We start from the raw sequence: 288,358 nt of genomic DNA on the forward strand, positions 1-288,358 counted from the left end.
GAAACGTAATCAGGGAGAATCGTGATTCGAACCTACAATTATAGGTTTCTGGCGTGTCCAAGGGACGCAACTCTGCACAGCGAATTTCGGCGCCTTAGACAACTGAGCAACCAGTGCCCCCTAAAATAATGGAGTGCTGGGACAATTGAATGACGTCACATTTATGTTTTATATCAGCTACACAGATATGGAACAATAAACCAAGTTTGATGAAGCAGGCCAATAACTACACTGCTTGCAACTCAAGCCAAAATCTAAAGGATATATCAAGCCAGTCTGATCTAAACGATATATCAAGCCACATTGATCAAAACGAATGATCAAGCTACGCGATCTGAACGATATATCAAGCCACCCTTGTCAAAACGATATATCAAGCTACTATGATCTAACATATTATCAAGATACCTGGATCTAAACGATATGTCAAGTTAATTGATCTAACCGTTTTATCAAGCTACCCGGATCTAAATGATGTATCAAGCCACCCGGATCTTAACTATGTAGCCAGCTACCCAGATCTAAACGATATTGCAAGCTACCCAGATCTAAACGATATATCAAGCTACCCGGATCTAAGCTATGTAGCCAGCTACACGGATCTAAACGATGTTGCACGCCACCCGGATCTAAACGATGTAGCAAGCTCCCCGGATCTAAACTATGTAGCCAGCTACCCGGATCTAAACTATGTAGCCAGCTACCCGGATCTAAACGATGATGCAAGCCACCCGGATCTAAACTATGTAGCCAGCTACCCGGATCTAAACGATGTAGCAAGCTCCCCGGATCTAAACGATGTTGCAAGCCACCCGGATCTAAACTATGTTGCAAGCTCCCCGGATCTAAACGATGTAGCAAGCTCCCCGGATCTAAACGATGTTGCAAGCCACCCGGATCGAAACTATGTAGCAAGCTACCCGGATCGAAACGATGTAGCCAGCTACCCGGATCTAAACGATGTAGCAAGCTCCCCGGATCTAAACGATGTAGCAAGCTCCCCGGATCTAAACGATATATCAAGCTACCCGGATCTAAGCTATGTAGCCAGCTACCCGGATCTAAACGATGTTGCACGCCACCCGGATCTAAACGATGTAGCAAGCTCCCCGGATCTAAACTATGTAGCCAGCTACCCGGATCTAAACTATGTAGCCAGCTACCCGGATCTAAACGATGTTGCAAGCCACCCGGATCTAAACTATGTAGCCAGCTACCCGGATCTAAACGATGTTGCAAGCCACCCGGATCTAAACTATGTAGCCAGCTACCCGGATCTAAACTATGTTGCACGCCACCCGGATCTAAACGATGTAGCAAGCTCCCCGGATCTAAACTATGTAGCCAGCTACCCGGATCTAAACGATGTTGCACGCCACCCGGATCTAAACGATGTAGCAAGCTCCCCGGATCTAAACTATGTAGCCAGCTACCCGGATCTAAACGATGTTGCACGCCACCCGGATCTAAACGATGTAGCAAGCTCCCCGGATCTAAACTATGTAGCCAGCTACCCGGATCTAAACTATGTAGCCAGCTACCCGGATCTAAACTATGTAGCAAGCTCCCCGGATCTAAACGATGTAGCAAGCTCCCCGGATCTAAACGATGTTGCAAGCTCCCCGGATCTAAACGATGTTGCAAGCTCCCCGGATCTAAACGATGTTGCAAGGTCCGCGGTCTGTACTCTGTGCCACAGTCCGACGGATTAATCACTGACATTTTGACGTGATGAACTGACGGGCAAAATAAACTATACAATAATATAAAATGTCCAAACCTTTGATAACACGCTGCATAATATGAAATTATAGTTTGAACTATTTCCACAAAACGCAGCCCAAATGGCCATTTATGAAAAAATACGATAGAAATGGATTTAAACGATAAAATATGTAATTCCCTTGCAGAATCTCGAATTGGTATGAGAGTATCAAACCACCGAACATTGACAACTAGCATCGGAATTTACAAAAACCAAGAACAATCATGTTAAGATTGTATCACCTTAACAGATGAAAATGGCCATCAGCATGATACAGACGGGGGTTACCCATAGCCATGCAGCAACAACCTTTGGCTGCGTGCGCATTACAATTACTGACTGAAGACTCGTTTCTGCCAAACTTGCAGTACCAGGCCCGTTACCTTCGGGTTTTGCAAATCAGGAACATTTTCTTGACGGTGACCAACCAACCTTGATGTCCCGTCAGAAGAAGGAGCGAGATTGAGGCGCATAGTAGTCCTAAGACGCCAACGTCGATGCCATAGTTTGAGATGTGCATGCACTTTACGTCAGTGGCAGAACAGGAACTGGCAAAGACGTCTTTTTTCAGATCTTACTGAACCATTAGAGTGCACCGCCGACGAGGGGAACCGGAGACACGCTGACGTCAAAACACATCTGGTTATTTTTCGATGCCAATCTGACTGCCCAACCCGATGTCGACCAGGTACTTCTTCCCGTTGCCCTGCCTTTTCTGCAGTGAACCCAAAACCCTGTTCCAAAAGAAAACGCCAGACAGCACATGACAAGGGTTACGACCAACTTTCTGCACGCCAAAGACGTCAATGTCTTGCAGTGGCCGCCAAGGTCTCCGATTGTGTCCCCTTACGAGCATCTCTGGATCTCCGTATCAGAGAACGGCTCGTTCCTCCACTCGTAAGACAAAGCTTGTCAGTCACTGGTTGAGGAATAGCGCCTGATTCCAGCAGCCCTCATCAGAGGTCCGACGTTCTGACATCGGGTCGGTCGGGTAGCCTAGTGGTTAAAGCGTTCGCTCGTCACGCCGTATACCCGGGTTCGATTACCGACAATGTTACAATATGTGAAGCCCATTTCTGGTGTCCCCCGCCGTGATATTGCTGGAATATTGCTAAAAGCGGCGTAAAACCATACTCACTCATTCGCTCACTCACTCACTCATTTGTCCATCAGTTTAAATTAATGTGCACATTCAAGGAGAACTTGGAATGTTTAGGTACCGTTTGTAAGGGATGAAAATTCGGTGAGAGATTTCAAGAGTGGCATTACATGATAACGAGATTATGACAAATTATGTATCGCCGAGGCTTTCTACATGCAATGTTTGTTCCTAATCCAGAACATTTACCACACTAATGCTTTCTAAATACGTTTATTCTACAATACAGAGAAAATGTACCGTCCAAAGATAAACTCGCGTGATATACTCGGTTCAACCGCGAGGTTTTATGTGGTGTCAGTGTCGATGTGTCGAAGGATTTTGAATTATGTTCGTCACTGACCACGTAAATCCTCAAAGTATAGTGACATTCTACATGGCCAGGTCCTTTCAAATAACCTAAAGATGCACGACAACGGTCTTCGATCTGCCTGCAACAACTATCGCCCAAGCCTCTGTGTCTGCAGTCTAACTTTGTCTTGTACGAAACATCAATTGTATGAATTCGAATATTGTATACTTGTTTTATTAACATTCTTCTTATTTCATAAATCACACCTGGATATTACAAGCAATAAGTAACATAAACTGGCCGTTACCTTCCTTTTATCGGCAAAACGGTCCTGTATGTTGAACTGTTTGATGGGCATTCTAGTAGTAGGTGAGTAAGTAGTAAAGGTACAACTTTATGGATAGGAACGTCTTGTTTATTGCATATAGCGACGTTTCAGTGTAGATTCTTACACCGTTATCAAGCTTGAGGGACAAAAACCAAACAATGAGAGGTGGATGTGCATGATATATTGTGATAAGCAGCAGATTAACACTGACAACGGGTATTAGATAACAGATAATTGGATAAAGCCAATTGTACAGGGAAGAATAACAAATAGCACACAGGTAATGAAGCACACGGGCAGTGAAGACAGATGTGCAGTAAGGCTAAGGATTAAAAGGATTGGACCCTAATAAAAAAATAGTCTATTGCTTGATTAGATCGTCATAGGCAGACGGAGGCGTAATGACCATGAGCTCTGTTGATCAAAGGTTTGTGACGGCTTTCTATGGCTTCTGTGAGTTTTCCTTTCGTGAAGTCCTGATATTTGGTTGGGTGGATTTGGATTTTGTCAAACTGAACGTGATAGCCAGGGATGTTTAGCTGGAGGTCTGGAAGGGCTGATTTGCTGTCTGCTCTGGCTGTTGAAGTCTTATGTTCTTTGATGCGAAACCTTCTACCCAGTAGAAACCCATATCACAGAACATAAGACTTCAACAGCCAAAGCAGACAGCAAATCGGTCCCCTCAGACGTATGGTATTGTGTATCATCATCAACATCATCATCATCAACGTTGTTATCATTTTTATGTCTGATATTATTTCTTTATTCACAATGTCTATGGCTAGCAGGATAGTGTAGTCGGCAGTCAATGATTTCGCCAACTTACCTATCCTGAAAGTAGTGTTAATAATCACAGCTACCGTTCTAGTCAAAGCAAAACCCCATAAATGTTACGGTCAAAATTAGTTTTGGACAAACTGGAGACAGTATACCGATATTGTGTACGAGCAATAAACACAATTTAGGTTCATTGAAGTTGAGATGTGTTAGATATAAGGTAACAAATGAAACATCGTCTCAAATTGATGCGCTATGGCGATGCTGTAGGTGAAAAATGATTTTATGAAGCAAAATGTCACTGCACACTCGGCTTCTTGGGTATTATATAGTCCATTATGTCGGTTCCCGTGAAACCAATGTATTTGGTATGACCTCACACCGGTGTATAGGTAAACTCGAACCCTGAATCCTGCATCTTCTCGTTCCATATTTGGTCAAATCTTTCGTTTTCTGCAACAGTGAACCAATTCTTCCAGTCCCCGATTTCACCTGAAACAGAGACACAAATGTACCCAAGAGAGCCTACTTTAAACAGGCATACGTTTGTCAACAAGCCATGTAATGGAAATATATCAATGGACTTCAAATACAGACCACACTGGTTACATCTGTAACACAAACATATACTCAACAACAAAAGTTCCTGTGACACCAATATTTTAGTGTATTTTTAAACAAGTAAAGTTTGGTTTTCAATATTGTAGTACATGTATGGAATCAAGTCACAAAAAACGCAACTGCTACAAAAAAGCATGCATTCCATGCAAAAGTTGACTTTTATGCAAGCCCCATGCATTTTACTACCCGAGAATGGGTATAAAAACATGTCACAGGAACTTTTGTTGTTCAGTATATCTTGCAGCAATACCAGTATTCGATGATAACATGAACAATAATACTGAACATCTGATTTATGGGTCTTGGAAATAATAACACAGCTACTAATCTTCCTCCTCCCCTCCGCCTACTACAAGGGAAAATAAGGTCGACAAACTATTATTCCCACAGGACGAATAAGGAACGCATGCACCTTGACCTTATGGTATTATGTATTGGAGAAAACACGCTCACGAGGTTTTGGTAGACAGAGCATGCCCTGGGGAGAGGGAAAAAAAAGGGCATGCTCTATCTACCAAAACCGAGGGAAAGTGTTTTTCCATGCTTATAAACCGAAAAAAGAAACTTAAAACAACATTTATCAACATTTTTATGTTTCGAACATACTTTCCATGAACCTTAGGAAACGCGCGTAAAATATCTGTTGCTGGCGTACGAATCTTGAAAAGGACATTCTAAAAACCAGTGAGGCTTATCAACACCTCTGTAGCCTCGTGGTACACTCACTGGGCTACAGATATGAAGGTTGCGACTTCGATCCTCGGGAATATAAAGAAAACATTTGTCATTTGATTTTACATTTCATTACATGTTACAATCTGAACGGAAGTTGTATTAATAAAATACCCAGGACATTATATAATATCCCAGGGACATTACAACGTCCCTGTTTATGAGATTTAACCCGACTGGAAAGTAAAACCTCACAATAGGTTTTAATGCCTACAGAAAGAAGTCTCTTACTTAATGGCGATCCCAATGAATAGGTTTATAAGCATGAGCCTAAACCGCAGGAATCGTAATACTATTTTCGTGGCTTTTCGTGTTTTGTTTCCTGATTTGACGTGTCGAGATTGTACATCCTGTCGAAATATCGCAATTTGGTACAAAAGAATTCCCATAAAAACTTAAATCAAGAGCATGCGAACGGGAGAAGTTGACAAAATTTGTGTCCTAGCGATTATTATTGTTACAATACGGTTAATTATTGTTACATAAATAAATTGCCAGCGATGATGCGACATTTAATTGCCTAACCAACCAATGTTTTTGCGTTTACGTTTTCATAAACGGACAAAAATTAGGCCACACCCACAAACGGACTTCTGTTTCTTGATTAGTTGATAATAAAAAGGGCTGGGCTTTCCTTGTATCATAGCGCTGAAGGATGTCGATGACGTGAGACACCACGCCTACAATAACCTGTGTTTCGGTGTGGGATAGGAACAAACCCTTGCCAAACGTGGTCATTCATCGATATACTCACCGCAACCAGCATTGCTGAACTTATTTGACACTAGTGCACAAAACACAGTACACCACCTTTGTGTTAAAGGCAGAAAGGTGCACGACTCCATTGCTCTTTGTTATATATTGTCTTGGAGCTTAAAATCTTTATCTCTTACGTACAGGCAAGTGTGGGTTGTATACTTCCCAGGGAACTGAGAATGCACTTTGGAATGCTAATTGATCTGTTGTCCGGGGCTTCCAGAATTAAAATGACACGTGTCATACCTTTCCTGTAGAACGTCCATTCGGTGCCATCTTTCCATATCTTCAAGGGAAGGTCACCTTTCATTTCCTGGTCAACCTTCTTCATCTTCTTAAAGGAACATGCAGCCGCAACCTCTTCACAAAATTGGTCTGTGGGTGTCAGCTTTAGAAATTTGGCGATGTCTTTAACAGCCTTGACAGGGTCCTGGAAGAAGTGTGTTGTTTGATGGTTTTTTACCCAGCCAAATTTGAAAAGATTATAAGTCATGTGTTTTGGACCATGGTATATGTTAATAGAAGCCTGGACCATGAGGCACAAAACCTGAGTGGAGTGAGTGAGTAAATTCTGCTTACCTTACACTCAAACGATTTTCGATTGATTGTTGTTTAATGCCGCAAGCAATATTTCATCTAGATGACGGCGGTCTGTGAATAATCGACACTGGAGTTGGATACGATGATATGTATAAAAAAGTGTGCAATCCTGACAACCCGATCCCCCTCTTACGACAAGAATATGTTGCTAAATGGCCAATTCTAACCCGGATCTAGACGGCTTTTCACTCAAATATATATATTATATTATATTAACGGGACAGGTATATGTACAATATGGTACAACCTTGATTGTATATGCAGATTGATCCTGTTGTTTACGGATAAACCGGCCTCATGTTTGGCCAACAATGCCATTTATGCAGGTTTGTAGCTGATAGAAATACTCACAATTTTCATGTCCTCATAAAAACATATTAAGGACAGGTAATTCTGGTGAAGCTGCCACTTCGGCTTTCCATTCTCGCAGATAGGTGGAATAGGATCCAAACGGCACTGGAAATTAAGGAAGATAAAGTTGAAACAATGTGTCCTCTCTGAGTCCATTCGCATTTATTCTGGAGAAGTGTCGAACTTGGATTCACAAACACGTTAAGTTCGTGTATATAAATGATCACGGTCCAAAAAACGATTGTCATACCTTAACCCTTGACTTGTGACAATCGTAATGCTAACATCGCATTGTATGTCCTCATCCGTATGGACAGGATATCGACGTGTTTGTGAATACAAGTTCGACCCCACGTCAGGACGTGAACCAGGTCTTTGTCTGTCGCCATTGTCGTAGGATCCACTGTCTTCATTTAACATCGCATCGGCAGGTTTTACTCATATCGCGACTCGAAGACGTGGAAGGTCGACAAATACTTATCCATAGTTCGTTGTTATGATGTAATAAAAAACGACAAAAAACCCTTCCAAATTCGTAACAATAAAGCGACCAAACCCTTTCCATATCCAACAGAAATCTCTGAATATAGCAGAGTCGATAGTACGACCCCGACTATACCACGAGCACGTGTGCATGGATCACTATCAAATAGTGATGATACCAGGTGTTCGCGAAAAGGTGAGCGTATCCTGCCCCACCGGTAGTATCTGTTACAAACACATGCAAAGGCATGTCAATTGTTCACCTGAAAAGCACCTGAATTGCATCGGATATCATCTTTGTCACTGATGCATCATATATGGAAATGTCCTCCACTGGTGCTGCCATTAAACCTCGGAATGTTGTAATAACTTCTAAGCAAGAGTCTTTTGACGCTCTTTGTAATCTTGGTAGAAGGAGCATGCTCGATTGTATCCAAACGTTATGAAATGTAATCACCAAAGGCTGGAGTTGCTGATATATATTGCTCGACATGAAAGAAAAGTTGACTGTGGGAAAGTTGAAGTCACCCCGTCTTGTGGAGTGTACTTTATCAATCTGAATCTTTAAACATAGATCTAAATATGAAACAGATGAAGCGAACTTTATTCCCAGTTCAAGGGGGGAATGTGTGGAATGGAACTGGCTTTTTGATTGTTTTTGAACGATATCTGATCATCGATATACCTGGCCTATATGCCTTGGCTAAATTACCGTGTTTTGACTTTGCCAATCCAAGCAGAATTCCGATTCATTTGCACACAAAAAAACAGATCCGCAAGAAGGGGAGCACAGTTGGTGCCCTTGGGGATGCCTACTTCTGACAAAATGCCTTACCCCAAAATTCCACGTAGATGGTATACGTAAGGAAATCAAGCATTGCACATTTGCTTATATTTTTTACAATCTTTTCATTACAGATAAATGACAATGATTTAACAGAAATTGTCAAAGTTTCCGTCCAGCGTGACGTCATGACGGACGCAAAATCACGCACATCTCTCCTGGTTACAATGAAGAACATTAAAACAAATAAAAGTACGCACATTGTCAGAATGTTTCTGATGACTTACAAGACACATGTATGTATATATATATCAATGTTCAATTTCATACGTAGATACAGGCCACAAAATGTATGAACCTTTGATAATCCTCCGTTTGCTTGAACATTGTTTACAGAAGAAACTGACAAGTTTAGTTTCGTATACGACATTTCAGAGAAGTGTCAGAGCATGAAATGTGAAGGTAACTGCAACACGTAGGTATTCCCTTCGAGTGTAATATTCAATACTGTAATTTCATATGAACAGGTTAATGAGTAGCCACTTTATTTCATTTCAAAACTAAAACTGAATATTTTACTTTAACAAAATCTTTATTTGTTTAATATATATATATGCATACAAGTAATTATCTTGGTCTTGGATTTGTGTTTTATGTGGTTTGATTGACAGAACGGTGATGTCTAACGATTCGATAGATGTGCGTTTGTCACTCACGATTTACGAATTGCTCCGCTTGTTTTGTATAATATAATCAATTGTTTCACACTTATTAAGCGGGGTGATCACAGGATATTAACTGTTTACTTTGTTTCTCCTAGAATTGAAAACAAAACATGTATAAACCGTGCGGTGTTGTCCCGTGGGTCGATTATACTGATACTTCCATACAAAGGGAGATTTCTTCGCATCTTTTGTTTCATAATACTGAGACGAGATGAAGAGAAACATCCAGATGATAATTAACAAATACATGTATTGAACCCATATTTGTTTGTTTTGAAATATTCATTTTGGTATTTGATCTACGTAAAATTGATGCCAAACAGGTGGGTGTCTTGTTCAATTAAAGATTCGCGGTATGACTATATAATTACCGACTTTCCGCTCACCTGGCAGACGCTCTATCCATCAGACAACAGAGACAGTCAGACGAGCACAAGGCTATGGCACGTGTTGCAGACGTTGCCAAGCGAGAAACATTACCGTTTGTGCGATTTTATCTGAGATGTCATTGGTCGGAAAACTAGATGACTTCCCTCTCGTTGGAACCAGGCCTTTGCCTGATTCGTTCGTTTAACATAGCGACTACTCCACAAAGTGGCCATATGTATTCAAGGTTGATGGAGGGATGTTGTGTACACAGGACCGTGCAGTATTGACTGTGATCAACCACTCGCTGTACTTACGTTTCCCTGACAAAAACGCTTCTGTAAACTCCGCGAAGTCTCATTCATAGCCATACGGTCCAGCCAGATCTCTGGAGTGGTTGAAAAAGGACACACAGGCATCTTTAGGATTGCGCATGATCTGAATACACTTGACCTTCTTCTCCACGACCTGTGTAGGGAGCATGCGCAGAGGGAGGTTGGTGTTGAAGACCCGTGGAGGCGGCACTGCTTCTATTCCATCTTTGAAGAGGAATTCCATCATCCGGGTCTCTTTCACATCCTTTTGGTACTTGATGGTCCCACTCTTTAGCATCTCGATGACTTCCCACAGCCAATGGGTTCCTAAAACAGGAATGTCTAGTCAATCTTTCACCAAAAATTCGAACCTCAAATTGAGGTGTATCAATATATGGAAGGTTTGCTATATAAATATAACATGCCTAGAAATATTTAGCTTGATTGACGATAGTCCAGTCAATCTTTCACCGAAAAGGCAAACCTTAAATTGAACAGGCTAAACAGATGGTATTCTGAGCGCGGAAGTGTGTGTGTATGTGTGTGTGTGTGTTCGTGCGTGCGCGTATGTGTGTCTGTTTGTGTGAGAGCGAGAGTGTGTGTTTGTGTGTGCGCGTGCGCGTGTCTGTGTGAGAAAAAAAGAGTGTGTGTGTGTTTATGTGTGAGTGTGTGTCTGTGTGTGTGTGTGGCTATGTGTGTGTGTGTGACTGCTTGTGTGTTTGGGTGAGTGTGTATGTGTGTGTGAGTCCTCTATGCACTCCGTATACTGAATGAGAGATAGGGTTAGTCAATAATAGAATCATTCCAGAAGCAACATGCATCCCAGCATACTTAATGTTCTTCCTCTTGTGCTTATCATGAACATAACGGCAATGTTACAGTATTATCATATCAAAACGTAATTCCAGAGTTATCTTGGCGGACGGTCGGGCCTGTGACCTAAGGCGCTGAACTGCGACCAGCAGAGTTGGCTCCCTTTGCCGTGCCAGGTTTCGCTTCTCGGGAATTCTGTCACAGATTCGCCTAGGTTATGATCGCCAAAGTGACTGGCTTATGATTCGCGTTTAATCGGCCATTCCTCCAACTAACACGTTGTGATATAACTGAGACACGTTGTTATGTAACTGAAAAACGCTGTATTATAACAGAGACACGCTGTAATACAACTGAGACACTGTAATATAACTGAGACACGCTGTGATATAATTGAGACTCGCTGTAATATAACTGAGAAACACTGTAATACAACTGAGACACGTTGTAATACAACCGAGACCCGTTGTAATATAACTGAGACACGCTATAATATAACTGAGACACACTGTTATATTACTCGGACACGTTGTTATATAACTCGGAGACGTTGTTATATAACTGAGACAGGCTGTAATATAACTGAGACACGCTGTAATATAACTGAGACACGCTGTAATACAACTGAGACACGTTGTAATACAACCGAGACACGTTGTAATATAACTGAGACACGCTATAATATAACTGAGACACACTGTTATATTACTCGGACACGTTGTTATATAACTCGGAGACGTTGTTATATAACTGAGACAGGCTGTAATATAACTGAGACATGCTGTAATATAACTGAGACACGCTGTAATACAACTGAGACACGTTGTAATACAACCGAGACACGTTGTAATATAACTGAGACACGCTATAATATAACTGAGACACACTGTTATATTACTCGGACACGTTGTTATATAACTCGGAGACGTTGTTATATAAGTGAGACAGGCTGTAATGTAACTGGGACAAGTTGTAATATAACTGAGACACGCTGTTATATAACTCAGACACGCTGTTATATAACTGAGACACGCTGTTTTATAACTGAGACACGCTCTTATATAACTCTGACACGTAATATAACTGAGACACGCTGTTATATCACTGAGACACGTTGTAATATAACTGAGACACGTCGTAATATAACTGAGACACGTAATATAATTGAGACACGCTATGATAGAACTGAGACATGCCGTAAAAGAACTAAGACATGCCTTGAAATAACTGAAACACGCCTTGATATTACATTTTCTCACTCATTTCGTGACCTATCGTGTACCTACCACACTTGGGATACGCCAAGATAATGACGTCATCGTCTTTCAGTTCGGCTTCCTTGATACTTTTGATTCTGTCTGTGTGATGGCCTCCCTTCAACATGGATGGAGGCGGCACAAAAAGGTACACCCCATCATGTTTGAAACAGCGGAATCCGTGTCCTTTCGAATTTCTCAGATCGGGTAGCTCTCCCAGGTCGGGATCTCTGGAAAACACGATTCATGATCGAGATATGTATGTATCCGTAACTAATTATATATCTATTAATCCATGGACGTACCCGAGTAGTTTAAGAATATGCATGTACCGTCAACACACCGTAGTCATAGCAACAATAGTCATAAGAAGAAGTAAGGAGTAGTTTCTTTTGAGCACCTTCAACACACAATAGTATGTACACACAGGAGTGAATGGACCTTGCATTGACGAGATACAGGTCACGCTGACCTAGCGGTCGATTCAGCAAGCAAAGCCCGTCCCTGTACAAGAAGTACCTCAAAACGTGAGATAATTCAAATACCTAGTCAATAAACATGCGGAATAACACTGAGAAATAATCCTGAAAATATGATCTTCAGTAAAGACTTACAACATAGATTTCTTCACTTTGATCTGAGGCCATGGTGAAATTAGTGGTCTTGTTCAGTTCAGCAAATCTCTTTATACCTTATGGGTCATGTGACTGATAAACGAAACTGGGTCATTCTGTCTCCTCCAAATAAAATGTCAGTGGCCGTATCAACCCTGCACATAACAAAAGTAATGTCCTCTATACGTATATATGTAATAGCCTGTTAATTTACCCAAATTAAACAAATAGTTCTACTTCAAAACTACAGAATTAAACTACAGTACACTACGGTTATAACGAACTCAAAGGGACTACTATTTTTAGTTCGTTATAACCGTAGTTCGTTATAAGCATATATACAGTATAACTACAGCAAATAGTCGGGACTAAAAAGTAAGTTCGTTATATCCGTCAGTTCGTTATAAGCGTGTTCGTTATAACCGTAGTTTACTGTATATGGTATTCCCATAACGTCCATTATTACCCTCTGCAGCGTTTTCTGTCACTTGTGGTTTGACTTGAAACATATTAAAACACTTTCGATGCACGACTGTGCCCCCAGTAGACATCATAACACATCCCGTTTACCATGTTTCATATTGACGGCAAACACAACGTGACACGTGAACAACGTTTGGCCCCTGACAACATATTGACACTCGTCCCTGATGAACAGCACATTCAGCCATTACAGTCTGAAACTCATGCCATGACAACTTACCGCATTTAAGATTTGCGCAAACAACCACATCAGCTTCTTTCAGTTGAGCAACTTAAATGCTTTTGTAGTTTTCGAGGAGATTCCTTCCCTTATTTCTTGATGGCGGTGGTATTGGAAGAAACAGACTATCATACACTTAAAGCCGCGACCCTTCGAGTTTGTCAAGTCGTGAAGGTCACCAAAATCTGGAGGAATACTGAAAAATACCACCGCATGTATTTATTTTTTAATTTATTTTAGCATTAGTATGTACAGATTGAAATAAGAAATGCAGCAAAGAGGGTTTGGTTAGGCTCATCATCAGCTCAGGACCCTTGTCCACTCTACACGCGGCCCAGACAGCGAATGGGACTTCTCCCAGGAAGCGCTGCCTAATCAAACCCACCGAGAACCTTTCGGAGAATGTGAAGACTCCCCAGCACTGCAGTCTCCTGCATTACCCAGATTGTCAGAAGGGCTGTATTCCTGGTAGCAAAACCGGGTACTCTCCCAATGTCAGTCAACAGTCAGACAACCTGGTACTTGGGATGCGAGCGTGACATTTCGAAAGGGAGGTCCGCATATTTGCCATGTTTTTCCTCAATCTTGTTAATCACATTAGTGTCAAAAGGGACAGAAAATTCAATGACATAAATGATTTCACTGGATTTATCAAAAAGGACAAGATCAGGTGTGTTGGCCTGGATACGTCTGAGGCTGTATACGGGGCTATTCCAAAGAGTTTTGTATTTATCATTTTCCATGACGCCCTCCACATATTCGGGGTCGTACCATGGATAGACCTCTGTGTCAAAACCACAAGCATAGCGAAGACGGTAATAAAATGATCGAGCCACTCCATCATGTCGCTTAAGATATTGTGTTTGAGCCAAAGCTGGGCATCCACTGACAATGTGTTGGACATGTCATTAAAATCATTTCATATTTTCATTTTGATGCAAAATCACATATTGACGGTTTCGAGTGGGAAGTGACTGGCCCTGAGCAGCAAACAGAAACTTCATCCAACTTCATCCCAGCGATGGACTCCGCAGGGTTGCTGATGTTCTCAACACACTGCACATAAACTGGATGCAGTGGTCATTCAGATAGCTTTAGATAGTTCGGGCCCATTTGATATGGTACTTCATTCAGTAGTAGTAGTAGTAGAATATATTTGATATGTACTGAACCGCAAAAGAAACGTCACCATGGATAGATATATGAGAAACCTTATATGTCCAAACACTGTAAACATACTTTGGGGCATAGAAAAAGAGAAATAGATTAAACCTGGCAAAACTGATCATCAAGGTTGAAATTAAAGTGTCAAATGTTCTTAAAGTGAAACACAACACTAGTCTCTGAGAAAATGGCACCACAAGTCAGTTTCTCGTGTGTCCACCATGTGCATTGATGACTCTCGTGCAATGTCGATACATGGAATGGATGAAGCAGTTGATGAAGGCCATAGGCACTTTAGCCAACAGAGGAACGCCTGATGCAGTCCAGCTGCAGTTGTCGGCATTGGTCGGACGTCATTCAGCCGTCTTTGAATCTCGTCCCATAGGTGCTCAATGGGATTTAAATCGGGACTGAGGACAGGCCACTGCCTGGTTCTGATGCCATTCTGCTGGAGGAAGTCTCTTGTTGCTCTCGCGGTGTGGGCACGGGCGTTATCATACTGAAACTCGTGGTTGCAGCGACGTGCCAAATGAGGTATGGCGTGTAGTCTCAAGACGTGATCAATGTGCCGAGTTGCTGTGACACCATTGCCTCTCCCTACACCGATGTTCTGCAAGATCAATTCCACCCCACACCATGATGCTCAGATCACCCAATGAGTCTCTCTCAATAACACAAGCATCCGAATAACGTTCCGCACGGCGTCGCCAGACACTCTCTATGCCATCTGCTGTTGAGATACAGTAACGGCTCTCGTCTGAGAAGAGGACTCTTCGCCACTGCTGGTGGCGCCAATGCCGGTGCTGTGTTGCCCACTGAAGACGGTCTCGGTGGTGTAAGCGTTCGCTCGTCACGCCGAAGACCCTGGTTCGATTCCCGACATGGGTACAGTGTTTGAAGCCCTTTTCTGGTGTCCCCCACCGTGATATTGCTGGAATATTTGAGAGATGTGTGACAGTATGCACACAGAGAGATGTGGGTCAGTATGCACAGAGAGAGATGTGGGTCAATATGCACAGAGAGATGTGTGACAGTCTGCACAGAGAGATGTGTGTCAGTATGCACAGAGAGATGTGTGTCAGTATGCACAGAGAGATGTGTGTCAGTATGCACAGAGAGATGTGTGTCAGTATGCACACAGAGAGATGTGTGACAGTATCCACAGAGAGATGTGTGACCGTATGCACAATGAGAGATGTGGGTCAGTATGCACAGAGTGATGTGTGTCAGTATGCACAGAGAGATGTGTGACAGTATGCACAGAGAGATGTGTGACAGTATGCACACACAGAGATGCGTGTCAGTTTGCACAGAGAGATGTGTGACAGTATGCACACACAGAGATGTGGGTCAGTATGCACAGAGTGATGTGTGACAGTATGCACAGAGAGATGTGTGTCAGTATGCACAGAGAGATGTGTGTCAGTATGCACAGAGAGATGTGTGTCAGTATGCACAGAGAGATGTGTGTCAGTATGCACAGAGAGATGTGTGTCAGTATGCACACAGAGAGATGTGTGACAGTATCCACAGAGAGATGTGTGACAGTATGCACAATGAGAGATGTGGGTCAGTATGCACAGAGAGATGTGTGTCAGTATGCACAGAGAGATGTGTGACAGTATGCACACACAGAGATGTGTGTCAGTTTGCACAGAGAGATGTGTGACAGTATGCACACACAGAGATGTGGGTCAGTATGCACAGAGTGATGTGTGACAGTATGCACAGAGAGATGTGTGAAAGTATGCACACAGAGAGATGTGGGTCAGTATGCACAGAGAGATGTGTGAAAGTATGCACACAGAGAGATGTGGGTCATTTTGCACAGAGAGATGTGTGACAGTATGCACAGAGAGATGTGTGTCAGTATGCAAAGTAAGATGTGTGTCAGTATGCACAGAGGGATCTATGTCAGTATGCACAGAGAGATGTGTGTCAGTATGCACAGAGAGATGTGTGACAGTATGCAAACACAGAGATGCGTGTCAGTGTGCACAGAGAGATGTGTGACAGTATTGACAGAGAGATCTGGGTCAGTATGCACAGAGAGATGTGTGAAAGTATGCACACAGAGAGATGTGGGTCAGTATGCACAGAGAGATGTGTGACAGTATGCACAGAGAGATGTGTGTCAGTATGCAAAGTAAGATGTGTGTCACTATGCACAGAGAGATTTATGACAGTATGCACAGAGAGATGTGTGTCAGTGTGCTCAGAGAGATATGTGTCAGTATGCTCAGAGAGATGTGTGACAGTATGCACACAGAGAGATATGTGTCAGTATGCACAGAGAGATGTGTGTCAGTATACTCAGAGAGATGTATGTCAGTATGCACAGAGAGATGTGTGTCAGTATGCACACAGAGAGATGTATGTCAGGATGCTCAGAGAGATGTGTGTCAGTGTGCCCAGAGAGATGTGTGTCAGTATGCACACAGAGTGATGTGTGTCAGTATGCACACAGAGTGATGTGTGTCAGTATGCACAGAGAGATCTATGTCAGTATGCACAGAGAGATGTGTGACAGTATGCACTCAGAGAGATTTGTGACAGTATCCACAGAGAGATGTGTGACAGTATGCAAACACAGAGATGCGTGTCAGTTTGCACAGAGAGATGTGTGACAGTATGGACAGAGAGATGTGGGTCAGTTTGCACAGAGAGATGTGTGACAGTATGCACAGAGAGATGTGTGAAAGTATGCACACAGAGAGATGTATGTCAGTATGCACAGAGAGATGTGTGACAGTATGCACAGAGAGATGTGTGAAAGTATGCACACAGAGAGATGTGGGTCAGAATGCACAGAGAGATGTGTGACAGTATGCACAGAGAGATGTGTGTCAGTATGCAAAGTAAGATGTGTGTCACTATGCACAGAGAGATTTATGACAGTATGCACAGAGAGATGTGTGTCAGTGTGCTCAGAGAGATATGTGTCAGTATGTTCAGAGAGATGTGTGACAGTATGCACACAGAGAGATGTGTGTCAGTATGCACAAAGAGAGATGTGTGTCAGTATGCACAGAGAGATGTGTGTCAGTATGCTCAGAGAGATGTATGTCAGTATGCACAGAAAGATGTGTGTCAATATGCACACAGAGAGATGTATGTCAGGATGCTCAGAGAGATGTGTGTCAGTGTGCCCAGAGAGATGTGTGTCAGTATGCACACAGAGTGATGTGTGTCAGTATGCACAGAGAGATGTGTGTCAGTGTGCACAGAGAGATGTGTGACAGTATGCACACAGAGAGATGTGTGACAGTATGCACACACAGAGATGCGTGTCAGTTTGCACAGAGAGATGTGTGACAGTATGCACACACAGAGATGTGGGTCAGTATGCACAGAGTGATGTGTGACAGTATGCACAGAGAGATGTGTGTCAGTATGCACAGAGAGATGTGTGTCAGTATGCACAGAGAGATGTGTGTCAGTATGCACAGAGAGATGTGTGTCAGTATGCACAGAGAGATGTGTGTCAGTATGCACAGAGAGATGTGTGTCAGTATGCACAGAGAGATGTGTGTCAGTATGCACACAGAGAGATGTGTGACAGTATCCACAGAGAGATGTGTGACAGTATGCACAATGAGAGATGTGGGTCAGTATGCACAGAGAGATGTGTGTCAGTATGCACAGAGAGATGTGTGACAGTATGCACACACAGAGATGCGTGTCAGTATGCACAGAGAGATGTGTGACAGTATGCACACACAGAGATGTGGGTCAGTATGCACAGAGTGATGTGTGACAGCATGCACAGAGAGATGTGTGAAAGTATGCACACAGAGAGATGTGGGTCAGTATGCACAGAGAGATGTGTGAAAGTATGCACACAGAGAGATGTGGGTCAGTATGCACAGAGAGATGTGTGACAGTATGCACAGAGAGATGTGTGACAGTATGCAAACACAGAGATGCGTGTCAGTGTGCACAGAGAGATGTGTGACAGTATGGACAGAGAGATGTGGGTCAGTATGCACAGAGTGATGTGTGAAAGTATGCACAGAGAGATGTGTGAAAGTATGCACACAGAGAGATGTGGGTCAGTATGCACAGAGAGATGTGTGACAGTATGCACAGAGAGATGTGTGTCTGTATGCAAAGTAAGATGTGTGTCACTATGCACAGAGAGATTTATGACAGTATGCACAGAGAGATGTGTGTCAGTGTGCTCAGAGAGATATGTGTCAGTATGCTCAGAGAGATGTGTGACAGTATGCACACAGAGAGATATGTGTCAGTATGCACAGAGAGATGTGTGTCAGTATGCTCAGAGAGATGTATGTCAGTATGCACAGAGAGATGTGTGTCAGTATGCACACAGAGAGATGTATGTCAGGATGCTCAGAGAGATGTGTGTCAGTGTGCCCAGAGAGATGTGTGTCAGTATGCACACAGAGTGATGTGTGTCAGTATGCACACAGAGTGATGTGTGTCAGTATGCACAGAGAGATCTATGTCAGTATGCACAGAGAGATGTGTGACAGTATGCACTCAGAGAGATTTGTGACAGTATCCACAGAGAGATGTGTGACAGTATGCAAACACAGAGATGTGTGTCAGTTTGCACAGAGAGATGTGTGACAGTATGGACAGAGAGATGTGGGTCAGTTTGCACAGAGAGATGTGTGAAAGTATGCACAGAGAGATGTGTGAAAGTATGCACACAGAGAGATGTATGTCAGTATGCACAGAGAGATGTGTGACAGTATGCACAGAGAGATGTGTGAAAGTATGCACACAGAGAGATGTGGGTCAGAATGCACAGAGAGATGTGTGACAGTATGCACAGAGAGATGTGTGTCAGTATGCAAAGTAAGATGTGTGTCACTATGCACAGAGAGATTTATGACAGTATGCACAGAGAGATGTGTGTCAGTGTGCTCAGAGAGATATGTGTCAGTATGCTCAGAGAGATGTGTGACAGTATGCACACAGAGAGATGTGTGTCAGTATGCACAAAGAGAGATGTGTGTCAGTATGCACAGAGAGATGTGTGTCAGTATGCTCAGAGAGATGTATGTCAGTGTTGGGTTCTCAGGGAGGAACGACAAACGCGGGAGCAGGGAGACGAGCCTGCCACTTGACCGGCTGTTTATTCCGACTGTCGCATGTTACATAACAGCACGTGATTGCGCTTACCTGCAACTAATCGCATTACAAGAGCGGACATCTGTTGGCCTGTCATAATATTATACACTAGCTTGTTTAAAACTACTGCGTTTCAATTACAGATATAACATCCGCCCCTCCTAAATTTAAGTTACTTGGAAACCTAAATAATAATCTTTGATAACAACATAGTCCACGGAACTTCATAAAGTATAAGTAACTTAACAATGTACACTGACTTGTAAAGTACTAATAACCCTGTGACTTGACAAGTCAGTCATAATGAAAACATTGTTAAAGTAGAAAGTGAAATTTAACTAAACTGAGCTTTTTTTTCGACACATAATAATACTGATAACCTGCTGAAGTATTATAGTCCTGATACAAGTAACTGTAATTCACAGCTAAATCAAATGCCACCTTGACACATAGTTCACTGCAAATGACAGTCACAGTTCACTCAAATGTCACTTTGACACAAAGTCCCTCAGATAAGACGGTTGCTGCTTCACTCTGGTTGAACGACGAAGTATGGGTGCTACAGGCGATGTCACTACCGGCGTTTCCTCCCCCGGTTCAGACATATCTGGTACACTTGAAACATCCCCTTGGATACTTTCCTCATGGGAATCTACCTGTGATGTGTCAGGTAAGTCTGATTCATACTCCTTCCTTCGTGAAGACTGTGATTCTAGCGGAGTGTCTGAACGTTCAATCACGTCCCTTCGGGGTGAAGATAAAGACATCCTGCGTCTGACATGATCCACATGCCTTCTGACCAATCTTCCATCCGTTAACTTGATGATGTACGACAATGGACCAGTTACACTATCAACTTGTCCACTAATCCACTTTGGACCTGAAGCAAAGTTCTTAACCCACACCGAGTCATTCACTTGGAATGCCCTACATTTCGTTAGAGCTGACTGATCCACAAGTTTTCTCTGGTTCTTTTTCACCTTTGAGGTAAGGTATGGAAACATCAAGTCCAATCGCGAACGCAATCTGCGTCCAAGAAACAACATTGAAGGTGATACACCAGTTGTAGACTGTGGTGTAATTCTATAAGAAAATAGTAACCTATGTAGTTGAGTTGCAACTGTGTCACCAGTTGTCTTCTTTAATCCATCTTTTATTATTTGAACCGCCCTTTCTGCTAAGCCATTCCCAGCCGGGTGATGAGGGGATGTTGTCACATGATCAACTCCATTTCTGGACATAAATGTAGCAAATTCTTCCCCAACAAAAGCTGTAGCATTATCAGTTACAATAATTTCTGGTATGCCATAAGCTGCAAACATCCGACGCAGCTGGTTTATGGTAGCCTTTGCATTTGACGACGACATAGGTGCACATTCGATCCATTTGGAGTAGGCGTCAATCACTATAAGAAACATGCTACCCATGAATGGACCAGCATAATCCATATGCAGTCTTTGCCAAGGTTGAGAAGGATACTCCCAAGGGTGTAGGGGAGCTACACTCGGACAATTCCTGTCTTCCTGGCAGGAATCACAACTGTTTACTGTTGTTTCTATGTCAGCATCTAGATGCGGCCACCAAACATAGCTTCGGGCCAAGCCCTTCATCCTGGTGATTCCTGGGTGGGACTGATGCAACTCTGACAATATGACAGATCTGAGTTTCAATGGAATGATGACCCTCGAACCTCTCAATAAGCATCCATCCATCACACTGAGTTCAGAATGAACTCTGTAGTACGGCTCATAGTGGTCATCCAACTTATCACGCTGCGGCCAACCTCGGATCACAAATTCTCGAACAATAGACAATGTTCGGTCCTTGCCAGTCTGGATACTTATGTCTTTAGACTTCAGAGGGCATGTGTCCAATTCCTGAAGCATTAAGACTCATGTCTTCCATAGGCTTCCCTGAGTCAGGCGCTGGCAACCTGCTCAATGCGTCTGCATTGGTATGCTGTGTACCTTTCCTGTGTACAATTTTATAGTCATATGCAGTCAACAACACTGACCATCTCTGAACTCTTGGAGACACCATCTGTGGCACTGGATTATTCTCATTGAATAATGACACCAACGGCTTGTGATCTGTCACGATCTGGAAATGACGTCCATAAACATACTTATGAAACTTTCGCAGTCCAAAGATCACACTCAGTCCTTCACGATCAAGTTGAGAATAATTCTGCTCTGCCTTAGTCAGTGTCCTTGAAGCAAAACTTATAGGTCTCTCCGAACCATCAGGCAGTTGGTGAGCCAACACAACACCTACTCCGTAGGGGGATGCATCACACTGCAGTAAAAGTGGTTTGGAGCTGTCAAAATGAATCAAGACATCCGAAGACTGAAGCAAGTTCTTCGACTTCTCAAACGCTTTTTGTTGAGATGTACTCCATGACCATTTCACTTCTTTTTGTAGCAACTTGTACAAGGGGGAGAGAGTGTCAGGCAGATTTGGTAGAAACCTATGGTAGTAGTTCAGAATACCAAGATAAGCTCTCAATTCTTTCACATTTTCAGGGACCTTAGCTTCCTGAATTGCAGCAATCTTTTTCTCCACTGGATGCAAACCTTCACTGTCAAGTCTATAACCAAGATATTCAACTTCATCAGCCATAAAGACACACTTGTTTCTTCTCAAACGTAATCCTGCTTCTGACAATCGATGAAGTATTTCATCCAGAATACGAAGATGCTCACTGTCGTTGATTCCAGATGTGTGACAGTATGCAAACACAGAGATGCGTGTCAGTTTGCACAGAGAGATGTGTGACAGTATGGACAGAGAGATGTGGGTCAGTTTGCACAGAGAGATGTGTGACAGTATGCACAGAGAGATGTGTGAAAGTATGCACACAGAGAGATGTGGGTCAGTATGCACAGAGAGATGTGTGACAGTATGCACAGAGAGATGTGTGAAAGTATGCACACAGAGAGATGTGGGTCAGAATGCACAGAGAGATGTGTGACAGTATGCACAGAGAGATGTGTGTCAGTATGCAAAGTAAGATGTGTGTCACTATGCACAGAGAGATTTATGACAGTATGCACAGAGAGATATGTGTCAGTGTGCTCAGAGAGATGTGTCAGTGTGCTCAGAGAGATGTGTCGGTGTGCTCAGAGAGATGTGTGTCAGTATGCCCACAGAGAGACATGTGTCAGTGTGCTCAAAGAGATATGTGTCAGTGTGCACAGAGAGATGTGTGTCAGTGTGCACAGAGAGATGTGTGTCAGTGTGCACAGAGTGATGTGTGTCAGTATGCCCACAGAGAGATATGTGTCAGTGTGCACAGAGAGATGTGTCGGTGTGCTCAGAGAGATGTGTGTCAGTGTGCCCAGAGAGATGTTTGTCAGTGTGCACACAGAGAGATGTGTCGGTGTGCTCAGAGAGATGTGTGTCAGTATGCCCACAGAGAGATATGTGTCAGTGTGCTCAGAGAGATATGTGTCAGTGTGCACAGAGAGATGTGTGTCAGTGTGCTCAGAGAGATATGTGTCAGTGTGCACAGAGTGATGTGTGTCAGTGTGCTCAGAGAGATATGTGTCAGTGTGCTCAGAGAGATGTGTGTCAGTGTGCTCAGAGAGACGTGTGTCAGTATGCACACAGAGAGACGTGTGTCAGTATGCACACAGAGTGATGTGTGTCAGTGTGCACAGAGAGATATGTGTCAGTGTGCACAGAGAGATGTGTGTCAGTATGCACAGAGAGATGTTTGTCAGTATGCACAAAGAGAGATGTGTGTCAGTATGCACAGAGAGATGTGTGTCAGTGTGCTCAGAGAGATGTGTGTCAGTGTGCACAGAGAAATGTGTGTCAGTATGCTCAGAGAGATGTGTGTCAGTGTGCACAGAGAGATGTGCGCAGTGTGCTCAGAGAGAACTGTGACAGTATGCACACACAGAGATGTGTGTCAGAGTTCACAACATCCTCGTCCTTAGGGAGATTAGACATACCATTACAAAACTAGACACATGATCGGGTACGCCACTGTTGGATATATACACACATGCCTGGTATATACACACACATCCCGATGTATACCCACATCCCGGTACGCGCGCGCACACACACACACACACACACACACACACACACACACACTCACACTCACACACACACACACACACACACACACACACACACACACACACACACACACACACACACACATTCAGTGAATACCAAGGCCAGACGGATCAAACAGATTTCAATGTGGTGTTCGTTACATGTGGATTCGGTTTCAGTAAGGCTTATTAGGAAGCAAATATTTCCATTTCATCGTTAAAACGTCGTGTTTTCTCACTTCCTTATACCGTGTTACCACAAGTCTGGGCTACACAACAGCTGCTAAATACTGTTACTGGGGAGGTACCTAAAACGTGGTACAGTCTTTGAAACAGCCCTAGTTCACATGGTGTATGACTAACCCACATCGTGTGTTGTCGGCGGAATTGCTCACGTTGAGTCCTGTGTCTGACTTCCCTAGGAAGTAGAATAGTGAGTAAGGGACGACATGGTCACACCAGTCATCTAATACAGACAGTAACGGTTCATATATCACCTCTTGCCATGGCAGTTTGGACACATCTTACGTTTTTGAGTTTTAGTGAGTATTTATTTCTCTATCATAATATCACTGATTGTTAACTCATGGTTTATTGACCAGTAAGTGGTTCGCTGTGTCTTTACGAGTGAAACACGGTGGTGTTCATTATTGTATTTGGAAACCTTTGACATCACTGAGTGTTTTATTTTTGTGTTACGCTGTGAATTACTTTAGTCGTCTTGTCGTTGTCCAGTAGAGCCGAAACGTCGGTAAAGCGTGTCCTGACTATATTACTATTATCAGTTGCTGGACGATAACTTCTCTAACTTCTGTTGGTTCAGGACTAGATTTGATTTCGAAGAAACCCACAAATCAAAATCCTTACCGACTGTCGAGCTTCCACAGCTATAAACATTGTTGGAAGGCCAGGGGTGACAAGCAAGTTAAACTTCGTGATTTCCACATAATAGCTTGGACAAATGTCTAAATCTAATGTGACGCTAATTCAAATTATAGTAATATCTTATGTAAATCCACCAATGTTATTAGGGTAAGAAACCTATTAAAATGACTGAGACTGGTTTTAGCTTATTCATTATTCTTGTTTTTGAAACAGTACTTCAAATTCGACTCCGTAAGTCAGTGTTGTCATAGTTCACGTTACCACTGTTACAATAGGCCTCATCATCACGAGCAAAACATGGAGCAAAAGGGGTTTGTGTATAAACAATTTCTCAAATGTGATGTGCTTAGTTCTAAATCCAGCCGACTTGGTCGAGTTAGGTCGAGTAAGGAGATTTTTGCAAAACCTATGCGAGATTATATTTTAATCATAATATTAATCAAAATATTGCAGATGTATTTAGAGCAACTCAGATGTGTCCGTGATAACCAGCAGACGCATAAAAGAGTAACATAGGACATGCAGAGGTGGAAAATATATTTAGATAGATGTGAGGTGAGGCGAAATGGGTTTAACGTCGCGTCAACGAGTATTGCACTTATAGTGATTGAATGAGTGAGTGAGTTGGGTTTAACCCCGCTTTAAACAGTATTACAGTTATATCTCGGCGTGTCAGCTTGATAGCTGTCGGAAAACGCGAAGTGATGCAGGTCTCAGACGTTTACCACTTCAGTGTAACCCACGAGCACGGGTATGGTGCTGACAAACCTAGAAACGTAATCGGGGCCAACCGGGATTCGAAACCCACAACCATAGGTTCCTGGCGTGCCCAAGGCACGCAACTCAGTACAGCGAATGGCGGCGCCTTAGACGACTGTGTCCACCCGTGTCCCCGCACTTATATAGAGACGTGCATACACGCGTATGTTTGTGTGTGTGTGCGTGACTGCCTGTACTAGTCCGGACTAATGCCTATTTTATAGTGCTAGCCCGGCCAGCCAGGGTTTGACGTCTTTTGGCATGACATGGCCGGGGATCGAACCCCGGACCTTCCGCTATCCGGGCGGACGCTCTACCACTAGACCACGGAGGCGGTCTATTTACATGGAGGTTTGAGGTTTCATATTACAACACGAAACAATCAATTGTTCTTCCTCGAACATTAATTTCGATTCAAGGAGGAAACAAATTGTGAAACTTGGGATTTGAATTTGGCCGATTATTTAAATGTAGGGAATAAAACTAAACCGACATGTACATTTTAATCTACAGTGTCATGTAGAGTCATGTAGAGAGTCATTTAGTGTGTTACGAAGAGTATCATGTATAGCGTCATCTACAGTGTCATGTATAGTGTCATCTACAGTGTTATGTAGTGTCATGTATAGTGTCATGTAGTGTCATCTACAGTGTTATGTAGTGTGATCTACAGTGACATGTAGTGTCATGAATTTTGTCATGCATAAGTGTCATTTAGAGTGTTACGTATGGTGTCATGTATAGCGTCACCTACAGTGTCATGTATAGTGTCATCTACAGTGTTATGTAGTGTCATGTATAGTGTCTTGTAGTGTCATCTACAGTGACATGTAGTGTCATGAATTTTGTCATGTATAGTGTCATTAAGAGTGTTACGTAGAGTGGCATGTATAGCGTCATCTACAGTGTCATGTATAGTTTCATCTACAGTGTTATGTAGTGTCATTTATAGTGTCATGTAGTGTCATCTACAGTGACATGTAGTGTAATGAATTTTGTCATGTATAGTGTCATTTAAAGTGTTACGTATGGTGTCATGTATAGCGTCACCTACAGTGTCATGTATAGTGTCATCTACAGTGTTATGTAGTGTCATTTATAGTGTCATGTAGTGTCATCTACAGTGACATGTAGTGTCATGAGTTTTGTCATGTAGAGAGTCATTTAGTGTGTTACGTATGATGTCATGTATAGCGTCACCTACAGTGTCGTGTATAGTGTCATCTACAGTGTTATGTAGTGTCATGTATAGTGTCATGTAGTCTCATGAATTTTGTCATGTAGAGAGTCATTTAGAGTGTTACGTATGATGTCATGTATAGCGTCACCTACAGTGTCGTGTATAGTGTCATCTACAGTGTTATGCAGTGTCATGTATAGTGTCATGTAGAGTCATCTACAGTGACATGTAGTCTCATGAATTTTGTCATGTAGAGAGTCATTTAGTGTGTTACGTATGGTGACATGTATAGCGTCATCTACAGTGTCACGTATAGCGTCATCTACAGTGTTATGTAGTGTCATGTATAGTGTCATGTAGTGCGATCTACAGTGACATGTAGTGTCATGAATTTTGTCATGCATAAGTTTCATTTAAAGTGTTATGTATGGTGTCATGTATAGCGTCACCTACACTGTCATGTATAGCGTCATTAATCTTATCATGTATAGTGTCATGTAGTGTCATTAATAGTGTCATGTAGTGTCATTTAAAGTGTTACGTATGGTGCCATGTATAGCGTCACCTACACTGTCATGTATAGTGTCATTAATCTTATCATGTATAGTGTCATGTAGTGTCATTAATAGTGTCATGTAGTGTCATTTAAAGTGTTACGTATGGTGCCATGTATAGCGTCACCTACACTGTCATGTATAGTGTCATTAATCTTATCATGTATAGTGTCATGTAGCGTCATTAATAGTGTCATGTAGATTCATTTATGCATATGGTGTCATGTTTGTTTGTTGTTTAACGCCGCACTAAGCAATATTCAACATAGTGTCATGTACAATGTCATATAGTCATGTATAGTGTCATGTAGCGTCATGTAGTGTCATGTAGATTTCATGTATTGTGTCATGTAGTGTAAATGTAATGTCATATATAGTGTCATGTATAGTGTCATGTAGTGTTTCATGTTGTGTCATGTAGTATCATGTATAGTGTCATGTATAGTGTCATGTATACTTAAGATGTTTTATCACCCCTGTTGATTTCAGTGTGCACAGTTACTCCTGTCATATCACAGTTCAACAGTGGTTGCACGCAGTTAGATAAGTGTGGAGTGGACGTCTCTCCCAGCTTCAGCAGTTCCGATGGCGTCTTCATCTGCCGGTAAAGTTGGACATACAACCTACAAGGCCGTCCGTATCTTTGGCGAAACCGCATTATCAGTGGTTCATAACAAGCTCCTCACAGCGATAGTACGTTCCCGGAGCTCTCTATACTATCGCTGCCACCAGTCAAAACTCCCCACTGTGAATAGGTGGCCACAACCATGCTTGGAGTTGAACTCGCAACCGAATGACCGTTATGTTTACAAACAAGTGACGACTGTCATGACGCCAAATACACTTACCCCTGCTAAATTACTTTCTTTGTATGTCAATTTGAATTTCTAATTCATTAAATCTATCATGTCATTGATATGGTAAGAATGTAAGGGAGAAGTTGGTTGATTTCCCGTTAGTCGGCAATCTCGAACCAATCTGATTATCAAAACAACAAAGTAAATTCATCTGGAAAACATGGTCAATCGTAAACCTTTTCAAATTAAAATATGATGGCATTCCCACAGACATAAACACATGTATAAACGTTACTACATATGGGCTTGGAGGGCAAATTTCAAGATTCTTGTAATGGCCGCGCCCACACTGGTGGCAGCGATGTTACCGAGAGTGTAACGAAGGTGTCACGCGCTGGGAAGGAGCTTGGGTTCATAAGGGGAAAGGGAGGTCACTCTAATTTCAAACGGGAGCTATCTCCGTTGTTTTCGTATTTGCGAGTAATGGCGTCACCCACGCTGTACGTTGTTGGTCCAGCTATTAAATGCCCAGCTTATCCCTAAGGTAAAACGTATACTTAATTAAATGTTTGAATGCATTATATATTTATGTTTCCATCCGTACATCTTCTAAGATTGGTTTAGTGCTGATAACCATTTTCTAAAATGTGGGCCCACATCTTTCCCGTCATCTATGGTGTTCGAAACAAGTGGGCCCACATTTGTATTTCGCCTAGCTTCGTTAGGTTGTTTCGTTAGTTCTGATAATCAATTCCTAAATGTGGGCAGACGTTCTTCCGTCATATTGATTGCAACAGGAGGGACCACATTTATTAATCGCGAAATTCTACTTAAATATTGATAATCATTTTCTCAAATGTTGGCCCACATTGTTCCCATCATATATGGTGATCGAAACAAGTGGGCCCACGTTTGTATATCGGCTTGTGATAGACCTAGACCTTCTTCCGTCATAGTGATTGCAACAGGAGGGACCACATTCAAAAATCGCTAAGCTTCATTAGCTTGGCTTACTTATGACCATTTTCTAAAATGTGGGCCCATATTGTTCCCGTCGTATAGTGATCGAAACAGGTGGGCCCACATTTGTAAATCGCTGGGTTTCATTGGGTTGACGAAGTCATTTAGGCTAGTGGGCTCACATTTGCCATTACTTTGCATGGGTATGTGACATTATATATTATTCATATTTTGTAATATTGATGGGAAATATCTTTATAAATCATTTCGTGTGACGTTAATTCCACGAAAGGTACAAATATCTTTGAAGTTTGAATAACGTCATCATAGCTGACCACACTAGTTTTACAAAAATAGCTACAAAGCAAGAAACTTAGATCTACTTCAAATTAAATTTACAGAGGCAATACCACTCATTCTACCTTTTCCAGTATAACACATCAATCTAATCATAAGTGTTGGTGGCGATCGATATAAGCCTAAAAATATGTCTACACTTGAATTGACCTCGGACATGATACAAGCCTCAAACTTTTCCGAGAACTTGTTCCATAAAAGGAATAACTCATGAATATTAATAACCCCACGACCTAGTTTGGCGATTTTCGTAGAAGTGAGTTCTGCTGTATTGCCATCGCATTTGTACATTTTAATCCAATTATAAGTCACATTTTAAATAGACAAAATAGCAGTTCGTAATGCGGGTTTGTTTACCAAGTACATATTCTCAACAACAAGTGCGTTTAGTTTCGAATGTGGGCCCACCTCGAACTTTCGATTAGGCAAACGGAGTTAGCTCCCTTCTCGAACCACCGATAATGCGGTTTCGCCGTATCTTTTCTGTGTTTCCCATCTCCCGGCCGCCCTGAATCTTCCTTCCGACATGAAATAATAAAAAAAGTTTCCGTATCTCAATTTTCAACGCCGCTGTGGACTTTTTCCCTTATCTGATAAAAAAAATACACTACAATCATTGCACACTCATTAAAAACCCAGGTCAGCTTGATTTTTCTTCAGCTATGTTTATTAAAAATTCGTTTCCGAAGCAAAGTGACTCGATCTACGTCATAAATTTCTTTAAAGACAGGTACCAAATGTTTTAAACTTTAAAATGTCGTAAAATAAGCTACACAATTAGTGAAAAACAGTTTTTATAGTTTTCTTGGTTTTGAAAAAATATTTTGTTTCGCCCGTTCTCCCGTTGGCTGATGTTGGAGATGAGAAACACATCAAAATATGGATGGTCCTACATCTTTTGATAAAACCTACAAATTCATTTTTAGTTTGCATGATTGATTTAGGTATAACGCCCCTTTGAACAGTGTTTCTGTTATAACACGATGTGTTAGCGAGGTGTTGGATTTAGTGTGCACACCAGTACTGTGTTAATAGGTCTGCTTCAGGGTTAGTTTTCTCCACTCAAGCCGATGTTAGTGTGGTAGAAGATGACCATGAAACGTTGCAGTGGAGTGTGCAGCGGTGTCTTCACTGTCCGGCATACTGTTTGCGGTGGATGTGAGGATATTGCTGAAATGATTAATCTGGCTGGTGCAACCTATGTGTGTGAATCAGTCATGACATTGTTGGTGGTCCAGCCAGCTGTTCACAAACTGAAGTGATTAATCTGGCTGGTGCAACCTATGTATGTGAATCAGTCATGACATTGTTGGTGGTCCAGCCAGCTGTTCACAAACTGAAGTGATTAATCTGGCTGGTGCAACCTATGTATGTGAATCAGTCATGACATTGTTGGTGGTCCAGCCAGCTGTTCACAAACTGAAGTGATTAATCTGGCTGGTGCAACCTATGTTTGCGAATCAGTCATGACATTGTTGGTGGTCCAGCCAGCTGTTCACAAACTGAAGTGATTAATCTGGCTGGTGCAACCTATGTATGTGAATCAGTCATGACATTGTTGGTGGTCCAGCCAGCTGTTCACAAACTGAAGTGATTAATCTGGCTGGTGCAACCTATGTATGTGAATCAGTCATGACATTGTTGGTGGTCCAGCCAGCTGTTCACAAACTGAAGTGATTAATCTGGCTGGTGCAACCTATGTATGCGAATCAGTCATGACATTGTTGCTGGTCCAGCCAGCTGTTCACAAACTGAAGTGATTAATCTGGCTGGTGCAACCTATGTATGTGAATCAGCCATGACATTGTTGGTGGTCCAGCCAGCTGTTCACAAACTGAAGTGATTAATCTGGCTGGTGCAACCTATGTATGTGACACATGACATTGTTGGTGGTCCAGCCAGCTGTTCACAAACTGAAGTCAATTCTTAATTAAGCAGTGTTAATCACTCCCCAACTCTAGGTCAGTGGTCAGCTACAGAACCTGTGCCCAGAATGCCAAACGTGTGTGCGTCGGAAACATCGACAATTCCGAAGTAGAACAGTTTGTGTTGAATATATATACACAATATAACTGCACAGGTATGTATCCAGTCTGTCACTTTCATCATGTGCCCTGTTCATGACCCCGAGTAAACATCCACAAGGCTGTGATTGATAAGATATGTTTTGTTTGTTGTTTAACGCCGCACTCAGCAATATTTCAGCTATCTGATGACGGCCTACATATAATCTGTATAAACAATCTTGTGATTGATATTATGAGCATTGAACAACGACCCACGCCGTCGAGGTACGATGACCCGTTATCCGAGGATGAGCGCCTGATTTGATAATACATAAGTCGTCTGTAACGACAAGCATAGGTTAGTGGAACCATTCCTAGCCTGGAATCCCCTTGGGCTTGTGTTACTAGCATGACATGGCAGACAATAACTTCATCATATATATGTTTCAGCTGTTCTTAAGGAAATAACGACATCCGTCGAAATGTCTCCCGTTACCGCTCGTATTTCAGAATCAGGTATGCTTCCTTTGTCTTTCATTACGTTCAGGTGTTTAAAACAATAACTACGTTGGTCTTCATTACATATTGGAATGCTCGGACCATGTGTCTCCCTGGTGTTATTGCTGCATGTCGGGCAGTGTATTAGCCCCGTGGACGTACACTTGACAATCATTGCTCGCCGTCATTTGACCTACCCACCTACCCACCTACCCACCTACCCAGCACAGTGTTTGGCGCATGAAGCTTGTAAGAGGATGCAGAACAACCCGTTATTGGTCCAACGCAGTTATCACCATTCTTGACTGTCCTTGAAAGAATGTGTTTGTGCATTAGCATGCTTCCCGCGTGTACCCTCCCCCTGGCTGTGCTTATGTGGTGGACGCCATGTTAAATGAGAACAGTGTCCATGTGCCGCTTTCTGTTATAGCGCCTACACGCGGGATCCCAGAAACTGACGGAACCAGTCAACTCGAAAGTTCCCCCTCGGCAACAGCTGCCACCCCTTACATACAAAGCACAAATCGTACTGAAATGACAGATACCGAGAGCACAGACGTCACGTCCACTCGTTCGAAGGGTACAAGTGTTCCCACGATGTCGTCTGCACGCATCAATCGTACTGAAATGACAGATACCCAGACCACAGACGTCCTGTCCACGCGCTCGAAGGGTACAAGTGTTCCCACGATGTCGTCTGCACGCATCAATCGTACTGAAATGACGGATACTCAGACCACAGACGTCACGTCCACGCGCTCGAAGGGTACAAGTGTTCCCACGATGTCGTCTGCACGCAACAATCGTACCGAAATGACAGACACCCAGACCACAGACGTCACGTCCACGCGCTCGAAGGGTACAAGTGGTCCCACGATGTCGTCTGCACGCATCAGTCGTACTGTATTGACAGATACCCAGACAACAGATGTCACGTCCACGCGCTCGAAGGGTACAAGTGGTCCCACGATGTCGTCTGCACGCATCAATCGTACTGAAATGACAGATTCCCAGACCACAGATGTCACTTCCCTGCGCTCGAAGGGTACAAGTGTTCCGCCAGTGTCCTCAACAGACAGACAGACCCTCGTCCCATCCTCAACCTCATCCCGCCGGGAGACCGTTACTGAGGCCACGACGAACGCAAACCACGTGACTTGGTCCACCACGAAGTACATGTCCACAGTTGTCAGACGACATCCTTCAAGCACACCGCAGGTCACTGAGCTACCAATATCCTCCACAGACGACGTCACAGTACCCACATCAAAACTTACGTCTCAAATTACCAGTACAAAATACAAGAGTCTAGTAACAAACACGAGAACCTCCCGAGTTACCTCCCCTTCCATTCTTCCAGGACTGTCCACAAAAGGTTCGCCAGGTTTTCATCAATCCAGGAAGACCTCCACCCAATCAACAGATCACACCGGATATGGAACGAGATCTTCCACTGAAATGAAGAAGTCGAGTTCGCAAATACCAGGGACGTTCCCCACCACCCCTCCAGCTGAGGAAGAGGACTCGACCAGGGATGCATCTAACCCCCAAGGTGGAGAACACGTAACGCCTTCTGGGCTTGTTTCATTGTTACATATATGTGACAGTCAATGTCTTTAATCAGTATACCGACTGAAAATGTCAGTCATTATGTATATTGACTTTTTCACTCAGGCAGTTTTACATATTTCCTGAAAAATAAGACTGGATTTTAGACTTTATACCATGTTGTTAGACATACATTGTCGAAAAAACACAAGGTGCTCAATAAATATCCAGGCGTATATAACATCTGTGTATATGGTAATGTGACCCTTTCTTTAATTGCGGGCGATGATTGCCCAATGGTCTACATCCCCCATCACCTTGTTGCGTTGAATCAGCCTATACCCTTCCTATTCGTTCTCTGCCAAGGACTGACAACACGCAACAGTGGTGCATCTAGATGAAAGGGATAGTGAATAGTGTTGACATAAATTTTCAAATCTCTTTCAGGTGTGGGAACCCCATCTTCAGGCACTGACAGTAAGCAGCGGATATCTTCTAAATATAATCATCATTGGTTGCGCATGCAAATACAGTTCTACAATCCAGTGTCTGGTGGCTACTTCACGTGTAGGACTAGGCACTGTGTCCTGTGTGAAGATGCCATTTCAATCAGACTAACCAGGTACTAACCAGGTGCTTACCTGATACTAACCAGGCACTAACCAGATACTGAACAGGTTCTAACCAGATACTGACCAGATGCTAACCAGGTGCTAACCAGGTACTATTCGGGTACTAACCAGGTGCTAACCAACTACTAACCAGGTGCTAACCAGCTCCTAACCAGGCACTAACCAGATACTGACCAGGTACTAACCAGGTGCCTACCAAGTGCTAACCAGGTACTGTCGAGGTACTATCGAGGTAATAACCAGGTGCTAACAAGGTGCTAACTAGATACTAACCAGGTACTAACCAGGTACTATCTAGGTACTAACCAGGTGCTAACCAGGTACTATCCAGGTACTAACCAGGTACTAACCAGGTACTAACAAGGTGCTAACCAGATGCTGACCAGGTACTATCGAGGAACTAACCAGGTACTATCCAGGTACTATCCAGGTACTAACCAGGTACTAACCAGGTACTTACAAGGTGCTAACCAGATGCTGACCAGGTACTATCGAGGTACTAACCAGGTACTAACCAGGTGCTAGCCAGGTGCTAACCAGGTACTAACCAGGTGCTAACCAGGTTCTAACAGATGCTAAATAGGTACTAACCAGGACTGGCCAAGTATTAACCATGTACTAACCAGGTACTAATCAGGCGTTATCTAGGTACTAACTAGGTACTATCGAGGTAATAACCAGGTGCTAAACAGGTGCTAACTAGGTACTAACCAGGTGCTAACCAGGTTCTAACAGATGCTAACTAGGTACTAACCAGGTACTAACCAGGTACTAACCAGGTACTAGCTTGATGCTAATCAGGTACTATCCAGGTGGTGGTCAAATGGTAACCAGGTGCAAAGCAGTTACTAACCAGTTACTATCGAGGTGCTTAGCAGGTGCTAACCAGGTTTTAACAAATGCCAACTAGGTACTAACCAGGGGCTACCCAGGTACAACCAGGTACTAACCAGGGTTCCTTTGCACAAAGGGATCTTAACGCTACCATATTGCAAATTCAGTACCTTAACATAGATTTATGATAGTCGCTTTGTGCAATCGGACCTTTAGAAATAGAGCAGACCCTACATTGTGGCCAGTTCCCCGTTCTTGTAGTTACCAGTATCAATACTGATGTTGCTTTGTGTGGAGAGGTAGGTGTAGTGCCAGGTGTGGACAATGAGGGACTGTAGACGTGAACCTTGAGCCACCTTTCGATACAACACTTCCGACAAATTCATGGACCGTTTTCAGAAAAGGGTGAATCACTGCTCTCTTGTGTTGCCCCTTGAAGTAAATTTTGATGTTATAGTCCGAGTTGGGGATCTAATCAGAAAGCAAATTTGATTCCGTTGAATGATGGCCCTTGTAAGGGATATAGTACGTGATCATATCATGTGTGTATTAAAGAATGTTGCATGTCCTCCCCAGGTTCCATGGCTGTGTCTACTCTGTCCGCTGTGGCGGTCATCTGGGTCGGCTGGACGATGCACGTCACCATCACCTGAAACTACGGGGCCTGCACAGGATGTTACATGTCGGTTACATTACAGTTTCCGCGGACTAATATACAGTATCCTGACTTTGTGTAGAAGCCTCTCCGACATGTCAACACTGGCGCCTGGGATATGCTCCAGCAGGGCCAGACAGCACGGAGATGCTCCTACTCAAGAGGTCTTTTAAATGTCGTATACGACCGAATAATTGGGTGTCGGTTACATTACAGTTTCCGTGGACTTATATACAGTATCCTGACTTTGTGTAGGAGCCTCTCCGACATGTCAACACTAGCGCCTGGGATATGCTCCAGCAGGGCCAGACAGCACGGAGATGCTCCTACTCAAGAGGTCTTTTAAATGTCGTATACGACCGAATAATTGGGTGTCGGTTACATTACAGTTTCCGCGGACTAATATACAGTATCCTGACTTTGGGTAGGAGCCTCTCCGACATGTCAACACTAGCGCCTGGGATATGCTCCAGCAGGTCCAGACAGCACGGAGATGCTCCTACTCAAGAGGTCTTTGAAATGTCGTATACGACCGAATAATTGGGTGTCGGTTACATTACAGTTTCCGTGGACTTATATACAGTATCCTGACTTTGGGTAGGAGCCTCTCCGACATGTCAACACTAGCGCCTGGGATATGCTCCAGCAGGGCCAGACAGCACGGAGATGCTCCTACTCAAGAGGTCTTTTAAATGTCGTATACGACCGAATAATTGGGTGTCGGTTACATTACAGTTTCCGCGGACTAATATACAGTATCCTGACTTTGGGTAGGAGCCTCTCCGACATGTCAACACTAGCGCCTGGGATATGCTCCAGCAGGTCCAGACAGCACGGAGATGCTCCTACTCAAGAGGTCTTTGAAATGTCGTATACGACCGAATAATTGGGTGTCGGTTACATTACAGTTTCCGCGGACTAATATACAGTATCCTGAATTTGTGTAGAAGCCTCTCCGACATGTCAACACTAGCGCCTGGGATATGCTCCAGCAGGTCCAGACAGCACGGAGATGCTCCTACTCAAGAGGTCTTTGAAATGTCGTATACGACCGAATAATTGGGTGTAATTGGCCGTCCTTTTTGACAGGTCAAATATTCGTCGCGCTCTTTCAACCGTAGTACGTTTTTTTGGTTATTATTGTTTTTGTTTTGTTTTTGTCACCTTGTATAATCACAATTTGATAGTGATTCATTGATGCATGTTCATTATATAGTCAGTATTGTACAATCGACTATGCTTTCAGCAGATTTCCCATGAAAATGGAAATGGTTTTGTCGCTGTATTATATATGTATTACTGCCTCATGTACCTTGAGCAACGAATGCTACCAAATATATAACCCGGTATCAAAGACCACATGGTCAAGTCCCTACCCCACCCGGTATCAAATACCACATGGTCAAGTCCCTACCCCACCCGGTATCAAATACCACATGGTCAAGTCCCTACCCCGCCCATTATCAAATACCACATGGTCAAGTCCCTACCCCACCCGGTATCAAAGACCACATGGTCAAGTCCCTACCCCGCCCGGTATCAAAGACCACATGGCCAAGTCCCTACCCCGCCCATTATCAAATACCACATGGTCAAGTCCCTACCCCACCCGGTATCAAAGACCACATGGTCAAGTCCCTACCCCACCCGGTATCAAATACCACATGGTCAAGTCCCTACCCCACCCGGTATCAAAGACCACATGGTCAAGTCCCTACCCCACCCGGTATCAAAGACCACATGGTCAAGTCCCTACCCCACCCGGTATCAAAGACCACATGGTCAAGTCCCTACCCCACCCGGTATCAAAGACCACATGGTCAAGTCCCTACCCCACCCGGTATCAAAGACCACATGGTCAAGTCCCTACCCCACCCGGTATCAAAGACCACATGGTCAAGGGTACAAGAAAGAAGACAAAGCTTTTGCACATGGACAGGTGGGACAAATGCTGTAGTAGATCAATGATGTATGTATGTATATATGTATGTATGTATGTATGTATGTATGTATGTATGTATGTATGTATGTATGTATGTATGTATGTATGTATGTATGTATGTAGGTAGGTAGGTAGGTAGGTAGGTAGGTAGGAAGGTATGTATGTATGTAGGTATGTATGTAGGTAGGTAGGTATGATGCAGATTTGTTTGTTCAAATATATAGCAATGTCTTGTATTTGCTCAACATTTTTTCTTGCTAATAGTCGACTAAATTTTATTTGTGATAGATACATGTAATAGTAGCTAGTGATGTACAGTCTTCTGTTTTCCAAATAAAATGATTAAATTTAAAGTAAATGGATATGTATTATGATTAGATTTATTGCACTTAAGTAAATAAATATTGACGTTTCATTATAAAGAAACTATTGATTACGCAGCGTCTTTCTTTTTCCTGATACAGCGGGTTGCTGTATGGCTGTAAGTGTAAAAATGACGTCACACGTACTAAAAGAAATTGTGTATACACTCTTCAAGGCATAAACTACTGAAATATTTTTTCTCAGAAGGGACATTTAAGAGCTCTAGTATAATGGGCATGTATATGCGTACGCTATCCCCTTCACACAGTAGATTACAGATTCCCTTACACAATGATATATTGTTGTATCCCTGTATCTTTGACGAACACTATTGCAGCATGACGCATAGTCCATTTATTGCATGATTCCTACAAAATAACATTGCTAAAAGATGATCAAATAATAGGATGTAAGTAAAAAAACAATTTCAAAAACTTATCTTACGGACGTTTATTTTACGACCGTCTCATAATCAGTTCCGTCAGGAGGTGGGCGACAATAGAGGTTGATTCAATTTTGGTGAAATATGGGGGTCGTTTCATCACAAAACCAAGTTATCAAACAACAGAAACTGTTCATGTTACAATGAAATTGTGAGTCACACACAGTTCCCTGAAATTTAAGCAGCTTCCGGATACTGTGACTGGGCCTGACCCGGAGCTAACCGCTGTGATAATAACACGGAAATGAATGTCCTGACTCTGACAGACTGACTTTCAGTTTACAATACATAAACATACATGCTGTGCATAGATGGTCACATAAAATCCAAGGATGATGTGTGTAAACTGCATTTCACTCATCTGGAACTATAACACGTAAACGATTAGCTCCCCATGAAAGTGTATAGCACAGTATAACAGTTGTCACAAGCTGCGTCAAACCGTCTGCGTCAGCTTGACACAGTCACCGGTTTAACGAGTGACATGTGACTTGTGACTGGTGTAAATCTAGCCCACGGGGTCTTGAAAGTTGCGGCATCACAGAAGATTGTCCTCCATTTCATACATAATACTGAATAGCACTAAGAGGGGGACCGGGGACCATTTAAGTTCTAGGGAGGGGATGGTGGTGGTGGTGGTGGTGGTGTGTGTGTGTGTGTGTGTGTGTGTGTGTGTGTGTGTGTGAAGCCAGTATCATTCAGCCCAGTTCATCTGAATGGCACTCTCCCGTTGTCATGGTTAAGAAACAAGACAGCGCCTTGATGCAGTTACCAAGCCTATATTTTCCCCTCTGCCACGTTTGAAAATGTCCATTATACCACATAGAAACTACAGCTATGCCAACGTTTTAAGAGTGATAGTGGCTTTTGGCAAATATCACTCCATCCAGATAAAACACAAGTCGGTCTTCATTACACCCGATGGTGTTTTTAATCGCACCCCTTTCGGCCTCAAAAATGCTCCTGTGGCATTTAAGCAAACCGTTTCAGGCACTAAAAGAAATGAATTGGCGTTACATATTAATAAATGTAGATGACATCATAACATTTTCTAAAACGTTTTCAGAACACTGGAATCATTTCAAGGCAGTATTCCAAAAGATCAAAGAAGCAGAACTTTAAAACCGAGCAAATGTAAATTCGCGACAAAACAAGTCAAAACTACTTAGGGCATATCTTCAGCAAAGATGACATCCATGCCGATCCTTCAAAAATAGATTCAGTCACACTGATCCAAACCCCCTAACAATGTCCATGGCATGCGTCATTTCTTAGATTTTGCCTCGTATTATCGCAAATTTGTAGCACACTTTCCTGGCAACGCCTCCCCGCTATATAACCTTCTGAAAAAACCCACGTCTTTCGAATGGTCCAACAATTGCCAACAGGCATTTGAAAAGCTAAAGCAAGCCCTTATATAACAGCCCCCATCCTTGCATATCCCGACCAAAACAAACCTTTCATCCTCACAACTCATGCAACTCATACTGCTATACATTTTAGGCAAACTTAATTCTCATGGCATAACGTGACGTTAATGATGTTCTTAATGCATGTTCTTAATGACCATACAAGTATCTTCCTTTACAGTTCTGTTTTTAGGAACTACCAGTGTGGGTTGTTTACGTTTCTTTTGCGCGTCAGTTTAGGTTATTGCGATAAACCATTTTTTATTTGTATGTATGTTCATGTTGTATTTTTTTCAAGTAAGGGTAAATTATGCTTAATGGTCATTTCATATCACAGCCAACATCTGTTTCAGCTGTGTCGCTCCAGCAGCTTATATTCATCCCCGCTTTAGCTCTAGCAGCCTATATTCATCCCCGCTTAGGCTCCAGCAGCCTATAGTCACCCCCTCTTTGGCTCCAGCAGCCTATATTCACCCCTCTTTGGCTCCAGCAGCCTTTGTTCACCCCCTCTTTGGCTCTAGCAGCCTATATTAACCCCTTTTGGCTCTAGCAGCCTATATTCACCCATTTTGGCTCCAGCAGCCTATATTCACCCCTCTTTGGCTCTAGCAGCCTATATTAACCCCTTTTGGCCCTAGCAGCCTATATTCCCCCCCTCTTTGGCTCTAGCAGCCTATATTCACCCCTTTTGGCTCTAGCAGCCTATATTCACCCCCTCTTTGGCTCCAGCAGCCTTTATTCACCCCTTTTGGCTCTAGCAGCCTATATTCACCCCCTCTTTGGCTCCAGCAGCCTATATTCACCCCTTTTGGCTCCAGCAGCCTATATCCACCCCCTCTTTGGCTCTAGCAGCCTATATTCACCCCTTTTGGCTCTAGCAGCCTATATTAACCCCTTTTGGCTCTAGCAGCCTATATTCACCCATTTTGGCTCTAGCAGCCTATATTCACCCCTTTTGGCTCTAGCAGCCTATATTAACCCCTTTTGGTTCTAGCAGCCTATATTAACCCCTTTTGGCTCTAGCAGCCTATATTCACCCCCTCTTTGGCTCTAGCAGCCTATATTCACCCCTTTTGGCTCTAGCAGCCTATATTCATTCCCTATTTAGCTCTTACAGCCTTCATACATCCCTTCAAAATATTTGATTCAATACTTAAACCCAACCTTCTTTAAGGATGCGAAATACGGAGACATCAAGATTAGAGGGAGTAGAAAGGGTCCAATATCAACAATATAAATATTATCTTGGTACCGGAATTAACACTCCCAATGTAATGACTTTAGGTGAATGTGGACGGTACCCGTTGTTTATAAACAGTTCGTTTAAATGCGTTAAATACTGGCTTAAACTTGTTCATATGCCATCTGATACAAAATGTTATTTAACCCTGATTCAGTTGTTAGACAGAACAGGGGGAAAAAATGTTAGACTTATTCTGTTTTGTTCAGGTCTGACTATGCATAGGTCTGTCAAGATGTTGGATGCATAGTTAGTTTTCTTAACCTTTTTGAAGCCCGCTTGAAAGAGCCAAGAATGGACCAATATATTGTCATCTAGTACTTGATATGAATATTATACACTTTTAAGATAAGCCTAGAAACAGAGAAATATGTATTCGACCTTGTGTACATTTGCTACCGATTTTGCTGGTGCTCGAGTGAAATGTACAAGACTTACTATTGATATCGGGAGACACCACAAAATTCCAAAATCTGAGAGATTATGTACATATTGTAATCTAAACAATATCGAATTCTGTATCATTTCACCACTGTATGTACATCCTTAAAAGATATTCGAAAGCAACACATACCAAATCAATATGTAATTCGACCGTTAGTCCAACAATTTATGGGGGGAAGGGGGGCCCAGTCGTGTAAGGCGCCGCGATTCGCTGTGCAGAGTTGCGTCCCTTAGACACGCCAGAAACCTATGATTGCGGGTTCGAATCCCGGTTCGCCCCGTTTATGTTTCTAGGTTTGTCAGCACCATACCCGTGCTCGTGGGTTTCACCAAGGTGGTAAACGTCTGAGACCTGCATCACTTCGGGCTTTCCTCCAACATTAAGCTAACACGCCGTGATATGACTGGAATACTGTTAAAACCCAACTCACTCACTCCAACAATTTATTCGCCTTATGGCAACCTCATATTATCCAGCTATAAAATCTGTTATGTCATATTTCAAATATGCCTTATTGATCAGAAATGTACAGAAATGAAACATGTGATTCTGCTTGTACTGTATTGTATCCACCTCATGTGGGCTTAGGAACTATCTTACAATAAACATTTGAACTTAAATTCATCGCTTTTTTAGCTCTTACATTCTATTGCCATCCCTTATTTAGCTCTAACAGCTCGTCCCCGGTTTAATTCTTAAAGCCCATATTCATCCCATTTGTACCTCTCTAAGGGACTTGAGACTTCCTTTATTACTCATGGCGCACCTTGTAAATGTCTTTGTTTAAACATACGTAACTTTAATGTTTGGGACTATATGATAGACTACTCTGGGAACCAGACCATGTTCCTCTGCAGAGTGAAGGCAAAGCCATCAGGCGACTTTGGGAACATACCAAATACTCTGTGAATAAAGATTAAATGAAATGCAGTGTGTTTTATGCGTACAGTTTTTGTTGTTGAAACAAGAAACAAACAAATAGTAACATTGTCTTTGGGCATATTTGGGTGTTGGTTTCACTGTAAAACATTTGGTTTCAAAAGTCCTATTGTTTTGTATGATAAGAAACCTGATCGCCGTTCACTCTAAGTGTATGGTGGTGCGACTGGTTTCAGGCAAATACCAGGCGTGGTGACCTAGATACAATGACCCACGACAGAAAACACTCCAATACAAGTAGTTGTGTAAATATAGAAAGTTCTTATATACTTCATACTCGTCAAAGATATTACTGTAGTTCCCCTCATGCAGATTGGCATCGTTCATCACAACAATAGTTATGTAGTTTTATTAATAACTGAATTTACTATTTCCATGGACGTATAGCACTTTTTATCATTTAACTAAAGCATTGATCCATGACATAAGCTTATGACATAAAAACATGTATGTCATACCCCAATGACATAAGTATGCAAATTAGATATGCAAATTAGATAACCGAAAGTGGGACTTTTTTCGATGTTTTTTTTATGTTAATGTTTAATGCAATTATTCCTTAATTGGGAAGCAAAAATGTGAAAATGATAAATAGAACTCATCACTCGTGTTTTTTAATATGGGAAATATCAACCTCGTCCCGTTAATCGGTATTTGCCTCGCCAAAGGCTCGGCAAATACCGATTAACTAAGACTCGGTTGATATTTCCCATATTAAAAAACACTCGTGATGAATCCTCTATATATGCACGTTATTTATTTGATGGGTTACACTTGTCCGCTGTCTGTATAAGTGTTTATGGAAAGGGCGTTTTGAGTTGGATAAATTTTGCCTAATCCATTTGACCATTTAATGCCAATAAAACATGTTTCAAAAAAAGAAATAAACCCAACTTATTGTTAACGTAATTGGATGTACGTATCCACCCAGGTGTCACTTCAACCGTTGGAGTGACGCAGTCATTTGGAATTGTGAAGTAATACAACGCATTAGTCAGCAGGTCACTAGTTCAGTGCTGGGATGTCACGGCTGTCGATAGAGTTGGAGATAGCGAACTGCCTGGGGTAGAATACCGGGTATTACCATGGGTTGACGACGCACATGGCACTATAGACGTCAAAATCATAATAAATCAGTGGTATCTTAACCAAAGTAGTTGTTCAAACACGCATTAATGTAGTTGTAGGTCCAACTGGCATATCAACCAGTTACTTGTGTAGCTTGGGACGTTCTACTCCATACAGGGTTTGGAAGTTTGAATATTTAGTTCTCATTGAAATTCATTATCAATCCGTTCTTGCTTTGTTTCAACTAACATGAGAATTAAAAAAATAATATGCATTACAAAATACAGAATACAAAACTACTTCTACTGCAACAAGTGTATGCATATAGTTTGGCTGAAGTAGTATGTACTACAGATGATAGAACGGAACATATATATATATATATATGCTGGATATGACGTATCGTTAGATCACTGTACATGTATATCAGGCTAAATATGACGTATCGGAGGAACACTGTATATCAGGCGTAATATGACGTATCGGAGGAACACTGTATATCAGGCTAAATATGACGTATCGGAGGAACACTGTATATCAGGCTAAATATGACGTATCGGAGGAACACTGTATATCAGGCTAAATGTGACGTATCGGAGGAACACTGTATATCAGGCTAAATATGACGTATCGGAGGAACACTGTATATGACGCCCTCTACATATTCGGGGTCGTACCATGGATGGACCTCTGTGTCAAAACCACAAGCGTAGCGAAGACGGTAATAAAATGATCGAGCCACTCCATCATGTCGCTTAAGATATTGTGTTTGTGCCAAAGCTGGGCATCCACTGACAATGTGTTGGACATGTCATTTAATTCATTTCATATTTTCATTTTGATGCAAAATCACACATTGACGGTTTCGAGTGGGAGGTGACTGGCCCTGAGCAGCAAACAGAAACTTCATCCAACTTCATCCCAGCGATGGACTCCGCAGGGTTGCTGATGTTCTCAACACACTGCACATAAACTGGATGCAGTGGTCATTCAGATAGCTTTAGATAGTTCGGGCCCATTTGATATGGTACTTCATTCAGTAGTAGTAGTAGTAGAATATATTTGATATGTACTGAACCGCAAAAGAAACGTCACCATGGATAGATATATGAGAAACCTTATTTGTCCAAACACTGTAAACATACTTTGAAGCATAGAAAAAGAGAAATAGATTAAACCAGGCAAAACTGATCATCAAGGTTGAAATTAAAGTGTCAAATGTTTTTAAAGTGAAACACAACACTAGTCTCTGAGAAAATGGCATCACAAGTCAGTATCTCGTGTGTCCGCCATGTGCATTGATGACTCCCATGCAACGTCGATCTGTAGTGTTGGTGGTGTGGTACCGTTGCTAGAGCCTGTATATGGTCCTAACGTGGACTTGAAATGCATTGGCTACTTGTCGGGCGGTTTGTCCAGCTTGCAATCGTCCACGGGCTTGGTGTCGCTGATTTCTTGTCAATCTTGGCATGTGGTAACAATTCAATAATGAATGAATGTTATCCGATCTGGGTAGATTTTCATAGGGCAAGAAATGGGGGAACGCATGTGCATTACAATTTGCACGGAACTCACGTGCATCGGGTTACCATGGCCGTTGCCGTGATGCGTTTGGGTGATCGGTTTTATTGTCATCTGCTTTGTTTTTTTATCATCAAATTTCATTTTTCCGGACAAGGTAATGTTAAGTTTTAGACACTTTCACAAATATTACCCAGATATTTAAATGACAACTTTTCATGCAATGTTACTTTGGGTGACGTTTCTTTTGCGGTTCAGTATATTAAGTATGGGGACATTCTTGTCTTACACACTTTCACCTTGATGACTGACAATGGTTTCTTGATTTCCTAAATGTGAATGTGCAATCACTACAAACGTTGTTACGAAACAGGCTTATATGTAATTGGTAAGTATTATGTAAATGACATAGCTAGGGTTATCAGTCTCCGAGTGAGTGAGTGAGTATGGTTTAACGCCGCTTTTAGCAATATGCCAGCAATATCACGGCGGGGGACACCAGAAATGGGCTTCACACATTGTACCCATGTCGGGAATCGAACCCGGGTCTTCGGCGTGACGAGCGAACGCTTTAACCACTAGGCTACCTGACCGCCCCAGTCTCTGAGTGTATTATATGGTACGAATATATATAATAGCGACGTTAAACGATATTCATCCGATCAATTCATTCAAGACATAACTTACACATGACGCTTTACATCATATTCATGTGCCGTCATTCTGGTTGACGTCACTCAGTGAAGTAGTCCCTTGCAATCTGATGACATATCACACCTTAGTTGTACTGTGACCACAGTAAGAAGTAGTGCTGGAGATACAATGGCACTGTCCTGTGCATCTTTTCCTACTTCATTAACGAAGGTCATATGACGCTGATTCGTTCCATGTCTAGGGGGGCGGTCGGGTAGCCTAGTGGTTTAAGCGTTCGCTCGTCACGCCGAAGACCCGGGTTCGGTTCCCGACATGGGTACAATGTGTGAAGCCCATTTCTGGTGTCCCCCGCCGAGATATTGCTGGAATATTGCTAAAAGCGGCGTAAAACCATACTCACTCACTCCATGTCAAGGTACAAACTGACCTGTATTGGGTTGAGTAAGTAGTGGCATGCATTCATTGTCAGTTAATTCAGGCAGTGATAACCTACAGGTTCTACTACACCAAATCAGAACCAGTTGGGACAGTGCGGTTTTCGTAGGATCTTCAGTGCAGATCGAGAGATATCTGCAGGCTGTGATTGGAGGATATTGTGTAAGATTGTTTATGTCTTTTAAATGTACATCCATCCAGTTATTAAAACTGACCATGTTTTTCTGTATTTAGTACTGTCTTTTTCAACATGATGACTTCTGCTGAATGTGACCACAGCTTTTTTCAAGTAGGTGACATTTGGTGCGAAACTGGGGGTGGTGTGTATAACTTCCTGTACTCGGAAAAGGAGCTGGCTAAGCTAGTCATTTTTTTGTTTTTATTGCTGCTCTAAGGCCAAACTGTGCATCCACGTACAGGTAATAGCTGTTGAATGCTGAGTTATTTTTTACAAAATATAACGTTACTATAGAAGTCTATGGGCAAACATTTGGTTGTGTGTAACCTGAAGGGATTTATGACATGTGTATCATATATGTTAATCACCAAAACACCAACGCACACACACCAACACACACACACACACACATACCAACACACACACACAGATACAGACACACACACGCACGCACGCACACACGCGCGCGCGCACACACACACACACACACACACACACACACACACACACACACACACACACACACACACAGACACACACACACAGTCAGACACACACATAAACACACACACACACAGATACAGACACACACGCATACACACACACATACATACACACACACAGAGTCAGACAGACACACATAAACACACACACACAGACACACACACACAAACAAAAAGAAACAACAAACAACACACACACATTACACACACAATATGCTTGGCAAAACACTGGGTGCAGATGTGTTTGATAAGTTCAGAATGTTTTTTCCTATCTAACTTACTGACACACGTGAATATAATGACTTTAAAATATGAGTCTTTATTGGTACTTGTATTAGCTATTTCATTATGTATTTTGTGATGTAATATTGTATTTATCCCGAATTATCAGACTCCATATTTCACTCGAGTGAAATAACACTTTTCGGAGTAAGATCAAAACAAGAAATATTAAATAGAACATTTGCCCTTTTGGATCGAGTTCAAACTATATCCCGAAGTGAAGGTCACAATATAGGACAATCTGATAGTTAAAGCTCATGACTTGCAGTTTGCGTGAATATGTCCCATATTGTGACCTTTGTTTGCGAGACACATATTTACACACTCGCTTTGTCACTTAAATAAAGTCTCCGTGCATGTATGCCCAGCGACAGATAGTATTGTGATTATATACATTTATTGAAAATAAAACTGGAATATTGTTAAAAGCAGCGTTGGCCGCCTTCGTGGTCTAGTGGTAGAGCGTCCACCCGAAGAGCGGAAGGTCCGGGGTTCGATCCCCGGCTGCGTCATACCAAAAGACTTTAAAAGATGGTACTTGTTGTTACCCTTTCTGGCGCTCGGCATTAAGGGGCTTGGAGTCAGTATACTGTGTCTGAGTGGGGTATACATGTTACACTGCGGCATGGTATCTCAGTGGGCTAGCACTATAAATCGACATCAGTCCGGACTAGTACAAGCAGCCACACACACACTCACGTCGCTATATAAGTGCAATAATCTTGGACGCGACGTTAATCCCCATGTCACCTCACCTAAAAGCAGCGTTAAACACAAATCACTCACTCACTCACTCACCCAGTCACTCACCATTATTTCTAAGGAATGGCGCATTGTGGGCACCGGACAGCTGAAGCCTAACTGAAACCAGACATAAAATGCGAATGCTGAATAGATCGATATGAAATAGGCATTTTGTCTCTGAAACTACGGTTACGTCCACAAAATCATAATTCTTGTCAACATACAATGGACTTAGCCCAGTGATAACCGTGGATTGTGACACAGTATAGACGTAGATCATACCCCAATTATTGAAGCTACCACTAAACATACCTTAATGGCGGTGATGGGCATGTACAGATGATCGTGCATTTAGAACATGGACAAGGTGAACTCCAGGCGTTCTTTGTCAAGCGAGATTGAGACGAAACTACCGACATCCTGAGCGGCCTACTCTGTCGACGTTGCCTTGAATAACAGCGCTCGCAGCTTCCTCTGTAGTCTTGGAGTACGTTTATAGTTACGATCTGTCGTTGACCTACGGCAATAAACGTTGCATACCACCTGTCCGTCGGTTCTCGCCTGATGAAGATTGCTAGCAGATGACGCACGGAAAAAATGATTGGAACGATACCCAGTCCAGCAGCATCACTCATTCTGGAAAAAACGGTTGCAAGCTTATGTCGTCCTGAAGGTTTCACGAAATAACACAGACCATCACTAGCCGGTTTATACAGTGGTTGCAAACAGAAAACATCAGTTTGTTTCGTCCAGGGAAAACCCGACCAGTACTTCTCATACATCGTCTACCAGGATTGCAGCATATCTTCGTAAGCAGCAACGCGTTTGTTTTCCAGTCTCCATTATTTAAGTCCATTACTGTTTGTTTTAGAAGTACGCTCACTGTCCTCGAGTCAGCGACCATTTACACTCTGACAAATTTTGAAGCTGTGGCTCCTGTCCGCTCCGCAAGTTCTAGTGTTCCTGTCCCCCGCTCAACGCAAGCTTTAACCCCGCCATGTAGACAGACCACCATGTCCAGCAGCAGTGCAGGGCTATCACTCCCCATACATGCCTTGGACCACAGCACGTCTTTTCCCTCTTCTTCCTTGTTACTTGTTCGTGTGTGTACGACTGTTCACTTTAACACATCGGGTCCCGTGAAGATTCCGGTTTAGAATTGGTCTTCAGCAACCCATGCATTTCGTCAGAGGCGATTAACGGGATCGGGTGGTCAGGCTCGCTGCCTTGGGTGATCCATGTCATCGTATCCCAATTGCGTAGATCGATGCTCATGATGTCAATCACTGGCTTGTCTGGTCCAGATTTGATTATTTACAGACCGCCGTCATAAAGCTGGGATATTGCTGAGTGCGGCGTTAAACAAACAAACAAACAAACAAACAAACTACAATAGCCCACAGCTAATCCAGCCATAAGCCAAATGACAGAAAAAACCAAACATCAGCCTCTGAACAGAGGAAGGGTGTTAATCGGGCCTGAATAGGATGCAGAGAATTTGAGGCCCGCTGCAGTTATTCCCCTTAGACGTATAAAATGCAATGCTTTACGAGTTACTGTTTTGACAATAGGTGTTAGATCACTGCTGGGCATGACGCCGTTTATAACACAAGAACATAGCAATTAACATTTCACGACACAAATAACTCCAGTTTCACATGAAACGTAATTTATATGTGGTTTAACGATAACCAGACATGTCAGGTACAACGTATCATGGCACATTCTACTGCACGTGACATAACGGGAAATTAAATGAGGCCAATAAAGGATATGTGATTTAAACAGTATTTTATTTCCATTAATGTTCAGATTTTACATTAAATAGCATTACAAAATGGAAAAAGGATTAGCAAACAGGCCTAAAAGTCCTATATTAATGCTTCTCCTAATATTGTACATTACTGGGATAAGTCTATAGAGCAGACATTAATGAGTAACACAACATGAAATAAAATGGAAAGCAAGATACCAAATGCATTTTATATTCTTAAGTTGACACAAATCTTACGTAAAGCGGTTTGTTTCAATGATGTAATTGTGAACTGATTTTATAATGTATTCATTGTCTGAGGAAGATGAATCTTCATTGCCGTGGAGTATAGTATGTATGCTGAGCTGGTTAACAAAAAAGTATTTATCAATTCTAAACTTGGCATAGCGTGGACAAGATAGAAAAAGTGGAAAGCATCTGCTCTATTTAGGCCACATGGACAGATGGGATTATCAATCAGAAATCTGTCAAATAAATGTGATTTTAAATCACTACAACCTAGCCTAAGTCTAGATAAAATCACCTGACATTGCCGCTGGCCATAACTAGCAAAAGATGTAAAATTTGCAGTAAGCTTAGTTTCTCTAGAAATTAATTGCTTAAACCGAGATAAGGAATCTTCATTTCTAATATTAATATCAAGTGCATTCCAAGCTTGTATAACAGATGGCAAAAAAGATCGATTAGACTGGGATAAGCGTCCTGCACTGGTCTGGAAGTCATTAGAAGTACGAAGGTTATATCCAGTTATGCTGGATATATTAGGTGGGACCCATAAAGATAGATATTTAGGAGTTAGCCCATTGACCATTTTGTAAAATATACATAATTTATGGTAATGTCGTCTGTCGGACAGTGAGCATAAACCCGTTTCCCTATAAAGTTTTTTGTGACTGGTTCCTCGTACTGCTCCACATATTGTTCGTAGAGCATCCAAGTGTAAATTTTCTAATAGTTTTACTTGTTCATTATTACAATTATCCCAAATATTATCACAATAATCAAAAATGGGTAAAATAAAAGATTTGTACATGGTTTCGAGCGTTCTTCGGTTTAGACGGTATTTCAGGCTACGCAAACAATTAATTCATGGGCTCACTTTACGTACAATATATTCAATGTGTTTGTGCCATTTTCCATCTTCCTGGAATACAAGTCCTAGATGTTTATGATCATTTACTTCAGGTATAGGAATATCATTCATTCGCAGAGGTAATTTAGGACTAGGATTAATTTTAGTAGAAAATAACATGGCTTCGGTTTTGGAAGGACTAAATTTCACCTGCCATTTACTTGCCCAGTTTGTTATACATTCTAAATCATTATTCAATATAGCGGCTGTGGAATCAGGATCTTCAATAATTAGAAATAAAGATGTATCATCAGCAAAAAGTTTTATATTGCTCATTATCCCATGAGTCAGATCATTAATATAAATAAGGAATAACAGAGGTCCTAAAACTGAGCCCTGTGGCACTCCGGCTAGAACAGGTTTATAATTTGACATATAGCCATTAATTACTACAGACTGTCGTCTATTACAAAGATAACTTCCAAACCAGTCCAGAGGATTATCCCCTATCCCTGATGACTTTAATTTAACTAATAAGCCTTCATGCCAGACACGATCAAACGCCTTACTTATATCACAAAATATGGCGCGAACTTCCTTTCCATCATCCAAGGCTTTCGAGATCACGTGATATAATTCAGTTAACTGATAAACAGTTGAATCTCCAGGTTTGAATCCCGATTGTGAAGTGGTTATGATATCATTATCCAAGTAAAAATTGTAGACATGCTTAAATACACATTTTTCAAATACCTTAGAAAGAGAAGTTGTCAGGGCAACTGGTCTATAATTATTACAATCATGAACACTACCTTTTTTATGGATTGGAACAATAAGAGATTTTTTTCCATTGACAAGGAAAAGAGGAAAGTCGTAGCGATAAATTGAACAGTAAAGTAATGGGAGCACATAGAGGTATAGCTAATTTTTTTAAAAGCTTATTACCAATATTATCTGGACCTTTAGCTTTGGTAGTATTTAGACTTAATAAAATATCATGGACTTCTTTTTCAGACAAGAGCAAGTCGTTAAGTTTATTTACCGGCTCATGTAAGTTATTAGTTTCCTTCTCGGGTTCTTCAACTTGGGCTTGTTGAATAAAGAAGTCATTAAAAGCCTCAGCAATATCACTGGGATGATCAACAACGTTCCCATTAATCATAATAGGAGGGGATTGTGTATTTGAATTTCTATAATGCTGTATAAATTTTTTAATTAAGCGCCACCATGATTTAGTACCACATTCTGAATTAATAGTATCATCTAATTTCAAATCATAAGCGCGCTTAGCTTTCCTAACTTCAGTAATAACTTTGTTCCGTGCTAATCTGAAGCGCTCCCAATCAGTCTGTAAATTTCTTCCTTTAGCAGTTCTATGCAACCGATTTCTATTCCTCATCAGCTTACGCAAGTGGCCATTCATCCAAGAACAATCCCTTGGTCGTACAACCACTTCTTTTTGGGGTAAGTACAGATCTATCAACTGTAATAATTTTGAAGTAAATAGTGAAATAGACATGTCAATATCAGTGTGGTCAATAATACTTCCCCAATCAGTGGCAGCAATACAATCACTTAGGCCATCGTAGTCAGCATGGTTATAATCATATATAATTCGCTTAAAAGATTCCTTACGTGCCTTTCCAAACCTGAGGGAAACGAATACTGGACTATGATCACTGCATACTGGAGGAAGAACACCTGATTCATGTACAATGCTATAAACAGAGGTAAAGATGAGATCAAGCAAAGTACTAGTAGTATCAGTTACTCGTGTAGGTTCAGCAATAAGTTGTATTAGGTTGTAAAATAATTGTAAATATTCAATTTTGTCGTTACGTCTGTTAAGTATATTAGCATTAAAGTCACCTACTACAATCATTTTAGAGTTTTTATCAGCAGCTTTCGCAAATGATTCATCAATTAAGTCCCAGTAGTAGTTCCTGAGGTCCCCTCTATAGAATGTACCAATCAACAATTTATTATTATTTACAATGACCTCAATCCATACAGCTTCTAAGTTTGGGAGATCAAGATCGGGGACATGCGTAAAATACAGGTGATCTTTAAGGATATGTTCTTAAAGGGCACAAAACGCAAAGGTATCAACCGTTACTTATGTCAAAAGAAAATGTATATATGTGTTTACAAGTGTATCCCAGCAACGGAATATTAGTGTACAGCACTACCTAAGCTGTTCAATATTCATAAATAAGAATATCTTAGAAGACTTCTTCTGTCTTCAGAAAGAAATTCCTTTATCCGTTTTCGGAACACCAAATCTAGAACAAGTTGACGTTTCAAGTGGTACAGTTTCCTTTGCACTCTTCTCGGCATTGTCACGTGCAAATAACAGCTCGACGTGATTTGCGTCTGAAAACTCGAGTTCGTGCTTATCATGAGGTTCACAAGCCATTTCTTCCTTTTTAACTTGTTGACCTTTGTTCAGCGTCACTGATCAGAAAAAAAATCAAAATATTGCTTTTCGATAGGAGTACATGTACAGTAAACTACGGTTATAACGAACTCAAAGGGACTACTAATTCATCAGACAGATCATCATCAACTTGCAAATGTTGTTCTCAATAAGTACTATCGGTAACTCACAACTGTACTAACGGAAAAAGGTAACTGTGCTTTATATAAAGTTCAATAAAAATAACTCATTTCTGAAAATATAATCATGCATCTTTCGATACATATCCATGAAGACATATACTCGACTTTAAGGTCGTGATTCACCATCAGCACGTGCATGTTCATGCACGGCGCACAATTTGGATGTTTGCGTGTTTGTTGGGAGCATGCTACTCATACACCTGTTTCTTTTAATGTGAACACCACACATTAAATCTTTCACTATCAGGTGCTCAGAAAAATAGTGTTGTTGAATCGTCAATAACACTGACGCAACTCCACGGCTTGCTGAAGGTGAACGTATTCGCCCCGTGGGTATGCTGCAAACAGGAATGGCTGAAAACAAAGTTGCTGCACAATTTAATGTTAATCGAAACACAATGTTATCTCTATCTACGGTACTAATGATAACAAATCTCAAGTAACGACCAGAAATATTTAAAACAGAATTTCGTATCAGAAAACGGAAAAAAGTAAAAGATTTTGCTAGTGCTCTGGGGGTTTGGCATGAAAGGAATATTCATCACAGTGTATCACCCATCAGTGATAATTTAAGTCCTGGCTTCCAGTTGTCCATCCCTATCAACTGTCAACGATAATTCACCCTTAAGCGTTGGCTTCCATTTGTCCATTGCTAATCACCTATCAGTGCCAATTATCTGTTGGCTTCCATTTGTCCATTGCTAATCAACTATCAGCACCAACTATCTGTTGGCTTCCATTTGTCCATTGCTAATCACCAATCAGCACCAATTATCTGTTGGCTTCCATTTCTCCATTGCTAATCACCTATCAGTGCCAATTATCTGTTGGCTTCCATTTCTCCATCGCTAATCACCTATCAGTGCCAATTATCTGTTGGCTTCCATTTCTCCATTGCTAATCACCAATCAGCACCAATTATCTGTTGGCTTCCATTTCTCCATCGCTAATCACCTATCAGTGCCAGTTATCTGTTGGCTTCCATTTCTCCATTGCTAATCACCAATCAGCACCAATTATCTGTTGGCTTCCATTTCTCCATTGCTAATCACCTATCAGTGCCAATTATCTGTTGGCTTCCATTTCTCCATTGCTAATCACCAATCAGCACCAATTATCTGTTGGCTTCCATTTCTCCATTGCTAATCACCTATCAGCGCCAACTATCTGTTGGCTTCCATTTGGCTATTGCTAATCACCTATGAGCGCCAATTATCTGGTGGCGTCCCTTGTTAAGTGTCCACCGTTGTTATCTTATAACTTTTGTTGTTCTCACATGTACATGTACATATATATGTTCGCTTCCTCATAGCATCCACACAATCTTACCGACTCCCTAACAACCAATCTATATTCACGGCCACTACCAAACACACAGAACCACACTACAAACCAACCTCAATCTAAATAAGGTTCCTACTCTAGATGAAATACTAAACCCTCAAAATAAACTAGAAAACTTCAAGGCCCTAGGCGTATTCCTAATCAAAACAGGCCTAATTAAGCGCATCTAAAAACTAATTAATCTACCAATCCAAAATCCAATAAACATACATACACCCACCTCACCCGGCTCCCTTAGTTCCCTCCTCCACCCACCTCGGCATTTATTCCAAATTTTAAAATTTCAAAAAATCGATATAAGCAACCCCTAAAAGCCCCCTCTTGTGTTGCACACACCACTTTCACCCTTCTCGGAATACACTAAATGGTCTGGCCAGGCCCGTGTGCGAAATACGCTGCAGTCGGAAAGCGCACGTTAAATCTTCTATATCAGTCAGTCGTAGCATCCATTCATCTGATGAAGGAGTAAGTATATACTCCGAAACGTTGTGTTCCTCATAATAAAGAATTTGACATCTATAAATTCTCTTCCTTATATGTATCACTTCTAAATGCCTTTCAAAGACTTATCAACGTATCAGCTCATGGGTGGAATAAGCAGTATCGCCAAGTGTGTGATATGGGTAGGTTTATTTTTAGTCACGACTTCAAAATATGCTGAATGATATTGAAATATTCTGTAGTGTTGAAGAGAAAGATTTGTAAATTCGGAGCTAACGGGCGGATGTATGGCAATTAAAAGTTTGACGACTGGGAATTGAATTTGTGCGATGACACAAATTAGGAATTAACTATGTTCAACTTATTCATGTTATCAACTTTGTACATCGGGCTTTAGCTTAACAAAAGTAGTATTAAGTTATGAAATACCAAATTTATCTGAACGTATAAGTGAACACTTTAAGCTGGAACTGCTTCGAATCTGCATTAAATCAAGAGGGTCTGTGCCGTTGGATGCCATTGTGCAAACACCGAGACTTAGAGAAAGGACTTTCCGCGTTAAATACAGTTTTAATGAAAACTAGATCAACCACAGTATTAATGAAAACTAGAAACACCGTACCATCGTGGAAGTGAACACTAGTTACACCACAGTTTTGTACAGGACATTTAGGCACGCATTAGGCATCCCAATAGGAGCCAACTGTGTTCCCCTTCTTGCCGATCCGTTTCTTTAAGTATAAGAATCGGAATTTTTTTTGGATTTGCAAAATAGAAAGAGAATCTGGACAAGAAAGTGTAGCTTAGGCTTTAAAGGTATAATACAAACAGACCACTGACACCGCTTCTTCTGTTTCACATGTACATTGAGATTCAGAATGACAAAACTCTCCACGAGTCTATATGACAAAAGGATGACTTTAACTTTAAAATACTTCAGTAGTTCCCTTTCATTTTTAGCAATATATATGTTGAGCAATATTCCAGCAGGTCTAAACTTTGGTGTCTAAGTTTCACAACTTTTCAGGTACGATCGAGTAAGCTCTTTTATTACGAAGATTTCAAAGAAGGTCATATGATTTCGGTACTCAAGGGGCCACATACCCTCAGTACATGGTCAGGGTGATAAGAGTTACAACATTCAGGGGCTCAAGAAAGTGTAATGACACATGGAGGACATTTCCGACGAAATAACTTGGTGCAAATTAGCAACAGTGTTGCGATTGAATTATATATATAAATGTATATCAATGTTTATCAAGGGCTGATTTCTTGTCAATCTTGGCATGTGGTAGCAATTCAATAAGGAATGAATATTATCCGATCTGGCTGAATTGTTATAGGGCAAGAAATGGGGGAACGCATGAGCATTTCAATTTGCACGGAACTCACGTGCATCGGGTTACCATGGCCGTTGCCGTGATGCGTTTGGGCGATCGGTTTTCTTCTGCTTTGATTTTTTATCATCAAATTTGATTTTTCCGGACAAGGTAATGTTAAATTTTAGAAAATTACCCAGATATTTAAATGACAACTTTTTATGCAATGTTACTTGGGGTGAGTTTTTGTTGCGGTTCAGTATAGTTTAGTATAGTAGCGCTTTCACATTTGCTTACATTCTTGATATTTTAACCTATGGAGGCATTGACCTTTCACACAAGTCATCAACAGACTAAGAGAACCTGGAGACCAATTCTAAAGTCCGTATATGCCTAATTTGGTGATTAGTTTATAATTAAATGTTAAGTAATTTGGAAAGCTGTGTCTGAACGTACTTCATTAGCCTTACTTCACTGGACTATGCAAGAACGGTGGCAATATAGTATATATGAGAGCTGTTTAAGTATGAAACTCTTACTAGTACAATGAGCATGTTGAAGACAACATTTGACATGCAACTGATTTCCCACTCTTCACGAAGAGCCAATAGTTTGTTGTTCTACGAGTTCATTGTACGATTCCGACTAATGTATTTTGAATGTGTTTATGAATCATCATCATTTTTACGACTCACTAGGAAGTTTACTTTAAGGAAATAAGTACGTACAACTTTATGGATAACAACTTCTGGTTTATTGTATATAGCGACGTTTCCATGTAGATTCTTACACAGTTATCAAGCTGGAGTGACCACAACCAAGTGATGAGAAGTATGTGTGTATGACATGTTGTGATAAGCAGCAGATTAACATTGCCAACAGGTAATAGGTAACAAGTTAATACAGTTAACTGGATGAAGCCAAATGTACAGTAAGAATATGGTGATGGCTTTGGTTCTCCGATGTCTGATTCTCTCAGTGACAAGCCTCTAGGATGCAATATGGATGATGGCTTTGGCAGTTGTTGAATTGGTTGATTCTCAGGCCTTTTTAAATGACCTGATTGTCTCTGCATCGCATGAGGAAGATGAGGAGGTTGCTGGATTGGATGTACTTATTTTTAAGTCGATTGAGGTTGTTGATGGTGTTAACTGCCACGTCTCCATGTAGACGACTTACTAACTGTTTGATTGGCATTCTAGAAATAGATAAGTAAGTAAGAAAACGTACAACTTTATGGATAACAACTTCTGATTTATGCATATAGCAAAGTATCCATGTAGATTCTTACACCGTTATCAAGCTGGAGTGACAACAACCAAGTGATGAGAAGTATGTGTGTATGACATGTTGTGATAAGCAGCAGATTAACATTGCCAACAGGTAATAGATAACAAGTTAATACAGTTAACTGGATGAAGCCAAATGTACAGTAAGAATATGGTGATGGCTTTGGTTCTCCGGTGTCTTATTCTCTCAGTGACAAGCCTCTAGGATGCAGCATGGAGGATGGCTTTGTCAAGATCACAGATAATATTGTATATATTAATTATATATTAGTACTTCAGATAGATGTATTATGGTATGGTTACATTAGTATATTAAGCTTAGCGGGTTGTTTTTAGATATTGTCAGGTAATACTATGGAACAAGTTAGGTTCAGGGAAGCGTGACTGGGTACGGGTGATAGCTGGGGAGTTAATTGGTGTAACAATAGGGAGGTCAGGGGTAGCTTGGGCTTTGGGGTCAGTTTAAATAGCGGGGCAGGGTAATAATTTGTACAGTCAGCCGGAATCAGTATGGTCATGTAAGGCATGGACTAACATTGTGGGAGACTTCTACTCTGGTTGGCGTAAGTTTTTACATTTATTATTTCATGTAGAATTGTACTTTAGAGGATTGAATTTTGAGTTATGTATTGTTTTCAAATGTAATTATATACACATACTGATTGTAATAACGTAAAGCCACTGTAACAATAACCACAACATGAGCAAAGTATAAACAGTTCAACTCAGTAATATGTAAATCGGAGTATTGGTGCATTGCTGTATGTATTGTGAGGTAGTGACACATACCTCAGTAACTGTAATTGATTATATTATATTGTAGTGTCCCGGAACTGGCCTGTTAACCTTATAGTACGTAGGAGGGAAGAAGTACCTCCGTTAGTACGTAGGAGGAAGTATCAACCTCCAACATCACGTAAGGAGAGAAGATCTCCGTCCCTACGTAAGGAGAGAAGTATCTCCGTTTCCGTGTGCACATCATAGGATGAACACAGCCGTGGCATCCAAGTAAACAGGCACCCTTAACTCCGTAGGGACAACATGGTGGAAAGATCACCATTCGATATTACGAGGAAGAATTCTCGTGTGAACTGCTCAGTAACATCAGAGATTCCAAAGTTCTGTATACAACTGTTGTGACAGTGACAGTGGAGTGGCTTTGTATCTTTTGGTTTTGTTTTTTGGGGGTGTGTTTTTGTGTTGTATATATTTATACCCACAAAGTTATTACTGTGTATTAGTTGTGTTATTCTTAGAACATTTGTATTAGTGTTAGTATTGTTAAAAGTAGACTAGTAGTATTAAGATAGTGTATCGTGATAGTTGTATTGTTAGTAGTAGATAGTTGTATTATTAGTAGTAGACATTTGTACTGTTAGTATTAAGATATTAGTATTAGTAGTAGATGGTAGTATTGTTAGTTGTAGGAGAAGCTAGTTTAGTTAGTTGTGTTAGTTAATTTGGTATTAGTTTGTATTTAAATATTGTTATTGGGTTTTAAAATTAACTTAAGGGAGGGAATAAATCTTTATTACAACTTCATTTGTGTTTGTGGTTGATTCAATACGTGACAGGCTTGGCAATGAGTTGTCTGTTGAGTTGATTCTCAGGCCCTTTGGAAGTTTACTTTGTAAGTTTCGTTATGGGAATACCATATAGTTTAATTCTGTAGTTTTGAAGTAGAACGATTTTTTTAATTTGGTGCTAACGGACGGATGGATGACATAAGCTTACTTTGACGGTAGGGAAATGATTTTGCTCGAAGACACAAAGGAAGAATTATGTGTGTTCATCATATTCGTATTATCGGCTTTGTAAATCTGATTATTTCTTATATGAACAACATTGTGTACAGCCTCTTTAAGGATATCAGTAAAAAGTACACGCTTTAAAAATATTTACCCGTATTTAAATAACGATGACTCCCCGAGTATAATCCGACCCCGGCAATGTCGGACAAGTCCTATTTATGAACAGGGGGGTTAAATTGGGTCTTTCGCGTATATTCGCACAATTTTCACGTCGACTATCTGTACCTTTTCCCCCTCCAATACCGATTGTCATCTCTCTCACCATTTTGGATGGGATCGTTCGACCACTGCGTTTATCTACGTTGCCCAGCTACATCTATGGGGAACAACTCACTGGACACTTCCCTCTCAAAAATAACGTCGTCCAATTTACCACGTTATCAAGTGACAAGAGCATGTTCGAATCTCCAGTCATAACGTCATGATAAAATAATGTTTTATCTGGAAATCAACCACGTATGTAGCGACCAGAGCTGGGATAAACAGTCCACAATTTCGTTAAACGGGTGTTGGATCGTAAAGACATGTAAGTTTCCCTTAGACCGAAAACGGGTGTTGGATCATAAAGACATGTAAGTTTCCCTAAGACCGAAAACGGGTGTTGGATCATAAAGACGTGTAAGTTTCCCTAAGACCGAAAACGGGTGTTGGATCATAAAGACATGTAAGTTTCCCTTAGGCCGAAAACGGATGTTGGATCGTAAGATGTGTAAGTTTCTCTAAGACCGAAAACGGGTGTTGGATCGTAAAGACATGTAAGTTTCTCTAAGACCGAAAACGGGTGTTGGATCATAAAGCGAGAATCACCGGAGCGTTAGGCACGGTAACGGTATAGCAAGACAGCGGTAGCACTATAGCGCGGTAATTGAGTGGATGGTAGAGCTCGGGCTGCGCCCGGTGAACTGCATTATTGCCAAGTTTTGTTATGTGCAATGTTGTCTCGTATATACGGCCACTGACATTTTGTTTAGAGGAGACAGAATGACCCAGTTTCGTTTATCAGTCACATGCCCCATAAGGTATAAATAGATTTTCTGAACTGAACCAGACCACTCCTTTCACCATGGCCTCAGATCATAGAGAAGAAAAATCTATGTTGTAAGTCTTTACTGAAGATCATATTTTCAGAATTATTTCTCAGTGTTATTCCGCATGTTTATTGACTAGGTATTTGAATTATCTCACGTTTTGAGGTACTTCTTGTACAGGGACGGGCTTTGCTTGCTGAATCGAGTGCTGGGTCAGCGTGACCTGTATCTCGTCAATGCAAGGTCCATTCACTCCTGTGTGTACATACTATTGTGTGTTGAAGGTGCTCAAAAGAAACTACTCCTTACTTCTTCTTATGACTATTGTTGCTATGACTACGGTGTGTTGACGGTACATGCATATTCTCAAACTACTCGGGTACGTCCATGGATTAATAGATATATAATTAGTTACGGATACATATACATATCTCGATCATGAATCGTGTTTCCAGAGATCCCGACCTGGGAGAGCTACCCGATCTGAGAAATTCGAAAGGACACGGATTCCATTGTTTCAAACATGATGGGGTGTACCTCTTTGTGCCGCCTCCATCCATGTTGAAGGGAGGTCATCCATTAGACAGAATCAAAAGTATCAAGGAAGCCGAACTGAAAGACGATGACGTCATTATCTTGGCGTATCCCAAGTGTGGTAGGTACACGATAGATCACGAAATGAGTGAGAAAATGTAATATCAAGGCGTGTTTCAGTTATATCAAGGCATGTCTTAGTGCTTTTACGGTATGTCTCAGTTATATTATAGCGTGTCTCAGTTATATTACAACATGTCTCAGTTATCTTACAGCGTGTCTCAGTTATATTACAGCGTGTCTCCGTTATAATACAGCGTGTCTCAGTTATATTACAATGTGTCTCAGTTATATTACAGCGTGTCTCAGTTATATTACAGCGTGTCTCCGTTCTATTACAATGTGTCTCCGTTATATTTCAACGTGTCTCAGTTATATTACAACGTGTCTCAGTGATATTACAGCGTGTCTCAGTTATATTACAGCGTGTCTCAGTTATATTACAACGTGTCTCAGTTATATTACAGCGTGTCCCTGTTATATTACAGCGTGTCTCTGTTATATTACAGCGTGTCTCCGTTATATTACAGCGTGTCTCAGTTATATTACAATGTGACTCAGTTATATTACAGTGTGTCTCAGTTATATTACAACATGTCTCAGTTATCTTACAGCGTGTCTCCTTTATATTACAGCGTGTCTCCGTTATAATACAGCGTGTCTCAGTTATATTACAATGTGTCTCAGTTATATTACAGCGTGTCTCAGTTATATTACAGTGTGTCTCCGTTCTATTACAATGTGTCTCAGTTATATTACAATGTGTCTCAGTTATATTACAGCGTGTCTCCGTTATATTACAGCGTGTCTCAGTTATATTACAACGTGTCTCAGTTATATTACAGCGTGTCTCCGTTATATTACAGCGTGTCTCAGCTATATTACAACTTGTCTCAGTTATATTACAACGTGTCTCAGTTATATTACAACGTGTCTCAGTTATATTACAGCGTGTCTCCGTTATATTACAGCGTGTCTCAGTTATATTACAATGTGACTCAGTTATATTACAGTGTGTCTCAATTATATTACAGTGTCTCAGTTAAATAACAGCGTGTCTCTGTTATATAATACAGCGAATTTCAGTTACATAACAACGTGTCTCAGTTATAACACAACGTGTTAGTTGGAGGAATGGCCGATTAAACGCCAATCATAAGCCAGTCACTTTGTCGATCATAACCTAGGCGAATCTGTGACATAATTCCCGAGAAGCGGAACCTGGTACGGCAAAGGGACCCAACTCTGCTGGTCGAAGTGCAGCGCCTTGGGCCACAGGCCCGACCGTCCTCCAAGATAATACTAGAATTACGTTTTGATATGATAATAATGTACAATGTACAATAAGTACAAGAGGAAGAACATTAAGTATGCTGGGATGGATGTTGCTTCTGGAATGATTCTCTCTCTCTCACACCTCTCTCTCTCACACACCCAGTCACACACACATAAACACAAACACACACTCTTTCTCTCACACAGACACCCATACGCGCACGCGCACGCACGCACACACACACACAAACACACACACACACACTTCAGCGCTGGGTGGGACTAGGGTGATCTAATGTTTCAAAGTCCATCAAGCTGGATGTTTCCAGGCAGTGTATATGTTCTACAGCAGAACTTTCAACAAACTCCAACATTTTTTTATAGCAATTTAAGGTTGGCCTTTTCGGTGAAAGATTGACTGAACTAATGTCAATCAAGCTTAATGTTCCTAGGCATGTTATATCTATATAGCAAACCTTCCATAATATTATATTGATACACCTAAAACAAATCTGTTTCAATTTGAGGTTAGAATTTTTGGTGAAAGACTGACCAGACATTTTTGTTTTAGGAACCCATTGGCTGTGGGAAGTCCTCGAGATGCTAATCAGTGGGACCATCCAGTACCAGAAGGATGTGAAAGAGACCCGGATGATGGAATTCCTCTTCAAAGATGGGATAGAAGCAGTGCCGCATCCACGGGTCTTCAACACCCACCTTCCTCTGCGCATGCTCCCTACACAGGTCGTGGAGAAGAAGGTCAAGTGTATTCAGATCATGCGAAACCCTAAAGATGCCTGTGTGTCCTTTTTCAACCACTGCAGAGATATGGAGAAACCGTATGGCTATGAAGGAGACTTCGCGGAGTTTACAGAGGCGTTTTTGTCAAGGAAAAGTAAGTACAGTGAGTGGTTGACCATTGTGTATTCTTCACGGTTCTGTGCACATAACATTCCTCCATCAACCTTGAATACATATTGCCACTTCGCGGAGTAGTCGCTATGTACAAACGGTAATGTTTCTCGCTTGGCAAAATCTGCAACATGTGCCATAGACTTGTGCTCATCTGACAGCGTCCGTTGTCTGGTGGATACAGCGTCTGCCCGGAGAGAGGAAAGTCGGTGGTTCGATCGCCTGACGGGCCATAACAAAAAACCGGCATTAACTCTCTGGATGCCGAGTTTTTTTTCTGACGCACATTTTTCGAAGATCGGAAAAGTGAAGGTTGTAGAGCAGGGACATATATGTCCCTCTGGCATCCAGGGGGTTAAGGAGAGGAAACAAAGACTGGTCAGCTCGGAGTCAGCATACCGGAATGGGGTATTCATGTATAACTCACCGGATGCCGAGTTATGTTTCTCACACACATGTTCATAAGATATGAATCGTAAACGTGCGGCTTTGAATCTACTTAACTATCAAATGGACTTGTATGCTCATGCATAACGATATACATTCGATACGAACACTAGCTTGCTGTAAATGGAGAAAATCGATTTTACCATGACGTCAAAAGCCGACAGTGAGGTGGACGCACGCCATACCAAAAGGGACATAAGTCGGCTACGCTTAGAACTTATCCACTGTAACTCAGCTACAAGCTGGAAATTGCTGTGGATAAAGTCAACGTATTTTCGTACTATTTGGTTCATGAACCAAACAATTCCAACGCAAATATCCACACTGAAACAGTACACGTTTTAAGTCTTTGAAAGGTATTTAGAATTGATACACATAAGGTAGAGAATTTAAGGATGTCAACTTTTTTTATGAGGAACACAACGTTTCGGAGTATATACTTACTCCTTCATCACCTGTGTTCCTCATAATAGATAAGTTGACATCAATAAATTCTCTTCTTTAAGTACACGTTTTGGTAATATCACAGATGAAATAGTAGCACATAAATTAGGAAGTAATATCGAAATGGATGGCCCTGTATGACATGCACATTAATCATTAGATTCCCACATTCACCTGAATGTGTAAGTGTAATTTTGACAAATGCTGAATCATGAATAATGAATACTAAAAAAACTGACATTTTACTTGACGTCATGGCTGGCTTTAGGTCTTTGACGACGTCGGAGAAAGACAACATTAGTATTCTGATTAATATATATCTCACCTAATTTTCGTTCACTGTACGAAAAATCTCGATTTGGAAAAAGGTAATTGACGCTTTTTCGACCCAACATCTTTTATTGGACAAGACACGCACCTGTTTGACATCAATTTCACGTTAATCAAATGCCCAAATGAATATTTCAAAACTAACAAAAATAGGTTCAATACATGTATTTGTTCATTATTATGTGGATGTTTCTCTTCATCTCGTCTCAGTATTATGAAACAAAAGATGCGAAGAAAGCTCCTTTTGTATGGAAGTATCAGTAAAATCGACCCACGGGGTACAACACGGCACGGTTTATATATGGGTTTTTTTCAAAATTTTTTGAGAAACAAAGTAAACAGTTAATATCCTGAAATCACCACAGTTAAAAAGTGTGAAACAATTGATTATATGACACAAAACGAGCGGAGCAATTCATTAATCGTTAGTGACAAACGCACATCTATCGAATCGTTAGACATCACCGTTCTGTCAATCAAACGACATAAAACACAATTTAAAGACCAAGACAATTACTTGTATGCATATATATTTTTAAAAATAAACATTTTGTTAAAGTAAAATATTCAGTTTTAGTTTTGAAATAAAATGATATGGCTACTCATTAACCTGTTCACACTCGAAGGGAATACCTACGTGTTACAGGTACCTTTACATTTCATGTTCTGACACTTCTCTGAAATGTCGTATACGAAACTAAACTTGTCAGTTCCTTATGTAAACAATGTTCAAGCAAACGGAGGATTATCAAAGGTTCATATATTTTGTGGCCTGTATCTACGCATGAAATTGAACATTGATATATATCCATTGTGAAATTAATTGCGTGAAAAAATATGCAAAAGATACTAGAAATCAACATCATGATTTAAACTGTAAGCAGCAAGACATGATGTACTTATATTCACCCGACCGTCACCTTTAAGAAATTACAAAATATGTGAAACAATATTGACGTAAGACGGATGACTGATAAAATTGCCCGTCCTCTGACATCAGTACGCGGGAGTTTATGAGGGTACATTCGTTGATTCACTGATCGTTTGTACATACATGTGTCCTGTAAGTCATCAGAAACATTCTGACAATCTGCGTATTGTTATTTGTTTTGATGTTCTTCATTGTAACCAGGAGACATACCCAAATGAACCGGTGTCGCTGTGGGTGATTTTGCGTCAGTCATGGCGTCACGCGGGACGAAAACTTTGTCAATTTCTGTTAAATTTAGGATATCATTGTGATGTATCTATAATGAAAAGATTGTAAAAAATATAAGCAAATCAACAATGCTTGACTTCCTCACGTGTAACATCTCCGTGAAATTTTGGGGTAAGGCATTTCGTCAGAAGTAGGCATCCCCATGGGCACCAACTGTGCTCCCCTTCTTGTGGATCTGTTTTTTGTGTGCATATTAATCGGAATTCTGCTTGGATTGGCAAAGTCAAAACAAGGTAATTTGGCCAAGACTGTTTACATTGAGCTTCAGGTATATCAATGATCAGATATCGTTCAAAAACAATCAAATAGCCAATTTCATTCCACACATTTACCCCCTGAAATGGGAATAAAGTTCGCTTCATCTGTTTCATATTTAGATCTATGCTTAAAGATTCAGAGTGATAAAGTACACTCCACAAGACGGGGTGACTTCAACTTTCCAACAGTCAACTTTCCCTTGTCGGGCAATATATATCAGCAACTCCAGCCTTTGGTGTTACATTTCACAACTTTTGAGATTCAATCGAGCATGCTCTTTCTACTAAGATTACAAAGAGCATCAAAAGACTCTTGCTTAGAAGTTGTTTGATCAACATTCAAGGCCTCAATTAAACTTTCAAAAAGTTCAATGGCAGCACAAGTGGATGACATTTCCTAATTTGACGCTTCAGTGAGAAGGATGATATCCGTTGCAATTGCCAATTTTGACTTGTACTATATTTTCTCGTGTTTTTAAGGTGAACAATTGACATGCCTTTGCATGTGTTTGTAACAGGTACCACCGGTGGGGCAGGATACGCTCACCCTTTCGCGAACACCTGGTATCATCACTTAGTCTATTTGATACGTAGTGATTCATAAACATATGCTCATGGTGTAGTCGGAATCGTACAATGGAGTCTGCTTTATGCAGAGATTTCTGTTGGATATGGAAAGGGTTTGGTCGCTTTGTTGTTATGAATACGGAAGTTGTTTTGTCGTTTTTTTATTACATCATAACAACGAACTACGGATAAGTATTTGTTGACCTTCCACGTCTTCGAGTCCAGTTTGAGTGAAACCTGCCGATGCGATGTTACATGAAGACAATGGCGACAGACAAAGCCCTTGTTCCCGTCCTGAGGTGGGGTCGAACTTGTATTCCCAAACACGTCGATGTCCTGTCCATTCGGGGTCACGACCTACAATGCAATGTTAGTAGTACGATTTTCAAGTCAAGGGTTAAGTATGGGTGTTACGACGATCGTTTTTTGGACCGTGATCACTTATATACACGAACTTGACGTGTTTGTGAATACGCTTTCGACACTTCTCCAGAATAACTGCGAATGGACTCATAGAGGACATACTGTTTCAACTTTTTCTTCCTTATTTTCAGTGCCGTTTGGATCCTATTCCAACTATCTCCTAGCGTGGAAAGACGAAGAGGCAGCTTCACCAGAATTACCTGTCCTTAATTTGTTTTATGAGGACATGAAAATTGTGAGTATTTCTATCAGCTACAAACCTGCATCAATGGCGTTGTTGGCCAAACATGAGCCCGGTTTAACCGTAAACTATACGATCAATCTGCATATACAACCAAGGTTGTACCATATTGTACATATTCCTGTCCCGTTAATATAACAGTGTTTTGAGTGAATATCCGTCTAGATCCGGATTAGAATTGGCATTTAGCAACATATCCTTGTCGTAAGAGCGGGATCGGGTTGTCAGGATCGCTGACTTGGTTGACACATGTCATGGTATCCGAGTCCAGAGTCGATTAATCACAGACCGCCGTCTTCTAGCTGAAATATTGCCGAGTGCGGCATTAAACAACAATCACTCGAAAATCGTTTGAGTGAAAGGTAAGCAGAATTGACTCACTCACTCCACTCAGGTTTTGTGCCTCATGGTCCAGGCTTCTATTAACATATATCATGGTCCAAAACACATGACCTATAATCTTTTCAAATTTGGCTGGGTAAAAAAACATCAAACAACACACTACTTCCAGGACCCTGTCAAGGCTGTTAAAGACATCGCCAAATTTCTAAAGCTGACATCCACCGACCAATTTTGTGAAGAGGTTGCGGCTGCATGTTCCTTTAAGAAGATGAAGAAGGTTGACCAGGAAATGAAAGGTGACCTTCCCTTGAAGATATGGAAAGATGGCACCGAAGGGACGTTCTACAGGAAAGGTATGATTCGTGTCATTTTAATTCTGGAAGCCCCGGACAACAGATCAATTAGCATTCCAAAATGTATTCTCAGCTCCCTGTGAGGTATACAACCCACACTTGCCTGTACGTAAGAGACAAAGATTCTCAGCTCCAAGACAATAACAGAAGTACGTTTGTGGGTGTGCCCTAATGTTTTTTCCGTTTATGAAAACGTTGGTTGGTTAGGCAATTGAATGTCGCATCATCACTGGCAATTTATTTATGTAAAAAAATAATTAACCGTATTGTATCAATAATAATCGCTAGGACGCATGATTTTGTCAACTTCTCTCGTTCGCATGCTCTTAATTTTATTTTTTTATGGGAATTCTTTTGTACCAAATTGCGATATTTAGACAGGATGTACAATCCCGACACGTCAAATCAGGAAACAAAACACGAAAACCCAAGAAAATAGTGTTACGATTCCTGCGGTTTAGGCTCATGCATAATACCATAAGGTCAAGGTGCATGCGTTCCTATTCGTCCTGTGGGAATAATAGTTTGTCGACCGTATTTTCCCTTGTGGTAGGCGGAGGGGAGGGGGAAGATTAGAAGCAGGGTATTATTTCCAAGACCCATAAATCAGATGTTCAGTATTATTGTTCATGTTATCATCGAATACTGGTATTGCTGCAAGATATACTGAACAACAAAAGTTCCTGTGACATGTTTTTATACCCATTCTTGGGTAGTGAAATGCATGGGGCTTGCATAAAAGTCAACTTTTGCATGGAATGCATGCTTTTCTGTAGCAGTTGCGTTTTTGTGACTTGATTCCACACATATCGGCAAAATATTGAAAACCAAACTTTACTTGTTTGAAAAATACACTAAAATATTGGTGTCACAGGAACATTTGTTGTTGAGTATATGTTTGTGTTAGAAGTGTAACCAGCGTGCTCTGTATTTGAAGTCCATTGATATATTTCCATTACATGGCTTGTTGACAAACGTATGCCTGTTTAAAGTAGGCTCTCTTGTGTACATTTGTTTCTCTGTTTCAGGTGAAATCGGGGACTGGAAGAATTGGTTCACTGTTGCTGAAAACGAGAAATTTGATCAAATATGGAACGAGAAGATGAAGGATTCTGGGTTCAAGTTTACCTATACACCGATGTGAGGTCATACCAAAGACATTGGTTTCAGGCCAACAGACATAATGGAATATATGATACCCAAGAGGCCGAGTGTGCAGTTAAATATTGGTTCAGTTTAAGTTACGTATTGCTTGTAATATCCAGGTGTGATTTATGAATAAGAAGAATGTTAATAACAAAAATAATACAATATTGGAATTCTTACAATTGATGTTTCGCACAAGACAAGGTTAGACTGCTGACACAGAGGCTTGGGCGATAGTTGTTGCAGGCAGATCGAAGACCGTTGTCATGCATCTTTAGGTTATTTGAAAGGAACTAGCCATGTAGAATGTCACTATACTTTGAGGATTTACGTGGTCAGTGACGAACATAATTAAAAATCCTTCGACACTTCGACACTGACACCGCATATAACCTCGCGGTTGAACCGACGTAGAGTGTATCACGCGAGTTTATCTTTGGATGGTACATTTTCTCTGTATTGTGGAATAAACGTATTTAGAAAGCATTGGTGTGGTAAATGTTCTGTATTAGGAACAAACATTGCATGTAGAAAGCCTCGGCGATACGTAATGTGTCATAATCTCTCTATCATGTAATGCCACTCTTGAAATCTCTCACCGAATTTTCATCTCTTACAAACGGTACCTAAACATTCAAAGTTTTCCTTCAATGTGCACATTAATTTTAGCTGACGGACAAATGAAACTATACCAAACACAATATCGCATTTTCTTCTAAGACAACAAAGTGATTCAAAATAAAATAATTTCAAGTTGAAGGCAAATTATCATATGTTATGTGCACAGATATTTAGCAGATATTGTTACAGATAATGACGTCAGAACGTCGGACCTCTGATGAGGGCCGCTGGAATCAGGCGCTATTCCTCAACCAGTGCCTGACAAGCCTTGTCTTGCGAGTGGAGGAACGGGTCGTTCTCTGATATGGAGATCCAGAGATGCTTGTGAGGGCACACATCCGGAGATCTTGGTGGCAACTGCAAGACATTGACGTCTTTGGCGTGCAGAAAGTTGGTCGTAATCCTTGTCATGTGCTGTCTGGCGTTGTCATTTGGAACAGGGTGTTGGGTTCACTGCAGAAAAGGCAGGGCAACGGGAAGAAGTACCTGGTCGACATCGGGTTGTGCAGTCAGATTGGCACCGAAAAATAACCAGATGTGTTTTGACGTCACCGTGTGTCCGGTTCCCCTCGTCGGCGGTGCACTCTAATGGTTCAGTAAGATCTGAAGAAAAAACACCTCTTTGCCAGTTCCTGTTCTGCCACTGACGTAGAGTGCATGCACATCTCAATCTATGGCATCGACGTTGGCGTCTTAGGACTACTATGCGCCTCAATCTCCTCCACGCTGTCCTTCTGCTGACTGGACAATCAAGGTTGGTTGGTCACCATCAAGAATATGTTCCTGATGTGCAAAACCCGAAGGTAACGGGCCTGGTACTGCCAGTTTGGCAGAAACGAGTCTTCACTCAGTAATTGTAATGCGCGCGCAGCCTAAGGTTGTTGCTCCGTGGCTATGGTAGCCCCCGTCTGTATCATACTGATGGCCATTTCCATCTGCGAAGGTGATAATGTTAGCATGATTGTTCTTGGTTTTAGTAAATTCCGATGCTAGTTGTCAATGTTACAGTGGTATGATACCTTCACACCAATTGGAGATTCTGCAAGGGAATTACTTTTATTTATCGTTTAAAGGCATTTCTTTCGTATTTGAGCAGTCACATTAACTTTTTCATAAATGGCCATTTTAGCTGCGTTTTGTGGAAATATTTCAAACTATAATGTCATATTATGCAGCGTGTTATTAAAAGTTTGGACATTTTATATTACTGTATAGTTTATTTTGCCCGTCAGTTCATCACGTCAAAATGTCAGTGATTAATCAGTCGGACTGTGGCAACAGTCAGTACAGTTCCGACTGAAACTTGACTTTTATTTTAGTAAACTACCAGATAGGCAAAAAGGCAATTGGTGAGGTGTGGTGAAATTTGGTTTAACGTCGCGTCCAAGATTTTTGCACTTATATAGCAACGTGCATGCACGTGTCTGTGTGTGGCTGCTTGTGCTAGTCCGGACTGATGCCGATTTATAGTGCTATAGCTCACTGAGACACCATGCCGCAGTTTAACATGTATACCCCACTCAGACACAGTATACTAGTATACTCACTCCGAACCGACCAGTCCTTGTTTTAGCACCGTAATGCCGAACACCAGACAGGGTAACAACAAGTTCCATCTTTTAAGGTATTTTGGTATGACGCAGCCGGGGATCGAACCCGGACCTTCCGCTCTCCGGGTGGACGCTCTACCACTAAACCATGGAGGCGTTCCTAATAATGGCAATTGCCTACAGATAGTTGTTCAACTATGTCAACTATTGTCAACTATATACATTCAAGCTAGGCATTTGTCCACTTAATTACGTCCGTCCAGTTTATCGCCACCTAGGTAACTATATTCACACATGGTGTGGCAGATTTAATTGAACACTACGATAGCGATATCAGGGATTGTAGACCCCGTTGTAACTTAGTCTGACTCTACAATTAGACACAACTTGCTCTTACACGAGTGACAGTGTGTAGACAAGTGTAAATTGACCAAGTAGGGGGGATTATACTCCATATATAATGATATATACTAACTACAAATTACGATAACTTGCATCGTCCATGTGTATACATGAAAAAATTGAAGTTTGTTGACAAAATGCATGAAAAAACAACTATCTGGGATGATGCTCCAACGAAAATAGGTGATATGATAATCAATCCTGTAAAGTAAAAGTTGAGAGAATATTAAGATACGAATGCAATATTATGATCATTTTCCTTGAAATCGGGAACAGTTTCTCATGAGGTTTTTAATAATTCCCATATTCTCACTAGTCCGTTTGATAATGTCTAATCCAACTGTCTGCCTTGTTAAAATAAATATAATATCTTCAATGTAAGAACACTCCTCAAAACGCAAGTGTAGTTTGTTATCGCCTGTGTCTGTGACACTGATTACTTCCACTCGGCAACATACGGTGCTCCAACACAATAAAACATGGACGGAAATCCAGTGTTTAGTAGGGGGATGTCAATGTTCAGTAGGGGGGATGCCAATGTTTAGTAGGGGATGCCAATGTTAAGTAGGGGATGCCAATGTTTAGTAGGGGATGCCAATGTTTAGTAGGAGGATGTCAATGTTCAGTAGGGGGGTTGCCAATGTTTAGGAGGGGATGCCAATGTTTAGTAGGGGATGCCAATGTTTAGTAGGGGGATGCCAATGTTTAGTAGGGGGATGCCAATGTTTAGTAGGAGGATGCCAATGTTAAGTAGGGGGATGCCAATGTTAAGTAGGGGATGCCAATGTTTAGTAGGAGGATGCCAATGTTTAGTAGGGAATGCCAATGTTTAGTAGGAGGATGCCAATGTTTAGTAGGGGGATGTCAATGTTCAGTAGGGGGATGCCAATGTTTAGTAGGAGGATGCCAATGTTTAGTAGGGGGATGCCAATGTTTAGTAGGAGATGCCAATGTTTAGTAGGGGATGCCAATGTTTAGTAGGGGGGTGCCAATGTTTAGTAGGGGATGCCAATGTTAAGTAGGGGATGCCAATGTTAAGTAGGGGATGCCAATGTTTAGTAGGGGATGCCATTGTTTAGTAGGGGGATGCCAATGTTTAGTAGGGGATGCCAATGTTTAGTAGGGGATGCCAATGTTTAGTAGGGGGATGCCAATGTTTAGTAGGGGATGCCAATGTTTAGTAGGGGATGCCAATGTTTAGTAGGAGGATGTCAATGTTCAGTAGGGGGGTTGCCAATGTTTAGGAGGGGATGCCAATGTTTAGTAGGGGATGCCAATGTTTAGTAGGGGGATGCCAATGTTGAGTAGGGGGATGCCAATGTTTAGTAGGAGGATGCCAATGTTAAGTAGGGGGATGCCAATGTTAAGTAGGGGATGCCAATGTTTAGTAGGAGGATGCCAATGTTTAGTAGGGAATGCCAATGTTTAGTAGGAGGATGCCAATGTTTAGTAGGGGGATGTCAATGTTCAGTAGGGGGATGCCAATGTTTAGTAGGAGGATGCCAATGTTTAGTAGGGGGATGCCAATGTTTAGTAGGAGATGCCAATGTTTAGTAGGGGATGCCAATGTTTAGTAGGGGGGTGCCAATGTTTAGTAGGGGATGCCAATGTTAAGTAGGGGATGCCAATGTTAAGTAGGGGATGCCAATGTTTAGTAGGGGATGCCATTGTTTAGTAGGGGGATGCCAATGTTTAGTAGGGGATGCCAATGTTAAGTAGGGGATGCCAATGTTTAGTAGGGGGATGCCAATGTTTAGTAGGAGGATGCCAATGTTTAGTAGGGGGATGCCAATGTTTAGTAGGGGGATGCCAATGTTTAGTAGGGGAATGCCTGTGTTTAGTAGGGGGATGCCAATGTTTAGTAGGGGGGTGTCAATGTTCAGTAGGGGGGATGCCAATGTTTAGTAGGGGATGCCAATGTTAAGTAGGGGGATGCCAATGTTTAGTAGGGGATGCCAATGTTTAGTAGGGGGATGTCAATGTTCAGTAGGGGAGATGCCAATGTTTAGTAGGGGATGCCAATGTTTAGTAGGGGATGCCAATGTTTAGTAGGGGGATACCAATGTTTAGTAGGGGGATGCCAATGTTTAGTAGGAGGATGCCAATGTTAAGTAGGGGGATGCCAATGTTAAGTAGGGGATGCCAATGTTTAGTAGGAGGATGCCAATGTTTAGTAGGGAATGCCAATGTTTAGTAGGAGGATGCCAATGTTTAGTAAGGGGATGTCAATGTTCAGTAGGGGAATGCCAATGTTTAGTAGGAGGATGCCATTGTTGAGTAGGGGGATGCCAATGTTAAGTAGGTGGATGCCAATGTTTAGTAGGGGGATGCCAATGTTTAGTAGGAGGATGCCAATGTTAAGTAGGTGGATGCCAATGTTTAGTAGGAGGAAGCCAATGTTTAGTAGGGGATGCCAATGTTTAGTAGGGGGATGCCAATGTTTAGTAGGAGGATGCCAATGTTAAGTAGGGGGATGCCAATGTTTAGTAGGGGATGCCAATGTTTAGTAGGGGGATGCCAATGTTTAGTAGGGGATGCCATTGTTTAGTAGGGGATGCCAATGTTTAGTAGGGGGATGCCAATGTTAAGTAGGGGGATGCCAATGTTTAGTAGGGGATGCCAATGTTAAGTTGAAAAAAAAAATGCACATAGCAAAAAAAATGAAAATCTTGAAATATGTAAAATTTGCTTACGCAAACCATATCATCACATAGGTAGCTAGAGTCATAACTTAGCACACATCACCTAACAGAGTGAAAAGGTTATGTCAGGGAGTAGGAAGCTACTTGTATGCACTGAGGACAATTCACATACATATCACATATTTACAAACTAATACAATACATGTAGCTTTCTTATTGGTCATCTGATTGCAAAACCACGTACAGTAATTATAAAACGTATTTGAATGTGCAAGCTCTGTTCTTATATCACAACGTCACTTAAAATATTGTTACCAGTTGATTCCCTAGCTGAAACGCGAAGGTGTGTAAAGAACTAAATTGTGAAATCATAAAATAACCACACAAAATCAATGAACAACCAACAAATCATAAATTAAGTGGCAATACAATACCCTATTTACAAGTCTCTCCCGAATGTCGAGAATTTGTCATCGTTGAATGTCTTGAGCGTGGCACTTGCTTCGTTCTTAAATCCAGTGTCGGTCAGACAGGTTTCCTGCCTCTTAGGTTGGTTGGTTGGTTGTTTTACGCCGCTCTCAGCAATATTCCAGCTATATGACGGCGGTCTGTAAATAATCGAGTCTGGACCAGACTATCTAGTGATTGATATCATGAGCATCGATCCATGGGATCGATGACATGTTTCAACCAAGCCAACGAATCTGACCACCTCTTACGACAAGCATAGTCGCCTTTACGGCAAGCATGGGTTGCTGGTGTGGTGTCCTGCAAGTAGATATGTCGTAAGTCAAGTCATAGAAGGCCTCCTGTCACTTTTGTCTGGCTCTTTTATAGGTACCACTAGCCTTCTAGCAACAGTAACATCAGGAATCGCCTCGAACAATGTAGTCAGTCCCGGATGTGAATCGACAGTGGAGCACTCTATACCGGGAGGGTAACAAAGGTGTGAAGCCATGGGACGGAGTTTGGACAATGCACAACTAAGGTCACTGCATTTTAAGAGCTGTTGTGGGCTTGCCACGACATGAAAACCTAGCCACAAAAGCTAATGCCGTACTATGACGGCAGGGCGGGCCAACTTAGGAATGTGTGTATTGCCTCTTAACACATAATCGCAATGGTACATGAACTGTTACATGTTCTTAACTCTGATTAATTGGTTTATGTTTTCCCTCTCTGATCATCGTTAATCTTCATCCATATGTCACAATGACGAAGTACAATCGCTAGCCAGTATCTAACCGGTCTTCAACACGTACTCCAATTTCCATTGGTTGTTTAGGTACGTAAATGGGTGTTCCAGCTGCATACAAAGTGTTCATATCTTTTCTGTTTGAGGTCTTTGAAACTAATATCACTTGTCGACGTGAGACCCAGAACAATAGCTGACTCTAGTTTAAATCCTGATAATCTAAACAGTTGTATTGCTTGTGTCTATATCTTCACGACATGACCATTTATACAAGTTTTGACACAAAACCAGCACTTACCCACACCTTGTTGATATCTCCTACCAGACACAGCATTAAGTTGACCACTTCTCCGACTGTCTAACATCTCTGTGATAATTCGTTGCATGATCATTGTCAGTTGAGTAAGACACGTAGGTTCTTGCCCGCCTCGCATGTAACTCTATTGCTTTACATCTTATACCTTATATATTTTATGAGCTGATTGATTTATACCTCATCCCGTAACTTCATTTCCTGCCATGATTGTGCCTTCCATGCCAAACCCCTCGGAGCATGTGCAAAATCTTCCACCTTTTTCTGTTTCCTCAAAAGAAATTCAGGTTTAAATAATTCTGGTCGTTCCTGTACACCTGGTGTCATCACTGAGCTTCAGTTATCAGCTAACTATTTACACTGTCATGTTGCCTTTTATGCCCAATGGAAGACTGGTTATACTTTGGCGTTGACATGTTTTATTCAATATGCGCAATTCTTGAGGGGATAAACAAAATCCTGAAGAAGTTGAAACTAGGGTCAAACAGGAAAAATGAAACTGCGTCTCATCATGATCTTGTAAGCTGGATCAGGTATATAATCGTGGTGTTTTTCTCCAGATATTGAACAACACATACCAGTCAAGTTTTGAAAGATAACGAGTGGGATCGCATGCTAGTCTGGCAGTTGATGCATTGTCTTGTAAAGATTTATCATGCAAAAATTCGTTTGATGCTCCATATGAATACAATCTGAACCTTTAATCTGATGCATGTATGAACTCGCGTCGATATATTGCAAGGATATTTCCTAACGTAGTCTATATCCCATATCTAATCACTACGTCTTCGTATGACGAAGAGTTTTAACAAAGGAGTATAATCATGATGTTATGTTCAAATTGGCGAAAAACGCCACAATGTATATGGAATTTGTCGGATAATCGACGTTTTATATCCAGTCTGAGGTACTTTGCCGCTGTTTGAACGCATCCCCGTTTTCTTCTTGACCTAAATCATTGATTTATTTAGTGCTTGTTCCTTTTATCTCAAATGTAAAAACTTGATCTTCAACTCGACAGTCCATTCACTGCAGATCCCTCAAACTCATTCAAACAGTTTCCCCATGATTCCACTCCATTATATTGTTCAAGCATCATTGGCCTCTTCACACCAATTTCCCCATCTCCTCATACTATGTCTTCATCATGTGGCTTCCATCTGCTCATTGAACCGTTGAAAACTCTTCTATCCTATTGCTGCCATTAATGTCACGTTATCGAAATCACAATATAAGAGCTATTTCAATTGTGGCTAAATTCTCCATGGTCTCGATGCCGTAAAGTGTTACCGAATTTGGAAATACAAGAGAAAGAAAGTGGCGAAATTAAGAGATAAGGCTGAGGAATCGATCTATGATGAAACCAGTTAGGGACCAGCCTATTCTAGCGGGTAGGGCTTGGGATGTCATCGAAATAAATAAATTGTTCCCGAAAAGTCTTGAAACAAATAAATATACTTCAGACTTTTGAAAAAAAGAGAAATTGTCTGCCACAAAAATATATTGTTCTAAGCTGCATTTCTGAAAACAACTCATGCAGACTCATAGTTTTAATTAGGAACAGTCTGGTTTGCAGCTGTAGCCGAACAAGTAACTAATCTCCACACAGAATCCGGACACCCAAGAATATCAAATGGTCGGTTCATTTTGGATCACCCTATCATGACAATAACAACATGTGATCATGGTCTGGTACATCACTAACATATCAGAATGGAATCTCAGGCCACACGATGGGCAAGCAAGGCTCGAGCAACAGGTCCTGTCACTGTTAAGCAAGAAGTGCATGCTTTGCAGCCTTGGGAACAAAACTTTAACGAACATGGACTTTCCAGTTAGATGTGTATTCAGGGCATGGACTAATGTGCAGTAAAGTTGACATGAATATCAAATATCGTGCTCGGTTAATTGTATTGACTTTTGATGGTACAAGATGTGCATGTAAGTCATTCGGAGCTTTGATCATCGCATGATGTCACATGACGACTCGAAGCACGTTTGCACGTTTGGTTCTCTCTCTTGTAAGTTGTAAAAAAATCTAATATTTCATCTGACATTACATCAACACCAGCTTTTTGTGTGAAGATCAGTTATCACCCCTAATTCCCAGCTTAGGCCTATCTCGGAAGCTTGAACACTGTTATCGATAGGTGAAGATTATAACTACTGAACTTTTAGCTATCACTACTGCCATCATATTGTGTATTTGAGACTGCCATTGAATATTGTACTACCACTCTATTGCATACTACCTTTGTCATTGCAGTGCAGTAATTTGTAAACCTAGTTTATTTTGTAATACATTTGTTGATTGTATACCATTTGTTGGTTGTTTGTTGGTTCACACATAATTCTTTTATGTACAGATTTCTGGGTTGACATATTATTACAATTTTGGAATCGACACGTGAAATTTGCATGAAAGTTATAATTGACATCCTCCAAATATTTAAAACAAATATGTCCAATAGTTCTGCGGGAGATGCGGTTGGGGTAAGATTGCACATGTGTGTGATGGCGGGCATTCTGAATGCTTGGAACTCAATAGAATAGAATCTCTAATAAATAGAATAGAGGGTATGAGAGTTGTTTCAAGAATGAAATCTCTTTACAGTGAGGATGTGGAAGACATATTGGACATTCAACTGATTTCACTCCCTCTAATAAAAGGAGAGTACACTTTACAATTCAGATTCATAAGCACATACTTATGAATCACTATGAAACGATACATCATTACGTTTTCTAAATAAATCTGCTTTGCCAGTGACATGCAGAACATATTATGGGAATGTAGTATTTATATAAGCTGTAGTTTGGAAAAGAACGACTTGTAAGTTCGAAGCTAATGGGCGGATAGAAGACAAAGTTCACTTTGACGTTAGGGAATTAATTTATAATTAGAAGACACGAACGAGGAATTATGTGTGTTCATCATACTCGTAGTATTAGCGTTGTAAATCACCAAGGTAGTTTTAAACTATGACATTCTAACTTTATCTGAATGTATATGTACTTAAAATATTCCGTCTTATTTCTCACAAACACCTTGATGTTGCCAAGTTTTATTAGCTACTAAATGGTAGCATAGAGGATAATGGTTTTTCGTCATGTAGCATAGAGAATCTCACCCGAGTGTCTTGTAATATCAAGTGTTGATATATTTGATGTCAAAAGACACAAGGGTGGGATTTTATTTATCATCCAACATTATTCTTCCAACTTTTTCAGTTTGTAGACAGTAATACTCAGCGTCTTAAGTGTAAAAAGTACTGCTAACACCATCAGTAGCAGAGCCATTAGTGATGTCATTTGATTGCGACGTCATGGTAACCAATGACATCACAGTGGTCTGCAAAGCATCGTGAAGCAACTTCATTGCAGCGATATCTTCAATGTAGATTTTGTTTAATGTCAGCCAAACGATATCTCCCGTGGGAGCCAGTTTTGGATGATAAAGAATTATCTTGGACTACAGACATTTTCTTTGGATGAGACACGCATGCCGCTCGTCAGTTGCTGGACCCCTAATCTTTAAATAGATTGGTTGCACTTGACATCGCCGCTCACATTCAAGATGGCCTCAGATAAAAAAGATGAAATGTTTTTTGGATGGAGAGGCACAGGCACTTCCTACATATGGTAGGGCTCTCGGATCCCCCTCCCGCACCCTCGCACCCCCTCTCACACTCACAGGCGACCCGTGAAGATTCCGGGGTAGAATAGGTCTTCAGCAACCCATGCTTGCCGTAAAAGGCGACTCTGCTTGTCGTATAAGGCGACTAACGGGATCAGGTGGTCAGGCTCGCTGACTTGGTTGATGCATGTCATCGATCCCAATTGCGTGGATCGATGCTCATGATATCAAGCACTGGATTTACAGACCGCCGTCATATAGCTGGAATATTGCTGAGTGCGGCGTTAAACAACAAACAAGCAAACAAACAAAAAAACACCCACAGGCCTGGGACCCATCCGGAACATGTCACATCTACTTTCACCAATAAACGACAGTATTATCTTGTCTTAAAATGGGAATAAAAGCAAAATGCAATATGTTTGATGATTTGATTGTTTGTAGGTTATTATCTGTTACTTTGATTCACATCGACAAAAGCTCACTTAAGGAAATGGTCTTTGATATTCAATAAGTGAATGAGTTATATCACGGCGTGTCAGCTTGATACAGATGGAAAGCCCGAAGTGATGCAGGTCGTAGATGTTCACCAATTCAGTGAAACTCACGAGCAAGCCATAAACATGAGCAAGCCGACTCAAATAGCGGCAGCCGCATTTTAAATCTTTGGTTTCCGAGATAAATCTGACATTGACAGGTAGGAACTTCGATGGGTGGATTGATGGATGGACCTATAGATAGATATGGATAAGGATGTTACCTAGCACATATACATCTCAATCTTGAACAGTGTTTGCTAGGGATCCCGACACTGGAGAGCTGGCGATCTAAGACATTCGAAAGGAAGCGGATTCCACTGATGTGCTTTATCTCCTTGTGCTGTTTTCATCTATGAGGAAGGTGTGTATTGATACAGACAAATTCACAACTGTCAAAGAAACCGATCTGAAGAACGATGACGTTATTATCTGTGCGTGGTAGGTACACGGTATGTCCCGCAATTAGTGAACGAATGATATTTAACGCCGCAGACTGCACCATTCCAGCTACATCCGGCTACAACAGGAGCAAATCTAAAACAGACAAACCCCTGACTGAGAGCTCACGATGCACGCCATCCACGCCTTCTGGGAAAGATGGAAATCACACAAAGTCCTACCACCCTATTCCCATTTCAGACGGGTCTTACGAGAAGCATGATGTACTGAGGACTTTGCTCTCAGACCTCCTCACGAGGATGTCCCGAACTGATATAACTCCAGTGGTAGACGTTTACCTCTATCACGTTTCACTGAGGCCAGGTATGGAGCTAAGGCGAATCTGTGATAGAAGCTCCGATCAGCGGATCCTGGAACGGCTAAGGGATAAAACTCATAAGAACGAGGTGCAGCCTCTTAGTTCGCAGGGCCCACCGTCCTCCAAGATTATCCTCCAAGGAATAAGTTTTAATATGCTAATACTGTAACATAACCATTATGTTCTTGTGATCTTCAAAATTAACAACATTCAGAAGGCTATGCATATGCTACTTCTGGTGTGATCCTATTATTATGCAAAGAACAGTACAAAAACGTAAATTACGGTACATAATGATAAACAATATGCATGATAATTATGAGAAATGTTTACAAAAACACAAATCACGTTTGCAGTCAGAACTGATCACATTCAACCTACTCGAGACAATGCATCAGGAATAGTGTTGCATTTATCTTTGATTTGCTTGATATCTAAATCAAAGTCTTGCAAAGACAGGCTGTAGCGCATTAGGCGTTGGTTTTTGTTCTTCATTTAGCAAAGAGTGTTCTCACTTTGTTCAAACTTTCTTTCGCCGACGGGGAGAGTGAACCTTTCGTTTCATCTTGGGAATCAACTGGTAACAATATGTTAAGTGTCATTGTGATATAAAAATAGATCTTGTACATTTAAACACGTTCTACACATGCTGTACGTCGTGTTGCAGTCAGATGACCAATAAGAAAACTAAATTTCCTGTTTGAAATTAATTTGTCATGTATATCAATTGTGCTTATTGCATTCAATTATTTTCTACACATTGACACCCCCTTTACACTATCTGTTTGGTCATGTATGCCAACGAAGTTTTAAAATGATCATTAGAAATTACACTTTAAGCCAAATCTCGAGCTTTCAATTAAGCTTCAAATCTGTTTCATTGACAACATGATTTTCACCCTAAGATGAAAAAAGGAAATACTTAAAATATTATTTCTGGATTTATTATGTCTTCATAAACACATTGATGTGGTTAAAGTTAACATATAAATATGGAGGAAATTCGTTTTGTCAAGTGACTTTTTTATCTCGTGACCTGAGACCACTGACACAATCTTTGGATGAGACAAGCACACCTGACCTAGTGTGGCTTATCACTTACGTAACCTGGAAGCTTTCAATACATTACTGCACTGAACAACACCACTGACATTCAACATGGCCACAGAAAAGTCTGTCATGTAAGTTTTTTGTGAAGATCATAGTTTTCTGAATTATTTCTCAGAACTACCTTTTGTACAAGTTTGTGCTTATTGACAAAGTATTTGCGTTATTACCTCTTTAAGGCACTCCTTGTGCATAGACGGGATTCGTTCTCCAACACGACCGCTGGGTCATTGTGATCTGTATCAACATGGGCTTATTTCACAGGCTTCTTCACTGTTATTGCAAGGCCTGTGTACAGAAGGACAAACTTTGCCGGGACACGTCAGGCCCGGCCTCATGCTAACATGTGTTTATGTTCTGACACTCCATTGACGACGCCACATATCGCGCCAGGACGCCTGGCAGTTAGGTTACAATGTTGTCAGCTACAAAATAAGAACGTTGTTGAGGTACTCACATCGACTTTCCCCAACAAGCGACAATATAATCATGTCTTTAAAATGGGAATGACAACAAAATGTAATATCTTTTATGATTTGATTGTTTGTAGATCAGTTACATTGTTTCACGTCGACAATAGTTGACGTAAGGATACATATACAAGAATGATCTTTGATACTCAATAAGTGTGTTTGGTCTAACGCCACCTTGAACGATGTTTCAGTTATATCACCTTGATATGGGTTTCTGGCACAGGGGGGACGGGACTCAAATACTGGCAGCTTCGATTTTAGTGTGTTTTTTCTTCACAATAAATAGACATTGGCAGGTAGGTTTTGAGGTAGGTAGGTACATTGGTGGTAGGTATGTAGGCATGTAGAAAAGTCGATTGGTGTTTTGACGGATGGATGGATACATAAACAGATATGGATAAGTATGTTACCTACGGGACGGGACGAAATTATCGGCGGCCTCAATTTTAGTGATTTGTCTGCATGATATATCTGTTATTGACAGGTTGGTAGCAGGGTAGTGAGGTAGCTTTGTGGGTAGGTAGACAGGTAGGTAGGTAGGTTGATGGATGGATGGGTATATAGATAAGGATGTTATCTAGCACAGTAAATACATATCTTGACCATGAACGGTGTTTTCCAGGGTTCCCGACACTAGAGTGCTGCTCGATCTGAAAAATTCGAAAGGACACGGGTTCTACTGTTTCAAGTATGATGAACTCTACCTCTATGCGCTGCGTCCATCCATGTTGAAGGGGAGTAACAATAAAGACAAAATCAAAAGTATCAAAGAAGCTGAACTAAAGGATGATGACATCATTATCTGTGCGTATCCCAAATGTGGTAGGTACACGGTATGCCCCGCAATGAGTGAATGAATATTATTTAACGCCGCAGCCCTCACAATTCCAGCTGCATCACAGCCACACCAGAAATCTAAATAAATGTAAAAAACCCTTTCGATATTGATAAGAAATATCTGCTAAAAGGAGAATCGAGTATACGATTCCGCCTATACAATGAGCATATGTTTATGAAGGACTATTTATAGTGATGACACCAGGTGTTCGCGGAAAGGTCAGCGTATCCTGCCCCCCGGTGGCACCCGTCACAAACACATGCAAAGGCAAGTCAGTTGTTCACCTAAAAAAAACTGGGAAGATATGGAAGTCATCTGGTAGTGAATCGTTATGCATAGATCTAAGTATGAAACAGCTGAAACCTCTGACTGAGAGCAACACGCCATCAGGGTAAGATGAAAATCACACCAAGCCTTACCACCCTATCCCCATTTCAGACGGGCCTTAATTACAACTAGCATGATGTACTGAGGACTTTTCCTACCCCGAGCTCAAGTAACACTGGATTCATTCGAGACGTCCCTAGAGACGTCCCTAGCGTTGGTTTAACGCTGCTTTGACTTGCATCTCAGTGATATCACAGGGTGTCAGCTGAATGGCGGAGCAATGCCCGATTTAACGCCAGTGATAGACGTTTACAATCCCAATCCCCCACACACCCATACACGCAGATATTTCCTTTAGATCACCTGGATGGGACAAGGGAGATCTAATGTTTTCCAAATCCATCAAGCTGAATGTTCCTAGACATGTTATATGTTGTGAACACACAATGCCATTTAAAAAGTGGTCAAATGTAGCAAGTGATATTTTTGTAGAATACAGATTCGAGAACCTTTTTGGGTGGTTGAGTCCCATCCGGGATTCGAACCCACACTGCCATTTGCGATTAGGTGCCTCACTCTGTGGGGTCGAATCCCGGATGGGACTAGAACCCCCAAAAGTACTAGTATCTCTACTCAACTAAGCAAGTGTTATCCCAAATATATAACATTTGTTACGTCATCTGTTACATAGAAAACCTTTCATATTTTGATACAACTAAAAAAATGATGTTCCAATTGAAGTTACATTTTGTTTAGAAAGATTGAGTGTAAATTACTGTTTTAGGAACCCATTGGCTGTGGGAAGTCATCGAGATGGTAAAGAGTGGGACCATCCAGTACCAGAAGGATGTGAAAGAGACCCGGATGATGGAATTCATCTTCAAAGATGGAATAGAAGCAGTGGCGCCTCCACGGGTCTTCAACACCCACCTCCCTCTGCGCATGCTCCCTACACAGGTCGTGGAGAGGAAGGTCAAGTGTATTCAGATCATGCGCAACCCTAAAGATGCCTGTGTGTCCTTTTTCAACCACTGCAGAGATATGGAGAAACCGTATGGCTATGATGGAGACTTCGCGGAGTTTACAGAAGCGTTTTTGTCAGGGAAAAGTAAGTACAGCGAGTGGTTGATCACAGTCAATACTTCACGGTCCTATGTACACAACATCCCTCCATCAACTTTGAATACATATTGCCACTTTGTGGAGTAGTCGCTGTGTTAAACCAACGAATCAGGCAAAGGCCTGGCTCCAATATGAGGGAAGCCAACGAGTGTTCCCACCAATGACTTCTCAGATAATATCGCACAAACGGTAATGTTTCTCGCTTGGCAACGTCTGCAACACGTGCCATAGCCTTGTGGTCATCTGGCCGCCTCCTCGGTCTAGATGATAGAGCGTCTGACCATAGAGCAGGAGGTAGGTGGTTCGATCCCCAGGCGGGTTATGTCAAAAGACCTTAAGAGTTAGTACTTGTTGTTACCCTCCCCAGCGCTCGTCATTAAGGAGATAAGACAAGTACTGATAGGCTCGGAGTAAGTAAACTGTGTCTAAGTGCGATATCCATGTTCAACTGCGGCATTATTTCTCAGTGTGCTCTAAGTACAGTCACACACACATGCGCTTGCACGTTGCCATATAACTGCAATAATCTCGAACGCGACGGGGTCCAATTCTGGTCATCTGCTCTACCTCAATGCTTCAATGTGAGGCAGGGTTCGCACAGTGTCTATGCACGGAGAATATACATATGCTCGTCATGCAAAGGGCCCAGATTCTATTCCCAACATGCCGTGATATGCTAAAAATTGCGAAAAGCAGGGGTCCGACTGTACCATAGGTGATAGTGGCATACAACTCCAGCTGCCTTCATATCCTGATTATAGGAACCACTGATGCCACTTTAACGGTCATCTTGTATACGACTCCGCACAGTGAAACCATGATTACCAGAACATCACCATAATGAGTTATCGTTTCAGTTAAGTTAATGTAACTATATTCTTCCTTTCCAACCTTTGACGGGACTTTTGTCTGTTTGCAAACACTGGTGTCATCAATATTTTATAGTGACTGACTGACTGAGTATGGTTTTACGACGCTTTTAGCAATATTCCAGTAATATCACGGTGGGGGACACCAGAAATGGGCTTCGCACAGTTTACCCACGTCGGGAATCGAACCCGGGTCTTCGGCGTGACGAGCGAACGTTTTAACAACGAGGCCACCCGGTCGCCCCTATTTTGTAGTGATTCATAAAGACATGCTTTTGAAAGAGTCGCAATCGTGGAACGGATTCTCATTTTAGCTGAGATTTCTTATGATTAAGGAAAGGCTGTTTGTCGCTTTCGATTTATATCAGCACAACGAACTACTTATAACTCGATAGTGTTTGATGACCTTCCATGGCCTTTTATCATGACCTACAACAACGCCAGTGCGACGACGTTAAACGAGGGCAATGGATCCTGTGCTTCTTGCAACGCTCATGACCTTGTTCCCTTCCTGAGGCAGGGTCGAACTCGTATTCACAAACATGTCGATGTCCAGCCCATAAGGGGTCACGACATACAATGCGATCTTAGCAGAACGACTATCGCTAGTCTGGGTTAAGATATGGGAGATATAGACAGGAACTTGACGTTATTGTCAACGGTTTCGTTTATACGGCATATTGTTTCAAGTTTATCTTCATTCATTTTCAGTGCCGTTTGGATCCTATTCCACCTATCTTCTAGCGTGGAAAGCTGAAGTGGCAGCTTCGCCAGAATTACCTGTCCTTAATTTGTTTTATGAGGACATGAAATTTGTGAGTATTGAACAACAGAAGGCTTTTTCTATAAGCTTCAGACCTATATGGATAGCATTGATGACCAAATAACCTATAGAATTAACCTTCATACACATTTAAGGTTACCATGTTGTTCCAAGTCCTGTCCCGTTAATATAATAGTATTTTGAGTGAAGCCCTGTTTAGAGATCCGGGCTAGAATTGGTCTTGGTCTTCACCAACGCATGCTCATCGCACAGAATTGCACGAATGAACGGAACTATAATCATTTCAACCTTGGCGAGGCCCCTAAAAATTGTAATACCACTACTTCCAGGACCCTGTCAAGACTGTTAAAGACATCGCCAAGTTTCTAAGTCTGACGAGTACAGACCAGTTCTGTGAAGAGGTTGCGCTTGCTTGTTCCTTTAAGAAGATGAAAACAGTTGACGAGGAAATGAAAGTTGAACTTCCCATAAAGCTATGGAAAGATGGCACCAAAGGGACGTTCTACAGGAAAGGTACAACACGTCCCACTTAAATTCTGGAAACCCCGGACAACAGATCAATTAGCATTCCAAAAGGCATTCTCAGCTCCCTGTGAGGTATACAACCTAATTTTGCCTGTACGTCAGATCCTTGGATCCAAGACAAAACTTATCATCAAGCGTTCCTGGTGTGGATTCGTGCACATTTTTAATTGCCTAAGGCTAATTTCACAATGGTGGTGACTCGTGGTCCTTGTTGTATTTAGTGCACAGGTCATAAATAAGTTAAGCAACGCTGACTGGGCTGAGCATATTGTTGGGTGACCACAGTCGGCAAGAGCTTCGGCCCTGTCCCACAATGAAACACAGGCCATTTAATCTGTAGTGTCTCATGTGACGACATGGGCCTTCCGAGTAAACAGGGTCGGTGGTGAAACCTGTGCAGCAGACAATGACTGGATAATTGGCCATATCAATACAATAGATCCATAATGAAGGACTCGAGACATTAAATATAAAAATATAGGAGTTAATGTGGTTTCAAATACTGTCATCCACTTGAGTTGACTTGACATTAATTAAGATTTAACTTTTTTGTTTACGTTTATGAACATATAAACGCAAAGTGTGCACACAAGAAAACATATTGCAGTTAATTCTTATAAATTAATGCGTCAACAATGATAACTTCACAGAACTATTTATGTAATCATGAACATAAAAGAAATCTGTTGACAGCAAAAAGAATTCATCGACATCGTTCAGCGCAATAATACAAGCAACCCGCACCCTTTCGACATGAACAAATCAAGGGGAAAAAGTCCATTCGTGGGTGTGGCCTAATTCTTTCCGGTTTGAGTAAACAAAACATAAAACAATTGCTTGGTTAGGCAATTAATTGTCACGGAACCCCCAGCATTATATGTATTTAACAATAATTGCCCGTATTGTATCCATAGTTTAGGTCATTGAATTTAGCTGATACAGCATGAGTAAAATGCCATTGAGTGTAAATGTCAACGTTAGAACGCTGGAATATCCGCTGCATTTACACATTGTTTAGGAGAGGTACAAACTGTAGTTTTACCTCGGAAATGGCACCAACATAGCACGTCAAATCTATGAAATACTGTTACGACATTCTCGACCATTGAAAAAGAGCTCAATGTGCAAAAAGTTCGAGATCGCAAGAACACAAGATTTTAACTTCTTGCGTTCTTGGGATCTGGCATAGCGTGTTTTGTACTACAATGTGACATTTAGACACGAAGAAAAAGCTGGACTTGTCAAATCAGGACACAAAACACGAAATGACCTGAAAATATGATTCTTGCGTTTTAGACGCTGTCCGCGTGGATGCGTCATACCATGTGGTCAACGCGCATGCTCTCCTTATTATCCCGATGAGAATAGTACTCTCTCGAACTTATTCTCCCTTGTGGTGGCAGTGGTAATGGTAGTGGTGGTGGTGGTAGTAGTGGTAGTGGTCCATTTATACTGCGCCAGATTCCATTCACCCATTCGCTACATAGGTTTAGCAAGTATTGCTAATGAAAGGGGAGTAGAGTTGATAGCGTTGTCTGAAAAGGTGTGTTTTCAGATGAGCCTTAAATGATGAAAGCGATAGCGACAGCTTGAGATCAGATGGAAGTTTGTTCCATAGCGAGAAGCGCAGAACTGGAAAGATCTCTGACCAAAGATTTTGAGACGGGTTTCCGGAACTTGTAACAGGTGGTAGAAGTAGTAGTAGTAGTAGTGGTGGTGATGGTGGTGGTGGTGGTGGTGTTATTTTCAACACCCGTAAATCAAATGTTTCAGTATTATTGTCATCATGGTATACTCATGCATTATCAAGATTTTTGTGTTACAGATTTCACTAACGTGCAGTGTATTTGTAGTCTATTAATATGCTTCCATAATCCGGCTCATTGACAGATGTATGGATGTTTAAAGTACGCTGACTTTGATACATTCGTTTCTCTGTTTCAGGTGAGATCGGGGACTGGAAGAATTGGTTCACTGTGGCAGAAAACGAGAAATTTGATCAAATATGGAACGAGCAGATGAAGGATTCTGGGTTCGAGTTTACCTATGCACCGGTGTGAGGTCATACCAAATACATGGGTTTCATGTGAACCGGTATCTAGTGAATGTATGATACTCAAGAAGCTGAGTGTACAGTGACAATTTGCTTCATAAAACACTTCGCAGAAGTACAGAGGATTATCCGCGGATATTTACAAACGTAATTGTCCCAACATTTACCGCCCTCCTAATCCAACATTATAGCATTTCAGGACGACTTATATATCCAAGGGAAGATGCCAGGACATATTTTATCTTTATTCCCTGTCCTGGCTTAAGAGTTGATATAGTTAGACTTTATATGTTGTGTACATGTGCAGGACATATTTTATCTTTATTCGCTGTCCTGGCTTAGAGTTGATATAGTTAGACTTTATATGTTGTGTACATGTGCAGGACATATTTTATCTTTATTCCCTGTCCTGGCTTAGAGTTGTTACAGTTAGACTTTATATGTTGTGTACATATGCAGGACATATTTTATCTTTATTCCCTGTCCCGGCTTAGAGGTGATATAGTTAGACTTTATATGTTGTGTACATGTGCAGGACATATTTTCACATTCAGAACCGCTTAGCCAATACATGGCATTTAACAGCAGGTATGTTCCAGTTAGTTTACTTCACGTTGGTAATATCCGGAGTATAGTTTATCCAATAAGTGGATTGTGAATAAAAATAATTGCAAGTGATTTGGTGGCGTTTGATTGGTTACTGTAACACAATTCTTTGTTAGGTCATGCCCACTAATGGACCACTGTTTCCTGATTGGCCGGTAACAGAATGGGCGGAGCTTGTGTTGAATTATTGCGCTGAACGATGTCACTGATTTCGTATTGTTGTCTATGGTGTTTGTGTGTTTATGAATATATGTGTAGTTATTATTGTTGACGTGTTTTTTATGATAATTGACGTCAATATCTTTTTGCGTTTATGGAGTTATAAACATACAAACCGGTGTTCACACATACAGGGTCGCTTATCCGATAAAAGGAATCAAACATTCAGTGTATCTTCCTGTTCCGGGCACAAGACATTGCCAAAGCTGCCATAAATATCATACGGACAAAAAGACAACTGCCAACACTAAACTGTTCAACTCAAGCAATGGTAATATAGGTATAAATATATACAAGCAAGGTATTTTCCGACTTTACTGTATCAGTCTGGTGTATAAAAAACCCGCATAACTGGTTATTTAGTCTTGATGTGGCAGAATAAATTTAAACACTATGATAGTGTGAGCAGAAATATAAGGACTCCCTTGTAAATTAGTATTAGCCTGAAGTTAGAAGCGGGTTCGTCTTGCGTTATTCATTTTTCGAAATAAAAAGCCAGCCATCAGTAGAATCGTTATTCACAGGCTGTATCTAAGTTCATGGGTGAGTGAGGTGGGTTAAACGCCAATTTGAACAGTATTCCAGTTATATCACGGCATGTCAGATTAATGTGGGATGAAAGCCCGAAGTGATGCAGGTCTTGGACGTTTGCCACTTTGGTGAAACCCACGACCACGGGTATTGTGTTGACAAACCTGGATACATAATCGGGATGAACTGGGATTCGAACCCGCGATCATAGATATCTGGCGTGCCCGGGGGACGCAACTCTGCACAGCAAATTTCGGCGCCTTAGACGACTGGGCCACCTATGCACCCGGCTGCATATCAAACAACTACATTCATTTGGTCAAATACACTGAAAGTGTTTAGTTGTGCAGTACTTTTGAATAACGAAACAATGACCAGCACCGGGTTCGTTAGTCAGTTGTTGAAATATAGACTTCTACTTGATAGAATTGTTGGACATGAACTGAATACCCAGCTAGGTGCTGGGTATTATTTCGTTATTCGAAAGTCCTGAATAACTAAGCAGCTTTGGGACGATAATACACCAGCTGCTGTCCGACGAACACTATTACATGAATTTCAGTGTATTTGTTGACACTACTGTAACGTCATTAAGTGACATTTAGAAGTTAGTATTGTGGACAAGGGAGATACTTCTATGAATAGACACATCCTTTATTACAACAATTACGACGTTCCTGTGTTGCTTGATAACATGCCAGTATCACATTCATTGTTATGCAGAAGTTGTGTTGTGTGTGCAGGGGATGGACTGAAGTGCAGTATGAATATCAACCATTGTGTTCCGTTAACTGTTGTATGGACGTGTTATTGTATATAGCGTCTGTGTAGGTAATTAGGTGATTACGATTCATGAAAGTAATGAAAGAGTGAGCTTCACCAGACCACACTGTCAAAGGCTGATTGACACATGTAAATCTAATTGTATAAATTAAGGGACCAACTATTTATTATTCTTGCTGTTTGATATGGGCAGGATATTTTTTCGGTCACTGTTTCAGAACAATAACAGTCCTATTTCAGGGCATACCCAGTATCAAGTAATATCTTTCTTTGTCAAATTGAGGCAGTACTATACTTCACAATAAATATACACAAAGAAAAATGTGAGCGCACCCCCATTTCTGAAAAATGACAAATGGCAAAAATCATGGCATGGGATGACTGACCACAGGAGCTGGGCGATACCAATGTCGTCTGATGGAACGAACATTTGACAACAAATGAAGATACTGGTGAGTTGTTATTGAAATTTACTGACAAAAACATCATGGTAACACAGGTACTGTTTTTGACCTTAGACAATACCTAAGATAAGTATGGAGCTGCAGGATTAAGAAAACGAGTTACGTTTTATTTTGTCATGTGACAATGTTCCTTTAAGTCTCCACTTGACATGACACGTGAAATTGATCAGTAGCAGGTATAACCGCCACGTGCCCGGATGACGCATTCCATTATTCGTCTTATGCCTCCAGTCAGACGTTGGATCTGTTGATGGCTCAACAACAACCACTCCCGATGCAATGCTGCTTCCAATTGCATCCTGTACAGGAGGATCTCGTGCCAGTATGCGCCGCCCCAGAATATCCCAAACATGTTCAAGGGGGTTCAAATCTGGGTTCATTGCTGGCCAGAGTAGAGTCATTGCATTGGCCCTCATGTAATCCACGACTGCATGCGAACGATAAGGTAGCATGAGGGTTGTTGTCAAAATGAGGAACGACGGCTGGCCCGAAAACGTCACTGATGTACTGCGCGGTGACCAAATCCAATCTCCAATCATGAGAGATAACCCCCCCCCCCCCCCCCCCCCCAACCAAACCATTACCGAGCCCCCTCCGTATGCATTAGCCAGTTTGATGTTCATGAGGGTGTAGGCCGGTTTTTTTCTTCCATCAGTGACGTGGAGCAGAAAGCGACTTTCGTCTGACCAAGGGATCCGTCTCCAAGTTCTCAGATTCCAGTTCTGTCGCGCAATACACCATGCTAAACGAGCAGTTTTGTGGTGTTCTCTCAACAAGGGACGCTTTATGACTCATCTAGCCTTCAGTCCTGCTGCTTTCATCCGGTTCCTGACGGTTCTAGTGCTGAAAAGACGATTGGGCAACCACAGCTGTTTCAACCGAGTACTTGTTAAAAAGGGTTCTCGGCGTATGAGACGAAGAAGGTCCCTGTCTTCGCGATGTGTCGTCACAGGATGTCTTCCAGATCTGGGACGGTCCTGTACATCACCGGTCTGAGCGTGTTTCTCGACTAAACGGCTTCAGAAAGTGTGATGATACCCCAAATTCCGACCAATGGCATTACAGGACATTCCTGCGTTATGCGAGTGAGTGAGTATGGCCTTAGCCACTTCTAGCAATATTCCAACAATAGCACGGCGGGGGACACCAGAAATGGGCTTCATGAAGGGTGCAGGGAAACGTTAAAGCAATAACAGGATAATGATTTTCAGCCTTCGGTCATACACGGTCATACATTCTGTACAAACGATCTTATACTTTAGTATAGACGCACTTTCACTGTTTGCTCACATCCTGGATCATTTGTCAGCATATAAATGCAAAGTCTGAGAAAAACTGGAGACTTTTTCTAAAGTCATTCTAAGCCTAATTTGCTGATTAGCCTACAATCAACTGTCAAGTTCTTTAAAAACCTGTCTGAGCTAACTTCATTAGTTGAGTGCTGTACCTTCAAAATTAACCAATCAAACACCAAAGAGATGGCAAGAGCACATATTAAGAAGCATGATCACTTTTACTATGACAGTTAGCATGCGGAAGACACAATTGGGCATTCAACTGATTTTGGGGTGATATTGTACATATGTGCCGAGGCGGGCATTCTGAATGCATGAAAATATGAAGTATAATTAGTGGCAGAAACATTTCAATAATCATAAGACTTTTCAACTAAAAGCAAAGTCCATTGTACGATTCAGACTATATCACAAGTATGTGCTTATGAATCACTATGACATTTACGATTTACAATGAAGTTTACTGTGTGTAAAGCAGGAAATTAATGCGAGCAGAATATTAATGCGAAAAATGCGAGTGACGGAAGGTCAACAGGACAACAGGAGTGTGAGGATTGTCACCTGATCGAAGATTTGATACACTGATCTGTTTTCTACTTCTTTACATCAAAGGGCCGAACGTATATACTAGTACCAACAGACTGTCAACTAAAACAACACTAACAGAATGATAGCTGCAAGGAAACCATTCTCACGCTTGGCCATCAAACATACGGGCAATTAGCTTAAATAATATTAAAATAAGAAAGGAATCTCACACTGAAAAAACATGGACAGGGGATTTAATGTGCACAGTTATTTTATTTATCTCTGTCTACTAATCTCACACTGAAAAAACATGGACAGGGGATTTAATGTGCACAGTTATTTTATTTATCTCTGTCTACTCACAGTTCCTGCTCAAAACGTCATTTGAAACAAACGAAGCGTTTTCAGGTAAGGCGTAGGTTACATTAATTAAAATAACACAGAACATAAATCCAGCGCATAAATTTTTAGGAAAGGGTATGGGCACTCGCTTTTTTAAAATGCGCATTTATGTCTAAAATCAAGAGCTCGCATTATTTTCATGTCGCATTAAATTCCTGTTTTACAGTATAATAAATGGCAGAAACATTTCAATAATCAAAGTCCATTGTACGATTCAGACTATTTCACAAGTATGTGCTTATGAATCACTATGACATTTACGATTTACAATGAAGTTTACTGTGTACGTTTGCTGGCATGTAGATAATACTATAGGAATATTATAATTGATGTATCTTAGTTTTTAAGAAAAAAAATAGAAAATCGGAGCTAACAGGCTGATGGATGACAAAAGCTCACTTTGACTGCAGAAACTTGATTTTGTGCAAGGATATAAAGGGAGAAGTATGTGTGTTCATTAAATTCGTATTAACAGACTTGTAGATCGGTGTATGGCCTAAAATGTCCTAAAATTAATATTTAGATATGGACAACTTAATGTATCTGAAAGTATATATGAAATTACACCTTTAGCAAAAATTGCTTCCAGTATGCGTCATTGATGCTATGGTTTTCAGGAAATACTAAACTATTTTTTCCTATTTCTATTATTTCTTCATTAATACATTGATGTTGCTACATTTCACATGCTTTTACATACAGCATATAATATAGAAGATATTGTTTTTGTCAAGTGACATTTTTATCTCGTGACCTAAGACCACTGACACTTTCTTGGGATAAAACAAGCATGTCACGTGATTGAACTGAACTGAACTTTATTTTACACTCAGGCCGCTATCAGCGGCATAAAATGTATACAATCATTTCAGCAACATATACATGTACATACATAAATATGGATAAAATATCCGTGGTCTAGCAGAGAGAAGAGGGTCGAGAGTTCGATCCCCGGCCGCGTCATACCAAAAGACGTTAAAAGATGGTACTTGTTGTTACCCTGCCTGGCGCTCGGCATTAAGGGATAAAAGGACTGGACGGCTTGGAGTCGATATACTGTGTCTGAGTGGGGTATTCGTGTTTAACGGCATGGTATCTCAGTGGGCTAGCACTATTTAATTGGCATTAGTCCGGACCAGCACAAGCAGCCACACACACAAACACACAAGGGCATGCATGTCGCTATATAAGTGCTTATAATTCACAGCACCATATCTGACCCATAAGCTATAAATACATTACCGTATGAACAAGGCCAAAGACATTCAATATGGCCTCAGATCCAAATGATGAAAAGCCTGTGATGTAAGTCTTTTCTTAATTATTTTCTCAGTACTAGTTCTTGTACAAAGTTGTGTCTATTTGAAAGTAGGTATTTGCATGGTTACCATATTTAGTTACTTCTTGTACACGGGCGGTTCTCGCTTCCAAACACGTGCGCTGGGTCACTGTGATCGGATTCTTGTCAACACAAGCTCATTTCAAATGATACTCACTCCTTTACTTAGGCATCGTTCTGCAAACGCACAGCTCTACGTCACCCACTCACTCGCACTCGCTGGCCGACCATGCCCAGAAGAAAAAAAATGGGTCGGCCTCATGCTGGCATGCGTTTATGTTCTGACAATTTGACATTCCATTGACGACGCCACATATAGTGCTAATACGCCTGGCAATTAGGTTACATTGTATGAGCTACATAAGAGTGAGTGAGTGAGTTTGGTTGAACGCCGCTTTTAACGGTATTCCAGTTATATCGCGGCGTGTCAGCTTAATGTGGGAGGAAAGCCCGTAGTGATGCAGGTCTCAGACGTTTACCACTTCGGTGAAACCCACGAGCACGGGTATGGTGCTGACAAACCTAGAAACATAATCGGGGCGAACCGGGATTCGAACCCACAATCATAGGTTTCTGGCGTGGCCAGGGGACGCAACTCTGCACAGCGAATCGCGGCGCCTTAGACGACTGGGCCACCCGTGCCCCCAGCTACATAAGAACATTGCTGAGGTACTCACATTCACTTTCCCCAACAAGCGACGATGTAATCATGTAATAAAATGGGAATGACACCTAAATGCAATATCTTTTATGATTAGATTGTTTGTACATCACAACCATCTCTATTGATTCACGTCGGCAATAGTTGACTTTAGGGATATACTAGTTTGGTCTTTGATATTCAATATCAGAGAGTGAGTGAGTGAGTGAGTGAGTGAGTGAGTTTGGTTTAAAGCACTTTGAACACTGTTCCAGTTATATCGCAGCCTGTCAGCTTGATTTGGGTGGTTAGCCCGTGGTGATGCAGGCCTTTGCAGTTTATGACAAACCTACGCGCATGCTGTATATGACTGAATAAAATTTAAAAAAAACCCCCCAAAACAAAAAACACGAGCATGTTGCCAAGGATGAAACATAGGCAGGCGAACCAGGATTCGAACCCTAACCACTGGCTCCTGGGTTCTACGGGACGTGACTCAAATATCGGGAGCCTCGATTTTAGTGTTTTGTCTGCAAAATACATAGACAGGTAGGTAAGCCAAATCTTGAGCTTCCGATTGAGCTTCCAATCTGTTTCATTGACGCTATGATTTCCAGCCTAAGATGAAAAAAAGGAAATACTTAAAATATTATTGCTGGATTTATTATTTCTTCCAAAACACATTGATGTTGTTAAAGTTTACACATAAATATAGTTGAAATTCGTTTTTGTCAAGTGACTATTTATATCTCGTGACCTAATACCACTGACACTTTCTTTGGTTGAGACAAGCACGCCTGACCTAGTTCGGCAGTTATCTAAACAAGAAGATAAAAATACATTGAACAACACCACTGACATTCAACATGGCCACAGAAAAATCCGCCATGTAAGTCTTTTGTGAAGATCATAGTTCTCTGAATTATTTCTCAGTAGTAGCCCTTGCACAAGCTTGTGCTTATTGACAAAGTATTTGCGTTATTACCTCTTTAAGGCACTCCTTGTGCGTGGACGGGATTCGTTCTCCAACACGAGAGCTGGGTCATTGTGATCTGTATCTCATCAACACAGGCTTATTTCACAGGCTTCTTCACTGTTATTGCAATGCCTATGCACAGAAGGACAAACTTTGCCGGCACACGTCAGGCCCGGCCTCATGCTAACATGTGCTTATGTTCTGACATTCCATTGACGACGCCACATATCGTGCCAGGACGCCTGGCAATTAGGTTACAATGTTGTGAGCTACAAAATAAGAACGTTGTTGAGGTACTCACATCTACTTTCCCCAACAAACGACAATATAATCATGTCTTTAAAATGGGAATGACAACAAAATGTAATATCTTTTATGATTTGATTGTTTGTAGATTATAATCAGTTACATTGTTTCACGTCGACAAGAGTTGACGTAAGGATACATATACTAGAATGGTCTTATATATTCAATAAGTGAGTGAGTTTGGTTTAACGTCACACTGAACGATGTTTCAGTTATATCACGGCGTGTCAGCATGATATTGATTTCTTGCACAGGGGGCCAGACTCAAAAACCGGAGCCTCGATTTTAGTGTTTTGTCTGCATAATAAATATGCATTGACAGGTAGGTAGTGAGGTAGTGTGGTAGGTAGGTACATTGATGGTAGGCATGTAAGTGTGTAGGCATATAGGTAAGTCAGTAGGTTTTTTGACGGATGGATGTATATACAGATAGATATGGATAAGTATGTTGCCTACGGGACGGGACTCAAATATCGGAAACTTCGATTTTAGTGATGTGTCTGCAAAATATATCTGACACTAACAGGTTGGTAGGTCGGTGGGTAGTGAGGTAGCTTTGTCGGTAGGAAGGCAGGTCGGAACGTCGATAGGTAGATTGGTGGATTGATGGATATATACAGTCAAGTACGGTTATTACGAACTCAAGGGGACTACTAATTTTAGTTCGTTATAACCGTTGTTCGTTATAAGCATATATACAGCATAACTACAGCAAATAGTCGGGACCAAAAAAGTAAGTTCGTTATATCCGTCAGTTCGTTATAAGCGTGTTCGTTATAACCGTAGTTTACTGTAGATTGATACGGAGAAGGAAGTTATCTAGCACAATACATACATTCTCGACCATGAACTGGGTTTTCCAGGGATCCCAACCTTGAAGAGCTGCCTGATCTGAGAAATTCGAAAGGACACGGATTCCTCTGTTTCCAGCATGATGGGTTGTACCTCTTCGTGCTGCCTCCACAAATAATGAAGGGACGCAGAAATACAGACACAGTCAAAACTGTCACAGAAGCCGAACTGAAGGATGATGACATCATTATTTGTGCGTATCCCAAATGCGGTAGGTCCATGGTGTATCCCACAACGAGTGAGTGAATGTTATTTAACGCCGCAGTCTGCACTACTCAAATTATTGAGCACGGCTATGGTGCTGAGGCGAATCTTTGATAGAAGCTCCGATCAGCGGATTCGGGCACGGCTAAGGGACCAAACTCTGCAGAGCGAAGTTCAGCCTCTTAGACCACAGGCCCGACCGTCATCCAAGATTATGTCCAGAATTATATTTTGTTATGATAATACTGTAACATAACCTTTATGGTCTTACAACGCTCAACAGGAACACCTTTCAATATATTGTTATACATGCTGCTTCTGTCGTGATCCTATTATTATAAAATCATTTCTCCCATACAAAGGAGGTAAAGAACACCATGATGGCCAAATATCTCTTCAAAGAAGGCAAAGACTGAAGATGCTGAGGGACCGACAATTCCAGGGTGTTTCAGAAAAATAAGGAAGAAGTGACCAAAAGACATTCGGTCCCTACCCACACTCCAAACATCCATCCCTCACCCCATCCATCCCCCACCCCACCCTCCAACACACATGCAAACCCATACACACAGAGAATTACTTTGAATCAAGGACAAAGAAGATGTAATTTATTTCAAAGTTCATCAAGTTCTCGACATGTTATATGTTATTTAGCAGCCCTTTCATATTTTGGTGCAACTAAAACAAATTCTGTTATAATTTGGAAGTTTTGGTGAAAGATTTACTGCATGTTACTGCTTTAGGAACCCATTGGCTGTGGGAAGTCATCGAGATGCTGATCAGTGGGACCATCAAGTATCAAAAGGATGTGAAAGAGACCCGGATGATGGAATTCATCTTCAAGGAAGGAATAGAAGCAGTGCCGCCTCCACGGGTATTCAACACACACCTTCCTCTGCGCATGCTTCCCAAACAGGTCGTGGAGAAGAAGGTCAAGTGTATTCAGATCATGCGCAACCCTAAAGATGCCTGTGTGTCCTTTTTTAACCACTGCAGAAATCTGGTTGAACCGCAAGGTTATGAAGGAGACTTCGCGGAGTTTACCGAGGCGTTTTTGTCAGGGAAACGTAAGTACAGCGAGTGGTTGATCACAGTCAATACTTCACGGTCCTCAGTACACAACTTCCCTCCATAAACCTTGAATACATATGGCCACTTCGCGGAGTATTCGCTATTTTAAGCAAGAAATCAATCAAAGAGTGTTCAGGCCAATAAGATCACAGGCCAAAAAGATCTAAGGTTATATCGCACAAACGGCAACATTTCTCGCCTGGCAAGGTCATCAACGTGTGCCAAAGCCATGCGGTTATCTGAACGCCTCTGTGATCTGGTGAATAGAGCGTCTGCCCGGAGAGCGGAATGGCGAGGGTTCGATCCCCGGCCACGTCATGCCAAGAGATGTTAAAAGATGGTACTTGTTGTTACCCTGCCTGACAGGTATTAAGGAGATAAAACGCCAAGCACACACGTCACTATTTGACAGTGTATCGGGCGGTGGGGTAGTCTATTAGTTAAAGTGTTCGTTCGTCATCCCGAAGACCCGGCTTCCTTTCGAGACATGGGTGGCGCGGTCGGGTAGCCTAGTGGATAAAGCGTTCGCTCGTCTCGCCGAAGACCCGGGTTCAATGGGTACAATGTGTGAAGCCCATTTCTGGTGTCCCCCGCCGTGATATTGCGGGAATATTGCTAAAAGCGGCGTAAAACAATACTCACTCACTCACTCCAGACATGGGTACAATGCGTGAAGCCCATTTCTGGCGTCCCCCGCCGTGATATTGCTGGAATAATCCTAAAAGCAGCTTAAAACAATACTCACTCACTAATGATAGTGTGTCATAAACACAAGATGTGGTCGGACTCGTACGCTGGTTTTAAAGGAGATTTGTTATGATTTTGGAAAGGTGAGGTGAGGTGAGGTAAAATGGGGTTTAACGTTGCGTCCAAGATTATTGCACTTATATAGCGAAGTGCATGCACGTGTGTGTGTGTGTGTGTGTGTGTGGCTGCTTGTACTAGTCCGAACTGATGCCGATTTACAGTGCTAGCTCACTGAGATACCATGTCGCAGTTTAACATGAATACCCCACTCAGACTCAGTATACTGACTCCGAGCCGGCCAATCCTTGTTTTTGCCCCTTAATGCCGGGCACCAGACAGGGTAACAACAAGTGAGTTAAAATTTAACGTCGCATCGGCATTATTTCAGCCATATAGCGACGAGGGAACAAAAAGTACCATCTTTTAACGTCTTTTGGTATGACGCGACCGCGAGACGGTCGATTATGGGAAGGTTTAGTTACAGGAGCTCCGACAGTCGCAGTGTGGACAGGACATCGACCTGTCTGTGAATACAAGTTCGACACTTTCCCAGGTGATGTTCAGGAATTCAGTTATATTTCAACCTTATCTTCCTTTATTTCCAGTACCGTTTGGATCCTATTCCACCTATCTGCTAACGTGGAAAGCTGAAGTGGCAGCTTCGCAAGAATTCCCTGTTCTTAATCTGTTTTATGAGGAAATGAAATTTGTGAGTATTCTACAAACCTGCATACATAGAGTTGTTGACCAAAAAACGTAAACTATAGAACTTACCTGCATATACATACATGGTTGCCATGTTGTACTCCTTGATATAACAGGTTTTTTTAATACAAACCCGTGAAGATCCGGGTTAGAATTCTGCAACCGATGCTTGTCGTAAGAGGCTTAATCGGGTCGTCAGGCTCGCTGATTTGGTTGATACATGTAATCGTATCCGAGTGCAGAGTTGATTGTTTACAGACCGCCGTCATATAACTGAAATATTGCTGAGCGCGGCAGCAATCTATCCATCTATCAATTTATTTGAGTGACAGATAAAGAACGAACACTCACTCACTCACTCACTCACTCACTCACTCACTCACTCACTCACTCACTCACTCAGGTTGTGTACCTCATGGCACAGGCACGTATGAACATATATCATGTCCCAAAAGATACGAACTATAAGCTGTATAAAGACACAAATACCTCCAGGACCCTGTCAAGAGTGTTAAAGACATCGCCAAGTTTCTACGCCTGAAATCTACAGACCAGTTCTGTGAAGAGGTTGCGGCTGCTTGTTCCTTTAAGAAAATGAAAAAAGTTGACGAGGAAATGAAAGGTGACCTTCCCTTCAAGATATGGAAAGATGGCTCTGACGGGACGTTCTACAGGAAAGGTACAACGCGTGTCACTTTAATTTTGGAAACAGATTTAATAATGCATTTTCTATTACCTGGGAGAAATACAACCCAAAGTTGCCTGGATGGGAAAGACAGTTCTTCAGATCCAAGACAATACATAAAATAGGGCATTTCTATTCCTGGATAATAACTTCTTTAATGACTGTAAAGGCGACGTTCTGGTATAGATCCTTATACCGCTGACAAGCATAATTTAAAGTACGCTGGCTTGGACACATTCGTTTCTCTGTTTCAGGTGAGATCGGGGACTGGAAGAATTGGTTCACTGTGGCAGAAAACGAGAAATTTGATCAAATATGGAACGAGAAGATGAAGGATTCTGGATTCGAGTTTACCTATACACCGGTGTGAGGTCATACCAAATACATGGGTTTCATGTGAACCGGTATCTAGTGAAATGTATGATACTCAAGAAGCTGAGTGTGCAGTGCCAATTTGCTTCATAAAACACTTCGCAGAAGTACAGGGGATTATCTGCGGATATTTACAAACGTAATTGCCCCAACATTTACCGCCCTCCTGATCTAAAGTTAAAGCATTTCAGGGCGACTTTTATATCCAAGAGATATAGGACATATTTTATCTTTATTCCCTGTCCTGGCTTAGAGTTGATATAGTTAGACTTTATATGTTGCGTACATAGGCAGGTCATATTTTATCTTTCTTCCCTGTCCCGGCTTAGAGTTGATATAGTTAGACTTTATATGTTGTGTACATACACCGGTGTGAGGTCATACATTGGTTTCACTTGAACCGATATAGTGAAATACATGATACTCAAATGTGCCATGACACGTGCAGTATCGCCGTAGCATATAAATGTGTCTTAATTTTGAACGTACAATTTATGAGATTTTACTTTGTCTAGAACCGTAGCTGGGAGTTAGTGAGTATGATTTCACACCGCTTATTATTCCAGCAATATCATGGTTGGCGACAACAGAGATGCGCTTCGCCTTTGGCCTGACGCGCGAACGCTTTAACCACTAGGCTACTCCCCCACCCCCGGAAGCTGTGATCACTGACCCTCCTTCAGCTCAAACGTCACAGAGTGATTAATGACCCTACTTTCAACATGACGTCACACTGTCATCACTAATCCTAATTTCAGCTGGACGTCACAGTGTGCCATTCTGACGTTTCAGTGCATCTAACATTTGACAAAAAAAATACATAGACAGTAATTTACGAATGACTAGGAATGAGGGATTATTTGTTTGACGAACATCAGGTCAAGTTTAAATGCGCTGTACGTGAACAAGGCGATGCTCCATATGTGAAAGTCATCTTTAATATATCCTTTTCCTTTCAGAATATTCAGAGGTGTGCAGAATTGTATATTACCATTGTGGAACCAATTGTTAACAAAATGCCGTCAGTTTTTGAACTGATGATGGAACCATAATGGTTCAAGTAAAATGTTTTCTAAATCAGTTTGATCAGTTTAAAAACAAGACCTGTACCTTTCCTAAGCTGCAATTGCATCCTCCTAAAAAAGGTAACTGATAGTAGTTGTATTTTGTTATATTTGCCCCTGTCATTGCAAAGATTATCGAATTGTGCACTTAGAACTATTCCTAAAACTTCATGACATAATCTAACTGGACTTCAAGTCATCGCACCTATCCATATTATCTTAGTGTTATAAATGTTGTTTTTTTCAGTCCTGACATTCTATAGAATATTGAAAGTGTATACATTGAAGCCCTGAGACTCGGTGACATCTCACATAGGTGTCATCCGCGTATTGACCGAGTTTCTGTTCTTTGTCATTAAGTAAAAATCATAATACCCAAAATTCTGGCTACGAACAAAAATAAATACGGCGAAAACAGGATACCCAGAGTTGTTATAAAATGGACTGTAACTGTGAACAATCCTACGTAGGTGAAACATCCCAAAGAGCACAAAACTTCAACCATCAAATCCGTGATGGTAAATCAGTAAATCAGCCATATCGGACCATATCAGCAAGTACACGGATAACGCACCAGCAAACATAATGGAAATAATGAAATATAAACGCAAAACATGATCATATAGGTTTGGGAAAAGTGAAGGAAACTGTACATAACACATTTATTACAAACTAATTTGTTGGCTTTCTTTCCGTCTGATTGCCATATCATGTGCATTTTGAGTAGAAAGTGTTTGAACAAGTTCTGTTCACACTGCACCATGAAACTTGACATATTGTTTCCAGTTGATTCCAATTTGATATTCGAGGGTTCGTACAGAACTACAGTAAACTACGGTTATAACAAGCTCAAAGGGACCACTAATTTTAATTCGTTATAACCGTAGTTCGTTATAAGCAAATGTAGGGAATATACACGGCAAATGGACAGGACTAAAAAAATAGTTCGTTATATCCGTCAGTTCGTTATAAGCGTGTTCGTTATAAACGTAGTTTATAGGACCGCCTCCGTGGCCTAGAGGTAGAGCGTCCGCCTGGAGAGCGGAAGGTCCGGGGTTCGATCCCCGGCCGCGTCACACCAAAGGACGTTAAAATATGGTACTTGTTATTACCCTGTCTGGCGCTCCGCATTAAGGGGCTAAAACAAGGACTGGTCGGCTCGGAGTCAGTATACTGTGTCTGAGTGGGGTATCCATGTTAAACTGCGACATGGTATCACAGTGTGCTAGCACTATAAATTGGCATCAGTCGGGACTAGTACAAGCAGCCACACACACACTGGCATGCACGTCGCTATATAAGTGCAATAATCTTGGACGCGACGTTAAACCCAATTTCACCTCACCTCACCTCACCTCACGTAGTTTACTGTAGATTGTGAAATCAGTACATGAATCAATCAATTCGATCTATTTCGTAGGTGTAGGCCCAGGGTTACATTTGTATTACAATGGACGTGACGTACACATATTGTTTTATTCTGAGAATAATGAACTACGAAGTGACATCGCTTGATAGATATAGATAGCTGGACGTTTAACTAATTTACAATCAGGTGTAGACATAATGATATTACATTTTTGTTTGGTCGGATATTCACAATATTACTTAGGTAAATGACGCGTCCGTTACTTGATATAACCGGGGCATAATAGCAAAATATGTCTGAAATCAGTAAATAACCACACACGATCAGTGAACGAGCAACAAATTATATTTGAAACACACATGAAAAGGTTTACAACCATAGACGTCAATACAGTGGGTCAACTATGTGACATTAGCAGTACATGGTAGAACCTATTGAAACACACACGATTAGGTTTACAATCATAGACGTCAATACAGTGGGTCAACTATGTGACATTAGCAGTACATGGTAGAACCTATTGAAACACACACGATTAGGTTTACAACCATAGACGTCAATACAGTGGGTCAACTATGTGACATTAGCAGTACATGGTAGAACCTATTGAAACCCACACGATTAGGTTTACAACCATAGACGTCAATACAGTGGGTCAACTATGTGACATTAGCAGTACATGGTAGAACCTATTGAAACACACATGATTAGGTTTACAACCATAGACGTCAATACAGTGGGTCAACTATGTGACATTAGCAGTACATGGTAGAACCTATTGAAACACACACGATTAGGTTTACAACCATAGACGTCAATACAGTGGGTCAACTATGTGACATTAGCAGTACATGGTAGAACCTATTGAAACACACACGATTAGGTTTACAACCATAGACGTCAATACAGTGGGTCAACTATGTGACATTAGCAGTACATGGTAGAACCTATTGAAACACACATGATTAGGTTTACAATCATAGACGTCAATACGGTTGGTCAACTATGTGACATTAGCAGTACATGGTAGAACCTATTGAAACACACATGATTAGGTTTACAATCATAGACGTCAATACGGTTGGTCAACTATGTGACATTAGCAGTACATGGTAGAACCTATTGAAACACACATGATTAGGTTTACAACCATAGACGTCAATACAGTGGGTCAGCTATGTGACATTAGCAGTACATGGTAGAACCTATTGAAACACACATGATTAGGTTTACAACCATAGACGTCAATACAGTGGGTCAGCTATGTGACATTAGCAGTACATGGTAGAACCTATTGAAACACACATGAATAGGTTTACAACCATAGACGTCAATACAGTGGGTCAGCTATGTGACATTAGCAGTACATGGTAGAACCTATTGAAACACACATGATTAGGTTTATAACCATAGACGTCAATACAGTGGGTCAACTATGTGACATTAGCAGTACATGGTAGAACCTATTGAAACACACATGATTAGGTTTACAATCATAGACGTCAATACAGTGGGTCAGCTATGTGACATTAGCAGTACATGGTAGAACCTATTGAAACACACATGATTAGGTTTACAATCATAGACGTCAATACGGTTGGTCAACTATGTGACATTAGCAGTACATGGTAGAACCTATTGAAACACACATGATTAGGTTTACAATCATAGACGTCAATACGGTTGGTCAACTATGTGACATTAGCAGTACATGGTAGAACCTATTGAAACACACACGATTAGGTTTACAATCATAGACGTCAATACAGTTGGTCAACTATGTGACATTAGCAGTACATGGTAGAACCTATTGAAACACACATGATTAGGTTTACAATCATAGACGTCAATACGGTTGGTCAACTATGTGACATTAGCAGTACATGGTAGAACCTATTGAAACACACATGATTAGGTTTACAATCATAGACGTCAATACGGTTGGTCAACTATGTGACATTAGCAGTACATGGTAGAACCTATTGAAACACACATGATTAGGTTTACAATCATAGACGTCAATACGGTTGGTCAACTATGTGACATTAGCAGTACATGGTAGAACCTATTGAAACACACATGATTAGGTTTACAATCATAGACGTCAATACGGTTGGTCAACTATGTGACATTAGCAGTACATGGTAGAACCTATTGAAACACACGTGATTAGGTTTACAACCATAGACGTCAATACAGTGGGTCAACTATGTGACATTAGCAGTACATGGTAGAACCTATTGAAACACACGTGATTAGGTTTACAACCATAGACGTCAATACAGTGGGTCAACTATGTGACATTAGCAGTACATGGTAGAACCTATTTACTAGTTCGTGGACTCCCGAATATCCAGAATCTGTCACAGTAGAATGTCTTGAACTGGGCATGTGCTCCGTTCTTGAATTCAGGAAACTGTGTTGGAAGTGGGCAGAACAGTCTGTACATTTAAGTGATACTTTTAATTTCCGTCCCTGGCATAAAACATAGAACATAGCTTTCGCTGCTTGTTCTGTTAACTTTTTACCCAGTGGTGGGGCAACAAATGCTGATCCGTATGTAAAAATTCAAACGATGGGACATCCGTTGTCTTCAGGCTGCTGCAAATCTTGATATTAAAATTTGATTGAAAATACACATTAGACTATCAAGTGACGATACACACAAACGCCACAGGGAGATGCGTAGCCTCGTGATAACAACAATCGCTCGTGGATAATAACCTTTGCAAAACCCATTCCCGCACCCCGCACCCCGCACCCCGCACCCCGCACCCCCCGCACCCCCCGCACCCCCCGTCACCCCCGTGGAATCAAAACTTTCATAACCTAGAACACTTCGTCTTGGGCAAGCCGTACACAGGGTTGCTTCACGAACACTTCTCACCAAGTATCACATTACGAGCAAAGGTCATATTCACAAACTAGGTCGATGACCGTCGTGGTGGATAGGTGTGCGTTATGTAACCGGCTGCTGTCACACCGCGCTCTTTTGAGCATTACCCATTTTCGTCATGTGCCTGTGAGAGCTGGATTGTACAGCTAGCGAATCGAATGCGCCCCTCTTGTACCAGAGCTGAATCTCAACTCGGTCATCTGACGCTCGCTTGGCATCTAACATGGCGGCACTCGAGGACTTAGATAAGCTACTGCAGTAAGTAACCTTTCCCCCAATTGCATTTTGTTGTGTGATGTTTTTCAAATCCTGGTGGATGGGTGTTCCGCATGTGACCCTATGAAGCTATGTACTGGTTGAACGATAAGTTGTGAGCCTAGAATGGAAGGACTTGCGTTATATCAGAGACCATATAATATCTATTATATGGTCTCTGGTTATATCACGAGACATATTTTGTCGTGGACAATACAGGACGTAATAAAATTACATGTCCACAAAAAACTTGAGTTAGTTGAGCAAATTGTTTCAGTGCTACATGTCAGTAAAATATCAAGGGTCTGTGACCTTTGGAAACATGGACATACTTGAGCATGATGTGATCAAGTACTTGCAAAAAGAGCTTAATGCGAATCGCCATCCATGAAGGTGTGTGAACAACACCACAGAAACATATTCCTTCTTCTGCAACTGTAAAGGTGAGGTGAGGTGAAATGGGGTTTAAAGTCGCGTCCAAGATTAATGCACTTATATCTACGTGTGTGTGTGTGTGTGTGTGTGTGTGTGTGTGTGTGTGTGGCTGCTTGTACTAGTCCGTACTGATGCCGATTTATAGTGCTAGCACACTGAGATACCATGCCGCAGTTTAACATCAATACCCCACTCACAACACAGTATACCGACTCCGAGCCGATCAGTTCTTGTTTTAGCCCCTTAATGCCGAGCGCCAGACAGGGTAACAACAAGTACCATCTTTTAACGTCTTTTGATATGACGCGGTCTCCGGGCGGGCGGTCGCAACTGTAGAGAGTTGCGCAACATAGTATAAACGCAGCAGTGACATTGGCTGCCTTGAAGACGACCCCCCCCCCCCCCCCACCAGTCCCGAAAGGCCTGTCACGAGAGAAATGAAACTACGATACGGTGATACCTTACCACAAATGACTGAGCGTCATAGATTGTTAGTTAAGTAGGCATTTCCCAGGTGAGAGTACATTACATTATCACAAAAGCTTTGGCTGTGAAGAAAGTATCAACTCGTTTGGTTCCTAATGCCTTGACATCTGATGAAAAACGCACCAGGCACATGTCTGGTGATAATCTATCCCTGTTTGAAACTGATCCAGAAAGGTTCTTGCCAAGGTCCGTGACTATGGATCAAATGTTATAACGAACTAAAATTAGTGGTCCCTTTGAGTTCGTTATAACCGTTGTTTACTGTATGTTGATTAGATGTTGGTACGTTGGTACTTTAGGTAGAGGTTAGAAATGAGTGTATTAAGTATGTGGCATGGTCTTGTAATGTCTTTTAGACCAAAGTCGTTGCAGAATTAATGCCCAGTCAGCAGTCCCTACCTTTCCTATAGAATGTCTGTTCTGCAAGCAGTTATCAATATATCTTTGATCAAAGCAAGTAAGCAAGGAATTATTACTTTTATGCATAGAAAAACTTGATCGTTATCATAAATGTCTTGCATGTTTTTCAGGACGATCCCAGGCCTGGAAGTACTGGATCTCAACAACTCCAAAGGCCACGGCTGCAAGAGTATCGTATATGATGGCCTGTATCTATTTATACCGCCATTGGTTTTGTTGGAACGAAGGAATCCGTTTGAAAGTTTACAGAGTATCAAAGAAACTGAAATGAAAGACGATGATGTCATTATCTGCGCATATCCTAAATGTGGTAGGTACAAGATTCCTTACACAGATGTGATTACAATGGATTAACCTTCTTGTTGAAAAGGATTATTTCCAAATTTTGTTTTATACTTTTTAAGGTACTCATTGGTTATGGGAGGTCATTGAGATGCTCAAAAGTGGGGTCATTGAGTACAGAAAGGAGACAAAAGAAACCCGGATGATGGAAGCAATATTCAAAGATGGAATAGACGCCATTCCTACTCCTCGAGTCCTGAATTCCCACTTACCTCTGCGCATGCTCCCTAAACAGATCGTTGAGAAGAAGGTCAAGTGTATCCAGATCGTGCGCAATCCTAAAGATGTCTGTGTGTCCTATTTCAACCACTACAGAGATATGGTTCAGCCTTTCGGATTTGAAGGGGACTTTGCTGAGTTTACAGAAGCATTTTTAACAGGCAAACGTACGTACTAGTCTTCGGATATGGATCCTATGTTGATTTACTGAGAGTGTGGTTTATAATGATTGTGTTTTCCAGCGTGGTCTAGATATATTGATATAAGTAAAGAGCTTTCGGGTGCATCAGATGGCCCACTCGTCTAAAACGCTGCTATTCACCGTATAGAGTTGCGTCCCTTAGATGTATCAGGGTCCGATGATCGTGTTCATTAAGTTGACACGGACCGCCTCCGTGGTGTTATGGATACAGCATCTGCCCGGAGAGCGATAGATTGTGATGCGATCCTCAGCTGCATCATATCAAATGACGTTATAAGAAGCCACTCGTAACACTGCAGGGTTCGACATTTAAGGGATAAAACTGGTGAAGACAATGGTCGGCTCGGAGTCGGTATATCGTGTCTGCGTGATGTATTCGTGTTAAACTGAACGGTATCTCAGTGGGCTAGCACTATATAACCCGCATAAATCCCGGCTAGTAGAAGCAGCCTCGCATACGCACACGCACACACAAACACGTTTATGCACGTCGCTATTTAAATGCAATAAACTTGAAAGGACATTAAACTCCGTTTCACCTCATCACATCGTAAGCTTACGTCCCCAAATTATAACAGACATATTGTTCAAAACGTCGTTACACTCAACACACTGACTCAATATATCCAATAGACGAACATTTAATCTATGAAATCTTATGTGGAATAGAGCTAGCTGGAGCTAGCTAGACTTGCTTTTGTATACGTTTCCAGATTGTTTTTCTCTCAATATAAAATATTCCACAGTCATGGCACAGGACTATATATCCAACTTAACAACTTGATAATGCGTGTAAGAATGGCAGCAAGTTACATGAACATACAGTTTTAATTTACCTGTTCCAGTGTGTTACGGGTCTTACTCCGACTATCTGTTAACATGGAAGGCAGAACTGGAAGGATCACCAGCAGTACCTGTGCTCGATCTGGTTTATGAAGACATGAAACATGTGGGTGATTTATGTACAGTCGCCTGTCGTTGACGCTGTTTAACTTCAATTATTGTGGCATGTTTCTAGTATGCGACTTAAATGGGGATAGCATGGTCAGTATCGCTGGCCGATTGTGTGTCGGAATATCCAGACGACGTGGAACGTTGATGGTGTTTTCTAACCGAATTCCTGTCCTGAACTGGATTACTGGTTCCCTCCCATCAGTCAGACAGGCCATTTGTCATACACCTTGTTATTGCCAATCGTCATACAGTTGAGTAGGGGGTGATTAGAGCACTCACCTTAAGCTGTAATGGTATGACCTAACACTCTGAGTTAAGGTCTTTGTTACGACAACAATGTTAAATTCATTAAGGGTGAGCTGTTGTTAGCTGGTTATCTTGTGAGAAGAGGGTAGTAAAATGATCAAAGTCACTGTAAGTTCTTTTACTGACAAATAATTGATATGTTGTTTTAATAAATACTTTGCCCTTTGAGGTTAATAAATGTAATTCATGTAATCCTCTGAAAGGAGACGAGAGATGTTTGAATCTCTATCACAATCACAATTCACAATCATGGCTCTGCGACTTGTAGTATACGTTACGTCATCCCGCGGTACCCAGCAGGTTCTCTTTGAAGGATACTTGATCAACAAGAATGCAACAAGACAGACAGCACAACACTGGCGTGCTGATGATTTTGTGAGGAATGTGTCAGAGCACAACCACCCCCCAGAGAATTCAAACCGAGTTCGTTTTGTCAGCAACATGAGGAAGAGAGCTTTAGAGAGGAAAAAAAACACGATACAGCAGTTCTACAACCAACAGATCGCTGAAGAAGATGATGACCAAGCCCAAGCCCTCCCTGCCTTCCCCAGCATGAGCAGTGCCCTTTACCACCACAGAAGGAAGACCACACCAGTCCTGCCCCAAACCAGAGCCCAAGTGGACTTAGATGATGCCTGGAGCCATACATCAGATGGGGACCGCTTCCTCCTATTCAGCGATGGAGAAGAAAATAAGATCCTTGCCTTTGCCACAGATGAGCAGCTACAGATCCGGCAGTGCAACAGTGGATTAGACGGACAGCAGGTCTAGCGCTTCTCCCTGCAGGTGATGTCCAAGACGCCTGGCTAGAAGCGATGCAGCACACATCTGATCTACCCAGAGCTGAGACCTTCAACGACTACATGGTATTGACTTAAGTAGATTATGATGCTCGTTTTTCCGATTCTCCTATGGAATCACCATGACACCACTGGCCCGAGGACCAACAACAACCTGGAAGGCTTCCACAACAAGCTGACTAGAAGTCTTCCTCACCAACACCCCAACATCCAGCGTCTGATAGAAGTCTTCCAAAAGATTGAGAAAGCTGACAAATTGAAATTGGCGCAGATAAACCTCGGTGCACCTGAACCAAGTAGAAAGCGGGTCTACCGTGAGGTTGACAATAGACTCCAGAGACAGAAAGATCAACTGAATCCATGGAAGGAAAAGTCTGATCCAGTTCCTTGATGCTGCAGGTCACCTTGAAGCTTGGATAGCCATTATCCGCCATTATGATGCTTTGAATGTTGAATTATGTTATTTATTCTTGTTAAAAATGGTTCATATTTATAATATTATGTTGAATAATCCATACTAATTGATTAATTACTTTTCTGCTTTACATTCTGTTTTCGTACAATCTACAAATGAATTAGCACAATATCATTCATAATTACAATCCTGGTGTTCCCTATAATTCAAACTTAAACATAACACAGTTAATGATCTGTGTGGAACAGTCCATATTGATAGGTAGAAGGCAGGGGGTTAGTGGTCCAGTCATGCATATCCTATGTTGTTATAAGCTGTATGACAAATGGCCTGTATGACTGATGGAAGGATACCGGATTACTTACGGTTCGAACCGGATTACTAACAGTTATACTCAACTACCCATTTACTTTTTATGATGTTAAATGGGATACCCTGGATAGTTGTCTACATTTATAAACACACATACACGCCCTTTGTGAAGCACCACCCCTCCCCCGCCCTCAATACACCCTAACATTCCCAAACCCATACCCGACAACTTGGTTCAAAGCGTGTAATCGTACCGCGTCATCGAGGGACGGCTGATAATACCGGACACTGGATTGCATGGGCGAAGATTGGAGACCACCGAAATATATATATGTAATTTAATTTGCTTATCTTGCAACGTTTCTATTTGTATAATGATCTGTTCTTATAGCAGAGGTGTCCTCACTTTCATCTCGTCATTACTGTTATACTAATTATCTAGCACAGAGGACCAGATCAGGAGTACATTACACGTCCACATATCTGCTTCCAGGATCCTGTCAAGAGTGTTAAAGACGTCGCCAGATTTCTAGGCGTGACAGCAACAGACATGTTCTGTGAAGAAGTTGCGCATGCTTGTTCCTTTAAGAAGATGAAACAGATTGACAAAGACAGGAAACTTGGAATTCCCGTGGGCATCTGGAGAGAAGATGCAGAACAAACATTCTATAGGAAAGGTAGGGACCACTGAGTGGGCATTAATTCTGCACCGACTTTGGTCTGAAATACATTACAAGACCATGCCACCTTATGGATGAAATCATTTCCTTTACCCTCATGGCTAGTTACTGACCCCTCATCGGCATTGTCTCAGACCATCAAAAATGTTAATTTGCATCAAAATGTTTTGAATACCGAACTGGAAGTTTTCAGTCAACAACATTGTATTATTATACAATCATTGTCCATACACCACAGACCACAGCATATCAATGTTAATGAAAGTAGTCACCATATTGGGAAATATCTGAGGAAATCCCAAAGGAAGTTTTGGAATTAGTGAACCCTCCTACCACGAAGGGTTTCGATGAGCATTCGGTCCATATTCTGACCAAGATTGGAACTGGAAATTTGTCACAAGGTATCGCAACAGTTCTAGAATGTGTGGAATTTAATTTTTTATGATTGCGTTTGAAACATTTTAATGTGTGAAGTTAATAGTAGCGCGATATTATATATTTTGACTATTACCATGCTCTTAATTCTCCTATAAAGTATTTAAAGCTCCCTGTCATAATCTTCCCATCAGTAACCACTGGACTATTTAAGCTGATTATATACGAGCGTATGTTAAACATGTAATATTGACAGTAGCGGGAGACCTCGCCTAGGTGAACACTACCAAGCTGACTGTCACTTCCAGATGAACGTCAGTATGTCACGTGATTACACACTGTCGTATATTGCTTCGGGAAATAAACACATCCCACTGAACGTTAATATCAATCCATTTTCAGCATCAGCCGGGTATGGATTTCTTTCCAACGCAAATTTTACTTGGTGCAACTTTTATTTCAAGCGAATGATATTGCCGTAGCCGCCATTTTCTGCCGTTTGTAAAACTAAGGGATGTCACTCCAAATGGAATATTTTGGACGGATGTCGTCACGACGTCACGACTCTCCGCGTTGATATAGTTCGCTTAAGATAATTAAAGTTTAATGGATTGTTTTGTTATGATTTATGTATCTGTCAATATAAGGATTAAAGGTGTATTTGTTCATCGTTGACGTTAAATGAAATTCAGTATGTGTGTAGTTAGCAATTGGCACATAAGAACCAGTTTCTTGTGTGCAAATGCTTTCAATTTTGACCTTCCGTTTACCTGTTTGTGTTTTAACAATGCTCTTAAAGCCTTTAAAAAAACATTTTGCATCAGTACACATCTTCCCTTCTGAAATTGCCTAACGGAGGAAGCTGAACTTTGGCATGTATGTCTCTTCTCTTAATGACATCGTATTTTATTCAAATCATTTATATGATTTCTCTACATGCTTTTTGGATATCAATTTTGACAGCCACCCTTGTAAAGTGTCTGTCTTTGAATAGCTGTCTTTGACTTACAGTGATCATTGTTGTGACTCATACCAAGAGTATATGATGTCCACTTTAGTTTGAGTTTAATGTATTATTTTAGTTTGAATAACATTTTATACATGCACTTTTCTGCACTTTTCTGATTTAGGTGAAATTGGGGACTGGAAGAACTGGTTCACAGTGGCAGAGAGCGAGAGATTTGACCAAATGTGGAACAAGAAGATGAAGGACTCTGGATTTAAGTTTAGCTACACACCCTTTTGAAATCATTCCAACAGTCACTGTTTCGGAAAGTCGGATTTCTTTAAATCTGTGAAATGGCAGGAATTTCTCTGAATTCCATGTACTGCATATTAGTGTTCATGTGTATATGCAGAAAACTCTGTCATAATATAGCTTCAGTAAAATCATTTCCATAATCACAGGAAATCTGTGTTAAGAGTCTATTGTATGACACAGAAAGCGCTCGTTAAATCTCCAGCATCATCATCTTATTTATGATTCATTCATCAGTAAAGAAATATGTTTCTGTATCAGACGGTGGCATACATCAGTAAAAATTACAAAATTAATTTGTTACACAATGTTGCATAATTCTGATACTATTATAAATACTTGGATGAATACTGGATATATGTTTCGAACGAAAGTCTATTAATATTAATATAACATTTAGTTGAAATTGACCCCGAAGTTATATAGGCAGGTAATTATTTCTTCGGGCCGTGTTTATTAACACAAGGAAGGTGGTCATTCAAGGATGTACGCTATATTCTTATGTGACAGCGCTCAAGACACCAGTGGTCCATGTGCAGTCATTCTGGATGACCACTGTCCCGTCATCAAGTGTCATCTGTCCGTTGACCAGATCGGCATCTTCTTTAACCAACTGGAAGAAAAGATTATATAAACAATTAATTAATTCTGGGTCTGTAAGACTATCATGGAACAGTGTAGCAGCTATGATGCATTAGTTTTGATTCCGTAGTAATAATGCAATGACAACCAAAAGTTATAAAACAAATGAAAGGACCGCGATGCAACATCTAAGGGAGATTATTCTCAAAAATCGCTTGTAATGTCAGTTTTGTACTGAGCCTATCGGAATTTTCTGAAAGCAGAAACTTATTTCAAGACTGACAAAGAAATGCTGGCCTATCAGTAAATGCATCTGTGTATTGCTTGAAAGTTTTTTTTCTGTATACTTCGAATATATATATTTGGTGGCATTAGTCTGTACAGATTTAGTGTCTGCAATAGATATATCAGTGTCCAGATTGCACGTGAGGTTAATATTTTCTACATCGACAAAACAGTTTGTTTCATATTCAAATCTGATGAAATTACCATCCAATCTGTTCAATTTCATTGCATGTCTTTTGCATTGCGTTGGTTTCTTATACAATAACTTTGCTCACCAAATGAATGTTGGGAAATATTTTCCCTTCCGTGAAGTCTTTAGTTATTCTTTTCTTATTTAGTTTGTTCATTTTCATTTGTGACATTACTTTGTAATTACTCTTATATTAAATGCAGACACTTGGAATTGATGTAACGGATACATATGTTCAAATAAGCAACCAAAGCTTGAATATCAGAAAAAGGTCAAGAGCACGCATGACCCATTACCGCGTAATTGTCCTGCGAATGTCTACAATGGGACCATAAAGATACATACCACCATTTATCTGGGGTAGGAGAAACCGTGTAATGTCCGAATGTCACCAACAAAATACCCAAATGCCCTATTATATGTGACCGCCTCCGTGGTCTAATGGTAGAGCGTCCGCCCGAGAGCGGAAGGTCCGGGGTTCGATCCCCGACCGCGTCATACCAAAAGACGTTAAAAGATGGTACTTGTTGTTACCCTGTCTGGCGCTCGGCATTAAGGGGCTAAAACAAGAACTGGTCGGCTCGGAGTCAGTATACTGTGTCTGAGTGGGGTATTCATGCTAAACTGGGGCATGGTATCTCAGTGTGCTAGCACTATAAATCGGCAGCAGTCCGGACTAGTACAAGCACACACACACACACACACACACACACACACACACACACACACACACACATGAGCGACTGAATTTGTACCCGCACTGCCACCATGACCCGCCATACCTAAGGACTATATTGGACAGTACTCAGGTATTCATGAAATTTTATATTGTACCAAGGCTCCAACTATGAACATATGATACTCGGTTTCAAGCTTTGACGAACAGCGGAGGTACTCAACGCGCTGTGTGTCACGTTGGCCAAGCAGGCAGCGGGGACACAGCCATACTACAGATACTGACTAGCGCCATGCGCACAGATAAGATTTTGTTTTGTTTGTCTCTGTTTAATGCCGCACACAGCAATATTCCAGCTATATGACCATATGGTCAATGTGACCATACGCCCTCTTACTGTCAATAAAAGCGGCCAATGCGCTACGAATAGCGCAACACAGGTCGCGTACTAGTCTGGATTTCTGCGATATCATGCGGGTACTCACGGGGAAAAAACAATAACAAAGGCAACAACCAGTCCCGGGGAATTGCTTTAGATCAGTGCCCCTTTAAGGAGCACTACCGCAATTTATATACAGCCCAATGTATTTCACACCAGGGGCGGTCGGGTAGCCTAGTGGTTAAAGCACTACGACTAACTCATTGGTGAATATTTGTTTCAACTCCATTGCCAAGTCACACAGTGCGCCCTTCATTCCTAAATAGCTATGTCAGCGCTTGGCTAGGTGAAGTTGCCCATTCACTATATATAAGGGGCTACTGGCTGATTCGGAGAAGTGACCCACATAATGATATCTTAGTGTCACGGTGACCCTTTGGGAAACAACAACATATACGAAGGACCACTGATCAACTTCTCCACTATCAGTCAGTGGCCGATATTTACACACAGTGTTTCGCACACCAGCCGGAGCTCGCTTGTACTGGGCCGACCTCGCGGTGGTGATACGGCGTCAGTCTCTTGCCGTATTGCAACCCAGTAATTGAACCGCGGTGATAACCTAAAAGTTATCATCACCTCACGTTGGGACACGAGCCCGCTGCGGAATGTCCTCAGAAAACTTCAAACCATGATAGAAATATGTTATACCTACACAAAAGATATCAAAATGCACATGCCGATCAATTGTCCTATGGCGGTTCTGAAGAAAGTGGAAACGTTGTACAACAGGGCACTACTCCCCACCCCCAACCACCCCACCCCCAACCCCCAACCCCTCTCTCTCTCTCTCTCTCTCTCTCTCTCTCTCTCTCTCTCTCTCTCTCTCTCTCTCTCTCTCTCCCTCTCTCTCTCTCTCTCTCTCTCTGTGTATTTTTGGGACATTAAGATCACGGATGATATGGTCTATTAACAGAAAACATGCAACACTATGGCTAACTCCATTTTGTGAACACACTAACACAATCATTTTATTGAACCAAATCACTCAATACGCCCCTCTCCTTGCATGGTCATGTTAAGTTTTCCATTCACTAGATGTAGGGACTGGCTAATTCGTGGAAGTGACCCAGAATACGAAATCTTAGTGTCACTCTGACCCTATGGGAAGCATAAAAGGACCCTAGATCGACTACCCTAGTATCAGCCAGTGACCTCAAAAACACTGTGAGCGTTTAATTATATACATGCCACTGTTGGTGGTTAATGATATACATATCACAACAACAACAAAATAATAATTATAATAATAATTAATTGTAAATGTTTGAATTTGAAGTCCTGGAAAAAGATTGTCTGGGCTTTACTGTTTTAGGAACCCATTGGCTGTGGGAATGCCTCGAGATGCTAATCAGTGGGACCATCCAGTACCAGAAGGACGTGAAAGAGACCCGGATGATGGAATTCATCCTCAAGGAAGGAATAGAAGCAGTGCCGCCTCCACGGGTCTTCAACACCCACCTCCCTCTGCGCATGCTCCCTACACAGGTCGTGGAGAAGAAGGTCAAGTGTATCCAGATCAGGCGCAATCCTAAAGATGTATGTATGCTTTTTTTCAACCACAAGAAGAACATATTACCTTCCAATGACTACGAGGGTTACTTCGTGGAGTTCACAGAGGCGTTTTTGTCGGGGAAATGTAAGTTGCACTTGTAATTGATGCCAAAGATTTATTTTAAAATAAACTGTTTCACCTCCTGTCACTTCCCATTAACCGGTCTGTTTTCCGTTTGGATCCTACCACAACTACCTGCTGACATGGCAGAAAGAAGTAGCCAGACAACCGAACCTACCTGTACTCACCCTGCACTATGAGTGAGTGAGTTAATATTTAAAGTCACATCAGCACTATTTCAGCCATATCGTGACTAAAGCAATTAAAACATTAAGAAAACAATAATATAGACTATCTATAAACCTGTCAGCAAAGGATTACTAGACCTATCACAGATATCAATTTTTAAAACTAGTACGTGACCATAAAAAGCTATTACTAAACAGAACAATACATTGTAAAAACGGGCTATAGATCGCCAGCAATTGAAGGTAGATCACCATGCTAGGGACCATGGGGACTCATAGTACCTTTTCTACCTGCATGGACCGCAGCAGGATTTACACCATCCCTTCAGTCGCTGGCGACTGTATGCAAGTTTAGCCATTGATTAAAACAAACAACTATACTTCGATTAAAACCGATGTAAGAATAAATGTACTTTGAATAATGTCTTACATATCCCCTCAGGGGGACAATAATTTACGCTACTTCAACCCCCTTTGAGGATATAGCCACGAACATCTAAGTTACATATTATACATTACCAATATATAATATAGCTATTAACACAATTCAAAATTTATCAAAAAGTTCCATTTCTTTTAAAAAGCCTATAATTAAATGAGAATTTATTCTGTTAAAAAGATCCATCATTGATGATGATTTGAAATATTTATCCATTGTGATGGAAAAATCCCTGCACTATGAGGTCATGAAGGTGGTGAGTAGGGTTGGATAATCTGCTGGATCATACTCTCCTCCTCACAAGACGAAAAGGTTTGAACTCCTTCCTTGTTAAATACTTAGAGATATACTTTGTTTGCATCTGAGTCTCGTTGATAGCGTTGTGCAAGTTGTGACAGCATGTATAGTGTGTAATGTGAGTATAAATGTGTTTGGAAATAAAACAAATCCCAGCTTTGGATTAGTGGGGGCTTATTCAAATGAATTTTATTTTCACAAATTAGCCTTTTTGCGTGTATATAAGCCTGCCGAGGGCTAAATGTGTTGGTAGTCAGTTGTTTATCCATCATGATTTATGTCACCAACTTTTCACCTTGCCTTGCAATCAAGTAATCTGATTGTGGCTTGAACAGGCCACCTTACTCGTGGTCTGCCAGGTGCATCCTAGGCTGTTGCACAAGCAGCCCCTGCAGTTGTAGAGACAGGTCACATGGCTGTCCTCCATAGAAACATGTGCGAGACCACGATCGTTGTAGTTCCACCTACACGTCTATAGCTAATGTGTTCGGAATGTATTCAGTATACAAGGATAAGTACATGTGAGTACATGCTTTGCCCCGCATTAAAAATTATTTTCGTCATATCCCGATACGTGAGATAAATGATTTATGGGGGAGGAAATTACGTTTGTCATTGCCGTTTACGACTTCAGGGAATCTTTCAAGCACATATATGATACACCAAGAAATATAAACCGCCTCCGTGGTCTTGTGGTAGAGCGTCCGCCCGGAGAGCGGAAGGTCCAGGGTTCGATCCCGGGCCGCGTCATACAAAAAGACGTTAAAAGATTGTACTTGTTGTTACCCTGTCTGGCGCTCGGCATTAAGGGGCTAAAACAAGGACTGGTCGGCTCGGAGTCAGTATACTGTGTCTGAGTGGGGTATTCATGTTAAACTGCGGCATGGTATCTCAGTGAGCTAGCACTATAAATCGGCACCAGTCCGGACTAGTACAAGCAGCCACACACACACATACACGTGCATGCATATAAGTGCAATAATCTTGGACGCGACGTTAAACCCAATTTCACCTCACCTCACCAAGAAATATAGTCAGGCACGGTTTGTGTATCGTGACGAGAAGACGGGAGACAACTCCACACCGCCAAGTGAGTGCAATTGACAACTAGGTAGAATTCATCCGTATTCTTGACATTACTTTTACCACGTATACAAATGTCCATGCATAGTGAAGAGGACGATCAGTATTATTCATATATGGACAGAGAAGGGTGGGACAATTACTAATGCCTGGGTGGATGTGCCGTACATTAGTAACACTAGATGTAATCACGGTGTGCAAAATACGCATAATGTTTGAAAGCGCACGTAAAATCTCCGACTCGGGCTTTCTCCACTTCGTGTCGGGTTTTTCTCCCACATAATGCTGATGCATCACTACATCACTGATGTATTGTTCAAGGACGTCCCAGATACTTCCTTCCAGAGTGATAAATGCATATGCTTCTACTCCTTGTCAAACTGCTTCATTTTATCAAAGCTGCACGCCTCGGCTTTACCTTTATAGAATTATCTGTTACAGTAATATTCAGGAATGTGGCAATGTCTTTTCTACACTTGACAGGATTCTGCAAGACAGAAATGATATGGAGACGGTAATATGTTTTTACAAGGGATTGACCATTTTATGCTTTTGGGATGTGTGTGTGTGTGTGTATGTGTGTGTGCGTGCGTGCGTGCGTGCGTGCTTGCGTGCGTGTGTGTGTATGCGTGCGTGTGTGTATATGTGTGTGTCTGTATGTGTGCGTGCTTGCGTGCCTGTGTGTGTATGCGTGCGTGTGTGTGTATGTGTGTAATGGGTATATTTTATGATAACAATAATCGTGGGCAAATCGTGGGCTGATAACATCCGAGAGAGAGAGAGTCGGACAAAGCATGTACTTACACACAGTAGAATAGAGGACTATCTGTTGTCCCCATACAGTAGAATAGAGGACCACCTGTTGCCTTCATAGAGTACAACAAACAGCTATCTGCTGCCCTCATACAGTAGAATAGAGGACCATCTGTTGCCTTCATACAGTAGAATAGAGGACCATCTGTTGCCTTCATACAGGAGAATAGAGGACCATCTGCTGCCCTCATACAGTAGAATAGAGGACTAGCTGTTGCCTTCATACAGTACAACAAACAGCTATCTGCTGACCTCATACAGTAGAATAGAGGACCATCTGTTGCCTTCATACAGGAGAATAGAGGACCACCTGTTGCCTTCATACAGTACAAGGTGAGGTGAAATTGGGTTTAACGTCGCGTCCAAGATTATTGCACTTATATAGCGACGTGCATGCACGTGTATGTGTGTGTGTGGCTGCTTGTACTAGTCCGGACTGATGCCGATTTATAGTGCTAGCTCACTGAGATACCATGCCGCAGTTTAACATGAATACCCCACTCAGACACAGTATACTGACTCCGAGCCGACCAGTCCTTGTTTTAGCCCCTTAATGCCGAGCGCCAGACAGGGTAACAACAAGTACAATCTTTTAACGTCTTTTTGTATGACGCGGCCCGGGATCGAACCCTGGACCTTCCGCTCTCCGGGCGGACGCTCTACCACAAGACCACGGAGGCGGTCTTATACAGTACAACAAACAGCTATCGGCTGCCCTCATACAGTAGAATAGAGGACCATCTGTTGCCTTCATACAGGAGAATAGAGGACTAGCTGTTGCCTTCACACAGTACAACAAACAGCTATTTGCTGTCCTCATACAGTAGAATAGAGGACCATCTGTTGCCTTCATACAGTACAACAAACAGCTATCTGTTGTCCCCATACAGTGGAATAGAGGACCATCTGTTGCCTTCATACAGTAGAATAGAGGACCATCTGTTGCCTCCATACAGTAGAATAGAGAACCATCTGTTGCCTTCATACAGTAGAATAGAGGACCATCTGTTGCCTTCATACAGTAGAATAGAGGACCATCTGTTGCCTTCATACAGTAGAATAGAGGACCATCTGTTGCCTCCATACAGTAGAATAGAGAACCATCTGTTGCCTTCATACAGGAGAATAGAGGACTATCTGCTGCCATCATACGGTAGAATAGAGGACCACATGTTGCCTTCATACAGGACAATAGAGGACTATCTGTTGTCCCCATACAGTAGAATAGAGGACCATCTGTAGCCTCAATACAGTAGAATAGAGGACTATCTGTAGCCCCCATACAGTAGAATAGAGGACCATCTGTAGCCCCCATACAGTAGAATAGAGAACCATCTGTAGCCCCCATACAGTAGAATAGAGGACAATCTGTAGCCCCCATACAGTAGAATAGAGGACAATCTGTAGCCCCCATACAGTAGAATAGAGGACCACCTGTAGCCCCCATACAGTAGAATAGAGGACCATCCTGTAGCCCCCATACAGTAGAATAGTGGACCATCTGTTGCCTCCATACAGTAGAATAGAGAACCATCTGTTGCCTTCATACAGTAGAATAGAGGACCATCTGTTGCCTTCATACAGTAGAATAGAGGACAATCTGTAGCCCCCATACAGTAGAATAGAGAACCATCTGTTGCCTCCATACAGTAGAATAGAGGACCATCTGTTGCCTTCATACAGGAGAATAGAGGACTATCTGCTGCCATCATCCGGTAGAATAGAGGACCACATGTTGCCTTCATACAGGACAATAGAGGACTATCTGTTGTCCCCATACATTAGAATAGAGGACCATCTGCTGCCCCCATACAGTAAAATAGAAGACAATCTGTAGCCCCCATACAGTAAAATAGAGGACCATCTGTAGCCCCCATACAGTAAAATAGAGGACAATCTGTAGACCCCATACAGTAAAATAGAGGACAAACTGTAGCCCCCATACAGTAGAATAGAGGACCATCTGTAGCCCCCATACAGTAGAATAGAGGACCATATGTAGCCCCCATACAGTAGAATAGAGAACCATCTGTAGCCCCCATACAGTAGAATAGAGGACCACCTGTAGCCCCCATACAGTAGAATAGAGAACCATCTGTAGCCCCCATACAGTAGAATAGAGGACCACCTGTAGCCCCCATACAGTAGAATAGAGGACAATCTGTAGCCCCCATAGAGTAGAATAGAGGACCATCTGTAGCCCCAATGCAGTAACATAGAGGACAATCTGTAGACCCCATACAGTAAAATAGAGGAAAATCTGTAGCCCCCATACAGTAGAATAGAGGACCACCTGTAGCCCCCATACAGTAGGATAGAGGACAATCTGTAGCCCCCATACAGTAGAATAGAGGACCATCTGTAGCCCCATACAGTAGAATAGAGGACCATCTGTAGCCCCAATACAGTAGAATAAAGGACAATCTGTAGCCCCCATACAGTAGAATAGAGGACAATCTGTAGCCCCCATACAATAAAATAGAGGACAATCTGTAGCCCCCATACAGTGAAATAGAGGACAATCTGTAGCCCTCATACAGTAAAATAGAGGACAATCTGTAGCCCCCATACAGTAGAATAGAGGACCATCTGTAGCCTCCATACAGTAGAATAGAGGACCATCTGTAGCCCCCATACAGTAGAATAGAGGACCATCTGTAGCCCCCATACAGTAGAATAGAGGACCATCTGTAGCCCCCATACAGTAGAATAGAGGACAATCTGCAGCCCCCATACAGTAGAATAGAGGACCATCTGTAGCCCCCATACAGTAGAATAGAGGACCATCTGTAGCCCCCATACAGTAGAATAGAGGACCATCTGTAGCCCCCATACAGTAGAATAGAGGACAATCTGTAGCCCCCATACAGTAGAATAGAGGACAATCTGTAGCCCCCATACAGTAGAATAGAGGACAATCTGTAGCCCCCATACAGTAGAATAGAGGACCATCTGTAGCCCCCATACAGTAGAATAGAGGACCATCTGTTGTATTCCTACTGTACAACAATACAGAAGACCATATGCAGCCCTCATACAGCAGAATAGTGGACCAGACGAATATAGATCGTTATAATGATGAGTGGTCGACGTGCTCGGGGTCATTGAGACTCAATCAATCAAGTCACAGAGTCTATTCACCCGATTAACTACGTCACCTCTATACAAGCATACCCGTTGCTTCCTGTGTAATCCTTATGGGGCATAAGAAATGTAGCGATTATTCGTTCTTATAGGAACTACAACATCACAAAGTTGTGTGATTGTGAGGCAGACAATGGACACACCAAGAAGAGTCAGCAATAGCGAAGGCCCTCACGACTCTGAATGACCTGATCCGGCGAGATTGAAATGCTTAATAACAGCAGAGTAACCTATTGGTGTCAAAACTGCTTGACCTGTCAGTAGGCTTGAGTTTTAATTCATTATTTCAGAGGTTAACTTTACCTCGGCGGCTTGATCCTCAACATGCGCTACCCCTTAACCCTGAAAGGCCTCGCATACCTTTCATTCACTCACATATCCATTGGCACACATGATACCTAACCTCATTGTGCAGGTTTGGGGTTTCGACATCCGGCTAAACACTGCGTCAGTGTTTGATAAGAATCAAACAGCCATGACCACAGACCAGCCCAGTGAAGCACTTCCCATGTAAGTATACTGTTGATGGATCCAATATTGCAATCGCATGTGATACCCGTTGATACAATAATGCCCCTTGAATACACCCGTATGGTGACTTGTTATTCAAGATGTTGCGAGACACACAAGACAAGATCCCCGCCACTGACATCAGATACTGTGACCTTGATTAAGGACACAGACATAACATTGTTTTACACACCAGTTGTTTTTCAATACTGCGTTGTGTAGCCATAATGATAATCTCAATATGCCAATGTAATATAACAGGGCACTAAATGTTTTGTTGCAGTTTACACTGGTGAACCCGAATGTGTGTATGGTTCACGCTTGGATGCTTGTTCATCTTATATGTGTGGCCTACTTTCATTCTGTGTGCGGTCATTGGGGAATTTCCTTGACTGGTGTATTTGCTGGTCTTATTTAGTTCAGCCAAGTTGGTCTGTGTGTGCTTTTGTTTCATTCGGTCATCGTATAATTGTGCAGTGTCACCGCCAGTGTGATTTATGACTGTCAACACGTGGGCTGATGCGTCGTTCCGCTACGCTGGTTATACATTGTGATGACCTTGGACGTGGTGGTGTTTTTATCGTTGTGTAATATATTCAAATGGTATAACTTTGGCTGTGGAAAATAGCTTTGGTATCTAGACTAACATCTAGTCTCTGAAATGAACCCATCTTACATAAAAAAAACAGTTGTTCAGTTATCTTAATAAAAATATAATAAAAAGGAGCCCAGTGACTCTCTTCATTTCCTGATACTGCAGTGATCTAGACTTGCCGAACATTATAGACTTCCATGGGCTGTATTTGATCTATATTTGTATCAGGGTCTGTAAGACAGACTACTTTGGTATCGTGCAAGTTATGTATTGTTTTATAAGATAGGTAGGCGATAATTCGCAAAGAACAATGACGAACGAAGCGTGGCATATTTCACGACAAAATATTGTTCTATAATGACGTCATTTCTGGAGATTCGAACATGCGCTCGCAACTTGATGACGTCGTATATATGACGACGTTATTTTTAGAGGGGAGTGTCTGGTAATTTGTTGCTGGGTACCGCAAATGACCGCAATGGCCGAACGATCGCATCCCAACGCGAGGGAGATATTACAATCGGGATTGGGAGAAAAGGCACAGGTTATCGACGTGATGATTGTGAGAATATGCGGAAATACCCACCTGTGCATTAAACGGACATTACCGAGGTTGGATTCTATTGAGGAAGTCATCATGATGTTAAAAGGGGTAAATATAATTAAAGCTTGTACATAACAGGCTGTACATAATGTTGATATATCATATAAGAAATAAATGACTCATGGTTTATTCGCCCTGCAGTGTTTTATTGTACGATAAACAACTCCCACTCGTCGTTTACTTCTTAAATAACATGGGACGTGGTGGGGAAGTACATGCAGCTTGGACCCGTGAAGATCCGGGGTAGAATAGATCTTCAGCAACCCATGCTTGCCGTAAAAGGCGACTATGCTTGTCGTAAAGAGGCGACTAACGGGATCGGGTGGTCAGGCTCGCTGACTTGGTTGAAGCATGTCATCGTATCCCAATTGCGTGGATCGATGCTCATGATATCAATCACTGGATTGTCTGGTCCAGATTCGATTATTTACAGACCGCCGTCATATAGCTGGATTATTGCTGAGTGCGGCGTAAAACAACCAACCAACCAACCAACCAATATGTAGCTTGGTTCTCGCAAGGGTGACTTGCCGCCAGTCTATGTAACCCAAATCTCCCCTGGGTTCACGCTGAGTGGCACTTCTTTAATTTTGTTGTTCCCGACACACAGCAAATAGGAGTCCCCCTACTCTTGTATCGAAGTGTTATACATTGGTATAACTTTGGAGTTGTGGTAAATAGCTTTGGTATCTTGCAAGTTATATATTGTTATAACCTGGGGCGTGGTGGGAAGGAGATGCGTTGTGTTACATATATCTCTGTAATGTCAAGGTAAACATGGGTCGTGACGAGGCGTCTTCATGAATTTGTTTATAGTGATATATACGTTAAGATGCTTGATTGGTTCAGGTGACAGTAATGGATGGTCCGGGTTAGAATAATTATTGGTCTTCAGCAATCCATGCTTGACGTAAGAGGCGACTAACAGGATCGGGTGGTCAGGCTTAAGGCATGTCATTATAGTCCAGTTGCGTTGATCGATGCGTATGATTTCAATCATTGGATTGCCTGGTCCATCCCCGATTATTTACACGCCGCAGTCATACAGCTGCAACAGTGCAGAGTTTAACAGCAGCCACACAAAGGATGCGACATACAGGAAACAAATCATTTGGTTCGATACACAAAGCAAAGTGGAATTGCGAGTGTGTTAATTACGTAACTGTAACACCTTTAAAGATGAGCTTCAGTTTATGACTTGCAATGCTTTAAATGCCATTTCGAAAATATATTTGTCAAACATTTTAGTTTTACTTATCGTGTAAATATTTTGAGCTGACTTCCTCTGATCCATGTGCAATACAAAATCTTGCAATAACTAACCATGCAATATTTCTGAAACAATGTAATCGGAATAACTCAACATGTATTACCATTTATGTAATTGACAATGGCCTCCTCGCATTTCTTGAATAAAGTTCTTTAATTTAAAATACATGTTTGCTTTAATAATTTGTTTCACATTACCAACGAGGACAATGGCAATGATACCATGTGATGTATTCCAGCGTCCACGAGCTGAGAAACCCTAAGGGTCATGGCTTTGACTGCATGGTGTTTGACGGCCTGTACCTGTTTGTCCCACCGCCTTTTATGCTGAAGGGCGAAACTGCTGAAAAGAGGCTTCAGAGTATACAAGAGATTGAGCTGAATGACGATGATGTCATTATCTGTGCGTATCCAAAATGTGGTGAGTGGAGAAACCTAGACAAAGTGGGTTCGCTTCTTGTTCTGTAGACATGTGATTTGTCATCTGATCTTATTTGAACGCATGTACCTGTTGCAGGCACTCATTGGTTGTGGGAAGTCGTGGAGATGCTCAGAAGTGGGGTCATTGAGTACAGAAAGGAAGTTAAGGAAACTCAGGAGTTCGAAATCATTTACAAAGAAGGAACAGACGCACTGCCGGCTCCTCGAACCCTGAACACACACCTCCCTCTGCGCATGCTCCCCAAACAGGTCGTGGAGAAGAAGGTCAAGTGTATCAAGATCATACGCAATCCTAAAGATGTCTGTGTGTCCTTTTTCAATCAGTACAGAGACACTGTAGCACCTGCCGGCTTTGAAGGAGACCTAGAAGAATTTACGGAACTATTTTTGTACGGAAAAAGTAAGTATTGAATCTATATACGTTTAACAAATTCAACTGGTTTATCTAACAGGAGTTAGATGTATAGTGAATTTAAGACCTACCGTAACGTTACACAAACATGTCAGTTAACATTAATGTGAGTGAGAAACGTTAAAGGATCATTTCAGTGATATCATAGCGGCCTGTTATTATTTGAGTCCGCGACAGACAAACCAATGCTTCATGGCACAAAAACGATCCACGCCTTCAGGCATGACGACCACAGTCTGATTACCCAATCCCCGGTTTTGTCAGCTTTTGCGACGAGCTGGCGTGTTGGCGTTCTCATGAACACTACTTTTCATGCAAGTAATATATAGTTCCCTGTCCGTAATATAGTAATATTGTAATTTGTCCGTGTCTAAGGAAATGTAGCTTAATGTTATCTATTTTCTAGTATGTTTTGGGGCCTACTCTGATTATCTCCTGACATGGAAAGCAGAATTGGCCAGATCGCCAGGACTACCTGTGCTTGAGATGTTCTACGAGGAGATGAAAATGGTGAGTTCTCTTGTTGTCTTAAATTAAAGAGAGTGGTGGGAGGTTGTCGTCAAATATAAAGTGCTACAGGTCGGTGTGCCGGAAGCCTATGAACATGGGTTCGAATCCCAGTTCGCCCTGATTATATTGCTATTATTGTCACTATCATACCCGTGTTCGTTGGCTTTGCCAAACTGGTAATGATCTACGACCTGCATCGCTTGGGGCTTTCCTCCCAAATGAATTTGTCACACAGTCATAAAACTGAAATATTGTTCAAAGCGGCGTTATACGCAACAGACTAAAACAGATCAAGTGTCCTAAAGTGACACTACATGCTATTGGGGGCACGGGTGGCTCAGTCGTCTAAGGCGCCGCGATTCGCTGTGCAGAGTTGCGTCCCTTGGCATGCCAGAAACCTATGATTGTGGGTTCGAATCCCGGTTCGCCTCGTTTCTAGGTTTGTCAGCACCATGCCCATGCTCGTGGGTTTCATCGAAGTGGTAAACGTCTGAGACCTGCATCACTTCGGGCTTTCCTCCCACAATAGGCTGCCACACCGTGATATAACTCCCTCACTCACTCATTAATGATTCACCACTATAGCATATATACCCACGTAATACTGTTAAAAGCGGCGTTAAACCCAACTGACTCACTCACTACATCCTATGCTGGTGACGCAGAACTTTGTGAATATTGACTCCAGTAGTCAGAGAGTAGGTGATCAAATACCAACACGTCTCAGTATTTTGGTATTTGGGGACATGCATGTTGTGAAGGTGAGGTTTATGCAACACTCTCGATGGAGATCAATTGGATGTGTGACTCCCTGTAGTGTATCATAAGTAATTAATGTTGCTCGAAATGTATCACTGCTCACCCAGTAGCAAACGAGTACCCGATAGGGTGGCAATGTGATTGCCAACAGTACAACGCCATTTCAGAGCTGAGATTGAATCTTGAATAACGTCATGAACAATGAGGATGCACCTCTGATATGCTTGACCTACAGTCTAACAAAGGCAAAATAGATACACATTTTTTTAATGTGGACTCACCTGCATATCAGCCTTTTAATCAATATTCTTATTTCTACTATATCTGGCTGGGCGGACTGTGTGTTTGTGATTGGTGATGGTAGAGGGGCTGAGGCCGCACAATATTTTTATGATGCGATCTAGAGTTACAACCTTTTATTATACAAAGATCCGCTAATTATGAGTTTGAATTCGGTCAGAATGTGGTCCATGGTTTGGCAGCTTTTGTTTCCATGCAAGAAGGTTTCAACAAAGTGGGAAACGTCAACGACATGTGGCGCTGTGTCAATATTAACTGCATAAGCTCTTACGCTCTGCATAAAGATCTCACACTCAGCATAAAGCTCTCACACTCTGCATAAAGATCTCACACTCTGCATACAGCTCTCACACTCTGCATAAGGATCTCTGACTCTGCACAAAGATCTCACACTCTGCATAAAGCTCTCACTCTCTGCTTCCAGGACCCTGTCAAGAGTGTTAAAAACGTTGCCAGATTTCTGGGCCTGACGTCTACAGACCAGTTCTGTGAAGACGTTGCGTTTGCTTGTTCCTTTAAGAAGATGAAACAACTAGACAAGGAAGCGAAAGAGGAATATGCTGTAGCGAAGTTCTGGAAAGAGGGATCTGTTGGCTTTTACAGAAAAGGTGTGTTCATTTCCTGTCGAGATAGTGGTCTCTAAGAAGCTTTAGTTAAGTCCTGTAACTCGATATATCGTTCATGGCGACATTGCTCTGTGCTCCCCTAAGAACTCTCATCGGCACTATGTATTATTTCATGGTTCCCGAGCACTTCCAGTTAACCAGTGGACTATGACGAGTTTAAACTTTAGCTCGTCACACAGAAGATCCGGGTTAGATTCCCCATGATAAAACAATTTGTGGAATATAATGAAGGAAAGGAAAGGGATCTGTTTGAAACACATGTTTGCAACACAAGTACAGTTCTTTTTTTCATGGGGGCTTTGTAGTCTAAGCGTTCGTTTTGTCACGTCGATGACCCGGGTTCGAATCCCCCCATGTCTATCCCTGCCATGATATTGCTCGGTGATTGCTAAAAGCGAAGTAAAACTAAACTGACTCACTCACCCTTCGTTTCAGGGGAAGTTGGGGACTGGAAGAACTGGTACACTGTGTCTGAAAGCGAAAAGTTTGACCGGATTTGGAATGACCAAATGAAGGATTCTGGCATTAAATTTACATATGCATGACAGTATTACTGAATCCGTATAGAATTTCAAGTATATTATTTAGAAATTGTAATTCCATGTACAGGTAGCATTTGCAGTAATGTGTGTAAAGTCGGACATACGAGGTCACTGAAACTTGCAAATATACTCTTAAAAAAAAGTAACTCAAAGCCAGATTTCTGTGAGGTAGGGAAATATATTTTTACGAGGAACCATACACGGCATTAAGCCAAAATGTTATAGAGAGAACACTTGGTGATTGTAGTAGTCTCAGTTATCGGTACATAGGAGAAGTCAAAGGTGAAGGTCAGCTACCATCAATAACGCGTATGTCCCCCGTTGGAGTCGATAGCTGTCTGACATCTCCTACCAATGGAAGAAACGAGTATGCGAATCACTTCCTGGGGATGGTGTCCCACTCGGCCTGCAACGCAAAAAACAACTGCTGCAACGTCTGGGGTTGTGGTTGACGACGGCGTAGCGGTCTATCTAATTCATCCCACATGTGCTCTATCGGCTTCAAATCCGGGGATCTGGAGGGCCAGGGGAGAACATCAACGTTGTTGTTGTGTAGACAGGCTCTTGTGATCCGTGCTGTATTCGGTCGAGCGTGGTCCTGCTTGAATACAACGTTGCCGGTGGCTGCAAATGGAAGGACGTGTTGAAGGGGAATTTTGTTGATGTATCGTTGAGCCGTAAGGTTGCCACGGATATGGACCAAACCTGTCCTGCCATGGTGAGAGATAGCTGCCCACATCATAACGCTACCCCCACCACACTGTCCACTTCTTGTACGCAGTTACCCACGTAACGTTCTCCTTGACGTCTGTAGATCCGTGCTTGCTCGTAGACCCGCTGCTCTAAACGGTTTCGTACGGTCTGGTCGGAGTCCTAGTATTTGGGATGCGGTTGAAGTGGCTATGGTCGTCCTTGTACGTAGGTGGCGCAGTCGGATGTAGCAATCTTGGGCGGGGGTAGTTGCTCTTGGTCGTACCGACCTTGGCCGATCATGTGTTAACCCATAGTGTTGAAACCGATCCCATAGCCTTGTGATGGTGCTGGGCGCTACATTGAAAACCCTGGCTACAGCTGATCGGCATTCCCCTACCTGCAAGCGGCCTATGACGTTGTTGCTTTGCACTTCAGTTAATCTTGGCATGCTGTTGAACTGTCACTCCTCGATTGACGCAGATGCCAACAATCAAACGCCCTGAACTTTAAAACCGTTCATAGTGCTGCTGCACGTGCAGTACGTGCAGCGCCATGACCCTGATGTTAATGCACTGGGTGCATTTTTCCGAATCATACGTGTTTCCCAACGGTTTGCATGTCCTTGATGTGATCATTTTGATCCGGGAAATTTGTCACTGACACTATAACACATTAAACCTCTTCATTTCGCACCTCTTGGTCCGCCACTTTTGCTTTTATGGCCAAACATATCCGTATTGCGTTTCTTTTTTGGAAGAGTATATCACTATCAGTTCAAGACACCGTCTATGCCCATAGGGCGACATGCATGTGCCTCATAAATACCCTCGTTATCACAATACCTGTGTGTAGAGTTGTCCGTCGTCCAAAATAAGCTGAGTGTAATTCCAGTATCAGGGGACCAATAGGTAACGTCGGCTTCAACAGCATGTCGACTTTAAGAGTTATAACTGGAATCAGTAGTATACAGGGAAGTACCCACGTGTTATACGTGCCAACTGACATCACTGTGTTTACGCAAACGCTGCTAAAAGTAGAGTCGATTTTATGACTATATCATAAGAATGTATCTATGAATCACTATCAAATAGAGATTATACCAGTTGTTAGCAAAAAGGTGAGCGTATTCTGCCCCACTAGTGGCATCCGTCACAAACACATACAAAGGCAAGTCAATTGCTCAAAGAAACACATGGTAAAGTCAAACGTTGTGAAAGCCGTCTATAGCATTTCACATATTTTCTGTAAAAAACGCTCAGAGATCAACGTCTAACTTCCATGTGTACGCTGCAAACGAGGAATGGCGCCAAGCGAAGTTGCCAGACTTTTTTATGTTTATCGGAATACAATGTCATCTCTCTGGAGAAGTTATCCACAGCAGGGCAACACCCATGACTTGCTAAAGTGTGACGGCATGTCAAAGACAGCCATATTCGGTTGGTGCATCTACGGAATCGATACCACATTAACAGTTTGGACAATTCCGGGGTTGAGATCAATTAGTGGCAGAACAGTTCACAAACGGTGGAGGGGGCACAAGTTTTGCTTTCAGGTCATCGTGAGGCACGCCCATCTGGTATCGTTGCTGCCTCGCCTGTATCAACGCAAATGGTGGTCACAACCGATATTGAATTGGTTTATTGAGTTGTGACACCATTCGTCTTTTAGGGCCTATCGCTCTGTCTCCTGTTACCAGATATGGGTTTTGTCAATGAATTTGTTATGATTAAACATCGATCAGACTAATGATCAAATATCATAAAATTTACACCACGTTACATAACATTTACACCAATTTACATAACATTTACATCACTTTACATAACATTTACATAACATTTACCCCACTTTTCATAACATTTACATCACTTTACATAACATTTACCCCACTTTTACATAACATTTACATAACATTTACCCCACTTTTCATAACATTTACATCACTTTACATAACATTTACCCCACTTTTACATAACATTTACACAACATTTACCCCATTTTTCATAACATTTACATCACTTTACATAACATTTACACCACTTTATATGAAGCACAATTACTTTTTCCTTCAGTACAATCATCACATGTCGATAAGGAAAACGTACGTAAATGTATATTCTTTATTGATGATTTTGTTTATAAATAAAGACAACATTCACATGGGTGAAATGTTCTTATATAACTTGAAATTGAATGCATAGATCCACATTCTATTCACAGAGGCCTACAGATATGAGCAATACATGTATTTTATTTAAGAATAGCGTTTGCTGAACCCCATGTGTGCGGTGAAATGACGAGCTCAAAAAAATGTTCAAAATGCGGTGACATCAGTCCCGTCAAGTAGCATTAAGCACAATCCATGTATTACAGGCCTGTAGGGGTTCCGGGTCCTAATAAATCCCCAGCACAGTGCTGATCAGGAGTTGCTCATGTTTCTACCATCGTATCCCACTGAGTGGGACATCGATCATGCTATCAACCTTGTCCAGATTAGATTTTACAGGCGGCGGTAATACAGCTGTGATATTGCTGACTGCGACATCAAACACAAAATGCAATTAATGTCTCCAACACTGAAGAAGAACAGTTAAACGTGATAGAAGTAAACCAAGACATATGACTTTATACTCATGGTAAAGGAACAGTAGCGAGAGCAGGTGTTTGTGAAACGGGAGAGTTACCATTGCGCATCCAACACGGCCAGTCAGTCAGAGCTGACAGTACTATTTCCCTTTGTACGGTTGACTGCATGCACACCCGATCACCACAAGTCACACGGCCAGTCAATCAAAGCTGATAGTACTATTTCCCTTTGTAAGGTTGACTGCATGCACACCCGATCACCACAAGTCACCCTGCCAGTCAGTCAGAGCTGACAGTACTATTTCCCTTTGTAAGGTTGACTGCATGCACACCGATCACCACAAGTCACACGGCCAGTCAGTCAGGGCTGACAGTACTATTTCCCTTTGTAAGGTTGACTGCAAGCACACCCGATCACCACAAGTCACACGGCCAGTCAGTCAGAGCTGACAGTACTATTTCCCTTTGTAAGGTTGACTGCATGCACACCGATCACCACAAGTCACACGGCCAGTCAGTCAGGGCTGACAGTACTATTTTCCTTTGTAAGGTTGACTGCATGCACACAGATCACCATAAGTCACACGGCCAGTCTGTCAGGGCTGACAGTACTATTTCCCTTTGTAAGGTTGACTGCATGCACATCCAATCACCACAAGTCACACGGCCAGTCAGTCAGGGCTTACAGTTCTATTCCCCTTTGTAAGGTTGACTGCATGCACACCCGATCACCACAAGTCACACGGCCAGTCAGTCAGAGCTGACAGTACTATTTCCCTTTGTAAGGCTGACTGCATGCACACCGATCACCAGAAGTCACACGGCCAGTCAGTCAGGGCTGACAGTACTGTTTCCCTTTGTAAGGTTGACTGCATGCACACAGATCACCACAAATCACACGACCAGTCAGTCAGAGCTGACAGTACTATTTCCCTTCGAAAGCTTGACTGCATGCACACCCGATCACCACAAGTCACACGGCCAGTCAGTCAGAGCTGACAGTACTATTTCCCTTTGTAAGGTTGACTGCATGCACACCGATCACCACAAGTCACACGGCCAGTCAGTCAGGGCTGACAGTACTATTTTCCTTTGTAAGGTTGACTGCATGCACACAGATCACCATAAGTCACACGGCCAGTCTGTCAGGGCTGACAGTACTATTTCCCTTTGTAAGGTTGACTGCATGCACATCCAATCACCACAAGTCACACGGCCAGTCAGTCAGGGCTGACAGTTCTATTCCCCTTTGTAAGGTTGACTGCATGCACACCCGATCACCACAAGTCACACGGCCAGTCAGTCAGACCTGACAGTTCTATTTCCCTTTGTATGGTTGACTGCAAGCACACCGATCACCACAAGTCACACGGCCAGTCAGTCAGAGCTGACAGTACTATTTCCCTTTGTAAGGTTGACTGCATGCACACAGATCACCACAAGTCACACGGCCAGTCAGTCAGAGCTGACAGTACTATTTCCCTTTGTAAGGTTGACTGCATGCACACCGATCACCACAAGTCACACGGCCAGTCAGTCATAGCTGACAGTACTATTTCCCTTTGTAAGGTTGACTGCATGCACACCCGATCACCACAAGTCACACGGCCAGTCAGTCAGACCTGACAGTTCTATTTCCCTTTGTATGGTTGACTGCAAGCACACAGATCACCACAAGTCACACGGCCAGTCAGTCAGAGCTGACAGTACTATTTCCCTTTGTAAGGTTGACTGCATGCACACAGATCACCACAAGTCACACGGCCAGTCAGTCAGAGCTGACAGTACTATTTCCCTTTGTAAGGTTGACTGCATGCACACCGATCACCACAAGTCACACGGCCAGTCAGTCATAGCTGACAGTACTATTTCCCTTTGTAAGGTTGACTGCATGCACACCCGATCACCACAAGTCACACGGCCAGTCAGTCAGAGCTGACAGTACTATTCCCCTTTGTAAGGTTGACTGCAAGCACACCGATCACCACAAGTCACACGGCCAGTCAGTCAGGGCTGACAGTACTATTTCCCTTTGTATGGTTGACTGTATGCACACCCGATCACCACAAGTCACATGGCCAGTCAGTCAGAGCTGACAGTACTATTTCCCTTTGTAAGGTTGACTGCATGCACACCGATCACCACAAGTCACACGGCCAGTCTGTCAGGGCTGACAGTACTATTTCCCTTTGTAAGGTTGACTGCATGCACACCCGATCACCACAAGTCACAGGGCACCGCAGTACAGCATGTGAGAATATACCAAGCGGTAGAAACCAGTGGTAGAACCCTTGATGTAACAAATACTCTAAATGTAAAAGAAATTACATTAAAAGTTGCGGGTTAACCCTTGTTACAACTCTTAATGTAAAAATTACTCTTAATGTAAATTTCTGTACGAAAGGGTTGAAGTGACAGATTATATTTAGTTTAAATTTAGGGTTATCGCTGTCAGATAATACTAGTCGGACCTTCATGAAACTTCACAGATTTAATTGATCGTAACTTTGTCCAGATATGCAAATGACTAATCATCTTTAGATTCCCTTTCAACGACCACCTGGTTGCTATAAATAGTCCCGGACAAGTTTTCAAAAAATAATTACGCATCAGATTTTAGGTTCATAGTTTTAATTTTTTTTAAATATCTGGTCTTGCAGCTGTAGCTGCTCTTGGATTTCTGATTAATTTACTGGAACTTGTGCTGACCTTGGGCACTTATATGTATGGGAAAATTGGGTCTTAAATTGGGTTAATAACCTACATTTCGACCAATCCGAGGACTCTATTCCGTTGCTATTGTAATAAAATGTGCTTTGTGTGCAAAAATTGTATAAATATATTTGAACGAATTTCGAATAAGCAGATGCCTCGGTTACATTGTCAAGGTTATAAAACTTGTTCGGCTGGGTCCTTAAATACATGGTACCTAAATACCAAATTTGAACGAAATTTCTAAAAATTAATCAATTAGGTCTGCAGATGCCCTTTCCGCTGTCATGGAAGCAAGGTAGTAACGTAACGTATTCCATGGTGTCCCTAGATACACCTTTGTACCAAGATTCAACAAAATCACAAATGACATGTTACCAGTAAGATACTTAAAAAGAAAACCTGTAAATACCGACCAGGTTAACCAAAGTTAACCAGAAGAATAGATTATATTATGAATAATTAAAAGAAGCCGAGCAAAAACAATGAAAAATGTAAAAATAGCAAAAGCTACCCTATATTTCCAATCAAACTTTGTTTATAAGAATCTTTGACAATAAATGGGGATATGTACGATATTAACACTTAATGGAATAATATTGTTTACATAAAGGCTTGCGGGTTGTTACTCTGAATGAAAAAAATAATTACAGTAACAGTTAACACGTAACCCTTTATGTTTTATTCTTTACATTTAGAGTATTTTTTACATTAACGGTTGTAGCAAAGCCAGTTTTTCTTTGTATACAATATTATGTACTGAATAATTAAAACCTGACAGAAATTGCTTTCCTAAAAAATCCTAACTTCTCTGCAAATAGTCATATTCCTACTCCCTGGGGACACGGGGCAGTACTGTATGAGTCCCCAGCACCCCATGCTGGTCGTAAGAGGAGACCGAATTGGGCAACCCGATTGCCGAGGGTTGCGCCCCTGTGTCGGCGGAGGAAGGGATTCTGGTAGTTGAGGGCACTGGCACCTTTTGCCTAACACACTACTTTGACCCTAACTTCACCTGGACGGGTGGTAGAATGGGCCAAGCTCTATCAATCGGCTGGTCATGCCATGCCCTGAGCTGTGAAGCTTGTGTTTTGAAAACAGTCCATACTACACTATTTCATACATGAAAATAATAAGCAACATTTTCTTGTATAATTTTGTCTATGCCAGAAGGCGATGGCACATGGGCCAATCTGGCATTTTAGACCTGCAGGTTCTGTTTGTCTTCAGGTAACTGTCAAGGGCCGATTCAAGGCTGACCTTTATTCTGTTGGCAGAAATAGCTACCTGGGTCTGCTTTGCTTGAGTATAGCACCCTTGTAACCCTGATGCTTGAAGTCGGTTCCCACTACAACATCGTCCTTGTTGACACTCGATGGCGGGTGGGAGCAGGGATGTCGAATCTCCATTCTTTAAACATATCTACCCCACAATACACTGGTTCTCGTTCAAATAACAAAAGAAGAAATGTAGAAAAAGATACTGTTTCATCATCTAATGATGAAAGTACTGGACAAAATCCAGATTCATGGCCAGATTCTGGTCGTTAGTTTAACGCTGATTGGAAAAGTATTTCAGTCACATCACGGTGTGCTCTGTTTACACGTGCACATGTTATATTCATACGCTCTTCGCTCGGTTAGACATGGCGGAAGTATGTTGATCTGGTAATAAGTAGAATACAAATTACGTTCACGTTTCACATCAAGGTTAAGCTCGGAACTTGTAAAGACGATTCTCCTCAGGACATGAACTTTATATCAACGAGTCCCGTATCGTATAATTAATTCCAAGAAAGCAGTTACATCACGGTGTGTCAACTCGATGGAGGACAGTCCGATTTGATACAGGCCTAAGAGTTAGTGAGTGAATGAGCTGGGTTTAACACGCCTTTGAAGAGTATACCTGTTGTATCACGGCCGTCAGCTTAATGTAGGAGGATGCATGTCGTATCACGGCCGTCAGCTTAATGTGGGAGGATGCCTGTCGTAGACGTTTTCCACTTTGGTGAAACAGGTATGGTGCTGACAAACCTAGAAACACAATCAGGACGAACCGGGATTCGAACCCACGATCACGGGTTTCAGGCGTGACCAAAGGTCTAAACTCTGCACATCGAATTGCGGCAATTTGACTACTGAGCATCCTGTGCCCCCTGCAGGCTTTAGACGTTTACCCTTTGGTGATCTGATCACGGGTTTGCTCAAAGGAATAATATTGTTTACATAAAGGCTTACGGGTTGTTACTCTGAATGGAAAAGAAATACTTTAATAGTTAACACGTAACCCTTTATGTTTTGTTCTTTACAGTTGTGTTTTTAACGCCGCTTTTAACAGTATTCCAGTTATATCACGGCGTGTCAGCTTAATGTGGGAGGAAAGCCCGAAGTGATGCAGGTCTCAGACGTTTACAACACGAGCACGGGTATGGTGCTGACAAACCTAGAAACATAATTGGGGCGAACCGGGATTCGAATCCACAATCATAGGTTTCTGGCGTGGCCAAGGGACGCAACTCTGCACAGCGAATCGCGGCGCCTTAGACGACTGGGCCACCCGGGCCCCCCGCTGCACAGCGCATGATGGAACCTTAAACGGATTTGCCATCCGTGTTCTGCATACATATAGGGAGGCTAGGACAGTGGGAATATTAAATACATTGTCATCTTTCGTTTTTATGATGTCATATTGAATACGTCATAGACCCCGACTTCTACTACTAGACACCTAGATACATGGGGCAAGGACACTGGGAATATGAATTACATTGTTATCTTTCGTTTCAAAAATGTAATCTTGAGTACGTCATAGACTTAGACTATTCCTACTAGACCCGTATCTTGGCGTAAAAATAACTTCCAGACACCTGTTCATGTCAAGTGCAAGCGGTACTTGTACTGAAATGAAAAGAGCCACCAGTTTGTATAATTTGCCTGATCTGAAGATATGACTTATAGTTACTTACATTATGCAGTTGACATCCTTGCTAGATATATTGTGTTGCTACGAACTGTGTACTGCGTTTGGCAAGTGAATATGGCTCGTTCACATCATGTTCAAAGGGAGATAATACGTTGTGAGTAGTCTCCCTTTTATTGTGTCGCGGCAATCATAAACACCTACTCATATCCCCAAAAGGGACACTGAGTCGTTGAATGACGTCATCATAAACACTGTAATATATTTATCAATTATGCTGAATCATCTTCAGAAGAAATGTTTCCACTGAGACATTATAACTGCCCATCTCGAACATATTTCATAAACGCCTTTACTGTTAAACAACACTTATATAAAATTAACATAACACTTTTAGTTTCAACAAAATCAGTGAATGCGCTATCGTGTGACTGGATTTCTTGTCCATCACTTAATTGTCTGGTTTGTTTACATGCCGCCGTTATATGGTAAGAGTGGTGCGTTGCGTTGCGTTGCGTTGCGGTGCGTTGCGGTGCGGTGCTGTGCTGTGCGGTGCGGTGCGGTGCGCTGCGGTGTCAGAGTCAGACAACTAACACATATTGTTTTGTGTCCAAATTGTACGAGTGGCGGGCGCTATTGATCGGGCAGGACATCCGGATCCATTTCACACCAGGTGTCATCCCCACCTTTAAGTTATGCATTCATATAATTTCAACTATTATTTTGTGGTTCACACCCAATGTAATCTGTTTCGTGAGATGATCGAGACTGGTTATTCTCTGGCGTTGACATTATACATTTTATATATTACTTCATGTTTGATATTATACTCACTCAACATCGTGACTTGGGATGACATACTGAAGTTTTCAAATGTGGACAATCAATGCCAGATCAATTGCGGAAAGTTTGACTTACGCCAAAGTTTCATTGTTTACTCGCTGCAGATAATTACACAATACAATGCCAATTAACGGCTTTTTACGGCTTAGATCAATTACGTGCAAGCACAATCTCTCGAACAAATGAATGTTGTATTATTTGATCATTATGAATGAAATATTTGCTCACCTCTCCTATATCCAATTTGGATTTGGTTCGTTCTGAGTTGTATGTTAACTGATGCATCGTCATGGAAACTGTTACACCAGATACTGGTGTCTTTGAGTTGAGGACAGAACCATAAGACGGTCTAGCTTTCAAAGAGAGAACATCATATATTTGGTATTCTATCTGCCAAAAATGTTGAAGGTTTTCCAAAATACAGTTGGTACATCCAGTGATACAGATGATGTACAGGACACATTGTCAAGTGTCCAGAGACTGATGGCATTGTGTGGGTTATCATGGGACTATCAGCAGTCGAAGTCAGGAAAGAGGTGCACCGTCTCCTCGGTAGCTTCCTGCATATATTCAAGTTTGGTGTGCATAGTTTTCATTCTTTGTTTTATCCAGGTGATACCATTGTATTCGAAAGCTGAATCGTTCACGGACACAGGTCTCGCCATTTCAAGTCACATTGTAATTCTGTTATCAATAACCTTTTGGGGTCTCAGTACCAACATCCACAGCAAGCTACGCATATTCTGCGAGCGTCTTCATGAAGCACGGTTGAAGTTTAAAAGTTGTGTTCCAAACACAACATTGAGGAAGAGGGTAAAGAGAGCATGTATAAGTATAATTATTCTCGCGGCTTTCATCTGTGTGGCCAGTGGAATCACCTTGAGCTTAATGCCTGCGACATCCAGTGAATTATATTGGCCTTTACTTATCTTGAATGCGATATATGGTGGCTATATCAGTCTTCTATACCATTCGATATTGCTTCTGTTCTTGTCCATCTCCCTCCTTCTCACCTATGAATATGATGTTTGCACGCTGAGACTGTTACGGGCATCTGAAGGGTCCGTCAAAGAAGAGGATATCGAGGACATTCGAGGATACCATGCAACACTGACAGGCTTGGTGGAATATGTGTGCTCCTTCATATCTATACACGTGGCTGCTGCCTATCTCAGCTCCTTCCTGATTGTGTGTTTCTGCCTGTACATTCTCATCAACGATGTCCCCTCACTTTTAAACTTTGGTTTTGCGACATTTGGTGTGTACTACTCCATTCTGTGTCTCATCACTGTCACCTATCTGGGTGTCAGGCTGCACGAAGCGGTAAGTGTTAGAATGTTATTGTGGAATTGTACATTGAAACCCATTCAGACAGAAAATCACCTATTCTGAATATTAAATGTATGGAATGTGTATATGACTACAAGGGGTTCTATAATTCGTTTGTTTGGACATATTATCAACCTGGTCGATTTCTCTGAGGATAGTATGAAATGCTGGGGAAAAAAGTATACTCTTGAAAATTTATTTATTCACAGCATTTCAAATGTGCTGAAAACGTCAGTAGTTTGAATACATTCACGGAACACTGAAAACTTAAGGTCCAAAATACAACCATTATACCCTTATCAAATACATCACTATCGAATGACCATTCTTGTTTTCCTCATTTTGGGCCGCCATCAAAATGGATGTTTTCCTTCTTTTTCAAAGTAGTTCGGATTAGCAGGGTTTTATAAAGTAAAACCCCAGACCGGTTAACTATCGATATGGCGAACCCAAATAAAGTGTATATAGTGATTCTACAATGTCTTAAAGCGATTGAATGCATTGTTACTAACTCCTTTATTATTAAAAACGTGGATGAGTATTGTTTTGTTTCCACTTGTCACTGCAGGTTTAGAGAGTTGGGTTTATCGCCGCTTTTAACAGTATTCCAGTTATATCGCGGCGTGTCAGCTTAATGTGGGAGGAAAGCCCGAAGTGATGCAGGTCTCAGACGTTTACCACTTCGGTGAAACCCACGAGCACGGGTATGGTGCTGACAAACCTAGAAACATAATCGGGGCGAACCGGGATTCGAACCCACAATCATAGGTTTCTGGCGTGCCCAAGGGACGCAACTCTGCACAGCGAATCGCGGCCCCTTAGACGTCTGGGCCACCCGTTTAGGCATAACCACAGAAACAAATAATTAATGGGATACCTTGGGACCACCAGTGGCATCGTAAGACTTTTGTATTATATAATCCGATATTTTGTCAATCAAAATGTTTTATTTATGAACTAGGATTAGTTTTGAAACTGGAATGTTTGTATACAGGCACACCGACCTCTGAACATTCTGCATGACCTGGCTGGAAGAAATATGCCAGATAGAGTGATTGCACTGGTAAGAAAACATGACAATTCATTTACAGACCACACTTCAACCTCATCTGGCATATATATGTTAAAATGGTAATTGTATATTTTAAGAACTTGTTCTTCTACGCACGTCAATGTGGCATATATTAACGGTTAAGCGATATGATCTATGCTATGTAATACATTATTCACATAAGTTCTTGTAGTTACTCGAAATCTGAGCATACCTGTGAAAACCTATGTTTGCGGTAAAAGGTTGTCGTAAGAAGCGACTAACAGGATCGGGTGGTCACGCTTGCTGACTTGTTGGACACATGTCATCGTATCCCAATTGCGTAGATCGATGCTCATGATGTCAATCATTGGATTGTCTGGCCAAGACTCGATTATTTACAGACCGCAGTCATATAGCTGGAATATTGCTGAGTGCGGCGTAAAACAACAATCAATATGTACGCGCGTGCACGTGTGTGTGTTTTTTATTGGAATCCCTACTTAGGCAAAATAGGTAAATGTCTTTTACGGACATAAATGCATACAGATCCACTGGACAGGGAACAAATTAACCACATTTGAGCAAATCCGGCAAAAAGTGGTATATAAATGTATACTATTATTATATTAATATCCCAATGAATATAAAACATTAAGCAACTCTCACCGAGATGGCCTTATTGTCCGTTAGGCCTACCAGAACAACCGACGTCCTCACCCACCCACATGCTCCTGTAACACACAATCTCACCTTCACACATTTCATGTTTCCAGGTTTCATTTCTAACTTGCACTTCAAACTGTGTCTTAGTTTGCGGGAAACTCCTCTAATATTTGAAACTGGCAGGAAGTGACTTTACCAGCTCTATCCTACCGTCCTGTTCCAGACCTACTGTGTTTGTTCTGATTCCTTAGGGTAGTAGTTCGGTTTCACACAGCTGGCACATTTATTCTTCGCTTCATACTTCAATGATCACAAAACACCCAGTCATGAGAGGAGTACTGCGTTGCTGTGCCAGGCAACAAATACATACTTTGTCATGCAAATTGTGAGTGTGGCAGATGCTACCAGGAGGACAGTATATGCTTACTCTTTTCTCGACACCTGGTGTCATTACTGATTTCCAGAGATCCGTTAATTTGCCTTTTGCGCCCAATGGAATCTGTTTCGTTCAGACATGACTATTTGACTGTGTTAATACCGCGAAATTTCACTCACTCATGCATTCTAAGATATCTGATACTTAGGATGCATACTGCCACATTATACCCAATGGAACACATAGTCACATTTAATACAAATATTAATAGATTTGAAATTATTTTTATCAAGCACCTTACAGGTTATTTATGTTGAATTTGATAAATGTCATCATGTTCCTGAAGATATCTCATTTGATAAATGTTGTTTAATGATGTCACTTCGAGGGACGTTCAATACGTTTTGCAACTTGGGCATTTGTGTTTTCACAAACAATGTCAACTTGTGGCAGGTGTGACACTAGTCATAACATCAAGTTGACACGTGTCATAACAAGTTCCAGACACAACAAGTTAGATGTGATGGCTTCATTCACTTCATTGTGGTCACAATCAAGGATTCTCTCAAACATGAACAACGCGCTGTAATAAATTTCCGTACCAAGGAGGGACGCAAGGCAAAGGAAATCCATGATCGCATGAGTAAAGTGAAAGGTAAGGATGCTCCTGACTATTCCACAGTTTGACGTTGGTCTCTACAGTTTAAAAGGGGTAGGGAGTCCATAGACGATGACCCAAGGTCAGGCAGGCCTTCAGATGCCACCCAACCGGAAACCATTGCTGCTATAGAAAGAAGAATTTTGTCTTTCTGATGAGTGAAAGTATCTGAACTTTCTAGGGAATTCTAAACATCAGTTGGAACTGTTGGAACCATTATTCATGAGCATCTTGGTATGCTCCGGCAAATGAAATCTGCCCTACGTGGAAGACGCTTCCAGGATGACGACGACATAAAGGCTGCCACAGAGGCGTGGTTAGAGGGCCAATCAGCGGATTTCTATAAAAGTGGTATTAAAAGCTTGAAGGACAAATGGAATACTTGTTTTGAGGTGAATGGAGATTATATTGAAAAATAAAAGTGCAAAAGATATTCTGCAACTTGGTCTAAGTTGCAAAACGTATTGAATGCCACTCGTATCATAAAAAAAATAATAATTTTGGAACATTTATATTATTACGTTGTTATTAGTAAATAGTATATGTAACTTAATAAATATATAGTGTCTTATCAATAGTTTAATTTTTCTCACGAATTCTCACCCAGGTCACATTGTTCGCAAACAAGTTGTCTCAACGTCAGATCGCAATCAGTGCTTTAGGCCTGATGACCATCACGAAGGACACGATCCTTACGGTATGTTGATTTAAATTTATTCATTTATAATCTTCGCTGAAACCTAAACAGAATATATATATATATATGTATATATAGCTTCATTACAGCCCAATAGCCCATTGTAGTTCCATTACCTTGCTTTTTGTTGACACAGATCGTCGGGACCCTCCTCACCTATGTTTTCATCGTGATCCAGTTTAAACCGGAATCAACGGGTGGAATGGGGCAGGATACAAACACCACGGCAGGATAACTGCATCAAGTCGTATTTGACTTGCGCTTGAAGTTTGTGCACTAATGGCTTTGCAGCTTTTGTTTGTAATGTATTGACATCGTCGCTGTGGACACCATGCTTTCAACCGCCTTTGAAAGTGCTCTTGATAATGGAACAACTTTAATTATTGATTCACATGTTTTCAGCGAAATGCAGGCTCGATTGATTAAAACAGGTAACGTAGTGAGAGGAATGAGAGCTATCTCCCTTACATCATTTGTCCCTCTCAGAAGTGGTCTCGATTTTTCTAATTATACCTATACAAACTTAAGCCTTTTCTCAGCATGAATGCATCGATATCCAACTCAACCATACTTAAAAATGGCTGCCGATCACTGATCGCTCGGGTGTTTTAGGCAACGATGGTTTGGGTACAGGTATCTGCTATATAGGTAATAACTCTTTATACATATTTACTTAATGCTCATGTATTTACCCTTGTATTGTATGTGGTGTATATACCCTTTAACATGTTTGTTTGTTTGTTTCTTGCTTAAGGCCGAACTCAGCAATATTCCAGGCATTTGACGGCGTTCTGTAAATAATCGAGTCTCGACCAGACATTCCAGTGATTGACATCATGAGCATCGATCCACGCACTTGGGATACGATGACATGCATCAACCAAGTCAGCGAGCCTGACCACCCGATCCCGTTAGTCGCCCCTTACGACAAGCATAACATGTTTATACACAAGTCTCCTATGAGTGTGTCTCATATATGATACGACTGTATTCTTATGTGTTTTTACATGTGCGTATGAGTTGAGACTCAAATAAATTATCCGTCTGTCTGTCCAAGGGATTCGCCCTGACTGCTTGGATGATGAGAAGGCACCACTAAACGAAGGCAAATGGTTTGCATACAAATGGTAACATGCATGGAACTGGTAACGTTAAAAGGAAACTGAATGCGATATGAAAGTCAACGTAACCTCCTCAGCGATTATTTATCGCGAGGACATAGTGAGCTTACAAAAACACTGCCTGGATCTCAGCGATTCAAACCAGACGAAACCCTGCATATATCTGTCCTGTTGGGTCATGTAAATTACATCTATCCCAATTACAATGCTATCTTCCAAAGACCTAGGAAACTCACAAACAAATCTTCCAACAATCACTGGTTCACTGCACAGGCACTTGCAAATCAACATGATGAAATCAATTAATCAATGTTAGTTGAGGTGAAATGGGGTTTAACGTCGCGTCCAAGATTATTGCACTTATATAGCGACGTGTATGTACGTGTGTGCTTGTACTAGTCCGGACTGATGCCGATTTATAGTGCTAGCTCACTGAGATACCATGCCGCAGTTTAACATGAATACCCCACTCAGACACAGTATACTGACTCCGAGCCCACCAGTCCTTGCTTTAGCCCCTTAATGCCGTGCGCCAGACAGGGTAACAACAAGTACCATCTTTTAACGTCTTTTGGTATGACGCGGCCGGGGATCGAACCCCGGACCATCCGCTCTCCGGGTGGACGCTCTACCACTAGACCACGGAGGCGGTCCAATTAATCAATACGTGCACGAACAACTGTGACCACAGTCACAATTGTTTCACATGCTGATGTCGAATGTTTCAAATCATGAAACTGGCGGGTCAAAAGATTGAAGAATCAGCAATGTAAAGCCATTTCAACTCGTCTTCAGCAAGGCTTATTAACGCCGTTATTCATTCATCCTTCAGGTTGGTTCATTGGCAATCACCATGTACCCACATTCTCGTTCCCAGTAAAGTCATAGGCTAATGTTGAACCACATCACAGATCGGGGTTGTCATCTGATTCCTGAAGCTGTCAATGACACGGAGGCTGGCTGTCAACACCTTCTTTGACAGCCATTGGCTGTAGTGACGAGTAACGGTTTAGTAGGTCAGGTTACGACACGTCCAAGGTCGGGGTGGAGATGTAGCTATATTGACTTTGTATTATTTTCAGGAGGTAAGTGCTAACTAACACGACGTACACATATTAATAAAGGATACAAAACCCCTTTCAATATACAAGAGAAATCTCTGCATAAATTGCACGATTACTACTGTATCATTTGCATGTGTTTATAAATCACTATCAAATAGTAATGATACCAGAGGTTCGCAAAAAGGTAAGCGTATCCTGCCCCACCATCAAATACACATGCAAAGGCAAGTCAATTGTTCACCTGAAGAAACAAGGGAACATATGTTACAAGTCAAAATGGGGAATTGCATCGGACATAAATATTGTCGCTGAAGCGTCAAATTTCGAAATGTTCACCGCATGTCTACCACAAAAAGTTTTGAAAGCTTTACAGAGGCCATAAATGTCATAACTACAGAGCAAGAGTCGCATGACGCTCTTTGAAATCTTGATAGAAAGAGCATGCTCGATTGTATCTCATAAGTTATAATAGTCCTCTAAGGTGCCGCGATTCGCTGAGCAGAGTTGCGTCCCTTGGGCACACCAGAAACCCATGATTGTGAGTTCGAATCCCGGTTCGCCCAAATTTATTTTTCTAGGTTTGTCAGGACCATACCTTTGCTCGTGGGTTTCACCGAAGTGGTAAACGTCTGAGATCTAAATCACTTCGGGCTTTCCCCTCACATTAAGCTGACACACAGTGATATAACTGGAATAATGTTAAAAGCGGCGTTAAACCCAACTCGCTCACTCCTCAATTGGATTTGGTATTTTATACCATATGTGAAGATGTTAACAAACATTTTTCAGTCATCCTGTGTTCATTGCCCAACGTTAAAGTGGACTGGCGATGCTATTACCAGCAGACAACAGAGGGAGACATGTGTATTAAATGAAGCCAAGGTGGAGTGTTAGAGTGAAAGTAAATATTGATTGACTGCATTTCGGAACAGAGAATTTATCGGGAAGCATTAGCGTGCACATGCATCAACCTCTCTACAAATAAACGGAATTGTATTTACTGTGTCATCATTTGAAATGACATTTGTCTGAATTGAAGATAGTAGCTAATACTACTTTAACAAAAAGCTTTTATCTAATTACGATCATTGCGAGTGACTTAACAATGCAGGGCAGTATCATGCAAACCAATTGACATGTCGACATTCCTCGATAAAAGTCGGCATTTGATATGACATACTGAGACTGCTAGCTGGATTGACGTGACGCAGCAATAGTTTCTCTCACCATGTCTCGTGTTCAGCCACAGCAGGCATCATCTTCATCTTCATCTGATGGAAAGAAAGAAACAACCAACTCAAGATCTGTCCTACAACTACTTAGACCAGGGTTAATCTTGATGCGTGTTTGTGGAATAAGCACTGGTCCACATGTTACTGTGGAGAATATAGGATGTACTGACGACCGTTTCAGACTGCTTCACAAAGATGGCTGGTTCCATATACTCTACTGTGTCCTCATAAACTCATATCTTTGGATCTACACAGGAATACTTGCCTGTAACGTTGCACTACTTGTACCGATGTCAAGCGAATGGATAATAGTTTTTCAAATAATGGCTCTGAATTGTATGGCATCTGGGTTGTGTACTTGGGCCTCACTGAACTATCGAGATGCAACATACCAGTCTTGGTGTAAGGATTTCTATTTATATGAACAACGTTATGGTGTTCATGAAAATATGAAAAACATGGTAAAGAAAAGCAGGATGGTTGTTGCGTTTGTGATGTCCTCTGGTATTTGTGTGACAGGAGTGATGTTCACGTATGTCCTTGTCATCCAAGAAGTTGGAGAGCTTACTTTCGTTAATGCTTTGGGATGGTTGAACTATTTGATATCAATCATCAATTATTTCATTTACTCCATTTTAACAACGAGTTCTTTTGTGGGTGCAGTGATTGGAACATACCCTCTTTGTTCTGAACTTGACGTGATAAACATAATTATGAAACGATGCGTCGAACAAAACATGAATCATCAAGAAAACCAGACATTCAGATCGGAATGTGCCCCTGAATATCAGTGTGTAAAACTAACGGACATAATACGTCGACATAAGCACATCTGTTCTTTAATATCTGGGTATGGTGACTCTATTGCATACTTTCAATTCGGAACGTTTTTCATGTCACTGCCGCTGTCATGCTTTTCACTGTATGTCCTCCTGACACGTATGGAATCACAAAATAATGTTTTTCTGTGTACGTTTATCCTGGTCTCTTGCAGTGTGTCGTTCATCGTGATGTCCGTGACAGGCGTGAGGGTCAACGTAAAGGTGAGTATGTAGTCGATAACAGATTTCGATACCTGATTTTCCCTATGAGAAATGGATTCTGATTGGACAGTCAGAGGTTCAAATCACAATCCGTGAAATAACTGGAATACTGTTCAAAGCGCCGTTAAACCCAACTCACTCACTCATAAAAGCAGTATGCTTATCTTCTCACTTTTTGCACTTTTAATCAAAACTTTCAGCCCATTAACAATGATTTGTCCATGACACAAGGATATCACAATGCTACTTTCATCACATGTGTTGTAACAGGCTCATGCTGCACTTCAATGCGTCTTAAAGATCTCGACGGCCGACCTCAGCGAAACAACCATGAGAGAAGTGAGTAGTAGGACTTACTAAAGCAAAATCATATGTCATTTAAAATTGTCCTATTGTGGAATAAGCAGTGCTTGGAATGTGGGATCGGTGGCTGGTCCAGCTGTGAATGTTTACACAGATAGTATCACGAATCCTCTCGAAATCGGCTATTGGTTTTCAATTTCATTTACTTACAGGTGAAATTAACGACCAGTCACTTGTTGTTTCTTTCTCTCAGGTTACAAATGATTGTGCAAATAAAATGCATTGTGGCGACATTTCAGGTGTGGCAGTGTACTGTTAGGTGTCGCATAATAGTGCTCAGTAATCAGTAATCATGTTTTCACCTTACCAGAAAAGATTAGATATTGATTTCGAGACCATTTTGCATTTAATGAGATGTGGATTTGAAGACTACAAGACAGCCTTGCTACAGAATTGGTTTGTTGTTTAACACCGCACTCAGCAATATTACAGCTATATGACGGCGGTCTGTAACTAATCGAGTCTGGACCAGACAATCCAGTGATTGATATCATGAACATCGATCCACGCAATTGGGATCGATGACATGCATCAACCAAGTCAGCGAGCCTGACCACCCGATCCCGTTAGTCGTCTTTTACGACAAGCATAGTCGCCTTTTACGGCAAGCATGGGTTGCTGAAGATCTATTCTACCCCGGAATCTTCACGGGTCCTTGCTACAGAAACTGAATATTTGTCACAGGTGAACCAGTCCACAAGCCTGCTCACTGGGACAACAATTGGCTACAGCGTGTATGGTCTCTTTACCATCACTCCATCGAATCTTCTAACGGTAGGTTGATAACTAATTTTTAAAGTGTTTCTTAAACGGGAGCTCAAAAGAGAGGAAACAGGAAACGAATATATTGAAGAAATAGGTTTTTAACCGGAAAGTGTGGCTAGTGTGGATGTTCATGATCAGAAGATTTGAACAATGGTTTCTGGAGACTTGGTGTTCTGAACTACATATGTTATTATTGTTTCAGATTGTTGGAACTTTGGTTACCTACTTTGTCGTGGTTCTGCAGTTTCGTGCGCCAGACTGCGAGACGAGTCTTGACATATTGTGGCAGGATCTGGTGGCCAATGTTACTCTACTTCTGGAGGGTATGCGTAATGCCACGTCACATACATAGGTGCATTTACACATCATGTAAACATGTGCCTATTATTTCTTCAACAACTTCTTCTTGTTGCTTCACTGTCGATATTATTTTCAGTGTGCTAGTAAAACTATATATTATGTCTGTTGAAACAATTGTGGGTAAGGTAGACATCTTGATTGGTTTGGAAGTTTACATTTTGCAATGGCATAATACCGTTTAATTAAAATTAAATTGATAAATATTTTGTTTGTTGTTTGTTTAATGCCGCAATCAGCAATATTCCAGCTATATGACGGCGGTCTGTAAATAATCGAGTCTGGACCAGACAATCCAGAGATTGATATCACGAGCATCGATCCACGCATTTGGTTTGGTTTGGTTTGTTTGTTGTTTAATGCCGCACTTAGCAATATACCAGCTAAATGACAGCGGTCTGTAAATAATCGAGTCTGGACCAGGATTGACATCATGAGCTTCGATCCACGCAATTGGGAATCGATGACATGCATCACATTTGGTTTTTTTTGGTTTGGTTTGTTGTTTTACGCTGCACTCAGCAATATTCCAGCTATATGACGGCGGTCTGTAAATAATCGAGTCTGGACCAGACAATCCAGTGATTTACATCATGAGCTTCGATCCACGCAATTGGGAGCGATCACATGCATTAACCAAGTCAGCGAGCCTGACCGCCCGATCCCGTTAGTCGCCTTTTACGACAAGCATAGTCGCCTTTTACGGCAGGCATGGATTGCTGAAGACCGCTGATCGCATCACATTTGGGATACGATGACATGCATCAACTAAGTCAGCGTGCCAGACCACCTGATCCCGTTAGTCGTCTCATACGACAAGCATAGTCGTCTTTTAAGGCAAGCATTGGTTGGTTGGTTGGTTTAATGTTTTACGCCACACTCAGCAATATTCCAGCTATATCACGGCGGTCCGTAAATAATCGAGTCTCGACCAGACAATCCAGTAATTGACATCATGAGCTTCGATCCACGCAATTGGGATCGATGACATGCTTCAACCAAGTCAGCGAGCCTGACCACCCGATCCCGATAGTCGCCTTTTCCGACAAGCATAGTCACCTTTTACGGCAAGCTTAAGTAAAAATTGCCATGTTTATGTCGATCCGAACAGCAATTCCGAATCATGTTCATATGCTAAAAGAAACAGATCAGTAAAAAGGGGAGCACAACTTGTGCCAATCGGGACCCCGACTTCTTGTGGTTGGTTTGTTTGTTTGTTGTTTTACGAAATGCCAGGCCTGTCCGAAAATGAGCATCTTCGAGCCATTGGTATGCTTGAAGCAGGATCAAGTCAACGTGATGTTGCAAGACAATTTACCGTCCACAGAAACACCACTTGGTGTTTATGGCAACGTTGGCAACAGACGAATGCAGACAGAGACCATCCTCGGAGTGGCAGGCCACGCCTAACCAATAATCGACAAGACAACTGGATTCGAACAACACACCAATGAAATCGATTCCAGCCAGCAACAGTGACTGCAAGAAGCATCCCTTGCTTTCAACGAATATCTTCACAAACCGTACGTCGTCGCCTCAGATGTGCAGGGATTGTCGCCAGAAGACCCGCCAGACGTCCCATTTTGAAACCAGGAAACCACCGTCAAGCACGTCTACAGTGGTGCCAACAGCGTCTACGCTGGACGGCCATGCAGTGGGGACAAGTTCTATTCACTGACCAGTCTCGTTTTCACCTCAGCCACAGCGATGGACGGATTCGAGTGTACCGACGTCGAGGTAAACGTTACAACAATCATTGTGTCATGGAAGAAGATCGGTTCGAGGGCGGCAGCGTTATGGTATGGGGTGGGATTACAGCAAAACAGAGGACCCGTTTGCTAGTGGTAGAGGGAAATCTCAATGGACAGCGCTACCGCAACAAGATCATCGGCCCTGTTGTTCTGCTGCTTTTGCGTCGTCATGCGTCGCCCGACGTCATGCTCTAATTGTTCCGGATTCTCTTCAACAAAACAACGTGAATGTCATCCCCTGGCCGGCTCGCTCCCCTCATCTCTCACAAATGGGGCAAATGTTGGATGAGATGGATCCGCGCCTTCGAGGTCAACCATGTGTTCCACAGACACTCCAGGAACTTCGAAAACATGCTCCAGCACATATGGACAGATATCCCACAGGACTTTGTACGACGCCTGGTCCATTCCATGAGACGAAGATGTGTTCCTTGCATCGCAACCAGAGGTGGACACACACGTTATTGATTTGTAAATTGACATTTTGGCATGTTCATGTTTTTTTTAATGAAATCACGCATTTTCTGAAGTGAGTATGGCAAATTAAACCATTTGAACACCTACAGGATTCTTTTATCTGTTGCACACCCAAATTGTTTCAGATTTGGTAAAAAATATAACTTTTCATTAAATCTTCTTCAATGTCACAGGAACGTTTGTTATTCAGTATATTTAGTGAGGTGACAACCAATTTCTGTGCATACCATGGACACACCACCGGAAACGCCAGCAGTTAACAGACCTACTTCACCTGCTAGTGTTGACAAAACTCTTTTGGTACCATTCAACAGCCAAACACTTGCCTCCACACCGGCCAAGATGAATAGCATTACATCTCTAAGGCGCAGAGGCACCTTGCCCATGGTGGGTATTCGCCAGCCCCTCGGGGGACCAGTTCGTCTGGTCGACACCATTCGCCTCTTCCCAGTTACCATCATAGTGAGCTGCCATCAAGTTTGGCAGCAGCCACGTCGGGGCGTTACTCCAGCGCCCCACCACCCTTGTTAGGCGGGATGCAGCACCCATTTCTTTCGGATAGAGGGGCGAGAGCAGAGTTTCCAGGATCGCCCTTGGACAAGTATTTGAGGGAGATAGAGATGCTGAAGTGGGAATGTGAGAGAGTCTATAGGGAACAATACCAGTGGGAATTGGCCACTCAAAGGCGGGAGCAAGAACGCAGAGCTATGAAGGAGGAATACCTATATAAATTACGCAGTGCGGAGGAAGAAAGAATGAGAGCAGGGGAAGAACTATCTCAGTTACAGGACAAGCTTCGCAGTGCCGAGAGGGGCAGGCTAGAAGAATGTGATCAAGTACAGCCTAAGGAAGCAAATATTCGAGTGCACCTGAGCATGGAGTCGCAGCCAGGCGTGGATGATAGACCGGAGTTCACCACGAACCGTAGAGAGGACTTGAACTCAATTAACAATGTCATCTCCAACTTTTTGTGAAGGACCTCAGGACCACTGGGCAAATCTCTACATCAACCCCCGGTGGGGTGTACAGGGCCTTAACCCATATATCCGCACAACAGGCAATTGGATCAACCAAGAATGGATCTTCCAGAGAGCAGTGGCAGTACACATGTAGGTGAGGTTGAAAATCGGATCAAGCTGTTAATGTGGAAGCAGATATCCCTGGAGTAGATTACCGGGCCTAAACGGTCAATGCCAACCAACAGAGACCACCACAAGTATGCTGCAACCCTGAGGTCACAAGAGAAGTTCAGATAGAATGCCGAACAGATCCCCTAGGCCAGGACCAAAGACCATGAGCGAGGTGAGGCGAATAGAAGACCCCATCAGGAGCGACCCGACTGGGGAACAGGTCTGAAGACCCCACCTATTTCCTATGGAGGGAAGGGGAGCTGGAGTGCCTTCCAGATCCAACTAGACACCTTGGCAAGAAATCACCCCATGGACCGACCAGCAAAAGTTTGACACCCTCTGCCTTTGTCTCAAGGAGGAAGCCCTTGGATATTTTGCCATTTGTAAGGGACGACAACACGACATATCTTTCGAGGCCATGGCCTCAAAAATGAACAAATGGTTTGACAAGGCAGAATTATCCGAGATGGCCCAGATTAAGTTTCAGACGATGCGCCAGGAGTCAGACGAGTCTCTTGAAACATGGTCAGAGCATTTAGTCAACACTGCCGTGATTGCCTTCCCAGTTCTGCCTTGCTACTATGTAGACAAGCAAGTAATTACAAAATTTTGTCAAGGTTGTTCAAATAAAGAAGCCAGTTAGTTTGTCACTAATCTTCGCCCCAATACTTTGAAGGATGCAATAGATAGGGTCTGGCATTTTCAACACCATGCTCAAGTGGTATATGGGCGGCAACCCCGTCGAGAGATGAGACAGGTAGTGGTGGAATAAGATCTGATAAGCCTAACCGGGTAGTGGATGGAGGGAGAGAGAGGGCTGTGGTAATTCAAGAAGGAGACCAAGAAGGACATCGAAGAGATTAAAAACATGCTTAAGAAGTTAGCAGAAAACATGTCTAGAGCAAGAGCCCGTTCTTGGTCACCCAGCCCTGGGCGCAATGACGGATGCTTCGCTTGCAGCGAGCGGGGACATTTCAAAGCCGACTGTGCGAAAAGAAGCCCTAAGCCAGAGAAGAAAGTCAACTTCACGATTCCTCAACCAGGTTCCCCAAAATCCCAGGGACTCAACAAACCCTATAAAACAAGTAGGGTACTACACCGATGAAGAAACCAGCCTCCCAATGATCAACATTAGAACCCTGACCCAAAGAGTCTCAATCATGATCACCTTCAGATACAGGATTTCTCAACCGAAGATGTGATTGACAGTGGAGTGGAGATGACTGTTATGTCCGACAGGCTGTTTGCGTAATTTGACGGACCAACCACCCACAGTACAAGAGGTCATGTTGAAGAATGCAGGGAGAGATCTTAAAATGAAAGGTTTCATAACGGATATGACAAGAATAAGGATCCAGGGGAAAACTTATTGATTGCCCATATGTGTGGCGCCAATAGAAGATGACATGTTACTGGGAGCAGATTTCATCCTTCGCCATTGCAACATTATTAACCTGGAGGATTATGTCTTAGTTATCAGTGGCATAGAAGTGCCAATGATGATCAAGTCCCGAAGAGGTCCCGCAGTATGTGGAATCCGACTAGCATCCAAGACTAGTATTCCCCCAAACTCTGTCCGAATGGTCAAGTGAACGCTCGACGATCAGTTCCGTCAGTATATGACGGGGCCCAGTGAGACCATCCTGGGAAAAGTTTTTATCCCTGAAATACTACATGGGCCAGGCAAAGAGCCATTCATATGCATGGTAAATCCCACAGAGAGTACCATCAAGCTACACGAAGGACAGGAGGTAGGCCAAGCTTCGGAGGTGGAGGAAATCAGCCCAGATGGAGATACCCGGGAGCAATGCCAAAGTAAGGCCAAGTCAATCAAGCAGAGGATGTGAAGAATACCTCTCAGGTTTGTGGAAGAAGAAGAAGCACATCTCAACAAAATGCTAAAAGCAGGAGTCATTCAACCTTCTACTTCTGAGTGGGCTGCAGCACCGGTGCTTATACGCAAGTCTGAGCGAAACATCAGAACGCTGCTTATCAAGGATCCCTGTTGAAGACTCCTGTGAGTACTACCAGTCTACAATGGAAAAAGAATCCTCGCCATGTGGAGGGTGCAGATACTGCCCAAAAGCCCACCAGAATTGGGAGCGGTTCGCCGAAGTAGTAGATTACATGGTCCCACTTGCCGGCCGAACCCCAAGAGGCCAATCGAATCAAGTGCTTGAAGTACCAGGCCGGCCCACCGGAGTGCCGTCAACAGGCTTCTGCACTACAGAGAATCTGTTAGAATAATTCTCTAAGGGGGGAGAAAGAATTAGGGAGGATTCGAGCATCCCAGTGGAAACAGTAGCCATCAAAGTTGATGGGGGACGGGATGTAAGTGTCAGGTCGTCAGTGACTGAGCCGCAGGAAACAGATGTGGAATCCTCTAGTTCTTTTGGGCATTCCAAGGGGGAATTAGCCAGCGCCCATCAAGAAGATATGGATTTAAGAGGGTTGAGAGAATGGATGGAAGAAGGGAAATCCCTGCAAGACGCTCAACTTTACCTATCAAATCCAGCAGCAAAATTCTACTGGCTTAACAAGGAAATGTTCTTAAAAGATATACATGGTCTCCTGTACATAAAGGACGACACAGTCGGTGAGACCCAAGTACGACAAGTGATCCCCAAAAAGCTGCAGAGGGAGGTACTTAACTGTCTGCATGACATCCCACTGCGGGACTCATGGGAGTAGGGAAGACAAGTGAGCGACTTAAAGCTAGGTACTTTTGGTATCACAGCTCTCAAGATGTTCGAGAGTATATTGCTACCTGCAGACAGTGTTCTTGTGACAAGAAGACACATAAACATGTCCGAGCCAGGATGGAATGCTTTCATGCAGGAGCTCCAATGGAGAGAGTACACTTGGATTTCATGGGTCCTCTACCCGAGTCAGAAGGGAAATGAATACATTCTCATGATTGTGGATCAGTTCACAAAGTGGGTCGAATGCATTCCCTTACCATGTCAGATGGCTGAAGAGCCTGCTCGAGTAGTGGTTAATGAGTTTTTTGGAAGGTTTGGTTTTCCATTCCAGATCCACACGGATCAAGGTCCAATTTTTGAAAGCAAGCTGTTTCAAGCCATTTAATTATAATAATAACTACAGATTTATAAAGCGCTGGTATCCAGTTCGAAGAACTGCTCAAAAGCACTTCATTTGAATCTACACAAAAAAAGAGGGACATTACACAGCTAGGAAAACACAAAGCCTCAATACTCTAAGAAAGATTTGGTGAAAAGATAGGTTTTGAGTCTTGATCGGAACAAAGTAGGACTGTCAATGTTCCTAATATCCAATGGCAGCCTATTCCATAGCTCAGGGGCAACTTTGGCGAAACTCCGACCTCCAAAAGTCGACATTCTAACACTAGGCACAGAGAGTATGGACTGGCAGCTTGATCTGAGAGATCTCCCAGGCACGTACTCTTCAAGAAGCTCGCTGATATAAGTTGGTTTTTGATTGTGTCTCGCATTGAACACAATCAGCATCACTTTATACTGGATTCGCTCATTGATTTTAAGCCAGTGGAGGTTCCGTAGAATCGGTGTGATATGGTCAAACTTTTTGGATTTAGTAACAAGCCTGGCTGCACAGTTTTGAACTCTTTGAAGTTTAGTCAAGGGGTTATGAGGAAGGCCGATGAGTAGTCCATTACAGAAATCTAGATGTGATAGAACACATGCGTGAACTAGAGAAGCAGCTGTGAGTTACTGCAAGTAACCAAGTCCAGGATCACTCCATATCAACCGTCATCCAATAGTCAGGTGGAGAGATATAACAGAACCCTTATGCAAATGGTGCGTTGCCACATCGGCAAATCCCAATCCTCATGGGATGAATACTTGCCTCAGCTAGCCAGTGCTTTTAGATCTTCAGTCAACCGACATACTGGGTTCACGGCCAACCGACTTATGTTAGAGCGAGAAATCAACATTCCGGCTGATTTGATGTTTGGGACGCCCAATGATGACGGGGAATCGGGTCTCTCCAATTATGTCAGGGATCTTAAGCTCGCTAGCCAGAAGACAGCTGAGAACAGTGGTGGTGAGAATGAAGAAGGACTATGACCTCAAGACCCAGAACCTTCGAGGAAGGCAAGGCTGTCTACATCCTGAACTTTGCAACCATGTTGGGAAAATGCAAGAAGCTGTGCCCAGTGTGGAAGGGGCCCTACTTGACAGTGAAAAAACTGACCGCCAATCTGTTTGTGGTCCAGGATCCCCGGAAGGAGATGACGGTACACCATGATCGTATTCAGCCCTGTAGAGACAGGGGCTTACACATCTGGCTAAAGAGACGACAACAGTCCAGGCCGGTAGATGACTTAGAGTTAGATTGACTCTATGAGGAGTCGGACAAAGTGCAAGAGTCATCTTAAGGAGAGTTGTTCTGTGTGTGTGTCGGGGGCCAGATGACAGGTCGTTTATGATAGGTTGCGATGAGTGCGATTGGTTGTTTCATGGGGCCTGTGTCAGAGTGAAACCCGAAAGGCGGAAAACATGGAACACTTAAGGTGTCCACTCTGCAGTATCCTAGAGTAATGCATGCCTTGCAAAACCTGTGGGCAGATAGGTTGAGTAACCATGATGTCTTATCTTGCAGCCAATATTCACAGGGGAAACAGCTAAAATCTATCAACAGAATTTGAAATGTCAAGCAGCGAAGATTAGGGGTTGATGGGCTACTATGAGGAGAAAGAGCCTGTCACCATCATCGATATTTTACTCCATGGCGCGCAGGTCCCGGAGAGGTGCCCAGGCCAGGATGTTCTGATGGACCCACCTAGGACCACAACATCAAGGGGGCCCCTAGTGGACTTTTCGAGGCCACCACAGATGATTCCCCCGAGGGAGTGGTGCCACCATGGCAAATGTGGAGGAGATGGCCTCCCGGAAAAGGGATAGAACAAGCTCTTCCCAGGATTCCCAAGAGGCAAGCCACAAGGCCCAGCGGAGGGAACAGCCATTGACAGTATACATTCCGGCAGGCGCGGAAGTAGGAGGTCGCCAAGTGATAAGGAGATGGTCACCCTCAAGGCGACGGTCTCCCGTCAGGAGGCAGTCTTCCGCCCATCGGCACTCCCCCTCTCATCGTCGGACGGCGAAATGGGACCCTCAGCTGCAAGAGGACCCAGTTCAAAAGACGAGTCATCCGGGAAAGGACCACCGCTGGCCCAACCACCCTGCAGTTGCCCAGCGTTCCCGGCGGGTGACCAGGCATCGGACATCTGCATGTCCATTGCCGGGATGTGGCGTGAGGTCACGAAAACTCAAACAACATGTCCGGATGGCCCACTCGCCTCTGTTTTTCATGGAGGGGAGACATGCCTTAACCCGGGAGGAGGCCCAGGACCGAGTCCGGGCATTGCAGCACTTGGCCAAGACACTGATTAATCCAGAAGCCACTTTGGGGGATTTGATGGATCATGCCAATATCAGTACCCAGAAGTTTAGCCTCCATGAACAGGGGAGAAACAAGGCCAAGGAGGAAGCTTCTGCGGACCGGGTTGTTACCATGGTTAGCTTTCCCCCAGTTCTGGGGTGAGCGTAGCTTCGGAAGAAGAGACCCCAATCTTCTCGGGAGCAATCAATGTCCATTTTCACCTGGACTGGACTTGTTAGGATCTCTGGGGGTGGCGCCACGGACTCAGCGTGGAAGATCTCCTGAGTCATCTCCGTGCCCAGGGAGGTACCTAGAAAAACTGTCCTCTTCCCCGAATGTCCGGGCCCTGGGGGAGGTGGGATTGGATCGGACCACCCAATCCCACACTTGGGGACGACAAGAGGAGGTCCTCCAGAAAGTGTTGAAGTTTCCTACAACGGACCAGATTGTTATGCTCCACCTCAGGGGAGGCAGGGATGACCCATATGGGTCAGACGTACATGGACATGCTCTGAGAATCGTGAGAGCGGTGCAACCACCTACTCAGGTGGAGCACCTCCATTGTTTTACCGGGAAAGCTGCGGATGTAGCTGCTTGGCTTGCAGATTTCCCGCAAACCTATTTCAGCATAAATGCCATGGCATAGGGGTTTGACATGTGACAATGGGAGGGGCTGCGGTCGATCCTGAAAAACATCAAGGCATCAAGGAGAAGACTAACAGACCAGGTAAATTTATCGGGCATCAAGAAGGAAATTGGTTGGCCCGGTATATTTACCCAGCCCCAAGAAAGTATAGAAGGTGACCTTGGCCGGAGGGCCGAGATTGAGCATAGAAATCTGACAGGCGTCCACAGTTCTCTAAGAAGCGTCTAACGGGTCCCAGAGAGCCTTGGGAGTCAAAGGTGGACATCCACATGGAAGAGAAAACTTCTTAACTCATGAAGATCCCGGATCTTCGCCAGGGAAGAAAATAGGGTCCTATCCATTCGAAGGTCCCAGAAGACGTCGGGTTCCTGTAAATGGAGGGTTTGGTGGTCGGCCATGTCCTCCAGTACAGCTGAAGTTTCCCGAGGGCCGCAGCCCATGCCCGGGAAGTCGCAGGACCCGAAAAGCTCCACCCAATCAGAGAGCCGGGACCCCATTTGGGAAGCGGTCGAGTTCACAACAAGAAAAGTAAGTAAACGTCTTTCATGGCCTCTCACTAACCTTTGCCAAACTAACTGACTCACAATAGTGTCAACTAGTGCCACTGGTACTATTTTCGTCGGAATATTGCCGACATCAGTTTATACTATAATATTCTCTTGTATATTCACCTCGTTTACTTATCGATAAGTGAAACGTTTTGGTGACAAACTCGCATTTGTTGAAGCCATCAATCAAAGTATTTCAAATGCACTTGGCACCCGTCACAATCACATGCAAAGGCAAGTCGATTGTTCACTTGAAAAAAAACACGGGAACACATGTATACCATAAAACTTTTTAAAAGCTTTACTGAGTCCTTGAATGTTGTAACCTTGATCAATTTCTGATTAAAAACGTTTTGCGCTCTTTAAAATGTTGGTAGAAAGAGCATGTTCGATTGTATCTCAAAAGTTGTGGGATGTAAACACCAGGGAACTGCTGGAATATTGCTCGACATGCAGGGAAAGATGAAGCCATCCCTAGTTGAAGTCATAGGTCTAGTGGAGAGTGTTTTGTCACTCTGAATCTTTATGCATAGCTCTGAATATGAAACAGCTGAGGCGTTCTCACTGGTCTCGATTATTTCTAGTTCTTGTGGGTAAGTCAGTGGAAGGGAATTGGCTATTTGATGGGTATTGAACGATATCAGATCATCGATATACCTGAAGCTTAAGTTAAACTTCATAGCCAAATTACCTTGTTTTGTCTTTCCGAAGGGAAATTCCGATTCGTATGCATAAAGAAACGGATCCGCAAGATGGTGCCAATGGGAAGGCCTACTTCTTTAATAAGTACTTTCTTATTTGGTTTTGTTGTTTATGTGAGTGATTGAGTTAAAATATAACGTCGCATCGGCATTATTTCAGCCATATAGCGATGAGACCAAGTTGATATATTCACCAGTGACTCATGAATGCAAAGTTATATCTAAAAACAAATTGTATCAGACATATTTGCATCTATACAGTGTAAAACACGGGCAATAGACCACCAGTTACCAAAGCTGGGCCACCTCGCTGGGGATCATGGGGACTTACGGTGCTTGTTTCCTGCATGATACACCAGCTGGATTTACGTCATCTCTTTAGCTACTGGTGGTTGTGCACAAAAAATATACTAGCCAATAGCCATCATATAGCTGGAGTGCGTTTAAAAAACCAACCAACCAACCAGCCAATATTGAAAAATACTCAGCAATGACTTATAGCCATGAAAGTCACCGATAGTAAGTATATGTAAGCAGATTCAAGTCCCCCAGAGGCATTGTGACCCGTGAAGATCCCGGGTAGAATAGGTCTTCAGCAACCCATGCTTGCTGTAAAAGGCAACTATGCTTGTCGTAAGAGGCGACTAACCGGATCGGGTCATTAGCCTCGCTGAAATGGTTGATGCATGTCATCGTTTTCCAGTTTCATGGATCGATGCCCATGATTTCAGTCACTGGCTTGTCTGGTCCATACGCTACTACTTATAGACCGCCGTCATATCGCTGGAATATTGCTGAGTCCGGCGTTAAACAACAACCAAAAAAACTTCATTCTGGATGTATCATCCCTTCCTTTTCCTTGTGTTTGTTTGTTTATTGTTTAATACACGCCATTGGGATACTTTTCACCTTGTGACAGTTTGGGCATTTGTAATTTTTAACTATCCGATGAATGAACTCTGAGCGTATGTCCGGATGGGGCAAGAGTGTCGTGCCGTTTTACACTAACTTTAACAGCTATATCTAGGAGTCAAATAGCCATGAAAGTCACATCTTCCCGAGGCAAGAGAGTTAACTGACTATAAAAGTCCAGTTTCCACCCTTGCCGAACTAGGCTGGTATTATGGAGTTATATTTTGGCTGGACTAACGAGTCTATGCATAGTCCAATCAAAATCGCGCACCGAAATCGAAATTCGGTTCGTAAACTGTCGTGAAGATTTCAGTCGATTGTGAGATTTGCACAGCATGTGCACCGCCACCACGAGCAACAGATATTTTCCCAATCTTTTCAAGTTTTTAATCAAGGTGCTCACGTGATTTGATACACTTCGCGATGTAAGACCCGTTTTATCACAATCTTGATTATCGATCAGATTGTCTTGACTGGGCACCGCCATTTTGTTTGAAACAAATGCAAGTGATACGAGAGCTGGAATTTGATTGGTCCATAGGAGAGGCACAGAAGGGACTTTACTCGTAACAGCCACTGGTGGCGCTACGATCGAGCCCAGGAATTCCAGCCTAGTTCGGCAAGGGTGGAAACTGGACTTTTCAGTTAACACCCGTGCCTCGGGAAGTTGTGAAAGTCAGCGATAGTAAGTATATGAAAGTAGATTCAAGTCCGCCTGAGGCATTGTGAGCTGCTTTTAACTAAAGCCGTAGACGATTATGTTGCAAACGTTTTGCAAAATTATATTATTCTCATAGATAAAGTGCTTCCTAGGAGCTGAGAATAATAATAATTACCTTTAGCCCCTTCCTGAAGAAAGCGGGCGGTCGGGTAGCCTAGTGGTTAAAGCGTTCGCTCGTCACGCCGAAGACCCGGGTTCGATTCCCGACATGGGTACAATGTGTGAAGCCCATTTCTGGTGTCCCCCGCCGTGATATTGCTGGAATATTGCTAAAAGCGGCGTAAAACCAAACTCACTCACTCACTCCTGAAGAAAGCAAACCACGAACAGATAAAAAGGTAATCAAACATGGTGTCACAGAGCACAAAGCTAAGAATAAGCAGCCTTTATTAGAGAGTGGTACCTACACTGGTGAGATACACAGTGGTATTTAGATCATTGAAAATAACGATATTGACACCGGTTGTCCCAACGAACGGGACCTCATGGTGCTCTTGTAGCCTTGAGTGAGTGAGTGAGTGAGTTGGGTTTAACGCCGCTTTTAACATTATTCCAGTTATATCACGGCGTGTCAGCTTAATGTTGGAGGAAAGCCCGAAGTGATGCAGGTCTTAGACGTTTACCACTTCGGTGAAACCCACGAGCACAGGTATGGTGCTGACAAACCTAGAAACATAATCGGGGTGAACCGGGATTCGAACCCACAACCATTGGTTTCTGGCGTGTCCAGGGGACGTAACTCTGCACAGCGAATCGCGGCGCCTTAAACGACTGGGCCACCCGTGCCCCCTTGTAGCCTTGAAATATAAACCCAGATTAATTATTATGTGGCCACGTGTTTTTAATATGTAAGTGTCAGTATTCTATGCTGAGGTGTGGCACATTCCAAACAATTCCATGATGAATTTGGACACACCTTATTAAATTGTGCATAAAGCACACGGAACAAAGTATCCCGTTTTGTACGGCGGACATGGCAAGGACCCACACTGGTACTCCACATTGAACAACAAGCGTTCGCCATGGTCCTGATAACTACCTTCTATTGCGGTGGGTTCTGAATCAAGGCAAATATACTCAGCATTCCCTACATCCCCGTGTTTTGGACCAACAAGGAATCCCCAGTACTCTGTGTGCCACCCTTTCATACAGTCGTGTCTTCCAGGAACCAACATGGCGGTGGAGCGCGTGAGACTGACACACACAGAACATGGCGTATCCTTATTGGTAAGGTCGGTTCTCCATATTTGTTCATATTCCGACCCATACAAATAGTTGCATTTGCCTGTTGTTCTTTGAAATGTTCTGTCGAACTGGGGTTCTGAGTGAGCACAGAGCATGTTTGAACCCGACCCTTTATGTGTAGAGTGGCCTCCAACCGCAAACCCTGCAACGGAAAGAGGTGAAATGGGGTTTAACGTCGCAAGATTATTGCAATTATATAGCGACGTGCATGCACGTGTGTGTGTGTGTGGCTGCTTGTACTAGTCCGGACGGATGCCGATTTATAGTGCTAGCTCACTGAGATACCATGCCGCTGTTTAACATGAATACCCCACTCAGATACAGTATACTGACTCCTAGCCGACCAGTCCTTGTTTTAGCCCCTTAGTGCCGAGCGCCAGACAGGGTAACAACAAGTACCATCTTTTAACGTCTTTTGGTATGACGCGGTCGGGGATGAACCCCGGACTTTCCGCTCTCCGGGCGGACGCTCTACCACTAGACCACGGAGGCGGTCCAACGGAAAGACATGTTCAAACATAATAATTCGGTGAGTATCGACAGAGTTGTTAAATCAAGGCAGTGGGTGAATTTGTTTAATCAAAGAGACGGAACCCTTTCCAGCGTCAATGATGTTGGTTGGTTATTGTTTAACGCCGCACTCAGCAATATTCCAGCTATATGACGGCGGTCTGTAAATAATCGAGTCTGGACCAGACAATCCAGTGATTAACATCATGAGCGATCCACGCAATTGGGATCGATGACATGCATCAACCAAGTCAGCGAGCCTGACCACCCGATCCCGTTAGTCGCCTCTTACGACAAGCATAGTCGCCTTTCACAGCAAGCATGGGTTGCTGAAGACCTATTCTACCCCGGATCTTCACGGGTCCAGCGTCAATGTAAAACATGAACGCCAGAAGTGATTACTGGGGGCACGGGTGGCCCAGTCGCCTAAGGCGCCGCGATTCGCTGGACAGAGTTGTGTCCCTTGGACACGCAAGAAATCTATGATTGTGGGTTCGCGTCCATGTTCGCCCCAATTATGTTTCTAGGTTTGTCAGCACCATACCCGTGCTCGTTGGTTTCACCAAAGTGGTAAACGTCTGAGACCTGCATCACTTCGGGCTTTCCTTCCACATTAAGCTGACACGCCGCGATATAACTGGAATACTGTTAACAGCGGCGTTAAACCCAACTCACTCACTCTTACGACCATGGGTTGATTAGACCAATTCTATCCCGGGCCTGAAAATACTTACCACTGTATGCAGCTTCCGTTCCTACTGGACAAGCATCATGTCCCCACCGCGTGAACACAGCGCCACCTTGATGACCTAAAGGAAAACAGATCACTACAACAAATTCGTTTTACTTCTAATAGGTTATTGCCAAGTCGCCAAAACACCGCAATTGGCTGTGCAGTTTTACGTCCCATATGCATGCCAGAAGCCAATGTTCGTGTTTGTCTGCTTGTTGTTTAACGCCGTACTCAGCAATATTCAAGCTATATGACGGCGGTCTGTATAAATAATCGAGTCTGGGCCAGACAATTCAGTGATTGATATCATGAGCATCGATCTACGCAATTGGGATACGATGACATGCATCAACCAACTCAGCGAGCCTGACCATCCGATCCCATTAGTCGCATCTTACCCATGCAAATTGGATCGATGACATGCATCAACCAAGTCAGCAAGCCTGACCACCCGATCCCGTTAGTCGCCTCTGCAAGTGTTCCATGAATAATAAATAAAATACTAAACTCGCCCCCGTGCCATTCGATGCCATACCATGCCATGCCATGCCAAGTCACATTTATTTCGTATAAAGCCTTACGACCAGGTACAAAATGAAATCAACATTCATTAAAGGACGGAGTGATCAACCGTGCTAATCATGTGTTTATAATCTCTAATGTAGTCAGAACAGTGAGTTAGAGTTGACAGATTATCACAATGTGATTTTTCAAAAAAGTACTTTTTTTTATCAATGTACACATGTATATTTATAAGTGTTTATGGCGCAGGTCGTGATATACTTGACATTCATATAGAAAATGAAATTCACCTTCAACAATATTATTGCTACATATTTCACAAAACCGACATTGTCTGGGGACCCCTTCCGGTCTTCCCGTATTGTTATGCAAAGGTAATCCACCTAATCGTAATAACGTGATTCTGAGCCGTGAGATATTGTTTTATACAAAAGGAATGCTTGATATTGGAATACATGCCGAGATAACATAACAGTCTATTTTCCTTGTGTGAAATTCGTTTGAGAAAGCTGCTTTACTCCCTGAGATTCCCAGACAAATCCAAATCCAAATCCAAATCCAAATATAAACAGAATATTTTTAACATAAAAAACAGGTTTTCCTGCCAACATGATCATAATTATACAACATTATATAATATTCTTTTGGGTATCTATCCTCCGGCAGCTCTAAAAGCTTAAATCAGTATTTTACTACTCCTTAGGAGGAAAAAATGTGTTATTTCAACAATTATTTAATTTCTGCCACATTCATCTGAAACTGCAACAATTGTACATTTAAAATTTATACCCAATTTATACCCAACATATGCTGACATGTTTAAGCTTCTATCTCCAAAATACCAGGATTCATGATTCCTTAACTTCCCACTATTTCTGAAAAACAACACTTCCGGTTTTATAAAAATTGAGGATTAAACAACATTTGGGGCAAAATTGAGCAAAACTGTTAATCTTTCTCAGCAAACTGATGACAGAATCAGCAATTAAACAAAGATCATCTGCATATAATGATAGATATATTTCGTAAAACTCTGGTCCAATAAATATACTTTTATCGCCACATTGATCGATGTCATTATGCAGCTGATTAATAAATAATGAAAAGAGAAGCGGCCTTAAAATGCAACCTTGACGTACCCCGCTGTGAGAGTCAAAATACTCTGAAATCTTGATAATTTAACACTCGCATTGGTTTTTGCATTCATATCCCTTAAAATATTAAAACTATAACCATGAATATTACTCGATAACATGACATACCAAAGAAGATCCATGATAGTCACTGAATCAAAGGCTTTACGGAAATCAACAAATTAACAATAAAAACGACCTTTGGATATGGGCTTATACCTTTGCATAATACATTGCAATGTAAACTTTCTATCAACGTTAGTCATCTCTATCGACAAGCATGGATTTCTGAAGGTCAATTCTAGCCCGGATCTTCACGGGTGACTGTAAATCCGTCTTTTATGTAAATCCGTACCTACCATTTGCATGTGTGATATTCGCATGTTCCCCTCCTCCCCCGCCTCCTCCTCCTCCGCCTCCTCCTCCTCCCAGGCTCTGCCTCATTCGTGTTTCGGCACTGTTCATTAATTTCAAACTCTCGTCAAACATTTCTGACATTGCATCCATACGCTTTGATAAGTTCCAAGTCAACGCCTGTGTCTCTTGTAAAATACCTCTCATCTGTTTAGCAGTTGGGCCACCCAGTGCCTGTTCACAGAAGAGAAAGACAACAACGACTGAAGTCATGAAAGCCATGATGGTTTTCACTGAAATGCAATAACTAAAACTCTGGCACCCTGGCTATTGCCTATGTGAAAAGTACTGCATGTCTTAGACATGTGAAGACTGATGTTCAAACCACAGGGCAAAACAATTCTCAATCATGGAGATTGCAATAGTGTGTCGCTGGAAATATTACTTATTTGATCCCATATTTAGCACTAAGTTGTTGTTTAACGCCGCACACAGCGATATGATGGGAGCATGTCAATGATGTAGTCTGGACAAGACAAACCAATGATTGATATACTGAGCAACGTCACATTGTCAGGGTTCGATGACACGTTATCAAACGAAGTCACCGAATCTGATCGCCTGGTCCAAGTTCGTCTCCTCGTTCGACGGGCATAGTTTGCTGGGGACCTGTATTTGAAACCCGGAATCTCCGGCTGGTAATTATCTTCACTTAGCTGTATGCTGCTGTAAGTAATTTTGAAAATCCGGTATATGTATTCACAGGCTGGTTATGTCGGTATCACATGTGTATCTTATCTGATTTTTTCTTTCATCATTCTAATAAAGGTCAAACGATAAGTTTCATATTTTTAACATGATTCTAAACATTTATACAACATAACTTACGTCTACAATGACGTCTTTGTGAGTGAATAAGGTTACGAAACCCATCTTTGGTATCTTTATACGTACGCGTTTCTTCTGCTGTCATCATCACAGTGTATCTTCTAAATATCAATATTGATAAATGTCGTACTGCGCTTTCCCGGTATCGTTGCAGTTCACATTCACTTCATATTGAAGTGGGGAGATATCAAAATGTCCCAAGAAACCAAAGACTTTGTAACCTCGAGCCCTGTAACATTGGTCTTATCGATAACGAATTCCATTTTCTGTTAATTTGTAAAACATATAACAATCTTAGAAACAAATATATTCCGGGAAAATGTTATGTCCATCCTACATTACATAAATTTAACATACTGTTGTCATCATGCCATGCTGAAACCATGAAAAACCTCTCATTATATATATTCCATGCCATGAATATTAGAAGCTCGTTAATGTCCATTGTGGACTGACTATCTAAATGTACAATGGGCCGATGGCCTACAGTGCGAAATGAATATAGAAATATCGGTCATCACAGTGATGTGAAGCCATTGAATTTATCCATGGCATAAAGGTTGGTACGCCAAGCACACAGTGTTTAACCAGGCGAATGAAGAGTGGTGGGTATGGCTTGCGATTTGAATCTTTAACATTTTTTTGTTTTGATAGAGTAGCAGAAGAAGAACTTCACAATGCGCACATTGTTCTGAAATATAAACTGACGTCCAAAAGAAACTTTACCAACTGAAAATATAAATTTCAGCGAATTATAAATTATTTTTCGATGAAGTCTATATAAAACACATAACCTAAATACAACAATAGTGTATGCAGAAAATGTCTGTTACATGTTTGCGAGATAACACGCGAAAAAGTGAAAAACACGTGCACCACGGACAACTGCAAATGCACGTGCGGGTAAGGGTATAAAACGATTGCAACGGCAAGTCAGACATCCACAGTGATAAAAAAACCACAAAAGAAATGCCACGACTCACAGTCGAACAACGTGAACGAGCCTTGGGTATGGTACAGATGGAAGCCACCCACGCCCATATTGCACGAACCTTCGGTTGCTCCCGTGTTGCCGTTACAAACTTGATGCAACGTTACAGACAGACAGAGCGGACCGCTGACAGGCCAAGAACAGGCAGACCCAGGGTGACCACGCCCCATAATGACCGGTACTTGCGTACCTTGCACCTTCGAAATCGCTTCCTGACAGTGACGTCATCGGCGACAAATGCCATAGGTCACAGGGTTAGTCGACAGACAGTGGCCAGGAGACTCAGGCCTCATGGAATCAGGGCTTTTAGACCATACAGAGGACAGCTATTGACAGCGCAACATCGTCGTATGCGATTGAGATGGGCCCGGACTGTACAACGCTGGCAACAACGTGACTGGCAGAGGGTTGTCTTCACTGACGAAAGTCGATTCTGTATGTTTAGAGCTGATGGAAGACAACGTGTTTACCGCCGAAGGAGTGAACGAGCGGCGGCGTGTTGCGTGCAGGAGGTCGTACCATATGGTTGAGGGAGTGTCATGGTGTGGGGAGAGATCTGTGGGCAGGAGAGGACACCGTTGGTCATCGTTGACGGAAACTTGACAGCTCAGCGTTACATGGATAACATTCTTCGTCCAGTTGTCCTACCATTTCTCCAACAGCAGCCACGTGGTGTCATTTATCAGCATGACAACGCTAGAGCCCATACAGCCAGAATTGTCACTAACTTCCAACAACGTCAACGTCCTGCCGTGGCCTGCACGCTCACCCGACATGTCCCCCATAGAACACCTCTGGGACTTGATGGATCGTCGTCTTCCACAACGACCCCACCTTCCAGCCAACCGGCAAGAACTGATCTTGGCCCTCCACGAAGAATGGCGTCAAATCCCAAGTGACCTCATCAGATGACTGACTTTTTCTGTGCGTCGAAGAGTTTTTGCGTGTATTGAGGTATTTGGTGGTCACACACGCTACTAATGACTTGTTATTGAACGTGAGCGATTGTTTATGTGATTCTGAAAAGCTTGAGTTTTGTACCACACCCAACTTTGGGGGGCTCTGACGTCATTCTCGGTCGCGGTTTGATTGTCATTTTCAGTGTTGATTATGTTGATATATTGATCTTCTCAATACACTTTACTTCATGCATGTATGTTTTGTTGTTTTTGAGCAAGAGTGATTTCAAACTCTGGTAAAGTTTCTTTTGGACGTCAGTTTATAACAAGTCCAAGCCAGAGAATAGCCAGTCCTTTTTTATTCCACGAAACAGATTCCCTTGGGCGTAACGGACCAAATTGAGTTCATTGATTTAGTTAATATTGAGTGAGTGAGTGAGTATGGTTTTACGCCGCTTTTAGCAATATTCCAGCAATATCACGGCGGGGGACAGCAGAAATGGGCTTCACACAATGTACCCATGTCGGGAATCGAACCCGGGTCTTCGGCGTGACGAGCGAACGCTTTAACCACTAGGCTACCCGACCGCCCCTAGTTAATATTGAAGTCACATAGGTAGTATTTCAGCGTTGTCGTGACTATCAATTGTTATACATACAATATATACTAAACAACAAAAGTTCCTGTGACATTGAATAAGATTTAGTGCAAAGTTATGTTTTTTACCAAATCTGAAACAATTTCGGTTTGCAACAGATAAAAGACTCCTGTAGTGTTCAAATGGTTTAATTTGCCATACTGCCTTCAGCAAACGGGTCCTCTGTCTTGCTGTCATCCCACCCCATACCATAACGCTGCCGCCCCCGAACCGATCTTCTTCCATGACTCAATGATTGACGTAACGTTCACCTCGACGTCGGTACACTCGAATCCGTCTATCGCTGTGGCTGAGGAGAAAACGAGACTCGTCAGTGAATCGAGCTTGTAGACGTGCTTGACGGTGGTTTCCTGTCAAAATGGGACGTCTGGCGGCTCTTCTGGCGACAATCCCTGCACATCTGAGGCGGCGACGTACGGTTTGTGAAGATATTCGTCGAAGGCCAGGGATGCTTCTTGCAGTCACTGTTGCTGACTGGAATAGATTTCGTAGGTGTGTTGTTCGAATCCAGTTGTCTTGTCGATTACTGGTTACGCGTGGCCAGAGGATGGTCTCTGACTGCATTCGTCTGTTGCCAACGTTGCCATAAACACCAAATGGTGTTTCTGTGGACGTTAAATTGTCTTGGAACATCACGTTGACACGATCCTGCTTCAAGCATACCAATGCCTCGCAGATGCTCATTTTCGGACAGGTTTGGCATTTCGTAATGTTGAATAATTGCGTAATTTTGTTGTTTTTCTGACTGGTTGTTGTCAGCACGATGCTTAACAGTGCATATGGAATCCCGTTAACGCACATGTTTTATACCGATTCTTGGGTATGAAATGCATGGGGCTTGCACAAAAGTCAACTTTTGCATGGAATGCATGCTTTTCTGTAGCAGTTGCGTTTTTGTGACTTGATTCCATTCATGTACAACAACATTGAAAACCAAACTTTACTTGTTTGAAAAATAAACTAAAAAAGTGGTGTCACAGGAACTTTTGTTGTCCAGTATATCATTTTCCATGACGCGCTCTACATATTCAGGGTCGTACCAAGGATGGAGCTCTGAGTCAAAACCACTAGCATGGCGAAGGATGTAAAGAGCGAGCCAATCCATCATACTCTGTTTGTGCCAAAGCTGGGCATCCACTGACAATGCGTTGGACAGTCTAAATAAATTCATTGCATCATCTACATTTCATATTTACACTTTTGATGCAAATCACACATTGATGGTTTCGAGTGGGAAGTGACTGGTTCTGAGCAGCAAACGACACTCAATAAACCAAGTCACAGATCCAGGTGCTCGTCTCTTACGACAAATATAGGTTCCCAGAGACCTATGCAACAGGCTGGCCTAGTACTGAGCTTACGATGTTAAAATGGGTCCTGATTTTTTTCTCTCATAGCACAAACATCCTATATTTGGCTCCTCCTTGAGGTCAGGGTAGGCAAGCGGTCCAATGCACAATTCGTAGGTACAAATATGTTGGTCGTGGGTTCGAATCCCGATTTTGATCCTAAGTCTGTCAGTACCGTACCCATGTCCGTCTGTTTCATGAAAGGGCAATCGTCTCCAATGAATACTTTTTTCCTTCGGGATTCCCTTTACATAGATTTCATCTGCACTCAATAAAAGCATCAAATTGCCAGAAAATATTTAGCATGAGTGTTGGTTTGGTTGTTTTGTTGTTTTACCCCGCACTCAGCAATATTCCATCTATATGACGGCTGTCTGTAAATAATCGAGTTCGGACCAGACATTCCAGTTATTAATATCATGAGCATCGATCCACGCGATTTGGCTCGATGACATGCATCAACCAAGTCAGCGAGCCTGACCACCCGATCCCGTTAGTCGCCTTGTACGCGTATTCCATGGTCCAAACAAGTAGGGACTGCGCAGTTGATGCAAGGTTTGTTTGTTTGTTTGTTTGTTGTTTAACGCCGCACTCAGCAATATTCCAGCAATATGACGGTGGTCTGTAAATAATCGAGTCTAGACCAGACAATCCAAGTCAGCGAGCCTGACCACCCGATCCCGTTAGTCGCCTCGTACGACAAGCATAGTCGCCTTTTACAGCAAGCATGGGTTGCTGAAGACCTATTCTATCCCGGATCTTCACGGGTCTCGATGTAGGCAATTGTGATGGGATGACATGCATCAACCAAGTCAGCGAGCCTGACCACCCGATCCCGTTAGTCGACTCTTACGACAAGCATAGTCACTTTTTAATGCAAGCATGGGTTACTGAAGTGTGACTGAACCAAGAGATAAATCTTTCTTGATCAGAAACATGCAATTATATCAGGGGCCTGATTTCATGTACACCCCTTACTTTAAATGGGTGGCGGAATTAAATAAGAACTTCAAGTTAACAGATAAACATAAAATGTCAAATCATCAACGCGCTACCTTGTCACTGGATTGTCTGATCCACTGTCACTAGCTTGCCTTGTTTTCTGGCCGCCATCGTATAGACTCGGTACTGCTGTGCGGCGTCAGGCAACAAGCACTTAATTTTCAGAGCTAATTGTGTGGCGGGTGCAACCGGTAGAACAGGAACACCTGGTTTCATCATTAAGTTTCAATGATCAAATTGGTTTCACCACTAAGTTTCAGTGATCATATTGGTTTCACCACTAAGTTTCAATGATCAAATTGGTTTCACCACTAAGTTTCAGTGATCAAATTGGTTTCACTACTAAGTTTCAGTGATCAAATTGGTTTCACCACTAAGTTTCAGTGATCATATTGGTTTCACCACTAAGTTTCAATGATCATATTGGTTTCACCACTAAGTTTCAATGATCATATTGGTTTCACCTCTAAGTTTCAGGACCCGTGAAGATCCGGGGTAGAATAGTTCTTCAGCAACCCATGCTTGCCGTAAAAGGCGACTAACGGGATCGGGTGGTCAGGCTGGCTGACTTGGTTGATGCATGTCATCGATCCCAATTACGTGGATCGATGCTCATGATATCAATCACTGGATTGTCTGGTCCAGACTCGATTATTAACAGACCGCCGTCATATAGCTGGAATATTGCTGAGTGCGGCGTTACACAACCAACCAACCAACCAAACCAACTAAGTTTCAGTGATTATATTGGTTTCACTACTAAGTTTCAGTGATCATATTGGTTTCACCACTAAGTTTCAGTGATCATATTGGTTTCACTACTAAGTTTCAGTGATCATATTGCTTTCACTACTACGTTTCAGTGATCATATTGGTTTCACCACTAAGTTTCAGTGATCATATTGGTTTCACCACTAAGTTTCAGAGATCACCACTAAGTTTATGTCGATGAAAATGTAAGCATGTCCTACCGTACACACAGCAACCGTGCTGCACAAAACTTCCCGTCAACACTATTAGGATGACGGGATTTCCAAAAGCGTCGAATCATGAGGTTAAATGAACAGGTGAACCCTTGGGTCGTCGGTGATAGTTCTCCATCAGAACAACACATAGTCAGGAAAAACTAAAATGGTCGGATGCCCTAAATAAGTGGTTCTGTCGTAGTCCACGATATAAAGCATTATGGAACAAAGCATCACTTATTCAGCCACTGAAGCCCATTTCTGGTGTCAGCCGCCGTGATATTGCTGGAATATTCCTGAAATGAGTGAGTATGGTTTTACGCCGTTTTTGGCAATATTACAGCAATATTACCAAAGGGGACACCTGGACCCCGTTCCACGTGCACAAAGCGATCTTAGCGCTACGATAATCGTAAGCCTATGTTAAAGTATGGGAGTTACGATCACCTTAGCGCTAAGATCGCTTTGTAGAACGGGGCCCAGGGCTTCACACATTGTACCCATGTGGGGAATAAAACCCGGGGTTTCGGCGCGAAGAGCAAACGCTTTAACCACTAGGGGTACCCCACCGCCACAGGAATATTGCTGAAAGTGGCGTGAAACCATACTCACTCACTCACTCACTCACTCACTCACTCACTGTGAATTACTGTGCTATAAACCAGTAGCATTATGTGATCCAGTGAATCCGTATGTCCTAATAGAAAACTCGAGATAAATTGTTACATTTTATTTTGCATTTTTGAATTAGATACAAATGATTGACCTGTTACTGTGTGTTAAATGGTGGATTATATATATTATGTAAGGCTTCTTTTCAGTGTCACTTACCCAGCTCACATTGTGTCGTTGCAAGAATTACGAAACAAAACACATATTGGTGATATAAAGGTTTTTCAGCAGCGCGTTTTCACGAAGAGAGCATCATGTATCACTTTTGATATCACAATTCAAAAATGACTCGCCACATAGGAAATACACATGATTTTATAACAACGGAGTATACACATTACAGCTGTTTCCATTTTACGACTATCAAATAAAATGAAAATATCGAAAGAATTTGCTTTCACTTAGTGCAGAGAGCGCAGGGGACGAAGTACGTGTTTTTGTATGGGGGACACGGCAGGGATCCACACTGGTACTCGACATTGAACAACAAACGTCCGTCATGGCTCGCGTACCCCCCTTCAATTGACTTTGGGTCTGAATCAAGGCAAATATACTCAGAATTCCCAGCATCATCGTGTTTTGGACCAACAAGGAATCCCCAGTACTCTGTGTTCCAACCTTCCATACACTCGTGTCTTCCAGGAACCAAGATGGCAGACGTTCGAGTGGCACTTCTGCACACAGCGCATGGGGGGTCCTGGTCTGCGAGATCTGATCTCCAGATCTGTTCATACTCTGCTCCGTACAAGAAGTTGTATGAACTCGTGTTTCTGGCGAAGGTTTTTTCAAACTGAGGCTCGGGGTGAGTGCAGAGGATATTAGAACCCGCTCCAGCATGGGAATGATGCCCCCCAACCGTGAAACCTGAAACACATTAGATCAAACGAGCGTAGTCTAAACAAACACGTTATTCTTTTAAAGGAATGAATGTTTTTTTTGTTGTCTGTTGTTTAACGCCGCACACAGCAATATTCCAGCTATAAGATGGCGGTCTGTAAATAATCGAGTCTGGACCAGACGATCCAGTGATTGACATCATGAGCATTGATCCACGCAATTGGGAAACGATGATATGCATCAACCAAGTCAGCGAGCCTGACCACCCGATCCCGTAAGTCGCCTCTTACGACAGGCACAGTCGCCTTTTACGGCAAGCATGGGTTGCTGAAGACATATACTACCCCGGATCTTCACGGGTCTTGTAAAGGAATGGATAGTGCAGTTTCATCCTAATTGCCTGTTGGTACTCATGTCTGAATGTGACAACCCAGAAGCTGATGTTCAAAGTAACAAACCACTCTGTCGGGGTGTAATGATATACAATGCGCCAGATCGCACATTGTAACTAACCATGGCCAATCATGACTCTTCGGGTAGGCATGGGGCAATGGGATTTGAAGACCGCCAATAACCGCCATAACCGCCAAGGGGACGTTCAAAACGCGTCCCCACATTAAATGTTAATTATATTTCTTATTGTGTATTTAAGCTACTTGATGTAATCCACCAACCTGGTGCAGATTACACATGACCTACCGTATTCGACGTAATAAGCGCCCAGGGCGCTCTCAAAATAAGAAATAGGGGGCTCTTATTAGAATATTATTTTGGTGGAAAAACAGAGTTGAAAGATAAATTTCGTGGTTTATGCTGACAGCCTGAAATGTTTATATATGACAGATATATTTTTCCAGAATTTAATTGCCCAAAATTAAGGGTGTATATAACACACGAGTGCGTATTATACCCGAATATGTAAGTCTTGTGTACATTGATCAATCGGAAGGGGTGCTAATTGGGATTGTTCACTTGCCAATATATTAGCAAATATAGCCGTGGGCGCTTATGAGAGCGGGGCGCTTATTACGTCGAATACGGTATTTCATATTTTGAAGATAGTCCGTGTGCGTTTGGAAACAATCAATTGATCCAACAAACAAACATTAACTTGAAATATGAAACATCAAGCACCATTTATGGATATATTAGTATTTAGAAAACGCAAACAGCTTCAATGGGTTGTTTTCATTGAGGATAAGGAGTCTCATGAGACATGTATACCCAAGGAAAATGTCATTCCAATATTTCATGTTCGGTGATCCACCTAGCAGATAAGAACCAAATGCTTAGAATAAACCCTTTCTCACTACTGTAAAATGTTTAGTAACTTTATTGAGATAATGATGTTTAGAATAAACAAATTGTTTCATCCTTAACATGGTGAGTAGTTTTAAGATTAAGATTTAAAAATAAATTAAATTCTACGGTTGTAAAATGGTGAGAAACGATAGGTTCGAATAAGCCAATTCTTTCAAGACTGGAAACTGGTCGGTAACATACTAACAAGTGGTGGGTAACAAGAGAGATAGAATATACCAGTTTTACTACTGTAAACTTGTGAGTTACTTTAAGGTGAATATTTTTGGAATGCAATTCTAACAACTGTAAAATGGCTTGTAACTTTAGGATAACCATGTTGAGAATACGGCAATTCTTAGAACTGTAAAATGGCTAGTAACTTGAGGATAAACATGTTAAGAAATACGGCAATTCTTACAACTGTAAAATGGCTAGTAACTTTAGGATAAACATGTTAAGAAATACGGCAATTCTTACAACTGTAAAATGGATAGTAACTTTAGGATAACCATGTTGAGAAATACGGCAATTCTTATAACTGTAAAATGGCTAGTAACTTGAGGATAAACATGTTAAGAAATACGGCAATTCTTACAACTGTAAAATGGCTAGTAACTTTAGGATAAACATGTTAAGAAATACGGCAATTCTTACAACTGTAAAATGGATAGTAACTTTAGGATAACCATGTTGAGAAATACGGCAATTCTTAGAACTGTAAAATGGCTAGTAACTTGAGGATAAACATGTTAAGAAATACGGCAATTCTTACAACTGTAAAATGGCTAGTAACTTTAGGATAAACATGTTAAGAAATACGGCAATTCTTACAACTGTAAAATGGATAGTAACTTTAGGATAACCATGTTGAGAAATACGGCAATTCTTATAACTGTAAAATGGCTTGTAACTTGAGGATAAACATGTTAAGAAATACGACAATTCTTAGAACTGTAAAATGGCTAGTAACTTGAGGATAAACATTTTTAGAAATACGACAATTCTGAGAACTGTAAAATGGCTGGTAACGTGAGGATAATGATGTTAAGAAATGTGACAATTCTTACAACTGTAAAATGGATAGTAACTTGAGGATAAACATGTTAAGAAATACGGCAATTCTTACAACTGTAAAATGGCTTGTAACTTTAGGATAACCATGTTGAGAAATACGGCAATTCTAACAACTGTAAAATGGCTTGTAACTTGAGGATAAACATGTTAAGAAATACGACAATTCTTACAACTGTAAAATGGCTAGTAACTTGAGGATAAACATTTTTAGAAATACGACAATTCTGAGAACTGTAAAATGGCTGGTAACGTGAGGATAATGATGTTAAGAAATGTGACAATTCTTACAACTGTAAAATGGATAGTAACTTGAGGATAAACATGTTAAGAAATACGGCAATTCTTACAACTGTAAAATGGCTTGTAACTTGAAGATAAAGATGATTTGAAATGTGACAATTCTTACAACTGTAAAATGGCTAGTAACTTGAGGATAAAGATGTAAAGAAATACGACAATTCTTACAACTGTAAAATGGCTTGTAACTTGAGGATAAAGATGTTAAGAAATGTGACAATTCTTACAACTGTAAAATGGCTAGTAACTTGAGGATAAACATGTTTAGAAATACGACAATTCTTACATCTGTAAAATGGTTAGTAACTTTAGGATAAAGATGTGAAGAAATACAACAATTCTTACCACTGTAAGCGAGATAGGATCCCCCCGGACACGTGTCATGCCCCCATCGTGTGTAGACGGCACCACCACGACGTTCTACAAACCAATAATGCAACATTAGGTATATGCTTGTTGGAATTGGTCTTCAGAAACTCAAGCTTGTCGTAAGATGCGACTAACGGAAACGAATAGTCAGTCTTCGACAAAAACCATTTCCATGATCATAAGAAATCTCTCACAACAGAGTTTATTGTACAATTCCGACTATGTCATACGTATGTGTTATGAATCATTATCAAATAATGATGATGCCAGGTGTTCGCTAAAAGGTGAACGTATCCTACCCTACCGGTGGCACCGTCACAAACACATGCAAAGGCAAGTCATTAAATAAAATCTTTTGATACCTTCACTGAGGACAGGAATGTTGTAATCTAGATCAAACAACTTTTGAACAACTCTTCGCAGAAAGAACATGCTCGACTGTCCATGAAAATGAAGACACCAAAGACTGGAGCTGCTGGAATACTGATCGACATTAAAAGAAAGTTACCTTTTTGAAAGTTAGTCATCTCTCTTGTAGTAGTAGTAGTCTTTGGTGGAGTTGTTCGTCTCTCTCATCTTCATCTACAATGTTGTGAGTCGCCATATGGCTGAAATAATGCTGATGCGACGTTAAATCTTAACTCACTCACTCTACAATGTTGTGAGTCGCTATATGGCTGAAATAATGCCAATGCGACGTTAAATTTTAACTCACTCACTCACTCTACAATGTTGTGATGTAGATATATGATTTATACCTACCAAGCTTAGTCTGGGTGTCCACGAGTCCTCCGTCCACATCCATGGTGTGACGCAACCGGATCTCAGCGCTGTTCATCAGTCTCACGTTTTCACTGAACATGGCAGACATTGCATCCATGCGCTGTGTCAGGTTCTCCGCCATCTCCTGCGTGTCCTGCAAAGATGTCTTCATCTCAGTTGCACTGGGAACAGATGCAGTTGACACCACCTTGAAGATGCAAAAGAGCAAGCACGTCAGAAATCTAACCAAACACGCCATCATGAAGTATACGAACACCAAATGTAGATGAGAACAGCCTTGACTGTTTGTGTGCATCATGCGTATTCCATGGTCCAAACAGGTCGGGACTGCGCAGTTGATGCACGGTGTGTTTGTTTGTTTGTTTGTTTGTTTGTTTGTTGTTTAACGCCGCACTCAGCAATATTCCAGCAATATGACGGCGGTCTGTAAATATGCAAGTCTGGACCAGACAATCCAAGACAGTGAGCCTGACCACCCGATCCCGTTAGTCGCCTCTTACGACAAGCATAGTCGCCTTTCACGGCAGTCATGGGTTGCTGAAGACCTATTCTAACCCGGATCTTCACGGGTCAGTAGTAGTAGTAGTCACGGGTCAGTAGTAGTAGTAGTAGTAGTAGTAGTAGCATTGCCAACTGTGCCCAATGGATCTGTTTCGGAGGATAATCGAGGGTGGTTATGTTCTTGCGTTGACGTTTTAAATTCTCCATTGAATTCCTCACATACATTACATCTGCAGTAGTCATCTCTGGTTCCCAGGTGATTCTTTGCATAAACGTTCACATCAGTATCATATCTTATCCCATCTTGTCTTTCATCATGTTGGTAACAGGTCACGCCTTTCTGCAGGAACCTCCTTGCTCTCCATGTTACCACTCACAGCCGTACCTTTCACTTCCACGGTGCCTCCTTCAGTGATATCACTGTATTGTTTGTAAATACTGTGACACGAATGCCCCACACCGCTGAAAGAAATATCATCCCCCGGCCCTGTCGCTGATGTATGTTGGTCTGTCCAAAACACATATGCATTCATCCTATCACACGTGTATGTATACAGAACACCGAAACAATGTGCCCTACACACATCTGCGACGTCCTGCTGTTGTAGGAACGCTCCATTATATTCAGGAATGGATAGTTGTTGTTGTTGTTGTTGTCAACGTCATATATTCTTAATTTCAATGAATTTACACTTCGCAGTAAACTGTTGTTTTATTTGGACACTCAAGTACAGTAAACTACGGTTATAACGAACACGCTTATAACGAACTAACGGATATAACGAACTAACTTTTTAGTCCCGACTATATGCTGTAGTTATGCTGTATATATGCTTATAACGAATTACGGTTATAACGAACTAAAATTAGTAGTCCCTTTGAGTTCGTTATAACCGTAGTTTACTGTAAATGATTTCAAAACATAGTACGATTATAGAATTCAGTACATCTTTAGCCACAGGTGTTTTCCGACGCTGTCATGTCCCAGGGGTTAGCGAAACCTAAATTTCGAGAAGGGATTTTATAGTCTCTGCTCAAATCATACTAGCTTATTTGGTCAAAGTGTAGAACTATGTATTTTAAGGTGGAGAATATCCTCGTAACTATCCATACCTTCAACATAATAGGCCTCGGATCCATTATATCTAAGTGAGTGAGTGAGTTTGGTTTTACGTCGCTTTTAGCAATATGCCAGCAATATCACGGCGGGGGACACCAGAAATGGGCTTCGCACATTGTACCCATGTCGGGATTAGAACCTAGGACTTCGGCGTGACGAGCGAACGCTTTAACCCGACCGCCCCTCAAAGGAATGAAGATTTACTCGAACATTGCCCTCAACAGCATTGACCCAAGGTGTCCACGTTATCTGACGTCGAGAATGAGTGGTTGAGTTGCGTCGCTTAGCCGTGCCAGGAGACTCACCTTGAAGACGACCCTTGTTCTGTGGAAAGATACCCATAATCGAAGTTTGAACAAAGTGGTAACGTCAAGGGACTGAGTAACGTTGTTGTCATTACCCCCAAAGTGAGCGTGAAACCCCACATACTCACTAGATTGATTGTAATCTGTCTGTATTCTGTATATTAGCCATAGGTGTTTTCCGACATAGTCATGTCCAAGAGGTTAGCGAAATATGAACACCTAATTATTAAGAAATCGAGTCAGATATCATAAACATGGCATGGCACGGGAGCGAGTTTAGTATTTTATTTTTTACTCGTGGAACACGTGCAGAAAACGGTAAGTCGCTTGAACTGGGTCACGCGTATGAATACAGACACAAGCTAAAACACCACCTGATCATGACCTCGTACTAATGCTCGGTACATCTATAAATACTTTACTAAGGACGTGAACCCATAATACATCATAACTTTAAATTCTGAGCATTTGACTTCATTTTGAGAACAAAACAATCGTGTTTCTTTCTGAAAGTTTGTTCCCTGGTAACTGTGCACAATGTCACCAAGGATGTCCTACAGGAGACATTTTGGAATTGGTGGCCAAGTAAACCCTTCTGGTATAAGTTCAGCTTAGCGCTTGTAGGCAAGAACTGGACATCGCTCGTCATCCGTGGCCCAGGCTCTCGGGGTGACAGAAGGAACATCGCGAATGCTGACCTCAGTTGAACTCAAGGAACTCGTACCCACTGGAAACATCCCCCTAGTTGATGTTTCTCTGCGGAGAGACACCCCTTAAAGTGGTTGCATACACACAACAAATTCAAGAAATGGGTATATAGTTGGTATCATTTTGTAGGAAAATATGTCCTGAATCAAATTACGCAATAAAAAAAAACAAGTCACCACGACATTTTTTCAATAAGTGGCGCCATCTAGAGGCACCGGATGATAAAATCATTTTGCCAATAAAATGGTCATTTTAAAGTTTGATTATTAAATGAGTGTTTTTAAATAGACATATTACAGTATTGATATGACACAAAACAGAAAAATGAAAATTCAACTCAAAACATTTTAATTTCACACATCATTTGATGTAATTTGAAAAGCACATTTTCCAAAAATATTGATTCATCAGTCAAAAAAGCATTTTTCAAAATCAAGATATTTTTCAAACTGGCTTATTTCTAATGTTTATTCATTGTAAAATAAAATTATAAAATAAAAACAACATGTTACCAGAGGATATTCAAATTATTTTTAATCAACACAGCATACCCCACCGCATGCATTAAGTGACCTCATACATCTAGCATACCTTCCTTGGGTCCGTTCTACAAAGCTATTGTAGCTCTAAAGTTATAGTAACTCTCATCACCCGTTGGGATCCGGGGTAGAATAGGTTTTCAGCAACCCATGAAAAGGCGGCCATGCTTGTCGTAAGAGGCGACCAACGGGATCGGGTGGTCAGGCTCGCTGACTTGGTTAATGCATGTCATCGATCTCAATTGTGTGGATCGATGCTCAAGATATCAATCACTGGATTGTCTGGTCCAGACTCGATTATCTACAGACCGCCGTCATATAGCTGGAATATTGCTGAGTGCGGCGTAAAACAACATACATCCAAACTGTAACTCCCATATTTTAACATAGACTTACGACTGTCGTTGCGCTACGATCACTTGTGGAACGGGGCCCTTCGCGCTTGGTACTACATGTAATTTCTAATGGGGTTAGTAGCTTCTGCTCCACATACATTAATACATATTTTGAACTGTACGTCTACATTGTGTAATGCCGTGGGAATGAATGAATCAGATGCATATGCCTCATGTCCTGTGATTGATCAAATAGATTCGTGCTTTCCTCAAGTCATAATAAGTATGGTTAATGGACAGGACCATCCCACACAAGCAAATCATGTATCAGAGATGTGTATACGGTATGCAGAAATTCTTCAAGATGGTATGATAATAAGATGAACAGTTTCTGAACTGAGCTATCACCCTACATTCAGAACTCGGTGGTCCGGTCACGGCAACTGGCTAGCACGGGTTTACTTAGTAAACGATTAGTAATGACAGATAATAGACATTCTGATTATTTGAAACAATTTTATTTCCGTTGCTTTTGTTTAGACTACAGCTTTAACATAATTCTTCAACATATTGGTTATTTACACTGTATAGACTGCAGAGTAACGTCACAGTGGAATAGCACCTTAGTAGTCACTTGGCCAAGGATGAAAAACAAGATTTTCGTTCCCACATTTTCCTGTATACCTTAAACCTTTTCTTTGGAATAAAGGAGGTATCTTTTCACAGTTTCCATTGGGTAGCAAACTTGCAAATGTGTGCATGAATTTTCAGGGGCTCAAAATTGCATAATTTGAAGGGAAAATGCATAATTTGACAAAATTGGCTGTAACATTTCTATTTAGTCATTCAACTATCCAAATTATGTCTTTGGTTATAGGTTTTATGTTCGGTTATCTGAATTTGTCAAACATTTATTTAATTTATTTGTTACTCTAATTCTCAGTAAAAACATTGAAAAAATCGTGTTTTCTACTTCATTTTTAAAACCTTGTGAGTAGGTAAGACACTAATTCCGTTGAATGGTGACAATAAAACCTCTGTAACTGTGTGTCGAAATCTGCCTGAACCTCACATTTGATAATGTAGGAGTAGGGAAATGGGACTTATAAAAACAATGGGAAAATATTGAAAAATAGTTATTCGTCAAAATTTGCCTCGTTTGCTTGACATGCTAGATATCATGAAAATAGTGTCCGGTACCGCCTTAGCATGTCTAGAAGCAGTGACAGGAAGACCATCCCAACAAGCCACCTTGCAGAATATAAAATAAACTTGCCTAAGGCAGGTCGGGACAACTACGGAATGGCCAGCGGTCCGAACTTGACCACACAGAAGGAAGCGAGCTACAAAAACATATTTTATATCACTGGAAAGATCTCGAGGAGACGAATCCAATAATATAATAATAATAATGTGTCCAAGTGTGTTCACATGTTCATAAGCTCAAAAATTGGCTTAAAATTGCATTACTGCAGAAAATTCTGGCAGATTTTTTTTTTCTGCAGAAAAAAACTGGCAGAATTGTTTTTTCTGCAGAAACAACTGTCAAAATTATTTTTTCCTGCAGAAATACATGGCAGAATTAATTTTATTCTGCAGTATTATCTTGCAGTAACTTGTTTATCAAACTTTTATTTTGTGCAGAGAGCACAGGGAACAAAGTAATTGTTCTTGTATGGAGGACACGGAAGGGCTCCACAGCTGAACACAACGTTAAACAACCAATGGCCGTTATGGTCCTGATACCCGCCTTCTATGGACTCTGGATCTGAATCAAGACAGATGTAATCGCTGTTCCCTGCATCATCGTGTTTCGTGCCGACCAAGAAACCATAGTACTCTGTGTTCCAACCTGTCATGCACTCGTGTCGTCCGGGAACCAAGATGGCGGTTGTTCGAGTGACACTTCGGCACACAACGCATGGTGCATCTTGGTCGGCAAGACTTGTTTTCCAGATCTCTTCATACTCTGCTCCGTACAAGTAGTTGTGGTTGGTCGTGTTTCTGTAGAAGGTTCTGTCGAACTGTGGAGATGAATGAGTGCACAAAGCATTGGTTCCTGCCCCTGTGTGACCGAAAAGTCCTCCAGTGGCGAAACCTGTAGAGATACAGTAAACTACGTTTATAACGAACACGCTTATAACGAACTGATGGATATACCGAACATATTTTTGGTCCCGGTCATTTGCTGTATATATGCTGTATATATGCTTAAAACGAACTACGGTTATATCGAACTAAAATCAGTGGTCCCTTTGAGTTCGTTTTAACCGTAGTTTACTGTATTATTAAGACAGCTATTGTCTATGTGATACTCAGGAAGGAAATGTGGATAAGCCACTTGAAACAGTGTAATGAGCTGCGTCCTTTGATTGTGGGTTCGAATCCTAGAATCCCTCATTATATTTCTTTAGAATCGCATCATTTCAATGTTTCCACCGACTCACGTGCCGTGATATAAATGAATTAGTGTTAAAAGCGACAATAAACTCAGCTCTCCACTCACACTATAATAACATGAATGTCTACAGATCTGATAAGGGGCGATAGGGTAGCCTTGTGGTTTAAGCGTTCGTCCGTCACGCCGAAGACCCGGGTTCGATTCCTCACATGGGTACAATGTGTGAAGCCCATTTATGGTGTCCCTGCGTGGTGAAATTGTTTGAATATAGCTAAAAGATGCGCAAAACCATACTCACTCACTCACAGATCTGATAGCATTATTTAAAGAAGACAATTTCATATGTTTTTCTGTCCATGTGCATGGATTAATGACTCGTCAAGGTATAGAATACTCAAATACAGGATTATGTGACCAACAAAAAGAAGAAGAATGTGGTCACAGACGCCAATCTCAACAGCAGTTCTTTCATCTGACGGGGACAGGGGTGGCCCAGCCGTCTAAGGCGCCGCGATTCGCTGTGCAGAGTTGCGTCCCTTGGGCACGCCAGAAAATTATGATTGTGGGTTCGAATCCCGGTTCGTCCCGATTATGTTTCTAGGTTTGTCAGAACCATATCCGTGCTCGTGGGTCTCACCGAAGTGGTAAACGTCTGAGACCTGCATCACTTCGGGATTTCCTCCCACATTAAGCTTACACGCCGTGATATAACTGGAATACTGTTAAAAGCGGCTTTGAACCCAACTCGCTTACTCACACTTTCTGACAAATAAAAGACTTGGGACCACTCCTCACCTGTATACGCTATATCGGATCCTTCTGGACACACGTGCTGCCCCCAGCGTGTGTAGATTGCCCCGCCTGGATGTACTGTGAAGATAATAATTGAAAGATAATAAAGGGAGTGAGTAAGTTTTAAATAATCGTTCAAATATTTTATGGCGTGTCAGCTTTAATAATGTGTGTATTTCGGATGCGCCATATCTCATGAAGTCTGTTTCAAATCGCTACGTAATTACGATGGTCTAGTCTGAGGGTATACAACCTAATCTGCCATATGAGACTCTAGAATGTCAATAGTCATATTTCCTACCGGGTACCCGTTCACTGCTGGTTAACAGAGGCATTTTTCGAGGCATTTAGAGAAATAACAAGGTTACGAAAGGTAACACATGTTTGAGTGTCGGGCACTCCAAGAACAAGCCAAATGTTTGTTGTTATATACGGGAAGACGTACCATTCTTTGCGTGCAGAAAGCAGGTGAGCAATTAAATATTACATTACAACCGCATCAGCTGTGTTGCAGCTATTTGCTGCAAAGTAGCACAGGTCGTGGACGTTTACAACGAGCACGGGTATGTCGCTGTTAGGAAATGGTCTAGGATTCGATATCACAATGACTGAAGTGTGTCGCACCATAGACCAGCTAGCTCCCAATCTGTGGTCGCACCTTAGACCAGTTGGCTCCCAATCTGTGGTCGCACCTTAGACCAGTTGGCTCCCAATCTGTGGTCGCACCTTAGACCAGTTGGCTCCCAATCTGACAGAATCACGAGCAAAACGTATTCCTAACGTTTCCTCTGTTTATGAGGTGTTACAAGATGTTAATCAGACGTTTGTGATTCAAACCCGTGTAAACGAATTCTGGCCCGGCTAAGGGACATAATTCTGCAATTGAAGTCGTGATGCCCGTCCGTGAAGATCCGGGTTAGAATTATAGGTCTTCAGTTACCCATGCTTACCGTAAAAGGCGACTAACGGGATCTAGTGGTCAGGCTCGCTGACTTGGTTGATGCATGTCATCGTATCCCAATTGCGTAGATATATGCTCATGATGTCAATCAGTGGACTGTCTGGTCCAGATTCGATTATTTACAGACCGCCGTCATAGAGTTGTAATATTGCTGAATGCGACGTTAAACAACAAATAAATAAACAAAAACGCGTCTCCAACAATAGGCCACATGCGAAGAGCAATCAAAGCGCCAAGGGGATTCCAGGTTAGATGAGGTCCCCAGCTACGTATGTCTGTCGTATGGGTGTATCGGGTGGATAGGTCGATGCCTTGATTGATAGCATGTCATCATACCCGGGTGGGTCGGGGCGTTGCTCATGGTATCAACCACTGATTTGTCTGGTCAGGATAACAGGCCGCCGTGACAGAGTTGCAATTTTGCTAGAAGCCGCGTTAAACAACATTCAGACAAACAAATGATGAAAGAATAATGTTGAAATTGAAATAATACATAGAAAATATATATGAAACCTGAATCAATTTTCGGTTAAATATTATGCATTTGTCTTTGTGTTTGTTTTTCTACATAACCCATATATATTTATTAAAAAACAAAACACTAGGAGACATCTGAAGACAAAGGTGTGATTTAATCAGACCAAATTACAGTCCTCAATTAGAAACATGTAACCCAGGAGACAAGGGACCTTATGGGTGCTAGGATACAACTTTGCTGTGACGTCATAAAGACGTTTGACGTCAATTACGTCAGTGAAAAATCGCCATGGGGGGACTGTACGAACATAACTTAGTTTTCTCTCGTTAGTTCGTAATGGAATAAAAACATCATTTCAAAATCTCCCAGCATGCATATCTACTTTCAATTCATCAGACATTATGTCTAAAATCTTTAATTATGGCATAAACAGTTATTAGTCGGAAAATGTTTTATGTCACGTATCTTGATTGTTATTTGCCGATACTGTAGTTTGAAAATATAATAAAAAGTAAAAATATGATTTTTCACCCATGATTTGTCCTCCTCTATCACCCGGTGGGTCACATGTAAATACGTCCCATTATTTTACGTATCCAGGTGCTATTCAACTATGACTCGTCAAATGTGTCTTACCAGCGTCTGTTTTGTTGTCCGCGAGTACAGGCCCGCCTCTTTGCCCCATCGCTTGCCTCATTTTCACATCTGCACTTTTCATCAATCTCAGACTTTCTCCAAATATCGCTGCCATTGCATCCATGCGTTCGGTTAGGTTCTCCGTCATTGACCGTGTCTCGCCTATAATAGTTCCCAATTCAGTGGCATTCAGAACATCCTTGGCGACACTCGTGTTGATGATACAGAAGAGGGAGAACGTGAGAAACCTCGCCAGAGACGCCATGACGACTTCGGAACTGATCCCCTGGTTTACTTAGCTTCATACAGTCTGTAAAATAGCTCATGTTTAAGATAGGTGAGGACAAGTTGTCCATGACACTTTGAGTATATTTGCTTTGCGATATGGCATAATTGTACCATTACCGTTTGTCATCGTTTTCGAAGAATATAGGAAGCACGAGTGGGCCATGCCAGTCGTCTAATGTAACGATCGTGGGTTCGAATCCGAAAAAGGGGCACGGGTGGCCCAGTTGTCTAAGGCGCCGCGATTTGCTGCGCAGAGTTGCGTCCCTTGGGCGCACCAGAAACCTATGATTGTGAGTTCGAATCCCGGTTCGTCCCGATTATGTTTCTAGGTTTGTCAGAAACATACCCGTGCTCGTGGGTTTCAAAGAAATGGTACACGTCTAAGACCTGCATCAGTTCTGGCTTTTCTCCCACATTAAGCTGACACGCCGCGATATAACTGGAATACTGTTGAAAGCGGCGTTAAACCCAACTCACTCACGCATTCGATGAATAGATCAAGCGTCAATGACGTAATGTCCGTCGCAATATTTGTTTGTTGTTTAAAGCCACCCTCATTAATATACATGTTTACACGGCGGCTTTTAAAAACTCGAGTTCTGACAAGTCAAACCGTTGGTTGATATTATGAGCAACATCGCGACCGACGGGGCACGATGACATGCGTATTTACCAAGTCACCTAGCTTGGTCACCCCATGTATATTTAGTCACCTCGTTCGACCGGCATATACAACGTCAACGCCACGTCAACGCCGATCTCGATTATCTGGCGAAACAGAGGTGACAATTATGTGAATGGATCAGTGAAAATCAGTGATGACACCGGGTGTTCAATTAGAATGCGATGTACACAATATTGACGGTAGTGGGCATATGAGATGTGTGCATATAGAGTGAGTGAGTATTGTCTTTTAGCACTTTTCCAGCAATATCACGGTGGGGGACACCAGAAAAAGGCTTCACACATTCTACCATGTTTGGAATCGAACCTGGGTCTTCGGCGTGACAAGCGAACGCTTTAACCACTAGGCTACCCCAAATCCCCTGCGCATATAGAGGCTATATGTACTCAGATGGTGTTTTAATGTACAAGACCGCCTCCGTGGCCTGGTGGTAGAGCGCCCGCCCGGAGAGCGGAAGGTCCGGGGTTCGATCCCCGACCGCGTCATACCAAACGACGTTAAAAGATGGTACTTGTTGTTACCCTGTCTGGCGCTCGGCATTAAGGGGCTAAAACAAGGACTGGTCGGCTCGGAGTCAGTATACTGTGTCTGAGTGGGGTATTCATGTTAAACTGCGGCATGGTATCTCAGTGTGCTAGCACTATAAATCGGCATTAGTCCGGACCAGAACAAGCAGCCACACAAACACACATGTACATGCACGTTGGTTTATAAGTGCAATAATCTTGGACGTTAAACCCCATTTCACCTCACCTTAATGTACAACTTTTAATCACGATTGATAATGATGTTTATGGACGCTATTTTAGCATCCTCGCAATATTATAGCGGGGATACCGTCAATACTTAGTACACGTTTTAACCAAGAGGAATTAAAGCCCGGGTCTGCGTGCAAGCACTGCAAGGCCAAATTAAGGTTTGCAAGGCAAATGATTGTGCTATTTTTAGTTAGTGTTTATGGCTGCTTCCTGTACATTATATTGCTTCTGATACTATCTATATGTGAGAGGAAGGATATTATTGGTACCAACGTTTAACGTCGTTCGGTAAGACGCGACCAGGGGATCGAACCACCGACCTCCGCTCTCAGAGCAGGCGCTTCATCCACAACACCACGGATGCTGTTCATACATCATCACCATGAGGGGATTACTACCCTGGTTTTGTTTGTTTGTTTGTTTGTTGTTAAACGCCGCACTCACCAATATTCCAGCTGTATGACGGCGGTCTGTAAATAATCGAGTCTGGACCAGACAATCTAGTGATTGACATCATGAGCATCGATTGGGATGCGATGACATGCATCAACCAAGTTAGCGAACCTGACCACCCGGTCCCGTTAGTCGCCTCTTACGACAAGCATAGTCGTATTTTACGGCAAGCATGGGTTGAACCCTGGTATTCACAAAGACAAATGCATAATATTTAACCGAAAATTGATTCAGGTTTCATATATATTTATAGGGTTAAAATAACTGTCTGAAGAGAATCCCTAAAAACAGGACAAGGAATTATATCGATAAGGACAATATTTGGTCCACTACATAATTTAAGAAATGAGCTGAAAGTCATCTAATTTCATATGATTAGGGAGCACGGGTGGCCCAGTTTGCTGTGCATAGTTGCGTCCCTTGGGCGCGCCAGAAACCTATGATGGTGGGTTCGATTCCCGATTTGCCCCGATTATGTGTCTAGGTTCGTCAGCACCATACTCGTGCTCGTGGGTTTCACCGAAGTGGTAAACGTCTGAGACCTGCATCACTTCGGCTTTCCTCCCACATTAAGCTGACACGCCGCGATATAACTGGAATAACCCAACTCACTCACTCAGCAGAATACGAATTAGACAATGTTCTTATAACCACTTGGCTATTATAACAACCCTATATCTATTGGTAAGGCTGGAATTTGTCAAGAGGTTTATATTAATTTTAAGAAGCGTTGTCATAATATTTGTGTGAGTGAGAGAGTAACATATGAACATGAGCAGGAGACCCACATTATGACAATATAAACGTGTGGCAATATAGTCATCATGGGTCACGAACGTTCTGCAAATATAATAAAATCTTGCGGTCCAAAAACATCAAGTAAAATAAAGACAACGGACATGGTTAACATGTCTAATGATTTTCATACAATATTTCAATGTAACTTTAAAAGTTGACATTTCAGTAGAAGCCCTTGCCCTAGTCATTTGTATTGATTTGTGTAATATTGTAACTGTTAATTTTTGTAGATTGTCTCTTATGTTATCGTATCATGGTTACTAATTTTACCTAGATAGCACTTGATAAATTATGTTCCTTTATATATTATATACACATCCGTTTGTGTATGTGTGTGCCTGTATGTGTGTGTGTGTGTTTGTGTGTGTATTTGTGTGTGTGTTTGTGTGTGTGTGCCTGTATGTATGTGTGTCTGTATGTGTGTGTGTCTTGGTTCGTGTGTGTGTGCCTGTATGTGTGTGTGTGTCTGTGTTTGTGTGTGTGTGCCTGTATGTGTGTGTCTGTGTTTGTGTGTGTGTGCCTGTATGTGTGTGTCTGTCTGTGTTTGTGTGTGTGCCTGTATGTGTGTGTGTGTTTGTGTGTGCCTGTATGTGTGTGTGTCTGTGTGTGTGCCTATATGTGTGTGTGTGTCTGTGTGTGTGTGTCTGTGTTTGTGTGTGTGTGCCTGTATGTGTGTGTGTGTGTGTCTGTGTGTGCCTGTTTGTGTGTGTGTCTGTGTGTGTATGTATGTCTCTGTGTGTGTGCCTGTATGTGTCTGTGTGTGTGTCTCTGTGTGTGTGCCTGTATGTGTGTGTATGTGTGTGTCTGTGTGTGCGTGTGTGTGTGTGTTTGTGTGTGCGTGTGTGTTTGCGTGTGCGTGTGTGTTTGTCTGTGCCAGTCTCTGTGTGTGTTTGTGTGTTTTGTGTGTGTCTGTATCTGTTTGTGTGTGTGTGTTTGTGTCTCTGTGTGTTTGAGTGAGTGTTTGTGTTTATGCATGTGTGTATTTGTGTATTCGTTTGTGTATGTGTGTGCCTGTGTGTGTGTGCCTGTGTGTGTGCCTGTGTGTGTGTGTGTGTGCCTGTGTGTGTGTGTGCCTCTGTGTGTGTGTGTGTGTGTGTGTGTGTGTGTGTGTGTGTGTGTGTGTGTGTGTGTGTGTGTGTGTGTGTGTGTGTGTGTGTGTGTGTGTGTGTGTGTGTGTGTGTGTGTGTTTAACGTCACACTCAGCAATACTCCAGCAATATGACGAATAATCGACCACCTGATCCATTAAGTCGCCTCCTACTTTTACCATAGGCTGCTTAGGACCTTTTTCTGCCCGAGATCCTAGTGTGGCAAATGATGTTTAAAGTTATTAGAAATAAATTAGCATGCCATTTTAAGAGCTTCTCTGAGCTAAACTGTAAACGTGTTTAGAATGTAAATAAATGCGACAAAACCCTTTCCATATTCATAAGTTATGTCTGCTAAAAACAGAGTCCATTGTACGATTCCGACTATATCATGATAATGTGTCCATGATTCACTGTTCAACAGTGATGATACCAGCTGTTCGCGAAAAGGTGAGCCTGTCCTGCCCTACCGGTGGCACCTGTCACAAATACATGCAAAGGCAAGACAATTGTTCACTTGCAAAAACACGTAAACATATGGTATAAGTCATTTTTTTGTCACTGATGCGTCAAATTTGGAAATATCCTTGTTTAGAATGTGTTTAAATCCTAAACGAAATACACATTTGATGAGATCTATCTAAACACGTTTTGGGTCAAAACACATGATATGAGCTGTCGCCTCAGTATAAACGCCACCTAAACACAACATCACCATGATCTAAACATTTTGAGAGTTTAAACACGTTTAGCATTTTAACATATCTTGTGTTTAAAAAGCTTCCAAAGGATGTCAGAAGTTTCAAGTCTGTCAGCAGCTTCCGGTCCACACTCAAGACCATCTTCTTCAAAAGAGCATATGACTATCTGGATAAGATGCGTTTTAGAAATCTATAATTAAATAAATTATTATTATTTACTTAAGTGTAACAAGTGCCGATGAGAGTGAGAGAGTGAGTTAGGTTGTACGCCCCTTTTTTGCAATATCCCACCAATTACACGGCGGGGGACACCAGAAATAGGCTTCTCACATTGTACCCATGTGGCTGTAACCACTGAGCTACCCCCAAAGCCCTCCGATAAGGTAGAACAGACCCATTATGATTCTGAGTTTGAATTTGTCCCAAGCAACCCATGCCGGTAGTAAGAGACGCATACATGGATCGGGTGGATCGGGTAGACTGGCATGTCAACGTACCCCGACGGCGTGGATCGTATATAATGATGATGATGATGATGATGATGATGATGATGATAATAATAATAATAATAATAATAATAATAATAATAATAATAATAATAACAATAACAATAACAATAATAATAATAATAATAATTTATTTCACAAAATATGTTAACATATTCACTACAAAATAACAATCAGGAACGATAATGTGGCATTGGGCAAGTTTGGAGGCCCGTAACCTGGATGTATAAAAGAGGATGTGTCTGTAATAATTGTTACGGTTGCTTACAGCTTCCGGGTTGTCTTTGCTTTAAATGTTGTTAAATGAAAAATTGATTTACAGTAAACTACGGTTATAACGAACTTATAGGGACCACTAATTTTAGATCGTTATAACCGTAATTCGTTATAAACATATATACAGCATATATACAGCAAATGGCTGGGACCAAAAAACCTGTAAGTTATATCCGCCAGTTCGTTATAAGCGTGTTCGTTATAAACGTAGTTTACTGTATATTTACATAACGACCATCGAGCCTATGTTTAGGAAGCATTTTGATGCACTGATGATGAGTACACTACAGAAACCTAAGATAACTGAAGGTTGTTAAGGTTACACACAACCAAATGTTTTCCCATAGACTTCTATAGTAACGTTATGATTTTTTTTTAAATAACTAAGCATTCAACAGCTATTACCTGTATGTGTGTGCACAGTTTGGCCTTAGAGCAGCAATAAAAAAAATAAAAATGACTAGCTTAGTCAGCTCCTTTTCCGAGTACCGGAAGCTAAACACACCACCCCCAGTTTCGCACCAAATGTCACCTACTTGAAAATAGCTGTGGTCACATTCAGCATAAGTCATCATGTTGAAAAAGACAGTACTAAATATAGAAAAACATGGTCAGTTTTAATAACTGGATGGATGTACATTTGAAAGACATAAAAATCTTACAGAATATCCTCCAATCACAGCCTGCAGATATCTCTCGATCTACACTGAAGGCTACCGCACTGTCCAAACTGGTTCTCATTTGGTGTAGTAGAACCTTAATATACCATACCGCACTAACTGATACATGTTTTCACACACTAATTGTGCATATTTCAAGTTAAGAAAATTCCTGCTTTTGTCATATATATAGGGAACGCCTTTGTATTACGTGCGTGGGTGAATGCCCAAATGATAGGTTAATCTTTCTACAGTCCTCCCTGGTAGTAATGCCACCGTTCCTCTAGTGTAAAATATGGCACTATAACTAGGGGGGCATTATAACCAAGACGTTGAAAACCAGACCTTACTGAAATGATATAAAGGAATAAATAAAAAAAGGCATTTCCAATCATAATTTGCTTGTTATTTTTAGAAAGTGAATGATACTCTGTGTAAGGATAGGCTATGAGAATAACTGAGATCAATGCAATTAGTTTGTTTTTTTACTGTAGAAGAGAGTTATGTCCAAAAGGGTAACTACCTTGCCAATTTTTTGTCAAAAATTAGAAAACAAAATGGCATTATAACAAGGGAATTGGAACGTATGTTCTGAATACATTGGTATTGGCATTATAGTGAGTGAGTGAGTGAGTTATAATTTTACATCGCATCGGCAATATTGCAGCCATATCGCAATGAGAACAAATTGATTATATTAAAATTTCTGTCGTCAAAGGACAGTAAAACAGTAAGGTCATTGGCATTATAACAAGGGTGGCATTTTAACAGGGTATTTTGCACAGAGGAAATTAGTTCTGAGAAAAACATAGCATTATCACAAGGGAAGACTGTATTTTCATTCCATGGAAACTGGCCTTAACCTGGCCCAGTTTTTTCTTATCACTCCGTGCGTACACGTCCCTTGCACGAGTGTTCAACATCTGCTACATACAGTGAGACCACGTCAGTCAGTGCGGCATCGTTCCAAATGAAATTTTCCGGATTACCGAATCATGGTGTGGATAAAATATTACATTAAATAAAGTACGTTTATAACGAACACGCTTATAATGAACTGACGGCTATAACGAGAATATTTTTGGTCCCGGTCATTTGCTGTATATATGCTTATAACGAACTACTGTTATATCGAACTAAAATCAGTGGTCCCTTTGAGTTCGTTATAAATGTAGTATACCACACTCTTAACAAGTATAAAAAATTACAAAACCCTTTTCCTATCAATAAGAAATCTTTGTAAAATAAAACAGAGTTGATTGTACGATTCCAACTATATTATGAGCATGTGTTTATGAATCAAACACCAGGTGTCTACCATCAAACGTTTTGAAAGCCTTACTGAGATCTTGAATGTTGTAAGCCTGATCAAACAACGTTTGGGTGAGAGTCTTATGACGCTCTTTGAAATCTTCGTAGAAGGATGATGTTCGAGTGTACCTTAAAAGACACGTCATGCCCCCCCCCCCCCCCCCCCCCCCCCATTTACTCTCAAGTTCCCTTAGTGCTTGTGGGTTTCACCGAAGTGGTAAACGTCTGAGACCTGCATCACTTCGAGCTTTCCTCCCACATTAACCTGACACGCCGTGATCTAACTGGAATACTGTTAAAAAGCGGCGTAAAACCCAACCCACTCGCTCGTGTTCACAAACTATGACGTACTCCACACGTCATCAACACCTATTTCATCATGGTTTATACTAACCACGTATTTACATTATTCATTGGCACGGGTAATACCATAATACCATAATCTTATGTTTCACCTGACCTATGGAAGTCTTATCTAAGGCTGGACTGTAATCTGAAGTCTGTTCAGTTTCATTCCCACGTGACATATACCGAGCGAAGCTCACTTGGACAGTCATGATGTTGCAACGTATTATTCTATGGATGCTAATATCAGGTACTTGGTTTCATTTACACTACCAATTTACCATTTACACCAATTTCTGGTGTCCCCCAGTGAAAGGGTCAGTTGAACCCCAGGTAACGGAACGCCGATGGCGATGACGTGACCATTTCCACGGTGTGGGGACCTAACAGTGAGTTCATGCACGGTCAAATACAAAGAAGCCATGGCTTGATTTAAGACAACACGCCATGCCGAGAAATGAGAATTTCGTAATAGTTTTTGTGCAATGCAAATATACATCCAGTTATATGTTGTGATTGTGGTTTCTGTGCTATGGCGTATTATAGTGCAGGGTGCCCTTGTACAAAATAACCTCAGCGCTACGACTATCGTTAGTCTATGTTAAGGTATGGGATCACCTGTGGGCTAAGGTCGCTTTGTACAGCGACACCAAGGTATAAGAGGTAGCTGTATAATATCTGTGCAAAAGGGTATTGTATGTGTTCTAGTATATTCCAGGTATAAGAGGTTGCCGTATAATATCTGTACAATAAGGCATTGTATGTGTTCTAGTATATTCCAGGTATAAGAGGTTGCCGTATAATATCTGTACAATATACCATTGTGTGTGTTCTAGTATATTCCAGGTATAAGAGGTTATCGTATAATATCTGTACAATATACCATTGTGTGTGTTCTAGTATATTCCAGGTATAAGAGGTTGTCGTATAATATCTGTACAATATACCATTGTATGTGTTCTAGTATATTCCAGGTATAAGAGGTTATCGTATAATATCTGTACAACAAGGCATTGTGTGTGTTCTAGTATATTCCAGGTATAAGAGGTTGCCGTATAATATCTGTACAATAAGGCGTTGTGTGTGTTCTAGTATATTCAGGAATAAGAGGTTGTCGTATAATATCTGTACAATAAGGCATTGTGTGTGTTTTACTATATTCCAGGTATAAGAGGTTGTCGTATAATATCTGTACAATAAGGCATTGTGTGTGTTCTAGTATATTCCAGGTATAAGAGGTTGCCGTATAATATCTGTACAATAAGGCATTGTGTGTGTTCTAGTATATTCCAGGTTTAAGAGGTTGCCGTATGGTATCTGTACAATATACCATTGTGTGTGTTCTAGTATATTCCAGGTATAAGAGGTTGTCGTATAACATCTGTACAATAAGGCATTGTGTGTGTTCTAGTATATTCCAGGTATAAGAGGTTGCCGTATTATATCTGTACAATATACCATTGTGTGTGTTCTAGTATATTCCAGGTATAAGAGGTTGTCGTATAATATCTGTACAATAAGGCATTGTGTGTGTTCTAGTATATTCCAGGTATAAGAGGTTGCCGTATAATATCTGTACAATAAGGCATTGTGTGTGTTCTAGTATATTCCAGGTATAAGAGGTTGTCGTATAATATCTGTACAATATACCATTGTGTGTGTTCTAGTATATTCCAGGTATGAGAGGTTGTCGTATAATATCTGTACAATAAGGCATTGTCTGTGTTCTAGTATATTCCAGGTATAAGTGGTTGCCGTATAATATCTGTACAATATACCATTGTGTCTGTTCTAGTATATTCCAGGTATGAGAGGTTGTTGTATAATATCTGTACAATATACCATTGTGTGTGTTCTAGTATATTCCAGGTATAAGAGGTTGCCGTATAATTTCTGTACAATAAGGCATTGTGTGTGTTCTAGTATATTCCAGGTATAAGAGGTTGCCGTATGGTATCTGTACAATAAGGCATTGTGTGTGTTCTAGTATATTCCAGGTATAAGAGGTTGCCGTATTATATCTGTACAATAAGGCATTGTGTGTGTTTTACTATATTCCAGGTATAAGAGGTTGTCGTATAATATCTGTACAATAAGGCATTGTGTGTGTTCTAGTATATTCCAGGTATAAGAGGTTGCCGTATAATATCTGTACAATAAGGCATTGTGTGTGTTCTAGTATATTCCAGGTTTAAGAGGTTGTCGTATAATATCTGTACAATAAGGCATTGTGTGTTCTAGTATATTCCAGGTATAAGAGGTTGCCGTATTATATCTGTACAATAAGGCATTGTGTGTGTTCTAGTATATTCCAGGTATAAGAGGTTGCCGTATAATATCTGTACAATAAGGCATTGTGTGTGTTCTAGTATATTCCAGGTATAAGAGGTTGCCGTATAATATCTGTACAATAAGGCATTGTGTGTGTTCTAGTATATTCCAGGTATAAGAGGTTGTCGTATAATATCTGTACAATATACCATTGTGTGTGTTCTAGTATATTCCAGGTATGAGAGGTTGTTGTATAATATCTGTACAATATACCATTGTGTGTGTTCTAGTATATTCCAGGTATAAGAGATTGCCGTATAATTTCTGTACAATAAGGCATTGTGTGTGTTCTAGTATATTCCAGGTATAAGAGGTTGCCGTATAATATCTGTACAAAATGCCATTGTGTGTGTTCTAGTATATTCCAGGTATAAGAGGTTGCCGTATAATATCTATACAATAAAGCATTGTCTGTGTTCTAGTATATTCCAGGTATAAGAGGTTGTCGTATAATATCTGTACAATATACCATTGTGTGTGTTCTAGTATATTCCAGGTATAAGAGGTTGCCGTATAATATCTGTACAATAAGGCATTGTGTGTGTTCTAGTATATTCCAGGTATAAGAGGTTGCCGTATAATATCTGTACAATAAGGCATTGTGTGTGTTCTAGTATATTCCAGGTATAAGAGGTTGTCGTATAATATCTGTACAATAAGGCATTGTGTGTGTTCTAGTATATTCCAGGTATGAGAGGTTGTCGTATAATATCTGTACAATAAGGCATTGTCTGTGTTCTAGTATATTCCAGGTATAAGTGGTTGCCGTATAATATCTGTACAATATACCATTGTATGTGTTCTAGTATATTCCAGGTATAAGAGGTTGTCGTATAATATCTGTACAATATACCATTGTGTGTGTTCTAGTATATTCGCAGGTATAAGAGGTTGTCGTATAATATCTGTACAATAAGGCATTGTGTGTGTTCTAGCATATTCCAGGTATAAGAGGTTGTTGTATAATTTCTGTACAATATACCATTGTGTGTGTTCTAGTATATTCCAGGTATAAGAGGTTGTTGTATAATTTCTGTACAATAAGGCATTGTGTGTGTTCTAGTATATTCCAGGTATAAGAGGTTGTCGTATAATATCTGTACAATAAGGCATTGTATGTGTTCTAGTATATTCAAGGTATAAGAGGTTGCCGAATGGTATCTGTACAATATACCCTTGTGTGTGTTCTAGTATATTCCAGGTATAAGAGGTTGTTGTATAATATCTGTACAATATACCATTGTGTGTGTTCTAGTATATTCCAGGTATAAGAGGTTGTCGTATAATATCTGTACAATATACCATTGTGTGTGTTCTAGTATATTCCAGGTATAAGAGGTTGCCGTATAATATCTGTACAATAAGGCATTGTGTGTGTTCTAGTATATTCCAGGTATAAGAGGTTGTCGTATAATATCTGTACAATATACCATTGTGTGTGTTCTAGTATATTCCAGGTATGAGAGGTTGTCGTATAATATCTGTACAATAAGGCATTGTCTGTGTTCTAGTATATTCCAGGTATAAGTGGTTGCCGTATAATATCTGTACAATATACCATTGTGTCTGTTCTAGTATATTCCAGGTATGAGAGGTTGTTGTATAATATCTGTACAATATACCATTGTGTGTGTTCTAGTATATTCCAGGTATAAGAGGTTGCCGTATAATTTCTGTACAATAAGGCATTGTGTGTGTTCTAGTATATTCCAGGTATAAGAGGTTGCCGTATGGTATCTGTACAATAAGGCATTGTGTGTGTTCTAGTATATTCCAGGTATAAGAGGTTGCCGTATTATATCTGTACAATAAGGCATTGTGTGTGTTTTACTATATTCCAGGTATAAGAGGTTGTCGTATAATATCTGTACAATAAGGCATTGTGTGTGTTCTAGTATATTCCAGGTATAAGAGGTTGCCGTATAATATCTGTACAATAAGGCATTGTGTGTGTTCTAGTATATTCCAGGTTTAAGAGGTTGTCGTATAATATCTGTACAATAAGGCATTGTGTGTTCTAGTATATTCCAGGTATAAGAGGTTGCCGTATTATATCTGTACAATAAGGCATTGTGTGTGTTCTAGTATATTCCAGGTATAAGAGGTTGCCGTATAATATCTGTACAATAAGGCATTGTGTGTGTTCTAGTATATTCCAGGTATAAGAGTTTGCCGTATAATATCTGTACAATAAGGCATTGTGTGTGTTCTAGTATATTCCAGGTATAAGAGGTTGTCGTATAATATCTGTACAATATACCATTGTGTGTGTTCTAGTATATTCCAGGTATGAGAGGTTGTTGTATAATATCTGTACAATATACCATTGTGTGTGTTCTAGTATATTCCAGGTATAAGAGATTGCCGTATAATTTCTGTACAATAAGGCATTGTGTGTGTTCTAGTATATTCCAGGTATAAGAGGTTGCCGTATAATATCTGTACAAAATGCCATTGTGTGTGTTCTAGTATATTCCAGGTATAAGAGGTTGCCGTATAATATCTATACAATAAAGCATTGTCTGTGTTCTAGTATATTCCAGGTATAAGAGGTTGTCGTATAATATCTGTACAATATACCATTGTGTGTGTTCTAGTATATTCCAGGTATAAGAGGTTGCCGTATAATATCTGTACAATAAGGCATTGTGTGTGTTCTAGTATATTCCAGGTATAAGAGGTTGCCGTATAATATCTGTACAATAAGGCATTGTGTGTGTTCTAGTATATTCCAGGTATAAGAGGTTGTCGTATAATATCTGTACAATATACCATTGTGTGTGTTCTAGTATATTCCAGGTATAAGAGGTTGTCGTATAATATCTGTACAATATACCATTGTGTGTGTTCTAGTATATTCGCAGGTATAAGAGGTTGTCGTATAATATCTGTACAATAAGGCATTGTGTGTGTTCTAGCATATTCCAGGTATAAGAGGTTGTTGTATAATTTCTGTACAATATACCATTGTGTGTGTTCTAGTATATTCCAGGTATAAGAGGTTGCCGTATAATATCTGTACAATATACCATTGTGTCTGTTCTAGTATATTCCAGGTATAAGAGGTTGTTGTATAATTTCTGTACAATATACCATTGTGTGTGTTCTAGTATATTCCAGGTATAAGAGGTTGCCGTATAATATCTGTACAATATACCATTGTGTGTGTTCTAGTATATTCCAGGTATAAGAGGTTGCCGTATGGTATCTGTACAATAAGGCATTGTGTGTGTTCTAGTATATTCCAGGTATAAGAGGTTGCCGTATAATATCTATACAATAAGGCATTGTCTGTGTTCTAGTATATTCCAGGTATAAGAGGTTGTCGTATAATATCTGTACAATATACCATTGTGTGTGTTCTAGTATATTCCAGGTATAAGAGGTTGTTGTATAATTTCTGTACAATAAGGCATTGTGTGTGTTCTAGTATATTCCAGGTATAAGAGGTTGTCGTATAATATCTGTACAATAAGGCATTGTGTGTGTTCTAGTATATTCCAGGTATAAGAGGTTGCCGAATGGTATCTGTACAATATACCATTGTGTGTGTTCTAGTATATTCCAGGTATAAGAGGTTGCCGTATAATATCTGTACAATATACCATTGTGTGTGTTCTAGTATATTCCAGGTATAAGAGGTTGTCGTATAATATCTGTACAATATACCATTGTGTGTGTTCTAGTATATTCCAGGTATAAGAGGTTGCCGTATAATATCTGTACAATAAGGCATTGTGTGTGTTCTAGTATATTCCAGGTATAAGAGGTTGCCGTATAATATCTGTACAATATACCATTGTGTGTGTTCTAGTATATTCAAGGTATAAGAGGTTGCCGTATGGTATCTGTACAATATACCATTGTGTGTGTTCTAGTATATTCCAGGTATAAGAGGTTGTCGTATAATATCTGTACAATAAGGCATTGTGTGTGTTCTAGTATATTCCAGGTATAAGAGGTTGCCGTATGGTATCTGTACAATATACCCTTGTGTGTGTTCTAGTATATTCCAGGTATAAGAGGTTGTTGTATAATATCTGTACAATAAGGCATTGTGTGTGTTCTAGTATATTCAAGGTATAAGAGGTTGCCGTATAATATCTGTACAATATACCATTGTGTGTGTTCTAGTATATTCCAGGAATAAGAGGTTGTCGTATAATATCTGTGCAATAAGGCATTGTGTGTGTTCTAGTATATTCCACGTATAACAGGTTGCCGTATCAGATCTGTGCAATAGAGCGTTATGCAAATTAGACATAGTTCCCACCCTGGGATTGCTTGGGACTTTTAGTATGTTGTGTTTGGGACCTTGTTGAAATGAATTGTGGTAAAACAAATTCTGTTGCAATTTGTTTCACGTTGAGTGAAAAAATGGCCGAGATTGCTTGGACTATGTGTACAACCCCTTTGGTTGTGTGTTTTCAACGTGTACAACCCCTATGGTCGTGTGTTTTCAACGTGTACAACCCATATGGTTGTGTGTTTTCAACGTGTACAATCCATATGGTTGTGTGTTTTCAACGTGTACAATCCATATGGTTGTGTGTTTTCAACGTGTACAACCCCTAGGGTGGTGTGTTTTCAACGTGTACAACCCCTATGGTTGTGTGTTTTCAACGTGTACAACCCCTATGGCTGTTGTGTCCTATGTCTGCTACCTCTGTGGCTGATCAGTGTTTATTATCAGAATCAGTACTTATCTGTACTACTATTCCCAATGAATTCTACCTCTGCGTGCATGTATCCTGTAGTCACCATGTGTAATTAGTGAGTGAGTGAGTTGGGTTTAACGCCGCTTTTAACAGTATTCCAGTCATATCGCGGCGTGTCAGCTTACTGTGGGAGGAAAGCCCGAAGTGATGCAGGTCTTAGACGTTTACCACTTCGGTGAAACCCACGAGCACGGGTATGGTGCTGACAAACCTAGAAACCTAATCGGGGCTAACCCACAATCATAGGTTTCTGGCGTGCCCAAGGGACGCAACCCTGCACAGCGAATCGCGGCGCCTTAGACGACTGGGCCACCCGTGACCCCCTCCCTCCATGTGTAATCATCCTACGGTTCTTCATCTCCATCGTCTTGCAGCTGGCGTGTCGGAGGCGGGCATCTTTGAAAGTGTCTGTCAGACAGTCGTCATGCAGCTTGACTGTTCATCAGGTCACTTCCCAACGAAGAATATATGTGCCTCAGACGGGATCAATTATGCAACAGAGTAAGAAACAAATCCAGTTTCGTAATACATTCTGTAAAATGAATATGTTTAAAACAAGTATTATTTGCGTAATGCTACAGATAAGCATTCCCAATTTGTACGAATTTGAAATGTGTACGAAGCGTGTCTCAATCAATCAATCAATCAATCAATCAATCAATCAATCATATTTCGTAATTCATGCCACATGGCCCATAGTACAGTTGTAAGATGAATAATATGATAGTCACATGTCCAGAGTGTTATATATCTGTCGATCTCATTTTAAATAATTTACATAAATATAAAGCTATCAAGCGTAGAACATTAATATCACATCATTTAAGTACATTTGCAGACGTAATATTACCTTGGTAATATTTCTGTACTGGGATTAAAAAAAAATGAACATATTTCTTACATACCAAAAACTACATGGTATTCATCCTTCACCAAATGAAGGTCGCGTTCTTTAACAATGGCCTTTTACGAATAATGTTGACACGAAGGTTGTGTAGAGAAATTCGAAATTTACACATTGCTCTTATTACTCGTTCTGTCTCTGAGTACTCTTATGCATAATTCGGGTTGCAGAAGAGATCTTATATTAGCATTATGGGCTAAAAAAGTAAACGACTCAAAACTATGGTGCCATGATTGAAAATATATATCTGTTAAGCGCCTTCTAAATACAGATAAAACATTCTGGAATAACCACACATACACAAAACCGCTATTTAATCAAATTTGCCTCACATACGATGCCTAATTGACTTTGGATGTTAAAGCGTCATGTACTGAACTCTTCAGTACTTCCATCGCCAAAAAATTATCAGTTCAGTTCTAATCCACTCATAAACTTGCAACATTCTTCGGAGACTTGGGGACTCGCTGTTCACGTTAAACAGTGAGTTCAGCTTCACTACACTGTGACACATTCTGTTCACCAACGTGGTATTGTGGATGTCCTTGCTGACCAGGAGATCCAACTGCATTTTTAACAAAGTCATTTCAATGTAACTATTTCTGTCAATCAAGGTGTCTGTTCTCAAAGGCTCATTGTCTCAACCCGAGCCTAAAGGTACCGATTTTTAACAAAGTCATTTCAATGTAACTATTTCTGTCAATCAAGGTGTCTGTTCTCAAAGGCTCATTGTCTCAACCCGAGCCTAAAGGTACCGATTTTTAACAAAGTCATTTCAATGTAACTATTTCTGTCAATCAAGGTGTCTGTTCTCAAAGGCTCAATGCCTCAACCCCAGCCTAAAGGTACCGATTTTTAACAAAGTCATTTCAATGTAATTATTTCTGCCAATCAAGGTGTCTGTTCTCAAAGGCTCATTGTCTCAACCCGAGCCTAAAGGTACCGATTTTTAACAAAGTCATTTCAATGTAACTATTTCTGCCAATCAAGGTGTCTGTTCTCAAAGGCTCATTTTCTCGACCCGAGCCTAAAGGTACCGATTTTTAACAAAGTCATTTCAATGTAACTATTTCTGTCAATCAAGGTGTCTGTTCTCAAAGGCTCAATGCCTCAACCCCAGCCTAAAGGTACCGATTTTTAACAAAGTCATTTCAATGTAACTATTTCTGTCAATCAAGGTGTCTGTTCTCAAAGGCTCATTGTCTCAACCCGAGCCTAAAGGTACCGATTTTTAACAAAGTCATTTCAATGTAACTATTTCTGTCAATCAAGGTGTCTGTTCTCAAAGGCTCATTGTCTCAACCCGAGCCTAAAGGTCACCAACAGCATTTGCCTGACACCCTCCCCAAGCAGTCAGCTAACTACACAGGGACCTATAGCTACAATGTCAACAAGCCCAGTCACTCTCAGTGCTATATGCCAAGTACTAACCAGCGCAACATGTCCAGATCTAAAGGAGGAAGTATGTGGAACAGATTTGGAAACATATGACAACATGTAAGTACTCTGTAATACTTGCCAATACTATAGCTTGTCGCCTTGAGTTGGAGCTGTGATACAGGACACATATTGTTTTGCTTCAAGTCTTTGAATGGCATTTAGAAGTGGTACACGTAATGGAGAGAATTCATGGATGTCAACTGCTTTATTAGAAGGAACACTTACTACTTTTCCAGGTAAAAAAGGCTATGAGTCAGAGAACATATATATTCATTCAGTCCTGCTTGACAACGGTATAAGGATCCATACCGAAACGTCGCCTTAATAGTAATTAAAGAAGTTGTTATCCATAATGTGTGTCTACTTTGTCACCCGTCAACTTCTAAGTAAAGTAGACTACGGTTATAACGAACTCAAAGGGACTTCTAATTTTAGTTCGTTATAACCGTAGTTCGTTATATGCACATATACAGCATAACTACAGCAAGTAGTCGGGACCAAAAAGTAAGTTCGTTATATCCGTCATTTCGTTATAAGCGTGTTCGTTATAACCGTAGTTTACTGTAATGCCTCTCAAAAGATATTTTACCTGTGACAAACATTTTTATGAATCGTAATTAATTTAAACATAATCAACCAATTTGTTTAGGATTAGTTATCATTCAGCGTTGTGCTTGTGGAAGTGGTGGAAATCGTGCAGTTAATACAAATTATATATGTACGTATGTGGTAAATATTTTTTACTCTCTTGGAGCTTTGTCGATTTTATGCAGATACCATTGTAGGTGTTACATAGACATTAGAGTAGATGACGTCAGAGTGTATCATTGTTGACAGTATGCAGATACCAATGTAGGTTTAACATATACATCAGAGAAATGATGACGTCGTAGTGTATCAGTGTTGACAGTATGCAGATACCATTGTTGGTGTAACATATACATCAGAGAAATAATGGCGTCATAGTGTATCATTGTTGACAGTATGCAGATACCATTGTAGGTTTAACATATACATCAGAGAAATGATGACGTCGTGGTGTATCATTGTTGACAGTATGCAGATACCATTGTAGGTTTAACATATACATCAGAGAAATGATGACGCCATGGTGTATCATTACTGACAGTATGCAGATACAATCGTAGGTGAAACATATACATCAGGGTACATGACGTCATAGTGTATCATTGTTGACAGTATGCAGATACCATTGTAGGTTTAACATATACATCAGAGAAATGATGACGTCATGGTGTATCATTGTTGACAGTATGCAGATACAATCGTAGGTGAAACATATACATCAGGGTACATGACGTCATAGTGTATCATTGTTGACAGTATGCAGATACCATTGTAGGTTTAACATATACATCAGAGAAATGATGACGCCATGGTGTATCATTACTGACAGTATGCAGATACAATCGTAGGTGAAACATATATATCAGGGTACATGACGTCATAGTGTATCATTGTTGACAGTATGCAGATACCATTGTAGGTTTAACATATACATCAGAGAAATGATGACGTCATGGTGTATCATTGTTGACAGTATGCAGATACAATCGTAGGTGAAACATATACATCAGGGTACATGACGTCATAGTGTATCATTGTTGACAGTATGTAGATACCATTGTAGGTTTAACATAAACATCCGAGTAGATGACGTAATAGTGTATCATTTTTGACAGTATGCAGATAACATTGTTGGTGTAACATATACATCAGAGAAATGATGGCGTCATAGTGTATCATTGTTGACAGTATGCAGATACCATTGTAGGTTTAACATATACATCCGAGTAGATGACGTCATAGTGTATTTTTGTTAACGTTAATGGACTATGTGACTCACAACGCGGTTTAAATATAGTAGAGACTATACCATTTACAATTAAAGTGTAAATTATTTTTATAGTTTCACATACGTGTGTCTATAAAACTGATTTTAAGAATGATGTATATTAATACATTTATGACATTATGCTTCAGGTGTACATTCGAAGTTGCAAAGTGCAAAATGCCATCGCTGAATATCAAGAACAGGGGTGCATGTAAGCCAACGGCTTTTGATATCATATGCAAGACTGTGAAGAACTATTCTTGTCCGCCAGAAACTGAGCTGGTGTGTGGCAGCGATGGGAAAACCTATTCCAACTTGTACGTACATTTATACTTCAGTGCTATTGTGACTGCGAGAGAACTGTTTAACGAGACTTTGAGCAATATATATATTTTAGATATGTCAGTTTAATTTGGAACGAAAGCCAATAATAATGCAGGTCGCTCACATTTATCACTTCGATGAAACACACCAGCACGGGTATAACACGGCAACACAAACATCAGAACCAGGGCGAATTCGATTAGATGACCGCCCAAAGAACTCAAGTGATGTTTAAATCGAGCTGAATAAGGATTTCTTAAAATGATATGTAGAAACAACATGAAGAGTTATATTAAATTTTGGTTATACATTTTTTTGAATGAACAACAGATGTGATACGAAACATTAGCATGAAAATTTGCTTACTTCCAGATGCGAGTTTGACAAGGGAAAATGTGGGTTACCTCATCTCACCATCAGCAGTATTGGTAAATGCTAATAAGGTAACGCTATGCCAGATTACATTAATGGGAAATGTTAGCAAGGAAACGCTATATCAGATTACAATATTGAGAAATGCTAACAAGGTAACGCTATGCCGGATTACAATATTGAGAAATGCCAGCAAGGAAACGTTTTATCAGATTACAATATTGAGAAATGCCAGCAAGGAAACGTTTTATCAGACTACAATATTGAAAAATGCCAGCAAGGAAACGTTCTATCAGACTACAATATTGAGATATGCCAACAAGGAAACGTTTTATCAGACTACAATATTGAGAAATGCCAACAAGGAAACTTTTTATCAGATTCCAATATTGAGAAATGCCAACAAGGAAACGTTTTATCAGATTCCAATATTGAGAAATGCCAACAAGGAAACGTTTTATCAGATTCCAATATTGAGAAATGCCAACAAGGAAACGTTCTATCAGATTCCAATATTGAGAAATGCCAACAAGGAAACGTTTTATCAGATTCCAATATTGAGACGTTTTATCAGACTACAATATTGAGAAATGCCAACAAGGAAACGTTCTATCAGATTCCAATATTGAGAAATGCCAACAAGGAAACGTTTTATCAGACTACAATATTGAGAAATGCCAACAAGGAAACGTTTTATCAGACTACAATATTGAGAAATGCCAACAAGGAAACGTTTTATCAGACTCCACATTGAGAAATGCCACCAAGGAAACGTTTTATCAGATTCCAATATTGAGAAATGCCAACAAGGAAACGTTTTATCAGACTACAATATTGAGAAATGCCAACAAGGAAACTCTACACCAGATTGCATTATTGAGAAATGCCATCAAGGTAACACTATTGAGAAATGCCAACAAGTTACGGCTGTACTGGATATATACCCGGTGACTCTATGACCTGAAGAGCTACCACTCTGCTATTACAACTAAGATATGCTAGTATATCCGGGGCAGTTGGAGTAAAGGAATAACGCTGTGTGCGAGTACAGTGAGTTTGGGAAATGGCCGAAAAGGCTCCTCGAATACCAAGGGTATTCAATCTCCAGTCTATTATGAGTGAGAGAGTGAGTTGTGTTTAACGCGTATCACGGCGTGTCAGCTTCACGTGGGAGGAAAGCCCGAAGTGATGCAGGTCTCAGACGTTTACCACTTCGGTGAAACCCACGAGCACGGGTATGGTGCTGACAAACCTAGAAACGTAATCGGGGCGAACCGGGATTAGAACCCACAATCATAGGTTTCTTGCGCCCAAGGGACGCAACTCTGCGCAGCGAGTCGCGGCGCCTTAGACTTTTTTCTATTGCATTGTTTCGATTTTACAGAGATCTCAAGTATGGTATGAATAAACTACATAAATTACATGCAAATTACACACACGTTCACTCACTCACTCACTCACACACGTACACTCATTCGCTCACTCACTCACTCACTCACTCATTCACTCACTCACTCACTCACTCACTCGCTTGCTCACTCACACACAAACACAACGAACACACTAACGAAGTCTGTCATAACACACACACTAACACACACTAACACACACACTAACACACACACACAAAGCCACTAAAGAAGTCACGTTATTTTTCAGATATACTTTCCGAAAACCAGTGTGCTGGCCGATATGACATATGATACGGGTCCATCAAGATTGTTGATATATCTGAATAAAACCTTCGACGTTATTAAGTCTGAATGTCCTCATTACATTTGTATAAACCGGAAACATCTGGGATTGTATCAGCTGATTGTATAGGTAGTATCAGCTGATAGTACAGTAAGTATCAGCTGATTGTACAGGTAGTATCAGCTGATTGTACAGGTAGTATCAGCTGATTATACAGGTAGTATCAGCTGGTTGTACAGGTAGTATCAGCTGATTGTACAGGTAGTATCAGCTGATTGTACAGGTAGTATCAGCTGATTGTACTGGTAGTATCAGCTGATTGTACAGGTAGTATCAGCTGATTGTACAGGTAGTATCAGCAGGTAGTATCAGCTGATTGTACAGGTAGTATCAGCTGATTGTACAGGTAGTATCAGCTGATTGTACAGGTAGTATCAGCTGATTATACAGGTAGTATCAGCTGGTTGTACAGGTAGTATCAGCTGATTGTACAGGTAGTATCAGCTGATTGTACAGGTAGTATCAGCTGATTGTACTGGTAGTATCAGCTGGTTGTACAGGTAGTATCAGCTGATTGTACAGGTAGTATCAGCAGGTAGTATCAGCTGATTGTACAGGTAGTATCAGCTGATTGTACAGGTAGTATCAGCTGATCCAGGCACATACGGGAATTTAAAACGTCAACGCCAGAGTATAACCAGTCTCGATTATCCAACGAAACAAATTTCATTTTCAATAAAGGCAAAATAGCAGTAAGAATTGTATGAAAATCAACGCAAGAATTCCCGAGCCTCAGGCGACCAGCCAAGATCCAACATGACACTAGATCAACTGATACGAGATCATGTGTTTCTGATAATATGCGGAAATTAACTCACCCCTGAAGAGCCGAGTCTTGACTGGGAATGTAAGCCCAGGGAAGATGGAAATCGGGGAAGGACGAAGGAGATCAATGAGGAGATCAAGGAGGAGATCAAGGAGGAGGTATTTATCCAAGTTATAAACAAAGGAAAGTATGAAACGACATTTGTCAAATTTATGTTTTAAACACACTTTCAGTGAACCTTAAGAAAGGGACGTAAAATATCACTTGCTCTTAAAATCATTGTGGTTTATAAGCGCCGCTGTAGCCGAGTGGTGCACGTGCGAGACCACATGGGCTTAAAGTTCGATACAACTGAAATGTATGTGACATGCGTTGTTTAATATCACATTATTCGGACATTTCCTTGGGGTAGCACTGTAAATAATTGAGTCTGGACTAGACAATCCAGTGATTGATACCATGAGCATCGATCCACGCAATTGGGATACAATGACATACATCAACCAGCGAACGTGACCGCCCGATCCCGTTAGTCGCCTTTTACTGCAAGCATGGGTTGCTGAAGATCTATTCTACCCCGGCACGGTGAAAGATAAAAAAATGAAAATATATTAGTAACGATCTACTTCTGTTGCGAGTTTGTTTGACTGAGATACAGTATTAAAGCGATTTTTTGACGTTCCTCTCTGTGTTCGCGACCTCTGTCGTGAGAAAACTGGAACTTGTCTTTCATTACCATTGCACATTCATCATGTGTTGCCATTGCTGTTTTGAATGTTTTCGAAACGAATGCTCCTGAAACGATAGAAACATCACCATTAAAAGATATATTAAACACGAGGAGTGATTAGGTTTACGCAGCTTGTTGTACTGCAGGTTCAAGTCAATATCCTCATTATCTTACCGTACACATAAATGTTGGATTCACATTGGCTGAGACAAAATCTATTTTTTTCAATGTACGCTACTAAATGTAAAGTAAATTTCTTGTGTTTCCCGCTTGAATTGCCGAACTGATGGCGTTAAATTTCCAATATACCGGCCAAAGTTTTGTATCTCGAATTAATGACGTTAGACGCCATTCTCCGAACATTTACGATATGTACTGAATGAAACCATTCGTGACCAACTCGTGTTATTCCGGGACAAGCCGAATAGCGACTCGTGCCCCTCTCATGGACATTTTTGCGACCGAGTTCGGTCTTAGCGCAAACGGGCATACCTAAAACAATTGTCAACTTGTTGCGTAATGGTTCACATAAATTTCCCCATATATTATATATATAGATGCAATTTAAAGCACGTCGGGGCATGCGGAATTATACAGTATGATTGAATACATTTAACTGTGTCTTGGGTATATTTTTAGATGGAAGACATATGTAAAATCAAAAAATATTTCTGAGGGATTCTTTGATGAACAACTTGAAATCAAACGCGCATTCTGATTGGTTTGTCGTATTTTCGCACATAACATTCATCGATAGGGGGACGAGTCTTCTTGCAGGTTACGGAAAGGGACGAGTGGTGACGAATGTGAATGAAACAGATCTAGGGGGAATAACTCTTAAGTAGGTGGACAAATGCCTAACTGTGGTATCCTTACCGACTCGGATTAAAATATGCACCCATTAGAAGTACCTGCAATATAATTAGGTCTGCGGTAAGAAACATTCGCTGTCCACTGGTCCCTCCGGGTACATGGGTTGATGTGCCCTGTATGTTAGTTTATGAACGTTAAGTAATAAAGGGGGTACGTCGACTCACGCCCCTCGAGACCGGTGCACAACGTATATTATTTTCCCCTGAACAGGTACAGCATCTCTAGTGTAGGTTCAGAATGAGATATGTGAATCAGCACTTAACTGGAGAAACTTGCAAACTCCATAGTATTATAGCATATAGGATTCATTTGGCAAAAGAATATATCTTTAAGTAAGTCAACATTTTTACAATTACAATAATTTTCCGTTTGTTGTTTTGTTTGTCTGCAGTTGTTTTTAGTTGTTTTTTCTCCTTTTTGTGGTTGGTCTGTTGTTGTTTTATTTTTTTGTTTATTTTATTTTTTATTTTTTTATTATTTTATTAATTTATTTATTTTATTTTTTTTTGGGGGGGGGGGGGTTGGAGGCGGTCCATTGGGGTTTTCTTGGAATGTATGTCTTTAAACTTAAACACTTAAGGTTTTATCTTACACTGACTTATTTAACCCCCTCCTTAATATTTCTGGCGTCATTACGCTTTGACAAAGGCCCACTAAGTCAAGTTATATCCACCCCGCCCATCCGCTCCCGCGTGTTGAAGTACACACACCCCACCCACCAGTGTTATAAATCCACCCCACCCACCAGTGGTATACACCCACCAATGGTGCTATCCATGTTGTGCTATCATGTACAGTCAGTGTACACATATAAACAGCCAAACACGTCACTCACGTATTAACCATTGTAAACAAAGATACTACAAGTCTACTGTTTACATTAAAACTGCGTGGGATGATCTTATAACTCTCAATAGGACACGCACCTGATCACACGCATTTAGTTATATCGTATAAATGTATTTCTCTTGATAGCGTTAATATACCTCGTGGAGGAATGTATAAACAAGATACTTACTTGCCTGTGGGAGTCATCCCCATGTCCCCCCAGGTCACCCTACTCCCCGGGGTCATATTGGAACGCGTTCACGTGATTATTACTTGACACAACACAGCCGGGCGGCCAGTGCTTGACGGTTGGTCTGCTATTTCCAGTCTCCAAATCAAAGTATATTTAATCCACAGTGAGACATGTGTCTGTGTAACTTGGGTAAGCATTAATTGTCAGATTACCTATTTCGTGGAAAACGTCTGGAGTTGCATCACCTCTAGCTTCCATCCTACATCAAGTTGAAGCCATGAAAAAAACCTTCAAATCGGCGTTTCACTCACCCGGGGCGATTGGGTAGCCCAGTGGTTAAAGCGTTCGCTCACCACACCGAAGTCCCAGGTTCGATTCCCACATGAGTACAATGTGTGAAGCGGATTTCTGGTGTCCCCCGCCGTGATACTGCTGCAGTCTTGCTAAAAAGGCGTAAAACCAACCCACCCACTCACTAAAGTCACCCATGCACTGTTACATATTATAAACATTAAGGAGACAGATACAAAAACAAGTTTAAAGTGACTAAAACAAACTTTCTGGTCATGACAGTTTCAAGAGGCCGTGGTTAGAGCTTTTGTAGTAGCACTTCGACAAAGTTGTGACAGGACCATGGTAAATGAACGTACATGGTTCACTAAAACCACCTACATGTATGAATGCTTGTCGAACACCATCAATAGCCACGATGGAAGAAAAACCTTCATATTCAACACATTACAAAACAGCTCGGTTGATTCTACCATATAGCTGACCTTTCAGATATAAAAAAAACTGGTCTCTGAAATGAGCCCACAGAAAGCAACATATAAAAAAAGACATCAAACAAATGCCTCATATTCTAATGCCATGTCGAGGACAGCAAGAGATCAATAGTGGGACCAAGCAAGAAGATAAAGTTTATCACTCGTGAGACTTAAGATCTGCTCTCAATGCCCTGGCTTGAACAATAGGCGATGTATGAGGCGGCTGTTCTGAACCTGCTAACCCGGCGTGGTATGTCGTCTGTGACTGACTCTGAGGTTAGGCGTGACCAGTCAAACAGTTTACAGACTACCTCACAACAAAATCATGTTACAGTTCCCGCTGTCTTTACTACCCAGCAGAGAGAGAGAAAGGGAGTGAAGAAAGAGGGAGAGAGAGAGAGAAGAGAGAGGGAGAGAGAAAGAGGGAGAGCGAAAACGGAGAGAGAAAGAGAGGGAGAGAGAAAGAGGGAGAGGGGAGAGAAAGAAAAGAGAGAGAGAGAGAAAGAGAGAGAGAGGAGAGAGAGAAGAGGGAGAGAGGAGAGAGAGGAGGAGAGAGAGAAAGTGAGAGAGAGAAAGTTGGAGAGGAGCGAGAGAAAGAGAGAGAGGGAAAAAGTGAGAGAGGGAAAAAGTGAGAGAGCGAAAACGAAGAGAGAAAGAGAGAGAGGGATAGAGAGAAAGAGGGAGAGCGAAAACGGAGAGAGAAAGAGAGAGAGAAGGAGAGAGAGAGAGAAAAAAAACATGATGAAAATTTTATATGACGTATCATTCTTGCATCACATAGTGTAACTTGCAAGAAATAGTCTGTCACTTATTCACCTCTGAAAGAGAATTATCGTTAAATTGACATTGAAATAGTGACTTTCTAAGTAACTGATGAAGCGTAAGGAATGCGTTTCATATCGACAGTGCCGAAGGTATAGTGAAGGTGTTTGTCACATTCGAGTGGTGAACAGCCACACACTAAAGGCAACAGCGTTATTGCTAGGCTTAGTACAGAATTCATGCACGAAGTGGTAGACAAAGGGCTCTTTCAAAGCCAGACTTGTTTTGTAGTTCATGTACTACAGACTTAATTCTTTCTGCTGTTTTGCGCTGGGCTAAGAATGGGTAAGCGTGGGTAAGTTGGGGATTTGGGTTTGACAAGTTCAGGCATTACCCCCCAAGAATCTACTACCTCCAATTTGGAGGGAGGGTAGAAGGGGGACCAAAAGATCACAAGGTGAAAACAGAGTAGACCGCCATTAAGGAAAACAAAAAAGGAATATAATTCAAATAGCTCAAATGGCTCACAATAACGAGTGAGTGAGTGAGTGAGTGAGTGAGTGAGTGAGAGAGTGTGTGAGTGAGTGAGTGAGTGAGTGAGTGAGTGAGTGAGTGAGTGAGTGAGTGAGTGAGTGAAATATTCCCGCAACATCAAAGCGGGGGACACCAGAAATGGGTTTCACATATAGTGCCCATGTGGGGAATCGAACCCGGGACATGAAAGGAATGGAAACTGAATGAAAATACAGAAAAAATGAACTTTTAGCACGATAATAGTGTGCATGTTATAGGCAGTGAGTTGTCTGAAAAAGTTCTCCTTCGAATACGATCTTTAATATGTGGTGTTTTAAGTAGAACTTTACACATTCCGTGTTTGGTGTTTCCAGTAATGCCTGTACCATTACCAGTTTAATGGCATAACTATGGAACCAAAGTTAAAAGATTCAATTCATTGCTTGAGGTGCCATCCCTCATTTAGAAGTATCCTAGCCCATCGCGGTGGCGGACAATAATAATGATTCACTCACATGTCGGGAGTAGAACCCGGGTAGTCGGTAAGAGGGAACGCTTGGTCCACTTGACTACTTTAGACATCACCTTCAGCATCTAATCAGGTCAATCATAGTAAACTGAACCAGAGATGGTTGGTTGGTCGGTTGGTTGGTTGTTAAACGCTGACATCAGCAATATTACAGCTATGACGGCGGCCTGTAAACAATCGAGTCTGAACCAGACAATCCAGTGATTGAAATCATGTGCATCAATCCACGCAATTGAGATACGATTACATATATCAACCAAGTCAGCGAACCTGACCGCCCGATCCCGTTAGTCGCCTCTTGCGACAAGCATTGTCGCCTTTTACGGCATGCATGGGTTGCTGAAGACCTATTCTACCCCGGATCTTCACAGGTGGCACCAGAGAGTATACACCCATGTTTGATGGCTTGAATGAAACAAACAAGAAATGGTTATTCAATGGTGATGTATTTTTACGGGTATCATAGTTGTGTTTTGGACGTTAAGTTTGTCAGTATTTCGGCGACTTGTTTCCACCTTGTCACGTATTCACCCCTGAAAGAGAATTATAGAGTTTCTAATACCCTGTTCACGTGCGCCTCTATACATATGTGTGTATATGTGCATACGTGTGTAGAAATACATACGCGAGTATACTTGTCATGTTAGCGCAATTACTCATGTGTGTAAATTTACACCAGGAGCAAATTTGCATCATGTCTGGAGCAGGTGCAAATGTTCATGTAAATTTGCACTGTGTGTATATGTTGCAATGTGAACGTTTACGTCAACGTAAGAGGATGATCTAATTAATATCTGTTCTTTTGTCAACACCAAACACATTGTCAACAGTTGCCAACTTTTATGCATATACACAGATTTGAGCGGACGGTGTTTTCTTTTGGTTTCAAGGAGTCAAAACTTTGTGTACAAATTAAATCAAACACATGTTTTCGGTGAAGTAATTCTCTTCTCATTCAACTTGTGGGACGACCTGTTTTGTGTTGAAAGTCGTGAACAGACTGACGAATATGTGTGCCTTACACAATTTACAAACTTTATTTACACATCTAGATGCTTTTCATGTGAACGCATAGTAATTTTACATATACGAACGTATGTATAGTTACATATGTGTAAAATTGCTTGTAAACAAATGTTGTGCATGTGAACGGGGTATTAGTAACTAACGAAGCGTAAATCGACAATCCCGAGAGAGAGAGAGAGAGAGAGAGAGAGAGAGAGAGAGAGAGAGAGAGAGAGAGAGAGAGAGAGAGAAAACAAACATGGTGAAAATTTTATATGACGTATGATTCTTGCATCACATAGTGTAACTTGCAAGAAATAGTCTGTCACTTTTTCACCCATGAAACAGAATTATCGTTTAGTTGACATTGAAATAGTGACTTTCTAAGTAACTGATGAAGCGAAAGGAATGCGTTTCATATCGACAGTGCCGAAGGTATAGTGAAGGTGTTTGTCACATTCGAGTGGTGAACAGCCACACACTAAGGCTCCAGCGTTATTGTCAGGCTTAGTACAGAATTCATGCACGCAGGCGTGCGCAAAGGGCTCCTTCAAAGACCAGACTTGTTTTGTAGTTCATTTACTACAGACTAAATTCTTTCTGCTGTTTTGAGCACTCGGGTAAACGTGGGTAAGCTGTAATCACTACCGGATGTGTTAACCCCTATATTGGAGCTTAAGTTTGCAGTATTTCGGTGTTTTGTTTCAACCTTGAAACGTTTCAATAACGATCGTATTTTTTTTCTCTTCTCCAATTTTCAAGTGTATACATTCTTTTTCGCAACTTAGATCATGATCTAACATATATTGGATCCAAATGGGACCCCATCAATCAATCAATATTTTATTTCAACAAACCACCATAGGTGGTACAGGAACAATACAAATAAAGTTATAACATAAACAATAAATTGTAGTGATCACTTGGTAAGTTGTAGATTATAGTGTTGTACTCATCTTTATTAATAATTCTTATAAATCTGGAGATATTTTTCACGATTAAGCAATTATTTGAGGTAAACAAAACTTTGAACCTTGCGAGATTCGGCCATTTACAAAAATAAATTGGAATATAATGTGATCTCATGGTATCAAAAAAGGAGCATTTAAATAAATATAAATGAAACTCGTCGGCTATCGCAGGTGAGCTATATAGGTTACAATTTCTATTGATTCTGGGTATATTTTTCCAGCGGCATGTCTCCACAGGTAAATAATGATTCGATGTCCGAAATGACATAATAAGTCGAGAGAAATAATCAGGTAGCAGGAGGTATTTTTCAAACGACGGTAGATCTTTGAACAATTTATAGTAACTACCTTTTGAACTTTTAATGTGTGAATCCCAGTGTTGTAGCAACATTCCCCCGTACCTGACCCATCCCCCAACCTGTATTGCCAAACGCGCCGCTTGACCTCGCTCGTTCCCTCAACCACGTACACACAAAAGTCATTTTCCACTTGAGTCACACTGACAGTTCTAACATTGACACAATGACACCATGGTGTAGAACGTACTACATCCACTCCCTGCGTCACCGTCGTCCATGCATGTTGCTCACTGACCGACTATACAGGTTACACACAACCAAATGTTTTCCCATAGACTTCTATAGTAACGTTATGATTTTTTTTAAAATAACTAAGCATTCAACAGCTATTACCTGTACGTGTGTGCACAGTTTGGCCTTAGAGCAGCAATAAAAAAATAAAAATGACTAGCTTAGTCAGCTCCTTTTCCGAGTACCAGAAGCTAAACACACCACCCCCAGTTTCGCACCAAATGTCACCTACTTGAAAATAGCTGTGGTCACATTCAGCAGAAGTCATCATGTTGAAAAAGACAGTACCAAATATAGAAAAACATGGTCAGTTTTAATAACTGGATGGATGTACATTTGAAAGACATAAAAATCTTACAGAATATCCTCCAATCACAGCCTGCAGATATCTCTCGATCTGCACTGAAGGCTCCCTACGAAAACCGCACTCTCCAAACTGGTACTGATTTGGTGTAGTAGAACCTATAACAGCCATCCACTTGCTTAATGCAACAAGATTATGCACTCAGCTCTTAAATGTCTCACCTGTTATCGTCTCAGGACTCGATGTCTCATTGCACATTGAATACCGCAGTTCTGTCTTAAGCCTTAAATACCACTCAACTTTATGAGTTAGTGAGATCTATTTAATTTGTGTAGTGACCTGTAACTGTATTATTAGGGCGAGTTTGTGCGTCTTATTGCCAGAAAACCTTCCGTGTGAACAACTTCATTTCTCACAGGGACTTCCAGAATTTTAAGTCTGTCACATATGCTTTTATGGAATTTAGTAAATATAAATTGTCATCGCCATAAATAACAAGTTTTGATCACCGACACAGATTCCATTGGACGCAAAAGGCAAATTAGCGGTGACAATTATATGAATTGATCACTGAAATTGAATACGCGGATCACTTGATGCTTCTAAGCTTCCAAATCCTTGATTAAACGTGCATTTGAAAGAAAGATGAAGGTACAGCTATGATTACGGGATAGCGTTGCACGGCCGTGAACTCCAGTCAGCGTAAGTCTCTAAACGACAAGGAACTACTTTTTGATACAAGAAATGGAATTATGTTTTCTGAGACGGAAACTTCAACTCACTGGTCTGTTACTTGTTGTGTTTTTTTCGGTTGTGTTGTTTAAAACAGACCGGATATTTCAATCAGAGACCGTTATTATTTTCCTGCTTAACCTCTGTGAACAATGGGCGATGACGTGTTAACCCGGTCTTGAAACCAATGACATGTCTCAGACAGTTCTTTAGGTAAAGTGTGAGTCAATGAGTGAAGTGTGAGTCAGTGAGTGAAGTGTGAGTCAGTGAGTGAAGTGTGAGTCAGTGAGTGAAGTATGAGTCAGTGAGTAAAGTGTGAGTTAATGAGTGAAGTGTGAGTCAGTGAGTGAAGTGTGAGTCAGTGAGTGAAATGTGAGTCAATGAGTGAAGTGTGAGTCAGTGAGTAAAGTGTGAGTCAGTGAGTGAAGTGTGAGTGAGCGAGTGAGGTGTGAGTCAGTCAGTGAAGTGAGTGTCAGAGGACAGTGAGTGAAGTGTGAGTCAGCGGACAGTGTGTGAACTGTGATTCAGTGGGTAAAGTGTGAGTCAGAGAGTAAAGTGTGAGTCAGTGAGTGAAGTGTGTGTCAGAGGACAGTGAGTAAAGTGTGTGAAGTGTGAGTCAGTGAGTAAAGTGTGAGTCAGTGTGTGAACTGTGAGTCAGTGAGTAAAGTGTGAGTCAGTGTGTGAACTGTTAGTCAGTAAGTAAAGTGTGATTCAGAGGGTGAAGTTATAGTCAGTGAGTGAAGTGTGAGTCAGTGAGTGAAGTGTGAGTCACTGTGTGAAGTGTGAGTCAGTGAGTGAAGTGTGAGTCAGTGTGTGAAGTTTGAGTCAGTGTGTGAAGTGTGAGTCAGTGTGTGAAGTGTGAGTCAGTGAGTGAAGTGTGAGTCAGTGTGTGAAGTGTGAGTCAGTGTGTGAAGTGTGAGTCAGTTAGTCAAGTGTGAGTCAGTGTGTGAAGTGTGAGTCAGTGAGTAAAGTGTGAGTCAGTGTGTGAAGTGTGAGTCAGTGAGTAAAGTGTGAGTCAGTGTGTGAAGTGTGAGTCAGTGTGTGAAGTGTGAGACAGTGTGTGAAGTGTGAGTCAGTGAGTGAAGTGTGAGTCAGTGTGTGAAGGGTGAGTCAGTGTGTGAAGGGTGAGTCAGTGTGTGAAGTGTGAGTCAGTGAGAGAAGTGTGAGTCAGTGTGTGAACTGTGAGTCAGTGAGTGAAGTGTGAGACAGTGAGTGTAGTATGTGCCAGAGTGAAATATGAGTCAGCCAGTGAAGTGTGAGTCAGTGTGTGAAGTGTGAGTCAGTTAGTCAAGTGTGAGTCAGTGTGTGAAGTGTGAGTCAGTGAGTAAAGTGTGAGTCAGTGTGTGAAGTGTGAGTCAGTGAGGGAAGTGTGAGTCAGTGTGTGAAGTGTGAGTCAGTGTGTGAAGTGTGAGACAGTGTGTGAAGTGTGAGTCAGTGAGTGAAGTGTGAGTCAGTGTGTGAAGTGTGAGTCAGTGTGTGAAGGGTGAGTCAGTGTGTGAAGTGTGAGTCAGTGAGAGAAGTGTGAGTCAGTGTGTGAACTGTGAGTCAGTGAGTGAAGTGTGAGACAGTGAGTGTAGTATGTGCCAGAGTGAAATATGAGTCAGCCAGTGAAGTGTGAGTCAGAGTGTGAAGTGTGAGTTAGAGGACAATGAGTAAAGTGTGAGTCAGTGCGTGCACTGTGAGTCAGTGAGTGAACTGTGAGACAGTGAGTGTAGTATGTGCCAGAGTGAAATATGAGTCAGCCAGTGAAGTGTGAGTCAGAGTGTGAAGTGTGAGTTAGAGGACAGTGAGTAAAGTGTGTCAGTGAGTGAACTGTGAGTCAGTGAGTGAATTGTGAGTCAGTGAGTGAACTGTGAGACAGTGAGTGTAGTATGTGCCAGAGTGAAATATGAGTCAGCCAGTGAAGTGTGAGTCAGAGTGTGAAGTGTGAGTTAGAGGACAGTGAGTAAAGTGTGAGTCAGTGAGTGAACTGTGAGTCAGTGAGTGAACTGTGAGTCAGTGAGTGTAGTATGTGCCAGAGTGAAATATGAGTCAGCCAGTGAAGTGTGAGTCACTGTGTGAAGTGTGAGTCAGTGAGTGAAGTGTGAGTCAGTGAGTGAAGTGTGAGTCAGTGAGTGAAGTATGTGTCAGTGTGTAAACTGACTGCATAATGTAAGTTGCCTCTACAGGAGACACTCGAGTGATGTACGGGACCTACTGTATCCGAAGCCGCATTATTTAAGTGTCATTTACAGGAGATACTCGAGTGAACTGTACGGGACTGACTGGACGACAGTCTACTATCAGGCAGGCAGTTGAATAGGAAACCAGTATGCTTGAGTTCAACTGTACGGAAATAAACTACCCACGGGTCCGATATATAACAGTTTAAAAGTGCACTATTGAGACACCACCATTTTTTCACTGTTGAAAGACTCACACGAAGCCAAGATAATGTACGACCTTTCTGGTTAACCTTACTGACACATGCGTGCCACTACCAGCATAATACCTACTCCCTGCCTGACACCATACGACAGTTGTCGCGACGTCAATACCGAGAGTGACTTTGCATCAGTCAATGTCTGTCTACTGAAGCAGTGCATGGGCACATGTGAAACCAACAGACAGGTCAAGCGTATCGGATCCAAACATTGCAAGACCAACCTGTGGCCGAGGACCAAGCTTATCATTTCCCTCAATAAGAGACCACAGTCGTCAGATTGTTCTGGTAACGTATTAACCAGTTCACAGTTCCTGGCCTGCTGCTTATAGCGGGGCGTGACCGTCACCCGTTCAGCTATCTGTGTGTGGTTGTGACTAGTCACCGTTCTAGGAGACTGTAGGCATTGACTGGTTAATAACGTCCGGTTCATGGAATCAGGTACAGATGTCGACTCCCGAGCGCGTGGACTGACAGGCGCTGTTGATTCGGACTAAAACTGCCCGTGTCCCACAAAAGGATTTCCACGACCCCCTGTGTATAATGCCCGGGGGAGGAGAACACCATGGAGGGAATAATACCACGAGTACTGCTACTCGGTGAGTACACACCATTATTACGACATTATTATGTTATTACAGTGTGTATTAAGTCAAACCTCGATACCCCGGGATTGTCACACCAACTAACACCTGGTGTTATCATTGCATGTGATTCGTGATGATTTTTATGCATCCCTATTATCTTTACCACGTTCCTTTTCTCACAATAAAATATACAGTACTGTACATCCCAAGTGCTACTACATGTATCCATCGTATCCCAATTGCGTGGATCGATGCTCATGATGTCAATCACTGGATTGTCTGGTCCAGACTTGATTATTTACAGACCGCCGTCATACAGCTGGAATATTGCTGAGTGCGGCGTTAAACAACAAATAAACAAACAAACATGTATCCCACAAGCAAAATCTATCAACTATTACCAACAAATAATTTTAATCTCATAATAAATAGTGCTATTTACGAGTATTTGAATAGAAGTCTTCCTGTTTAATGTAAAATTCATATATTATTGATATATATAATATTAAATACATTTGTCTTTTGTGTCCATGTGGAAAAGCTGCATCAGTGTTCTCTAGGCAGTGTGGTCTTTGATATCGCAATTCCTCTATGAACGAAGTACGAACATGAATAAGCCTAAATTACTGGTGCTTTCATGAAGTATTTCGTCATTCAATAAAATGTTCATTTCTATATGTCTGAAAAAAATATGTAATTCCCAAAATGAAACCTAATACCATCACTGTACTATGATGTGTGACTGACGGTCTCCTTCAGTCTACCTGGATGTCTCACCAAAGAGATACCAACACCCTAAAACATGACTTACAGTGTGTTTTAAGTCAAACATCGATAATCTGATCCTGGCTGTGCTTTCCATGACAATTATTGTTGGCAATATTTACATTTATGCATGTGAAATAATTCTGTGATAATGATTCGTTATAGAGTTTTAAGTTTTCCTGGTCCAAGTTAGGCTGTTTACACTCATCAAAGTTTTTGACAGGCCGTCAAAATTTGGTGGGAATTATCTTGCCAAGATGGATGCTACCGACGAAGAACGTTTTGCTGTTGTTATGAATATTTTGTTTATTGCCATGTTGAGAAGGCGGCGTCGGGGTAGGCAAAGGCATGTTTGGTCCCGAGAATGACTGCTCTTTCTTTAACCAAATCAATTAATTCTTCCAAGATCTCGTCAGTCCGAAATACTTAGCTCATTTTGACTGTATGCACTTCCGGTTGAAAAGGGGTAAATGTTTCTTGCATTCTGATTGGCTAAAATAAATGAACGTCATCAAACTTTGATCAAAGTTTGACGAGAAAAAGGATCGGTTTATATTCCATCAAAGTCCGTCAAAAACTTTGTCAAAGTTTTTTGACAGCATTTTACACTATCGAAACTTGGTCAAAATGGACTTTGACCAAGTTTTTTGTCAACGTTTTTGATAGCGTAAAGGGGGCTCAACTGGGGCTTTAGCCGTGCGGATTCAATTAGAAGTGCATCGTCAAGGCGACACTGTTGTCACTGTTTACATTTCTACCATGTCATAACAATAAGTTAATGTACCACGGGACTGTATCAGTTTGCGAAAGAAATGCATTTAATTCGAGATTTAGGTCTTAAACACGGTCAAACCACCCGCTTACCCGTATATTCACAAACCTTGTGTCCCTTCTGTTCGAAATATTGAAATCTATGGTACTTTCGAAATAATTTTCTGTGGAAAGAAATCATAATTATCGTCTTCACGAAGTTCATTTTTAATTTTTGAAAAATAAAGCTTATTTGTTGTTATGTGAGATTACACACGTCGTATTGTTCAGGTAATGCATTCGCAGATGTTCTCACCTCTTCTCACATGACTGTTCACCTATTCTCACATGACTGTTCACCTCTTCGTTAACAGGGGCCACGAGTGGCCCAGTCGTCTAAGGCGCCACGATTCGCTATGAAACCTAGGATTATGGGTTCGAGTCATGGATCGCCCCGATTATGTTTCTAGGTTTGTCAGCACCATACCCGTGCTCGTGGGTTTCACCGAAGCGGTAAACGTCTGAGACCTGCATCACTTCGGGCTTTCCTCCAGCATTAAGCTCACACGCCGCGATATAACTGGAATACTGTTAGAAACGGCGTTAAACCCAACTCACTCACTCTTCGCTAACACCTGGTGTCATGGCTATTTGATAGTGATTTAAACACATGCTAAAGACATAGTCGGAATCGTACAATGTACCTTTAAGTAGACATTTCTCATGATTATGGAAAGGGGTTTTGTCGCCTGTATAAATGGCATTAGGGTTTGGTCGCTTACACTCATCAAGACAAAACAACGCCACCATGCAATGCTCGAGTACTGCAATCCAGGACATGTATAGCATAGCTCTCATGACTCAGTTTGTAGTACACTTTGTATATCATTGAACGAGCATATCACAACCTTTCGAGATTATTGTTTATATTTTTACTATATTATATAGCTATCAGTCAAATCTGAAATGTAAGTCGTCATCAAAAATAATACACAAATGACCAACGTTTGCATTCACCTCTTTCTCAACAACACTCGGTTGGGAACAAATGCTCTTTCACAGGTCAGCGAGCCTGACCACCCGATCCCGTTTGTCGCCTCTTACGACAAGCATAGTCGCCTTTTACGGCAAGCGTGGGTTGCTGAAGACCTATTCTACCCCGGATATTCACGGGAATATTAGCCGAAAGATTTAGAGATTACTGCACGAATGTCTGTCAGATACCACTGATCTTACAATGAGTTGTTTCAAAACGTATCTGACGAGCGAAAGCTTCGATGGACGACAATGTCCCCAAGCTTGGAACACGCTCTGTTTGCATGTGTTTTGTATGGTGGCCGAGAGGGGACATTGCTTCATCGATTTCAATTACGGCTGCGAGAATGCGAGAAAGTGATAACACGAGGCTAGAAAGCGATAGCACGAGACGAAAAGAGATGGCACGATGCGTGAAAGCAATATTGTTGCTTGCGCGAGAAACTATCGCTTTCTCGTCAAGTGTTATCCCTCTTTTGCAATTTCGCGACAGTAGTTGAAATCGATAAAGCGATGTCCCTTCTCGATCGCCATAGTTTGTTCAACACAAACATTGTCGCTACAAGGAATTAGAGGCGTGAAGAAGGGGATGTTTTATGAGATCCAATAATACCTCAGGGATATATCACAGGGTGTGACATCCTAGTGATCCAGACCTACACAATATGTCGCCGCTCACATCACACTACCGAGACCCGTGACGATCCGGGGTAGAATAGGCCTTCAGCAACCCATGCTTGCCGGAAAAGGCGACTATGCTTGTCACACGTCACATGTGTGTGTGTGCTTGTACTAGTCCGGACAAACACATGTAAAGGCAATTCAAGTGTTCACACGCACGAACACGGCAACATATGGCAGTCAGACAGACAGACAGACAGTTTATTCAGTAAGAAGGCCAATGGTTGATTGCATGAACTACGCATGCCAAGGAAGTAGTCGATTTAAGTTTCTCTTAGCCGTTGGACTTTATATAGATATAAACATGTGTTATATACAACATCAAAGTTTTCTGATGAAATAATTTCTGTAAAAGATGTTACAGTTTGAAACTTGATATTCTGTTTAAGATACATATTTCTTAGGGCTGAATAACGCTCACATACAAGTGAAACATGAAATTCATCTTCAATAAAAGATATACCATTTTCTATACAATATTTACATAATCGTTCAGTGCATGGGACATTTGTGTATCTCCCCAAGTCAATTGCAAGTTTAAACTTGCTACATCTGAAACGAGTCATACATATTCTCAGATGTACTGGTATGGGGAGTGTAAGATATTTTTCTACATTCAACAGGGATTTAAAATGTTTATAATAAAAGGTATCAGATATACTATTGATAGAACTACACCATGATTGTTGAAGGTTAACAAATAATCTTTGCTTAAAAAGATGAATAAATACCTTCACATTGCCAACATCTTGTGTTAACCATACATATCCAAAACCTAATTTAAACAAAATATTCTTAATGTGAGTAGCCCATGTGGTGCGACCAGAATGGTCCAGTGATTTGAGTATTAAATAACATTGGCGAGGCAGTCTGCGCTCGTCCAAACGCAGTAGCCTGCACCAATACTTGATGGCCCTTGTGGTATACACAAGTTGGAGAGGGGCTCTTCCGCACTCTCCTAAAACCATTGCATTGTTTGTTGTTTACCTGTATTTAGAAACCATTTACACATTTTGTTCTGTACATCTTCAATAATTTTACAATATGAGATGCCCCATATTTCTGCGCCTTAACAGACAATAGGCACAATCATAGCATCAAATATCTTAAATATATCTTGACAGGGTATATTACCAACTTTCTTTTGATATCTATATAATGTCATAATGGCCTTGTTACTCTGTGCAGCAAGAGTATTTAGTGCCTTAGTCCAAACAAGCTTGGGCGTGAACACAATACCCAAATATCTATAAAACGACACGGTTTCAATATATACACTATTAAATTTCCATTTTTCATCATGTCTAAGGGATCCGCCATTTCTGAATGCCATAACTTTAGTTTTCTTACAAGTTTACCTTCATGCCTGTGGTATTGCAAAAATGTTCCAAGGCATTGATCTTCTTTTGTAAATTTAAAGGTGTATCAGCAATAGATGACACGTCATCAGCAAACATAAGTGCATATATTGCTGGGCAGTCTTTAGTAATAAAGACAGTTTGTCCTCCATAATTTTCCATAAAATTTACAAGTTTATTTATGAATATTAAAAACATCTGAGGGCTGAGGATGCATCCTTGACGGATACCTATATTACACTTAAAGTATTTGGATAACCCAGTAGGTGTTCTAACACAGGCACACAGTTTATTGTACATTGATGTAATAATAGACAAAAACTTTCCGCAGGCACCAATATCAGCCAAACTCTGTAACAACATATTGTGATCAACATTATCAAAAGCTTTTGAGAAATCTACAAATAAGCAGTAGAACCTTCCTTTCTTTTTCCATGCATACTTTTGGATAATGGCCTGTAGTGAAAATATATGATCTGTCGTGGAATAGTTGGGTCTAAATCCAGCTTGAGATTCGTCAATGATATTGTTATCTTCACACCACCTCTGTAGTCTAGCATTAAGAATAGATGTAAATACTTTGCATATGGTATCAATGAGTGATATGCCTCTATAATTGTTGGCATCATTCATATCACCAGACTTGAACAGAGGACAGATGATACTTTTCCCCCACACATCTGGAAAGTTACCACTCTCAAAGATTTTGTTAAATGTAATAACTAAAATTGGTGTAATTTGTTTCTCTGAAGACTTTAAAAATTCAGCAGCAATACCATCAGGCCCAGGGGATTTATTATTCCCAAGCTGGTTTATTTGACTTGATATTTCTTGTGCTAGAATAGGAATGTTAATATGGTACAAGTAGAAATAGGGAATTGCCTTAAAAGCTTTATCAAGGCCTTGAATGGTGTAGCCCTGATCAAACAACTTTGAGCAAGAATCGTATGACGATCTTCGGAGACCTCTGCGGAATTGTTGAGATCTCTACCTATACTGTGATTTCAAATTTATTCTATTTTACAGGAGAGTGTACTTGTGGTGTGCATCTTATTTGTGACTGCATTCATAAAAGCTCTGCTACGATTCCGACTATATCAAAAACATGTGTTTACGAATAACTATCAAATAGTGACGATTCCAGGTGTTCGCGAGAAGATGCATGTATCCTGAGTCACATGTAGCACCTGTCCAAAACACATGCAGAGGCAAGTCAATTGTTCACCTGAAAAAACTCGGGAACATATGATACAAATCAAAATATGGAATTGTATCGGACATAATTTTTTTAAGTTCATGTTGCATATAGTGTTATCTAGCTTCGCACTCTCACTTTTCATTGAAATACCATATGTGAATACACGGCGATTAGAAATACGATTGTGGACTGCCCTTGAAATAATATATTCCCCTCGTACTCCTCGACCGGTCTTACAAGACCTATGATCTATAGACCGCCATTAACATACATCTACACCAAACGTCGCCCCGCCCATACCCCAATGATTGATGGTCAGCGTTTAGTATTAATGTATACACACCTGACAAGACTGTTTACAATAGGGTTATCGAGGAATTTATCGACGTGTTGATTGTTGTACACCTTTGTGAGAATTGAGAGTGGTACTATTATTGCTGTGTTATTGGGAAAGGAGAACGTATCTATTCGGGCACTTTATATTTATGAGTGTGATATACTGAACATTTAAAGAAACGCAACTAACAGTGCACTCAGGGAGTTTGTATACTAGAGGGATGAGGTCTGCAATAAAACACCCCTAGCTGAGAATGCAAGTAGTTCTTCAGATACAATGATCTTCCTCGTAAAATGAGGAATTTTATTTTTTTCCAAAACCTTAGGATTTAAAAGCAGCTATAAGTGAACATACTAATTTAGATCTTTTTGTCCAGATCTGCCAGGACATATCCCAATCTTATACAGTAGAATACAATGTTCTTCTTCATTAAAGTGAAGAACAAACGCCTATTGTATTGGACTTTTTAACTTATTTGGCAGTTGTCTAGGTATCTCGTCTGTTGACCTGTATGTTATTTCTAAGGTTATGTTATGTCAAATTATTATTATTATTTGTCTATTTTATGGGGGTATCATAGGCGATATTACATGCATCATATCAATGAGTTTCACAACAGGTGGACCCGAGGAGATAGGGTCCGAATAGGTCTTCAGCAACCCATACTTGCCGTAAAAGGCGACTATACTTGTCGTAAGAGGCGACTAACGGGATCGGGTGGTCAGGCTCTCTAACTTGGTTAATGCATGTCATCGTATTCCATTTGCTTGGATCGATGGTCATGATATCAATCACTGGATTGTCTGGTCCAGATTCGATTATTTACAGACAGCCGTCATATAGATGGAATATTGCCGAATGCGGCGTTAAAAAACAAACAAACTCACAACAGGGGACGTGCATATGACGCCTCACATCCCAACGTCGCAATGTCCTTGTATACTGTAGTGAGTAGAGTGAAGTGAAAAGAAAAAAATTAAGTGTACAGTTTTTTTTCCAGGCAGTTTATTTAAAATGATGTATTTATTGAAACTCTGCGTTGCTGTTTACATTAATGCAAAGGTTTTTTACTTTACTTTACGATCTCACATATGATTATTCGATGCTTTCTAAGAAGCTACAAAGGTCTTTGTACCAGGTCAGAAACCGCAGCAGACAACGCACTTCAGTAAAAACTCGCTGGACTGTGCAGCAATAAAATCTTTATCTATATGATTGAGAGGGTCAAGTTGGTTTACGTTTTTTCATATGCCTCCCCTGACATTAAGATGGTGATGTTGAGAAAAAAAATATGTTAAAATTCACAAAAAGCCTCGAATTCAGCACTAAGCACAAATGAAATCACTGGACCGCATTACTTTGAATTGAAAGACGGGCGGCGGTGAGTATAAAGAGTGTTCGTACATAGCTAAGTTAATAATGTCATAATGATGTTCAGTTTATCAAATTCACACAAAAACGTTCCGCTTGGTGGCAGAACTTTCTGATTATGGAAAGGGTTTTGCGGCTGATATTTACTAAATACCCCGATTTCTTAGGCATAGCTTGAGGCGAGGCACAAAACGTTCTGGGAGACAGCGAGGATCTGCGTGTGATGAATTGGGTTTCATATATCAAAATATATCATTAAAATGTCACACTTTTACAATAAAGCTATGTGGTCTAGATTCCCTGTGAAGTTGCTGAGGGTGCTTAGAAATAGGATGAATGCTGTTTAAACAATTCCCATACAATTGTAGGACAAGATCTGACCTAAGTTTCAGTACATATTAATGATAGAAATGTCCAAGAAAACTTGACATGCCTTTGCATGTGTTTGTGAGGTGGGGCATGGCAGATATCTTATGCTTATGGAAGGGTTTTGTCACTATATCTTCTGATATGTTTAATTAGAGATGCATGACTTCAGTGTGTTTATAGACTGACTTTTCGAAATTCTATTTCCAACTGTGAGCACTTCCATGACAGGAAAAGGACTTGCTGAGGTTCAAATATTAGTACAATGTGTCAAAAACCTCGAAAATAAATCTTTTTGATACATTTTATTATTTGGCACGTTTCATTTCTAACATAACAATTTCCTATTTGTCTCATTAATATAAATGATCTACATATCATAGCTCTTGGTATCACAGACTTTCTGAGGTACCGGTCGTCGTGATAAAGATGCTGTATTTCGGACAACAGTCACTTCATACATATTTGGGAATTTATTGCACCTGAGCGAAGGATATTTCATGTGCAATAAATACCCCAATATGTATTAAGTGTATTGTCAGAAATACAGCATCTATAGTCTGGAAGGTAATTTAAGGTAGCGACGTTTACTACAGGACCATATGACACAGTTGAACCAATCACCTTAACTCGAAAGGTTGCACGGGAATCACGTACGCACGAATACGGTGTTAGCGTTGGGCGTCTCAACGTGCGTGATTCCCGTGCACCCTGTCGAGTTGAGTTGATTGGTTCAACTGTGTCATATGGCCCTGTGACGCAGGGGTAGCATTATGTAGATGGCTGTTTCAATGATGCTTGTTCCACCCGTGACGAACAGGTCTGGTTGTTGATAAAATATAGTGATAGCTAAATAGACAGATTTTTTATTCATGCACCGATTGTCTTTAAATGTAATATCCAGTTATGTATGACTGTTTAATAATCTCATACCAATTTTGACTGGAGTAGGTCCGATAGTTTTTCAGATATTGTAGTAAACGTCGGTACCTTAAATTACATTCCAGACTATAATGGAAAGATATTACGACGGCTGGTAACTAAGGACGTCTCTGTCAGGCAAACCAGTGGTTGATGCCAAGAGCAATTACCTATACCGTCGGGGTAGTGTATTAGCCATTGTGACCACCAGATACTCATATTTAACAGCAAATGAACTCTCAAATGTGCCACGAAGTAGGAACATAGTTACAGTTTCTAAAATACAACAAGCTTAAGCCTTATACTCAAGGGACAAGAAATCCTGGTTCTCATGAATTTTAATCGCGTCTCAAGGATTACTGGTGCGCGATTACAGGTCATCCCTGATCTTACACCACAGCCATTGATTATACAGGTGTGTTAATCCAAGCCTGTTTCGTGGTCATGCAGACCAGGTATTGTCGAGCAAAGAATCTCTCCCGCTCCGCACAACAATCTGATAGTATGTCGTACCATGTCTATTATTCTGTCTGGGGTATTGTGATGTCCTGTGAACTATTGCGTAATATGAAATATATATCAGGCACAGCTGAGAAAAAAACTGTTTTCTTAAAATATTTAATTCCTTGTAAAAGGTAATCGTAAACGTTCCATGACCTCTTCGTCACGATGTATGGCTGACTGCCAAGAAATTGAAACTCTATATATGTACAGAACAATTAACAGGATATGAACATCATGCTATCCCTGTATTGGTTATCACGATCCGATGACACTTAACGCACGAGTTGCTCTATTTGAAATGTTTAATTTGATAAAAAAATGAAACTAAACCTATTTTATAAAGATCTTACCCAACCATGCAAAAAATGGCACCGTTTAATTTCAGATATGCAAACACATTTCGTTATATCCGTATGTTCGTTATAAGCGTGTTCGTTATAAACGTAGTTTACCGTACGAGGATTGAGCATCAACAGTGCGCAGTGAGACAGTTCGAAAACATTCTGACCTCTCGAATACAACAGAGAAACCTTGCACCTCTTTATCTCGAAACATTGCTGAAGACGATGTAACTTTTTAGCCCAAATTAAACCGTAATCGTTTTTACGTTCTGATAGCGTTATTCCGTTTGTATCGAACGACGGACACACCTCGAAAAATAATCGATGGTTCCCAGGGCTTCGAGATAAGAATGTTTTCTTGTACAAATTTAACGGAGCATAATAATAATGCTAAGTATCAAACATTTTGTCCAATAAAAGTGATGACCCAGGGGTCTGGGCCAGTGAGGAGTCCGGGTGAGTTATCGTATCCCAGTTGTGTTGGCCGTTGCTCATAATAACAATCATTGGTTTGACTAGTCCTCACTCAAATATAGCTGAAATATAGCTGAGTGCGGCGGTAAACACTATAAGGTTTAGATGCAGGCATACAATGTCTCCATATATATGTAGAGCATCACACTTTTCGAGATGGTCCTGATCTCGCGAGATAACTGAGGGTTCATATTACGAAAAGAGTGACTATTTGTTCACGTGATTGTGACATACAGATCCTGTTCCCCGTTGTTCTGACACGTCTGCCATCAGAGCCTCGCAGGATATCGGGGCTTTGCGTCAGGCCCCGGACCTTGAAATATGCGAGGCGCGTTGTGTAATTCCATATCCGCCATGTGTCCCTTTAAAAAGTCTCCTTCCTCTCCAACAGATCAACAGCTGTGTGTGTATGTGTGTGTGTGTGTGTGAGAGAGAGAGAGAGAGAGAGAGAGACAGAGACACACAGAGAGAGACAGAGTATTTATATTTTAGTATGAACAAAAGAAAAAACGTACTTTCAGTAAATTCTCCAACCACTTACCCCTGGCCCCAGATGGACTTGTCACAATTATAGAACAAATAAAACATGAAATCTGAAGGGATACGTCATAGAATTTCAGCGGCTAAGTCTGTTCTTGCCAGCGGGTATCCGACGAATGATTCGCGTTTTGATAGAGAGAGAAGGCGAGAGAGGCACACAGAGAGAGTGAGTGAGTGAGTGAGTGGGAGAGAGAGAGACAGACAGACAGAGAGAGAGAGAGAGAGGGGCGGGGAGAGAGGGCGAGAAGACACGCGTAGCCAAGTCATCTAAGGCGCCGCAATATGCTGTGCAGAGTTGCACACCATGAGAGTGCCATTGATCCATGACCGTGGGTTTGAATCCCGATTATGTTTATGTTTCTAGGTTTGTCGGCACCACACCCGTGCTCGTGGATTGCACAGAGGTGGTAAACATCTGAGACCTGCTTCACATCGGACTTTGCCCCCACAACAATCGTGCACATCGTAATATAACTGTAATATGAGGCCTTAAACCCAACCCACTCCCCTACATGTCCCGTTTAGAGCTGAATCAGGATATTAAACACGCACGCACGCACGCACGCACGCACGCACGCGCGCGCTTGGTAGAGATATATTATTATAAAGCATGGAGCCACTCATTATTCCGGAACCACATGCAAAAGGCTGTTCATTGAAAAAGAGACCCATTCCATATGACTTTATTGTTGTCAAAATTATATACTGCCGTTTCTTTCATTCTGTAATAATTGTTATTATGATCATATACTCCTGTTTAACTCACTCTGTAATAATCACTATGAACATTTATGCATTTCTTCAACATAGGCACGTGCAGTTCACGCACGTGTGACGGCAATATGAAAAAACAGCCTATTCATGTTTTTCTCACATACTGAACAGTGCTCTACATCAACGCACATCCCAGTGCAAAACAATTTAAAACTACTTATCATGAAATCGCATCTCAAGTCGCCCCAGCTCTCTCTGGTATTGTGGTTCTATGGCCGCCACCTGGGACAAAGTAGGCTATTCATTTAATCCTACCTTACGAACATCACAGGAAATGTATATACTACTTATTACTTCAAATTGGAAATGAAACATTATAGGTCTTCGAATGTGCTTATTTTACTTTAAATATATAGGTTATCCGACAGACAGGCGGTACTTGTTTATTTATTGTGACGTCATCTGTGGGTATTGTCACGTGACGGCGTAGCAGTATGTCATGTGTGACACTTGTAGAGATTCGATATATACTGAAACTGATATTGAAACGCAAAACATGTCGAGTTATCGGTAGTTCGAGATAGGCGGAATGTCAATGTTACACAATAGCGCAAATAGGGATTATGTCGATCGAGCCCGTGCTGACGAGGTGTCACTATATTAATGACCTATTTTAAAGAAGTAACTATACTACTCAAAAGAAGTTAAAGAACACCGTAGGTCGAGAATTTATGGATGTCAATTTCTTTATTATGAAACTCAACGTTTCGGAGTATATGCTTACTCCTTCATCAGCTGAAGGAGTAAGGAGTAAACATATACAGTAAACTACGGTTATAACGAACACGCTTATAACGAACTGGCGGATATAACGAACTATTTTCTTTTGTCCCGGCCATTTGTTGAATATATGCTGCATATGTGTTTATAACGAAGTACGGTAATAACGAACTAAAATTACTGGTCCCTCTGAGTTCATAACCGTAGTTTACTGTACTCCGAAACGTTGTGATCCTCATAATAAAGAAGTTGACATCCATAGATTCTCTTCCTTATGTGTATCACTTCTAAATGCCTTTCAACGGCTTGAAAGATCACTAAGTCTTTATGTTGTGTTTGGATGGATTTCGGGCCATTGCTGAAATTTGTTAATAAGAACACCGATATGTCGAGAATCATTAACACATGTTGTTTACAATGCTTTTGACTTGGGAACACTATGCTTATCGATATTAATATAATATTATTCCAAACACTTGTTCGAACTAAAAAAAATATATGCTTGCTGTTATGTAATGTATTTTTATAATGTTCTTCATAATTCCCCATGCACAGATGAGACCGCCTCCGTGGTCTAGTGGTAGAGCGTCCGCCCGGAGAGCGGAAGGTCCGGGGTTCGATCCACGTCATACCAAAAGACGTTAAAAGATGGTACTTGTTGTTAACCTGTCTGGCGCTCGGCATTAAGGGGCTAAAACAAGGACTGGTCGGCTCGGAGTCAGTATACTGTGTCTGAGTGGGATATTCATGTTAAACTGCGGCATGGTATCTCAGTGAGCTAGCACTATAAATCGGCATCAAGCAGCCCCACAAACACACGTACATTCACGTCGCTATATAAGTGCAATAATCTTGGACGCGACGTTAAACTCCATTTCACCTGACCTCACCATGTACAGATATGAAATCTAAATGGCTCTGTCAATCATATAATTTACAATGAGTTTGTGTACGTCTTCTGCTCCAGTGATCTGCAGTCTGGGTCCTGTCTGCCGGGCAATGACCTCCACCTTAAGTCTCTCAGCCGGTGAACAGGCAATAATCACCTCGCCCAATTTTGGACCCGGACAGAAGTACCCAAGAGATATAGAATATTTATGGAACATATATTCTTCGCTTTCGGACGTAAGTGTACAGCGAGCTTTTTTTTACTTCATGAGTGGTTGTTGTTTAACGCCGCACTCACCAATATTTGTTCATTATCGAGTCTGGTCCAGACATTCCAGTGATTGACGTCATGAGCGTCAATCTGCGTAATTGGGATACGATGACATTACATCAACCAATTCACCGAGCCTGACCACCCGATCCATTTTATCGCCTCTTACGACATGCATGATATGCTGGGGACCTATATCCTTGGTCATGGCGATATATCAATATTAACAGCTTTTTTAAACAAAAAATCAAATGTGTTTTCAAATAATTGTTAAAACGAACTTATTGATCTTTTTCTCCTCGTCCCCTCAAACTCAATTTTATTCTCGTTATTATATATTTGAACTTTCTATTGTATGTTTAATGTTCAATCAATTGACCTGCCTTTGTGTGTGTTTTGTGATGGTTGACGCCGCTGGTGCAGGATACGGTCAACTTTTCGCGAACACCTGGTATAATCACTATTTGACAGAGAGTCTACTATGTATTCACTACATGGTCAAATTTGACAACTTAATCCGTTTTTGGTAGATATTTTTTATGATTATGGAAAAGTTTTAGTAGCTTTTATTTATTAAAATATGATTTTGCAGAAAATGACAGTAACATTTAACACCTTTGATGTGGAGCCTCACTCGGTCTGCGCATGGGACTACGTCATCGTCAACGACGACACGTGCGATAGCGGTACAGGTCAAAGACATTGCGGATCCTCCATTCCTCAACCATACATCACTTCCTCATCATCCGTGTGCATCCGGTTCCATTCTGATGCTATCATCCCTAAGGCTGGTTTTAATCTTACAGTTTTTGGTAGGTCAATAAATTCTATAATTTGAAATATATATTTTCGCAAATTGATTTCAAAAGTGAAGAAATATAAAAAAGTAACTGTCATAAGTTTGGCAAATTTCATCAGTACAAATTAATGATGAAGAAGAAGTGTGATAAGCGAAAGGGTACACGTGTCAAATAAGGAGTGAGTGAGTTGGGTTTAACGCCGCTTTGAACAGTATTCTAGTTATATCACGGCGTGTTAGCTTGAGGTGGGAGGAAAGCACGAACTGATACAGGTCTTAAAGTCTAAAAACATTTGCCACTTTGGTGAAACCAACGAGCGCGGATATGGAGCTTACAGACCAGAAAACATATTAAGGCCGAACCAGGATTCGAACCCACGACCCACGGCTACTGGAACGGTCAGGGACGCAAATCTGCACAGTGAATAGGTGACCAATCTACGTTGACAGGTTTTAGTAATTCATTCACCTTGTATTTATTTGTTTGTTTGGGTTTTTTTAACGCCGCACTCCAACTTTATGACACAATATTCCAACTTTATGACGGCGGTGTGTAAATAATCGAGTCTAGACCAGACAATCCAGTGATTGACATCATGAACATCGATCCACGCAAATGGGATGCGATGACATGCATCAACCAAGTCAACGAGCCCGTTAGTTGCCTCTTACGACAAGCATGGGTTGCTGAAGACCTTTTCTAACCCGCATCTTCACGGGGCCATTTACCTTGAAACATATACATCATCTAAACCCACGTACGTGAGAGACACATTTTATTTTGTTATTCAGCCTCTGTTTCGCATACAACCTCGACGCCGGCCGTCCTGTCAACGCCACCAGTAACGCCACATCTTCCTCACATCTCTTGTTGGTCCGACACCCCGATATCTCAGTCCGCCATCATATCGTCTCCCGGATATGGTGTTGACCCAAATTATCCTAACAATGTGGTGTGTCTCTGGAAGATCGAGTTACAAATAAATCAGGTGAGAATTGCAGCACTCCAGTAAACAACGAACACTGCACGTGGGTATTATGTGGACCCTTCCTTTCCCCAAATCCTGGATCCCGTGAAGATCCGGGTTAGAAAAGGTCCTCAGCAACCCATGTTTGCCGTAAAAAGCGACCACGCTTGGCGTAAGAGGCGAATAAGGGGTCAGGCCCGCTGACTTGGCTGATGCATGTCATCGTATCCCAATTGCGTGGATCGATGCTCATGATGTCAATCACTGGATCGTCTCGTCCAGACTTTATTATTTACAGACCGCCGTCATATAGCTGAAATATTGCTGAGTGCGGCGTTAAACAACAAACAAACAAACCAAATCCTAACTCCGCCTGTACACACGCCTCATTGCCGAGGTAGGGGGCACGGGTGGCCCAGTCGTCTAAGGCCCAGCGATTCGCCGTGCAGAGTTGCGTCCCTTAGGCACGCCAGAAACCTATGATTGTTGGTTCGAATCCCGGTTCGCCCCAATTATGTTTCTAGGTTTGTCAGCACCATACCCATGCTCGTGGGTTTCACCGAAGTGGTAAACGTCTTAGACCTGCATCACTTCGGGCTTTTCTCCCACACTAAGCTGACACGCCACGATATAACTGGAATACTGTCAAAAGCGGAGTTAAACCCAACTCACTCACTCACTCACTATTTATTCAATGGTTTACTTATTTATTTTTCATTTATTTGTTTGCGATCATCAAGTCATTCAATAAATAATTAATAGATCTGGAGTGATAAAGATAACCGTGTCTTCATCTGACCTCATTTCCACTTGAATGTGATGCTCCTGTCTTCACGGAATATGTAGGGCACTGTGGTGAAATACCAGGTGTAATATATGTACACAATGATAACTATTATGAGAGGACATACAATATCCTATAATGACCCATTAATGTCACACAGGGTTTAGAGTAGACCACGCCCATTAAGCCCGAGGACACACAGACTACAGTCTAGAAAGTGCTGACAGGGCCTTTCAGAAGGATTGGATGAATAAGATACTCACGCTTGAAGCTTTGACATTATATTAGCCGCAATTAGACCATAGAAAATAGTCCACTGCCTAGATATCAGAAATATGTCACTTGATGCCTCGGGATGACTGAAGTATGCTGATGATGCGGGAGTATTTTGCCTTCACTCACTCATGCGTGGCTACCCTGGGTGTACACGGATGTAAGACTAGACTGTCATACGACTAGACTGTCATACGACTGTCATCGTCTCGGTGGACATTTTAAAGTAAAACAGTTCACGTATTTCACACGTAGAGAACTGGAACTTCGAAAGACCGTATGAGTGAATACCACAAAAGTTAGTTAAACGGGTCTGGCGTCACACACAAGTATACTCATGCTCATAATTATTTTCGCCCCTATACTAAGACGCCGATATCTAGGAATGACAATAATTATTAACGTGGGTTTATATAATACTGATTAGCAATCATGGCATACGAAACGAGTGTACATCAGGTATGAACATTTCAGAAATATTCATAAACTCAGGAGCAAGTGAAACTATGCCTCTCAGTTGATTTTATTATGTTTAATTTTCATTTTGGAAATATCTTAAGTTATCGATGTTATATAAAAAAACCAACTAAACTGTACTTACGCTCAGCACTTAAAAAAATACTTCTACATGTATAGTAACAGTTCATGGCGCGATGGCAATACATCGTTAGTTAAGAATACTAAAATATCATTGAATGTTGACCAAATGACAAAGAGTCAACACGCGTGTTATCCCCTATTATAGCTAAAATAGATAGAATTATCTTAAAAACGCGCGCATGTTATCAGAAATGAGCGGGCCACTGTAACTTGATAATGCCCTCATATTACTTGACGACGGGCCATTATCACGCCCGTTGTTAGGTGACGTCATAGGATAGGGATAGGTGACGTAACTTCAATAGTGACGTCATCTGGTTTGTTCTATGACGTTTCCATATTTGTAAAAGTGGGTCAGTGACATTCGTGTTGATTGCAGTAAATGTTTCAAAATCGACATTGTTGTTTCTTTTTATTTGATAACAAATTCGATCCACTTTAGCTATAATAACGGTAACGCTATTTTTCAGGGCATTATCATTTGCAGAAGACCTCGGGTCCTGCAAATGATAATGCCCTGAAAAATAGCGTTACCCTTATATCATCGGATTACCTGCCGGAACCCCCGTATGACGTCCCTGCCAAACTACTGAACAGTTGGTGAACTATGGCGGTCTTAGGTAGGACATAAAAAGATATCGCTGCAATGAAATTACATCACAATGCTTTGCAGACCATTGTGACGTCACTGGTTACCATGACGTCACAATCACATGACATCACTAATGGCTCTGCTACTGAAGCTGTTAGCAGTACTTTTTACACTGAAGACACCGCTAACTACTGTCTACAAATTGAAAAAGTTGGAAGAATGATGTTGGATGATAAATAATATCTCACCCTCGTGTCTTTTGATGTCAAATATATTAACAGTCGTTGATAAAAGTGGCAAAAATCCTCGGCAAGCCTCGGAATGTTTCCACTTTTATCAACTCGTGTTGATATATTTGATATAAAAAGACACTCGGGTGAGATTCTCTATATCATTAATAGAACACACTACTGAGATAGTCTAAATACCTACAATAATTTGTTTGCCAAAAAACTGGCGTTTCAACTCAACGCAACGTTTATTGCCTATAACGGAGCATGAACTCTGTATGTTACAGGTTGCCGTCGTGGCCTTCGACAGCTTCCATTTGGAGTTCCATCAAAGCTGTGTATACGACTGGCTGAAAATATATGACAGCCCAATGGTGACGTCACAAGTAAAGGCTACATTTTGTGGCGACACAAAGCCGAGCAATATTACATTATCCAAAAAGTCCTACATTCAGTTCAAATCGGACATAATTGTTCCAAAGTCTGGGTTTCTTGCTAGAATATTTATAACTAAAACTATAACTACATCTTCATCAAACGTGCAATCTCCATCATCATATGCATCATCATCATCATCGTCGTCGTCGTCGTCGTCATCATCAACAACAACGTCATCAACACCAGCTCATAGTTCAACATCATCAACCACAGAGTCCACATTATCAATACAGTCATCAACAGGGAAGGCAACAACAACGTCCACTGTTGAAATGTGTAAGGGCGTCAGCATTGTTGACGACGTTAGCTCATTGACGCTACTGTCGCCGGGGTACAGCGAGGGTCAGTATCCCCTCAACATCTTCTGTGACATTACACTGACGACGGGTACCGACAAGGTATGTTTAATCTCCACACATCTGCACGTTGATTCAAACCAGCATTAAAACATCATGCAACCTCAACGTTCGGAGGTAATTGGGGTTGCGTGTTATAGCATAGTGGTTCAAACGTTCGCTCATCACGCCGAAGACCCGGGTTTGATTCCCCACATGGATACAATGTGTGATGCCAATTTCGGGTGTCCCCCGTCGTGATATGGCTTGAATATTGCTAAAAGTGACCTAAAACATTTAAGTGATTATTCTTTGGGAATTCCAGGTCGACGGGTAGTGTTTAAAGTGTGCGCTGATTGATACAGTGTTTGTGAAGCCTATTTCAGCTGTTCTCACCCTGACATCGCTGTATAGTGCTCATCTGTACTCACTATAGGTTATAGGAAGAATGTTCGCGGGGCAAGTAAGAATATTTGCGGTTATAAGAAGAATGTTCGCGGTTACAAAATGAATGTTTACGGTTACAACAAGAATGTCCACAGTTACAAGAAGAACGTTCGCGGTGACCAAAAGAATATTCACGGTTACAACAAGAATGTTAACGGTTACAACAAGAATGTTCGCGGTTACAACAAGAATGTTCGCGGTTACAACAAGAATGTTCGCGTGTCAATTAATAATGTTTTCGGTTACACGTACACGTACAGTTCTACTTCAATTCGGTTATACTAGAAGACAAATGTCCAAGATTTACAATACAAAACGGCAACGTCAGAGAACAATCAGTCTCGATAATCTGCTACAACAGATGCTATCGGGCGCACAGGCAAAGTAGTGATGAAAATTATATGATTTCAATCACTGAAAATCAATGCTGACACCAGGCCTGAAAAAGGCAAGCATAACCTGTCACACCGGTAGCCCCCGCTGCTCGCGCAATTTGTATTAAAAAACACACATTGGATGGTTTCTTTAAAAACAAAGCCACATGTGTGTAAGTATATGGTTAGATAGTGATTCATAATCATATGCTGTAATATGCTGATCACTTTCTAAATTGCATTGTGTATTCATGCTGTAATATAGTCGGAATCGAACAGTGGACTCTGTTATTAGCAGAGATTTTTTTATGAACATGGAAATGTCTTTTTTCCCTTTTTATGTACGTCTCTTTAAGCAAATTTGTGAATATTCCATCTTAATGACGGCGGCGGACACAAACAATTATTTTCGTCTGTGGTACACGCAGGGACGAACTAGTTTCTTGAGTGACAGACGAATGATCGAACTACCCAAGTGGCGGTAGGTACCCTAGTGGTTAAAGCGTTCGCTCGTCACCCCGAAGACCCGGTTCGATTTCCTACATGGGGGCAATGTTTGAAGCCCATTTGGGTTGTCCCCCGCCATGATATTGCTGTAATAATGCTGAAAGCGGCCTAAACCATACTCACTCACTCGAACTACCCACACATGATGCACACTGTGTTATTGCCGTTGACTGACATAATGTCCCCTGTGTATTCTTCAGAAACTATTGATGTCATTCCTGGACTTCCACCTAGAGTACAACCCGCTCTGTATCTGGGACAGCCTCTCTCTGTACGACGGCACATGCCACTCCGGCGCTCTACTGGGAAAATACTGCGGATCATCAAAACCTAGCAATCTGACGACGTTAGGAAATAAACTATGCTTACAATTCAAATCTGATTTCGTTGTGCCAAAACAAGGCTTCAAGGTCGTGATAAACACCAAGACATCTGTGCGCCTGGGTGGTGTTCAGAATAACACAACGACCGGAAGTGACGTCCTTGAACCACCCACTGCTTCACCTGGTGAAGCACCTGCAGCTGGTCCTCAGCCATCCAACTCCACCAGCAGTGGTTCTGCTTCTACAGATTTTCCACATCCTTCAACAACAACTACCACTGATCATTCAAAACCTATTGGAGGTCCCTTCCCGCCTTCCACAACGACAACATCCTCGTCTACATCGTCTACTCCAACTGTCTCATCGTCACCGAGCTTCAGCTCGTCAACAGAGGATGCTGTGATGCCATCTTCATCCAGTACTGTTTCTACTGAAGGAACATCTTCAAGCATGTCTACAGATGGTTTAACAGTGTCATCAAACAGTGATGTGTCCAAGACTGTGACGACATTGCCATCATCATCACCCACAATAACTGTCTCGCCAATAGTCCCCATGTGTGCTTCATCAGAGATGAACGTGTATTCACCGGTGACGGTAACATCTCCTAACCTCGGCCCTGGGAAGTCCTACCCTCCACAGACGACATGTACCCTGTGTCTATCTTCCCATCAAACACAGGTAATACCATGCCACAATCAGCCTTAAACATCCTTATCCTATAGCTAGTCTACATTAATCCGACTTACTCAAATGCAAAGTATATCTGCATATTAATTTCATTTATTGGATCGGATACTCACTCACTCACTGTGATGTGCGCGAGTTTGTTGTTTAACGCTGTTCTCAGCAATATTCCAGCTATATGACGGCGGTCTGTAAATAATCGAGTCTGGACCAGAAGATCCAGTGATTGTCATCATGAGCATCGATCCACGCAATTGGAATACCATGACATGCATCAACCTAGTTAGCGAGCCTGACCACCCGATCCTGTTAGTCGCCTCTTACGACAAGCATAGTCGCCTCTTACGACAAGCATAGTCACTTTTTACGGCAAGCATGGGTTGTCCATGAAGACCTATGCTCCGGATTTTCACGCATCTTGCGAGAGTTAAGATCAGTGGATATAAAACTTTGATAGTGTTAATGACCTGTATCCCTTTCGTGTTTCAGAAGCTACACCTGTCATTCACGGAGTTCGACTTAGAGCCACACAATACGTGTGCATGGGACAGCCTAACTGTTTACGACGGGAACTCTACAACTGCGCCTACACTTGCAACCCTGTGTGGAGGTCTGTTTGCGGCGGGCAGCTTCACTTCATCTTCTCGTTCACTATGTCTCAAGTTCGTCTCGGATTTCATCGTTCAAAAGCGAGGTTTCAAAGCAACCGTTAAACCATTCGAAGGTAATGAGATAAGTCCTGTCCTGACATGCTTCGTATATATCACAGTACCTACCAGGTACAAAAGTCCCTTTAGCTCCATTTGAGTAAGATGAACTGCACGTGATGGACTTCAGCAAGCAGCATTCCCACCTATAGTTGTAACCATCAGCAGCGATACAAGCAATTCCGACGACGAGGGCTGTGATGTGCGAGGGGCGATCGGGTAGCCTAGTGGTTAAAGCGTTCGCTCGTCACGCCGAAGACACGGGTTCGATCCCCGACATGGGTACAATGTGTGAAGCCCATTTTTGGTGTCCCCCGTCATGATATTGCGGGAATATTGCTAAAAGTGTCGTAAACCATACTCACTGACTCACTGACTCACTCACTCACTAACTCACTCACTCACTCACTAACTCACTCACTCACTCACTCACTCACTGTGATGTGCGCGAGTCAGATTGCGATAAAAAATATCATGAGACGAACCCTCATATACTGTTTTTCCCTGTACCGTTGTGTAGCACGTGCAGCACGTGTTTGCGCTGTTCCTCCTACCGTTGTGCCCCCCTCCGTTCAAGATGTCTTGTACACATAACACATAACACATGATAGATTCTTTAAACAGCTATTTCCAGTGATGGGAATAAATATAACAAACAACAGATATTGTTGGTACAGGGTGTTCATTGTCGTGTCCGTATTGACATTTAACAGACTATTCCCGATTTTGAGTTATTTTGCAATTCACCGTTCTAATTAGGAGTCAAACGGGCTTTTTGTACCTGTACGGGGTATAGGTGTTGGTCCGCATTTGTATATAGTACGGTTCCTGGGAACTAGTTAGCAATTCCAATGAGCAGTATTAGCTAATATTATTGGTTGTCTTTCGGTGCAATCTCACTGAAATCAGATCCCCAAGAAGGACACCCCTATAGAAGGTGTACCCTGGGTGGAACTGTGACCGACAAATCTAAATGAAGGTGAATCGGTTGTTGAACCAATCAGATGTAAGCTTTCTAAAGCGATTCGGCTTTATTTCTTTTGCATTCGAAATTTCGATTTGTACAAACACAGAACACAGATGGTACTTGCTCTTGGTGTAGACGCCATGGCAACCACAGGCAGTATAAACTGGAGATACAGACATAAGATAGGCTGGTCTTAATACTGCGAGGCTGGTTGGCTGGTGAGTGAGTGAGTTACTATCGTTTTACGCCGCTTTTAGCAATATTCCAGCAATATCACGGCGGGGTACACCACAAATTGGCTTCACACATTATTCCCATGTGGGGAATCGAACCCGGGTCTTCGGCGTGATGAGCGAACGCTTTAACCACTAGGCTACTCACCGCCACTTGGGTAGTTCGAGCATTCGTCCGTCACTCCGTGTCTGATTATGAAGCCCAACTGGCGTCGTCAGTTCTCTGCTCAGAGAGGAATCTGTCGGAGTAATGGATCTGATTTTAATTAGATTGCCGCTACGATTATTGTAGGTGTTTGAGTGTATTAGCGGGACGTAACCACAGAAGTGCTTGGACCTTGAATGTCATACATGTACATGATTAGGAGCATCCATCTGATTTGTAGAGGGAGGGTTCATAACAATCAAATTCTTTCAAAGCTGTATCCAACAAACTATTTATTTACTAAGCACCATCAAACAGTCTATTCATTTTCACCATTAACACGTTAAATGTTGACGTTTGGGTAATTTTGACTAAACAAAGTATTCATTTTTGGCATATTTCTCAGAAAGCTATTCATGTAGAAAATCGTACCACCGACCCCATCGAAATCAAATGGATGCTCCCTTACATGATAACAAATCTGAAGAAACATTTTCGGACCGTAAATGTATGACACGGCCAAATCAGTGCGACCGTTGACAAATGTGTCGGCATACACAACTATAAACAGGTATGTCGATCTTTGCGTCCATTCCCAAAGACGGGCAGATTCAAAATAGAATTTATCTTGCAGTCATTGGTCGCCTGGCATCAACATCGTCGACTCTACAAACTTCACACACTGCCCATGCAACGTCAGCTTCTGCTCCCATGTCTCCCACGTCACCAACGACAACGTCGTCAACCTCGACATCAACAACTACTTCAACTACACTGATAATTACTTCTGACGTCAGCGTTCCCGATACATCAAAACCAAAGATTGTCACTGTTAACACGTCCACCACCACGACAACTTTGGCCACGACCACAATATCAACGCCTACAACCACAACTACGCCCGCCATCACTACAACCACGCCCACCACTACTACACCCACGCCTACCACCACTACAACCACGCCTACCACCACTACAACCACGCCCACCACTACTACACCCACGCCTACCACCACTACAACCACGCCTACCACCATCACAACTACGCCCGCAACCACTACAACCACGCCTACTACAACTACACCAACGCCTACGACCACTACAACCACGCCTACCACCACTACAACCACGCCTACCACCACTACAACCACACCTACCACCACTACAACCACGCCTACCGCCATCACAACTACGCCCGCAACCACTACAACCACGCCTACTACAATTACAACAACGCCTACCACCAAGACAACCACGCTCATGTCCAGTGTTCCTCTCGTTGCCTGCACTGGTCCACCACAAGAGTTACCTATATCATCAGGAATACTTTCATCTCCTGGGTTCGAATCTCAGACACCATACCCAAATAACCTCGACTGCAAGTGGCTTATAAATACCGAGTCCCACACAACCACCCACATCGCGTTTACAAACTTTGAGTTAGAGTCCCAAAACCAATGCAGCTGGGACAGCCTCACGATCTACAATGGTAGTTACGTCACTGATGACGTCATAGCAAAATTATGCGGTGCTGAATTACCAGAAAATATCACAATAAATGGCAGTCAGGTTCTTCTCCATTTCCATACAGACAGGATGGTATCGAAGAAAGGGTTTCGTCTAGTTTACTACACTGAGGTCACGCCCACAAAACCAGGTACGTCTGATCTGATACTTGTATACGCTTACTTAAATAGAACGTTCAGTAAGCGCTAACACGGAAAGCATGTTTCGGAACCACAGTTACATGTACTAGTTATTGTGTGGCTTTCCCGGCCGAGGTAACTTTTCTGGACGTCTGCAAGCTGGTCAGTCTATTGATTGACAGCAGAACAATCGGTCAACCCGACTGACTGGGCGCTTAGCTTGTTGCGCGAACAAGCAGTGGAACCAGTATATTAATCAGAGATGCTACGGATTACTTGCTCCGACTCGGTGACCGAGTTGAATGCATGAAATCGTATCCCATTTGCGTAGATCGATCCTGATAAACTATGATTGAATATTACCCCCAAGTACCTTCAGGTGAAGAAAATGTGTTCCCTTCCTATTGTTTGTTTGTTATTTAACGTCACACTCATGATATCAATCACTGGATTGTCTAGATCAGACTCCATTATTTACAGAACGCTGTTGTATAGCTGAAATTGTTGGAGCGTGGCGATTAACAACAAACAATACTCTCTTCCGCCTTTGTATTAAAGCAATAAAATTATTTCTTTTACTTGACAGCATCATCAACGTGTCCAGTTGGACGTGTCCCCTGTGATGACGGGACGTGCATCCCGAGCGCGTGGGTGTGTGATGGAGAGGCGAACTGCGTGCATGCGGAGGATGAGGTGAACTGTGGTAGGTCAACTAGTACAAAACAAACCGGTTGAAGCTGAGGATCACAATAGACACCCAGGCACATGTGCTTGTTGAATTAATGCGAATTCCTTGTAATGGGCGGTTGGACAGGGTCGGTATGATTCGGTTGATTGCCTGCCATTGTTCCCGACGGCGTCATGTCATCAACCACTGGCCAGTCCAGAATCGATATTTACAGTCCGCCGTTATGTAGCTGTAATGTTTCTGTTTGTTTGTTGTTATTGTGTTAAGTGTGTCAACTGCCTTATAGAGTTTGCTTGTTTGTTGTTTACTACCGCACTCAGCAATATTCCAGCTGTATGACGGCCGTCTGTAAGTATTCGAATATGGACCAGACATTCCAGTGATTGACATCATGGAAATTGGGATACGTAGTCATGCATCAACCGAGTCAGCATGCCTGACCACCCATTATATCTGGAACATTGCTGAGTGCCGCGTTAAACAAACAAACAAACAAAGAAAACTTGAAACCATTTTCCAACAGACTTAGCATTTTCATTTAATCTAGCTTGGTTTGAGTAGCCATTATATAATCACATGTACCTTCCTTGTGCTGTGTGGGGGCGGTCGGGTAGCTTAGTGGTTAATGCGTTCGCTCGTCACGCCGAAGGCCCGGGTTCGATTTCCGACATGGGTACAATGTGTGAAGCCCATTTGTGGTGTCCCCCGCTGGAATATTGCTAAAAGCGGTGTAAAACCTCACTCACTCACTCGTATGCTGTGTGGCATCAGGTATCCAACAAAACCTTCCTGTCCGTGCGGTGCTACCGATAGGGAAGGTTATTCTTAATACACTTTTTGCGAAAACCCCATGTCAGTGATCCATTCATGCTCACATTCACACTCTCAGGACTCTAGGTTGACAGATTGTCGTTCGGGTGAGTGAGTGAGTTTGGTTTAACGCCGCTTTTAACAGTATTCCAGTTATATCGCGGCGTATCAGCTTAATGTGGGAGGAAAGACCGAAATGATGCAGGTCTCAGACGTTTACCACTTCGGTGAAACCCACGAGCACGGGTATGGTGCTGACGAACCTAGAAACATATTCGGGGTAAATCGGGATTCGAACCCACAATCATAGGTTTCTGGTGTGCCCAAGGGACGCAACTCTGCACAGCGAATCGCGGCGACTTAGACGACTGGGCCACCCGTGCCCCCGATACTCGTTCGAAGTTTTCGCCAATGATTCTCCATCTGTCCCACTTGGTTTTATAGGTCATCCGTATCTGTTTCAAGGTCAGTGTAGTGATGCCCACTTCACGTGCGGTGACGGTACGTGCATCGCGATGTATCAGCGTTGCGACGGGAACCCCCACTGCAGCGACATGGAAGATGAGGACAACTGCAGTAAGTCACAGCAAACTATACTCCCCAGGGAGCTGAGAATGAAAATCGAGAGCACTGATCCAGTGACCGGGGTATATCTGATATATCATGGACTAAGCTATATTTGAGCAGTTATAAATTGGCAAGTGCGCTATACAAAAATAAAAGAGAAACGTAAATTGATAACTGACAGGGTAAGGGGATAATGGTGGCACTAATACATTATTTCAATCATAATATTAACAACCGTATGTCATTACTTTTCCCTTCTGTTTTATTCATTCTGCATTACTGACGATAAAAAAAACTATTTAGACATTGGGGGAGGTCGGGTAGCCTAGTGGTTAAGGCGTTAGCTCGTCACGCCGAAGACCCGGGTTCGATTCCCTACATGGGTACAATGTGTGAAGCCCATTTCTGGTGTCCCCCGCCGTGATATTGCTGGAATATTGCTAAAAGCTGCGTAAAACCATACTCACTCACTCACTTTTGAGAAATTGTATTTTCTGTGCTTCAGCAATGGTAGATTCAACAGACGAGCAAGACATGTTGTTAATCATGCGCAGTGGCACGTTGTTTCCGGTTTGTTTTGACCAATGGGAGGCCGAGTTTTCTAATAAAGCATGCACGGAAGCCGGATATGGGTATTTAAACATTAACTCTTTTCAATGTCGAAAATAATTTATGAATTTATGACACAAGATGAAGTTAAAACCATGAGGCTTGATAAAGAAACTACGTTAATTATATAGTATAAATGTTTTGTTTAAACTTCCCCGAAGTATTATCACGTCATATTGTCCTGTTTCCGGTGTATAGAAACGTTATTCAGCAAAGAGGGAAGGCATCGCCTGCAACAGCGTTCCTTGTTCCTACGGGAGATGTGTTGGGTGATCCTGGCTTGTTTCATAACAAGTTCATATTCAGGTAAGCATTTCAAGATGTTCACATACGTACATAGCGTAACCCCGTCAGTCAGACGACCGCCCCCGTGGCGTAGTGGCCGATGGTTCGATTCCCGGCAGCGAAAGAGATGGCACTTGTTGTTACCCCGCCAAGCGCACGGCACTAATGGGATAAAACAAGAACTCGTCGGCTCGGGGTCAGCAATTTTAGAAGTTATCGTCATAATGACGACTTCCTGTATTAACGTGGTATGGATAACGAGATTCCACTGTGAGACACAGGCAGACAAGGAACATTTCGGACGGATTATTATCCAATTCCATCCAATATATTACAGGGATTTATCTAGGTTTCCAAACTAAATGCCCTTGGCAGGCGAACTGGGAAAGGTTTTCAAAATTTTGATTTTTGTTGAAGCTCTTATTTTCTCAAATCGGAGAGTATTTTAACATTGAAAGCAATGCAATAGCGTAAAGCTAAACACTGAAGCCTTTTCGATCCTCTATATTGGACATTACCACAATACAACAGGTGGTTATTTTGGGTCAGACTGGTCATTATTAGTCTTGTTATGAGGTACAGACCAAGGAAGATCAGGGTTAAAATAGGTCTTCAGCAACCTATGCTTGTCGTAAAAGGCGACTGTGCTTGGTGGTCAGGCTCGCTGACTTGGTTGATGGTCGTATCCCAATTGCGTAATCGATGCTCATGATGTCAATCACTGGATTGTCTGGTCCACATTCGAATATGTACAGAATACCTTCATTTAGCTGGAATATTACTGAGTAAGGCGTTAAACAACAAACAAACAAACAGAAACACTACAGCTACATAACGGCGGACTGTAAATATCGATTCTGGACTGGCCGGTGGTTGATGACATAACGCCGTCGGGAACAATGGCGGCCAATCAACGGAATCATACCGACCCTGACCAAATCAAAGGAAAATTCATCTAAAGGTTACTATTATAACATGTTTAAAGAGTTACCATCTCTAGAACCTTATTTACTAGAACTACCAATCACCCTACGCATCTCTCTTGCTCGTTTTAGAACAGCAAATCATAGATTACCCATTGAAACAGGAAGATGGTATAATATTGTGAGAGAGGAAAGAAAATGTACATTGTGTAAAATTTTTATATGTGATGAAATGCACTTTTTATTAGAATGTCCAAAACTCTCAGAAATTAGAAACAAGTTTTTGCCTCAATACTACTGTATGTATCCTTCTGCCGTAAAATTCTCTCATTTGATGTCCATTACTTATAAGCCAACTCTATTAAAACTGGCAAGTTATATAAGATCATGTATGGAAATGTTCCACTGACATGTTTTCTTCATTGTATCTTATTCCTGTGTCCAATTACATCTCTGTATCACTGCCGTGATTTACGAGAATAAACATCATTCATTCACCAACCGCCCATTACAAGGAATTCGCATTAATTCAACAAGCACATGTGGCTGGGTGTCTTTTGTAATCCTCAGCTTCAACCGGTTAGTACGAGTTAACCTACAACAGTTCACCTCATCCTCCGCATGCACGCAGTTCGCCTCTCCATCACACACCCACGCGCTCGGGATGCACGTCCCGTTACCACAGGGGACACGCCCAACTGGACACGTGGATAATGCTGTCAAGTAAATAAATTGCTTTAATACAAAGGCGGAAGAGAGTATTGTTTGTTGTTAATCGCCACGCTCCTACAATTTCAGCTATACAACAGCGGTCTGTAAACAATGGAGTCTGGACCAGACAATCCAGTGATTAATATCACGAGTGCGCGTTAAACAACAAACAAACAAAGGAAGGGAACACATTTTCCGAATTTCTTCACCTGAAAGTACTTGGGGCCAATGCAATCATAGTTTATCAGTATGTACGTGCTATATTTATCCTCGCCCTTGGCAAACTGTAGGTGACATTCGTTGTACGTTGTGTTTCAGTTCTGCATGTGCCAGTGGCCGTGCTGTATCCTTGACCTGCCAACCAAGAGGTAAAGTAGCATGTTTCAGCAATATTCTTATAGATCGTGTTCTTCTTTCAATTGAAATTGAGGCAGTGGGTAGCCTAGTGGTTAAAGCGTTCGCTCGTCACGCCAAAGACCCGAGTTCGATTCCCCACATGGGTACAATGAGTGAAGCACATTTCTGGTGGGCCCCGTCGTGATATTGCTGGAATATTGCTAAACGGGCGTAAAACCATACTCACTGATCATGACTCCGACTGAAATTAATTAAAAATATATTCGTCATTTGTTTCATAAAAAGTGGGGGCGGTCGGGTAGCCTTGTGGTTGAAACATTAGCTCGTCACGCCGAAGACCCGGGTTCGATTCCCGACATGGGTACAATGTGTGAAGCCCATTTATGGTGTCCCCCGCCGTGATATTGCTTGAATATTGCTAAAAGCGGCGTAAAACCATAGTCACTCACTAATAATAATTGTGAATAGTTGCTGCGATGTTGCTTGACGATTTCGGCGCAGAAAACGACATCGTTGTTCATGCTATCAACCACTCGTTTGTCTGGCCCAGACACTAAACAACAGTCACTCGCTCTTCTCCCCGACCATACGTCCAGTGGTTTGGATTCCAGAACTTGGCACCATGCTGGTCGGAAGGGGCGAATTTATGGATCAGACTGCCTGTCTTGTTGCCCTGACGACATGGGACATTGCTCATGATATCAATCACTGGTTTGTTTGCTCCAGACTCGCATGTTGCAGTAATAAAAGTTTGAAAACAAGAACATATTCGGATGCAGATAATTAAATGGTGACCATCAACACCTGCACGTGAAGTTCCGGCCAATTTTGATATGTCTCAACTGTCCTCTTTATATTCTCAGAATGCGGCCGAAAGTCCAACAACCTACCCTCTGCATATATCTTGGGCGGAAACCGGTCAGTACGAGGGAAATGGCCGTGGGTTGTCTCCCTTATGTCTGGGGCGAAACAGGTGTGTGGCGCAACTATCATCAGCAGCACGTGGGTCGTCACGGCTGGCCACTGTGTGGAGACGTACGTAACAAAAAATTACCATATTTTAAAGTTACAGAGATACAGTATTACATAGAGTGAAAAGGAGTGCGTCCACCGTCGAAACGATACTCAATAATCTTTTACTCACGGCAAAATATTATGTTGATAAATGTAAAATTCTTGAAAAGATCTGTATACATTCTGTGTGTCATGTATACAGTTCAGTAAACTACGGTTATAATGAACACGCTTATAACGAACTGGCGGATATAACGAACTTACTTTTTAGTCCCGACTATTTGCTGTAGTTATGCTGTATATATGCTTATAACGAACAACGGTTATAACGAACTAAAAATAGTAGTCCCTTTGAGTTCGTTATTACCGTAGTTTAACAAACATCAGAAAACAGACCATGTAATGATAGACCGAATATCAGAATCTCTGCCCAAATAATGTCTACAAAGCCTGCACATACTAGGACCCGTTAAGGAGGGCCACGTGCCCCTTTATGGTATGTTGTACAATCGTGGCAGCTAACGTGAATTAAATTTAAAGAAAATAAACAACAACAAAAACATCATATAATTATGTTTTCTCATGCCCGTTGTAGATTGTCAACAGTTTGCTTACAACACAATGACTCATTTGGATATATGTTCTCAATATCAACAATAAACGTGAAAGTTTCTTCAAGGATTATTTGCATTCAACAGCCTTTAGGAGATAAACGTACTGTTTTCAATGTAGACCTAGGTTATCTAGACTAAACCGTACTAAACTGATTTTGGAAGCGATTGCACAGTGTCACATCACCTGTTTCATTCAGAGGTGGTTATTGTCATTTGAAACCTGTAATTGGCCAATCAGAATCGAATGTTTTCCACAAAATGCACCCTTCATTTTCCATAAAGCTGTATCCACGCTTTTGTAATTCCACGTGGTGTGATACTTCTTCAGCCTCCTCAACTCGCCACAGACAACAAACATCGTAGCCGGCTACGTCAACCTAGATGCCCCGGATGTTGAGAGCGCTCGCGTGACTGAAATCATCCTTCATCCTGAGCACAACTTCATCTACAACGCCGACATTGCACTTCTTCATCTACAGCGCCCTCTCGTGTTTTCAGACAGAGTTAAGCCCCTTTGTCTCCCTCCCCGCCAACACGACTGGTCGACTTCGTTGTCTTGTTTTATAGCAGGATGGGGAGTAACCAAGAGAATGAGTAAGCATTTTGAAGCTTTGTGAGTTGAGGTGAGGTGAGGTGAAATTGGGTTTAACGTCGCGTCCAAGATTATTGCACTTATATAGCGACGTGCATGTACGTGTGTGTGGCTGCTTGTACTCGTCCGGACTGATGCCGATGTATAGTGCCAGCTCACTGAGATACCATGCCGCAGTTTAACATGAATACCCCACTCAGACACAGTATAGTGACTCCGAGCCGACCAGTCCTTGTTTTAGCCCCTAATGCCGAGCGCCAAACAGGGTAACAACAAGTACCATATTTTAATGTCTTTTGGTATGACGCGGCCGGGGATCGAACCCCGGACCATCCGCTCTCCGGGCGGACGCTCTACCACTAGACCACGGAGGCGGTCTCTTGAAGCTTTGTAGCAAATTGGCAATTGGTTCGTTTACAAATATTAATTAAAGCTTAAAGTAACTCTTTGCTTTCATTAAAAGCTTTTATTAAATTTAAATGCATTTAACTTATCCTGGAACGTTCCCTTTGTAACAACGTTTTCATTCTTTAATATTACTATTAAGCTTAATTGCGCAATACCCTGAAGCTCTCGCGGGTGCAATGTGCTTATAAACAGATTTTTTAAATATAGATATGTAATATTCTATCAATACTGCTTCTTCTCTAGTCTTTTCCATGCTTTTGGGTGGGCTGTTTTTATTAATCACCTTCCAAAATGTTTAATTATAATAGCATTAATTGCATACGCAATATCTTCTGTAGTGGTTTGAATAATTAACTTTTATAAACTGTTCTTAATGTTTGTCTTGAAAATTCAGACCGACAAACATGATATTCATTTCAGATTCTGCAGACTTGTCGGCTATTTACCATCTTGGTATGGGTGTAACTATTCGCATCTCTTCTGTATTCGCTTATAAAAACTATCAGCTTTGCTGCTTGCTTCCAATATGCCTGTAATCCCCGTGGAAATACGAATTGATCACCACTGGGTCATCTTCGATTATCCAAGGTATTATATATCCATAAGATAATGATAATACCCTGAGTAGACCCTTATCTTGGTATAATAAGACACGTCACTGCCTTCGTCGCTCCTAACTCTAACTTAGCTCAGCATTTCTCTCGCTCGTGAGAGTATTTTGATTGGATGGTTATTTTTAGCGCCTTGCTATTCGAAAAGGGCTCGAAACGAAGCGAATGGGGCCAGGGTATTAATCTAGGGTTGCGACGGGTACTCGAGTACCCGATAACGGGTCGGGTAGCTTAGGACTCGAGTCCAATTTTCAGGACTCGAGTACCCGTTCAGGGGAGATAACTCTAATCGCCTTTCGTAACTCGTAAGTCACTTCAAAATGGACGACAAAGCGGACAAACGTTCAAATGTTTTAGGTAAGCCATGCAGGCATTTAATGAAAAAAACATAATACCCTAGAATAGACCAATAGATGTTGATGACCTTTTATTCGCAAAAGCATTACAAACAAGTGGGACAACATTGAACTACGGGTACTCGAGTCCGGTTCGGGTATTGTCTGCCGGGTACTCGAGTTCAGTTTTCGTACCCGGTCGCAACCCTATATTTATCAGTATATACTGGAGATATAATACCCTGGATAATGGAGGATGTCAGTGGATCCACTCGACCTGACTTAGCAAGAGAGAAACATGAACGCTCTAAGCTACGGGTGCCCCACGGCGTCATGTTACATACAGTATTAAAGTTCAAGTTCAACTGTTTGTTGTATGATAGGTCATAGGTCCAAGTACATGAAGTGTTTACAATACAATACAGGATAATTTTATATGTCTGTACATTTCCGGTCTTGAAGGCATATTTGAAATATAACGTAACAGATTTTAAATTTTGATATTTTGAGGTTGCCAAAAGGCGAATAAATTGTTGGACTGACGGTCGAATAACAAATGTATTTGGTATGTATTGTTTTCGAATATCTTTTAAAGATGGACATATACATGTAAAATGATACAGATCTCCGATATTGTTTAAGTTAAATTAACAATATGCACATAATCTTTCAGATTTTGGAATTTTGTGGTGTCCCCCAGTATCAACATTAAGCCTTGGACATCCAACTCGAGACCCGAGGTAGAATAGGTCTTCAGCAACCCATGCTTGTCGTAAGAGGCGACTAACGGGGTCGGGTGGTCAGGCTCGCTGACTTTGTTCATGCATGTCATCGATCCCAATTGCGTGGATCGATCCTCATGATATCAATCACTGGATTGTCTGGTCCAGACTCGATTATTTACAGACCGCCGTCATATAGCTGGAATATTGCTGAGTGCGGCGTTACAACAAACAAACAAAAATCCAACTCGAGCGCGTGCAAAATCGGTAGCAAATGTACACAAGGTCGAATCTATGAAATATTTTCTGCTTCAATGCTTATCTTTAAAAGTGTATAATATCTATAATTACTAGATGATAATGTATTGGTCCATTCTTGGCTATACATACCTTTCAAATCTAAGAACAATATACAGGACATCTATGCACCCAGGGCCCCGTTCCACAAAGCTATCTTAGCGCAAAGCCGGTCGTAACCCCCATTCTTTAACACTGACTTACGACAGTCGAAGCACTAACATCGCTTTGTGGAACGAGTCCCAGGTCAATAACGTCATGTGTTTAATGAGTACACGAACACTCGAGAATGGACAATATTTTGCAATACAATTACCCTGAATAGGAATCAGCGAGAAAACTCTCAGACACGTAATACAGGTTACGTGTTTTAGCACTTACGGAAATCAGAACGATTCCAATGGGAACGGTGGAGCATTACTGTGCATCTCCATCTTTTATCATTTTGGACAATGTTTTGTCAGGGGCAGAGACCCTTCAGTTATTTTTTATAAAGGCATCACTTTGCGATTCGGAATCAGAACAGGTGCCGAGCACCCCATGCTTGTCATCAGAGCTGAGTGACTTGAGTCGTCGTACCCCGACTGGGTGGGACGTTGCTCATGATATCGACCACTTGGTTGTCTTTTCCAGACTTGGTTCTATCGCAGTGATAAAGCTGGAATACCGACAGCGGCATCAAATAACATTCAGGGACTGTAACTCCAGTAGTTGGGTCTGGCATTACTCGTGACGTGACGTGACGTGACGTGACGTGACGTGACGTGACGCAAGTCGAGGGGGGTTAGCGTTTGTGCCATTCACAAATTGTGTATATGCAAGTTATATAATCACGCAATTGCATGACGCATGTATTCAGCTTGCTTGCTTGCTTTTGATATGACAATGGTGTGTGTGCATATTCTTTGGCAGCATGATTTGTTTTGATAACGTGTTTTGATTCATGTTTTTGTGGACTTGAAATGAAGACAACATTACCTTCTGGGAAAAGAGGTTTGCATAACAATAGTGCCCGTTTCATGTATGTGTTTTGTGGACAACTACAGTCACCTGTTTTACCACAAGCGGGTGGTTAACATGCTGGGCCCCGTTCCTCAAAGCCTTCTTAGCACTAAGGTGATCGTAAGTCCCATGCTATACCATAGGCTTACGATCATCGTAGCGCTAAGATCCCATGCTATACCATAGGCTTACGATCATCGTAGCACTAAGGTCCCATGCTATACCATAGGCTTACGATCATCGTAGCGCTAAGATCCCATGCTATACCATAGGCTTACGATCATCGTACCGCTAAGGTCCCTTGCTATACCATAGGCTTACGATCATCGTAGCGCTAAGATCCCATGCTATACCATAGGCTTACGATCATCGTAGCGCTAAGATCCCATGCTATACCATAGGCTTACGATCATCGTAACACTAAGGTCCCATGCTATACCATAGGCTTACGATCATCGTAGCGCTAAGGTCCCATGCTATGCCATAGGCTTACGATCATCGTAGCGCCAGTGAGCCAGTGAGATATGTGTACAAATAAAAGGGAAATGATGAACGTGTGAACGTGCTTAATCAATAGAGGGGGGCACGGGTGGTCCAGTTGTCTAAGGCGCCGCGATTCGCGATTACGTCCCTTGGGCCCACCAGAAACCTATGATTGTTGGTTCGAATCCCGGTTCGCCCCGATTATGTTTCTAGGTTTGTCAACTCCATACCCTAGCTCATGGTTTCACCGAAGTGGTAAACGTCTGAGACCTGCATCACTTCGGGCTTTCCTCCCACATTAAGCTGACACGCCGCGATATAACTGTAATACTGTTAAGAGCGGCGTTAAACCCAACTCACTCACTCACTCACTTATCAATAGAATTTCTGTGTACATATTTCCTTTCTTCAAAACTATTCTTTCTCTTGCCACACCTTAAATTCCAGCGAGCACGCCAAAACACGGGTATCAGTGCCCTGTTGCCGACATGAGAACAACCACGTCCTGTATAGAACACTCTGCCACAAACTAATGTCTTATCAGTCTCCAAAGGTACGTGTGCATAGACTCGTTGTTCACACAACCCGCGGGCAGTCGATTATCTGTCCTTCACCTTGCACCATTCCCACGGGACGTCTATCCCGTGACTCCACGTATGCCTCATCCACGATTAAGGTTAAGTCGAGTCTAGGATTATCTGTCAAGCCTACTGATATGGAGAAGTAACTTCGGTCTGAGAAATGATCTTTTCCGTAAATCTCCCCATGGCTCGTAAATCTTCCCATGGCTTCATAAAATCTGATTGATATATAGTGAGTGAGTGTGAGTGAGTTGGCTTAAACGCCGCTTTTAACAGTATTACAGTTACATCGCGGCGTGTGAGCTTAATGTGGGAGGAAAGACCGAAGTGATGCAGGTCTTAGACGTTTACCACTTCGATGAAACCCACGAGCACGGGTATGGTGCTGACAAACCTAGAAACATAATCGGGGCGAACCGGGATTCGAACCCACAATCATAGGTTTCTGGCGTGCCCAAGGGACGCAACTCTACACAGCGAATCGTGACGACTTGGCCACCCCTACCCCCCGTGCCCTCATATATATAAAATGAGTTAGTACTAACGTGTACATCCCGCACTAGCATGTGTCTTTGTTTTATCTCAGTCTCAAACATAAGAAATCATTTCCCAAAAATATTATTTTGACCATCTTACTTGTGAAACAACTACAATCGGCAAACCTCGCTCCTTTCCGTAACTGCAAAGCAGTCTATTTTCAGCAGAAATGGCCGATCGTGTTCAGAGTGTGAACTACACAGTACATTATCTATCGCTGTGACTTTTCACTATTTGAAACTGAACTGAAAAATAAAACATAACCGATAGCAACTTCATGATCAGTGATAAATAGTCTTCTCGTAACCCCCTCAAACCTGACTTTCAACAGATATATTAGCCGGAGTGACCTCCCCTTACCTCCACCACGCCCAGCTTCATCTGTGGTCGCAGAGCAAGTGTCGCGACGTATATCCTATTAAGGTCAAGGACACCATGATCTGTGCAGGGGAGGAATCGGGTTCAGTTGATGCCTGCAAGGTTGGTACTAGTCTAATGGACGAATAATGCTTTAAGGAAGAGAATTTATGGATGTCAACTTCTTTATTATGAGGAACACGACGTTTCGGAGTATATGCTTACTTCTTCATCAGTGAATGAACTTCATGAAGGAGTAAGTACATACACCGAAACGTTGTGTTCCTCATAATAAAGAAGTTGACATCCATAAATTCTCTTCCTTACGTGAATCACTAAATCCCTTTCGGATCATTCGTCACTGATCATTTAACGACAGAATGTGAACACAGAGTCGTGTGCATAATATCACTAATATTTCTATTCTGAAATAGAAATTCTATTTTTTTCTAGTGGTAGAGCGTCCGCCCGGAGAGCGGAAGGTCCGGCGTTCGGTCCCCGGCCGGCTCGGAGTCACTACACTGTGTCTGAGTGGGGTATTCATGTTAAACTGCGGCATGGTATCTCAGTGAGCTAGCACTATAAATCGGCATCAGTCCGGACTATTACAAGCAGCCACACAAACACACACGTGCATGCACGTCGCTATATAAGTGCAATAATCTTGGACGCGACGTTAAACCCCACTTCACCTCACCTCACATCTTCCGTATTAAACAAATACCACATTTGATATTCCTTGACCAATTTTCATTAAACTGACGAGTTCTTGTGTTGTTCCTTATTGCCTTGCACCAGGCAGGGTAACATCAAGCACGATCTTTAAACGTCTTTTGTTATGATCGAACCACCGACTTTCCATTCACCGCACAGACGCTGTATCTACTAGACATGGCGGCAGTCTTCAGTCTCCAGGGCGGGGGACACCAGAAATGGGCTTCACACATTGTACCCATGATGGGTGCGAACCCGGATCTTCGGCGTGACGAGCGAACCCTTTAACCACTAGGCTACCCGACCGCCCTCTTCAGTCTAAGGATTTTGACCCCCAAAACAATGATATTAATTCGGAACACCTCTATCCCCAGGGTGACAGCGGCAGCCCGCTGATGTGTGAGACGGCCCCGGACCGGTGGGAGCTGGTGGGCATCACCAGCTGGGGTGAAGGGTGTGGTCAGGTTGGCAAACCCGGCGTCTACACCAGGGTGGATCGCTACATCGACTGGATTAAACAACAAACCAAACACATGGGTAACAACATTAAGTGTTGGCTGTGTGAACACTTTCATGCTCTTAACCCACCCTTACATCCGAACTGTCTTTGGTTCTCAGCTGCTTGTAAGGGGGTTTTCACAACTTCAGCACGATTGCATCCCAAACAGTAACCGTTTGACATTTTTCCCAATCTCAAAATCAGATCTTAGTGCTCGCTACCGCTACACAAAGATCACGATGTGTTTTTAATCATGCAACCTCGAACACAGGCATTCCGAACGACAGTTTTGGGCTGTACGACAGACCCCGAATGCTTGACATGCACATGAAATTCTAGACATTTGAAACGGGGATACTTTCCACAGCCCATGGGGATTACTGCCATACAAATCTCGGCTATCTATTATAGAAGTTTCTTAAGTTCAGTTTTCAAAGTTTAAATAGAGAACGTTGTCAAAAAAAAAATCAAATCGCAGTCTGCAGTGGAAATCGCCATTTTGAAACTTGTGCCGTAAAGCTCGAGGAAGCTGCTTTCTGGGTGGCTAATGTCGACTTCCTATTAGTCATATCATTGGTCGGTCAAAGTTCGCGAAATGTCGTTCTGTCGTGATCTGTATTGGGGTGTCCTTAGATCTTTTTGTAGCGGTAGCGAGCCCCTAGGTCTCATTGTAATAACCTTGACATGTGTTCCATGGATCCGAAAGGTCAATAACAAGTTGTACTTGATACTTGCATGATGCCCAACACGACAGATTCAACCATACTGTATGGCAGAGATGCAATGCTAATGCATGCTATTAACAGTTAATAACAAGCTGTATAAGAAATATCTTCCTCACAAGGAATGACATACGCTGGATGACATCCTCAGTTATCCAGTTCATTATTACTCTGTTCTATTATAATAAATACAAGTACCCTGGACCGACCGTAGCTTTGTTTCAGAAGTGAGGTACCACCCATATCGCTCCTACCCCCAACGGGGGCACGGGTGGCCCAGTCGTCTTAGGCATCACAATTCGCTGTGCAGTGTTGCGTCCCTTGGGCTCGCCAGAATCCTATGATCGTGGGTTCTAATCCCGGTTCGCCCCGATTATGTTTCTAGGTTTGTCAGCACCACACCCGTGCTCGTGGGTTTCACCGAAGTGGTAAACGTCCGAGACCTGCATCACTTCGGTCTTTCCTCCCACATTAAGCTGACACGCCGCGATATAACTAGAATAGTGTTAAAAGCGGCGTTAAACCCAACTCACTCACTCACTCCCTATCCCCAACACATACCTTCTCTCTCTCACAAGGCACCGACCATTTGATATTCTTGGGAGGGCCTGGGATATTGTATCGGGATTAGATATTTTCTCAGCTACACCTACAAACCCAGATACTTCTTAATTTAAAACTATGATCCTGAACACATTGCAAAAACGTGATTTACTCTCCCTTTTTTACAGCCTTAAGAGTACTTGACTGGACGGCAATTAAAAGTGCCGTGTCATTCGAAACGGACTTTAAAAACAAAACTAAGAAAAAAGGAAATTGATACAGTATATTTATAAAAGATAAAAAAAAACCCAATAATAATCGAGGATGACCTGGCGAGTGTCTATATGAACATGATATGCACATAAAATGGCTTTAACGCGTCATGACATGGTCCCTTCCAGAGGCAGCCAGCTGTAGCTTTGAGAGCCCGAACATGTGCGGTTACAAGGACAATTCCACGGAGGACTTCATCTGGACCAGACGTAAAGGTGGACTGGCTTTCCCACAACGCCCCTACAATGATAACACATTCGGAAATACGTCAGGTAATCCGGTATACTCCGGTACATTCCGGGATCCTCCGGTACACTCCGGCATACTCCGGTATACTCCGGCATTCGCCGTACTACTTTATGTCCAGGCACGGAGCTGTAGCCCGGTGGTTAAAGAGTTTGCTGGTCACGTCAAAAACCGGTTTTGGTTTCCCACATGCTTCTTATGTATGCTTGTCGTAATAGGCGATTAACGGGATAGGGGATAGGGCTGGCTGACTTGGTTGATGCTTGTCATCGTATCCCAATTGCGTGGATCGATGCTCATGATGTCAATCACTGGATTGTCTGGTCCAGGCTCGATTATTTAAAGACCGCCGTCATATGCTGGAATATTGCTGAGTGTGGCGTTAAACAACAAACAAACAAACAAAACTTATGATTCAACCCTAACTGAGAAGGTTCTGGAATTTTACTAAAGCTGCTCACTAAAGTTATAGTCTCTGGGCCCCGTGCCACAAAGCGATCTTAGCGTTAAGATGATCGTAATCCCACTTTAACACAGGCTTACGGTAGTCGTAGCGCTGCGATCGCTTTGTGGAACGGGGCCCTGCTCTATAAAAATATCGTAATGACAGTGAATGCGATAGACACACACGGCAAGATTGTACTTTTATGAATGCTTCGTTTAACGGTAACTGTTTCCATACCCCTTCCTCTCTGGTGTATCTGTGGTATTTGATATCCACGTGGATTGCGTCCAACTGACAAGATCAACATATATACCTACAATACCTACTTGGGGTATATTTGTGCAAATTATATCACGTGTATCGACAGTTATTCTGTGAATAATGGCGTCTGTCTACTACGAGTGAGTAATTTAGCGTTTGGTTCAACACCGCGAATAGCAATATCGCTTCACACAGGCTTCACACACTGAAAAGATGACGCTGCGTGAGCGTCGAAGCATGGGGCGTGGACCTGAGTGGAGCCGCCTCGGGTGCAGATCTTGGTGGTAGTTGCAAATATTCACTCGCTCACAGATATCACACGGTCGATACGTTATTTAATATGTCGAGGTGAGGTGAAATGGGGTTTGACGTCGCGTCCAAGATTATTGCACTCATACAGCGACGTGCATGTACGTGTGTGTGTTTGTGTGGCTACTTGTACTTGTCCGGACTGTGGCTAGCACACTGAGATACCATGCAGCAGTTTAACATGAATACCAAACTAAGACACAGTATACTGACTCCGAGTCGAGCAGTCCATGTTTTAGCCCCTTAATGCCGAGCGCCAGACAGGGTAACAACAAGTACCATCTTTTAACGTCTTTTTGTATGACACGGCCGGGAATCGAACCCCGGACCCTCCGCTCTCCGGGCGGACGCTCTACCACTAGACCACGGAGGCGGTCTTATTTAATATGGACCAGACAACCAATGGTTCAAAAGCATGACCCACGTGAGTGAGTAAATCGGCATCATTTCAGCCACATAGAGGCCATGTCCTATGTACGTCCATGTATACTACACATTGTAACCCTCTGTCTTTATTAACGATGGCCGGGCTAAACTGCTCTGATATTGCTTGATTACTGATGGCTGCGGTGTAAAACAACAATCATTCTCTTCATGTTCCCTCTGCTCCAGGTCACTACATGTACGCCTTTGTGTCCTACGAGTCCAAGAATCAGATCGCCAGCCTGACCTCTCCGACCTTCTCAAACTCCGGATTTAGTTGTCTGACCTTCACCTTGACCTTCATGAATGCAAAGGACGCGAGACTCCGGGTATACGGGGTATCCAACTCGTCAGGCGACACGACAGTGATGATGCTGCTTGCGCCTTTACAGGGGGCGTGGAGGATGGCGGAGCAGGAGCTGGGTGGTGACGTTTCGCGCGTGATGTTTGTTGCTGAGGCTGGTCGATGGACAGATGGGGGCGTTGGTTTAGACGACGTTAAGATAGAAAACAGAAGATGTGACGGTAAGTGCCGAAATTCAGATAGATTGCGAAATGGCGAAAAACTTTCGAAAAACTTTGTTTTTTGTTTAACACCGCACTCAGCAATATTCCAGCTATACGACGGCGGTCTGTAATAAATCGAGTCTGGACCAGACAGACCATTGATTGACATCATGAGCATCGATCCGCGCAATTGGAATACGATGACATGCATCTGTATGAAACCTGATGCCAACAAAGTCTATGAACAGTACATCGTCACACAGTCGAAGACTTTCATTGACGATTGACATATATTCTTTAGAAAGGAGCCTGCTTAAGCGCTCAAAAATGTCCTTATGCAATTGGAATTCCTGTAAATGGTAGTTCCATGGAATGAAATGATAGTACAGTTGTGTATAAGCTGAAAGTATTCTTCAGCATACCGGAGACGACGATGTAGCCAAGTGGTTAAAATGTTTAATTTTCACGCCCTGTTCGATTCCCAAAATTGGTTAATTTTAAAGCCTTTTCTTTGCGTTATATCTCTGCTACCTTGTTAAAAACGGCGTAAAACCGATTCGTTCACTTAACAAAAGCAAGCTGGTATTACATCACAACCCTTTGATTTACAGGCACTTTGAAGGTGTCATGTGACTTTGACGGGGGTACTTTCTGTGAGTACCTTCAAGCAGAGGATGACTCGTTTGACTGGAACTTAAAGATAGTTCCACTAACGGACAACAAAGCCAGGGCATCTAAGGGACATAACTCAGGTCAGTGGAAGATGTGCTTGGTGGTCTAGTCATGTACAGTTTGATTTGGGGAGCACATTGTGTACATGGTAAACAATCAGGTTGGTTTTAATAATATCAGTATTTACCCTCGATGCTTCCAGTCGTACGTTACCAACCTGCTGTGAATATGTGTGCAAACCCAGCCTCCTTTTTCATCCCCCGTGGGGGGCGGTCGGGTAGCCTAGTGATTAAAGCGTTCGCTCGTCATGCTGAAGACCCGGGTTCGATTCCCGACATGGGTACAATGTGTGAAGCCCATTACTGGTGTCCCCCAACGTGATATTGCTGGAATATTGCTAAAAGCGGCGTAAAACCAGACTCACTCACTCACTCATCCCCCGTGAAGATCGAGCAAGCTCTTCAGCAACTAATCAATCAATCAAGTTTGGCCCATAGTACAGTTGTAAGATAAATTATATTTTAGGTCACATATCACATATCCAGTTGTCGTAAGAGGCGAGCTGACTTGCTTGATGCAGGCGACTAACAGGATCGGATGGTCAGGATCGTTGATTTGGTTGATGCATGTCATCGTATCCCAACTGCGTAGATTGTTCAGGATTTCAATCACTGGAGTGTGTGGTCAAACGATTGAGCATCGATCTACGCAATTGGGATACGATGACATGCATCAACCAAGTCAACATATTCGCCTTTTACGGCAAGCAGGGTTTGCTGAAGACTTTGTCTAACTCGGATCTTCATGGGGGACAAGCAAGGGTTACGAAAGGCCTAATCTAACCCGGATCTTCACACCACGGGTATTTAACAACGCAAACTGGAGCCATGGGTGACCCAGTCGTCTAAGGCGCCGCAATTAGCTGGACAATTGAAATCTATGATCATGAGTTCGAATCCCGGTTCACCCTGATCTTGTTTCCAGGTTTGTCAACTCCATCCTGTACATGTGGGTTTCACCAAAGATGTAAACGTCTAAAACCTCCATCACTTCGGGCTTTCCTCCCACATTAAGCTTGCACGTTGTGATACGAAAATATTTTTCAAAGCGGCGATAAACTAAAGTCACTCAACGCAATAACAATGTGTCATTTCAACTTTCAGATCACTACCTCGAAGCCGATGGAACAAATCGAAACCCTGGAGACAAGACCAGAGTTATCTCCCCTGTTTTGAACACAACTGTCCCACAATGCATCAGTTTGCAGTTCAAGATTTACCCGCCCCTGTCCGGTACCTTGTCAATCTGTACAAAGTCAGTGTTCCACCACAATACCTTCCTGAATTGCAACATTTGGTCACGTGCGAGCAGCGAGGGAAATGATTGGACAGACGGCCATGCCCAGATCCCAGCGGCAACCTACCCTTACGGGATTGTCTTTCAGGCTGAGAGGGGACAGACGGCGGGTGTCATCGCCATTGATAACCTGGCCAAGAAAGACGGGGAATGCCACTTATAATGTTCAGTATTGATGCCAAGGATCCGACGAAAAGAGTTAAACGGGTACAAAGTTCATGGCATAGTAAGGAATTGAGAGTGAGTGACTGTTTACGTAAATGAGCCGGTCTGGGTCTAACAAACCAGTGGTTGATAGCATGAACAGCCAGTGACATAACTTTAAGGGAGAAAGTTTGTTTGTTTGTTTGTTTGTTGTTTAACGTTGCACTCAACAATAGTCCTGCTATAGAATAGGCCTTCAGCAACCCATGCTTGCCGTAAAAGGCGACTATGCTTGTCGTAAGAGGCGACTAAGGGGATCGGGTAGTCAAGCTCGCTGACGTGGTTGATGCATGTCATCGTATCGTGGATCGATGCTCACTATGTCAATCACTGGATTGTCTGGTCCAGACTCGATTATTTACAGACCGCCGCTGGAATATAGCTGGAATATTGTTGAGTGTTGACGTTAAACAACAAACCAACGCAATTAGGTTTAGTCGTAGTTTATAACTCACTTAGCGAAATGAGTTCAGGATGGAGAATGCGGGTAAACTGACCATTCACAGGCTTTACATCTGCATCCATGTACGCCGAACATCACTACAACTTGGTCCAGATTGACGGACAGAAGATGGATTACGAGCATCAAGTGTGTATGTTATGATCGAATAGCGAACACTGTTATACACAAACGTCCAATTGTTACTGTGTCTTACCCAGACTGAAGTGGAAACCTGAAATATCTCAGGGTGGCCCGTGTCTTGCCACTGTTGTCACAGACAACATACTGAGTATTAACCTATTGTCCTGGGGTCAGGGGTTTGCAAAGTGGCGTAATATTTCACAATTTTTGATTATTGTGGGCATATCCATTATACGACAAATGAAGTAACTGTTCGATGAATTTTCAAAATCGTAATTTCTTCTTCTCTGTTTTCAGAAATGACAAATATTTCCTCGTTTGTTGTATTGTCGTCTATATCTTGACCCACGTTGTATTCATCGATGCATTGCCAATACACACAGGTATCAGCGGTTCATTAAAGTTATATATGAGTCAAAGGTTTTACTGGTGTATCAACGACGTCAAAGTATGATTGTTTATACATTTTCATTATGAATATTGACACTCTGAGCTTTGAATCATCTTGATTTCCAGCGTGTTGATAGTAAATCAGGCTATGTATTCATTGCTATTGTAAATGCTTGTATATCAGCCTTTGTTTACAAACTTGAAGATGTTTCAATTACAGATTTATTTTATATGTTATATATATTTCTAAAAAAATAAACTTTGTTAATTAAATTTAGTAGCTTGTTTTTCACATATATCCAAACAAACTCTCGTGCCGCTGGGTGGAGGGTTTGCTCGTGAGGCAGAGAACAGTGAATGTGTCGAGTCAGCTCCACGTGCACCGCATGACTCCACCCCAGTTCAAAGGAAATGTTTTTAATGACGGCTGTTGTCCCCAAACGCTGTGTTCACGCCGGTTTTTTCTTACCGCCGCCATCTTTAAAAGTCCAGTTTCCACCCTTGCCAAGCTGGGCTGGAATTTCTGGGCTCGATCGTAGCACCACCAGTAGCCAGTGAGTTATGTCCCTTCTATGCCCCTCCTATTGACCAATCAGATTCCACCTCTCATTTCACTCGCATTTGCTTCAAACAAAACGGGGGCGGTCGGGTAGCCTGGTGGTTAAAGCGTTCGCTCGTCACGCCGAAAACCCGGGTTCGATTCCCGACATGGGTACAATGTGTGAAGCCCATTTCTGGTGTCCCCCGCCGTGATATTGCTGGAATATTGCTAAAAGCGGCGTAAAACCATACTCACTCACTCACTCAAACAAAACGGCGGCGCCCAATCATGACGATCAGTTACAGTCAGTTAAATACCTTGGCTCATGAACATGCACCGTCGCCGTAGTCCAAATGTGACAGTGCTCTTACAACTGGTCATACGTAACGCTATTTAAGGCGGCGTGCTTCAGGCCGCATGACTGCATGGACCATTCCCATCTTGTATGGTAGACAATATCCTTGAGTAAGTGAGTCATCACACCCGGGGCCTTTTGAGGAGACACCTTCATCAAACAATACCGAACACCGAGTGATGTAAAAACACGTCCCCCATAGCACCCAGTGAACACGTGGAAGATGGGTGTGTTTTTTTTATTTAAAGCACTCGGCAGTAGTCCAACTATGTGCCAGCGGCCTTTAAATGATCAATTTTGGGCCCGATGAAGTAGTGATTGATATTACAACTTACTATCCATGTCGTGAGGTTCGATGCCACGCACGGCAGCCCGTTCATTTTTTAGTCTGGTCCGGACAAACTCTTGACTGAAAGCAACGATCCACACCTTAGGGTACGATGATTTTTGTTGTTGTTGTTGTTGTTTAACACCACACTCATCAATATTCCAGCTATATGACGGGGGTCTGTAAATAATCTAGTCTGGACCAGACAATCCAGTCATTGACACCATGAGCATCGATCCATGTAATGGGGATACGATGACATGCATCAACCAAGTGAGCGAGCCTGACCACCCGATCCCGTTAGTCGCCTCTTACGACAAGCATAGTCGCCTTTTACAGCAAGCATTGGGTACGATGACATGCAATCGGTCCGATATTGTAACCTCATAGTACTTGTATAATAATACTGAAATATACCCACTCGAAACAACAGCAATTTTCGTGATAAATATGCCAAGAATGCTGTTCCGTTGAAATGATAGGACAGCACATACGGCAACTGTGACGGCACAAAGCAGCACGACATGCACGTGCAGCATGCCACCAAAGCATTTTTCAAAATACAGAATCTGTACACAGCAATTGTGGGTATTAATCGTCACTGTCTTGCATTGTTGAAGTATTATCTGTGAACATGGCACGAAGAAGGTTATCAGAGACGCAAAGATGGCGTATTATTGATGTGCATTCGACCGGCCATCTTCCCAAAGCAAGGGAGTGAACTGACTGAAAACGTCCAGTTTCCACCCTAGCCGTACTAGGCTCCAATTATGGAGTTATGTTTTGGCTGGACCAACGAATCTATGCAAAGTCCAATCAAAATCGCGTTGCGACATCGACATCCGGTTCGTAAACAACATGGATTTCAACGTCCAGATTTCAATCGACTGCAGGATTAGCAAAAGATGTGTACCGTCAACTGGGCGTCGACAGATGTTTTCCGAATCTTTTCATGATTTTTATTCAGGTGTTCAAGTGATGTGATGCACTTCGCGGGGTAAGACCTGTTTTATTACAATATATAACTTGATTATCAATCAGATCGCCTTGACTGGGCGCCACCTCTTTGTTTGAAGCAAATGCAAGTGATACGAGAGGTGAAATCTGATCGATTAACAGGAGGACATAGAAGGGACATAACTCGTAATAGCCACTGGTGGCGCTGCGATCGAGCCCAGAAATTCGAGCCTAGTTCGGCAAGGGTGGAAACTGGACTTTTAAAGTCAGTTAACTCCCTTGCCTCGGGAAGATGTCAGCAGACATGACCTACAAAAGCATAGGCGGCAACTCTTGGCTTTCATTAAATCGTTATAAGCAGACTGGTACAAAAACACGGACCAGCCAATGCTGTACAGGATCTCCCACGGTCAGGAAGATCTCGCGTGACGTCAAGGCGGGAGGATGTGGCCCCGCTTCGGCTTCAACGTCATCAACCATCTGCGCCAATGGTTACACAATAGACGGATGTCAACAATAACGGTCAGAAAGCGGCTGAAATCGGCGGGAATGAAGTCCAGGAGGGTAATCAAGCGTCCCTTCCTTGCCGATCATCATCATCGGAGAGTGAGTGAGTGAGTGAGTTGGGTTTAACGCCGCTTTTAACAGTATTCCAGTTATATCGCGGCGTGTCAGCTTAATGTGAGAGGAAAGCCCGAAGTGATGCAGGTCTCAGACGTTTACCACTTCGGTGACACCCACGAGTACGGGTATGGTGCTGACAAACCTAAAAACATAATCGGGGTGAACCGGGATTCGAACCCACAATCATAGGTTTCTGGCGTGCCCAAGGAACGCAACTCTGCACAGCGAATCGCGGCGCCTTAGACGACTGGGCCACCCGTGCCCCCTATCATCGGAGAATTCTTTTCGCATGGTGTTTGGCCCGGGGAGCTTCGAATCTGAGGACTTTGCGAAGAGTCCATCGGTCCGATGAAATCAGGTTGCTGCGGATGTCACGGATTGCTGACCCACCGGTCTGTACAGACAGCTCGTCATCGGGAATGGCTGCAGTTGCCAATTCAGCTGGAGGTAAGAGACGAAAGCTTGAAGATGTAATCAGGGCAGTTGTCCCCGCTGTTGAGGATTAATGTCATGAATGTCATCTTTGGACTGAAAAAGATCATCGATCAGGATTTCGGATTGTGTTCTTGACTCTGCTGCACCTCCATACGTATTGTGTGTTGCACTAAAGCAATGCCTCGGGGGTTTTGCTAGTATCATGATAAAAATCTCAAAACAGGATAAACTTTTAATGTTTCCTTATTGTCAGAGGTGTATTCTTGTAAACCACATTCGTTTTTTCGACGTTGTTATCAGGGTTTCAATGCCAACACTCTAACGACCCGTTATTATAACGTCGCGTCCAAGATTATTGCACTTGTATAGCGACGTGCATGGCTGCTTGTACTAGTCCGGGCTGATGCCGATTTATAGTGCTAGCCAACTGAAATACCATGCCGCAGTTTGACATGAATACCCCACTCGGACACAGTATACTGACCCCGAGCCGACCAGTCCTTGTGTTAGCCCCTTAATGCCGAGCGCCAGACAGGGAAACAAGAACTACCATCTTTTGAGACCTGTTGAGACCCATTCTGCCCCGAAATATCCGTGGGGCCAAAACTTTGGGATCATGGTTCTTGACAAAATGCGCTTACAACTAGTTCCAACCCCAGCTGGAGGCACAGGTGGCCCAGTCGTCTAATGCGCCGCAATTCCCTATGCAGAGTTGCGCCCTTTGGTCACGCCAGAAACATGATTGTGGATTCGAATCCCGGTTCGCCCCGATTACGTTTCTAGGTATTTCAGCGCCATATATATGTTCCAACTGCATGATGATATATTTCAGAGTTTCATTTGGTTAGACTACTTTCTAGAATGTGGTAAAGAAAGATAATATTCGAATGCACAACGAACGTGTGAGAGGCAGATATTGGTGAAAATAGAGATTTATGTGTGAGACTATGACGAGTGTATACAAGGTCAGTGTCCCTAGGAGTTCTCCATCGCTTCAACCTGCGAGAATGATATTCATGGACGTCATGACGTCGTCCGAAATTTCCTTCCTTGGTAAAGTTAGTCTATATTTAACCCAAGGTAAAAACAAATGGGGTCTACGCGTGCAACCAATTACTGGTGAAAAACACGTTCAAGAAGTGAGGGCACTACCGTGTTTACCACTTCGGTGAAACCCACGAGCACGAGTATGGCGCTGACAAACCTAGAAACGTAATCGGGGCGAAACGGGATTCTTTGATGTTGGGGGCGCACCATCGTTATGTAACCATCTCATAGTTTTCTTGCTACTTACCGAGTACCTCGCTCATCTTCTAATAAGTTCAGTTATATAAAGTGAATTTTCGACGGGCCTGACAGGGTAGTCGACCACCGGTTCGCATGGCCCACACTCGATTATTTACAGGACGCCTTGATAGAGCTGGAATTTTGCTGAAACAACATCCACTTATAGTTAACGTCAAACAACCCGCATACCTCACACATACGTTGAAGATACGAACTGTTAATAACTGTCCGAGTGTCTTTACTCGTCGGTGGTGGGGCGGGGGCTTGTCAAATGTTTGGATGACCCTCTTCATGTCTTTGAAAATACATTTCATGACTCTCAGCCTACATTTTGAGCAGGACATTACCCATTTCCTTCATTTTCCCGCGTTTCCATGGCATCGCTTTGAGAATGGTAAATGCGATGTCTCAAAGTGGACGAATAGAGAGATAAGCAGTCTCGTCAATGAAATATCTCCCAAAATGAGAAAGCACTTTATTTGTCATTTTGTCAAAATGTCAATTTTTTCACGACTCTCCTCAAATGTGTGTATTATGTTTTTTTATTACCCTCCCTTAGAGACTGTCATATTTTTGGTGATATTGTCCTGATTCTCTCTGACCCACCCCCTCCATAATAAATAACCGATCCCTATAAGTGCAGCACAAAGAGTAAATAAATGTGTTTTAAGTTGAATTTGGGTGAAACAACAGCTGAGAAGTTTGGTGTCCGTTAACCTGCCGTTAGTCCTACTGTGGGCACAGAAACGTTTATGCCGACTTTGTTCAGCAATACCGGGCGAGAACTAAATGTAACTGGTTCCACTGTTGGTACGCGCCGTAAGCTAAGCGCTCAGGTAGAAAGGAGCCCAGTCATCGTTGAAGTAAATAGAATTACCTCCCTTTACCAACATGGCTGCTCCCTCGGAGCACGATGTGTCCGGACCAGTTGTTGTCAGTGCTAACAGTAACAGGAAGGTTTTCGGTGGCGGAAAAGGTGAAAGTTAGAATACAGTTGGCCACGTTCAGTCAAACAATATACCTAGCTGGACTTACAGTTGGGCTCAGTGAGCTGACATCAACTTTATCATTTTGGCAGTGCTGTACCCTTTTTTCGTGGACATGGTGTCATTGAAATGAAAAACACCAACCAATTCTGTATTTTACCTGCAGTGACATTCGCCTAACACGTCTTCCAACTAAATAGTTTGAGAACAAAAAGTTCGAACCATTGCTAACAAATGTCACACAGAACAGTGAAAGATATGACTGTTTCAATACGTTTTTAATGCATGTGAAAGGGTGCAGGCTAAAACGGCACCTCAGCAAAACGTCACCGATTTCTCTGGCGAAAACGGCACCGCATTTGGCGAAAACGGCTACTATGTGTCGGGCGAAAACGGCACCTCTATTTTTAATAACGATAAGAACGATTTTGTAGTAATATATAGGGTCCACTGGGTCCACTGGGTCCACTGGTCACAGTTATCACATGATACAGCATGTTGATTTCTTCTGACATTCTTCTCGCATGCTACACATCTAAAGGCCATATAAATAATTGTGATCTGACAGCATCATGTTTGGCCTCTTAAATACAGTTTCAGCTTAAATTGAGTAAAGGTACTTAAAACTTCAATGCGTAAAGTGATTTCACAATAAGTTAACTACGCCTCCCAATCGGAGTTGGTGAGTAAATTGGAGTAGGGGGCTAATTTCTTATTTGTGTTATTTCACAATTAGTTGTGTTTGTAAGAGACGATGTGAGTTTAATTTCTATTATTTTTCTTCAAAGCATGTTATGTTTTCTCAATCAGTTGAGTTGCGTATAAGCTAAGTTGGATTATAGTTGGAGTAGAGGTTAATTTTTTAATGTAAACTTGTTTTAACATCTCACAATTATTGGCGCTTGCAAGTTACAATGTAAGTTTAATATCATTTATTTGACAAAGGTAAAACAAAAAAATAAGGTGCCGTTTTCGCTCGAGTCGAGGTGCCGTTTTCGCCAATCGGTGCCGTTTTCGCCCAGTGACATTTTGCTGAGGTGCCGTTTTTGCTATAACCCCATGTGAAATACAGACAGTGTTTCCATCAGTGTTTCAAGTGAAGCAAGCAAGTTGTGAAAAGGGAGGGTGTGTACTGCTCCATCGCTGCTTCCCTGGGAATTTTGTACATGTTGTATATATTATTGCTTCATAATCTTCAAATACTATAGCCAGAGCCCCACATAAGCTGTGTAATTGTGTAGAATATCCAAAATAGATCACCATAGACCAATTAAATTTGAGTTGCCTGTCGCTTTCTGCTTAATGGGTCCGCAAGTGAACAGAAGAAAAGTTGAAGTTTGAAATAGGATTTTAAGCAGAATTATTTTTTAAAACATCTTCTGGTTAGCTTTAAAATACCTGACAGACTGGATTGAAGGTAGTAAAAATATATCAAATACCCAACGAAACCATGAAATACCCAGTGTGAAAGATAAAATGTGAGTAATATTCAACGTACCCCCCTGGTATGAAAAATTATCTGGAGCTCTGTCCATGGCCAATAGATTTGAGTACTTATTTACCATTCTTACCTTTCCAGGGTAATTGGCATTGCAGATTTGTGTCCCTTAGCTACCAGAATCTGCTAGTCATAGATTGACAGGATCCATCCGGATCAGCCCATGGGGATCCCATGTTAGAATAGGTCCTCAGCAACCTATGCTGGTTGCAAGAGGTGAACAGATCAGGTGGTCCGGCTCGGTGACTAACCATTGTTCATGGCATGTCAACATACGTCTACATTATGAATCATTGCTCATATCAATCACAGGATTGACGATTATATATTCACTTGATTATTTACAGGCTGCCGTACAACCCAACCCACCCCCCACCAACACACTCACAGAGATCACTTTCACAGATCAGATTACTTACATTTCCTCATGACCTGTTTCTGTAGTGTTAAAAATTTTGTTGAAAGCAACTTTTTAAACCCAAACTCTCACACAACTAATATTTATGTTACCAGGTACTGCTAGGCGTGTAGCTCACCAGATACCAGAAGAAATACTGAATGATCCGAAAATTCAAGCTGCAGTGAAAACAGTGAGTGTGTTAATTACCATATAAATCTGAATATGTAAAATGTGTCCCCGCAATATTCCAGCAACATCACGGCGGGGGACACCAGAATTGGGCTTCACACATTGTACCCATGTCAGGAATCGAACCCGGGTCTTCAGTGTGATGAGCGAACGCTTTAACCAATAGGCTACCCAACCACCAACCAAGAATCCAAGCATCGTGTATTATAATCTCTATGTATTATATAAATCAATATTTGTGTTTGTAAGGTTATAATAGTGAAAAAAGTACATTCAATTAAACTCAACTTTTTGTGATTGTAATTTAAGCATTTCCTACACCTTGCATTGTACAAGCCATCAAGTCGGTTGAGTCACTTAGAGCGTTCGCTCATCACGACGAAGACTCGTGTTTGATTCGCACATTGGTACAATGTCCATGTCTGGTGTCCCCCGTGATATTGCTGGAATATTGCTAAAAGTGGAGTAAAACCATACCCAACTCACTACACTTCATCATTGTTTTCACAGCAGTAGGGGTTGTAAAATTCTGAACTAGATACAAGAATAATAAAGAAAATAAAGAGTAATAAACAAAATTGAGTACAACTCATTATTTTCGACAGTCGATTACAAAATCTCAGCCAGTTCCCATCATTTTGTTTTGTTCTTTTGTCTTAAAGTTGCCTTCTAACTACAACTTTGAGATCTACAAGACAGTTTGGAAGATTCGCTTCTCTGGCGCCAAGAGAGTTGCTCTGCAGTTCCCAGAAGGGCTGCTGCTGTTTGCCTGTACGGTAGCAGACATCATTGAACAGTAAGTTGTAAAGATTAACCGATGTCTACGTGTCATCATGACATCAGTACTTAAATTGTCAGTTTGTGAGATCGTGATACCCTATAAATAGAACAGGAACTGATGGAGTTTCCTCCCGTAACGGCAGAGGTAGAATAGCACCATCTGTAAACATGGCGTAACATGAGGACGTAGTGGTGGTAGTGGACGTCCCCAGTGCATTTTAGTCTTCAGTTTTGAAAACTCTCTAAACAGACAAGGAGGTTGCATTTTGTTTTTTGCGTATGTTTTGAGATAATAATAAATAAATGTATGAAGCAAGAGGTTTTGGAGTTATAATTCAGTGATTTCATCATTTCTTACTATTTTTTTTATGTATCATGATCATGATGATACCAGTAGTACGTCAGACAGTATTGTGATGCGTGTTGTATCATTAGTTCGCAGGTTGGTTGGTTTGTTGTTTTACGCCGCACCCAACAATATTCCAGCTATATGATGGCGGTCTGTAAATAATCGAGTCTGGACCAGACAATCCAGTGATCAATATCATGAGCATCGATCCACTCATTTGAGATATGATGACATGCATCAACCAAGTCAGCAAGCCTGACCACCCGATCCTGTTAGTCACCTCTTACGACAAGCATAGTTACCTTTTACGGCAAGCATGGGTTGCTGAAGATCTATTCTACCCCTTGTGGTACGATGTGTATCACAAGATCGCAGGTGATACTCGGCTCAAGTAAGTGGCAATCCTAGATTCTGGAATACTTGTGTCTGTTAAGCTTTCTAACTAGTACTTCTTTTAAGAACCTTATGGATGCTCATGCTATTGACCTCGGTTCAGGTAAGGAAGATGGCTTTAATTTCAGTGCATATGACCAATACAAATATAACATTGTCCAAAGAACTGACCTTGTCGGACTTGGATCAGTTTTTTGTTTAAGATATCAAAGAGATAAAGATGTTTTTTAAACAGTTTTAAAATAATATTGATGAATAGATTTTCATTTGATTTCCAGATCTTTCTAGGTAGGTACCTTGAACTAGATTCCCATGACTAGATATTGTAGTCTAGGAAAAGATACTTTGCTAGATATAGAAATCAGTGTGACATCATCTATCTGTATATGTGCACATACTTATAGCACGCATATATTATCATGAGTATTGGGCATAATATCTGTCATCATAAAACCAGACCCGTGAAGATCCGGGGTAGAATAGGTCTTCAGCAACCCGTGAATGCTGTAGAAGGCAACTATGCTTGTCATAAGAGGGGACTAATGGGATCGGGTGGTCAGGCTTGCTGACTAGGTTGATATCAATTACTGGGATATTGCTAAGTGCGGCGTTAAACAACAAACAAACAAACAACATCATAATACCATGAAGCCCCGACTGTGTGTGTTTCCCTTTTCAGTCTATGTAAAAACAGAATAGGATTAGGAAGGTCATTTGTTAATGTGTTGTTTTTTTTGTCCCATTAGGCTCCCTGTTTACAATAAGTCCCTAGCAACCTATGCTGGTTGTTAAGAGGTGACCAAATGGATCAGGCGGTCATTCCCGGTGACTTGGTTAACAGCGTGTCATCGTACCCGACGACGTGGATCGTTGCTCACAATATCAATCACTGGATTGTCTGGTCCAGAATTGATTATTTACAGACTGCCATCATATAGTTGGAATATTGCTGGGTGTGGCGTAAAACAACAAACAAACACGCTTAAAAGTAAAACAATAAAAACACAGAGTTATTTTTTTCATGCTTTCTTATTTTCTCTGTGATGTGTTGACGTACACTTGTCTAGTGGTTTAGATTACAGACAGTATCGGGATGAAGAGAACTGACAAAAAGGGTTCAGGGTGAGGGCTCAGATTAGGACCAATATCACTGAAATCAGATCTTAGTTCTCGATATCGCTAAACAAAGATCTGAGGACATCCCATTACGGGTCACGTCAGAACGACCTTTCATCTGACCAATCAAAGTGTCGCTTACCAGATCATGATAGTGACAGTCGGAATGTATTTTCTAATAATGCAACCTCGAAAAGGTTAAGGGCTATTCCGAATGACAGTTACGGCCCGTAGACTGATTCTGTCAAAATTATCGTCTATCTCTCGCTTCTGTGGAATAAACATTTGAACGGAGGTTGCGTTGCACAGTACATTGGAACCACTGCCATACAATTTCAACCATATATTCGACATTCTGGAACTGTGTCAACATATTTTTCAAGTGTAGTCTGAAATGGAAGTCGCCAGGTTGAAACGAGGGCCGTAAAGCTCTAGAAAGCTGCTTTCTAGTTGGCTGATGTCAACTTCATGTTAGTCGGTTCAGTGGGCGGTCAAAATTCACGAAAGGTCGTCTGGACGTGACCCATAATGGGATGTCCTCAGATCTTTGTCAAGCGGCAGCGAGATCTGATTTTAATGAGATTGGATTAGGACCTGGTCAGGAGACTGGCATCTTCCAGAGGCACGGGAGTTAACTGAGTATAAAAGTCCTGTTTCCACCCTTGCCGAACTAGGCTGGTATTATGGAGTTACATTTTGGCTTGACTTGAGTCTATGTATAGTCCAATCAAAATCTCGTAACAAAATCAACATCCGGTTCATAAACAATATGGAGTACAATGTGCAGATTTCAGTTGATTGCAGGATTTTCAGAGGATGTGTACCGTCAACTGGACGTTGACAGATATTTTCCAAATCATTTCATGTTTTTAATCAAGATCCTCATGTGATTTGATGCCTTTGCGAGGTATGACCTTTCTATTACAATATAGATCTTGATCATTGATCAGATGCTCTTGACTGGGTGCTGCCATTTTGTTTAAAGCAAATGCAAGTGACTTGAGAGGTGGAATCTGATTGGTCAACAGGAGGGGCATAGAAGGGACATAACTCCTGGGAATTCCAGCCTAGTTAGGCAAGGGTGGAAACTGGACTTTTACTGACAGTTTACTCCCTTTTCTTGGGAAGATGGGAAACTGGAATCAGTTATATTTTGGGGGGTTGTAACTGTTGTTGAAGCTGATGTTCAGAGTGGCTACCCTCTTGTTCCAGGTTTACAGAAGCCGACACGCTGATCATGGGCGACGTGACGTATGGTGCGTGTTGTGTTGATGACTTCACTGCCAAGGCCCTGGGGGCAGATCTCATGGTGCACTACGGTCACAGCTGTCTCGGTAAATAGACTGCAGGGCCAAACAATGTTCTGTTTTTGTTTGTTGTTTTTTTAAGGCCGCACTTGGCAATATTCCAGCTATATGACGAAGTTCTGTAAATATTTGTATCTGGATCAGACGATCGAGTTATTGGCATCATGAGCATCAATCTACACGATTGGGTTACAATGACATGCATCTACCAAGTCAGCGAATCTGACCACCTTATCTTGTCAGTCACCTCTTACGACAAGCATGAGTTGCTGAAGACATGGTTGATTGTGTCATCGTACCCTGATGGCATTGATTGTTACTTGCATTAACAATCACTGGATTGTTTGCTTCAGATGCAATAATTTTAACAATAACAGTGCAGTCAATGCAGTCATGTAAAGCTAAGTATTTAGGCCTCTATAGGTCCTGTTCAGTGAAACACTATGTTATTATGAAATACTATGTTATTATGAAATACTATGTTATTATGAATTATTATTATTATTATTATTATTATTATTATTATCAGTACCAATAGACCGCACAGAAGGGATACAGATGCTATATGTGTTTGTGGACATCAAGATCGACACGCTTCACTTCCTGGAGACAGTGCGGTACAACTTCCAGGCTGGCGCCAAACTGGCGCTGGTCAGTACCATACAGTTCGTGGCTGCCCTGCAGGTGGGTACTGTCTCCATCAGCTTTCAGGAACAATTTTACTGACATGTGTTTTCTGAGTTTCAAATTGGTTCATTTTCTAAGACTGTTTGTAATGCCAAATGTCTTTAAAAAATTTACACAAGTGGTATTGATTTCATGGAATATCCTATCAACATGATCAATGTTTCGAGAATGTCCTGTTTGTATCCAGACCTGTGAAGTTCCGGGGTGGAATAGGTCTTTAACAACCCATGCTTGCCATGAAAGGCGACTATGCTTGTCGTAAGAGAACAGGTGGTCAGGCTCATTGACTTGATCGATGCATGTCATCTTATCCAAATTGCGTAGATCGACGCTCATGATGTCAATGACTAGATCGTCTGGTCCAGACTCGATTATTTACAGACCGCCGTCATGTAGCTTGAATATTGCTGAGTGCGGCGTTACACAACAAACAAAACCAAAACCAAAAACTTTGTTGCGTGGAAGGTAGCAGATTATAAGAGTTCTTATTGTTATTCGTAGTAGTAGTGAGCACAACTCTGCAACTTGTAGTCTGCATGTGTACATATTGTTATTTCAAAATTTACTTTTCTATAAATTTGTGCTTCTGCGGTGATGCGGTCATCAAATCATCTGTTTCAATCAGAGGTGGTTATTGTGATTTGAAACCTCTGATTGATGTTTTGAAATGTTGGTGATGTTCTGTCATGAGTTTATTCCATGTCTTCCCCCATGGAAGTTCCAATTATCAATCTCTGCCGTCATCCCGAGGCAAGGGATGTTAACTGACTGTAAAAGTTAACTGACTGTAAAACTCCCAGTTTCAACCTTTGCCGAACTAGTCCGGAATTTCTGGGTTCGATCATAGCGCCACCAGTGAAGTGAATCAAATCACATGAGCAAGATTTGAAAAATATCTCTTGATGCTAAGTTCACGGTACACATGCTTTGCAAATCCTGCAATCGACTGAAATCTCCATGTCAGTTTATGAATGTTGATTTCCTTATGAGATTTTGATTGGACTATACAAAGACTCATTAGTCCAGCCAAAATTGAACTCAATAATTCCAGCCTTGCCTCTGGAAGATGCCCTCTGCTGGTCATAAAAGGTCCAGTGGTCCATTCATTGGATTGTCTGGCCCAGATTCGATTACTTACAGGCCATATAGCTGGAATATTGCGAGTTCGGCACTAAACAACAAACAAACTCCATATGTTTTCAGGGAGCCAGTCAGGATCTGAAGTCAGATTACCAGGTGACCATTCCACAAGCCAAACCCTTGTCACCAGGGGAGATCCTCGGCTGCACATCGCCACGGCTACAAGACATCGATTCCATCATGTAAGTCATCAACACATTCTCTGTGGATTCATTGACCAAAGAGGCTGCCTCTGTGGTCCAGTGGATAGCGAGTCTCCCCAGTGAGGGGAAGCTCAGGGGTTCGATCTATGGCTGCATCGTACCGAAAGATGATAAAGGGTGGTCAAGGTTGCTGACGTGGTTTGATTCATGTCATCGTATCCCAATTGCGTAGATCGATGCTCAGGATGTCAATCACTGGATTGTCTGGTTCAGACGTATTTACCAAGGCAACAGAGACAAAACGCCAAGAAAAATCTTCAAAATGTAGTAATATTGGAAATCGAACCCATGCGTGAAGATTGAACATTTTAACCACTCGGCTACATCGCTGTCTCCGGTATGCTGAAGAATACTTTTAGCTTATACACAACTGTACTATCATTTGATTCCATGGAACAACCATTTACAGGAATTCCAATATTGTATAACAACATTTTTTTAGCACTTATAAAGGCTTCTTTCCAAAGACTATATAACAATAGTCAATGAAAGTCTTTATCTGTAGGTGAAGATGTCCTGTTCTTGATCTTTGTTAGCATTAGGTTTCATACAGATGCATGTCATCGTATCCCAATTGCATGGATCGATGCTCATGATGTCAATCACTGGATTGTCTAGTCCAAACTTGATTAATTACCACTTTCATATAGTTTGAATACTGCTGAGTGCGGCATTTAACAACAAACAAACAAACTTGGAGTGTTGACATTTGATACCCATGTGCCTGCCTATCAGTAGACCAATCCTAGCCAAACTAGGGAATTGTTACTTGGCGTACACAGTAATTCATTTACTGATGACAAATACCTGATGCTGCTTCTAATACTGACTTACTGAAATGGAACTTTCAGCTACCTGGGAGATGGCCGATTCCACTTGGAGTCCATCATGATTTCCAACCCCGAGATACCTGCGTACAGGTGAGTGTCTAAACATCATTCGAAGTCGGGGGCACACCTTTTCATTGTGTTGTTTATTATCCCCCTCCATGAAGTAGAAGGGGGAAATAGGAATGGGTGCCAATTTTTCGTTTCTGGAGAACTCAAACACCATGAGATATCTTAACCAAACTTGGCACATAGATAGGTCTGGTGGTGAACTGATGCCTTTTGATAGTTTGGGATTTTTGAAAACTTTGTTTTTTGAGTTTCCATGGCAATGACTTTGACTTAGACTTAAATGGCAGTAGTGCTTTTTTCCGGAGCAGATTTTGAAGACTGTACAATATTTCTTACCTCGTACGCAATTGGTGGAGGATATGAGTATTTCATGCTTGTTTTGTCAGATATGTGATGCATATATGATGCATACAACTACCACTTTAGCTTCGACATACAGGGGCTTGTTAGGAAAGCCTGTCTACTGGCCCACCTACCATTACCTGTAATAATATCAAGGTCTATGCAATTTTTGTGGGCAATTAAAGGGGGACTAAGCTCCGACAATTTGACAGTCCCAGCAAATTTCTTCAGGTCGTTCAAACACCATTGTTAAAGCATATTTTGTGATGCAGATCAGTTAGGATTAATAAATACCCTAATTACACAGCGACAATGTCTCTGGTCCACGCTAATTATGTTGCCTGGATGTATGCTGGAAATTACACAGCGACAATGTCTCTGGTCCACTCTAATTATGTTGTCTGGATGTATGCTGGAAATTACACAGCGACAATGACTCAGATCCAGTCTAGTTACGTTGTCTAGATGTATGCTGGAAATAACACAGCGACAATGACTCAGATCCAGTCTAGTTAAGTGTCTAGATGTATGCTGGAAATTACACAGCGACAATGACTCAGATCCAGTCTAGTTAAGTTGTCTAGATGTATGCTGGAAATAACACAGCAACAATGACTCAGATCCAGTCTAGTTACGTTGTCTAGATGTAGACTTGAAATGGGCATCAGACCATGGAGCCCACCTTTAAGACAACAGGGATTAATCTAGACCTGCTTAGAGACTGATATTCAGTTGCTAAAATCGGCGTAAAACCATACTCACTCACTCACTCACTCATGTCAGAATGATGAGATCTGATTGGCACACCTGATCTTGATAATATAAGGGTAATGCTATTTTTCAGGGCATTATCATTTGCAGAAGCTCTCGGACCGAGGGCTTCTGCAAATGATAATGCCCTGAAAAAAAGCGTTACTGTCATTAAAGCTAAAATGGATAGAATTGGTTATAAAATAAAAATAAACAATATCGGTTTTGAAACATTTTGTGCAATCAACATGAATTTCACTGACCCACTTTTACAAAAAAGGAAACGTCATAGAACAAACCAGATGACGTCACTACTGAGCGTGACGTCACCTTTCCCTATCCCTAGGACGTCACCTAACAATAGGCGTGATAATGGCCCGTCTTCAAGCAATATGAGGGCATTTTCAAGTTACAGTGGCCCGCTCATCTCTGATAACATGCGGGCAGTTTCATGATAATTCTATCCATTTTAGCTATAAAATGCTATGTATCCCGCATGGGAGAGAAATAAATTTCGGAGCGGGTGAGTTAATCCCTAAACCCCGCCATGAAGAAGACAGGCTGCACATGGATTTTTGAGCGGGTGAATAAATCCCTTATACTCGGCTTTGAAGCAAAAAGCTGCATGCTTTTTCCGAATGCGCTGGCTCGTGATATAAAACCTAATGCGGGACGCATGAAAACACATATACCCCTTGTGATTTTTTTGTGGTACCTTCTCTTTGCAGGTATGACCCATATGATAAGAAGTTTACACGGGAGTACTATGACACTCCCAGAATGCATCAGGTCAGACAGGAAGCTATTGCCCGTGCAGCACGAGCAAGGAAGATCGGAGTTGTGCTCGGCACCCTGGGAAGGCAAGGGTCGCCCAAGATTTTGGAGGTAATTTTCATTTAAGGAATATTTTCACTTTTGAACTTTGATAAGTCTTTCTTCAAGTTACATCAGGTGTGAAGATGATTGTACTGTACTGGCATCTTTCCTGTTTCTTTAAGCTTTGGTTCAGGGATCCTCAGACTTAAAAAAATGAAATTTTTCTGACTTGCTTAAAATTTTAAGGAAATCAAAAATAACGTTTGAACTTGATATATATGTATATTTTTCACTTATACAAGCCTGAATTTTTTATCGAAAAATCTGTAACCCGAAAAATAAGAAGTCAGGCAAAACAGACATTTCTTTGTACCTGCTAAAGATTTTATCACGTTTGTTGCACGTTCCAATTTCTTCATGTTTATGTGAAAGATAAACTATTCATGTCAGTAGACAGGAGCCCAGTTACATAGCTTGTCTGTAGACAGGAGCCCAGTTACGTTGCTTGTCTGTAGACAGGAGCCCAGTCACATTGCTTGTCTGTAGACAGGAGCCCAGTTACGTTGCTTGTCTGTAGACAGGAGCCCAGTCACGTTGCTTGTCTGTAGACAGGAGCCCAGTTACGTTGCTTGTCTGTAGACAGGAGCCCAGTTACGTTGCTTGTCTGTAGACAGGAGCCCAGTTACGTTGCTTGTCTGTAGACAGGAGCCCAGTTACATTGCTTGTCTGTAGACAGGAGCCCAGTCACATTGCTTGTCTGTAGACAGGAGCCCAGTCACATTGCTTGTCTGTAGACTGGAGCCCAGTCACATTGCTTGTCTGTAGACAGGAGCCCAGTTACGTTGCTAGTCTGTAGACAGGAGCCCAGTTACGTTGCTTGTCTGTAGACAGGAGCCCAGTTACGTTGCTTGTTTGTAGACAGGAGCCCAGTCACATTGCTTGTCTGTAGACAGGAGCCCAGTTATGTTGCTTGTCTGTAGACTGGAGCCCAGTCACATTGCTTGTCTGTAGACAGGAGCCCAGTTACGTTGCTTGTCTGTAGACAGGAGCCCAGTTACGTTGCTTGTCTGTAGACAGGAGCCCAGTTACGTTGCTTGTCTGTAGACAGGAGCCCAGTTACGTTGCTTGTCTGTAGACAGGAGCCCAGTCACATTGCTTGTCTGTAGACAGGAGCCCAGTTACGTTGCTTGTCTGTAGACAGGAGCCCAGTCACATTGCTTGTCTGTAGACAGGAGCCCAGTTACGTTGCTTGTCTGTAGACAGGAGCCCAGTTACGTTGCTTGTCTGTAGACAGGAGCCCAGTCACATTGCTTGTCTGTAGACTGGAGCCCAGTCACATTGCTTGTCTGTTTCAGCATATCCAGGAGAAGATCCAGACATCAGGCAGACACTTCATCACGGTGCTGCTGTCGGAGCTCTACCCAGACAAACTGAAGCTGTTCCACGATGTTGATGCGTTAGTATTGTCTACATTTACAGTAGTCAACTTCAACTTTAAAACTGCATTACTTTTTGTCATTGTTATTCTTTTTTTGTGTTAAAAAATGTATGTCTAAATGTACACTAATGTACATGAGGGTCTGTTGGGTAGCCTTATGGTTTAAGCGTTTGCTTGTCATTCTGAAGACCTGGGTTCAATTCCCCACATGGGTACAATATATATGATCAGTTCTGGTGTCCCCAACCGTGATATTCCTGGGAGACATATATTGCTATTGCTGCAAAACATCAATCAATCAATCAATCGCCCTGTATTACATTTTTAGATTTTTGGTGATTTGTATTTTTTATTGTATCTTGCTAACATTTCAATATTCACTGTACATATTGACAAGAGGTGTTAAAACTTTAGTTGTTCTGTCACAAAGGGTTAAACACTCAATACAGGGATTTATCTGGGCCTGTTCAGAGGCCTAAATTTGGCCCAATCTCGGTAAACAATTACCATTTTGGACTTTCAAATTTCCCACTTCATGTTATATGGTGATAACTAATGTTATGCTTTTGTAGAGGGGACTTGACCGGTGATTTTTTTTCCACAAATTGCCTGCCCTTAGTTTGAAATCCTGGATAGATCCCTGGCATAAGAAACACCCTGTTGACATGCCTTACATCAGAAGACAGTACAGCTGTAATACTTGTATCATGTTGTGTGTTCAGCTGGGTGCAGGTGGCCTGTCCGAGACTCTCCATAGACTGGGGAGCTTTCTTTGACAAACCGGTTCTCTCTCCATACGAGGTACGTACGTCAAAGCATTTGTATGTTATAGTTAAAACACAAGTCTGAGGTTTTGGTTGAAAAAGTAAAACTCTGAATGAGGGAAAATCAACAGGGACCAAAAAAAAAAAAAAAATAATAATAATCTTGTTTTGTGAAACAGTACAGTAGTCATGGAATAAAACATATTTGATGGCAATGGGCGAGAAAAAGACCACTTTCAGCATGCAGACGACTGAAGTTAAGTTAAGTTTGAAAGTATTGCTGTAATTTTGCTGACTGTAAACTACATCCCTCACTTCCAACCTTTGACCTTCACCTTCATGTTACCATGGTTACAGATGTCCGTAGCGATGAAGTCGGTTCAGTGGCAGGAAGTGTATCCGATGGATTTCTACGCCAATGACAGTCTGGGTGCCTGGACGGTCAACAACGAGGCCAACAGACCGCCGCGCCCCCGGCGAGGGAGACCAGCTGGGAAGGATGTGTTGACCTCAGGCCAGGGGACGAAGGCGGTGGCATCCCAGGACACTAAAACAGAGAAGAGCTCAGGGACTGGGGCCAAAGAGTGCCCCGGGGCGGGGACTGGGGCGTGCAGGGGGGTGGGGTCAGGAGGATGTGGAGAGCCAGGGTCAAGGACATGCATGGTGCAAGATGTGACTGTTTCTTCAGAAAAGACATTGAAAGACCTCACAAACTGTGAGTGCAAGTCATGATGAGGCTAGAAATTTGCGGTTCAACCTCACATGTACATATAGTGTACAGATGTACATATAGTGTACAGTTGACATATAGTGAGTGTACAGATGTAAATATAGTGTACCGAAGATGGGAATTGATTCAAGCCTGGTTGTTGTGAGAGGGTATACCCAGGTTGGAATTGAAGCTGTTCACTGTTAGCCCAAAGAGGCCCTGTTTGTGTTCTTTATAAGGGATAAATAATCTGCATTTGAGCAGATACTTGTATCTGGATATTTGCTACTGCTGCTGCTACTTCAGGGATGTGAGCATGTTTTAAGAAAAAAGGATGACAATAATATGACCCCAAATGATTTTGGGTAGAGAGTATTAGGGGGTTTGCATTTTTTCAACATGAAATGGTGCCATTTTAAGCATTTTAATGATCGTGACAGAGAAGTATGTGTTGTAGGGAATGAATTAACGGCAATATTTCTGTATGCAGACATTTATTCAACAAGCGCAGCTGTTAAACACATTTACCAAACAATGTCATAATTCCGACTGACCGCAGACAGACGGACAAATGTCACAAATTTCACATTATTCCAATTCATCATTCAAACAGTTTGGCTGTCTAATTCAACATCGACAAGTTGACTACAACAACATATTGTGGTTGACCGACTGTCCTGACTGTACAAACTTGACCAACAGGCCGACCGTCATAATGTTCACTAATTTACAAAGTTGACTGAGACTGGTACATTGACTGGTACAAGCTGTCATAAAATTAATAAGTACAAAGTTCAAACCAACTTAAATTAATCTACAAAAGAAATAATAAATAAATGGGAAAATAGCATGAAAATACCATATTGTTACACCATAATGCGGAAAGCATTGTTTACATGGTATAGATATTATTGTAGGATTTTCCAGATTTTAAGCAGTTACAACAAGCGAAATCTTTAGCCGATAAAACATACAAAATTTACCGTTTTACAACATGTAACCTGCCCAGACGTCTAAGGTGCTGCAATTCTCTGTGCAGATTTGCATCCCTTGGGCACGCCAGGAACCTATGATTGTGGGTTCGAATCCCGGTTCGCCGCGATTATGTTTCTAGGTTTGTCAGCACCATACTCGTGCTCGTGGGTTTCACCGATGTGGTAAACGTCTGAGACCTGCATCACTTCGGTCTTTCCTCCCACATTAAGCTGACACGCCGTGATATAACTAATACTGTTGAAAGTGGCATTAAACCGAACTCACTCGCTCATACTCAAAAAATTTGGGTGCCTTAAATCCTCACAGAAGTCAAAGTTTCTTGATAACCGCAGCTATCAACTTCAAAAACAAAAACGTGGTTTCCAAGATAGTGGAAAAAATCCTAAACGTCACAAACCCAAACTGAGTAGTTCAAA

At 41.8% G+C, this 288,358-nt stretch overlaps 14 protein-coding genes across 24 annotated transcripts; 10 read left to right on the top strand and 4 right to left on the bottom strand.

Moving 5' to 3' along the window:
* Positions 1-3,613: 3,613 nt before the first annotated feature.
* On the bottom strand, positions 3,614-12,884 carry LOC124133403 (sulfotransferase 1C2-like). 4 transcript variants are annotated; one of them, XR_007222569.1, is made up of 7 exons: positions 12,737-12,884; positions 12,153-12,352; positions 10,057-10,380; positions 7,382-7,486; positions 7,010-7,081; positions 6,677-6,860; positions 3,614-4,813 (listed from the first exon to the last, which is right to left on the bottom strand). XR_007222569.1 is itself a non-coding variant. In XM_048401124.1 (6 exons), the coding sequence occupies exons 3-6, from the start codon at positions 10,156-10,158 to the stop codon at positions 4,698-4,700; spliced, it is 507 nt and encodes a 168-aa protein (XP_048257081.1). In that variant the 5' UTR covers positions 10,159-10,380; positions 12,153-12,352; positions 12,737-12,884; the 3' UTR covers positions 3,614-4,697. The 4 variants fall into 4 exon arrangements, 1 of the variants encoding a protein (XP_048257081.1); XR_007222567.1 differs by having other exon boundaries at positions 6,677-7,081; XR_007222568.1 differs by having other exon boundaries at positions 7,010-7,486.
* Positions 12,885-24,033: 11,149 nt separating this feature from the next.
* Positions 24,034-37,493, top strand: LOC124133402 (mucin-5AC-like). 4 transcript variants are annotated; one of them, XM_048401125.1, is made up of 7 exons: positions 24,034-24,312; positions 27,638-27,752; positions 31,224-31,342; positions 31,719-31,784; positions 32,197-33,318; positions 33,762-33,791; positions 35,357-37,493. In XM_048401125.1, exons 1-7 carry the CDS (start codon positions 24,276-24,278, stop codon positions 35,431-35,433), a joined length of 1,566 nt encoding a protein of 521 aa, XP_048257082.1. In that variant the 5' UTR covers positions 24,034-24,275; the 3' UTR covers positions 35,434-37,493. The 4 variants fall into 4 exon arrangements, with proteins under 4 accessions (XP_048257082.1, XP_048257084.1, XP_048257083.1 ...); XM_048401127.1 differs by having other exon boundaries at positions 33,127-33,318; XM_048401126.1 differs by lacking the exon at positions 31,224-31,342.
* A 22,736-nt stretch (positions 37,494-60,229) lies between these two features.
* Positions 60,230-69,333, top strand: LOC124133397 (sulfotransferase 1B1-like). The gene is made up of 6 exons (XM_046497797.2): positions 60,230-60,367; positions 60,753-60,952; positions 62,738-63,061; positions 66,897-67,000; positions 67,518-67,701; positions 68,730-69,333. Exons 1-6 carry the CDS (start codon positions 60,333-60,335, stop codon positions 68,843-68,845), a joined length of 963 nt encoding a protein of 320 aa, XP_046353753.2. The 5' UTR covers positions 60,230-60,332; the 3' UTR covers positions 68,846-69,333.
* Positions 69,334-81,572: 12,239 nt separating this feature from the next.
* Positions 81,573-89,279, top strand: LOC124133401 (sulfotransferase 1B1-like). The gene is made up of 6 exons (XM_046497801.2): positions 81,573-81,684; positions 82,706-82,905; positions 84,033-84,356; positions 85,951-86,054; positions 86,353-86,536; positions 88,493-89,279. Exons 1-6 carry the CDS (start codon positions 81,662-81,664, stop codon positions 88,606-88,608), a joined length of 951 nt encoding a protein of 316 aa, XP_046353757.2. The 5' UTR covers positions 81,573-81,661; the 3' UTR covers positions 88,609-89,279.
* A 6,879-nt stretch (positions 89,280-96,158) lies between these two features.
* Positions 96,159-101,541, top strand: LOC124133399 (sulfotransferase 1B1-like). Of its 2 annotated transcripts, XM_046497800.2 has the most exons (7): positions 96,159-96,297; positions 97,554-97,753; positions 98,490-98,813; positions 100,170-100,273; positions 100,765-100,948; positions 101,209-101,339; positions 101,382-101,541. In XM_046497800.2, the coding sequence occupies exons 1-6, from the start codon at positions 96,275-96,277 to the stop codon at positions 101,322-101,324; spliced, it is 951 nt and encodes a 316-aa protein (XP_046353756.1). In that variant the 5' UTR covers positions 96,159-96,274; the 3' UTR covers positions 101,325-101,339; positions 101,382-101,541. The 2 variants fall into 2 exon arrangements, with proteins under 2 accessions (XP_046353756.1, XP_046353755.1); XM_046497799.2 differs by having other exon boundaries at positions 101,209-101,541.
* Positions 101,542-106,617: 5,076 nt separating this feature from the next.
* Positions 106,618-115,299, top strand: LOC124133398 (sulfotransferase 1B1-like). The gene is made up of 6 exons (XM_046497798.2): positions 106,618-106,913; positions 108,362-108,561; positions 108,656-108,979; positions 109,860-109,963; positions 112,295-112,478; positions 113,987-115,299. Exons 1-6 carry the CDS (start codon positions 106,879-106,881, stop codon positions 114,100-114,102), a joined length of 963 nt encoding a protein of 320 aa, XP_046353754.2. The 5' UTR covers positions 106,618-106,878; the 3' UTR covers positions 114,103-115,299.
* Positions 115,300-118,764: 3,465 nt separating this feature from the next.
* On the top strand, positions 118,765-145,766 carry LOC124133396 (sulfotransferase 1B1-like). Of its 3 annotated transcripts, none has more exons than XM_048401129.1 (7): positions 118,765-118,784; positions 124,281-124,375; positions 127,083-127,264; positions 127,361-127,684; positions 128,103-128,206; positions 129,690-129,873; positions 130,327-133,543. In XM_048401129.1, the coding sequence occupies exons 1-7, from the start codon at positions 118,776-118,778 to the stop codon at positions 130,434-130,436; spliced, it is 1,008 nt and encodes a 335-aa protein (XP_048257086.1). In that variant the 5' UTR covers positions 118,765-118,775; the 3' UTR covers positions 130,437-133,543. The 3 variants fall into 3 exon arrangements, with proteins under 3 accessions (XP_048257086.1, XP_048257087.1, XP_048257085.1); XM_048401130.1 differs by lacking the exons at positions 118,765-118,784; positions 129,690-129,873; positions 130,327-133,543 and adding exons at positions 142,510-142,578; positions 144,853-144,942; positions 145,079-145,766 and having other exon boundaries at positions 123,791-124,375; XM_048401128.1 differs by lacking the exon at positions 118,765-118,784 and having other exon boundaries at positions 123,819-124,375.
* Positions 145,767-147,865: 2,099 nt separating this feature from the next.
* LOC124133453 lies at positions 147,866-151,077 on the top strand. Its single transcript, XM_046497886.2, has 4 exons — positions 147,866-149,402; positions 149,673-149,741; positions 150,450-150,539; positions 150,733-151,077. Exons 1-4 carry the CDS (start codon positions 148,356-148,358, stop codon positions 150,880-150,882), a joined length of 1,356 nt encoding a protein of 451 aa, XP_046353842.1. The 5' UTR covers positions 147,866-148,355; the 3' UTR covers positions 150,883-151,077.
* A 12,745-nt stretch (positions 151,078-163,822) lies between these two features.
* Positions 163,823-167,973, bottom strand: LOC124133452. Its single transcript, XM_046497885.2, has 3 exons — positions 167,658-167,973; positions 165,645-165,719; positions 163,823-164,542 (listed from the first exon to the last, which is right to left on the bottom strand). The coding sequence occupies exons 1-3, from the start codon at positions 167,932-167,934 to the stop codon at positions 164,076-164,078; spliced, it is 819 nt and encodes a 272-aa protein (XP_046353841.2). The 5' UTR covers positions 167,935-167,973; the 3' UTR covers positions 163,823-164,075.
* Positions 167,974-175,120: 7,147 nt separating this feature from the next.
* On the bottom strand, positions 175,121-180,025 carry LOC124133451. Its single transcript, XM_046497884.2, has 3 exons — positions 179,719-180,025; positions 178,933-179,007; positions 175,121-175,941 (listed from the first exon to the last, which is right to left on the bottom strand). The coding sequence occupies exons 1-3, from the start codon at positions 179,978-179,980 to the stop codon at positions 175,475-175,477; spliced, it is 804 nt and encodes a 267-aa protein (XP_046353840.2). The 5' UTR covers positions 179,981-180,025; the 3' UTR covers positions 175,121-175,474.
* Positions 180,026-183,283: 3,258 nt separating this feature from the next.
* On the bottom strand, positions 183,284-188,812 carry LOC124133395. The gene is made up of 3 exons (XM_046497795.2): positions 188,516-188,812; positions 186,444-186,518; positions 183,284-185,345 (listed from the first exon to the last, which is right to left on the bottom strand). Exons 1-3 carry the CDS (start codon positions 188,778-188,780, stop codon positions 184,879-184,881), a joined length of 807 nt encoding a protein of 268 aa, XP_046353751.2. The 5' UTR covers positions 188,781-188,812; the 3' UTR covers positions 183,284-184,878.
* Positions 188,813-196,532: 7,720 nt separating this feature from the next.
* Positions 196,533-210,080, top strand: LOC124133394 (four-domain proteases inhibitor-like). The gene is made up of 6 exons (XM_048401055.1): positions 196,533-196,633; positions 203,807-203,933; positions 205,609-205,833; positions 207,781-207,948; positions 208,328-208,398; positions 209,987-210,080. The coding sequence occupies exons 1-5, from the start codon at positions 196,594-196,596 to the stop codon at positions 208,392-208,394; spliced, it is 627 nt and encodes a 208-aa protein (XP_048257012.1). The 5' UTR covers positions 196,533-196,593; the 3' UTR covers positions 208,395-208,398; positions 209,987-210,080.
* An 11,934-nt stretch (positions 210,081-222,014) lies between these two features.
* LOC124133307 (cubilin-like) lies at positions 222,015-266,930 on the top strand. Of its 2 annotated transcripts, XM_046497664.2 has the most exons (22): positions 222,015-222,666; positions 235,757-235,914; positions 236,541-236,760; positions 237,540-237,736; positions 240,482-241,030; positions 242,496-243,299; positions 243,795-244,029; positions 245,992-247,014; positions 247,590-247,706; positions 248,967-249,077; positions 249,574-249,700; positions 249,876-249,983; positions 251,915-251,964; positions 252,817-252,988; positions 253,910-254,175; positions 255,002-255,034; positions 259,481-259,629; positions 260,595-260,757; positions 262,386-262,529; positions 264,131-264,466; positions 265,060-265,200; positions 266,284-266,930. In XM_046497664.2, exons 1-22 carry the CDS (start codon positions 222,633-222,635, stop codon positions 266,637-266,639), a joined length of 5,493 nt encoding a protein of 1,830 aa, XP_046353620.2. In that variant the 5' UTR covers positions 222,015-222,632; the 3' UTR covers positions 266,640-266,930. The 2 variants fall into 2 exon arrangements, with proteins under 2 accessions (XP_046353620.2, XP_048257088.1); XM_048401131.1 differs by lacking the exon at positions 255,002-255,034 and having other exon boundaries at positions 222,018-222,666.
* A 6,126-nt stretch (positions 266,931-273,056) lies between these two features.
* Positions 273,057-287,206, top strand: LOC124133306 (2-(3-amino-3-carboxypropyl)histidine synthase subunit 1-like). Its single transcript, XM_046497663.2, has 11 exons — positions 273,057-273,156; positions 275,178-275,254; positions 275,916-276,049; positions 279,104-279,225; positions 279,728-279,882; positions 281,089-281,207; positions 282,080-282,148; positions 283,948-284,104; positions 285,391-285,491; positions 286,196-286,274; positions 286,595-287,206. Exons 1-11 carry the CDS (start codon positions 273,072-273,074, stop codon positions 286,967-286,969), a joined length of 1,473 nt encoding a protein of 490 aa, XP_046353619.2. The 5' UTR covers positions 273,057-273,071; the 3' UTR covers positions 286,970-287,206.
* Positions 287,207-288,358: the final 1,152 nt, after the last annotated feature.

Source organism: Haliotis rufescens, unplaced genomic scaffold (assembly GCF_023055435.1).
Source record: "Haliotis rufescens isolate VD_foot unplaced genomic scaffold, xgHalRufe1.0.p SCAF_21, whole genome shotgun sequence".
In the NCBI taxonomy this organism is placed as follows: Eukaryota; Metazoa; Mollusca; class Gastropoda; order Lepetellida; family Haliotidae; genus Haliotis; species Haliotis rufescens.

Excerpts from the sequence above, each read along its gene's own strand:
- LOC124133403 (XM_048401124.1), bottom strand. The coding sequence starts at position 10,158 with ATGCCTGTGTGTCCTTTTTCAACCACTCCAGAGATCTGGCTGGACCGT. Across the intron at positions 6,861-7,381 it reads TTTATGAGGACATGAAAATT|GACCCTGTCAAGGCTGTTAA; the intron begins GTGAGTATTTCT and ends CACTTCTTCCAG. Across the intron at positions 4,814-6,676 it reads ATGGACGTTCTACAGGAAAG|GTGAAATCGGGGACTGGAAG; the intron begins GTATGACACGTG and ends TCTCTGTTTCAG.
- LOC124133401 (XM_046497801.2), top strand. The coding sequence starts at position 81,662 with ATGGCCACAGAAAAGTCTGTCAT. Across the intron at positions 82,906-84,032 it reads CTGTGCGTATCCCAAATGTG|GAACCCATTGGCTGTGGGAA; the intron begins GTAGGTACACGG and ends TTACTGTTTTAG. Across the intron at positions 86,055-86,352 it reads TTTATGAGGACATGAAATTT|GACCCTGTCAAGACTGTTAA; the intron begins GTGAGTATTGAA and ends CACTACTTCCAG.
- LOC124133306 (XM_046497663.2), top strand. The coding sequence starts at position 273,072 with ATGGCTGCTCCCTCGGAGCACGATGTGTCCGGACCAGTTGTTGTCAGT. Across the intron at positions 273,157-275,177 it reads GGTTTTCGGTGGCGGAAAAG|GTACTGCTAGGCGTGTAGCT; the intron begins GTGAAAGTTAGA and ends TTATGTTACCAG. Across the intron at positions 281,208-282,079 it reads CAAGACATCGATTCCATCAT|CTACCTGGGAGATGGCCGAT; the intron begins GTAAGTCATCAA and ends TGGAACTTTCAG.
- LOC124133451 (XM_046497884.2), bottom strand. The coding sequence starts at position 179,980 with ATGATGGCGTGTTTGGTTAGATTTCTGACGTGCTTGCTCTTTTGCATC. Across the intron at positions 179,008-179,718 it reads GGACACCCAGACTAAGCTTG|AACGTCGTGGTGGTGCCGTC; the intron begins GTAGGTATAAAT and ends ATTGGTTTGTAG. Across the intron at positions 175,942-178,932 it reads ATCCTATCTCGCTTACAGTG|GTTTCACGGTTGGGGGGCAT; the intron begins GTAAGAATTGTT and ends AATGTGTTTCAG.
- LOC124133402 (XM_048401125.1), top strand. The coding sequence starts at position 24,276 with ATGGCAGTTTGGACACATCTTACGTTTTTGAGTTTTA. Across the intron at positions 24,313-27,637 it reads TCTTACGTTTTTGAGTTTTA|TGTGCACAGTTACTCCTGTC; the intron begins GTGAGTATTTAT and ends TGTTGATTTCAG. Across the intron at positions 33,319-33,761 it reads GGATGCATCTAACCCCCAAG|GTGTGGGAACCCCATCTTCA; the intron begins GTGGAGAACACG and ends AATCTCTTTCAG.
- LOC124133399 (XM_046497799.2), top strand. The coding sequence starts at position 96,275 with ATGGCCACAGAAAAATCCGCCAT. Across the intron at positions 97,754-98,489 it reads TTGTGCGTATCCCAAATGCG|GAACCCATTGGCTGTGGGAA; the intron begins GTAGGTCCATGG and ends TTACTGCTTTAG. Across the intron at positions 100,949-101,208 it reads CGGGACGTTCTACAGGAAAG|GTGAGATCGGGGACTGGAAG; the intron begins GTACAACGCGTG and ends TCTCTGTTTCAG.
- LOC124133397 (XM_046497797.2), top strand. The coding sequence starts at position 60,333 with ATGGCCTCAGATCATAGAGAAGAAAAATCTATGTT. Across the intron at positions 60,368-60,752 it reads AGAGAAGAAAAATCTATGTT|AGATCCCGACCTGGGAGAGC; the intron begins GTAAGTCTTTAC and ends TCGTGTTTCCAG. Across the intron at positions 63,062-66,896 it reads GGCGTTTTTGTCAAGGAAAA|TGCCGTTTGGATCCTATTCC; the intron begins GTAAGTACAGTG and ends CCTTATTTTCAG.
- LOC124133307 (XM_046497664.2), top strand. The coding sequence starts at position 222,633 with ATGGAGGGAATAATACCACGAGTACTGCTACTCG. Across the intron at positions 236,761-237,539 it reads TTTTAATCTTACAGTTTTTG|CCTCTGTTTCGCATACAACC; the intron begins GTAGGTCAATAA and ends TTTGTTATTCAG. Across the intron at positions 243,300-243,794 it reads TATCTTCCCATCAAACACAG|AAGCTACACCTGTCATTCAC; the intron begins GTAATACCATGC and ends TTCGTGTTTCAG.
- LOC124133453 (XM_046497886.2), top strand. The coding sequence starts at position 148,356 with ATGTCTCGTGTTCAGCCACAGCAGGCATCATCTTCATCTTCATCTGAT. Across the intron at positions 149,742-150,449 it reads GCGAAACAACCATGAGAGAA|GTGAACCAGTCCACAAGCCT; the intron begins GTGAGTAGTAGG and ends TATTTGTCACAG. Across the intron at positions 150,540-150,732 it reads CTCCATCGAATCTTCTAACG|ATTGTTGGAACTTTGGTTAC; the intron begins GTAGGTTGATAA and ends TTATTGTTTCAG.
- LOC124133398 (XM_046497798.2), top strand. The coding sequence starts at position 106,879 with ATGGCGGCACTCGAGGACTTAGATAAGCTACTGCA. Across the intron at positions 108,980-109,859 it reads AGCATTTTTAACAGGCAAAC|TGTGTTACGGGTCTTACTCC; the intron begins GTACGTACTAGT and ends TACCTGTTCCAG. Across the intron at positions 112,479-113,986 it reads ACAAACATTCTATAGGAAAG|GTGAAATTGGGGACTGGAAG; the intron begins GTAGGGACCACT and ends TTTCTGATTTAG.
- LOC124133396 (XM_048401128.1), top strand. The coding sequence starts at position 124,257 with ATGATACCTAACCTCATTGTGCAGGTTTGGGGTTTCGACATCCGGCTA. Across the intron at positions 127,685-128,102 it reads ACTATTTTTGTACGGAAAAA|TATGTTTTGGGGCCTACTCT; the intron begins GTAAGTATTGAA and ends TCTATTTTCTAG. Across the intron at positions 128,207-129,689 it reads TCTACGAGGAGATGAAAATG|GACCCTGTCAAGAGTGTTAA; the intron begins GTGAGTTCTCTT and ends CTCTGCTTCCAG.
- LOC124133394 (XM_048401055.1), top strand. The coding sequence starts at position 196,594 with ATGATGTTGCAACGTATTATTCTATGGATGCTAATATCAG. Across the intron at positions 205,834-207,780 it reads TTGGAAACATATGACAACAT|GTGTACATTCGAAGTTGCAA; the intron begins GTAAGTACTCTG and ends ATTATGCTTCAG. Across the intron at positions 207,949-208,327 it reads GGGAAAACCTATTCCAACTT|ATGCGAGTTTGACAAGGGAA; the intron begins GTACGTACATTT and ends GCTTACTTCCAG.
- LOC124133452 (XM_046497885.2), bottom strand. The coding sequence starts at position 167,934 with ATGGCTTTCATGACTTCAGTCGTTGTTGTCTTTCTCTTCTGTGAACAG. Across the intron at positions 165,720-167,657 it reads GAATATCACACATGCAAATG|GTCATCAAGGTGGCGCTGTG; the intron begins GTAGGTACGGAT and ends GTTTTCCTTTAG. Across the intron at positions 164,543-165,644 it reads AACGGAAGCTGCATACAGTG|GGTTTGCGGTTGGAGGCCAC; the intron begins GTAAGTATTTTC and ends TTTCCGTTGCAG.
- LOC124133395 (XM_046497795.2), bottom strand. The coding sequence starts at position 188,780 with ATGGCGTCTCTGGCGAGGTTTCTCACGTTCTCCCTCTTCTGTATCATC. Across the intron at positions 186,519-188,515 it reads GGACAACAAAACAGACGCTG|TACATCCAGGCGGGGCAATC; the intron begins GTAAGACACATT and ends TTATCTTCACAG. Across the intron at positions 185,346-186,443 it reads ATCCGATATAGCGTATACAG|GTTTCGCCACTGGAGGACTT; the intron begins GTGAGGAGTGGT and ends GTATCTCTACAG.